Source organism: Lepidochelys kempii, chromosome 1 (assembly GCF_965140265.1).
Source record: "Lepidochelys kempii isolate rLepKem1 chromosome 1, rLepKem1.hap2, whole genome shotgun sequence".
In the NCBI taxonomy this organism is placed as follows: domain Eukaryota; kingdom Metazoa; phylum Chordata; order Testudines; family Cheloniidae; genus Lepidochelys; species Lepidochelys kempii.
The window spans coordinates 10,461,265-10,685,248 of NC_133256.1; the positions used below are offsets into that span (position 1 = coordinate 10,461,265).

At 46.3% G+C, this 223,984-nt stretch overlaps 4 protein-coding genes across 18 annotated transcripts; 2 read left to right on the plus strand and 2 right to left on the minus strand.

The window, feature by feature from the left end:
- Positions 1 to 15,450: 15,450 nt before the first annotated feature.
- Positions 15,451 to 18,800, minus strand: LOC140905625 (uncharacterized). The gene is made up of 3 exons (XM_073329131.1): positions 18,200 to 18,800; positions 17,104 to 17,324; positions 15,451 to 16,074 (listed from the first exon to the last, which is right to left on the minus strand). Exons 1-3 carry the CDS (start codon positions 18,798 to 18,800, stop codon positions 16,027 to 16,029), a joined length of 870 nt encoding a protein of 289 aa, XP_073185232.1. The 3' UTR covers positions 15,451 to 16,026.
- A 3,708-nt stretch (positions 18,801 to 22,508) lies between these two features.
- P4HA3 (prolyl 4-hydroxylase subunit alpha 3) lies at positions 22,509 to 55,283 on the plus strand. Its single transcript, XM_073334316.1, has 13 exons — positions 22,509 to 23,272; positions 29,902 to 30,044; positions 30,698 to 30,921; positions 35,053 to 35,202; positions 37,095 to 37,146; positions 38,864 to 39,027; positions 39,688 to 39,864; positions 41,363 to 41,427; positions 45,187 to 45,346; positions 47,232 to 47,294; positions 48,181 to 48,249; positions 51,835 to 51,931; positions 54,486 to 55,283. Exons 1-13 carry the CDS (start codon positions 23,094 to 23,096, stop codon positions 54,554 to 54,556), a joined length of 1,614 nt encoding a protein of 537 aa, XP_073190417.1. The 5' UTR covers positions 22,509 to 23,093; the 3' UTR covers positions 54,557 to 55,283.
- Positions 55,284 to 69,718: 14,435 nt separating this feature from the next.
- PPME1 (protein phosphatase methylesterase 1) lies at positions 69,719 to 118,419 on the minus strand. 2 transcript variants are annotated; one of them, XM_073334450.1, is made up of 14 exons: positions 118,235 to 118,419; positions 95,688 to 95,782; positions 92,109 to 92,200; positions 88,809 to 88,866; positions 88,096 to 88,147; positions 83,028 to 83,182; positions 82,237 to 82,327; positions 81,710 to 81,775; positions 80,781 to 80,916; positions 79,766 to 79,895; positions 79,040 to 79,084; positions 77,771 to 77,835; positions 76,642 to 76,709; positions 69,719 to 75,040 (listed from the first exon to the last, which is right to left on the minus strand). In XM_073334450.1, exons 1-14 carry the CDS (start codon positions 118,330 to 118,332, stop codon positions 75,022 to 75,024), a joined length of 1,170 nt encoding a protein of 389 aa, XP_073190551.1. In that variant the 5' UTR covers positions 118,333 to 118,419; the 3' UTR covers positions 69,719 to 75,021. The 2 variants fall into 2 exon arrangements, with proteins under 2 accessions (XP_073190551.1, XP_073190561.1); XM_073334460.1 differs by lacking the exon at positions 118,235 to 118,419 and adding an exon at positions 97,765 to 97,826.
- On the plus strand, positions 118,192 to 215,723 carry C2CD3 (C2 domain containing 3 centriole elongation regulator). Of its 14 annotated transcripts, none has more exons than XM_073334329.1 (35): positions 118,202 to 118,788; positions 120,239 to 120,316; positions 125,400 to 125,669; positions 128,328 to 128,485; positions 128,842 to 129,056; positions 129,791 to 130,026; positions 131,652 to 131,784; positions 132,616 to 132,744; positions 134,833 to 134,977; positions 135,364 to 135,542; positions 136,113 to 136,337; positions 142,527 to 142,639; positions 143,267 to 143,385; positions 144,451 to 144,573; positions 146,058 to 146,525; positions 147,585 to 147,736; positions 149,430 to 149,673; positions 152,649 to 152,832; positions 154,030 to 154,213; positions 155,520 to 155,692; positions 160,074 to 160,197; positions 161,493 to 161,761; positions 163,060 to 163,149; positions 164,259 to 164,879; positions 166,220 to 166,546; positions 172,074 to 172,212; positions 173,862 to 173,926; positions 174,256 to 174,321; positions 178,056 to 178,261; positions 179,009 to 179,139; positions 180,197 to 180,361; positions 180,969 to 181,186; positions 183,188 to 184,253; positions 186,464 to 186,572; positions 214,761 to 215,723. In XM_073334329.1, exons 1-35 carry the CDS (start codon positions 118,725 to 118,727, stop codon positions 214,902 to 214,904), a joined length of 7,332 nt encoding a protein of 2,443 aa, XP_073190430.1. In that variant the 5' UTR covers positions 118,202 to 118,724; the 3' UTR covers positions 214,905 to 215,723. The 14 variants fall into 14 exon arrangements, with proteins under 14 accessions (XP_073190501.1, XP_073190521.1, XP_073190528.1 ...); XM_073334337.1 differs by having other exon boundaries at positions 180,200 to 180,361; XM_073334340.1 differs by having other exon boundaries at positions 149,430 to 149,658.
- The last annotated feature ends 8,261 nt before the right edge of the window (positions 215,724 to 223,984 follow it).

Here is a 223,984-nt window from a genome sequence, read left to right on the forward strand (position 1 = left end):
GCTCCTAGGAGAGCAATGAAACAAACAAACACACCCTCCCTTAGCTTGATTTTTTATTTTGAGGTCTGTGCTAGTTCGAACCCAGTTTGGCTGTGCTGGTGTATATTGTTTTTAGACAGTCATCCAAGCTCAGCAGAATAGACGGCAGCCACCCACTGCACAGCCCCTCGCCCCATTAAGCCAGGTCAGACATGCTTTCAGCTGAGAATGGCTTCAGTGCTGTGTCAGCATTCTGGCTGCAAACCAAGCAAACAGACAAAAGAAGAGAGTTGTGAGTGTGCATGTGTGGGAGGCAAAATACACCCGGAGGCAGTGGGAGCGATTCTGCTGCTATGGGAGTCCATGGCAGCAAGCCCCAGCGTGCCAATCTGAAGCAGTTTTACAAGCCACGCAGGGCTAGATTCTGCGCGCCCGGACTCTGGATTTACCCTGCAGTCGCTCCATGGACATCAGTGGTGTTACCCCTGATATACACCAGTGTACCTGAGACCAGGATCTGACACAAAACAAACCATACATATGTGTTGGCCCAATCAGCATCCAAGCCTTTACAACCCCTATTGACTTTGATGGGGATTATGCTAGGGGATAAATAAGAGCAGGATCAACACTCCAGCCAAGCCCAAACCCAACAGCCAGAATTAGACCAAAGCATTACAACCGTCAAGAGCCTAATACGGTGTGCCATAGGCAGAGAACAAGAGGGACGGAAGTACATTGGTGCCCCAGGCCCATGAAATGGCACAAAATTTATTACAATTCTGGACAGTTCATGGCGCTGAATCGGTAATGGGGGGCGTGTTCCGGTGACGTTACAACTTTTAGCCTTGTGATGGCTCAGTTCTAGTTGTGTGGACAGAGCCCATGTTGTGGCAAAAGCTATTTGGAAAACGGAATCTCCTGCCATGGGAAATTCTGATATTTTGCTGTTTGTGTTTATCCCGATTTGGGACAGAAAGTTGAACTCTTGAAAGTGTTGTGCAATGAAAAGTTAAAATTGATTTGGAAAAATCTAAATGAAAAACATGGGGATTTTTGATTGAAATGAAATGTTTTGACATGTCAACGTAAGATGTAAAATGTGTGTTTCAAATCAATGGGAAAATCCCCAAATTTAATCAAAATTCTCCTGTAGGGAGTATTTTGCAGTCCTTCGACAATCATATCTACCCATTACCCAGACTCTTCTCCTCTTTCCATCTGTACTGATGGATGATGGCACCAGACTCCTTCCTGGTTCCCTTCTCTCCCGATACTAACTGGTTTCCTATCAGCCATGTTTTGGTTTGTTTTTTTACAGTATTTTCTGCTCTGCCACATCTACATCTCTCAGATTTGTTTTCTGTGTATGTCTGAAGGGCCAGAAGCATCTGATCTCACCCACCCCTGTGTAAATGCAGTCTTCAGTGGAGTTACTCCAGATTTATACCAAATCAGAATCTCAGCCCAAATCTACATCATGAATCTTTTTCCTAAAAGTTGTGTGAGTGATCGATGATCAGGACAAAGTGTGACTCTTCTGTCTCATGTCTCTTACCCTCTGCAAGGAAAGTGGAAAATATACAGTGAGCCATCTCTGACTAAACTGATTAACCTAGTGCTAATAAAACAGGCCCTTGTGGTACCATCTGTCTTGAAGCAAAAGACTATCAGATCTTTGGGGCAGGGACTGTCACTGTTTGTGTGTACAGTGCCTAGCACAATTGGGCCTTGATCTGGGTCCTAATTGAAATCAGTGAGGAGTCGACTAAAAATTGAAGTCCCTGTATGGCCCAGCCATACTCCCATACTTAGCAGTGAATGAGGCAGCCCCCAGGGAGTAAGGGTGGAAGAATCAAACTCCTGGGCATGATCCGACTCCCATTCAAGTCAATGAATCATAGAATATCAGGGTTGGAAGGGACCTCAGGAGGTCATCTAGTCCAACCCCCTGCTCAAAGCAGGACCAATTCCCAACTAAATCATCCCAGCCAGGGCTTCGTCAAACCTGACCTTAAAAACCTCAAAGGAAGGAGATTCCACCACCGCCCTAGGTAATCGATTCCAGTATTTTACCACCCTCCTAGTGAAAAAGTTTTTCCTACTATCCAACCTAAACCTCCCCCACTGCAACTTGAGACCATTACTCCTCGTTCTGTCATCTGCTACCACTGAGAACAGTCTAGATCCATCCTCTTTGGAACCCTCTTTCAGGGAGTTAAAAGCAGCTATCAAATCCCCCCTCATTCTTCTCTTCTGCAGACGAAACAATCCCAGTTCCTTCAGCCTCTCCTCATAAGTCATGTGTTCCAGACCCCTAATCATTTTTATTGCCCTCTGCTGGATGCTTTCCAATTTTTCCACATCCTTCTTGTAGTGTGGGGCCCAAAACTGGACACAGTACTCCAGATGAGGCCTCACCAATGTCAAATAGAGGGAAATGATCTCATCCCTCGATCTGCTGGCAATGCTCCTAGTTATACATCCCAAAATGCCATTGGCCTTCTTGGCAACAAGGGCACACTGTTGACTCATATCCAACTTCTCGTCCACTGTAACCCCTAGGTCCTTTTCTGCAGAACTGCTGCCGAGCCATTCGGTCCCTAGTCTGTAGCGGTGCATTGGATTCTTCCATCCTAAATGCAGGACTCTGCACTTGTCCTTGTTGAACCTCATCAGATTTCTTTTGGCCCAATCCTCTAATTTGTCTAGGTCCCTCTGTATCCTATCCCTACCCTCCAGCGTATCTACCTCTCCTCCCAGTTTAGTGTCATCTGCAAACTTGCTAAGGGTGCAATGCACACCATCCTCCAGATCATTAATGAAGATAGTGAACAAAACCGGCCCCAGGACTGACCCTTGGGCACTCCACTTGATACCGGCTGCCAACTAGACATGGAGCCCTTGATCACTGCCCATTGAGCCCGACAATCTAGCCAACTTTCTATCCACTTTATAGTCCATTCATCCAGCCCATACTTCTTTAACGTGGCAAGAATACTGTGGGAGACCGTGTCAAAAGCTTTGCTAAAGTCAAGGAAATGGAAAGACGTAGGTTGAATGGGAGTTGAATCAGGCCTGAATCGGCTGATTGAGACTGGCAAGGTAGCCCAGCTGCAGTGTCAAATGTCACTTGCTAAAAGGCTGAAGCACAAGCCAAACCAGAGAATGGGGGGAAACATGACACACACCTAGGGGGGAGTTGATATGGATCTGGCACTTCTGGGCTTGGTCCATTCCACAAGATAGATCTTTGGCACGCAGCACCTGTAAATAAAAGAACAGGCCTTGCCTATGTAGCCCACTGGTGATTGTGTTTTCTGGGTCCCCCCGGTGACAAATATGGCAACCCCCTGCAGTAGTTTTGGGGACCGTTATGTTTTTAACACTGAGAGCATAAAAACCTCAAAAAGCCATTAGATTGAGCTGGGTCAGCTGTAGAATATCCTTGGCCCTTTGTGCCAGTACAGGTGATGTGTATTGTGCGTTCCTGGAATCAGTCTGGGGCAAGTAATGCAAATCCCCATGATGGCTTTGAAGTGTGACAGCCTAGGGGACAAGGAGAGGGCCTGATTTTACCTGTTTGCAGGAGGCTGGGAGACAAAGCAAATCTTTGGGTATAAAGGGCTGATTTAAACAGACTCAGGGGCCTTCCTTTGGATTTAGCAAATCGACAGGATCTTTGGTCCTCCGGGGACTCCCGACCCTGGCTGAAGGGTTGGAAAGTCTGTGGTCTATAGGGCCCCATAAGATTGCTGGGTGACTTCTGGCATGTTCACTAAGCATGTAGGAACTGATTGTTTTTTATGTTTTTTCTGGGATGCTTTTACCTGAAGAATAAATGTACTCTGCTGAGAAAGAGTGGTAACTTGTAACTACTGGCATATAGGGGGTCATAGCTTGGAGAGACAGTACAGCCCAGATGTTGGCCTTTAGGCAGATTGGCTTGCTGGGAGTATCACAGAGTAGGGCAGGGGGATGTGCAGCCTTACACCCCACAGTCAGGAGGGGCCCTGCCCAGAGACAGGTGACAGCTGGAGGCCTGAGACCTCACTTGGCCCTCCTGGAGTGGACCACAGAGGGGGGAGGTACCCTGAAACCGTGACACTTGCTGGCTGCTGATCTGCAGAGGGTATGAACCTCTTACAGCCGGCAGCTGTGGAAGGCTGGCTCTCTAGCTCAAGCAGGAGCACTTCATGCTTTTTCTTGTAGAGGTACCTGGTTCAACTCCCGGTGTGCCAGCCAAGACGGTGGCCATAACATGTGCTCTCCGAGGCCATTGGGCCAATAGTGACCCCGGGCACAGGCAGTGAAAAGCCATTCGTCCCTTCCCTACCGGTGTATTTCTTCCTCCTCACACACAGCAGGGGGCCGCTCCCACGCTAGGAGAAGCTGGGCCACGCAGCCCCGTCTTACCTGTATCGCCGCGGGCAACCATAGTGGCCTATGTGTACCTCGTGGGCAAGGCAGAAGCGGCGGCAGTACCCTCTCCGGTTCGCGCAGGTCCAGGTGCTCACGGGAGCGACCGCCTGGGCACCTGGGCAGGGAGAAAGCAGCAGCTGAAGAAAACACGCCGGAGGGCCCAGAGCCCGTACCCATGCTGCACTGCCTGGGAACCCCATCGGATGGGGGACGAATTCGTAAGACAACACGCTGCCCTTCTGTCCTGCTGCTGGACACGCGCACCAATGGGGGCTGGTCCCTTTGAGTAGACCGGGGCCAGTGCCGCTGCATCAGAACAGCTGGGCCCGTGTGAGCCAATTAAAAGGGGCAGGGCTACACCCGAGGCTATAAAGGTCTGTGTGCACGAGTTATGAGGAGAGGCTGAGGGAACTGGGATTGTTTAGTCTGCAGAAGAGAAGAATGAGGGGGGATTTGATAGCTGCTTTCAACTACCTGAAAGGGGGTTCCAAAGAGGATGGATCTAGGCTGTTCTCAGTGGTAGCAGATGACAGAACGAGGAGTAATGGTCTCAAGTTGCAGTGGGGGAGGTTTAGATTGGATATTAGGAAAAACTTTTTCACTAAGAGGGTGGTGAAACACTGGAATGCGTTACCTAGGGAGGTGGTGGAATCTCCTTCCTTAGATATTTTTAAGGCCCGGCTTGACAAAGCCCTGGCTGGGATGATATAGTTGGGGATTGGTCCTGCTTTGAGCAGGGGGTTGGACTAGATGACCTCCTGAGGTCCCTTCAAACCCTGATATTCTATGATTCTATGAGAGGAGGGATCGGGGCAGGCTGTGCCTGGGGAGAGAGGGACCACAGATGAGTGGAGCTATGTCCGGTGGTGGGTTCCTGGAACAAGGGAGTGAGGTCGGTCTTTGGTTCCCAGCAAAGAGGGGGGGAAATAGAGGCAGGGTGCCACAGAGCGACCCTTGGCCACAAGGGGGAACTGAGGTGGCATCTGCCATATTACGGGACTCTTAACGTCCAGTGGTTGGGATGCACCTCGGGTCTGCTCAGTGGAAAGTCACCCACTGACTTCAGTGGGTTTTGGATCAGCCCCTAACTGAGGACAGCTGGCCTCTTCAACAGATGTAGCCTAAACCTGTAAGACAGAGGGGTGCAGTGCCTGGAAAACTGGGCTGTAATTTGTAGAGCTGGGTGGCAAATGGGTTTCTTGTCCCATGACAATTGAAAAAAATTTCCCGTCCTGAATCAGGGTAAAAAGTTGAAATCGGGAAAAATGTTGTGATCTGAAAAAGATTAAACGGTTTGGTTTGGCCATTTTAATTTTTTTTTTTTATCTATAGCTCACGTTTCAAAATGAAAAGTCACTTTGCAGTGGAAAACCAGAACTTGTTGTTTGGAAGAGGTCAGAACAAAAGACTCTGACAATTTCCAAACGTTCTTCCACATTTTTTTCAAGTCAAAAAATTGTTCGAAACTGACCCTTTTCTGCAGAGTTTCCGTTTCAGCTCATCAGCATTTTCTGATGAATACCCATGACACTGCAAAATTCCCAACCAATTCCCATTCTTTGTGTTCTAGTAAAACCTAGCAGGTCCAACCATGTTCATGGCCCCATGTGCCACGTCTGTAGAGAGTAGACACACAGACAGAGTGCCTTTCTAGGTAGCCCTGCCAAGGCAGACAGATGGTGGAAGGAAGGAAGTTTTATTATTCTTATTTTACAGCTGGGGCACTGAGGATCTGAGAGTTTAAGTGATTTGCCCAAGGTCACACACAGGATCTGTGGCAGAGCTAGGAACTAAACCCAGGTCACCTAAATCCCAGTCTAGTGCTGTAACCACCAAATAATCCTTCCTTTCCTAGGCCTGGCCTCTGTTTCTCATTCCGGCTCACACTCACTTGCTGGTAACCTTGATCAAGTCATGTCAGTGCTCTGTGCCTCAGTTTCCCCATCTGCACAACGGAACTAATGAGCCTGACCTCCTTTGTAAAGTGCTTTGAGATCTACTAACAAAATGCACTATAAACCCTCTCAATTGTCAGTCCCATAACCAAAGGTCTTTGCCTTCCCATCACTTACACTCACAGCTTCATCCGCACTCTTCTCCTTCAGGAGCTATATGGTGGCAAGAGGTCCTGTCTACATGGTTAAACTGGAGAAACGTACCTCCACATAAGAGCATAAGAACGCTCATGCTGGGTCAGACCAATGGTTCATCTAGCCCAGTATCTTGTCTCTGATGGTGGCCGGTGACAGATGCACCAGAGGGAATGAATAGAACAGAGCAATTTTCAGCAAAAGAGGTTGAATCTACCCTTCCATTATAAACAGGGCTGAATTAAAGCAATCCAAGACACATCCCATGTGGGTCTGCCATGGCCCCATGCCTGCCCCTCCATCATGTCCCCCACCCCATGGCCATGCCATGGCCTCACCCCTTCTTGGGAAGGTGGCAGAAGATTTCAGCAATAAGACGAATGGGGCAAGTCACACCTCCTGGAGCTACTATTTCAAGCAGCCTGCATACTCAGGCGGGGGCCAGTTACGCTTGGCTCACAGTTTCAACCTTTTCTGTGCATCCGCAAGGACATTTTAAAAGGCAGAGATTCTGACTCCAGGAGCTGGGGCCCTGGCTTGGGCCAGTAGTGTCTGGCTCAGATTACAAACCTGATTTTGACATGCACACAGATGTCACCAAAACTAGAGCAGTCTGTCTGACATTCCACAGGGTGATCTTACGCCTGGGTTTTCTGGAAAGTCTGAGGCGAGCAGGACAAGCTATTTGGGAACCTGGAATGTTCCAAAACCAAGGGTGTGATCTCACAAGCTGGAGAGTTTCCTGACTCTTTTGGGTTCATAAATAGACTGGATAGACAGAAAGACTCAGATCCCGGGGAGCTGCCGTGAACTCCCTGGGAGCAGCATCTCTGGTGCCTTCCCCTCCTCCGCAAGCTGCAGTTGCAAACGTGAGCATCATGGAAAGGGGGGTGGACTAGCTCAGTGTCTCTCTGCCTCAGCTGATGCTGGGTTACTCCAGTCCAAGCCCAGTGATTAGCACACAATGCCCATGGCCTTCTCTGCTGCTGTTTGCCAGGGGCTGAATGGTGACTTGTCATTTTTCCCCGGGCCCCGGCCTGCTGCTATAATCAGGGCACTTGGGTATCCTCCCCTGGGAGTTTATAAGCACTGTATAGGCCAGGAGAGAGGAGAACTCCAGGGACAACTTCAGCAGTGCCCCCCGACTTCACTGCTCAGTGGAGTGACCCCAGGGATGAATTTGGGCCCATTTGTTTCTAGTGCCGGACCATGTGGAGCGTGTCTCTGTGAGATCCCAATTTAGTGAAGGCACCCTGGTCTGGGGTTGCTGGTGCTCCCAGGAGATGCTGTTCATAAATGGGCCATATTCTGCTCTCAGTTGTACTGGCGTAAGTTCTGAGTAACTCCCCTGAACTTCAGTGGATTTACATAGGTGGGAACAAGAGCAGAATTTGACCCAGTGGAACGATCTCCCTGCCTCAAAAGTCTTGAGCAATTTTCCTGCCGCATGCAAAACAAACCGATCCTAATGGTCTTCCTCCAGATTTCTGAGTCTGATCACCCTAGCTGCTTTCACAAAGGCAGGCGTCCTCCCCTGGACAGTGCTAGCCAAAGACCCAGAGGCTGTGATAGTGTTACAACTCTGTGTAGTCCTTTAGCTTTGGATTCTTCCATGCACACACAGTTAGCTCATGCCCTTAACATGCCAGGAACTTCAGAGACGGTAGCAGTTTGAATAGTTTAAAGTGAGGAGGGACCCATCTCTTTTGAAGGAGTACTTACTGATGGTTCCTGTCAGTGCCAGAAGCAGGAGAAACCCTAGGCCCAGGGCATTCATGATGGTGCTTGGCTTTCGGGATGTTGATTTTCTGTTGATTCTAACCAGCTAGCCTGTATTTATCAGTTCAGTGCCTGACAGCAGAGGGGTGGAGTTTGGCATGGGAGCACTAGCAAAGGGCTAAGAGCAGCTGTGTCATGATCCGGGCCTTGATTTGGGAGGTAGGTTAGACATCACCCTTAAGAGTCACTAAGCTCCTTCGGTTTAAATATTGGCTGGAAATCCTTTGGAAATCCAGAGCCAAGAGACCTACTCTGCTAGGAGGGAAATCAGCAGAGGAGGGGGAGACCTTGAGCTTCCGTTCGTTAGTCTCTAAGATGCCACAAGTACTCCTTTAGTTTTACAGCAGTGACTTCAGCGGAATTATTCCTGCTTGACACTGGGGTAAGCGTGGGGAGAATGGAGTCCCTGCTATGTTAGATCAACCCGCGTTAGACTGCAGACTCGTTTGACTCATCATGTCTGTTCAGGGCACTGCACACCCATGGGTGCCATACACATATGTATATGGCGTCTTCAGTCTGTCCTCAGAACCCAATCCCTCCAGTCTCCTCCCCATTTTCAGTGCTGTTCTCTAAACTCCCTCCACTTTGTCAGCATCCGTCCGGGGCAGTGGGACCAGCACGTGATCTCAATGACACAGTGCGATGGGTGAGGAGGTGCTGTGTAATAATCCAGGAACACTGCTGTAATAGTGTTCTGAACACTGTATGGGACTAGGCAGTGAGGGGAAGTTACTGTATGTTGCGTTATAAGTCTTTCCTGTACGAATGCATTGACAAAGCTTGAGTGGGGGTGGTGGGGAGAGCAAACAGGAAAACCACACAATAGGTTTCAGAGTAGCAGCCGTGTTAGTCTGTATTCGCAAAAAGAAAAGGAGGACTTGTGGCACCTTAGAGACTAAATTGGTTAGTCTCTAAGGTGCCACAAGTCCTCCTTTTCTTTTCACACAATAGCTGTAGATGAGCAAACATCGGGGGGGGGGGGAGGGGGTCAATTACAGGACAATAATCTACTTCCAGGCTAATATGACCCTGCTGTCCTGCTAATGCTGGGAACTAACAGATCAAAGGGCTCTAAACAGCTAGAAAGCTCCACTCAGGAGAGGAAAGGGTGATTTGCCAGGAGCTATCCAGGGGGACAAGCTCTGCAAAGGGAAGCCTGAAGGAGTTGTCCCTTTCCTTGTCCAGGGAATGGCAAGCGGTAGGGAGAGGCAGGCAGGCATGTAGATAGTTTAAGAGCTATTTTCTCTTAAGTGCTTTGGTTCTAAATACTTTGCACTAAGGAGGCTGTTTGGCCACTGATTTTTGCTCTGTCATTGCTCCTAGGGGGGGCAGAACTTCAGGCACTGAAGCTAATTCAGGCCCGGTGAGGTCATCCCAGTAGATCCCAGGGGCAGCGTCGGCCCTCGACCAAATAGCACCCCAGGCAAGGGGCACCTTTGCTGCCCCCTGCATTTCTTAAACTTGTGGATACCTTATTTTTTGTTGCATTTGCAGCCCATTTCATGACTTTGTTGCACGATTTGCAGGCATGATTTATCCCTGTCATATAAGACGATAAAATTGCATGGTAGGATCTGTAAATCTGTATTTATTCGTGCCATATATAAGCAAATAAAATCAAATCATTTCCTCGAAGCTTATGGAAACTTTTAAATTTGAAGAATAACTGAAACGTACTAACATCAAGAAATTGACCTGTGCACCAACATTGGGTGGACCAATATTAGCGTTACAGTAGGTGACAACCTTAGAAAGTTAACCCCAGTCCTTTCGTCGAAAAGGCCCTTTTCTCGCCTTTACCCTCGCGAACTGAGGCACAGCATCAGCGAGATCCAAAGCCCGGCCAATGGCATTTCCAAGTGACAAAATAGCCAGCAATCGTAGTCTCTCGTCGGCCATCGTCGATCAAAGATACGTTTTAATGAGCCTGAGCTGCCAAAAGCTGCACTGCCCACTCGTGCCTGTGGCTGGCAGCGTGAGCAGGATCTTCCAAGCTGTCCCCACATGGCTGACGACATTCTAGGAGCTTCGAGGAAAATGTAGTTCTCAGAAAGTCTGGAAGGTTCCATGAGATTCTACAAAGGCCCAGAACATTCTAGGAGGTTAGTGAAAAATGAGTCCACGTGCGGAATAACCGAAACAGGTTAATTCAAACATTCTCTTTTCCCTTTTGTCGCTAATAACAAAAACAGCACCCCGAGCCTAACACCTCAGATGGCCACCTGGGTCATCTGCCTTTAAATCCGGCTCCTCCCAGGGGACTGCAGCCAAGGGCCTGGTCTAAGAGTGGAGAACCATGAGAGAGGTGGTGGCTTGAGACCCCATGAGGTGCACTCAAAGAGACCAGGAGGGGTGGGGGCAGTTAACCCATTAACAGACACAATGCAACCCTCTACTCTCCTGCCCTGCTGGGCCACCCTGCCTTAGCCTCAGATAAAGCAAAGGAGGTATGGAAGGGACTGACCCTTTCTGGGTCCCAGGGCATCTGCCCTACTAGCCTTAGAACATAAGAACATAAGAACATAAGAACGGCCATACTGGGTCGGACCAAAGGTCCATCCAGCCCAGTATCCTGTACTCCAACAGTGGCCAATGCCAGGTGCCCCAGCAGGAGTGACCCTAACAGGTAATGATCAGTGATCTCTCTCCTGCCATCCATCTCCACCTTCTGACACACAGAGGCTAGGGACACCATTCCTTACCCATCCTGGCTAATAGCCATTAATGGACTTAACCTCCATGAATTTATCCAGTTCTCTTTTAAACCCTATTATAGTCCTAGCCTTCACAACCTCCTCAGGCGAGGAGTTCCACAGGTTGACTGTGCGCTGAGTGAAGAACTTCCTTTTATTTGTTTTAAACCTGCTGCCCATTAATTTCATTTGGTGGCCCCTAGTTCTTATATTATGGGAACAAGTAAATAACTTTTCCTTATTCACTTTCTCCACACCCCTCATGATCTTTTAGACCTCTATCATATCCCCCCTTAGTCTCCTCTTTTCCAAGCTGAAAAGTCCTAGCCTCTTTAATCTCTCCTCATATGGGACCCGTTCCAAACCCCAAATCATTTTAGTTGCCCTTTTCTGAACCTTTTCTAATGCCAGGATATCTTTTTTGAGATGAGGGGACCACATCTGTACGCAGTATTCAGTATAAATCCATGGATTTATATAAGGGCCATAAGATATTCTCTGTCTTATTCTCTATCCCTTTTTAATGATTCCCAACATCCTGTTTGCTTTTTTGACTGCCGCTGCAGGCTGCGTGGACGTCTTCAGAGAACTGTCTCATTGTATCTTTTCCCATCAACATTTGTTAGCGTAGGTTAGTGTGACAACTTGTGAACTTTCCCGTACATTTTACCATTGAGCTCACAACCAGAGTCAATTTGTCAGCCCACTTATCACAACATGGCTAGCTCCTCAAAGGTGCCTCATTCCCATTAGATCAATGGGCGTAGTTAGGTGCCTAAATACCTTTGAGGAGCCGGGTCACTAGAGTCTAGACCCATGTGACGATCCCCTCACCTGCATCCTGCCCCGCTCTCAATGTCAGCAAACCGTGCAGCTGTGAGGGAGCTCTGAAGTCGGATTCCCCTGGCAGTTGTGGTGGTTGTTTGCTCACTGTCCACTAGATGGGCACATCGGTCTTCTTGAGCGTTAACGCAGAGCCCCTGGGGGCACTGAACCCCCAGTGAAGCATAGAGCATGGCCTCTCTAGGGCCAAACCCTGAGGAACATGTTGCACCTGCAACTTCCACGCAAAGTGATGGGCCAGATCCTGACATGTGCAGAGTGCCCTCTCCCCCGGCCCCCCGCAGCTCCCACTGCAATAGGAGGTTGGGGTGCGCTGCACTTCACAGGAGATTTGGCCCTGTAGCCCGCTTCATGTATGATCAGGGCTTAAATTCAGCCAGAGCTGCCCAGAACACAGCTCTGGTAAATATTTTCAAGGCCCCCTGGAGTTTTTCTAGCACGTTGGGGGCGGGGGGGGGGCATGGCTTGGGAGGCTCTGGGAAATACTCTGTGAGAATTTAAGCCCTGTATATGATGCAACTGCAGCTGGGCCAGAGCAAGCAGACTGCTGGAGAGATCATTGCATGGGCACCAGCCATGGGGAAGGGAAGGCTCTGTGCTTGGAGCTGCAAATCTGGCCCCTCTCCCCCTGGGTGTGGATCTGCTCAGTCAGTTGGCATTTTCTCAGCCCCTGACAGGGAACAAGAGGACTGGACTCATAATAATCTATAGCTTTTATACAGCACATCGGCTAGCACTTTATTCAGAGCTGGAAAAGACCAGCTAGATCAGCAAGTCCATCCCTCTGCTGCTGGAGGATTGTTCCCTGCAATTCAGGGGTTCTCAAACTTTTCTTGCTGGGTCCCCCTTTGAAAATATTTCAGGCTGTGATGACACCCCCCTCAAAAAAAAGTGGTAGCAAATTACTGTGCACACTCAGAGGATAATTAAAAGAAGCAGGGAATCATTATCCCTGCAAAGGCGCTGAAGCCTTTCTAAACGTGTAAAGCAACAGGTTTCAGGAATAAATACATGGGCATTTAAGAAATACATTTTCTGGGAGGAAAAGACAACAGGATACAGTGTGAGGAGCAGGAAGCCTTTTCCAGTGATTGTGGCAATAATCTTGACATTGTCCAATTTGTGGTAATAATCATAACATTGTCCACAGATTGTGGCTTTATACAAAACTATATACAAAAAAAAGCTTCTGGCAGGGTGGGGGATTGAGGTAGATTGCCTGGCTGCCCGTTAGGAGCCGCCAGAGACCAGGGCAATAAGAAGAGCACATCGAGATGCACCGTGTCTCCGAGAGGCTTTGAAAACCAGTTTCATGAATGATCCAACACGGATGTGACCGTTCTGTGTGTTGTTCCTTACCAACCTGCCCCTTTGTCACATGTACTGCCCACCAACCACAGTGTGCACAGTGACTAAAGAGCCTCTTGTCCTCAATTCATGCATTTTTATTATGCTAACAAACACTGACCAGAGACAGCAATGAATAGCAATGATAGCCCGGGTCGAAGGGCCTGATAACACAGCGGGGCAGGGGCAGGGACGCGGCACTTGTTACAATTGCACTGTCTAGCAATCAAAGCTGTGGGAATGAGAGCTTTCTGCTCCGTGAACCATCCCCTGGAGTTGAGGTCAAGGGATAACGGAGCTTCCCCCCACCATAGGACGTCAGGGAGAGGAGGATATGGAACTTGGTGAGGAGGGCAGCTGGTTCATCACTGGGTGCTGCGGGACTCTAAGGTCTAGCTGCCTTTCCTGCACCTCAACCACACGCCTCAATAGGTCTGTTTGCTCCTGTATAGGCTGCAACATCTCCTCTTGCTTGTTGCACGCTTGTTCCCTGCATGCTTTCCTGCTCTCTGACAGTGTAAGCCTCCGTGCATTCAGCTGGGCCCTGTCAGCCTCGGAGGAATGCATCAAATCACAGAACATGTCTTCCCATGTCTGCTTTTTTCGCCTTCTAATCTGGGACAGCCTTTGTGCTGGAGTGGAGGAAGCACCCAGAGACAATGTTGCAGCTGCAAGGAAAAACATACATAGTGGAAAACAAAAAGTTGCAATGAATGAAACAATTCACAGCAGGAAATACATTCCCAGAGGTACATGGCCACATTTTTTGGGGTATGTCTACACTAGGAAATTAGGTCGATATTATAGAAGTCGGGCCCCGCTCCTGCCGGCCGGGGGCGCACACGCCGCTGTCCGGGCGCTGGAAGGGCCACCGAGCGGCGGCTGCTGCGGCACCTGGGGGCCTACCTGGAGGCGGAGACCCACCGGCTGAAGGACCTGCAGAGGTAAGTGGGCCAGCCCAGCACGCAGCACCCAGATAGGGGCCCGAACTGACCCTGGACCCTTTGGCTTTCCCGGCGCCCTGCCCTCCCAGGCTGACCTTGATCCAGACACCCCCACATCCGGCGGGGTCCGCAGCCCGATCCACCCCCAGATCTTGCATCTTGCAGCCTGGCTCTGCCTCGGGACCAGCTCCCAGCAGAGTCCGGATCAGCCTGGCCATTCAGACACGGGAGGGGCAGGCAGCTAGGTCAGAGAGCCCCCCGGTCTGCAGCCAGGACCCGGAGCCGTGAACTTTCCCAGTGCTCAGCTGCCCCAGTGGGGTCCCCTCCGGCCCCTGGCGAAAGCACTTGGCTGGGCACAATCCCTCTCCTTGCAGAAGGGACCCACCCTGCCTGCCCGCCCCATCCCTATCGCTCCGGTGCTGCTCCATTCACTTCCATGGCAGGACGGCGGATCCAGCGGAGCCGCAGACCCTGGGTATTTCAGAAGGCGGCGCACTCCGCACCGGGAGGGGTCCAGGCCTGGAGCAGGACCCCATGGTGCTAGGGGCTGTACAAACAGAATGGAAGAGGGTCCCTGCCTCAAACAGCGTAATGGGCTGGGATTATCAAAAGCCCAACTCCCACTGAACGCAGGCACCTAACTCCCTCAGGCTTGTTGGTGATCCTGGCCTTTAGGCCACGCTGGTTAGCAAGGAACCTGAGAGCATTTTGCGTTTGGTTTGCGTCTGTGTTCCTCGGTGTGCAAGCGCCTGGAGCGTCAGGAGAGACAAGTTTTAAATAAATCGATAAAAGACAGAAGAGAGAGTACCAGACGCCACAGGAGATGGGCTTTGTAGAATGATGGCTGTGTCTCACCTAGGGCTGGTCAGTTCGCAAACCAAACACGGGAGGACCCAGCCAGGGATGTGCTAGCAGAGGGCATGTGTGGGGAGTGAAGGCATGGATGCAGATGAGCTTGTTGTTATTATTAATGCTAGTTTGCAGTAGCAGCCGCTGTGTGCCAGGTCCTTTCCAGACACTTGAGAAGGATGGTCCCTGCTCGCAGTCCGAGGGTTCCCATGCAGGGAGGGCATGTGAGTGCGTGTGAATGAAGTGGAGACTTTTATGGGGGTGGGAGGTTGAGGCAAATCGCCTGGCCACTGGTTAAGCGCAGCCAGATACCAGGGCAATTAGAAGAGCACAGGAGGGCATGCTGCGCATCAGAGAAGCTTTGAAAACCAGTTTCATGACTGCCCAGGCTACCGTGTGACCTTCTATTTGTTTCTCCTTAATGAAAACCCACCCCCCTTGGTTCACTCTACTTCTCTGTAAGCCAACCGCCCTCCCCCCTTCAATCACCGCTTGCAGAGGCAATAAAGTCATTGTTGTTTCAGAATCATGCCTTCTTTATTAATTCATCACACAAATAGGGGGAGAACTGCCCAGGTAGCCCGGGAGGGGTGGGGGAGGAAGGAAGCACAAGGTGGGGTGGGGGATGAGGGAAGGACAAGGCCACACTGCACTTCAAAATGTATTTGAATGCTAGCCTTCTGTTGCTTGGGCAATCCTCTGGGGTGGAGTGGCTGGGTGCCCGGAGGGGGGCCCCCCGCCACGTTCTTGGGCGTCAGGGTGAGGAGGCTATGGAACTTGGGGAGGAGGGCGGGTGGTTACACAGGGGCCGCAGCGGCGGTCTGTGCTCCTGCTGCCTTTCCTGCAGCTCCACCAGACGCCGAAGTATGTCAGTTTGCTCCCCCATTAGCCTCAGCATTGCATCCTGCCTCCTCTCAACGCGCTCCCGCCACCTCTTCTGGCATTCGTTTTCTGCTTTCAGGGACTCTGCCATTGTCTGCCTCCACGCATTCTGCTGAGCTCTTGCAGCACGGGAGGCCTGCATGAGCTCAGAGAACATTTCATCGCGGGTGCGGTTTTTTTGCCTTTTTATCCATGCTAGCCTCTGGGACGGAGATGATAGGGGGAGCGTTGAAACATTTGCAGCTGTGGGAGGGGGAAAAAGGGAGAGTGGTAGTTAAAAAGACACATTTTAGAGAACAATGGCTAGACTCTTTCATGGTGATCCAAGCTGTTAAGCACATGTGCTATGTAATGTTTCGGTACACGGTCGCATTTTGCCTCTTATATTGAGGGCCTGCCGGTTTGGTGTGAGAGATCACACACGCAGGGCGGGGCAACAGAATTCGGCTTGCAGGCAGCCATGGTAAGCCACAGTCTTTCGGCTTCTTCAACCTTCATCACATGTGGGAATGGTTTCAAACAGCAGTGCCCTCCTTTCCCATGCCAAGCACCCGTTGGGTTGGCCATTTAAAAGGAGGGGCTGCGGTTTTCGGGTTAACGTGCAGCACAAACCCAACGAACACCCCCCACACGCACGCCCCCCAGTTCTCTGGGAAGATCGCTTCACCCTTCCCTCCACCATGTGACCAGTATCAGGGAAGATCCCTGCGAGCCAAACGCAAACAGCTCAGCATGAACCCCGGCCCCGCCCTCGCCTCCCGCCACCGCGTGGCTAACAGCGGGGATGATTTCTTTTCAGTCACAGGCAAACAGCCCAGCAGGAACGGGCATCTCTGAATGTCCCGTGAATAAAATTCCCCTATTTCAACCAGGTGACCATGAATGATATCACTCTCCTCGTCCCCCAAATCCTCTTTCCTGGTGCAGGGTTAAATCGATCTAACGCTGCTAAATTCAACCTCAACTCGTAGAGTAGTCCAGGGCCTAGTCTTCTAAAAGAAGAGCCTGCCAGTGAGGTACAACACCTGGCAGAGTGCTGGGCAGCTGATCTTGGTTTGCAGGCAGGCGTGGTAAGCACACAGGAAAGGGTAGGCGGTGGCAGAGCAGGCCCGGAGACATTTTTTTGGTGTGGAAACTCTTGGCACATAAACAGGCTTTTCCGGGGAGCCCCCTTTGCACAGCTGGACTGGCCCCCCCAATTGTTCACCTCCAATTAAATATTAACCACAATTGCATTGAACCCCTGTAGTGTTACTGCAAATATGCACTCACCAGAGGTGCCTTCCCCACCATCACAGTCCTGCAACAGTGGGTCCTGGGAGGGGGCTGGCACCCGAGGTCCTGGTTGTTGGGGAGAATGGATCCTCTGCTTGCCTGCTGCACATTCTCCTCCTCCTCCTCCTCTTCCTCATCAACAGTGTCCTCCTCGCTGTTCCCCGTGGCCGCCTGGGAGCTATCCGCGACGAATATTGGCGCACCGGTGAAGTCCCTGTCTAGAATCGCATGCAGCTGCTCATAGAAGCGGCATGTCTGTGGCTCAGCCCCAGGGCGACTATTTGCCATCCTTGTCTTCAGGTACGCTCGCACGAGGGCCTTGATTTTCACACGGCACTGCTGTGAGTCCCTGGTGTAGCCTTTCCCCCCCATGCGCTGTGCGATTTGGGCATAGCGCTCTGCCTGCCCAGGCTCTTCTCCCCACAGGGCAATCAGATCCAGTGTCTCCTGAACGCTAAAGGCTGGAGCACGTCTGCGGCCCTGGGCAGCCATGGTCAGGGGCGGTGGTGAGCTCCCCAGGCTGATCAAACAGGAAATGGAATGCAAAAGGGCCCTGTGTACCTGGCTGAAGTGCAGTGGAGTTGAAAGTGCTGTCCAGAGCGGTCACATTGGAGCACTCTGGGATAGCTCCAGGAGGCCAAACCCCTGGAATTACACTGTGCTGTGTCTACACTACCCCTAATTGGACCCGGGAAGGTCGACTCTGGCGCTACTCCTTTCCTCCAGGTGGGGGACAGGTGTGGGTTTTGAGAGCCCTTTAAGTCGGCAGAAAGGGCTGGGTAGTGTAGACGCACACATTATAAATTCGACCTAATGCGTCTAAGGAGGACCCTAGCCCTGCCCGTAGGTCTGTGCCGCCAGGCAGTCGCTCGCAGGGATCACTGGGATCCCGGCCCGCTGGCTGGCTGAGCTCCTGGCCTGGAGCCACACATCGCCAGGCTGGTCATTCCTCTCTCCGGGGCCAAGTGACCCCGCCCGTGTCTCTCTCACCGGCTGACTCGCTGCGCCGGGGGACGCTGCAGGAAGCCCCCAGGGGGCGGGGTCACTCCCCCTCCCCCGGGAGAGCTGCCTCCTGCCCACGAGCGAGACTCACCGGGCCAAACCCCTGCGCCCGCGAAAGGCGCCGCTGGTGCGATCCTGCCTGGGCGCCCCCTTGGTCGGTGCCGGCTGCCGGCCCCCGCCGCAGCTTTCCTCTCCCCTTCGCGTCCGGAGCTTCCCCGCCCCCGGTGCCTCTCCCTGCCACTGGCCACGGCGGAGCGCCCGCAGCCGGGCCCCGCTCCTGCCGGCCGGGGGCGCACACGCCGCTGTCCGGGCGCTGGGAGGGGAAGATCCCGGAGCCGGGGCCCCGCGCAGGGCAGCTGGGGGGCGGCCGGAGCCTCCCCCGCGGCGCCGCAGCGATGCGCCTGGCGGCGGTGGCTGCGCTGGGTCTGTGGCTGGGCTGGCTGCGCCGGGCGCCGGGCGAGACCTTCAGCTCCATGCTGAGCGTCCGGCAGGCGCTGGCCACCGAGCGGCGGCTGCTGCGGCACCTGGGGGCCTACCTGGAGGCGGAGACCCACCGGCTGAAGGACCTGCAGAGGTAAGTGGGCCAGCCCGGCGCGCAGCACCCGGAGAGGGGCCCGAACTGACCCTGGACCCTTTGGCTTTCCCGGCGCCCTGCCCTCCCAGGCTGACCCCGATCCAGACACCCTCCCCATCCGGCGGGGTCCGCAGCCCGATCCACCCCCGGACCTTGCACCCCGCAGCCTGGCTCTGCCTCGGGACCAGCTCCCAGCAGAGTCCGGATCAGCCTGGCCATTCAGACACGGGAGGGGCAGGCAGCTGGGTCAGAGAGCCCCCCGGTCTGCAGCCAGGACCCGGAGCCGTGAACTTTCCCAGTGCTCAGCTGCCCCAGTGGGGTCCCCTCCGGCCCCTGGCGAAAGCACTTGGCTGGGCACAATCCCTCTCCTTGCAGAAGGGACCCACCCTGCCTGCCCGCCCCATCCCTTTCGCTCCGGTGCTGCTCCATTCACTTCCATGGCAGGACAGCGGATCCAGCGGAGCCGCGGACCCTGGGTATTTCAGAAGGCGGCGCACTCCGCACCGGGAGGGGTCCAGGCCTGGAGCAGGACCCCATGGTGCTAGGGGCTGTACAAACAGAATGGAAGAGGGTCCCTGCCTCAAACAGTGTAATTTGAGGGCTGGGATTATCAAAAGCCCAACTCCCACTGAACGCAGGCACCTAACTCCCTCAGGCTTGTTGGTGATCCTGGCCTTTAGGCCACGCTGGTTAGCAAGGAACCTGAGAGCATTTTGCGTTTGGTTTGCGTCTGTGTTCCTCGGTGTGCAAGCGCCTGGAGCGTCAGGAGAGACAAGTTTTAAATAAATCGATAAAAGACAGAAGAGAGAGTACCAGACGCCACAGGAGATGGGCTTTGTAGAATGATGGCTGTGTCTCACCTAGGGCTGGTCAGTTCGCAAACCAAACACGGGAGGACCCAGCCAGGGATGTGCTAGCAGAGGGCATGTGTGGGGAGTGAAGGCATGGATGCAGATGAGCTTGTTGTTATTATTAATGCTAGTTTGCAGTAGCAGCCGCTGTGTGCCAGGTCCTTTCCAGACACTTGAGAAGGATGGTCCCTGCTCGCAGTCCGAGGGTTCCCATGCAGGGAGGGCATGTGAGTGCGTGTGAATGAAGTGGAGACTTTTATGGGGGTGGGAGGTTGAGGCAAATCGCCTGGCCACTGGTTAAGCGCAGCCAGATACCAGGGCAATTAGAAGAGCACAGGAGGGCATGCTGCGCATCAGAGAAGCTTTGAAAACCAGTTTCATGACTGCCCAGGCTACCGTGTGACCTTCTATTTGTTTCTCCTTAATGAAAACCCACCCCCCTTGGTTCACTCTACTTCTCTGTAAGCCAACCGCCCTCCCCCCTTCAATCACCGCTTGCAGAGGCAATAAAGTCATTGTTGTTTCAGAATCATGCCTTCTTTATTAATTCATCACACAAATAGGGGGAGAACTGCCCAGGTAGCCCGGGAGGGGTGGGGGAGGAAGGAAGCACAAGGTGGGGTGGGGGATGAGGGAAGGACAAGGCCACACTGCACTTCAAAATGTATTTGAATGCTAGCCTTCTGTTGCTTGGGCAATCCTCTGGGGTGGAGTGGCTGGGTGCCCGGAGGGGGGCCCCCCGCCACGTTCTTGGGCGTCAGGGTGAGGAGGCTATGGAACTTGGGGAGGAGGGCGGGTGGTTACACAGGGGCCGCAGCGGCGGTCTGTGCTCCTGCTGCCTTTCCTGCAGCTCCACCAGACGCCGAAGTATGTCAGTTTGCTCCCCCATTAGCCTCAGCATTGCATCCTGCCTCCTCTCAACGCGCTCCCGCCACCTCTTCTGGCATTCGTTTTCTGCTTTCAGGGACTCTGCCATTGTCTGCCTCCACGCATTCTGCTAAGCTCTTGCAGCACGGGAGGCCTGCATGAGCTCAGAGAACATTTCATCGCGGGTGCGGTTTTTTTGCCTTTTTATCCATGCTAGCCTCTGGGACGGAGATGATAGGGGGAGCGTTGAAACATTTGCAGCTGTGGGAGGGGGAAAAAGGGAGAGTGGTAGTTAAAAAGACACATTTTAGAGAACAATGGCTAGACTCTTTCATGGTGATCCAAGCTGTTAAGCACATGTGCTATGTAATGTTTCGGTACACGGTCGCATTTTGCCTCTTATATTGAGGGCCTGCCGGTTTGGTGTGAGAGATCACACACGCAGGGCGGGGCAACAGAATTCGGCTTGCAGGCAGCCATGGTAAGCCACAGTCTTTCGGCTTCTTCAACCTTCATCACATGTGGGAATGGTTTCAAACAGCAGTGCCCTCCTTTCCCATGCCAAGCACCCGTTGGGTTGGCCATTTAAAAGGAGGGGCTGCGGTTTTCGGGTTAACGTGCAGCACAAACCCAACGAACACCCCCCACACGCACGCCCCCCAGTTCTCTGGGAAGATCGCTTCACCCTTCCCTCCACCATGTGACCAGTATCAGGGAAGATCCCTGCGAGCCAAACGCAAACAGCTCAGCATGAACCCCGGCCCCGCCCTCGCCTCCCGCCACCGCGTGGCTAACAGCGGGGATGATTTCTTTTCAGTCACAGGCAAACAGCCCAGCAGGAACGGGCATCTCTGAATGTCCCGTGAATAAAATTCCCCTATTTCAACCAGGTGACCATGAATGATATCACTCTCCTCGTCCCCCAAATCCTCTTTCCTGGTGCAGGGTTAAATCGATCTAACGCTGCTAAATTCAACCTCAACTCGTAGAGTAGTCCAGGGCCTAGTCTTCTAAAAGAAGAGCCTGCCAGTGAGGTACAACACCTGGCAGAGTGCTGGGCAGCTGATCTTGGTTTGCAGGCAGGCGTGGTAAGCACACAGGAAAGGGTAGGCGGTGGCAGAGCAGGCCCGGAGACATTTTTTTGGTGTGGAAACTCTTGGCACATAAACAGGCTTTTCCGGGGAGCCCCCTTTGCACAGCTGGACTGGCCCCCCCAATTGTTCACCTCCAATTAAATATTAACCACAATTGCATTGAACCCCTGTAGTGTTACTGCAAATATGCACTCACCAGAGGTGCCTTCCCCACCATCACAGTCCTGCAACAGTGGGTCCTGGGAGGGGGCTGGCACCCGAGGTCCTGGTTGTTGGGGAGAATGGATCCTCTGCTTGCCTGCTGCACATTCTCCTCCTCCTCCTCCTCTTCCTCATCAACAGTGTCCTCCTCGCTGTTCCCCGTGGCCGCCTGGGAGCTATCCGCGACGAATATTGGCGCACCGGTGAAGTCCCTGTCTAGAATCGCATGCAGCTGCTCATAGAAGCGGCATGTCTGTGGCTCAGCCCCAGGGCGACTATTTGCCATCCTTGTCTTCAGGTACGCTCGCACGAGGGCCTTGATTTTCACACGGCACTGCTGTGAGTCCCTGGTGTAGCCTTTCCCCCCCATGCGCTGTGCGATTTGGGCATAGCGCTCTGCCTGCCCAGGCTCTTCTCCCCACAGGGCAATCAGATCCAGTGTCTCCTGAACGCTAAAGGCTGGAGCACGTCTGCGGCCCTGGGCAGCCATGGTCAGGGGCGGTGGTGAGCTCCCCAGGCTGATCAAACAGGAAATGGAATGCAAAAGGGCCCTGTGTACCTGGCTGAAGTGCAGTGGAGTTGAAAGTGCTGTCCAGAGCGGTCACATTGGAGCACTCTGGGATAGCTCCAGGAGGCCAAACCCCTGGAATTACACTGTGCTGTGTCTACACTACCCCTAATTGGACCCGGGAAGGTCGACTCTGGCGCTACTCCTTTCCTCCAGGTGGGGGACAGGTGTGGGTTTTGAGAGCCCTTTAAGTCGGCAGAAAGGGCTGGGTAGTGTAGACGCACACATTATAAATTCGACCTAATGCGTCTAAGGAGGACCCTAGCCCTGCCCGTAGGTCTGTGCCGCCAGGCAGTCGCTCGCAGGGATCACTGGGATCCCGGCCCGCTGGCTGGCTGAGCTCCTGGCCTGGAGCCACACATCGCCAGGCTGGTCATTCCTCTCTCCGGGGCCAAGTGACCCCGCCCGTGTCTCTCTCACCGGCTGACTCGCTGCGCCGGGGGACGCTGCAGGAAGCCCCCAGGGGGCGGGGTGATCAATCCCCCTCCCCCGGGAGAGCTGCCTCCTGCCCACGAGCGAGACTCACCGGGCCAAACCCCTGCGCCCCCGAAAGGCGCCGCTGGTGCGATCCTGCCTGGGCGCCCCCTTGGTCGGTGCCGGCTGCCGGCCCCCGCCGCAGCTTTCCTCTCCCCTTCGCGTCCGGAGCTTCCCCGCCCCCGGTGCCTCTCCCTGCCACTGGCCACGGCGGAGCGCCCGCAGCCGGGCCCCGCTCCTGCCGGCCGGGGGCGCACACGCCGCTGTCCGGGCGCTGGGAGGGGAAGATCCCGGAGCCGGGGCCCCGCGCAGGGCAGCTGGGGGGCGGCCGGAGCCTCCCCCGCGGCGCCGCAGCGATGCGCCTGGCGGCGGTGGCTGCGCTGGGTCTGTGGCTGGGCTGGCTGCGCCGGGCGCCGGGCGAGACCTTCAGCTCCATGCTGAGCGTCCGGCAGGCGCTGGCCACCGAGCGGCGGCTGCTGCGGCACCTGGGGGCCTACCTGGAGGCGGAGACCCACCGGCTGAAGGACCTGCAGAGGTAAGTGGGCCAGCCCGGCGCGCAGCACCCGGAGAGGGGCCCGAACTGACCCTGGACCCTTTGGCTTTCCCGGCGCCCTGCCCTCCCAGGCTGACCCCGATCCAGACACCCTCCCCATCCGGCGGGGTCCGCAGCCCGATCCACCCCCGGACCTTGCACCCCGCAGCCTGGCTCTGCCTCGGGACCAGCTCCCAGCAGAGTCCGGATCAGCCTGGCCATTCAGACACGGGAGGGGCAGGCAGCTGGGTCAGAGAGCCCCCCGGTCTGCAGCCAGGACCCGGAGCCGTGAACTTTCCCAGTGCTCAGCTGCCCCAGTGGGGTCCCCTCCGGCCCCTGGCGAAAGCACTTGGCTGGGCAAAATCCCTCTCCTTGCAGAAGGGACCCACCCTGCCTGCCCGCCCCATCCCTTTCGCTCCGGTGCTGCTCCATTCACTTCCATGGCAGGACGGCGGATCCAGCGGAGCCGCGGACCCTGGGTATTTCAGAAGGCGGCGCACTCCGCACCGGGAGGGGTCCAGGCCGGGAGCAGGACCCCATGGTGCTAGGGGCTGTACAAACAGAATGGAAGAGGGTCCCTGCCTCAAACAGCGTAATGGGCTGGGATTATCAAAAGCCCAACTCCCACTGAACGCAGGCACCTAACTCCCTCAGGCTTGTTGGTGATCCTGGCCTTTAGGCCACGCTGGTTAGCAAGGAACCTGAGAGCATTTTGTGTTTGGTTTGCGTCTGTTCCTCGGTGTGCAAGTGCCTGGAGCGTCAGGAGAGACAAGTTTTAAATAAATCGATAAAAGACAGAAGAGAGAGTACCAGACGCCACAGGAGATGGGCTTTGTAGAATGATGGCTGTGTCTCACCTAGGGCTGGTCAGTTCGCAAACCAAACACGGGAGGACCCAGCCAGGGATGTGCTAGCAGAGGGCATGTGTGGGGAGTGAAGGCATGGATGCAGATGAGCTTGTTGTTATTATTAATGCTAGTTTGCAGTAGCAGCCGCTGTGTGCCAGGTCCTTTCCAGACACTTGAGAAGGATGGTCCCTGCTCGCAGTCCGAGGGTTCCCATGCAGGGAGGGCATGTGAGTGTGTAAATGAAATGTGCATGCCCAGGACTGTGTGTGTGGGTAACAGTCCATGTGTGCAAGTGAGCAAGCATGTGCAACCAGGATCATGTGTGTATGGCAGCACATGTGTGTGAGTGAGTGTGTGTGGCCAGGACTCTGTGTGTGTAACAGTACATGTGAGCAGGTGAGTGAGTGTGTGTGGCCAGAACCATGGATGTGTAACAATACATGTGAGCAAGTGTGTGCCCAGGACCGTGTGTGTGTAACAATACATGTGTGCGAGTGAGTGTGTTTTCACAGAGTTGAAGGCCGGAAGGGACCATTAGATCCTCTCACCTCCTGTCTGTCACAGGCTGTTCAATTTCACACCGATCCGCTCGTGGTACACCCAGGACTTTAATCAGACTAAAGCATTTCAGCCCCCAGGAGACTAAACTGAGTGCCACAGGGAGTGACCGAGGTGCTACCGATGTCCCAGACCCCTGCGGTAGCAGGGAATGGATTAGGTGAACTATGCCTAAACGATCCCAGCAGGTGAACCACCCGGCATTCTGCAGGGGAAGGTGAAAACCCCCCTTTATTGAAGGGATTCAGGTTGTATTATTAATCGAGGGAGATCTGTCCGTCTACACTGCAGCTGGAGATGTGCCTCCCAGCCAGGGTAGACAAACACACCCTCGTGCTGCTTGAGCCCTGAAATACTCCTGCAGGAATTCTGCGCCAAAAAATTAAAAATGGTGCCTCAATATTTTAAAATTCTGCAAGTTTTATTTGTCAATAAAGAAATGTGGCTCCAGCGTGGCAGAGGGGAGCACAGGCCACTGGCGGCATTGAGGTGGACGATCACCCTGAAGCCCCCACCCCCTGCAGTACCGGGACTCGGCAGTGAAGCTGCACCTGACCCTGACGCAGTGCAAGGCCTGGGTCTGCCCCAGAAACACCCCGGGGCCCTGCCCCTCTGTGCCAGGTGCACCAGGTGTGGCTGGGCAGGCTCAACCCAGCAGGATCCAAGTGTGGAGAGGCTTAATGTGGGGGGATCCGGGTGTGGGGTGAGGGGTTTCTGTGTGGGGCAATCTGGGCGTGGGCGGCTCAGTGGGAGATCTGGGTGCACGGGGGCTCGTTGGGGGCTTCCGGGTGTAGGGGCAATGGGACTCTGCAGGGGATCCAGGTGATGGTGGTTGGGCTCAGAGGGGGGGTCTGAGTGTGGGGAGATGGGGCTTGGCAGGGGGGTCTGGGTATGTGGGGCTCAGTGGGGAGGTGTGGGTGCTGGGGCAGTGGGGCTTGATGGGGGTGGGGGTCCAGGTGCAGCTTGTTCGGGCTCAGAGGGATGGGGGTCTGGTGTGGGGGGCTTGTCAGAGAGGTCCAGGTGTAGGGGGTTGGGCTTGTCAGAATGAGGATTCAATGGGCATGCTTAACGGCGGAGCCCCAGCTGCTGCTGCGGGGATGCCCCATGCTGGGCTCCCCCTGTGATTCCCCAATCCCCTTTTCTTCTCCATCCCCCTCCCCTCACTCCCACATTCCCCTCCCCCTGCCCTATTCCACCACCCCTTCCTTCCCCACTGCCCCTTCCCCCACCCCCTCCCCCGCTTCCCTCACTTCCCCCACATCCCTTACCCAGCCCCACCGTGGGCACGCTCTGTTGCACAGAAAACAGGAAGGCTCCCTGCACACAGAAGGGAGCAACAACCTGCACTTGCAGAAATCGGGAGGGGGGCAGTGACACGTAACCCCGTGTGCCCCCGTATGCCTCACCTCTGTTTGAGGGGCAGTCCCCCCCACCAAAAACCGTGCATATGGTCGCGCCCCCGCGCAGCTCCCCTGGCGTTTTCTGCAGGGAAATGCGGAAATTCTGCAGGGGGCATTTTGTGCGGGTGCGCGGAATCCCCCCAGGAGTAACTGAAACCGAGAGACAGGTGGCAGCCCCAGAATACAGACCCAGGGGGTCAGGTGGACTTGTGCTCGGGCGGCAAGCCCAAGCCCCCGTGCGGCAACAGCCACACTCGTCCAGCCGCGTTCTAATGCAGCGAGCACGTGTCTGTCAGCGTCCACCCCGGCTCCCCCCCAGCTGCCGTGTGGACACGCCTTGTGCATTGGGGGCCTGCCAGGTGCCTCACCGAGCCCGGTGCTGGAATTTTTCTTTGTGTCGGCTGTTAACTGGAATAAAGGGGAAGCCCTTGTTTTACCTTACACAGGGCTTAGGACTCATGATTGCCGGTCTGACAGTGCTTAAGTGTGTTTGTCCATGTTTGTATGTACAGTACATGCGTGCATATGAGTGTCCCATGTGAGTGTGCCAGTGAGTACGTGGATGAATGGGTACCTGCTTCTGTGTTTGTGCAAGTGAATGGGGATGTATATACGTTAGCATCAGGGGGTGTGCAGCATGCATATGTAGGGGTGTGCATGTGACTGACCCTGTGTGTGTGTGTGTACGTGGACTACCAGGCTCACTGGACAAACTCGCTGTCAGAGCTGCCGTGTTTGTTACTCCGTCTTACCATGCATCTGCGCTGACCGACCTGGGCCGGACAGGAGTCAGCAGCAGGGCACTTACATTGCTCATTGCTACTGTGGGTAACAATGGGGGTGAGAGGCTATACATGCAAAGGTCCAAGCCTATTCCTGGTGCAAGCAGGGCCATGCCACTGCAATCAGGGGTGAAGCTGTGCTGAAGGACCTGCTTGGGTGGCCCCTGGTCTTGTTTACACTGGTGTAAATGTAGAATGACTCCAATGAAGTCACTAGAGTTACGCCGAGGTAAAACTGATGTAAGCAAGAGGAGAATCAGGACTAAAAACTTCCCAAGTCATCCGTAGTGCAGAAGAAATCTTTGCCCAGGAAACCCAGAGTCTGAGCATTGTGCAATAATCCTTTCCTTTCTTTGCTAACTAAGAAGGAGTCCCCCATCCCCCATCAGCCAGAGGCTGCGTGGTGGAAAGCCTTCCATCCCAACAATGGAGCATTCAGCTGTTCTGCGGTTTCCTGCATGGAGCAGTTAAATGTCTGGAAACAAAAGCACGTATCGGGAATGATGTATTTCTTTACCAATGAACCTTGTGGCCTTATTTGTAACAGACACGGAGCGGGTCATATGCATGTCCGCGGAACCTGGCCCCCAAATACACCAGCTTTTCCACCAATAACAAACATGACTAAATCCCTCAGAATTGTTGCTCTAACGTGTGAAATAACAAAGTGGGACTTGGTCAGATTGGCAGCAGGGTCAGATCTGCAGCCCCAGGCAGGGGGATAACATGGGTATCTAGCGTTATCCTAATTCACGCTTACAGAAATGTGGTGGGAGGGATATTAAACCTCATGCTTCTGTGCATAAGCCAATGAGGCAAATTGTCCCATAGCTCCTCCTGGTGTGGGGTTTTTACCCCTTCCTCAAGAATCTGATGTTGGACACTGTCGGAGACAGAATATTCCTGTGCTCCTGGAGATTTTCCCAGCTCCCTAATTGCCAACCCCAATCATTCAAAACTCATGAATCAGCCTCTCCTCCTCCCCTGCAAAATAATCATGAGACTCAAAACAATACATTTTGCGTCATTTCATTTGAGCCTTTATTGGCCATGTTTTCAAGCTTTGCTCTGATATCATGAGAGCTAGAAAGTTACATTAAAATAAAAGGCATCTCTCATGATCCCATGACACCGGGAGCTGGGGCTTTGAGACAAACCCCACACAGTGTGAGATGGGGGATCAAATCATGAGAGTTGGCAAGTTGAATGGGTTCTGTGAGTCATAGATTCCAAGGCCAGAATGGACCATTGCGATCATCTAGTCCAGGGGTGGCAAACTTTTTGGCCAGAGGGCCACATCTGGGTGGGGAAATTGCATGCAGAGCCATAAAGGGAGGGCTGGGGCAGGGGGTTGGGGTGCAGAAGGGAGTGCGGGGTGCAGTGTGCAGGAAGGGGCTCAGGACAAGGGATTGGGGCAGGTGAGGGGTGCGGGATGTACGAGGGGGCTCAGGGAAGGGGATTGGGGTGCAGGAGGGGGCTCAGGGCAGGGGGTTGGGGTGAAAGAGAGGTGTGGGGTGCTGCAGGGTTTGGGGTGCAGGAGGGGTGCGAGGTGCAGCAGGGGGCTCAGGGGGTTGGGGTGCAGCAGGGGGTTCAGGGCAGGGGGTTGGGGTGTGGGGTGCAGGAGAGGTTCAGGGTGCGGGCTCCGGTGGCAGCGGCGTGCACTGGGGCCAGGTTAGGCTCCCTGCGGCCCCTGAAGGAGCAGGGGCAGAGGGCTCCACGGGCTGCCCTCACCTGTGGGTCATTCCCCCACAGCTCCCATTGGCTGGGAACGGGAAACCTTGGTATGCTATGGTATTGCTGTGTCAAGGTTGGGTGCAGCCTCACCGCTGAGTCCATGTCCCGGGGGGGAGCTGCACAGTGATTTCCCACCACTGTAGAACCAGTGGCCTGTGCTCCCCAATGCCAGGCTGGAGCCTCCACATTTATCGGACAAATAAAATTTGCAGAATTTTAAAATATTGTGCACAGAATTTCTAATTTTCTGGCGTAGAATTTCCTCAGGAGTATCCTTTGCATTTGACTGGAGATGGGCACAATCTATGGATCTAGATTTCAATCACAAAGGGAGTTTGGCTCTGGGGCTTTGGTTCATCCCAGTATAATGAAAGGGGCCATTTGTAATATACCCAGTTCCAGGTTCAAATTTTGTACCAGCCCAAAGCTGAATGGTGTGCAGACCTGGGGGGTTCCTTCTGGCCCCTCTGACTGGCCAGGTGACACACTCCAGTCATCATTGCTCATGGAGGAGTCAGGCTGCAGGTTCAACATGTGACTCCTGACACAGAGGCATTTACTGCAGGGAGTCAATCTCAGGATCGGGTTTGAGCTCAGGAGTCTAATAATGAGGGCAGTGGAAAATACCTTTTTATGAGGATGGGTCACATGACTAACATCTGGAATGACTCAAGCTCTAGGTGCCATTTTATGGCTTTTCCCCCTGCTCTGCTGAGCACAACAGAAAATCTAAAGTTAGATCCAAGCTGAAGTCAAAGCAGGGATCTGGGGCTTGGGTATCTGTGAGCTGGACAATGGGGCTGGCCATTGCAACTGCTGATATGCCCATGGAAAAGACAAAGTACCAGGCACTGCAAGCTCACTTGAGCAGCAGGAAGTGACCCCTCCCATCCCTTGCATTTCTGAGTGGGTTTGATCTGAACTCAAGCAGAGGGGAGCTGGGGGAATGAAAGTTGTTAGAGATGTTAGCTTATCCCCATCCTGCTCGTTCCTGCTACACACGGTGTCCTCCAGGGCTTAGTAAGAGCAAGCTCTGTTCTTGTTATCAAAAGAGAGATACCCAGATCCACCAGAGCACCGCCCTTCCTGCAGCTGAGGGGGCAGGACCTGCCCATCTGACCCCTGCTTTGTCCTGTCTAGTTTCAACTGATGGCGCTTCCCGCGAGCCACCATCCCTCAGTCTTTCCAGATCTCACTGCTGAGGAGTTTCCCCAGCTCCGTGCTCCCCGGCCCGTCGCCCAGCCTGCTGCAATGGGCCGTGCTGGCTGGTTCCAGTGTCTCTGAGGGATTGCCCTGCTCATGCCTTCCAGGTTTTACAACAAGGTGCAGGATTTGCACCAAGGAGCCGGGGGCTCTGCGGCAAACCCGTTACTCGCCTACACGCTGATCAAGAGGCTGCAGTCTGATTGGCTGAATGTGGTGCACAGCCTGGAGGCCAGCGAGAACACCCAAGGTACCGGAGAGGGGCCTGTGCCGAACCCACAGCTGCCACGTACCCACAGCGCTTGACCTGCTTCGAGTCAGCAGATGAGCGCAATGGGTGGGATTCACAGAGGTATTCAAGTGCCTAATTCCCATGGATCCCAATGGAAGTTAGGCACCTACATGCCTTTGTGAATCTCTCACCATGTGTCCAGAGGAGCTGGGGCTTGGGGCTAGAGGTTCAGCTGGTGTCACCGGGCCTGGATCCATCTCCCCCATGTAGAGATAATGAGGGGGATGCTCAAGGGAGGGATTGAAAGTGGGAGGGAATGAGGGAGGAGGGGAAATTGGCAGCGGGAGGAAGGTGATGGCCAGGAAGGAGAACAAGGCGAGGAGAGGAAATGGGAAGGGAATAACAGGAGACAATGTGGGGGGTCAGTTATGGGGGACAGAGAGGAGTAAGAGCAAGGGGCACAAGCTCGGGCAGGCTGCGTACCCATGGATGGGCAAACAAGGGGAAGTTCCCATTTGTTCGGCACTGAAATGCTTTCGGATGGCGTTTCAGGGGAAGCCCCTTCTCCATGAATCCCTCCTTGGCTCCAGCCAACGGAAGCACTTAGCTGGGCACTGGCGAGCCGTTCGCCGCCGCCCAGCTGACGCTCCCCCCCGTCACTGACATTACAGCGCTCAAGAATGGCTACACGCAGGTGGAGAAGGACCTGCCCGAGTTCGAGGACTTAGAGGGAGCAGCGCGGGCATTGATGAGGCTGCAGGATGTCTATGCTCTGAGTGTGAAGGGGCTGGTGAAAGGTGTGTTCCAGAGAGCCAGCGGCACCCACCTCCCTGACATCTACAGTCCCGGGCAGCTCTTCCCGCTCTCCGCTGATGACTGCTTCCTCGTCGGCAAGGTGAGGGGGAGCCGTGGGGCCAGCACTCCAGGGGCATGGGCAAGAGGGTTACCAGGCTGTCACTCAACCTGTGCGTAAAAGCATCTCCTATGGAACCGTCTGCGGGGACAAACTCTAGCCACTAGAGGGGGACAAAGAGCCAAGCTGCTTTAACGTGGGTTGCACGTATCTCATGAAGGCTGGTGGGGGCACTGACTGCAGTGGCTTGAAGTCCCTGTGGGTTAGTAAGAGCACCCAGGTCCATCAATGCCCTGCCCCTCCTCAGCTGATGGGACAGGACCTGCCCACCTGATCCCTACTCAGGGCAGCCACGGAAGACACCAGTGAAATGACGGGTAGCTAGTCCACATGCAGGGGCTCCAGCCCTTGGCCGGGCTGGAAGTTGGAGCCAGGCCGTTGTAAGAGCTGCCCGGGGGCTGGGGTGCCCAAGAGCAGCTTTTGGCCCGTGTCCCCACCCTCTGGGGCATGCTGCCCAGGGCAGGTGGAGAGTGCGGGGTTCTTGCTACTGCCTGGCTCTGGCTTTTGGCCTGGCCAGGGGCAGGACCTCAGGGAGAAGAGGAGCAGTAGGGGGCGGGGCCTCGTGGTGAAGGGGGCTAAGGCCCACCTCAGGCCTCCTCCCCCACTAGGAAAAGGCTGATGCCTCCAGCAGGCACAGAGCAGCACTGTCGGGAATCCCGACAAACGATGGAAGTCCCCCTGGAGCACACCCCACTGAGCATCAGGGGCTGGTACCAGGAGATGCAGCATTAGCAGGAGTCAGCCTAATATAAGCCACACAGGGCAGGTGCTGGGACCAGAATGTGAATGCTGTGACCAGAAGGGAGTTACGTCCCTCGTCAGTATGCCAGGCCGGATACGGTGCTCTGACGCCGCTGTGTTCATGTCACGCTGTCACAAATTCAGAGCTCGCTTTGCTACGAAAGGCTCCACATGTGATTTAAATAAAGGGCCTGCCATACACAGCGTACGCCGCCTTCCCTGGGGCCTGTTGGCCCGGAGCAAGTATTGCCCTTTGAACCAAATACAGCAGCACCGGCACCCCAGGGAGCCCCAGTCCCAGCGGTGAGAGCTAAGCTAGGTTCCCATCTGAGCTCCCCCAGACAGAGCTGGGGGCCCTGAACTCAGGCGCTCAAGCTGGAAGCGAGTGCTGAATGCCTCTGTCAGAAAGAGCTGGGACTCTCTCTGTTCTAGCCCAGAATTTCTTTACCCCGAGGGAGCACCAGCCGCAGTATCAGGAGACCTGGGTTCTAGTCTCAGCCCTGCCATGTGAACTCGGGTGAGGCACTTCACCCCACTGTGCCTCCGTCTGTCCAGCTCTGAAATGGGAACAATCAGACTTGCCTTGCCAGGGTGACAGTCCCTGGATGTTGTAAAGTGCACAAATATGAGAGGGGTAGCCGTGTTAGTCTGTAGCCACAAAAACAACGAGGAGTCAGGTGGCACCTTCAAGACTAACAGATTTATTTGGGCCTAAGCTTTCGTGGGTAAAAAAAAACCTTCTTCAGATGTATGTGACCGTGATCGTTCAGGGGGAAATTATGAAGTTACAGTGATAAGAAATTACACTGGATATTTCTTTCCTCAAATATTGCAAGCGAGACCCTTTCTGACTCATCTCTTAGACATTCCTGGCAGACAGTGACAGCAAGCTCTGCGATCCTGTTTCATGCAGTCACACCAGGGAAGGAGACGCCTGGTCCCGATCTCTGACTGTGATTAATTACAACATTCTGGGAGTTCAGTTATAGCCCGGAGAACAGGTTTTCTCACTGCCTGGGGCTATAGGAAAGGAAGAGCTGGGACAGCAGAGACCGTAACTCAGATTTCCTGATTTCTTTTTCCCCTCACCTTTTAGGAGAACTCCACATTCCCTTCAGTAGATCTAGGGCACACAGGCGATCGTTCAGCTGTTACAAAGTGCTAATCAATTAATTAAGCCCCACAACCTGAAAACAAGTATACTGTGGATGTGCTGAGACCACTGCCTGTCATGATGGCCAATACTGTCTCACTGTTTCTGTGTATTCCCCAGGCTGTCTGTATTTACCTGTTGTCTCTTCTTGACTTATACTTAGGTTGTGAGCTCTTTGGAGCAGTGATTGACTTTTTGGCCTGTGTTTGTAAAGCATCTGGAACAATGGGCTATGACTGGGGCTCCTACATGCTATGAAAATACAAAATAATCATAATTAATAACAATGCCCTTGGGAATTAGGTTAAGTATCACTTGTCCCCATTTACAAAGGATGCAACTGAGTCATAGAGAAATTAAGTGACTAGCCCAAAGACACACCGCAAGTCATTGGCAGAACTAAAAGAACCTTGAGGACCTGAGCCCAGGCCCTCGCTCTAACCACTAGACTATACATGAACTATCAGCATAGAAAACACAAATAAAGTGCTGGACAAATACATTTACGCTGGTGAAGAGCAATCATTGTAATGTCACTGCAAAACTATCACTTGTTTGGATAATGAATCTCAAACACAGTTGCCAGTTCTTGCATATTTATGAGCCCCGGCTCCAGCAGTCCTGTGGTGTCAAGTGAAAAATTTCAGCTTTCGTTGAACAAAGTAAGTTTCTAGCCCTCACGTTTGCCAAGGAGAGGTTGGAAACATGACCCCCTAACAGGTCAAAACCCAGAAGGCCCATAAAAAGGGATCCCAAGTGTATTGTGGTTCAAATCTTATTATTTTTGAGATTATCTCATGATTTTTTGCAGCCAGACTCACCATTTTGTGGGGCTGGCCAGACCAGATACTGTCCAAACCCCCCAGTCGCCACTTCTGAAAATGTTCTGTGTTGTTTTGAACACGGCAAATGGTTCAAATCTCAACTACACCCCACCCCCCCAAATACTTTAAAAAATGCAGTTGGCGAGACAGCAAAGGAGCAGGGGGAAAATAACGGGAGGAAGACTAAGGGCTGGTCTGCGCTGACATTGGCATAGCTACCTCCCATAAGGGGTGTGGATTTTTCGGGAGACGGAGCCATGCCACTAGCCCCCAGTGTAGACAGCGCTAGGGTGACGGAAGAATTCTTCCGTCAGCCCAGCGACTGCCTCCCAGGGAGGTGGATTACCTGCGCCAGCCGGAGAACCCCTCCTGTCAGCGCAGGTAGTGTCTACTCTGAAGCACTCCAGCTGTTCCACTGTAGCATTTTAAGTAGCTGAATTTACAGCAATCCATGCTTAGCCTCTGATAGTCCTTAACCTGGATGGAAAGGTCACTACGGGCAATTATCGCTAACTGGATTAGCCCCAGCAGCAACGTAACATGAGCTATGCCCTAATGGGAAAGGGGGCCCACACTCCCAGGCAAGGAATTATTTGGGGTCCCACCCTGCATGTCTGACTGAGCCACTAGCCCCCTTGTAAGCAGTGGTGCTAAGATGCTCAGGGACAGGCAAAACTATCACTGGGGAGAGAAAGCTGGTCATGGGGATAAGGCACTAAACAGGTACTCAGGATATGTGGGTTCAGGTCTCAGCTGGGCCACAGGTTTCCTGTGTAATACTGGGCAAGTCACTTAACCTCCCGGTTCCCCTATGTATAAAAGGAATGTATAAAATATGGAAAAATCCTAATTCTTATCCAGCACTCTTCCTCTGTAGATCTCAAAGTGTTTTGCAAAGGAGAGCAGAATCATCAACCCCTTTTTATGCCTGGAGAAACCGAGGCACAGAGCAATGACGTGACTTGCACACCAGGCCCGCGGCAGAGCGGCAAATAAAAGTCAGCTCTCCTGAGTCCCAGCCCAATGCTCTATTCACTAGGCCACGCTGCCTCGCAGGAAGTAACAATATGTCCTGTGTCTGTCTTGCCTATGTAGATTGCAAGCTCTACAGGGCAAGGGCTGCCTCTTACTATGGGTCTGTACAGCACATTGCACAACGGGGCCCTGCTCGCAACTGGAGAACAAATAACAATAAGATAACTAGCATGGAGTCAGATCAGGGGTGCATTTGACCCACTGATTTCTGTGTGAGCTTTGCTGAGCTGCCGCACTGAGACCAAGCTGTGTTATAACCCAGCCCATGGATGCGTTTCCTTCCCCTCCTCCCTGCCCCACCACTCCATGCCCCGCTCCAGCCCTCAGGGTGGACGCGGCATCTCGTCTGATACCTTGCAGGTGGCGTACGACATGGAGGATTACTACCACTCCATTGCGTGGCTGGAGGAAGCCGTCAGCCTCTTCCGCGTCTCCTACGGGGAGTGGAACACAGAGGACGAGGGCAGCCTCGAGGACGCGCTGGACCATCTGGCTTTTTCCTATTTCAAGGCGAGTCCGTGGGGCCAGCCTTCACCTGCCTGGCAGGGCTGCGTTCCAGATCTCACTGAGCTAGAAACACGGGCAGCTGGCAGCAAAAGCCTGTCGTGCTGTTTCTGTTGGGTAACGTGAGGGGCTCTCCATTGGGTGCGTATGGAAACAAGACCTGAACCAACACCCCAGATCCAAACACCTGGGTCCAGCTCCTGGACTCTGACTAGGGAGCACACAGACTGGGAGTGTGTGTGTTTGGGGGGGGGGGGGGGGTTCAGTCATGTCTTTAAACCACCTCTGTGGTCTCCTAATCCTGGGCCACCTGTGCACAAGTCAGTGATCACCAGGACTCGCTGGCCACGCCTCCTTTTTCCTGGCCACACCTTCTATTCCAGCACATGGGAGGAGGTCCTGGCTGTATGCCCAGGAGATCCCCCTATGCTGGGCTGACCCCACCCCACCCCGCAGGGCTGACTACCCCAGGATCAGGACATTTTGTACCAGCAGCCAAGCGTACAGCAGCTGCAGCCCAGGAGAGGGTCTGGCCTTCAGGGATTTGGGTCACTGGGATTCCAAACCCGGATCTGGCTCTGAATTTTGTAGCTGGCTCCTATCTTTATAGCAGGGTGAAATGAAAGCCGGATCTGCCCTCCCCAGACTGTGCGGGGTTTGGGGGCCACAGCGGAGCTGAACGCTGCAGCACAGACCCATCTCTGGTGGCTTTGCTTATTTGTGCATCAGTCCCAAGTTCACCTCCCCACCCACACTGGCCCCCTCATCCCACTCAGTAACAAGCTACCCTGCAGGCAGCCAGAGCTTGTGCCCTTTGTCTGCCGGCCAACTCCCCTCCCCCCATTTCCTCGAATAACAAAACTCTTGTTTCATCTCATTCATTTCCCTGCCTGCTCTGGGACTGCGGCTGGTTTGCTCAGGCGCCTCCTGCTGGCTGAGCAGTGTGTTACCGTGCGTGGAAGGAAGCCCCTTCTGCTGGCATCCTATCTGCCCCTGCAGCCAGCATGGACGCTGTCTCTGAGCCTCTAAGCCACTAACTCCCCAAATCCCTCCCCAGCCCTGCTCCAGTGACTGCAATTGACTGAATGTCCGGCAGCAAGCTGCTGGCACTGGGGGAATCTCACCCTGGCCGGCCAGAATGACTCAGCCTCAAATACTCTGTCCAGGGGCAGCCTCCCTCCCTCGTCCCACTTCCAGCTACCGCGAGCAGCAGCTTGGCTGTCTGGCTGTCGCTAATCTGCTCTGCTTGATTCAGGCCCGGATAAGCTGGTGTGATGCAGGGCTTGGGCCCCCAGTGATGGCAGACGGTGGTGATGATGCAAGGTGTCAGCATGGCCTGCTCTCTGGATGGACCCGCAGCCAAGCCACACTGCTCCAGAAGTGGGTGGTGCTGGCTGGAGAGGGGGTATGGCCAGAATGCCCCTGTGCCAGCCTCCACCGGGCAGCTTCTAATGGCACCCAATCGCTGATCAAAGCTGGTGGGATCCTTAGGGGAAGCGTCTTCCCCACCCTGCCCAGGGCACCGGGTGCATGTGCACGCAGGGCCCGATCCAAAGCCCGATGAAGCCAACAGACCCCCCCCCCCCCGCCCCCACATTGATTTCAGTGGTGCTTTGGTTCAGACTCGTCGCCGTTAAGACTCTGAATCAGCCTGAGCCGTGATGCTCGGATCAGAATCAGAACTCGGAGCGCGCTCGTACGCATCCCCTGGCACTGACGACACCAGTGATTCCTACAGCTGATCTGGCTTTGTTTGTGCCTGAGGTTTGTGCCCGTTTCTCTGGTGCATGGTGGGAGCCGAATAGGAGCAGGGGGCAGGGGATCCTGGCTTGAGCAAATGCAGACGGGACGCCCATTGCACCAGGGACACCCATGTTTCCTCTCTCTCTCTCTCCTAGGCAGGAAATGTTTCTCATGCCTTAAGCCTCTCCAGAGAGTTTCTTCACTACGGTATGTGATTGTCAGCGGGAAATCAGTGACTTTTCCCTCCGCTCTGGGTGAAAAACTGCTTTTCATTGAAACCAGGGGTTCTCCAGCGGTGGCCCATGGAGCCCCTTCCCCATGCTGTGCAGTATATAATGGGCTGGCAAGGAAGCACAGGGGGGAGGGCTGGAAAGGGCGGGTCCAGGAGAGCAGCTCTTTCCTACACGGCAGGCTGTAAAACTCCAAAATTGCTGAGCTAAATGAGCACCAGGTTTATAGACCAGCTGCGCTGAGCTCATGCTCACCGCAACTGAGGTGTGAGGAGGCAATTCACCCCTGCCCCAAGTCTGGGGTAGCCAAGGCCAAACTGGCTTCAGATGCAAGTTAGAGCAGCCCCAGGGTTGCTTTAACCTAGGTAGCCTGCACCGTTCTGTCACACCAGCCTGGCTGCAGTGTATGGTCCAGGTTCTGGCCTAGTCCCCAGGCAATCTACCGCTGCCTGATGAAGGCAGCATTCATTCTCTTTGCGCCACTGGAGTGGCACTTAACTCACTTAACAACCTTAACTCAGGCTGCAGATCAGGCCCAAGGATTTATTGGTCTCTCTTGCGTATCTAGCTGCTAGACGCTTTTCTAAGTGCCTGAAAATTGTTACCAGCGTTGGTAAACTTCATAACCAACCGGCCAGTGTGTGTGTGCACCACTGACCTCTACTAGCTAGAATTACAACTGCTCCATGGTATCCTGTAGAGTCAGGTGATAGAGGCCCCGCTTTAGCTCAAGTGGCCCAGGGTAGGGCTTTTAGAGCAGAAGGATCTGAGTTCTGTCCTCACTCTCCCCATGAAATTCAGTTTGGCCATGGGACACAGCATGGCATTGTTGACAACCAGGAAATCTCTTAGTGACTGTGGATTATAGATTTTAATTAAGGACAGAAGGGACTGTTGTGATCATCGAATCCAGGGGTTCTCAAACTGCGGGTTGCAAGGTTATTATGTTGGGGGTCGCGAGCTGTCAGCCCCACACCTGGTGGGGCTCTGGCTGTCAGCCCCATTCATGATGGAGAGCCGGAGCCCCTCTCACCCAGCTCCACCCCCAGCCCTGCTCCACCTCCAGCATTTAAGCTAGTGTTTAATATAAAAAATGTGTTTTTAATTTATAAGGAGGGTTGCACTTGGAGGCTTGCTGTGTGAAAGGGTCGCCAACATAAAATGTTTGCGAACACTTATCTAATCTGATCTCCTGCATAGCACAGGCCAGAGGACATCACCCAGTCATTCCTGGGTCAAGCCCATAACCTGGGTCTGAACTAGCCTGTGCCTTTAAGAAAGACAGCCAGTCGTGACTTTAAGGCCGCAAGTGATGGAGGATCCACCACGATCCTTGGTAAATTGTTCCAGTGGAATGAGTTACACTCTCCTCTGGTGTTATTTGGTGAGAGAGACAAAGTTTTGAGCTTTCGAGCTTGTCTCTCTCTCATCAGCAGAAGCTGGTCCATTGAAAGATACGACCTCACCCGCCTTGTCTCTCTAATATCCTGGGACTGACACGGCTACAACGACGCTGAGTGATTTTACTTGTATTTCAGCAAATAGGGACAGAGCAGACCAAGGAATAGCTGTTAAAACGCTATGAAAGCCGACAGATGAACTCCGTCAGTGGTGCCCGTGTCCATGGAGCATCGAAGCACTACCAAAGCCAGCTGCCGAGGGCCAGGGTAACGTGCCTATGCTGTTCCCCACAGATCCCAGCAACAAAAGAATCGCTAGGAACGTCCTTAAGTATGAAAGGTTCTTGGTGGAAAGTCCAGAGCGCACCACGGCCGAGGTGGGCCTGCAGAGGCCGAATGTGACTCACCTGCAGACTAGAGACCTCTATGAAGAGCTGTGCCAGACTCTGGGGTCACAGGTATGGAGCCTTGAGCCTTCCTGTGGGGCTAGGGGGTGATGGTGAACGAGACCCACTCACGTCCTCTTGCCCAGGACGGCCCCGGTGTGTGCCTCACACCTGCCCAGACAGTCCTGGCTGAGGGTGTTGTGACACATCTGTGTTGTAACCCGCGGGTCGGTGTTTGTTGTGTGCCCACCTCCGTGCCTCTCTCCCAAGGGTTTGGGGCTGGTCCAGCCCCCAGCGCTGGAGCCTGGCTCTAGACTCAGGCCTTTGAGTGCTGCAGGTCCCCTGCTCCGTCTCTGTAGTTAGCCTGGCTGCGGCTGGTGGCCGTCAGGCGAGAACCGGAGGGAGGCCCAGCAGGCCCCCAGTAGCCATCACATAATAGCCGCTTTGGGTCACTGTCAGCCTAGGCCAGGTTTGAGCCGATATCCCTGAGCTGCCTGGCTCTGTGACCCATTCTCAGCCCCTGGGATTCTAGCTCCTGCCTCGTCCGCACTGCAGGTGAAGGCTTTGCAGACCTTGTCAATTCTAAGCACCATCCTGCTGGGAAAGAGGGAGCATGTGGCTCCAGGGCACCTGAAGCTGCCCCTCTCCCCAGCACTAGATGAGGTTCAGTCCCGTGTAAGCTGGAGTCTCCAGCCGTCTCCTCACACATTCCCTGGGCTGGTTCCCTTTCAGCCAACCCAGTATCAGATCCCAGCCCTCCATTGCTCATACGAGACGAACGACAGCCCCTACCTGATCCTCCAACCGGTGAAAAGAGAGCTGCTCCGGCTGCAGCCGTACGTAGCCCTGTACCACGACTTCGTTAGCGACCTGGAGGCGGAGAAGATCAAGGGGCTTGCAGCTCCCTGGGTGAGTTCATCAAACAAGGCTCCTTGCAGACCTAATGCACACACATGTCCTCATACAGCTCTGTGGGGAAGAGAAACACCTTTCCATGGCAAGCGGGGAGGGGATGTCATCTGAATGCAGTCAAATGGGAGCGTCTGGACGGCTAGAGGTGGGTCTGAACCCCATCCACACATGCAAAGAAACCCACGAGATAGTTCGGCACTCAGTCAGGCCTTCATGACTCCAGCCCCCAGCTACACCTATACCTGCACCCGGTAATGGGATTTTAGCCTTAAGTGGTAGGGGCTTGTTCCTTCCATGCCGAAGGACGTGGGTCCGAGCCGCACTGCAGCCGAGAGCCGGGTGAAGCGTTTTTCAGGACTGGGTGTGTTTCTAGAAGATCTGCTTTAGTTTAGCCAGGTATTGCGACAGGGAAGTTCTCTGGCCTGTGCTGTGCAGAGTTGTTGTAGCCGTGTTGGCCCCAGGATATGAGAGAGACACTGGGGGTCAGGTCATATCTTTTATTGGCCCAAGTTCTGTGGGTGGAAGAGACAAGCTTTTCAGCTCCACAGAGCTCAGTGGTGGCCTTAGAATCTAAGTTCCTCAACACAGAAGCCATCTTAGAAACATGAACAACTGTCTGGCTTAATATTCTGGTGGGCATGTTCACGGCCTGGCTGCCTGCACCGATTGCCAGCTCACCACTTGGAACAGGGACGAAATTCACTAGGGATCGTACAGCAGCGTGAGATTGTCGGGCGGCTCGTTCTTTAGGAGGGCAGGGAGCTAGTGGTGAATTGTCTCCCAGCCAGAGGAACGCGAGGAAGACGCTGCTATCCTGAGGTAACAAAAAGAGAGGGACGGAACCATCCGCTCCTCAGCCCCGCATTTAAACGGTTTGTTCTGAAGTAAACCGCATGCCTTTAGCTGCCTCTCTGGGCTCCCGGAGGAAGACCTGGTGCCTTGGTACTGGAGCAAAGCAGCCCACGGGGAAATTAATAACTGAATCCAGGACTGACAAGTCGTCAGTGCTGTAGGCCTGGGACTGTACGAGAGCCACCCAAGCTCAGCCTCTTGCTGGGCCCAGCTCTCCTCTCTCTCCCACTGTCTGGTATGTGCTGAGTGGCTCATCGCGGCACTCGCGGGGCCTGCCCCGTTACAGGGAGGACTGTGCGGGTTGCAGCTCAGCTGATGGCCAGCCTTCCATCCCCTCCTCCCACGGCCACGGCTACACCTGAGCCTCAGCGGGGAGAGAACTTGTCGGGCCGGCGATGCCAGCCAGCGGTGCAGCAGCAGGCGGCTCGGTGCCTGGCTCTCACTGGCTGGCTAATAGCACCCCAGCTTGGATCCCCACTTTGTGGGCCCCATCCCGGCGCAAAGCCTGAATGCACGGATCCATAGCTCCTGCCTCAATCCACCTGGGAGTGTAGGTGCCTGTCGGCCTCCCCATGCGACTGCAGGTCCCATATTTGTTACGTCCCCTGACTATCTCGTGTGCTCTCGTCTCCCTGGTGCTCAGCTGCAGAGATCAGTGGTTGCCTCAGAAGAGAAGCAGCAGAAAGCCGAGTACCGGATAAGTAAGAGGTAATTAACCGCTCGCCCCCCCTCCCCCACAACATTTGGGCACCAGGGTTCTCACAGCTGGAATTTCATGCCCTGTCTGCCCCGTCTTATTGTTAATCATATTACAGCAGTACCTAGAGGGCCCCCGACTAGAGCAGCGTCCCATTGTGCTAGGTGCTGTACAAACACACCGCGTACGTCTACACTGCAATGGGGGGATTGCAGCACGTGTGGACCTGGCTGAGCTAGCTCCGGTCCCAATAGCAATGAAGCTGCAGCAGCACGAGCTTGCTGCCCGATTATGTACCCAGGCTCCCTGGAGAGCTTGTACTGGGGTGGCTAGTCTGTGCTGCCTTGGCTTCACTGCTATTGGTACCCAAGTGACAACTCCAGTTGTGGGAGAGGGATAGCTCAGTGGTTTGAGCATTGGCCTGCTAAACCCAGGGTTGTGAGTTCAATCCTTGAGGGGGCCAGACTTAGACCATCTGGGGCAGAGTGGGATGGCCAAGGACTCCCTGACAGGAAACAATGAACAGTACTGAGGCCTCTGCAATCACCTCTCACTAGGAGCTGGGAACTTCTGTGTCCCAGGGTGCGTCTCCACCGGAGCTGGGGGGGCAATTCCCAGCTTGAGGGGAGGGCCTGCACTTGCGCCAATCGAGCTAGCGCAATAAAAATAGAGTCTGGCTGTGCAAGCAGCGGGACGGACCGGCTGCCTCGAGTAGGAGCCCATCTGAGACCCTGGGTCCATATCCCGGGCGGCCGCTTCTATTTTTAGCACACTAGCTCAATCAGAGCTAGCGCAGGTAAGGTCGCTCCAGCGGGAAACTGCACCTCTGGCTCCAGTGTCCATGGTCCCGTGATGACGCAAAGCGAGGTGAGCAAACAGCTGTGAGATGGGAGTGATACTGACCAATTTCCGATGGGAGGGACATTAGACCATTCTCACCTTAGGCTGGGTTTCAACCAGTATCGCCGGAGTGAGGGGCTGCAGATCCCATTCCTGGTCTCTGAGTTCCCCTGCAGTGACAGGCTTTTCAGTGCCGCGGGAAGAGAATGTATGGCTGGAACTCAGACGGTCGCTTGCTGGGGAAACTTCGCTGAGACAGAGAGGACAGTTATCCTGGCTCCCTGCAGAGGAGGAAAGAGTTAAATCCAGAATCCAGGCACGGGATAGTGATCCCAGTAAAATATTTCCAGGCTCAGCCTCCCAGCCTCATCCCCAGACGCCCCGTTGAATGGAATTCTATTCCCAGGCCCAGAGCCAGATGGGGAGAGTAACTTTTAACCCCTGCAGCTCCAGGGGGCTGCTAAAGAAGGCAGAAGGGGCATTGGCAGAGGTCACCCCATTGCCAGTGAGAAGGTGTTTGTCATGACAGGACCCAGAAAAAGGAGGGGGGAATTAAACCGTGGGGAGAAGGAAATGATAACTAGATAAATTAATTTAAAAGACGAAGACCTAGATCCCCTAACCAGACGAACTCATCTCCAATGTGCATAGCATCTGATAGAGAAACCCAGTCTACGCACAGCACTTCCCCGCTGAGCAGCTGAAAGCCCTTCATATTCAGTCATTAATTCTAGCTACTGCCTCTGTAATGAGGTACCTGTTAGTATAATGACTGCTGTCGTACAGGTGGGGTAAACTGAGGCACAGAGACTTTGTCCAAGGCGACACAGTAAGTCAGTGGCAGAGGGAAGACCGAATCCAGCCGTACTAATGCCTAAGCCCCTACTCGAACCAGCAGACCCCAGTAGTCACTATCAAGGTACAATATAAAAAGCAAGACCGGCATTGTCTCCAGGTTTAATGTTCTGGGTGTGAACCTGGATTCTCCACAGACCTTGTAATGACACTGAAAATCCCTCTGGCTGAAAAACAACGGAACAAATGAGGCGCTTCAGACGTACGTCTGGGTGGGATTCAGTTATTTGTTAGCCAGCAGATGATTTGTTCCTTATGGGGCTCTGCGGGCTACATTCTGCTCCGATGACTCTCCCGCGCTGCGGAATGTGACTCCACCATGCGGACAGCAGTTCATGGCCATTGGCAAGAGGCGGCCGTTGAGATGAAAGAGCTGATTTTCTTTCCTGCCCTCTCAGGATTGTTGGGCCCGTCCCCCCGCCTTTCTGCACATTCCGGGAAACCCCCAAGTGGATGCAGCAGCAGCTTAAGGCAGGATCCTCCGTGTTTATGTAGCTCAGCCCGAGGCTCGGTCCGCACACAGAATTTGCAATTTAGCTAGACTGGTGCCAGCCCCAGTGTGGCCACTCTTCTGCCAGCGGGTGCCATTCTGGGTTCTCACTGACAACGTTGGCACTGAGTCCTTGGCACCGACAGGGTGGGTGGTGGGGAGCAGGGTGGCTTTTGCACCTTTGCAATATTCTCTCTTTGGACTGGCAGGATCGCTCTAGCTCACGGATGTCTGAGCCCCTCCCCCCTTGAGTCAGCCAACCTGGGCCGGCCGCGGTCGTGCCCTGGGTCTTTATCGCAGTATAGATATACCCGAACCTCTCTGAGCCTCAGTTGTCCTTCCGTAAAATGGGGCTACAATACCTCTTCCCTGTCCCCACCTTCTGTCTGTCTTCTCTATTGTAAGCTCTTTGGGGCAGGGACTATGGCCCAGATCCTCAAAGGTATTTGGGCACCCATTGAAATCAAAGGGAATTAGGTGCCTAAGTGGCTTTGAGGATCTGGACCTGTCTGACTATGTGTGTGTGTACAGCACCTAGCGCAATGAGCCACTGACTGTGCTTGAGGCCTCTAGGTACAAATGTCATAGAAGAAGAAGAAGAATAGTAAAATAGGTGCCGTTCATGGAATTTAGTGTTGGGTTTAGATTTCGTACCCCCAATCCCACCCCGTTCTGTTTGGCTCCAGCGTGCTGGTTCTAGTCTATTTCTAGCTGAAGTGGAGAACAGAATCTGGCAGATGATTAGATTCTGGAACACTCTGAAAGGCTGGCCCACAGCAGCGCCAATGTCAGCAAACAGATCTGGTAGAAGAATACGGTTTCCATGCACTGATCCAAAACACACTGCCTCCAGGACGATTACAAAGGCAAAGGCCTTTGACATAAATAGTCCGGGTACATCAAGAAGCTTCCAGGGCTGCGCACAGTGAAACCAGCTCCAGGAAAGTAAAGATCCCTTCACTGGACACATTTTACCTGCCAACCTTCAGACAGCAGCTGCCATGCCCCCGTCTCTGTTTGGAATGGCCTCTGCTCTGAGTGAGGCATTCAGCCACTGGCAGCATGTTAGAGGCAGGAGAAAAGCTGATTTTGTTTCAGAAACAGGAGACCTGGGGCGGGGTCCTGGCTCTGCCACAGACTCACTGGGTGAGTTTGGGGGGAGGGGTAGCTCAGTGGTTTGAGCATTGGCCTGCTAAACCCAGGGTTGTGAGTTCAATCCTTGAGGGGGCCATTTAGGGATCTGGGGCAAAAATTGGGGATTGGTCCTGCTTTGAGCAGCGGGTTGGACTAGATGACCTCCTGAGGTCCCTTCCAACCCTGATATTCTATAATTCTATGAAGTGGATTTTCCCTTTTAAAAAATCTGGCCCTTTGTCTCTCTGTGCCTCAGTTTCCCCTATCCGTCCAATAAGGACAATAACCCTGAGCCTACTGCACATGGGGCCAGATTCGTCCCTGGGGAGCTCTTCCCTGGTGGAACTCGATTGACTCTGGCTCGTTGGGCATTTAGAACAGATTCCACCTGGGGATCCTTCTGCCAGCTGTTCTGGGCGACCCCTCTGAGCTTGTCTGCTGTGCATTCTAGCGCCTGGCTGAAGGACACGGTCGACCCTGTGATCGTGTCGCTCGATCAGAGGATTGCAGCCCTGACTGGCTTGAACATTCGGCCACCGTATGCGGAGTACCTACAGGTGGTGAATTATGGCATAGGTGGACACTATGAGCCTCATTTTGACCATGCCACAGTGAGTAACAAAGCCCGTGAGACTGGATCACAGTGGGTCATCTTCACACAGGGCCTGAGCCAATGATCACTGAAGTTTACAGGAGGCCTCCCATTGGCGTCTGTTGGCACCATGCCATGCAGCAGTGTCCTGTGTTTCAGTACCGCCCCAGGGCTGTGGTGCTGATCAGTCTATTTCCTGGGGTGTGTCAGGGCTGATTCCCCACTCCGGCACTTCATGGGGGTCCGCAAGGATTCTAAACATTAACACTGCCACTGCAGCCTGGTATTAAACTCCCACGGTTACAGCTTCTCTCTGACCTTGGATGGGTAGATGCTGCCACCACCCAAGTTCAAAAACCCCTTTGAGAGTCCAGGAAGGTGCACTTGGGAATTCCTCCCTGTGGGGCATCCTCAAGCCCTTTCAGCCCCCCTCCGGGGAAGAGCTGAAGAGGAAAACAAAGGAAATCAGCTGTTGCCACCAGGTAATTAAACAACATATGCACAAACCTCTGAGGACACAAAAATTCAATCCTGTTCTTAAAAAAGGTAAATTTTATTAAGAACAAAAAAAAGAAAGAAAATACATCTGGAAACTCAGACTATTGCTAGATTTAAAGAACCCACTTACAAAAATTAAGGATCAAGAATAACCTTCTTGAGGTCCAGCTTAAAGGTTACAAGCAAAACAAAAGCATTTGGAGTTAGCACAGAGGAGTCCACAAGCCATAAAGAAATAAACAGAGATAAACCTATTCTCGTCTTCCTAGACATTTCCTGATCTACTTACATATCTGGGGTTTTAAATGAATACTTTCTAGGTATGATCTGATGATTTTTCATACCTGGTCCAAAGTTTTTACAGCATCACTGCTCCGGAGAACAACACAGACAGAAAAAGGGGAAGTTTTTTCCTCAACTTTAAAAAGTTCTGGCCTTCCCATTGGCTCTTTTGGCCAGGTGCCCACTCCCTTCCTTTTACCTGTGCAAGCAGTCAGACTTTTTAACCCTTTACAGGTAAAGCAAGTAGAGAACAGCTACGAAGAGGGATTTTATAGCTTACTGGCTGACTGGGTCCATAAAAGGGAGCTATTCCCCACCCCCCTCCCCTTCATTTATCACAGGATTCTTTCACATGATCCTTTCCACCTGACTTAAAAAATACTTCCTTTCTGGAACCCCAAGGGCTGCTGTCTCCCTGGGACAGAGAAGATGGCCAAAGATGGGGTTAAAAAAAAATCAGCGTTTTTAAATGGAAACATTTTACAGGAAAATCTCCCGGTTTTGGCTTGGGATAGTTCAATGAAAACACAAAACATTTCCACGGGACATTTTGAAATAATGAAAAAAGTTCACATTTCCAGTGAAAACTTATTGGCATTTTAAAGCCAGTTCTACACATATTATACCATAAGCTGAGTTCTGCTCTCCCTTGCACCTGTTTACACCTGGGTGACACCTGATTTCAGTAGAGTGACTCCTGATTAGCGTGAGTGTAACTTAGATCAGAATCTGCCCAGTGTTCATTGCTTCCATCCTAGTAAAGATTTGCAGGCCTTGATGTAAGGGGTGGTAAATATGGCAGAATTCAGTGCATATGCTTCGAATAGCAGTCATGTTTAGGAATCTGCTACAAGATTATTTGCTTACTGGCCCTGAGGTGGCAGATGCAAATTGGCATAGGTGACCTGTCCATTGGCCTTTCCTGTTGTTAATTTCTAATTTCTGTCTCAACATTGCAGGCAACTGGGCACAGTGGATCTTATTAAGGTAGATCGGGCTTTTGGCCTGAACTGCTTCCTTTGAACGCAGGGCCATGTCCCATAGCACTGGTAACATTAAGCTCTGTTATGAATAGTGCAGCAGTGCTGGGTCCGTGAATGAACAACTGTTCTCTTTTGATGCAGTCAAGAAAGAGCCCCCTTTACAGAATGAAGTCGGGTAACAGACTGGCCACAGTCATGATCTATGTGAGTATTCCCTGCCAGCTGGGGCCTGGGCAGGCTTTTGTTTCTTAGTGAGTGTGAAGGGTGGTTAAAAGATGTCTAGGGATATCATTCGAAGGGAGCCTCGATCACGCTAAGCTGAATTGCAGCCTGCAACCAAGTCAGGCAATGAGATGTGTTGTGGGCTAGTGGTTAGAGCAGGGAGCCTCCTGGTTTCTATTCCCAGCTGCAGGGGTTGGACTAGGAGCGAATGTGCTCTATACAAGCTCTGTCCGCAATCCCAGACCAGCTGGATGTTTCTGATTAAAAGGATCAACAGGGAAAGAGTTAAGAATGTTTCAGGGTGTCAGTAGGGTTCAGGGTCAACACCCAATTGAGATGGATTAAGGCACCCAACACTTCTCTGAGCTCTGGGTTACAGCCCCCCCATCATGTCACAGGCAGGAGGTTTTCTTCCCATTACTAGGGCTAGACATATGGTTTCAAATGAAAGCTCAGATTCTACAGAACCTCGGCACAGCGTTGGTACAATGAGCCAGTCAGTAGCTAACACCAGCCTAGCTCTTCCCTTGTGGGTGTTCATTATGTGCACCGTGGCATGAGTTAGCTCAGGTAGGACATTCCAGGCAGTGTTAAAAAAATACAGAGAAGTCTGTGAGGAAGCCAACAAATTGGCTTCAAGGCAGCATTGGCAGCTCAAGGGAGCAAGGTGATAAAAGACAAGAACAGACAAGCAGGGAGGGGCAGAATTGTGCAGGGCCTTGAAGGCCGTGTGATCTCAAGCCAATCAAAGCGTCGCTCTGTGCCTCAGTTTCCCCACGTGCAAAGCAGCCTCCTCGGTAAAGCGCCCCCTGTGAAAGAGGCTTTGCAAACACACAGTGTTACACTGAGTGCTGCCCTTGTTTTCCAGCTGAGCTCAGTAGAAGCCGGAGGATCCACTGCCTTTATCTATGCAAACCTCAGTGTGCCTGTGGTCAAGGTGAGTGGGAGTTTTTTCCAGCATGATCTCTAGAAATATAGTCTCTCCAGCACAGCTGGGAAGGGACAGCCACCCCCCGAGGTACCTGGACCATTAACTCCAGTCTGCCATTTCCTCATCTGTTCCATGAGTAACACCTCCCAAGTGGAAACCTCTCCCAGGGGCCGCGGTGGAAGCTCCCTCTCTGGGGACATTCACGGTTAGACCACAGAACCCGCTAGTCAGTGCTCAGCTGGCCGTGAAGCTGCTCTGGCTGGACAACAGGAACCGCGGTCACGTCTCAGGGCTGGAATGTGCCAAGCAGGCTGTTCCCAGGGGACAGGTGCCAGCTCCTTGTGTGTCCCCATTACGCACGGAGCTGGGTGCAGCTTTGGCTTGTGCAAATGTTTGGCATCCTGCAAAGTGTGTTTGAGTTTGGCTAAGTCTCCCTCCCCCCCCAAACACACAGGGACGCTCTCTCCAAACACCCGTCCCATTCCAGGCAGGAGCCATGACAGTCCAGATCCAGACTTCTCTGGAGTTCGGGAGTGGCTGGATCTGGGGGTTTGGTTCAGCCCATTGCATAGCTAGGGGTGAGCTGCAAGGTTCCACTCTGGAACTGGTCTTTCCTGGAGATTTGGGGGAGAGGGGGGTTCAGGCTTGCACTCTGGAGGTCTTTACTTGAACCTGGGCTGAGAAGCTGCAAACCAGGTGAGTTTCTCACAGTTTGGGGCTTGATTGGGCCTGATCCTCATTTCCACTGAGCCCCTTTTCCCCACTCCCGACAGTGCAAAGGGGCCTTCGGGGCCCATGTGTCAGTGAGCCACTGGCCCATTGCAAACCTTCTGCCTTGCTCAAAATACAACGCTTCACAGTCTGAGTCCAAAATTAGATTCACCTTGTAATGATTCCATCCCCTGTGGGAACAGGCACCACCCTCTTCCCATCACTGTCTTGTAGGGACAGTTCCCACTAAGTGTAACCTGTTGGGGAGGAAGCAGGATGAGGTCAATTCTGGAGGGACTCTGAACTGGGTAATCAGACATATTTGGGGGGGGGGAGAAGTGTGGTCTGAGCACAGGCCTGGCAGCCAGGATCTGGGGGGTCTAATTCCAGTGCTACCACCAGTGTCCTAGGGCTTCGGGCAAATCACTTAATCACAGAATCAGAGAAATGTCAGGCTGGAAGGGACCTTGAGAGGTCACCAAGTCCAGCCCCCTGCGCTAGACTAGACCATCCCTGACAGGTGTTTGTTCAGCCTTTTCCTTAAAAACATCCAGTGATGGGGATTTCACAGTCTCCCTTAGAATCCTAGTCCAGAGTCTAACTACTCGTAGAGACAGAAAGCTTTTCCTAATATCTAAGCCCCCTGCCTGGGGCTGAAGCCCTTGAATTTCAGCTTTGGCCCCCACACCTGGGGCAGTGCAGCTCGGGCTTTGGCCCCCCGCTCCTGGGGTCCTGTAGTGATTGTTGCTGTCAGAAGGGGGTCGTGGTGCAATGAAGTTTGAGAACCCCGGACATAAATCTCCGTTGTTGCAGACTAAGCCCACTAGTTCTTGTCCTCCCTTCAGTGGACGTGGCGAACGATTGATCCCCGTCCACTCTAGAACAGAGCTGAAGACGGTTATCAGGTCCTCCGATCAGTCTGCTTTACTCAACACTAAACATGCCCAGGTTTTCAACCTTTCCTCCTAGGTCAGGGTTTCTGAACCTTTGATCATTTTTGTTGCTCTTCTCTGACTCTCTCCAACTTAGCCACATCTTTCCTAAAGTGTGGTGCCCAGACAGTACTCCAGCTGGGGGCTCACCAGTGTTGATTTCAGACGAATTTTCTAATTTGTCAAGGTCGTTTTGAATTCGAATCCTGTCCTCCGGCATGCTTGCAGCCTTTCCCAGCTTGGCGTCACCTGCAAATTTTATACACGTACTTCATTATCCAAGTCATGAATGGAAATATTGAAATGTACTACACCCAGGACTGACCCCTGCTGGACACACCCTAGATTTGCCCTTCCAGTTTGACAGTAATTATTGATATCTACTACCCAGGAAAGCTTATTCCCAAATAAATTTGTTTGTTAGTCTCTAAGGTGCCACAAGGACTCCTCGTTATCTTTGAATACAGACTTTCAACCACTTGTGCACCCACCTTCTAGTAATTTCATGTTGACCAAATTTCCCTAGTTTGCTTCTGAGAATGTCATGTGGAATTGTGTCAAAGGCCTTACTGAAATCAAGATATAGCATGTCTTCTGCTTGCCTCCTAGCCACCCGGCCAGTAACCCTGTCAAAGAGAAAATTGGGCTCATTGGTGCGATTTGTTCTTGACAAATCCATGCTGGTTATTCATATAACCCTGTTATCCTCCAGGTGCTAACAAACGGATTGTTTACTAATTTGTTACAGTATCTTTCCAGGGATTGAAGTTAAGATGACTGTCCATAATTCCCCAGGGCCTCCTTGTTCCCCTTTTTAAAGATAAGAGCTAGGTTTGCCCTCCTCCAGTCCTTTGAAACCTCACCCATCCTCCATGTGTTCTTGAAGACAATTGCTAATGGTTCTGAGATTGCTTCAGCTAGTTTGTTAAGTACCCTAGGAAGAATTTCATCTGAATTGCATTTAATCTCTGCCTCACCTGTGAAAGGGAGATGATAATTCTTCCCTTCTAGAGCTGGTGTGTGGCTTAGGTAATGGTTAAATAATACATTGCCCTGCTATTGCCTCTTTCACTACAGGATCTCAAAATCTTTTACAAGTTAAGCCTCGAAACGCCTAGGAAGTAGCATTATTATCACCATTTTACACATGGGGAAACTGAGGCACACCGAGGTTGATTTGCCCAAGAGCACAGGATGAGCACTGGGATTAGAACCCTCATATCCTGGCTCCTGGGCCTGTGCTCAGACCCAAATATGTCTGATTGCCCAATTCAGAGGGTGGTGCCTGTCCCCACAGGGGATGGAATCGTTACAAGGTGAATCTAATTTTGGACTCAGACTGTGAAGCGTTGTAATCTGAGCAAGGCAGAAGATTTGCAGTGGCACCAGCGGCTTACTGATACATGGGCCCCCGAAAGCCCCTTTACACTGTCGGGAGTGGCCGAGCCAGGAACAGAAGCCAGATTTCCTGACCCATGGTTCAGTGCTGTAGCCACAAGACAGCTGTTGCCCGCATTGTGCTGTGGGGTCTCCTTCCCCAGGGAGTGCTAAGCAGCAGCAGCAGTTTGCAGCCTTTGCAAAGCAATTGTCTCGGACCCCTCCAGTTTAATGGGAAGGCTGGGAGCAGGCCGAATAACAAGTGTGTCTATACAGTAAACTGCTCCTCCTTCAGCTTTTCTTCCTGAGCAATGAAACTAGCATGTCCCTTGGGCACCACAGACACAGACAGGTCATTCCAGTGCACAGATGTGTGTGGGACAGCCGCCGCGCTGGGGGATGGAACTGGGGAACGCCAGAGCTAAAAACACTACACCTCCCAAGAAGGGACTGCAACAGACTCCGATCTGCTGTGAATGAGCCGCGACAGAACCCGACTCACTCACCAGTGGGCGCCGCGTGCTGCTGAGGGAGCCCCCTCCAGCCATCACGCATCTTGTCTCATTTCCAGAATGCAGCTCTGTTCTGGTGGAACCTTCACAGGAACGGAGCTGGGAACGGGGACACCCTCCACGCCGGCTGCCCAGTCCTCGCAGGAGACAAGTGGGGTAAGAGACGCCGGAGATCATCACAATGCACAGCCCGCTAGCCTCCCTGATCAGGTGTTCTTTTGTTTGAAACCCTGGTGCAGTGAAACCCGGAGAAAGGATGGCCTGACAGAGGGCAACAAGCTAGTCACTCTGTCTGCCCAGGATGGGCATGCTAGTACAAGCAGGAAGTAGGGATGAGATGGTGCTGCAATGCCAAAATAGCCATGGGACAGAGGGACTGGGCAGCAGATGAGAGACACCTTTGAAACACTAATAATCCTCTGCAACAGGAGTTCCAAGCACTTTGCAAAAAATGATGTCTAGGTGCGGGATACTTAAATACCACTTCACCCCTTCTGAAATGCAGCCACCTCTGGGGTGAAGCCTGGCAGCTGTTTAACTGTTCACAGCAGTGCTGCATGACAGTTTAGGACAGGAAGTGGAGAATACTGTATCTGACTGACACTATGGGGAGAATTTAGGGAACCACGGTGTAAGGTCCAGAAGTAGAATTTGGCCAGCACGCCCTGACGCTTGTGAAAAGTGACTCGAGACCTTTAACAGCCACAAGTGGTCAGGAGCTTAGTTTTCCATCTCCTCCAAATGCCAAAACCTCCAGGAAGACCGTGTGCCTCTAGCACCAGAGCACCCCCTGCTGGATTGCCGCATCTCTGCTCTAGCTCTTTGTGGAGGTCTCCCGTGCATGTGTTAAGCCATCATGACCCTGCTTAGCTTCTGAGAGCTGAGAGGCTCACAACACACAGAGACCACATTAAAATAAACACAGCTGGGGAAACTGAGGTACCGCGGGGAGATGAAGGGACTCAGACACAGTGGGGAATCAGCCTTTCCTAGCTGCCTGTTTGGGTGGTGTCTAACAAGCAAATGTATATCACGTGCAAAAGTGGGATGGTTTAAATTACAAACAATCACAGAAATGACCTTTATGCCAGTTGGCAGCAATGTCTAGTGATTAGAACAGAGGGGCCAGGGAGTCAGGGCTCCTGGGGGTCTAGTCCCCACTGTGTCTGAGTCCTTTCACGTCCCCGCTATACCTCAGTTTCCCCAGCTGCAGAGCTAATGCTGCCTTGGGACAGAGGGGCTGTCCGAGGGTTCATGCATGGTTCATTCAGTGCTTGGCGAAGGCCCAATGGCACGTGCTAGGAAAGCACCGGGGGTTACTACTTCTCATCATGCTAGCCTGCTCTGCCCAGCCCTGGGACAGTTTCTGTTGCCATAGTAATGAGAATCCTTCAAAAGGGGAGGGAGGCTTTAAAAATAAAGCTAGTCTGGGGTGTAAATAAAAGCTGAACTAGCTCCCTCCCCGTGAAGATGGCAGCCAGCCCAGAGTTTGGGGCCCGCGTCTTCCCAGCACCCCGGCACGGAGCTTGCTCCGGCTTCAGTTCAGCCTGCTTTGCACCTTCCCTTAGTCTTGAGCAGTTTCTGACGGGGAGGATGGGCCGGGGCTGCCTGCGCTAGCAGGGGACTGGTGTCAGTGACCCAGAAGGTTCCTTCCCATCCTACGGGCCGTGCTTTCCGGTTAGGGAGCCGTCCTGCATTGTCGCAGGGAGGGAGCTGCAGCTCCGGCTCCACTTTCTACAGCCACCGAGCGCGTTGCCCGCCGGGTTCCCCAGCACCTGTGGCTGCAGCAGCTTGGCACTGCCCAGGGAGTGAGCGCCACGCTGCCAGCTCCCTCCCAGAGCGATCCGACTCGGTGTCTCTACGCAAGGAGCAGCCCGGCTCGACGGACTGGGGCTCGCGCGGCTTGGGCGACCGCCCTAAGAATAGCCCCGCAGGCTGGAGCTTGGGCTCCGAAGCCCACCCGCCTCCCCAGACTGCAGAGCCCGAGCCACAACGGCTACGTGGCCATTTGTAGCCCGAGCCCGTGAGCCCCAGTCAGTTGCCCCAGGCTCCGGCAACGCACACTCTCCCTTTGCCCTTCGAGAACGCCTCCCACCTGAGGCTCTCCACGGGCTTTCCAAGCATTAGTGGCTTTACACTCAATCATCCCATCTCTGACAGTGGCCAGAGCTAACTGCAGGAGAAGAGGTAAGAAAGGCCTAGGAGGTGGGTGATGGCAGAATTACCAGCTCATCGGGGAGTTCTCCCTCTGGCCTCTTCAGTCAGTGGGTGGCTGACTCAGGAGTGTCTGTATCCCTTCCTGGCATCTCTGTTACTCTCTCCATTTTAGAACTTTAGGGAAACTGAGGCAGGGAGCACTTCACACCAGAATGTTCAGCCTCTATGGAGTCACCCAAATAAGTGGCCGGATTTTCAAACACAACTCAGACCGCTGGGGGTGGGGGCAGAGCCCTTGAATATCTGGCCCCGAGCAATTTGGGATGCTTGACTTGAGTCCGTGTCTGAGCCAGGACTAGGAACGAACCCCTGGCTCTTAGTCCTGACTGCTCCCTGCTCCCTGTATGCTGCAGGGCATGATCCCCCAGCAGCAGGCAGATGGGCTGAACGCCTGAGCTTCTCCTCCACCTCAGCCTCTGAGACTCTCGTGTTGAACCCGTGCGGACACCCAGTGCCGCCCTCTCTCAGTGTGCGTCGCCCCCGTCTCTTACAGTGGCAAACAAATGGATCCACGAACACGGGCAGGAGTTCCGAAGGCAGTGCGGCCCTGACCCCAACGACTAAGGGCCGGAGCAGAGCGTGACCACTCCACCCAATCCAAAGGCATGGAAAGAGGTGCAGGATGGAAACTCACCACCATCAGAGCCAGAAGCAGGGACCACCTGGAAAAGCCAGCTGGTTGGCTGCAAGGGAATATGGCCTGCTGCCAAGGCACGTCTCAGCAAGGCTTCCTCTGCTGCATATTGAGTCTAAGGATCCAGGAGGGGCTGGGAGGGGGGAATGGAACAAAAGTCACAGTGGGAGGGGAGCAGGGCACTTGTAAGGAGAGAAAGAGGCAGCTGGATGCGCCGGGGCTGGCTCAGCTAGGGAACAAGAACAGCAGAAAGGGCGTGATGCCGTTCCTAGGAAGTTCCCATGGGCCAAGGGGGAGGAACTAGTCCGAGGGCCAGAGTCTGATTTCAGTTACGCTGACCATGTTAAGTCTGGACTTATTCACTGACTTCAACCCTAGGTTGGCACCAGTGTCATTTAGAGCAGAGTTTGGTCTATCGGGGAAAATAAAGCAAAGGGAGACTGAATAGCCAGGGCAACCCCCTAACGGGGTGACTCTGGCCTGCACAGTATGCTGGAGGAATCAGTGTTGCATTGGGCGAGGGTAAGGCAGCAATACTCAATTAGATCTGGAGAATTTTATGACCCGAGGCGGGCCATTTGTGCAGAAGGCTGACAAAATTAAAAACAAAGAATAATTTCAGCTGCCAACAAATAAAGACCTTGACTGCAACACAAATATTAGTGTTTCTATCTTTTAACCAAGTCTACAAATCACCATTATTCCCTGTGTTTGTGGCAATCTCTACTGGGAGAGGTGAGATCGATGACTCTGGCAGGCTTGGTGAGGAGTGGTTTGTAGGAGATCAGGGCAAGGCGCATGCACTGGTGAAGATGCTCATCTGTCAGGCAACTGCAGGGTTGGTTTTTTTATAAAGGTCATAGTAGAAAACCCAGATTCACAGAGGTACATTGATCCAAACATTATTAAAAGATAGATGGCTGGATTCTGGCTATTCTGAAACTGGGCAGCATATGGAGTCCAGAAATCACCAAGTCCCACTTTTCTGAATGTTGCCTTCAAGACAGCTGAGCTCCGGAGTCTTACAGTTTCAAATGGAAAGGCACCTTCATCAGTTGAATCAAGAATGTTCTTTGCTTCAGAAGGGCAAGGTCCATTGGCAGAGACGACAAACAGAGCCTCACCTCTTCCCGCCCCTGCTCCACCCTGGCCCCACTTCTTCCTGTCAGGACCACCTCCTCCTCCTCTGAGCGCATCGCGTCCTCGCTCCTCCCCCCTTCACCTCCCTCCCAGCCTCCTGCAAACCACAAAACAGCTGTTTGCTGCGGGCGGGAGGCGCTGGGATTATCAGCAGGGGGAAATTAGTTTTTGTAGTGACCCATCCACTCCCAGTCTTTATTCAGGCCTAATTTGATGGTGTCCAGTTTGCAAATTAATTCCGGTGCTGCCGTTTCTTGTTGGAGTCTGTTACTCACACCTTCTTGTTAATTGTTTGAAATGAGCCACCTTGATTACATTGGCCTCATTAGCACTACAAAAGTGATTTCCACCCCTTCTTGTCAACTGTTGAGAATAGCCCACTTCCATCTTAATTGAATTGGCTCATTCACACTGACCTCCCCCCCTTGGTAAGGCAACGCCCATCTTTTCATATGCTGTGTATTTATACCTCCCTACTGTATGTTCCACTCCATGCATCTGATGAAGTGGGTTTTAGCCCACAACAGCTTATGCCCAAATAAATTTATTAGTCTCTACGGTGCCACAAGGACTCCTCATTGTTTCTGAAGACCAGTCTGTAGCTCTGCCTAGTCAAACAGCCTCGCGAAAGGAGGCTGACCCTCCAATAACATAGCCAGCTAAGGAGGAATGTTGATGTCTTACTGTATTGCCCCCCCTGAGGCTGCTGTCTGTTCAGCAGTAGATTTAAATGCATAGAAGAGCAAATCATTGCTAATAACACTGCTGTCGCAGGGCGCTGAATGATGCTGATTTGCTGTGTCCGCTGGCAGTCCCTCAATTTACAGCAACCGGACAGCTACCTGTAAGCCAGCTTTGGGCTGGCTCCCAGTCCCAAGGCTGTGCTCCGTTCCCTTGTTGCAATGATGGGTCTGAAATGTAAATCTGGCAAGAAGCGCAGCCCAGGAGGAGAGGAAGGTGCTAATGTCACCTGTGTTGGTTGTATCCCAGCACCAGGCCAGCATTCAAAGGATCCAGTGGACCAGCAGAACCAGCAGGTCCCAGGGAAGCTGCCTGCCTTAAAGGGGAAGCGTCACCAGCAAGAGAGCTTGTAGGAAACTGTTTTTCTCCAGAAGTTTGACATCTTGGTGGCGTTTGCATCCATTAGCCGTTAGTTTGTTTTTAATACATTGCGTAATCAAAGCTTGTACAGAAAACAGTTCTGACGGTTTTCATTTAAAACCTGCTGGTTTTGAGAAGCGAAACGCATTTTTTTCAGTAAAACTTAAGCTTACGAAAGTCACAAATATTTTCACGAAAACCAAACCATGGCGGCCATTTTTTCGCAACGAAAGATTTTGCAACCCGCCTCCCAGCTCTTCATTTGTAAAAATGTCAAGCGAGTCTAATCCGCAACTCCTGGGGAACTTTGGAAGGGGATCTCAAACCTTGTGATTTGTGCAGCTTTTGTTTACGTCCTGTATTACCCTGCTGCTTTTTTAACAGCTTCATGGTTGCATTCCTTTGCCTCACAATGGTGTTTCTTCCTCGCTTGTCAGACAGAGCTTCATTGCTTGTAAGGCCTGAAAGCACCATTGCGTTCATCTAGTCTGACCCCCTGCATAGCCCAGGCCAGAAAACCTCACCCAGCAATTCCTGCATCCAGCCCCTATCTTATGGTTGAGCTCGGCATAGTTTTAAAAAACGCGCCCAATGACTTTTCCATTCACTAGTCTCCTTTTATTCCCTCCTCTCCCCTTTGCCTAGGGTCCGCTGTCTCCACCTCTACAACGTCACGGGCAGCTAGCATAGTAGCCTTTTAAACCCCGTGCCCAGTGGGATACTGACTAATGTCGAGGCCCTGTTTTCCCTGCCGCTTTTGCCTGTTGAACAGTTCTTTGCTCGCTGCTGAAATTCTGCCCCCTGCTGTAGAGCGGTGCACAGTACGTGTTCAATTCTGTGCTGCAAAGAGCTGCGGGGCGATAAGTGGCAGTGAGGAGCTACCCAGCGAACAGTGAACGCTGTGGAACTGGGAGTAATTAGCTGTCTCTCTAGGACAGAGGTGGGCAAACTGTGGCCCGCGGGCCACATCCGGCCCGCGGGCCCCTCCTGCCCGGCCCCTGAGCTCCTGGCCCGGGAGGCTGGCCCCCGGCCCCTCCCCTCCTGTTCGCCCACCCCCACAGCCTCAGTGCACCATGCCGCCAGCACCATGCTCTGGGCACTGGGGCTGCGAGCTCCTGGGGCAGGGCATCTGCAGAGCCCAGCCTGCCCCGGTGCTCTGAGCTGCACAGGGCATGGCTGGCTCCAGCCGCACGGCGCGGCTGCAGAGCCACCAGCCACCGGTGCTCCAGGCAGCGCGGTAAGGGGTCAGGGAGCGGGGGGGTTGGCTAGAGGGCAGGAGAGTTCGGGGGTGGTGGTCAGGGGATGTGGGGGTGTGGATGGGGTCGTGGCGGTCAGAGGGCGGGGAACAGGTGGGTTGAATGGGGGCAGGGGTCCTGGGGAGGCAGTCAGGAAGGAGCGGGGGCTTGAGGGGGTGGTGGGGGGCAGTCAGGGGCCAGGAAGTGTGTGGGGGGCGGATAGGGCAGAGGTCCGGGGTGGGGCAAGAAGCAGGGGGTGGGGAGTGGAGAGGGGAAGGGGGCCTGGCCACACCTGGCTGTTTGGGGAGGCACAGCCTCCCTGAACCGGCCCTCCATACAATTTCCGAAACCAGATGTGGCCCTCAGGCCAAAAAGTTTGCCCACCCCTGCTCTAGGACAAATACTCTAAGGTCTGTATAAATGTCTTCCTCTCTTAGCCAGTTTTCTGGTTCCATCAGGCATGTCTCTGCTGCAGCTGGGAGGTGTGACTCCCAGCCCAGTTAGAGAGACACACGCTACCTCTGCTTGATGTAGTTTGCTAAAAGTAGCCATGTGGCCGTTTGTCCCGGGCGGTGGCTCCGGCTAGCCACCCAAATCCAAGCCCACCTGAGTCCAGGCAGCTCCCATGCAGCACCATCCACACTGCTATTTTTAATGTGCTAGCTTAGCAGAGCTCCCAGCTGCAGTATGGACAGCCCCAAGAGTCTTCCTTTAAACATACTGGTCTGGGTATAACAATAATAAAGCAATAAAACCCACAGCTGGTTAGGCTGCGACTATGCTGCACACCCCAGCCAGATGGAACTTTAAAGTGGCAGCAGGGCTTGAACTCAGATCCTACTGCTCCCAAACCACAGACCCCAGTGAGTTGAGCTAGAGGAGAATCACCATAAGCACTGCAGGGTCTATGACACATAGGAGAGCAGTTCATATTCAATCCAGCAGAGGACAGCGGACTCACACTGACTAGCCAATCAGCTTAGTATATTGTGTAATGCTCTATAGTCAACTCACCTCAGCCCTGTGAGACAGAGAAGGATTACAATCCCCTTGGATAGCTAGGCACACTGATGCCTAGAGCCGGAGGTGACATTATTTAGCCAAGGCCACCCAGCCAATCACTCTCAATGCTGGGATTTGGACTCAGGAGTTCCTGCTTCCCCACCCCATGCACAGGCTACCAGATCACTCTCTAGCTGAAGAAGTTTCCTGTCCAGCCATCCTCTCCCCGGCCCCATATTTAGATTGACGGCCCCAGTCTGCTCCACTCAGATGCACTATTACTGGTCGCTAGCGAGCTTTGGGCTGGAAAATCAGAGGCCTCCACAATGGAACAGCCCTCCTAGACCAGCGGCTCCCACCCATCTCCTGTGCAGGCTCCACGTGGGCTCCTGGTACTGGGCTCCTGATACCAGGCCCTGGCCCAGCGTTAGCAGGTGGCTTAGTGGTTAGAGCGCAGGATTGGGCTACATTCTATTCCTGGCTCTGCAGGGTGCCCTTGGGCAAGTCACTTCATCTCTCCATGCCTTGGTTTCCCCATCTGTAAAATGGGGATAATGACACTGACTTACTTTGAGCTCTAGGTATGAAAAGTGCTATGTAACAGCTTGGTTTTCTGTTCCATTTTCTCTCTCCTGTCCTTCCTTTTCTGCTTCTTTTCTTCTCTCCTTCTCATCCTCTGTCTCTGCTAATCGCTGCTCTCGGGTCTGTTTGGCTTTCCTGTTCCACGGCTCCCCGGCCCTGGTCCCCGCCAGCAGAAAGCCGCATGCCGTGGGGGGAGGAGGGGTGTTAGTGTCTATGGGAGCCTCCATGAGGCTGATCGCATTTAGCTCAGTGCTGTAATGAGCAGAGAGAAGCTTTGCATTGTGGGGTTTCCACCTGAGCCTACAGCTGCTTCTATGGTGGTTTTCTTGGAACTGAGGACGGGGGGGGGACAGCAGGCAGGTAGATTTCCAGGAGCCGCTTCTATCCTGGAGCCCTGGGAGCACATTGCAGGGAGGAGAATAGAGCTGGGGTCATGCAACTTTCTGTGCTCCCACTGTTTTCCTCTGCCCTGTGTCTCTGCCTCCAGAGTAATCAGGGGCCCATCTAGGCAGACGCTTCCACTGGAGTGGGAAACTCACTACCAGGCCACTCAGTCAGTCCATGCCCCAAGACCCAGGAGGTCTATTCCCTATAGCATGTCCTCCAGTCTTCTGCCCGCTCTCATTAATGACTGATTTGCCTGGGCTCCCATCTCGAGCCATTGGGAGGCTCTCACACAGTCTCTCAGCTTTCACCTCCCCTGCTCTGCAGCCTAGGATGGGCCCTCAGATACCCTGGGGATGGGCTCAGTATAGGAACCTGAACAGAATACCTCTCTTCACTCGGCTTCATCCCATTCCTCCTAACTGCCTCCGCTCGTTAACATCAGCCCCATCCAAAGCCACAATAGGCCACCCCTGGTTCTCCAGTTCCATAGCTGCCCTTCCTAGAGCTCGGGTCTTGCATCTTTCTGGCACTCCGCCCTGGCAGCCAGATGGCCACAGAAGAGGAAAAGAAAGCAGCATTTCCCTTGGAGCTGTGGGTCACACGCCCACCTCCCTGACAGTGTAAAATCAACTGAGTTAATATTTGAGGAATGGCCATTGTGGTTAACCAGCACAGAGCTGGATTTCCCTCCTCCACCCCCTTTCCCAGCATAATAACACGCCAGGGTTTTTTTCTGGCCGCAATCACAGGAGAAGGTATTGGTTGTTCTGGAAGCCTCGAATGCACTGATGGCTGAGCCTGTGCTGCAAAAGCTGCTTCATGAGTAGCCTTGGAAAGAACTGAACAGCTGGCACCATAGCAGCTGCTGAGCTGGTAGACAAGTGGCTCAGTGGGATTGTTTTGCGCTGTAGCCGAAAAGATTTTCAGAGAGCCTCAAGTCCTGCCCGGTGCATAAGTAGGACCTTCAATAACTACACCAGACAGTCCAGCACCAGCTTTTACCATTATTTAGCTCAGCTTTCTGCAGCATACCCACCACCATATTAATTGTAACAACCAACCTGGAACTTGTAGGGAAGGGCACAGCACTGGAAAGTCAGTCTGTGTACACATGGCTAGAATGTTAGCTGCATTTTCAGCTGCTCTGTAAATAGTTCTCTTAGGGGCTTGTCTACACTACAAAATTAGGTTGACTTAAGTTAGGTTGACCTACAGCAACTAAATCAACTTTTGGTGTCCACACTACCCTCCTTCTGCCGGTGGGGTGCACATCCTCACCAGGAGCACTTGTGCTGATTGAAGTGGGACATTGTGGGGCACTGACAGCTGCACGGGCTCACAGCTGGAGCCCCCCCCCCCCCCCCCGCCCTGGAGCTGACAGCCTGAGCTGTGAGCCCAGCAAAGGCTAAATTTCACAGCAGGGATCCTACCAGCAGTGAAATTGACATTCTTGTCAGTTTCACAGCTGCTATTGTTTCACATATTGTCTCCGGCCCTAAGGGTCAGCCCCATGTCTACATGGATGCTGTGTTGCCCTAATTACATTGACCTAAGTGCTATGCCTCTCACGGAGGTGGAGTTATTAGATGTCTGTAGTGGGCGACTTACGTGGGCGGGAGCAACATTGTAGTGTAAACGCTTACAGAGTTAGGGCGTTGTAAGCTGCCTTATGTCAACCTAACTCTCTAGTGTAAACCAGGCTTTAGTAAAGAGCCAGTTAGAAACATGGAGTCCTCGCATGTTGTGGAGTCTCCATAATTGGAGGTTTTTAAGAACAGGTTAGACAAACACTTGTCAGGAATGGTCTAGTTACTACTTAGTCCTGTCTTGAGTGGAGGGGACTGGACTAGATGATCTATAGAGGTCCCTTCCAGTCCTCTACTTCTGTGATTCTGTTATTACCCAACACATGGTACATGAGAGAGTAATGGAATGCGTTCGGTGTCAGGGCTCAGATTGTAAAAAGAAAGAGGCAGGCAGTACTTTACTCAAGCTCCACCCATGATCCCCAAATCTTCCCACTCAGCCCCAGAATAGCTGTGTGTGTCAGCTAAAAGGATCAGCACTGAAATAGTTAAGGATGCATTTCAACACCAATCAGTAGGATCCAGAGTTAACATCTTGAGATGAATGGGGGCAGTTTGCATAGGCTGTTTGCAGACTCAGCAAGAGAGCATGGCCTTGGACTGCATTCAGGTATTCTTCACAGTCAGAAGGGCTAGATGCTTACTGGCCCTTTCTAATGAACGTTCTAATGACTCTGCAGAGGCTGAGGGGACAATCTGTGAAGTGCCGGGGAGCTGGCTTGATATGGCCACAGGCTACTCCAAAACTTACCATTAGTGGCAAAGAGTGGGACACAGAGCTGTAAAATAACTACCTAAATTGGGCTGTTACATAACACGCTCCAGAGACATAGGGCTTTATGAAGCCCAGCTAGCCTCAGGTGTCCACTGAGAGACAGATGAGTGGTAATTATCATCCCTAACTTACAGCTGGGCAGCTCAAGCAGAAAGCGCTTACAGGGGAATCCTATATCCTGTGCTCAGACTATTGGCCCAGGGCCTGTCCTTCATCAAAGCAGCTAGATACCACTGTGTGTGGCTGCCGTAACCCCAGAGCTGGTAGGGGACTGTCTGGTGTAGGTACTAAGATCCCTCCCACTCATGCCCTGTACACCATGTGCAAATTTATTGCAACCCAGCCTCAGGCCCTTGGGTCACAAGCATTCCTCCCTGGGACTCTGTGCCCCACTGTCTCCTCTCTGTGCCAACACACTGCCTGGCTGCTGGCAGCAAGCTGGGGCTCTAAGGCCAAGCGGAGAACAAGGCTGTGCAATCAGACCTATGGAGCCTATCGGAGCTTGGAGTAGGCACGGAGCTTTAGGGCCACAGGGTAAGCACTCGTGCCCTGGACTGGGCCTGCAGGTGTTACCGTAATATACATAATAATGCTCCATAAGAACCTCCTAATGGACTGGAAGAGACCTGCTGGGTCAAGCCCAAGCCTCACTGTCCAGCCAGCCCCGTCATTTGTCCTCACTGAGCAACGGCCAGTTCTTGGTGCGCTGTCTGAAAAAGGGCCTGAGGGAGATTGGGGCCCCACTGTGGTGGGCACTGTACAGACACATAGTAAGAGGCAGGTCCCACCCCAAAGAGTTTACACTCCAAATAGACAAGACAGCCAAAGGGCCGGGGAGGAAACAGGCATGGAGAGGTGAAGTGACTTGCCCAAGGTCACCCAGCAGAGCAGTGGCAGAGCCAGGAAGACCAGCGCCCTGGGCTCTAACCTAATGCCTTGTGCTGGAGCAGGAAATTTGTGTTTGTTCTGGGGGTAGGGTTGGCTTAGCCCCTCACGCCAGCCATGACAAGCAACCTTTATCAGACAGCCTGCACAGAACAGCTTCTCACAAAGCAGCTCACAAGGGGAAGGGGAACATCATGTCCGCTGTGCAGCCAGGCTGGCCCTGGGTCTGGCTGTGTGTGTGTGTGAGAGAGAAAGAGAGAGAGACAGAGATCAGGAAACAGAGCCGCTCCATGGAGCAGACAGGCTCTTGCCTCCTCCTGCATTCCAGCGGCGTGGGCTCTCTTGGCTCTGTGCCTGCCTGGAGAGGAATTCAACGCTGCCTGTGTGAGAGTCGAGCTCCCACGGGGCACCAGATACAAGATCCCTTTCTCTGGTCACCGCTGCAGCACCTGTGGCTGTGTGACTGGAAGGTAAAGGAGCCTTCAGCGGGGAGGCAGGCCACGAGGCTGGTTCCCCAGCAGCATCTGGTGACTAGGCAAGGAAACTGGCTGTAATGCAGAAGATTCCTAAGAGCCCCGTCCTGCATTGCTCGCACTCCCAGAAGGCCTGTCAACCCTCACTGGGGCTGGGCTGTCCTCTCCTAACACCGGGGAGCCAGGCACGCTGCAGCACAGAGCTCCAAGCCGGATCAACAAGCATATTGACCACTCGGGCCAAGCGGTGCTGGCTCCCAGCTGATGAGAGGGGCTGGGAGCACCTCACTACCCCCTGTTTTTCCAGACTCGGTGGACCTGTTTTTGCAAAGGTGACAGGCAACTACCGCTGCATTAGAATGAAAGGGGAGCGGTGGGTGGTCAGCAACCGGTCCCAGTTCAGATAAACGAGCCATCGCCTGAAGTGGTGTGTCCGGGGTCAATCGAAGAGAGCTGACGGGATCAAGCACAATGCACACTTGGAAATGCTAGAGGGCACTGAAGCAAGGGAGCTGGAAAAGCTATAAGTTTCTCATCACGCACAGAGAGGCCAGCGAATCCCGCTCACCGCTTGATCGCTACAGTCAAAGCCCCGTAGCACAGCTTAAAGCTCATGCTGACCCTTGGCCCAGGTTTGCAATGGGTCAGTGGACGCAATGGCATAGGCCCGAGTCTCTGCTCCACGAGAGTCAGAGAATCTGTGTTCCTCAGCATTCCCAGCCAGGCTGCTACAATCGCGCTGTACCACAGACGCTGTGACAGGGCCTGCTGTGGCCCGCTCAATAGATATCAAGGCCAGAAGGTACCACTCTGATCACCGGATCTGGCCTCCTGCCTGGGATCTCTCTGCAGCCCCAGAGGAGCAGCTACGCGGGGTCTGGTTCATCTAGTCCAGCCAAGCGGTCGCCACCAGCAACCAGCGCCAGAAGATCCCCCAGCAGAGGCAGCAATGGGCTAACCTGTCTCTGCCCCCAGCAGCTGGAAATTGGCAGCTGCTAAGAGGCTCCGTTAACGTTTTTATTATGAGAGTGGGGGACTGAGAAGAGCAGGTTTCTGCCCCCAGCTCTGCCACCGACTCGCTGCGGGACCTTGGGCAAGTCACTTCGGCTATGATTTTCAGACGCCAGAGCTCTCGCTGTGGCTCCTCATTGCACATTTAGACACCTAGTCAAGGGGCCTGATTTTCAAAGTTGCGGAGCAGCCAGACTTCCTCTCTCCACCTCCGTCTGTCTGCTGCCTCTCTCCCCCTTCCCCCCACCCCCATGTTTCTCTCCAGTCTTCCCTTTCCTCCTAGTCCCATTCCCCTGCTCTGCTAAATCCTCCCCTCCTGCCAGGTACCCTCCCTTGCCCAGTTCCTCGGAGGGCCTGGCCTTAATTAACCCATTTGCCCATAGGCTCCCTGAGCTTTCGCTACTGCTCCCAGCTTTTCCTCCCCCTCCCTCAAGGTCTCACAGAGTCACTTCTCCACGCAGGACTGGCCTAGAAACCAGGAGGGGGTTGGCCTGTTCTTTAGGGGGTCTCTATTTCCCTTGGTCAGGCAGCTTGACTCCGCTACCAGTGAGCTGGGCCCGGTGTCTGCACCTCAGAGGTGGGCTGGACCCCATGCCTGCTGCAGTCTGACCACAGCGGTGAGCCAGGAGCAGAGCAGCCCGTCGCCCTCCAAGCACGTGGGTATTTGTTCTGCTGCGGCCCTGCACTCAGGGGAAAGGGCGAGAAAGGGAAACTGAGGCACTGGACTCGGGTCTAATAGACAAGAACACTGGTTTTGGAACCCAGATCTCCCAGGCCCGTTCTCTGTCCACCAGGCCATGTTGCTTCCCATGCAGATATTTTTACAAGAATTAATTTATACCCGAGCCTGCTGTAGCTTTACTGATCACAGCAAACAGCGGCTCAGCCTGGACCTTTCATTGCACAGATCATGTGTCTCACTGTGGATGGGCCCCGTTGCATTCAGGCTTGTACGATGCGCTTGCCCTATTACTTACATGTAGGCTTGGAAGGATTCAAGTTTTGCCAGTAAATGTCAGTAAACATCTGTGACGGGTTCCCCGGGATGCAACCTGGAACTGGGGTACCACTGAGCCCTCTGTCTTAGCAACCTGAGCTCCCTCTCACACTGCGATGCACCTCTCCAGGAACTGCACTTACACAGACAGGGTTACCCAGCTGAGTTACTGGAATGCTTTCACCATCCACCCCTGAACCAACAATGGAGAGGCTTCAGCCAATTCCCCGCAGCTTCCCAGCCTAGGACCCCAGGGCTGTACCGTCTTGTCCTGGTCAGAAGCCTGACCAGTGTAAGTTTATTACCCAGTCCACCCCTCCCTCAATGTAGAGAGGACATGCACCAGCTCTTGTTCCTGAGCAGACTTCCCAAGCATGTCAAGCAAAACCCACTGCTTTAGGTAAAATATAAAACAGATTTATTTACTACAGAAAGATAAATTTTAAGAGATTATAAGTAGTAAGCAAACAGATCAAAGTTGGTCACCTAAGAAAGAAAGGACTTGCACTCTGAGTTCTATAAACTCGACAGGATTTGAATCGAGCAGTATCTCACCCTGATGGTATTGTTCCTTCATTCACAGGCTGAGGTTCTCCTTTCCAGCCTGGACCACCAAATGTTCGTCCTCCAGCCAGTGCTTCCAGGGGATGAGTTGTGAAGCAAATGAGGACCAGTGATGATGTCATTTTCCCTCCTTTATAGGTTTTTCCTATAAAAATCACTTGTGCCAAGTGACCCACACTGTAACAGGCAGGAGCGACGGCAGAGCAGTGTTGTTAGACCTGCGAAGAGATGGGGAGCGCAGGCCATCCTCCGCGGCACCAGCTGATCAGTGCAGGGCTTCCACCAGCACCCCTATCCATAGTACTGCACCATTGGCCGGGGGCGGGTTCGGTCTGCTCCCAACCTAGGCTACTGTTGGAAGCAACTACCAGACCTTATGTCCTCCTAAGATAGTATGGGATGTATAACGGCTATAGCCACCTGGGCTGATTTTCGGGGGGACTAGCACCCACCACTCCCCCTAGAAATCAATGCGAGCTAGACGTACTCAGCACTGTTGGAAACCAGGGCAAAAGCTTTTAAGACTGGGTGCCTAGGAGGTGGCTCCTAGAGTCCGTATTTAGGCAACACAACAGCCGTGACTGGGTTTTACAAGCGCTGGTGAGCATCCCCAGCTCCTGTTTGGCTGCAATGCGATCGAGGCGTGCTGAGCACCTCTGGAAAAAAATAATCAGCTCACTTCTCCGAGGTGCCTAAATCCAGACTTCAGAGCCTCCATTTGGGAGAATCGGAGTGCGGGTCCCTATGGATTAGATCAGCGTGTGACAGTGAGGTAAACTAGGAGATGTGGAAAGTCGCTGGAAAAAAAGCACGCCCTGAAAAACATGCCCATTGGACCTAACCTATCTCATCTCTTATTATTCAGTGTTCATATCATGGGAGTGCAAAGAGGCCAACCAAGATCGGTGCCCGATCACGCTAGGCACTACACAAACATAAATGAGCCAGCTACTTGGCTATTAGCCAAGATGGTCAAGGATGCAGTCCTGTGCTCTGGGTGTCCCTTAACCTCTGACTGCCAGAAGTTGCGACTGGATGACAAGGGATGGATCACTTGATAATTGCCCTGTTCTGTTCATTCTCTCTGAAGCACCTGGCATTAGCCACTGTTGGAAGACAGGATACTGGGCTAGATGGACCATTGGTCTGACCCAGTATGGCCGTTCTTTTGTTCTTACTCTTTCACAGTGGCGGTTCAGTAGTTAATGGAGAATCAATAGTCCTTTTATTTAAAATGTTGCCAAAACAAACTAATTATCTCCATGTTTACAGCTAGGAAATCTGGGTTATTCAATGCATCTTGCCTGCCAACCTGAACTGAGCTAACACATCAATTGCAACGAGAAGTCTAACAAGCAGGAGGGTAGTGCCACCTTGTGGCCACATTACATATGTTAGCGAAAGGAAGAAATGTCTAAGTTCATCTACGTGACAAGAGGAAGGTCCCAGCTATGATCTATGGGTGGAGAGCTGGCTGGGCCCATGGTGCTGTGATCTGTGGATGATGGAGAGTTGGATGGTGCCATGATTGTGGTTTTCCTTATTTACAGCTGTTTACCACACATTTCCCCCCCCCTTGATTTGACTTTTCCCTGTAAGGAACAGCTGCTGTTGCAGCAGCAGGCCCATTGTATATTTGTAAAGGGGGTGGGCAGGTGGCCCCTACGATGGTGAATGGCAGGAGGGGAAGTGAGGCCCGTTCACTCATAAATGGGAAGAAAGACGGGGTCTGTACAGTTATGAATAGCAGAGATGCTCCATGATCTCTATCCTCATTAAGCTTGGGGTAGCACTCACCCCCTGACACCCCCTTCAGAGGGACACAGTGGTTCATGCTATGGAGAAAGTTTAAGATCCCATTCTAATCCAACTGCTCTGAATGCAGAAGGCTCTGCCAGATGTTTGTAATGCTTTGTCAAAGCTAGTTTTAAATCATGGTTGCGGGCTGGAAAGTAACACTAACAAGGGCAGAGGTCGGCCCTGTTTGCTGCATTTAGATGTGCAGTGATGTGCTTTCTAACTGGCAGCCCAAGCACACTAAACCTGCGATAGGAAAGGCAGGCTAGGGGCTACTTGGCTGTGCATCACTAAGGATGCAGATCCTGCAACCAGAACTTAGCGAACAATGCGGTGGAGGTGGGAACCAGAAGAAAATCTAGCTCCTTTTCCCCATGCCACGTTGGTTCTGCAGGCCAACACCTTATGTTACTCACTGAAGCACCCAGCAGCTGCTCCAACTGGGTATACCCAACACGCCGGGCTATTGAGGCAGTGGGGCCTGTTTTTACAGACACTTTTTTGAGGATTCCCTACATGCTGTACAACAAGCAAGGTCTAGTGCATAGGACACTGGACTGCGGGTCAAAAGGTAGAAGCCACCTCATTACTCTTGGAATACAGCTGTCATTCTGGATTCAATGGCAACCAAGAATTGGAACTCTCCCCATTATCACAGAAACTGAAACGTCGCCAGTTACAAACAACCTACCCAATATAGCATGTCCCCACAGCGGATTTTGCTTAGACTTCTACAGAGTCCGGCTGTCCAGCACAGGCAGGGAGAATGAGAAGATGTAGCCTGTAGCTGCTTGCTCTCTTAGAAAGAAAAGGAGGACTTGTGGCACCTTAGAGACTAACAACTTTATTAGAGCATAAGCCTTCGTGAGCTACAGCTCCTACCCAAGGTTTGACACTGCCAGTGTAGAAGCAAAAAGAAAAGGAGTACTTGTGGCACCTTAGAGACTAACCAATTTATTTGAGCATAAGCTTTCGTGAGCTACAGCTCACTTCATTCATTGCTCTCTTAGGGGAGGGGTAATTCCAAATTGTCCTAGCAACACACGGGTGAGTGCACCAGAGGACACAATAGCTCGAGTGGGTTTGCAGTGTGGCTTCCCACATCCAGCTGAGGCTGACCTGGGTGCTCATTTAATTCCGCAGTGAAGATACACCCTAAATTGCTGGCGAGTTACCAATGTGACTGGAGTGGCAGTGGGGCAAAGTTTGGATTCTCCTTGTGTTTAGTGCTACATCTTTATTGTTCTACAGTACTTACAGTGAGTAGTGCTGAAGAATTCTGTAGGATAACAGAACAGGCCAAGTGGTTTGAGCACAGGACTGAAATCACGAGATACAGACTCTACTCCCAGTTCTTCCACAGACTCATTCAGGGACCACATGTGAGTCGCTCAACCTCTGTGCCTCCCTTTCCCCTTCCTGTAAAATGGGGTTAACTCTTCCCAACCTGAACTCAGTACTGTCTATAATGTTCTCAAGACCCTCAGAGAGACGGCGCAATGCAAGTGCATAGGGTGTTGAGAGAGACACAAGCCAACACACCACAGTACAGGTAACTTAACAGCCAGAGAGCCACATTTATTACTTTCAGATGTTTCTATACAGATGGGGATAACCAATCAGGGGAGTGGAAGAAAAGCACAAATTATGTGGAGAATTATTTCTCCCTTGATACATCCCTGTCACATTGGATTATGGATAGAGAAGGAAACTCAGAACATTTACAAACACAAGAGACTTCCATGAGTTACTAGAAAATAACTAAGTCTGACAAGTAATGAGAGTGATTTGAAGGCAGGCAAGACACACATCCATCCTCTCTAGGCAGTTAAAGAAAAGAAGCAAACATACCACAAGTGAATGGAAACAAGGGAGGTTTTTAAATGGAGGCTTTTCACAATGCTTTATTGTTTGTACACAAGAGTAATGGGACACTGAACAGGATACAAACAGAATGAAGCTCATACAAACTATAGGACACAGAGGGCATTCAGGAACTTCTCAGGAAGTTAGCAGATAGACACTGCCATTTTTTAAAAGGAAAAAGGTAAACGATAAGAGGTCACAAAGCTCTCCCCCCTCGCCCCCCCAGCTAGAACTGAATGTAACTTTATTAGCTCCCAAGTCTGAGCTCCAATGGCTATACACCCAATAAGGCTTGTTCCAAATAGTCAAAAGGCCAAGCACCTACCACCCTCCTGCAGGCTCATACAGGCTTGCAGGCCTGGGTGCTAGACGTGCAGTGTAAACCATCTGGAGAAACAATGAACAAACCAGACCAGGGCAGACCATACAGCCAGGAGAAAGAGGCAGACGTGTGCACAGTCGAGGGACAACGGGCAGCACAAACTGGCAATTGCTGCTCATCAGCAGGGCACCAGGCTTTGGGACTATACCAGGGCCAAAAAAATCATTTAAAAGGGGCAGTACCGTACCTAACGCACTCATGGTAGGTTTGTGAAGTGAGATTTATTTCGGCCTTATGTGAGGGTCTACGGCCAGATTTTCAGGGGCTCAGTTCCCACTGAGAACAGTGTTTGCAGCTGGATGCTGAACATGTGTGAAAATCTGGCCTCTGGAGCTTTACACTATTTTTAAGTGAACCTAAAAGTGGCAATGGAGCAGAGCGAAGCTCTCTGTGCTGGATGGCCCCACCAGTCAGCACAAACACTTGTTACTTCCTTTTCCACCATGCACCTGCTCTGTGAAATCCACACAGAACTTCCCTGGTTCAGTGACAATAGCCCTGAACGTGAGATCACAAACACCACTGTCCCACTGCAACTCATCCAAGCCACAGCCGTTGTGATGTCACAAGATGATGCATTCCCAGAACGTCTTCATTGAACCAGAAAGTACCAAGTCACAACGTAGGTTTGTACTGAATTTCTGCCGAGCACAGCACAATCATCTGGCTGGCCTGGAGACGGAAGCTGTCTAGTCCCCGAATGGATATGGCATATGGAGTAATGCAAGCGCAAGTCTCCCCCCTGCCCTTGAGCGATCTTTAGGAGGCAAGAGGGTAGGTCATTCTGCAATGCCCCAGTTCAAGTCTTAGCCCAGTACTGACACATGATCAACAAGGGAGCCAACTTGCTATGTGATACAGAGAAGTTTTTTAAGAACAGGTGCAAGACCACAAACGTTTCACAGCCAGCAGACAGGAACTTTGTCACCACTACTATTGGCTCCATTGGGCAATTGAGTAGGGTCTGTGCTCCCACCACTGAGCTATCCACTTATTCCCCTGCTTTTTACCCAGCTGGTGTATTCTGATAAACACGACTAGCTTCAGGGATTCTACTCCTCAATACTAATGACAGGTCACAACCTTAATGTAATGCTGTAGGGTTTGGGATTTTTACTGGAGGGGTCTTATTATTCAGAACAGTTGCTTCCATTTAGGGTGGACAAAATATTTAGTTGGCTTTGGTCTAATCTCCAGCCCACTGCGGTTTTGAAAGTGTGTGAGACAAGGCCAGGTTGAGAGGAAAAGGAAAAAAGACAAGCCTTAAAAGAAAATCCAGCTCCAGACAACAGCCCAAGTCAGCAAGCGTGTTAATGTAAAGAGACAGCCCTTTGATTTTCAGCTGCGCACTCCTCCAGACTACAGTGTTCCCTAACACCAGACTAGTGTAACTTCCATTAAGATAGAAGTATGTGTAAATGAGCAGCATGCAGCTCTATTCCCAGGAACAAAGCAGGGCTGCACATTCCTGGAATACCAGAGAGGTTTGGGTTTTTAACAAACAAACCTTCTGTGGTCCTCAAGGCTCCTATATTTGGTTCAGATAACCCTGGGCTTTTAGCAAGACTACTCCTGCATTAAGTCCGATTTAAAAAACCCCCAACCTTAAATAAACCAGACTCTCAAATAAACAAATTGTGTCTTGTGTTAGTTAAGACACGAGATTTTTTCCATGGTTAAAGGCTCCATTGATCCTTAATCTAATGCAACCTGAACAGAGGCAAGAGAGATCTCTAAATAGTTAAGGATGCAATATAGAAATGGTACCCCTTTTCATTAATGTCCCCTTCCTCCCCTGTAATGTTTGCCTTTTACACAGGGGCATTAAAAATGTCACTAAGAAAATGCTGCAGGTGTGTTAGACTCACAAAGGTTGATGTAGTTCAACCAAAGTAGTCACCCCTGCACACAATTTTCTCCCCTGCCCTTTGAATCTGCTTTTCACAAACCTAAAGCTAGTTGGATCCTTGCAAAGAACATCCATTCTCTGCTACAAGCCAGGACTTGGAGAGCTTGGCGTAAAACATAGCCACACCAGAAGAGGTTGTGAAATATTTATTTTTCATAAAACAAGGTCATAGTTGCCAAGGTGTAACAACCAAAAAACATTTCCAGGGAGCCAATGGCACAGTGCATGGAAATGTAGCCCCTCACCCCCCTTGTGGTGTGATAGCAAAGGCTGAAATAGAAGGTATTTTACTCTTTGTGGGGCCATCTGATAAACCAGTTCCCTTCTCTAGAAAGGGAGAGGACAGCAGAAGAGGTGAACATGGGGCGCTATCTAATGTAGTAACCCACAGGAGATTTAAGCACATGACAGAATTTGACTCTAAGTAGACTATTCACATGCTTGAAATTAAACAACGAGGGCCTTGGTTAACGCTGCATTACCACTGCTTTGGTTCCCGCCCCTACAAACAGTTTGACAACCAGAGTAATCTGAAAAGGGTCAAGAACCTTGCAAGACTGCCAAGATATGCAGTGGGGGAAGTGGAGTTTTTTGTTGGGTTTTCCAATTATAAACTGACTTTTCAATTATCGGAAGCCATGAAACTAATCAGCAGACAAACTGGAATGGACTTAGTCCAGGGTCCGTATTGGTCAGTGAGCAGAATCACATGGTGAAGCAATGCCAGATTGTGACTGATAGGGAGGGCTATACAAGGAGCCAAAAATCGCTTGTTTAGTACCTCAGCATCAGTTGCCTAAGTGTCGCATTGGACACAGAACTCACCTGGAATTGCAAATTCTCATTTCTAATCCAGCGGTTTCAGACTCTGGTGGTGGTGCGGGTGAAATATGCAGCCAGGCCACAGCTGAAAAGTCCACCACTGAGGGCTTGTCTACACAACCGCGCGGGGTCGATCTAAGATACACAACTTCAGCTAAGGGAATAATGTCACTGAAGTCGACGTACTTAAATCTACTTCCTGCGGTGTCTTCACTGCGGTAAGTCGATGGCTGACGCTCTCCCGTCAACTCCGCTTGCACTTTTCGTTCTGGTAGAGTACCAGAGTCAACGGGAGAGTGCTCAGCCGTCGATTTATCACGTCTAGACTAGACGCGATAAATCAACCCTCGCTGGATCGATCGCAGTCCGCCAATCCGGTGGGTAGTGTAGACAAGCCCTTAATGTGTGTGTGAATCAGATAGAAGAGAACAATAGTTCTCCCTCATGGTAAACAATATGCTTGACTGGGCTTTACCTGCTATTTGTGCCATTTCCCCCTCATCCCTACCAGCACAGCACAAACGTAAAGGATTTACTAGGACTGTCATAGGATACACCCGCCACCATTACATCTCCAAGACCAGGCGAGTAACAGAGCTGTGCTTCAACTAGCAGAGTCACATCATCACTTGGCATGAAACGGTCAAAGAATAAAGCCTCATTTTTATTAGTTCAAGAACATCAGGATATTGTTGCAAATAGCTCCAAGTGCAACTGTTCTATTGCTCCCGTGGGGGATTTCATAGGAGGTGAAAAGGATCTAACAAATTATCCCGGGCTGGCCTGTGCCCTGAAGAAACTCTCTCTCATAGTAACCGCATTAATAAAAGACCTGAACATGATCAGTGCTAAACATCGAATACAGAACAGTGACTTTCCCACAATACACTGAGCAGGGCCTCACATGGCAAGCATGGCAAGCAACTGCTTAGGCCAGGGTCAGACTGCTGGTGGGATTTCCCCCCAAGTCCCTATCTCTCCCTACTGCTGGCTAGCTCAGCATTCCATCCACTGCCCGGTCTGTCTACTTGCCTCCTAAAAACTGCCTGAGGTGCCAATCTCCACTCACTTGTGTGCGGTGACAAGAGGTGCAGAACCAGGTAGGCAGAAACTCCACAAGCAGAGAATAGCCACTGGCCTGTTTCTGACAGATCATGATGTTACTGGTGATATTGTGGTTTCCCCTTTAAATGTAGAGCCCCAGGCCACTGAGTGCCTGCCATAGAGTGAAGTGCTGAGGCCGGAGACCCCAGGAGTGAACTTGTCAAGGAAGCAACAGGACCCCGCACAGGAGCTCATGGTCCCATTTTCCCAGTCCTGCCCTTAGTGGAACTGGAAGGGAAGGTAATTCATAGTGCAGTCGGTTCTCTCCCCCACAATTTACAGGCCCTAAAAATCATGCAGCCAGCCCTGGGGAGACGAAAAACTCAAAAGAAGCCGGTTCCTCAGGCTTAAAAAAAAAGCAAAAGCTCTTGTGGGGCCTTTCCCATATAGTTCCACGAAGAAATCCTGACGCCTTCAGATTTGCTGCAATGCCCCTTGGGGAATCCGATCTGCCTGAAGTCCCTTAGTGATTGTGTCCAACAAAGCCTGAGGATTCGCAGAGATAAGAGAGATGTTCTACTACTCGGGGTTTCAGGCTGTCTTTCCTTGCGGCAGCGGAGAGGAGCCCATGTCCAAGAGACCGACGAGCTTCACAAGGACTCCGATACGAGCTGTCTGCCGGCAAGGAAATTCCTAGAAACCAGCTCTACAGGACTGATCTCCTGCCAATTTCTTGTCATTGCTGAACTGGGTAGATGAGAAGGATATGGATACATCACAGTGGCCTCTGGTGCAGTTTATTTACAATGGAACTCAGTGCTGGAGAACATCAGGATATTAACAAGCAGGAAACACACTGGCAGGGGAGAGAAGAATATCACCGTACATTAAATCTCAAGGATCCTCCGTAAAATTCAAATCCACACCACCCAAGGTAACTCGCTAATGCTAATGAAGCTGAAACTTAAAGGATCTAAAATGTAGGTTAAGTCTTCATGGGCAATATCCCAGTTAGGTGCATGCAGATAGAATAGCAATTCTAGATACACAGCTCTCACTATTACTAGTTTTATCCTGCTCTCTATGGCTTAAAGCAGCAGACTGCAGTAGGTACAACAAACTGCCCATCCCTCAGATGCACCTCTCTTGAAGCCGCTGTCAAGTACAACCAGGATAGCAGCATCAGCAAGCTAATGCCTTATAATCCTCAGCAATAACTTGCCAAAGCCTGCTACAGGCTCAGACGCAGCATAATGTTGCCCTGGCGACTTCTCCCGCTTCCATTGCTTTAAAACATACCCAACACCCTGTACCCTTTCCTCAGGCTTCCGATTCATATTGTTAATCGTTCTACACTCCTCCCGCCTTTCACCCTGAAGAGCCTGGGATGGGTTCACCCGCTCATCGATACCACTTCCCCTAAAAACACAGTCACTTCGGGGATGGAACATGATAACTTTTGTGGCCTCGTAACTCTGAACCAAAGTTTTTCTTCATTAAATCTTCAGGAGGAATTTTGGGACAGAGGAATTATTGCCCATGACATGTGGGTTAACCTGCCTTTTCTTACAGATCTGTAATGACAGGTGGCCAGAACAACACTGTTTCACACCTCATCTGAATGTAGTCCCTCCAGCAGCTCAATGCCCCCTCCCAACAGGTCAGTATTGCCTGTTGTAAATACGATTAGGAGATACTGGGAGTCAACATGCAGCAGCCTGCAGAGTTCATTCACCTTCAGCGTTTCTTCTACGTTATCTCGGCTCATCAACCGCACTGCCAGGAGAGGAGCTTTGGCTCCTGAAGTTCATTATGATGGGAGACTACTTTAGATATTGTGGGTGACACAGCCGTGAGATTTGAGAAGCAAAGTATGCAGCTTTAAGCTTTAAATGCATGTTCTTGCTAATGTTTCTTAGCAGGAGGAAACATGCTGGAAATTGCATTTTTCCATGACAGAGATCCAGATTACAAGAACAGCCATAGCGATTCTTAGAAATTGGAAGATCTTCTCCACCACATTATGCAGGTCATTCTTGGGTCCTAAACTATTTACAGTGACTGGGTCTGTTTAACAAAATTCAATGCAATTGCTAGTTTTGCCCCATCAGGGACAAGGATTTCCACCACAAAGAAATAAATCAGCTAGGTCAGGCCCACGTCTTCTCCTCCCTCCAAGTCTGAGTGTTTTATTATCACAATTAGTAAGTTCAAATATGAGACGTTTAGAGACGGTGACAGCTTTACACACTGAACATGAAACACAATACTGCCTGTGATCTAGGCTGCATACTGACATGCTGCTTTTAATGTTACATTAAAGCTCCAAGTTGATCCTTACTTCCCTTTCCACCCAACCACTTGTTATACTCATCTCTCCCCACCCTGGATGCACACAAGGAATGCAAGGGGGGTCAGGAAGAGAATCATGCAGCCCGAGGACTCAGAGATCCTTACCACTGAAATCCACCAATTGGTTCTGTAAACCGGTGACGGATCAAGAAAGTTGCAACAGCTTCAGCAACCTGAAGGGAGGTAGGGGGGAAGGAATCAGAGTTTAAAGGGACACAGTCAACTTGAAGCCTGGTCAGTTTCAAAATTTAAAGTAGTTCAAAGTACTACATCTTCCTCCCATTATTTTAAACTGTTCCCCCACCCTCCCACCTCTGTATGAAACATCTCACAAAAGGGATAAATGTCTATATACTACCAAGGACCCAGTGAAACCGACCATGCATCAAGTGCACAACTGAAAAAAAAAAATGTTTTTTTCACCATCTTCTTCAATTACAGTAATTTAGGCATGTACTATAGTAGGTAAAAAAAGACAATTGTGATTTAAGTTGGTGTCCCTTTAAGGATTAGCTCAGAGCAGCAAATTACTTGTATCACGCTTTACAAATAACTTTTCTTCCAAACATCTCATGAAGATAGGTAAAAATATCCCCATTTTACAAGGGTGAGGCACAGAGTGGTTAAGTGACTCAAAGCCACACAGTCAATAGTAGAGCCGAGATAAGAACTCCCACGTTCATTTCCAGACGTGCTCAGTCCACACCACCATTCTATTTACTGGCACACTAGCGTGAGTGAAATACTAAAGTGTCACTGTTTGTCAGTACATAAACTGCTACAATAATGTTTATACGACGTTTTCTAAATTTTAAACTACTTAGTTTTAATAAGACATTATCCCTCTACGAAAGCAGCCACCTGCACTGAAGGCTGGAGGGGGAAGGGAAAAGCTGAGCTAACCCAAGAGAAGTTAAGGATGGAAAATCCCATGCTGCATTTTAAGTACTGTATCATTGAGTCAGTTATACACCACCACTGGCCCCCGACACAGGTAAAGCTGTAACGCAGGTGGGACCTGTCTCCCCACAAGCAGACTAAAGTCTTGGCCAGTCAGGCTCTCAAGGCAGCTTCACGGATATGATTTAGTCCCATCTGCTCCATCAGTAACCAGGTCTCCTTATAGGTGTGGTGCACGTAAGGCCTATGAGGTTTGCCCTCGGTTTTGTATTAGCGATGGACCCATTTTGCATGTAACTCGTAAACGGACTGCTACCAAAGCTTTGCGGCTCACCTTGTCTGGAGCATCTTCGTGGACTGCATGGCCACACTGAGGGAGGACTTGCATCTGGAACTTTCCTGCAGACCAAACAGTCATTGCAGCTACTTTTAGAGTGAACGTATCCCTCCCTGGCAATGACTCAGGCATGTGTTACATGCAACCGCAGAAGCCAACCCCTATAAAGGCTAAAGGCAGGGACCGAACTTAAGGTGCAAAAATATTCTGCGCTTTTATGGGCATTTCTACTAGAGATCTCAAACTCTTTACAAGTTAGCCCCACTGTCGTATCTAGCAGATGAGGACTCAAGAAGCTATGTTTGACACCAGATGTCAAACAGCAGCATATGGAGAACACAAAGCTTCTGCAGGAGGCAAGAACCTGCCTTCTTACTTGTGCAGGAGCTCTGAATTAACTACAACCATGTTCACTCACTATCTTCTTAATCCTTAATTCCCAAGAGCTTTGTATTAAATGCTATCCCATCTTTGTGACATGAATGTAGCTGTCAAACCTACCACACCAGGACCTTTATCCAATCATCCATTTTCCCTTCCAATATCCAATTTCCAAAGAAAACAGTGATGGGGATTGGACGGGGAAAGATGCTAATGTAACTGTCAAGCATTATTAGAGGTGGTTGTCCTGGGACCAGCACGGCTACATTATACAGACAAGGGGTGAGGGAATATTGTTTATTGGACCAACTTCTGTTGGAGAGAGACAAGCTTTCGTGCTTACACAGAACTCTTCTTCAGGTCATAAGCTCGGAAGCTGGTCCAGTAAAAGATATTACCTCCCCTGCCATGTCTCTCAAGCATTAGTAGAAGTCTGCCAGCACCAGAAAGAGAGATGGTTTCAGGTGGCACCAGGTGGTGCAACTAGGCACAATGGGATGGAATTAAAAGAAAACAGACTGAAAATCAGGAAAAGCTTCCTAATGGCAAAACTGAAAATCACAGAAAGATCCCCACGAGACATGACAAAGCCCCATCACTTGAATATTTAATACCAGACTGAACAAAAGCAATATCACAGCCCTGCATCAGCACCAGGGTGATTGGCAAGATCTAATAACTCCTCTAGCTTCCATTACAGAGAATCATAGACAAGGGATCACACTGTTACTCTGGGGATTAACTACATTCTTTAATGCTGGTTTGTCTCAATACAGATTGCCCTGGCCAGGACCATTTCAGCCTTCTTCTCCAGCTCTCTTTCACTCTCTGCAACATAAACTATCCCCTGAAAGAGCATTATAGCTAGCAGTATTAAATATTTACCTTGCATCTGTCCAATTGTTAGATCTTTATCCAGCCTGTCAACACCTGGAATAAAGCAAACGGATGTGTTGGGGAGAAGCCAGGGAGAGAGCGTCTAGTCAGGTCCTGCTAAGACTTTGCAAAAGATGTTTGGTGTGAAAAAATGGAATAGAAACAGCATCTCGACACTCACTAGACTGTTTCCCTGCTGCACATCAGGAGCATACAGCGACAGGAGAGGATCACTGCCAAAAACTTGAAGGAACATTCATCCATCCATCTTCCCAGACATCATTAAATGGCACTCAACTATGGGAGACTCAGTGTTCCCTATCACAGGGGACTGGAGGCTGATAGGGATTGGTCTTGGAATACTGATCCTTTCACCTTCAGGTCATGAGTTCAAATCCAGCCCAGGACTGCAGTAATTAAGTGATTACTCCCGTGGGTTGGCTTGGGTCTCAGTCCTGTTCCTAGCAGAACATTAGCTCAATTCTACAACTGCAACACCTGCCAGACAGCTGAGGCACAGTATCACAATACGCATATTTAATCCCACAATTCCCATGTGCATGTTGCAGAGAGACTAAAATGACTTGCCCAGTCTCTCAAAGTACATAGAAGGGCCAGGATAGAATCCAGACCAGTATCTTAGCCACAGTTTTTCCCTTCCCTCCTCTAAAACACAGGCTGAATGTAATCAAAGTGAATGACAGCTCGAACTAAGGAGAAAAAGGAAACACCTACCCGCTAAAAGCAGCAGCTTTGGAGTAGAACAACTGAGGAAGAGGTTCGATAAGCCCCTGAACCACCCCTCCCAGTACTTTTCGGTTTTCGACAGTTCGATTCGCCATGTATACAGATGTTCTTTCTTCGTCTACAGGGGGGACAAAGAGCTCAGCATTAGTATTCAACTGAAACGAGCGTAGAATGAACCTCAGCAAAGCGCCACTTGGAAGACAAAGTAAAAGCACAGAGTCAAATGCGGATGCGACTAACGTCAGTTTGCCCCCCATGTGTTGCCCTAACTAGGCAACCTTGCTCACAAAGACCGGATCACCCTCTTAACCCTGAACGTGCTCGCTCCATGTCACAGTAAGTTAACGGGGCTGCACATGCTGTACCTGGGGCGTTGAGCAAGAGAGGCCTTCCATTTCCAGACTGTCAGTCTGCCCCCTTTCACCGGAACTAAAAATTCACGCAGAAAGACACCTGGACCTGTCCTTCCATGAAGCCTGGGCAAGACACAGTTTTGCAGCACCATGCACGAATAGCTTTACATGTGGGAATAAGACTGTTAGGTCATATGGTCTACACCACGCAGCAGAAACCGATGAGCCTTTATAATATGATGAAATAGAGTCAGGACCCAGCACATACTGACTTACTGGACAAGAAAGTAGTTCCTTTCTAGACCATATACAATGGCCACGTTCATGAACATCTAGAAACACTTTCAAGTGGTAACTCACAATGTAGCCAGCAGTCCAAGACCAAGGCCCAAACTCAGACCTGGAGCAAGCAATGAGGTCGCAGGAGTTACTCCTGTTTACACTGAGGCCCTGAATGAGAGCTGAACAATTGCTCACTGCTCCTTCTTTGGAGAACTTTTACATGTCCCATAGGCACCTAGCTCCATGGAAGCATCTCCTTTGCTGGCTGCATGGTTGCCTTCTTGCTCCCTATAGATCGTCAGATACCCTAGAGAGGAAGAGGCTAGTGAAGACATTAGTTCCAGCAGAACACAGTGAAAACTCCCCACCTCTGTATCATCTTCCTTCTTCCTTTTGTTAACAGATCCTCTTCCTTCATAGTCTTCTTCCTCTTCCTCCTCCTCCTCCTCAATAATCCCTTCTACTATAGCTTTAGGGACCTCAGGACTAGCAGCATCTTCACACCTGGTAAAATAGGACTGGAAATTGATTCCTTTTCCATTGTGAAAAGCAACATCTTAACGATTCTAGGAGAGACCACCTGCACCTAAAAGGATAGAATTGGCTTTCTCAGAGAGACTGGCTGATCTGAGGCTCTACCACATCAAGGAGAAAGAAAGGAAGTGTCCAGGTCAAATGAGCAAAATTAGTTTTTTTTATGACAATACTGGAATATAAACAATAGAAACACCTGATGCTGCTGGCAAGCATCATGTGTTGTATAGGATTACGGTGCAATACACAGATTACTTTCATCACCACTCAACTCCACCACCTTTGGAGTGTAATGGACAGCTATTTAACAATGCACAGCAGCAGGAGGACAGCAAGTGAAAAATACCATATTCAGTTGAATTGTCAGGAGGAATTTAGGGGCCAAATTTCTGAAGGCACATCCAGCTAGTCTACTGGTGTGAGCAAATCTTTGCATGGGCCATTGCACACCCATTGTTTTGCGCTCTATCATTTGCATGTACAAATGGCTTTTGCACAGTAAAAAAAAAAGTATCCTTGATGGGTAATTACATTCTACCCTAGTGAAATTTTGACTGACATTCCTAACCATAGGAACGTGGATGGTTGTAAATGGTTTAGTACTACTTTCCTCACCCTCTGTGGTCAGCCTTGGCAGGTAAGTTCAAGGAGGACCGGATATCTGCTAGAAGATGGATTTGATTTTTTTTTAAAGTACACTTATGCTCTGTTACCGATTTGGGATCTTAAAACATTTAAGAAGGTTTTAGAAAACAAAACCTACTGTTTGATTTGGCCAACCATAGAAACTCTGGCTGATTCGAGATTTCTTATCTGTCCACTTTTTAAACTAGAAAAAAAAAAAGGGAAAAGGGGGAATCAAAATGGTCAAACATCAAGGGTCAATTGCATACATTAATCTAGTATCATTCAATATTTAATAGGTCCAGTAATAATAGGAGCACTCCCAAGTTCACCCTGTGAGCACTCATCTCGAATACAGAGATGTGGCATACAAACACTGGAGTTCCCAGGATGCTATGATTATCGAGATGTTTATATGGCTCTCACATCACTGTGATCGAGCATCTCATAAACATTAATGACTATCTTCACAATGCCCTTGCAGGGCAGTGAAGTATAATGCCCACTCTGAAGATGGGAGAATTGCATTGGTAGTCAGAAACAGAACTCAGGCCTCTGGTGCGCCAATCCAATGCCTTAACCACAAGACCATCCTTCTTCCAAGATCAATTGCAGAATTAACAGTACAATGAAGATTTCTGAAGAGTATACAAACTTGCACATTACCTCCACTCAATTGCATTCTCAATTGACTTGAACGTTTTGGGACGACCCCGTAAGAAATTCTGCATGCTGTTCAACGCGTCCATGGCTGTGCCTAAAAACAAACGTTTTGACTTAAATGAACCCAACATCTGACAACATCCTTGCAACAGTTCTCAAAGGTCTTGGCATATGACAGTGTGAACTATGTGAGGGAGAGAACTGAGGCAAATTTCATGATATAAGATAAGTTGATTAACAGAGTTATAGTCATGAACTATACACAGCTGCTCCAAACCAGCTTTCACACAGTTTTTCCAAAAAACTGGTTTCCAGGTCTGCAACTCTAAGTTCTTTGCTTCCCGCATCCACGTTAACAGCTCTTACAGGTATTCTATCATTACAATAAATCTATCAGCAAAACCTCCGGTAGCTGTAACAGTATCAGGGCTTGTATAGTTTTGTACACTGCTGCCATTAGAGGGTGAACAGGTCTGATATTTTAGGCAGAGAGCAGTGGTGACACTATATGGTTCAGTAAGACACTCCCCAGCAATCGTGGTCCTTGTTATAAGAATGGGTGGTGCACAGCAATCATGATAAACAAAATCAAATGGAAAATTCCAAAACAAAAGGCTAAGGTGATGCTAACTATACCATACAATAGCTGGCATAAGAGAAGAGAAAGCTTCATACAGTTAACACAACTGAGAAAGACCTCCCAGGCCCAACAAAGTTAATAGGGAAGGAGAGAGGAAGACAGAACATAACAGATGATACTGTCCAAGGAGATAACAAAAACAACAACAACTTACCTTCCACGACATCAATCATGCAAAGACCCAATAAACTGGGTACCAAATTGGATGCTGCTGTGTGCACTGCAATAGCCCCACCCATACTGTGCCCAATCAGCATGATTGGAGGTGGGAGGTCCCCGTACATAGCTTCAACCACGTTTCCAACATCTCTGGTAAAGGAAGAGAGACAGAAGGTTGGCATTCTTTCCCAATGTGTTTCTGAAGCAGATTTGTAAAAACACACCAGCAGGGGAATTGAAAAATTCAATATGAAAAACTTACGCTGAACCCTCTGCTTTTATTTCCTACTCTTCCCTAATACGGAGTTTCTTTGCACATTTGCCTTTTAAGTTAGATCATCTGCCCCAATGGTAATAGATATGGAAGTCTAGTCTCTTATCAATGGCCAGGGATTCATGAAAGCCCTCAAAGCACATGCTTAACATTAAACAAGTGCTTTCCTGAATCAGGGATATAAGGATGTAATTCCCATTTCTGTTAACAGGAGATGCTGTCTAAAGTGGGAGACTAGACCACCCCGCCCCAGGTCTGTGGAGCACAAAACAAACTACAGGCGAGGTGAGGAAACTAATCAATTCTCCTGCTTTCTCAGCCCTAATCATTGAGAACCTAAACACACACCAGCCACCAGGATTGCAAGAGGTTGGGCATATAGAACAGAAGCAAAACGTGTTCTCTCTCTCTCTGTGGAAGATAAGCTCTTTGGGGCAGGGACCCTATGAACCAGTATGAAGCCAAAGTACCAAGCATATTGTTATATTCAGGTTCTTATAACACTTGTCACTGCAGTATCTGAGCACCTTTTGGAAAGAGTATAGTAAATAGTTTAAGGGACACAAATAAAAAAATGCATACAGGCTTTCTTGGCTGTAACAAAAATTTTGAAGGAGAAGGTAGTTAAGGACACTGAAGTCAATGGTAAATGGGACAAAATACAACATGGTTTTACAAAAAGTAGATCGTGCCAAACCAACCTGATCTCCTTCTTTGAGAAAGTAACAGATTTTTTAGACAAAGGAAACGCAGTGGATCTAATTTACCTAGATTTTAGTAAGGCATTTGATACCGTGCCACATGGGGAATTATTAGTTAAATTGGATAAGATGGGGATCAATAGGAAAATTGAAAGGTGGATAAGGAATTGGTTAAAGGGGAGACTACAACGGGTCCTACTGAAAGGTGAACTGTCAGGTTGGAGGGAGGTTACCAGTGAAGTTCCTCAAGGATCGGTTTTGGGACCAATCTTTTTATTACTGACCTTGGCACAAAAAGTGGGAGTGTGCTAATAAAGTTTGCAGATGATACAAAGCTGGGAGGTATTGCCAATTTAGAGAAGGACAGGGATACCTTACAGAAGGATCTGGATGACCTTGTAAACTGGAGTAATAGTAATAGGATGAAATTTAATAGTGAGAAGTGTAAGGTCATGCATTTAGGGATTAATAACAAGAATTTTAGTTATAAGCTAGGGACGCATCAACTAGAAGTAACGGAGGAGGAAAAGGACCTTGGAGTATTGGCTGATCACAGGATGACTATGAGCCGCCAATGTGATATGGCTGTGAAAAAAGCTAATGCGGTCTTGGCATGCATCAGGAGAGGTATTTCCAGTAGGGATAAGGAGGTTTTAGTACCGTTATACAAGGCACAGGTGAGACCTCACCCGGAATACTGTGCAGTTCTGGTCTTCCATGTTTAAGAAGGATGAATTCATCAAACTGGAACAGGTACAGAGAAGGGCTACTAGGATGATCCGAGGAATGGAAAACTTGTCTTATGAAAGGAGACTCAGGGAGCTTGGCTTGTTTAGCCTAACTAAAAGAAGGTTGAGGGGAGATATGATTGCTCTCTATAAATATATCAGAGGGATAAATACCGGAGAGGGAGAGGAATTATTTAAACTCAGTACCAATGTGGACACAAGAACAAATGGATATAAACTGGCCACTAGGAAATTTAGACTAGAAATTAGACGAAGCATCAGAGGAGTGAAGTTTTGGAATAGCCTTCCAAGGGAAGCAGTGGGGGCAAAAGATCTATCTGACTTTAAGATTAAACTCGATAAGTTTATGGAGGAGATGGTATGATGGGATAACATAGTTTTGGTAATTAAATATTCATAAATAGGCCCAGTGGCCTGTGATAGGCTATTAGATGGGGTGAGATCCGAGTTACTGCAGAAAATTCTTTCCTGGGTATCTGGCTGATGAATCTTGCCCATATGCTCAGGGTTTAACTGACTGCCATATTTGGGGTCGGGAAGGAATTTTCCTCCAGGGCAGATTGGAAGAGGCCCTGGAGGTTTTTCGCCTTCCTCTGTAGCATGGGGCACAGGTCACTTGCTGGAGAATTCTCTGCTCCTTGAAGTCTTTAAACTACGATTTGAGGACTTCAATAGCACAGATATAGGTGTGAGGTTTTTTTTGTAGGAGTGGTGGGTGAAATTCTGTGGCCTGCGTTGTGCAGGAGGTCAGACTAGATGATCATAATGGTCCCTTCTGACCTAAATATCTATGAATCTATGAATTCACCATATGTATTGGGAATGGGTGACAGGGGATGATAATTATCTGTTCTGTTCATTTCCTTTGGGGCACAGGGGGAAGACAGGATACTGGACTAGATGGACCTTTGGTCCGACCCAGTATGGCCATTCTTATGTTCTTATGTGTTAGGAACACAAAGAGCATTGTGCCTAGTGCATGACAGTCACAAAGCAAGTCTGACTAGCTTGTTTTCTCTGTTCAAGCCGAGAGACTAGAAAAGCAAGCACATATAGCATCAGTGATGAAGAATAATTTAAGGTATTAACAGGTAAAAAAATTACTTAAATATCTGATTTTTTTGTTTTGTTAACTATTTCCTTTGAAAATGCAGGAGGATTTAAAAATCTGAAAAGTTAGTGACAGTTTAAAACTCCAGTTTAAAGACAAACTGGAAATAGCTTTCAAATCTATCACTAGGAGGGTAGGAAGGTTTAAAATGAAAGGCTGCCTATTTGTTTGGTCCCATATTAGAGCTGCTCGAGATCTGAAAAACGATCATTGCATATGGCAGCTCCTCAGGACACCAACACGCACATCAGAAGCTGACAGGATGTGAGAAACAGCAATAAGGTACACAGTAAGTCAAAATCTATTTCACAGATGGCCTCCCTGGAGCAAACCAAGCAGGTCTGTTAGTATGAAGGACTATAACCTTCAGGAGAATCTCTCTGCACTAAATGTGGGCATTATATAGTATTTCTAGTGGAAGGTAATTGCTTCTCTCACAGCTTGTCACAAAAGAAGGGTTTGCATTCAGAAGCAGGTCACCGCAATTTGATTAAGTCTCATTCTGTGCAGGACATGTTTTCTCGATGTAGTGGTTCCAAACTGGGCATGAGTCACACTTCACCTTCACCCAAGGGTGAAGGATAGGTATAGAAAAGGAATCTTTTAAGGGAAAGAAAGCTGACCCACATCAGGATGGATAAGAGTGTTATTTGAAATACAGGCTGAAATAAAAATGGAAAGGGGGTTTCCCTGTATTTATGCCCTGCACGGTGCACCCAGATACTACAATGAGTAGAGTAATACAAGAACCAGACCCTGAGCTGGTGTAAATCAGTGTGGCTTCAGTGGAACTACACCCATTTACACCAGCTTTCCATCTGACCCTAATCGTGTGTTTTGTGACCTCTTCCAGGAACAATGAATAAAGGAGAATATGAATAACTGTCTCTTCCTGACAAAATTGGTAAAGCTATTGGGCAGAGAGGAAAGTTGAGAAGACAGGGTTGGAGGCAAAACAGAAGATCAGGAGAAGCAAGGGTGGAATGAAGGAAGTCTATATGCTTGCTGTTCTTTTCTCAGAGGCATTTAAAAGCAACAAAATGAGTCCACGGGAAGGTCAAGGCTGGGGGCTAGGGCTTAGAACAGACAATCATGGGAGTGGGAAGCACAGGCTGAAGTGCAGTGAAGAAGGTGGAGCTGGGGATGGAGACAGTCACAGGGGAGTAAGATTGGTGTGGGAGCTGCTGTGCAAGTGGAGAAATCACGCTCACTTCTGTCTTTACAAACATCAAATACTAAGAAATAGTGTAAATGCCACATTTAGGATGAAAAATTAAATTACCCCCCCCCCCCCCCCCCAAAACCATGACATTCCAGAAGATCAGTGCATTCCTGCAGCGTTAAATCTCTCACAGTGCAGAACATGATAGTACAGTAACAAATAGCTCTCCATCAAAATTTGCATTTAACAGAGAAAAACGTAAAGAATACCACACTACATGTGAACAAAAGTGGCTGAGTGAACACTGCAGTAAAAACTAAAATTCAGCAGTTAGCTTTGATGTTACATTAATTTTTTTATGGAAAGAGTTGGAGAATTTTTTTAAAAGCTTAATTGCAGATGGCTTTTAACTGAGGGAGTTCTTTTAAAAAAAAAAAAAAGACTAAAAAGGGGAGAAAAATTCTGATGTGGGTCCACAGCATTACCAACTTTAAATGTTCATAACTTTTAAATCACAAAGGGGAATTTCCTCACCAGATTTACCTTTCACTGAGATCTACAGAACAAATCAGGTCTGAAATATCTAGCTTCGACTGTTGGAGTTATGATTTCAACTTGCGCCTAACCTGATGTTGCTCAAACTTTCCAAACAGGAAGGAAAGTTATGATGAACTAAGGGCAGGTCTTCAGTACCCGCCAGACAGTGATCGATCAATCGCGTCTAGACGAGACATGATAAATCGATCCCCGAACACGCTCCCCGTCGACTCTGGAACTCCAGCTCGCAAGAGGCGGAAGCGGAGTTGACGAGGGAGCGGCAGCGGTCGACTCGCCGCCATCTTCACAGCCAGGTAAGTTGACCTAAGATACACCAACTTCAACTACACTGAAAAGTAGAACTCAGCTTAAGTTCTAGTGCCCCCTTACATGACTGGCATGTATGATGTCTTCATAGAAGGAAAACTGAAGGTGGGTAAAAAGTTGATAAGAATGAAAGAACAAAGAATTGAGAAGATAAGGATTTGGGAAAGTCTGAAATGGCTAAAGAGATTGTAAACTTCCATACTTTGACATAGTTTCTGCGGACAGATCTTCAGGATTCCTAACTTTTGTTTCACCTGCAAAGCAAAAAACAGGACACATCAATTCAAAAAAGACACTATTAAAGCAGATTAAAAATCTTCAGAATCCTCAGGATTTAAATAGGAGCAACTATAAGCCCAGATAATAGTTTTTCTGTATATATTTACTCGATAATCACAACTGTGTTTGCATCATCTCTTCACCGTCATCTTGGATAATTAAAACTACAAAGATTCATAAAAATGCTTGGCACTTTATTACGTTGTAGTTCAGAGGTGGGAAACTATGCCCAAATAAAGGTCATATATTGGCAATTTAAGACTGTGGATCATCCCTAGGTTCCTACGAAATGGACTACCTACACAGTCATCTTTTACATGGTCGTTGGGCTCACCAGGACTATTGATCCCAGTATGTATGGGGAATCAAGGTGGAGCATCATATGCAGGCATGTGGAATCTCTATTTCTATATAACAGCAAACACTAGCTTTATTGTGGTATTACATGGGCCACATTCTTTTCATCCCTACCTTAGTTATAATGTAGCAATGCTTTGATTATTTCATAGGTAGTCTATAAACTCAGTTTTTGGATGGCGTAATTCAGTTAAATCTAATTTAAACACAAATGTAAAAAATAACTAGTAAATTGAAATATACTGGAACATGAATTTGATTGTAAGTCTAATTACTTACCATGACTTCTGAGATCTAAAGCCACAGTCCTACACTGAATCCTGTTAATGATTGCAGACTGCAAGAGGAGACAAAGATATACAGTTTGAAAACTGCCAAACCTCATTTAAGAAAGGGGATCACAATATTATATGAATCAATGCAACAGAAGCAAAAGCCAAGATGGTGTGTCAAAAAGAAACTCAATTGTCAGTGACCGTGCTGAAGCAAGATTGGACATGGGGCACAGAGTAGCCATGAAATCAAAGTTGAAGCAAGAATCTTTAGTATAAGTGATCTTTAATTACTAAATAAAAAAGCACCACCCTTTTCACCATCAGTCAATTGATTACCAAGGATATTCCCCCAGCCCCCACTACATTCCATATCTCAGACAAATGAGTATTCAAATTTCTTAGGATAAAAGTTTCAATCTCTACAACACCTCTGAAAACTGAAGTGCAGCAATACCATTATACACATGGAAGTGATACGTTCCCTTCCAAGCCCCCACATGTTCCAAAATTAGCACTGCCTCCACAGTAGGCAAGAAGATATAGCAGCTGCTTTACAGCACAGACTCGATTCGCTCTCAAAGAATGGAATTTTACAGTAACACTGAAATATACCAAACGGAGTGTTCTTGTCCTCCTCTGGGTTACTAACAAATTATGATGCTTTTTAAAGTAACACCAGGCTGCAATAAGATCACGTCTCATTATTTGTTCCTGCCATCTAAATTTACATAAGTTATTTCACGCACCATGGTGATTAAGTGGCATTCTGTGCTGAATAAAAGGCTTCAAAAATAGGATTGTGTGTTGTGAAATCAATCGCTGAAATCGTGTCCCAGTGGTAGTGGTGAAATCTGTTAAAAGTCTCTTAACAGAAGGAAGAGCAAGAGAGCACCATCCACTTGATAGGCACAGACTGACAGTTACACTGACCCGATGTTTCAGAACTTACTATATTCAAGTCCAGGGAAAATACACTGCTGGACCAAGGGACTAAAGACGGTATCTCATAACCAGTAGGGCTAGAAATGAATGCTTTATACCATTCAGATATGAGAATCCCTTTCTGTCATTGATGTAGAACATTCATTTCTGACCCAGCATGTCATGAGATATTGGCCATTAAAACGGTGTCTTTCCGATTACTTTTTCCAATGGGTTTCCTTTTCCCAATTCTAAAATAATTGTGGCAGCCACAATCTAGAGAACAACTACAGCCAGAAACGATTTTAGACCATTTAAAAATCAACTTGGAACCCCGGTTTGCCAATGGTAAAAAACGAAGCATTAATTTAACGAGCAGTTTGTGAGGTCATCTGCTAAAAAATCACAATGTAAGAGAGTAATCTGAATGTGATAGTAAGGGAAGTTCTCTCATGACCTTGACTTACCAGAACAGAACTGCTTTGGTGAGACAAGAACAAATACATCCATGACCATTACGTTTACCAATAAGTTGTTAGACCAATGAGCAGAGAGAGAAAGATGGGTAGATTCTGCTTGTAGTAATTTTATTTAGTCTTTACCCATACAATTATTTTTAAATCCCCCCCCCATCATCCTAAACAGTTAACATATGAGCAAACTTTCATTAAAAAAATATACACAGGGAACAAGTGGATACTGACAGCAGAATGGAATGGACTAACTGTCTTTGTAGTTTTCTCCAGTTACAGTTTTTGTGAGTCTAGGGCAAAGTCAAATGACATGCATACTATACACTATTTAACTGCCAAGTCCAGAAACTGCATAGATAATTGTCATACTAGAAGTTACAATGGTATAACTCTGGAGTTTCTTCTACTGAATTTAGTGGGGTAACTCCAGATTTGCTGTGCATCATGGTGTAACAGATAGTAGTATTTAAACCGATCAGAAGTAGAATTTTAGAAAGGATGGAAGGTTTCAGAGTAGCTGCCCTGTTAGTCTGTATTCACAAAAAAAAAAAAGAGTACTTGTGGCACCTTAGAGACTAACAAATTTATTTGGGCATAAGCTTTTGTGGGTAAAAAACCCCCACTTCTTCAGATGCATTGATTTCACTCCATGCACCTGAAGAAGTGGGTTTTTTTAATCCACGAAAGCTTATGCCCAAATAAATCTGTTAGTCTTTAAGGTGCCACTGGACTCCTCGTTGTTTTTATAGAATTCAATGAGAAAGTGCTGATTTGAAAAAACACTTGCCCCACATTGGAGGTCAAACTTCAGTTGACAAGATGTGGGTCAACTCAGCCTATACATGCAAAAGAACTAACCTAGCCTGTCAAATCATCGTGAGGCACCTTGACCCAATACCCCACATATATCAGAATTTTAACACCCCACCTCTTAACTGATGACTATAACATGATTCATGGCGAGGTGTACAACCTCTGTTTTATTCAGTGGCAATCATCTTGGGACTCTGAAATGCTTGCAAGCTGTTCATTCCCATTAGTTGTGTGGGCCTTTATTCATAGTGTCTAGAGTGTCACTTTGTACCGGCCTAACTGCACGAGGACCAATATCACGGTGAAAACTGCATGTGACTGGTGTGTATCTGATCTGTTTAAGGTTTTTATAAAGTTCACAGATACTTCACTAAAAGTTGCCCTAGAAAAACCTTAGACAGACTAGATCAAGAGATGGAGAGAGACCCACCTACCGGACCCAAGGTCTACAATTAGAGTGGCTGGGTTAAAGGTCAGGGTCCCAAGTACAGCCACACACGCTGCTACTGGTTGGGTTTATAACCTGTAGGCTTTATATATATAAAAAATTTGTTGGAAGGGAAAGAGTTAAGCCATGAAACTTGCTCGCACTGACACAACATCAGGTTGGGTTTCAGTGATTCTCAAGCATTGAGGCTTTCTGAATTACCATTCAACCTGGTCATAATGTGGCTTCATCATTGCCACACCAGTACTGTCAAGGTAAAAAGTAAGATAGCTTAAAACTTATTCCTCTCCATTAAAGGTTGTCAATATCATCTTCCGGTTATCTGTGGGAAGTCAATCTGGGGAAAAAAGGTTGGTTTAATTGTGACGAGCAAGATCCTGGCATCTCAGATTAAAACAGGTCAGAGGCACGGAGACTGCTGTTGCTTTGATGAAGCTCCACATCCTAATTGTTGGCAGATGCTCAGCCTTTGATGCGTTTTGTTCATAAAATATATTTACTGCTTGTGTTAAAGAGTCCAAATGCATTAGTTAGACAGGCAGATTAAAAGGACCTTTCTGAATTATCTATCCCATGCTTAGCAGGGCTTCATATTTTCATGTCATTCATAGATGGAAGACGCAACATTTGTGTATATCAATTTACTTACATTGAACACAGCCCAGGAAAGAGCAGAATGGCCTCCGCCATGCAACAGAAGTAAGACAGGGCCCTCCGATCCACTTTTATAAATTCGAAAAGTGTATGAACAGTTAAGGACAATGTTTCTTACCTGAAACAAACTACCGAGTTAGACCGTTAACAGCACATACAAGGTTGCCACCACTTGATTATTACTCACGGACATAAGAAAGCCCCAATTCTGCCCTCGGTTCAACTTCAATAGGTTTGTACAGAATGATGGCCACTGATGAGGAGGAGGAAGGTGATGGTGATGAGGAAGATAATTGCTAACATTTCAGGTTGTTCAACAAGGGATGGTGTGAGTATATGGATGTTCAGATGTACATTCTGTGTTATCGTCATCTACCTGGCTGGGTTAGAATGTTTGCTAAATGTATTAATAAACTACTGTAAATACAGAAGGGTTCCTACAGTGCGAGTGTTGCAACTGTGCACATCAGGGTTCACAACTGAACAGTAATTTTAATACTGGGCCTGATCTTGGGACAAGAAACTGTCACATCTCAGAGTGATAACTGGGAATTCTTAAGTAATCAGATTAATACATAATCTATAGCTCAAGCTACAAGTAGGGGCAAAGTTTAGCCCATGCTATCCACCTACCTTCACTGCCTACCTCCCTATCATCCCATACTCCTATTATATTCCTTACCTCCTCATCACACCCCCTCTTCTCCATGAAAATAGTAACTGTACGTAATGTGTATCAAAGAAAGCAAATCAACAGGAAAAAAATGAAGTTAAAAGCTTGGAATGCTCAGGATACTGTTGGGGACCACAAACTGGCATTTTGTCTACTACACTCTCCCATCACTTGTCAGAGGAAACAGACAAACCTATACATGTCACTCTGGGCAATAAAACTACCCTTGTGAATCCATGAGTTAGTATAGTGTCTTCGTTAAGGTAGCTGATGTCTCCCTACAGCCTATCTGCATATGCTGGAAAGCCAGCTAAAAAGGCATCAATCACAAGAGCAGCGGTTTTCAACCTGTGGTCTGCGGACCCTAGGGGGTCCCACAGACTACTTCTAAGATTTCCAAAGGGATCCACACCTCCATTCAAAATTGTGTAGGGGTCCGCAAATGGGAAAAAAAAAAAAAAAAAAAGGTTAAAACCCACCGATCTCGAGGTAGTGTGCGCCAGGGATAGGACACTGGACTGGGAGTCAGGAGCTCTGGGCTCTAATACCCAGCTCTGTCCCAGATTGATTGGACAAATCACGTCACTAGAGCTGGCTAAAATACAAAATTTCTGTTTCAAGAGAAATCCTGACATTTTGAAAAAGTTTTTTGGGGGCGATTGGAACAAAAAGTAGAAATAAAAAATAAAATGGAGCAGCCAGCAGCACCTGACTCCCAGGGACCTTCCAGAGAGTAGGGAGCTAGAATCTGACAGCCCTGGCTCCTGGCTGCATGGCAGGGAGCCTGACAACCATGAGAGCTCCAGTTTGAGAGGCTCCCAGACTCCCGGCTGCTGAGGAGTTGGGGAGATTACCACTGGAATGTTCCAATTTCAATGAATTGGCATATTCTGTCAAAAAATTTCCAGCCAGCTCTACATTTCACCTCTGCTCTTTTCCCTTCTACCCTTTGAATGTCTCATCTATTTAGAACGCCACCTGCAGGCCAGGGACTGCGTTTACTATGTTTTTGTGCTCTGCCTAGTGTAACAGGGCTCCAATTTTGGTTAGGGGCTGTAGGTGCTACTCTAATACAAATAAGTCAGTAGGAACTCTGAAACCTGGGAGAGCTGCCTAATCTATGCAGAACACGATTCAAGAGAAAACAATGGACAGTAGTGACAAATGAAGTAAGTAAGGAATATTACTCAGGTTGCTTCCATAGTGCCTTTAATCACCCTGGATTTGTGCTGGAAATGGCCCACACATTGTAAGGAGAGTGATCACTTTAGATAAGCTATTACCAGCAGGAGAGTGGGGTGGGGGGAAAGAAAACCTTTTGAAGTGATAAACACCCATTTTTTCACGGTCTGTGTGTATAAACACATCATCACTGCATTTTCCACTTTTATGCATCCGATGAAGTGAGCTGTAGCTCACAAAAGCTTATGCTCAAATAAATTGGTTAGTCTCTAAGGTGCCACAAGTACTCCTTTTCTTTTAATCATCTAATGCACCACACACACTTCCAGACCTATAGAAATAATGGCTCTTGGCTTTGGATTGTAATTTGGCTTCCTATCAGCCTGGAAAGGATTTACTTTTCCTGTCTCACTTCGCAGTTGAGACCTGTTTAAGTTATACTAATTTGTACAAAGTCTAACCTATAGAAATGCTACTTTGCAGGTCTCCAGCACGTTTTATTCAAGGATCTCAAAGCACTTTATGAACAATAAGTAAGGTTCACAAGAGTCCTGACCGGCAGGTGTTGTTCCCATTTTATAAATGGGGAACCTGGGGTAGAGAGAGAAATAGCTTGCCTAAGGTCATTCAGCGCATCTGTGGCAGAGCCAGGTAAAGAACTCAGAGCTCCTTATTCCTGTGCATTAGCCTTCTTTTTGTTCCCCTTGCTCCTGAAAGTGAATGGTCCAAGGGATTTCCTTGGCAGTTGGACAGATTCATCACTTGGCTCCCAATGGACAACCAGAGTGGGCAGAGTAAGAGAAGGCACTCAGGAAATGTACTGTTTCAGAGCAGCTCTCAGGCAGTCTCTACTGGCAAGGTTTTTCAGAATCCTGGGCAGAATTTAAAGGTGTCTTCGTTCTAGGAGAAGGATGAGGTAGCACCAGAGAAGCTCTCAACCTAGCTACAGATCTCCTCTCTGTGGAAAGTAAGTTCCTCCCCCATTCCCAATTAGCATGCAGCCAGTGGTACATTGCTAAAGGGCATCACTCATCCACAGGCTGAATGAACATGGTGAAGCGTAAGAGGAGTTAAGCATCTTTTACGGAAGAGAGAGGTTTTCCCCTGGTGAATTTGGTGCTAGTGAAACAGTGTCTCCAGATGCCTGGCTCGCTCTCATCCCAGTACAGATACATAGTGTAAACCTCTCCCACACAGCTGTGCCAATGCACCTCAATCCTGACCTGCACCTCATCGTGTCATCCTTGTCCTTGGACTCAACAGAATGATGATTGTACTAAAAACTGCAAGGTTCTTGTGCGATGTTGACAAACCCGCACTAGAAGAGTGGCCATCCCAGGAACTTGAACTAACCCAACAGTCAACTCATTGTGTGTGCGTGTATTAGAATTTGATCTCACATCTTCAGAGGAGAAAGGCTAGAGCATTAACACTATTACTTAGGTCCCATGGACACTGTTTTGAATGACCAAACATTAACTGAGGCGAGAAAGCAATACCAAGAAGCTAACTTTTCTAGATATTTTCCTTCTGCAACCTAATTGTTGGCACACAGATGTTGCCTGGGGCAGTAGCATTGATTAGCACAAAGGAAAAGATGGGTAATAGAGGGAACAATTAAAAAAATGTAAAAGAATCCCTGATAACCTCCAAGATACACAATCCCACCAGTCACTCGAGATCAGGAAGAATTCAGTCTGGGAATAAAATAAAAGGATATATCCTTGCCATTTTCGTTTTCAACCACAACATCTTCCATAGATTCAAAGTACTGGCTCCAAGGGACTGGGGAAAAGTCTCGTTTCCTTCCAGGACTGCAAAACAAAATGTTTGCAAGAGTATAAGTATTTTATAATGCTTCACTTCGAAATTGCCATAAGCTGATGAAACTGCATGTTTTAACAATATACATGTCACAGCAACACTAGACAGAGGGTTAGGATAGAAAGTGAAGGATACTTTGCCTGTAGTTCCCTCATACAGTATTAACAGTTTTATAGTTATTAGCCAATCACATTTACCTCCCATTAGGTTTCTTTGAAGCAAATCAGAGAGAAACAAAGGACAGAAATAGGGGAAGCTGTGAAGGTGAGAATGCTTTCCCACTAAGTGATACTGAACAAGACTTCTTAGGATAATGAAAAGGTTACTACAGAGAGGTCAGAGTCTATCCTTGATCTTTGTGCAAAGTTCCACTAACATCAGGAGTTCCACTTTGATCGAGAGTAGCATACAGTCCTAATTTTATGCTTCAGCCCAAGGACCATAATTAAAAATGGAATTTGGCCATCTACAAAAACCATCTTGATGCTTTTGGCTTGAACAGTAAAGAGTCAGCCACTTAGCAAGGGTGGTCTTTAATCTAGCATGGCATCTAAATCAGCGGTTCTCAAACTTTTGTATTGATGACCCCCTTCAAATAACAAGCCTCTGAGTGCAACCCCCACCCCCTTATAAATTAAAAACACTTTTTAATACATTTAACACCATTATAAATGCTGGATGCAAAGCAGGGTTTGGGGTGGTGGCTGACAGCTCGTGACCCCCCCATGTAATAACCTCTCACCCCCCTGAGGGGTCCCAACCCCCAGCTTGAGAACCCCGATCTAAATAAAAATATTCTACATCTGATAAATCAGCGTTTGTGATGATATCAGAATTGTGCCAACAACAGTCTCCTCTTGTTATACAGTGTAGTTAGTACCAATGAAGATAATCTAGAAAGAGGATGCAAATTTCACTGTGGCTGACAAGATAGTGCAGAAACTATGGAATGAAAAGTTAAATCTAGTGAGGTATATGGGGATTTACCTATTTAATGCCTATTAACATTAATGGGAATAGAACAGCTAAATCCCAGGCTGGAAGTTTACACAAGACATAGGCGCTGGAGCACCCACAGGGAAAAATTTGTGGGTGCTCTGCATCCACTGGCAGCCAAGCTCCTCTTACCCCCCGCTTGGCAGCATTAGCATGTTCCGGGGGGAGGCGGGGTGGAGTTGGGGCTGGGGGGAGGGGGGCCGAGCACTTACTGGAAAAAGAGGGAAAGTCAGGGCCTATGACACAAGAGAGAGTTTTAATAAAAAAAAATTCTCTGGAATCTATTATAAATCACATAAAACAAACATGTACGTACACAGGTCGAATATCTAAATGCTGTATGTACTGCAGCATTACCAAAAGTTATACTGAAGTAAAATATGATTAACTCCACAAGAGCCAGCAAATTCAGAGTCTATGTTTCCACTTATATATTGTCCTGCTGAGCCTTTGGACTGTGAGAATTTGATCAGTGTGTTAGTAAGTGCTCTCCCAACTGCTTCTTTGCCTGTTATTGGAGTGTTATCACAGGAGCAGCATGGATGAAACGAATAGTGAGATAAAAATCAAGCTGTCAACATCTTGCCTAGATTGTTTAGGCAAAGAGATATTACAGGGGCACTCTGTACTAATGGAAAATACCAAAACTTTATTTTTCAAATAATTGGGTTTCCCCTGGTTGACAAATAGAACATTCCATAATACAACATACCATTAGGAAGGATATTACTCTAAAAGTGTTCCTCAACCTTTTCAGATTATTCGAAGTAAAAAAAAAAAAAAAAAAAAAATCTTCATGACTCACATAAAAGAATAAAAAAATATACGGAAGAGTATCAATGCTAAGCCAATATAATTAGTGTGTGTTTCGAGAGGCTGAAAGAATATTTGACGTTGAAGGGCAAGGGAATGTCGAAGCAAGTTTTTGTTTTAGATTTTAATAGAGTTTTAAATGTCTTGCAAGCCCCTGGATTACCTTTTGTGAATCCCCTGGAGGTCAAGACCCACTGCTTGAGAAACTCAGTTCTAGCTTCACCAAAAAATTGAATGGCCGAGTGATCCAGTTGGCTGAATATTCCTAGATATTTAATAGCACACATGGGAGAAATATAGCCCAGAAAACAGATGGTTTCACAATTAGATATCTGCAATCATTGCGAAAGTACTCCATGAAAGAGCATTGTACTGTGTAACTGGCACTACGTATACCTGAGAGATTCATAAGGGAGCGGTCATCGGTACAGGGAACAAGAAAGGGTCTCTTCATGCTAACACTATTGGCTTAGAAAGCTATTCTCTAACAGTGGACTAAGAACAGAAGCCCAGACATCAATGGCTGGATTGAACAGATTCAGATGATGTATACAGGAAATCGTCTGTTCCATCAGGTCCATAGAGACCTTACGTATTATTAAAGTGCCAGTCAACTTTGTAAGTAACTGACTCCTTTGGTGGTTTTTTCTATGGTGAGGGAGATAAGGCATGTTAGCAAGGCACTGTGTACTGCTGATGCCTCTGTGGAATCCTCTCTGTCGCTAGAAAAGACTTGATCACTTGGGCTATTCAGCATTATATTCACACCAAAACATTAAATATGAAATGCCGCCATCTCTCTGGAGCATTCAGTACATAGCACTCAAGAGGCAAAGGTGTTGGGAGGTACTACAGCTCCCTTCTAATGTATGCATTTTCGTTCCTGTCCACCATGCACAGTCCCTTTTGCTGCCCACTCAATCATGGCTCTCAGTTGGTGCAACTTTATGTGGCCAGTTGGTGACTTCCTACTCAGCACTGAACAGCCCTGGAGACTGAAGCCTGAACACAGGCAATAAAGCAAAGCTTGCTCTTTTGCAATACTGCACTTTTTCAAAATGTGAATATTGTCCTTTATTCCCTAGAGGGAATAACACAATATTAGAGCAAGCAGACTTACTTCCCCCCCTTATAACAAGGATCTAGCCTCCAGCCCTGCTTATTGACAGGTATATCACTAGGAATAGCAAGCAGCAAGAACTAGCAATTGCACTGAGTAAGAACTACACTTTGTGATCTGAAATTGGTAACAATACACTGTGAGGTGCCGAGCTGCTACTCAAAATGCAGCCTATTCTGAGTATGAAGCTGTAAAAGAGACACTGCGGGAACGTTACACAGCACAGTAATGCCCAGTTTACAAATCTGAAGAGGATCCCCCCCCCCCCCAACTGCCATAACAGAAAACTCAACCACGAAACTAGAAATCCAGCTGAGCTCAAGGCCTTTCTCGGTCTCTCTCACCCTTACATCACCATTACGAATAAGAGAACCTAGAAAGGAAATTTTGCTGACAATTCTGTTGATTATGCACAAGACAAAAATCTCTCTCAGCGTTAAACTCATTCAACAGGACCAACAAGGCTTTGCTTTCGCAAAAACAAAAGCAGCAGAGAGGAGGAGTACAAGACGACCATTTTTAACTGTCTTTTTTCCCCCGCTTCTATTCTGGGAAGGGTAATCAGCAGAGAACATTAACAACAGGGCTTGAAACATCCACTTCCCACATTTAGAAGGAAATCTTCCCTGGTGAATGTGGGACATTTCTACACAATTTTAACTTTTTTTTTGTTTTGTTTTTTAAATGAAAAAGACCTGGAGAGGCAACTTGAGGTTTTGTAAAAATAAAATCTATTTTTCATTCTATTTCTAGATGTATTTCTCTGGATTTCCAGGCTTCAGTATTATTTGCTGTCAAGCGTCAATCAAGAGAGGATACAATCACACACCTATTTTTACGATAATGAGAAATCCTGTTATCTCAGCTTCCTCTCATTTTCTGAATGTGGAAAACGAGATTTGAATGCTGATGTTGAGGATCCAGCTGGCTGAATGAAGCAGAGAGGCGCACACCACACATCTGTGGATAACTGCTCAGCCCAACCTGTAAAAAAGTCAGGTGAGCCCATAAAGATCTCCATTCATCCAAGGAAGAAAGACTATCCTTTTTGGGGACTCTACACCAAGGGCATGTCTAAACGATGAGTTAGTGCACGGCAAGGTAGGGTGCAAATCTACAGTTCATAGCATGTAGGAGTGCTAACTCAGTCTAGGTGTACCCTGCTGCTATGTGCTAAAAGTTCCCTGGTGCTTTGAAAGAAAATTCTGCAAAAGCAATAAGCAGACAAGGACCCGCTGGTCTCAGTGCATATCAGCACTAATGACATTGCTTTATGGGATACTTGACAGATTATAGATGACTTTAGGGAACTCTGAAGGAGAAGAATGGCTAAGTGATCATCACAGAAACCCTTCTTGTCTCACAAGCGAAAGATAACAGAAGGCAGAAGATTTTGGAAGTGAATTGCTGCCTAGGTAAGTGGCATAAGGTGGTTTGGATTTTGTGGAACATTGGTCTACTTTCTGTACAGTTTGTCTGGCTTCCATCTCAGTGGAAGGGGAACCAATCTTCCAGAGGGTTTAAAGCTCTGACTGGTCTAGCCAAGAACAAAAGAGGGTGAAAAGAGGGAACAAATGAGCATTCATTTAGCACAAAATCATTATGATGTGAACAAAAACAATAAGATACAAAAGGATGTGACGAAAATTAATTATTTACTTGCTTATACACCAATAATAGGAGCCTGGCTAACAAACAGAAGGAATTGGAAGTTCATAGTAATGAGTATAAATCAAAAGCTAGGAACTGTAGAAAACTGATAAGGAAAGCAAAAAAGGACACAAGGAGAAATCTATGGTCACCAAGATTAAGGAGAATAAGAGTTTTTTAAAGTACATTAGGAACAAAAGGAATCCTAACAATGATATTAGTCTGTTACTAGATGGAAATTACACCATTGTCAATAATGCAAAAAAGACAGAAGCGTTCAATAAAAGTGTCTGTTCTACATTTGGAAAAAAGTCCAATGATGTATTCATATCGTATGATTAGGAGGATGGAAAAACATTCAATTTCAACAGTAACTAAGAAAGATGTCAAACAGCAGCTACTAAAGCTAGACATTTTTAAACCAGGAAGTCTGGATAACTTGCATTCAAGAGTTTTAAAAGAAATAGCCACGGAGCTCTCTGGACCATTAATGTTGATTTTCTATAAGTCTTGGAACACTTGGGAAGTTCCAGAAGACTGGAAGAAAGGTAATGTTATGCCAATACTTCAAAAGGATAAACAAGGTGAGGTGGGTAATATAAATCTGCCAGCCAGCCATCAATCCAGGGCAAAATAATGGAACAGCCGTCATGGAGCTCTTAATAAAGAATTACAGGAGGATAGTATAATGAATGCCAATCAACATGGGTTTATGGAAAATAAAGTTAGCTTGACAAGATCTGATATCAAAGAGATGGTTAAGGGGTGATAGTCTATAAGTATCTACACAACATCAATTTGATAATAGAGGGTTCGGCTCGTCAATCTAGCAGACAATGGCATAAGAAGATTCAGCGACTGGAAGTGGAAGCTAGATGAATTCAGTCTAGAAACCTGGGGGTTTGTGAAATGTTACAGGGGGTTCTCAGGGAAAAATTCCCTAATGGTGGACAGAGCTGTCCCTAGGGTCCCCAGGCAGCACGGGGCCAGCAGCCCAGAGCCCCTGGACTTCCAAGAGCTACGCAGATCAAAGCAAGCATATCTACCACACTGGGGAGATTTAAACTTCAAGACTTCTCATAAGAGATGGAAAGGGAGGTGGATATTTTTTGCTGCTTTTAAAATTAAATAGGCAGCTAGTTTTGTTTTTAAAATTATTACGAAGAACAAGTTTAAGCTTTGTTGTAACATGCGTTGTTTGCCTGGACTGTTCAAGACCCGAATGCTGGTGTAGGAGGAACTCTTGGAGTTGGCTTCTTAAATACCTATATGCTGTTTCACATCTGATACTCCTTGATGAAACATAAGAGCCTTGTCTTATAACAGGCTTATTCAAAGTGATACAAGCTACGAATGCGAGATCTTGGAAGAGCATTGCTGTTTTCATAATGTAATAAAAATACTGTAATGATCAAATTAGTAATAAGTAGTATGTAATAAGCATGTCATAAAAACAAATGTTATATTTCCAAGATCACTGCTTTTATAATTTATATTCAGGTAAAGGAGAAACATCCCCGGAAATATTTATTTTTAGGAGGGGGTTTGCAAGACTTGACATTTTAGTGAAAGGGGTTCACAGGTTGTTAAAGTTTGGGAACCATTGGTCTAGCATTAAGGCACAAATGTTTAACAGTTCAGATAATTAACCACTGGAATAATTTTACCAAAGGTTGTGGTGGATTCTCCATGACTGGAAATTTTAAACATCGGGACTGAATGTTTTTTCTAAAAGATCTGCTCTCGTTCAAATTAATTCAGAGAAGTCCTCTGGTGTGCATTATACTGCAGATCAGACTAGATGATCAGAATAGTCCCTTTTGGCCTTATATCTACAAATACATATTCCGGATAAATCATTGATTCTTGACTAGTAAGACGATTTTATGAAGTTGACTTTATATTTGTGGGGGTTTTTTACATGCCAAGAACTCCTAAATGGTTTTTGATAAATCTTAGCTAAAAAATGGTTGGTTGTTTTTTTTTGCCGTCTCTATGGCATTTTCTACTGTGCACTTTCTTTGGCTGGATTGGATATTTTTGGTCAATAGAGAATCCTGTGTGTGACTGATGCTATCAGTCCTTTTAATTAATATTTATAACTGTAGGATTTAATAAAAATTTTAAAAAGAGACATCTCTAACAATTATGGTAGCAAAGAAAACCCTTCTGGAGTGACCTGATGCAGTCCCATCTCCTGGAATCTGCAGACAAAAAGCACCACCTTCTGTCCAGCTACTATGAGCTTTCTCAAGCAGGGCCAGGTTGCAATTTACAAAAAACTCGAGTCAGTTTCATGCCTGCTATTTACAACCTATAAATAACACTGAAACAGCCCAATTTTCACAGTGTCTGCTTGGGAAAACTGGTGGTGGTGTCTCTAGCCTCTTCGCCAGAAGCTGAGAATGGGCGACAAGGGATGGATCACTTGATGATTACCCTGTTCTGTTCATTTCCTCTGAATCACCTGGCATTGGCCACTGTTGGAAGACAGGATACTGCGCTAGATGGATCTTTGGTCTGACCCGATATGGCTGCTCTTATATTCTCAACTATGAGCAAGGAGAACTGGAGCTTTTCATGAGGAAAAGAGGATCAAAGAAATCAAGGTCAGGAGGAAGGGATAGCGATACTTCCTTCCCAACCCCAAACCTGCTGCAGGCAGCAATCAGAAGACAGTGCAATTTAAGCTAGCAAAAGAGAAAGTTCCTTCTTCCTTCCTTCCAACAATCAAGGGAGGTGGGCCTTCAGATTTTTCCAGATGCCTATTAACCAGAGGCTAATATGAAAGACTGAACATCTGAGTAGGACCCAGGGAGAACAGTATGGTAGGAAACCTATTACTTTGACTTTAGGACTGGGCTCTTCGCCAGGAAGTTGCCCTGCATCTCACTGGAGGGGGTCACCTCATCTTTTGCAACTGCCTCTGACTAGGTGAGCTTTTTAAAATGTTAACTTTAGATAGAGAGTTTTCCTAGGGAAGTAGTGGAAGCCCCACCGTTTGAGACATTTAAAATGTGATGGGACAACATATTCTAGCAATCCTATATTAGCAGGGGGAATGGGACAGAAAAGAGTAGATGTCCTAGGAGTTAATAGGTCCTTCCATCTCTAACGAAGATATATATCTGCAGCTTACTTACTTTTATTAAAAAAAGATTTGTTAAAACAATATTATAGCAGGATTAAGATCTGACACTGGGCTCTCTTACTAGGAGTGAGAAGAAGTATGAAATTTTTCACAAGATGGCTGGGGCCTGCAGAAGGCTGAAAAATATCTTATTTCAAGCGAACACTTGTGTATTACACAGGAGGAAGATGTATCGGCGAGATGGAGCAAACAAGCAAATATTTTACAAAATGGACTGCACAAAAGCAATGGAGAACATGCAGCAGAGAATTAATCTCCACTGGTCTCTGAAGGAATATACTCGATAGAATCCAATACGTCTTTTCCTTCTCTATTTTCCTTAGTGACATATCAAGCAGGCATCCAAAAATCAGATGCAAGCCCAACAACAGCTGTGATTTTGCACCTTTTCATGTTGAAACAGAATTTTTCTGGCCAAATAGTTAAACTGTGATGGAGAATAACTAATTACTGCTTTTTAACATGTCCAACAAACTAAAACAGTAAATAAAAATGGATCCAGTGTAATAACATCTGTAGATTGATCTGAGAACTCAAACAATAAACGAAGCCAACTAACACATGCTATGAATTAAATCAGAATCAAAGAACTAGTTCTGGGCACTTTCGACAGCTAATTTTAACCTACTGTGTGGCTTATCCTCGCCATTGTATAATGAACATGTGCACGTACCACGAGTGAAGCAGCAGACATAACAGGAGTTACTTCTATTCCTACGCAATACTCCATTCCCCAGCAAGAAGCATCCACCTCCTTTTTGACAAATCCTAGGATACATGTTAAAAGGAACACAGTGTGCTAGTCAAATATGCACCACCTACAGTCAAATCCTGTTGTGACAAAAGATGATAAATGGTCCTGGAAATAGTTTGATTCAGTTAATAAAAAGCATGTGACAAATCCTTGTTTTCAGTATTAAACTTGCTATGAAATAACGGATCTGAGTGTTCAGTGAATACTTAAAATACAAATAGTGGTGGGGAGGAGGTTAACTAGAACAAGGGGTCTGTCTCTGGAAGGAGCTAGTTAGAGTGCACTGCATCTTTCTGCTAAGATGTGAGAAAAATCAAATGTACATCTTCTAGCTCTGTTAAAGCCAGCCAGCACTATGTTGCAGCAGCCATTTTAACCTTTCAGTGCTCAGGTTATTATTTAAAATACTAACACGAGCATTATTCATAAATTAAAGTACAGATCAAAGATTCATTTCATTCCTGCTACATGGCTGTGCTCATTTGTAGTCTCACAGGGCCAAATACTGTTCTTATGACACTGCTGTAAATTTGGAGTAACTCCACCGACACCTGCTGAGTTGTTAGATTTACACTTCCGTCGCACAGCAGAATTCAGCCTCATGTGGCATCACATGTGGATACAGCACCATGGTTTTCCTTTCCCTACCACTCTGAATATCATGTGCTAGGCAACACGAGGGCGCCATCATGCTGGAACACAGCATAGCAATACAAGCAAACCTATTTCCTGACTGTTCTCTTAGCCCTGGTCTACACTAGGACTTTAGGTCAAATTTAGCAACGTTAAATCGATTTAAACCTGCACCCGTCCACACGGTGAAGCCCTTTATTTCGACTTAAAGGGCTCTTAAAATCGATTTCCTTACTCCACCCCTGACAAGTGGATTAGCGCTTAAATCGACGTTCCCAGCTCGAATTTGGGGTACTGTGGACACAATTTGATGGTATTGGCCTCCGGGAGCTATCCCAGAGTGCTCCATTCTGACCACTCTGGACAGCACTCTCAACTCAGATGCACTGTCCAGGTAAACAGGAAAAGAACCGCAAACTTTTGAATCTCATTTCCTGTTTGGCCAGCGTGGCAAGCTGCAGGTGACCATGCAGAGCTCATCAGCACAGGTGACCATGATGGAGTCCCAGAATCGCAAAAGAGCTCCAGCATGGACCGAACGGGAGGTACGGGATCTGATCGCTGTTTGGGGAGAGGAATCCGTGCTATCAGAACTCCGTTCCAGTTTTCGAAATGCCAAAACCTTTGTGAAAATCTCCCAGGGCATGAAGGACAGAGGCCATAACAGGGACCCGAAGCAGTGCCGCGTGAAACTGAAGGAGCTGAGGCAAGCCTACCAGAAAACCAGAGAGGCGAACAGCCGCTCTGGGTCAGAGCCCCAAACATGCCGCTTCTATGATGAGCTGCATGCCATTTTAGGGGGTTCAGCCACCACTACCCCAGCCGTGTTGTTTGACTCCTTCAATGGAGATGGAGGCAATATGGAAGCAGGTTTTGGGGACGAAGAAGATGAGGAGGAGGAGGTGGTTGTAGATAGCTCACAGCAAGCAAGCGGAGAAACCGGTTTTCCCGACAGCCAGGAACTGTTTCTCACCCTAGACCTGGAGCCAGTACCCCCCGAACCCACCCAAGGCTGCCTCCTGGACCCAGCAGGCGGAGAAGGGACCTCTGGTGAGTGTACCTTTTAAAATGCTATACATGGTTTAAAAGCAAGCATGTGAAAGGATTACTTTGCCCTGGCATTTGCGGTTCTCCTAGATGTAGTCCTAAAGCCTTTGCAAAAGGTTTCTGGGGAGGGCAGCCTTATTTCGTCCTTCATGGTAGGACACTTTATCACTCCAGGCCAGTAACACATACTCGGGAATCACTGTAGAACAAAGCATTGCAGTGTATGTTTGCTGGCATTCAACCAAAATCCGTTCTCTCTCTCTCTGTGTTATCCTCAGGAGAGTGAGATATAATTCATGGTCACCTGGTTGAAATAGGGTGCTTTTCTTCAGGGACACTCAGTATAGCCCATTCCTGCTGGGCTGTTTGCCTGTGGCTGAACAGAAATGTTCCCCGCTGTTAGCCACGGGGAGGGGGGAAGGTTGAGGGGGTAGTCACGCGGTGGGAGGAGGCAAAATGCGACCTTGTAACGAAAGCACATGTGCTATGTATGTAATGTTAACAGCAAGGTTTACCCTGAAAGACTGTAGCGACTGTTTTATAAAATGTGTCTTTTTAAATACCGCTGTCCCTTTTTTTTTCTCCACCAGCTGCATGTGTTTCAATGATCACAGGATCTTCTCCTTCCCAGAGGCTAGTGAAGCTTAGAAAGAAAAAAAAACGCACTCGCGATGAAATGTTCTCCGAGCTCATGCTGTCCTCCCACACTGACAGAGCACAGACGAATGCGTGGAGGCAAATAATGTCAGAGTGCAGGAAAGCACAAAATGACCGGGAGGAGAGGTGTCGGGCTGAAGAGAGTAAGTGGCGGGCTGAAGAGAGGGCTGAAGCTCAAATGTGGCGGCAGCGTGATGAGAGGAGGCAGGATTCAATGCTGAGGCTGCTGCAGGACCAAACCAGAATGCTCCAGTGTATGGTTGAGCTGCAGCAAAGGCAGCTGGAGCACAGACTGCCACTGCTGCCCCTCTGTAACCAACCGCCCTCCTCCCCAAGTTCCATAGCCTCCACACCCAGACGCCCAAGAACGCGGTGTGGGGGCCTCCGGCCAACCAGCCACTCCACAACAGAGGATTGCCCAAAAAAAAGAAGGCTGGCATTCAATAAATTTTAAAGTTGTAAACTTTTAAAGTGCTGTGCAGCATTTTCCTTCCCTCCTCCACCACCCCTCCTGGGATACCTTGGTAGTCATCTCCCTATTTGTGTGATGAATGAATAACGAATGCATGACTGTGAAGCAGCAATGACTTTATTGCCTCTGCAAGCGGTGATTAAAGGGAGGAGGGGAGGGTGGTTAGCTTACAGGGAAGTAGAGTGAACCAAGGGGCGGGGGGTTTCATCAAGGAGAAACAAACAGAACTTTCACACTGTAGCCTGGCCAGTCATGAAACTGGTTTTCAAAGCTTCTCTGATGCGTACCGCGCCCTCCTGAGCTCTTCTAACCGCCCTGGTGTCTGGCTGCGCGTAACCAGCAGCTAGGCGATTTGCCTCAGCCTCCCACCCCACCATAAACGTCTCCCCCTTACTCTCACAGATATTGTGGAGCACACAGCAAGCAGTAATAAGTGGGAATATTGGTTTCACTGAGGTCTAAGCGAGTCAGTAAACTGCGCCAGCGCGCCTTTAAACGTCCAAATGCACATTCTACCACCATTCTGCACTTGCTCAGCCTGTAGTTGAACAGCTCCTGACCACTGTCCAGGCTGCCTGTGTACGGCTTCATGAGCCATGGCATTAAGGGGTAGGCTGGGTCCCCAAGGATACATATAGGCATTTCAACATCCCCAACAGTTATTTTCTGGTCTGGGAAGAAAGTCCCTTCCTGCAGCTTTTGAAACAGACCAGAGTTCCTGAAGATGCGAGCGTCATGCACCTTTCCCGGCCATCCCACGTTGATGTTGGTGAAACGTCCCTTGTGATCCACCAGAGCTTGCAGCACTATCGAAAAGTACCCCTTGCGGTTTATGTACTCGCCGGCTTGGTGCTCTGGTGCCAAGATAGGGATATGGGTTCCGTCTATAGCCCCACCACAGTTAGGGAATCCCATTGCAGCAAAGCCATCCACTATGACCTGCACATTTCCCAGGGTCACTACCCTTGATATCAGCAGATCTTTGATTGCGTGAGCTACTTGCATCACAGCAGCCCCCACAGTAGATTTGCCCACTCCAAATTGATTCCCAACTGACCGGTAGCTGTCTGGCGTTGCAAGCTTCCACAGGGCTATCGCCACTCGCTTCTCAACTATGAGGGCTGCTCTCATCCTGGTATTCATGCGCTTCAGGGCAGGGGAAAGCAAGTCACAAAGTTCCATGAAAGTGCCCTTACGCATGCGAAAGTTTCGCAGCCACTGGGAATCGTCCCAGACCTGCAACACTATGCGGTCCCACCAGTCTGTGCTTGTTTCCCGAGCCCAGAATCGGCATTCCACAGCATGAACCTGCCCCATTAGCACCATGATGCATGCATTGGCAGGGCCCATGCTTTCAGAGAAATCTGTGTCCATGTCCTGATCACTCACGGGACCGCGCTGACGTCGCCTCCTCGCCCGGTATCGCGTTGCCATGTTCTGGTGCTGCATATACTGCTGGATAATGCGTGTGGTGGTTGATGTGCTCCTAATTGCCAAAATGAGCTCAGCGGCCTCCATGCTTGCCTTGGTATGGCGTCCGCACAGAAAAAAGGCGCGGAACGATTGTCTGCCGTTGCTCTGACGGAGGGAGGGGCGACTGACGACACGGCTTACAGGGTTGGCTTCAGGGAGCTAAAATCAACAAAGGGTGTGCCTGTACATCAAGGAGTATTTCAGGCAGGACTGCACGGAGGGTTCCGATAAGAAATGGTGCACCAAAGTTATCGTTGTTATTGGAACAAGGAGGTTAGCCTGGCCTCTGATTGATACATGGCTAGATTAACCTCGCTGCGCCTTCTCTGTGACTGACTGCAGTGTGATCTAGACAGGGGAGGAGGAAAATGAGTACAAAACAAATCTGGTCTATTTCTTGTTCTGACCCACTCCATCTATCCTTTACATCTTTGGCTGGCAGCAGACAAAAAAGGCGCGAAATGATTGTCTGCCCTTGCTTTCACGGGGAGAGGGAGGGTGGGAACGGGTTCCTGACGATATGTACCCAGAACCACCCGCGACAATGTTTTAGCCCCATCAGGCATTGGGATATCAACCCAGAATTCCAATGGGCAGCGGAGACTGCGGGAACTGTGGGATAGCTACCCACAGTGCAACGCTCCGGAAGTCGACGCTTGCCTCGGTACTGTGGAAGCGCTCCGCTGAGTTAATGCACTTAATGCACTTAGAGCATTTTCTGTGGGGACACACACACTCGAATATATAAAACCGATTTCAAAAAAACCGACTTCTATAAATTCGACCTAATTTCATAGTGTAGACATACCCTCAGTCTCCCTGAATTCAGATACACTGTAACATCACATTACACACAACCCACTGAGACGCCTCATAAAAAGGCTTTACTGTCCTCCTTGCCTGAGAAATCATCCGTACAAATGGCAGCAACAACTCCTTCCCAGGATGCATAACGTCAGAGTCAGAGGAAGATGTTACGAAGAAAGCATCCGAACACTATTTAAAGGGCGGCTGATTTAGAAATCTCAGTTCCCTTGTAAATCAACTTTCTATTTGCTTGGAGTGATCCAAGTCACTCCACTTCTACCTCCCATGATCTGCTCAGACTGGGTGACTAATGATTGACGAGGGAGTGCTGACTTGTCTAAGGTCTAGTGGGAGCAATCCAGAGGGGTTACTGAGAGGAAATTGGTCTGCTAACACAGGGACAGGCAAACTTTTTGGCCTGAGGGCCACATTGGGTTTCGGAAATTGTATGGAGGGCCGGTTAGGGGAGGCTGTGCCCCTGCCCCCTATCCGCCGCCCCTCCTCCCCACCCGGGACTCCTGCCCCATCCAACCCCCCCGTTCCCTGACAGTCCCCCCAGGACCCCTGCCCCATACAACCCCCCCTGTTCCCTGTCCACCCCCGACTGCCCCCCCTCACCCCATCCAAGCCCCCCTCCTTCCTGACTGCCCCCCCCGGAACCCCTGCCCCTATCCAACCCCCCCCGCCCTCTGACAGCCCTGACCACCACCCCGAACGCCCCTGCCCTCTATCCAACCCCCCCCTCCCGCCCCCTTACTGCACAGCAGAGCACCTGTGGCTGACGGCACTACAGCCTCGCTGCCCAGAGCATTGCGCCGGTGTAGTGTAATAAATTGTAGCACATTCCTACATGGAGCAGTTTAATACACTACACCGGCAGCATGGCGCAGAGGCTACGGGGGAGAGGGACAGCGGGGGAGGGGACGGGGGCTAGCCTCCCGGGTCGGGCACTCAGGGGCCCGGCAGGAGGGTTCTGCGGACCGGATGTGGCCCATGGGCCGTAGCTTGCCCACCTCTGTGCTAACATTTTAAGCTACTAAGTCTAATCAGATTCCATTGGGCCTATTCCCAAGTCTGAAAAAATTAAACCCAACTCTTCTCCAGGTGAACAGATGCATGAACATGATGGAAGAAGATATCATATCAACTTAGAATTTAAAAAAAAAAAACAAAAAAAAAAACCACATTCCTGTCTATTTTTTGTTCCAAGTAATATCTAAGATGATTATAAACAAAACATTAGAGAAAAATGTTTCTTTAGATTTACTTTGCACATCTGACAGCACTTTCTTTATGCAGTTTAGTTGTTGCCACAGGATATTATGTTGGCCACAGGATATTAGAGAGACGAGATGGGTGAGGTAGTATAATAGAATCATAGAAATATAGGGCTGGAAGGGACCTCAAGAGGTCATCAAATCCAGCCCCTTGCACTGACGCATATTTTTATTTATAGTCAGTTTTACTATTTCCCTGTGTGGTCAGTCGTTTTCTCCTTGTTTGCGTGGGCCTTTCACACAGCAACAGGAGACAGAAAAACGCAACAGCAAATTGTGACTGTGAAATCTTAAAAACTGGCAGGGGGTGTTGGTAACTCTACACATTTTACAGCTTCAAAATGTTTACTGTTCCACTAGCCAGAGCATATACAGAGGAGATTTGAAAGCTCTTTGAAGATGGGAAGAAGTGCTAAGCAGTATTATTACTAAGAAGCACTCCATCGATATTATCTAGCTGCAAAACTTAACCAGGAACAAACAGCAAGTATTTTCAATCCATCTGAAATTACTAGATATATTCATTGCAATTTTGATCTCTGCTAATCTGTGATGAATGAAGTGAAGCAAGAAACACTAACAAAGCCAACATGACATCAACTAGAGGATAAGAAGCGACCAGAACTTACTAGGCTTTCATTTTGTGTATTGTTCCAAGTCAAAATTTTTTAAAAAGGGTCAGTAAGTTGGGTATTTAGGAATCTGTTGTACTGATGTAAAGGATACATCACACAATGTACCAGTATTTTGCAAAAGAACTCAAGGAAATTGTTATCAAAAGAAATTGTAGCCACTTTGGTCTGTGGGCTGAAAGGTCCCATGACATCAAGCATATATCACCCCATGTATGAAGGAAAATGTTTCTGAATATTATGTTCATTAAAAAGAAACATTTTGGAGCCACCTGCCTTCAGGAACCACATGACAGAAGTGGACACTGACAGCACAACAGACCAACATAGGATTGCAAATTGATTTCCATCCTGCTTTTAAGACAGACTTAACTCCAGAAAAATATTGGTGTATAAATATTTTACTTAAATACTAAAGTAGGATAACAGCACTAACGACACACTTTTCTATGAGTATCTCAGAGCGACTACTTAACATTTGTTTATAGTGCCATAGGTGTGCACAGTGCTTTAACTGAAATAATTAAGACAGGTTCCCTGCCAAAGTGCTTACAGTATGTGGACCCAATACAAGGTCCTGTATAGGACAAGACTCCAAGTTATATTTAATGTAAATACAAGAAGAGATGATGGACAAGAAATGGGAAGGTTTACATAAAATAAGGCTGAAAGATCATTTTTGCGAAGTGTGTATGTTAGGGTGGGTTTTTTTAAAAAGCAAATTACCATAATTAATCTAAATAAAAGGTTGATGTGGGAATGGGTTTAAGTGTTATAAACATTAATCCTCAGAACATCCCTATGAAGTAGGTAAGCAGCTCTGTTTTATAGATGGGAAACTGGTGGTTAAGGGACTTGCTCAAAAGTCTTACAACTCCGTGGAATGTCCGAGCATAGAACGCAGCAATCCTGACCACGAGCTAGGAGAGAGAGAGCTCTCAAAACCAGGTGCACTCTCCAGACAGATATCCTCCTCTGATAAGTCACTCAGTTCTACTCATTTTATTAAAACCTCTTGTCAAAATGATTTCACAGCAGATACATACAAACTCTTCTCTGATAGGTGGACTGCATTTTCAGACTTTTGTTTAGTTAAGTTGTGGCAGTTTTTAATTTACTCCACAGTGCTTCTGTGCTGCAGTAGAACATTTGATACAAAGACATATTGCTCAATGGCCTAAGACCGCCGCAGTAACTAAACAAAATGTACCATAGATTTTTTTCATTATCTCATTTCTACTTCTGTGAAAAGTAGAAGGTAATTCTTAACTCTGATATTCCTTGCTTTAGGTCCAAAGCCATGTCATTAAACACTTCAACGCAATTCAGTTTTTAAAAGAATTATGAAAAAATATTAACAAGGAATATAGCTTATTGTTTATTTGAAACTTTTAAAACAAAGTAACTAAGATCTAGAGTAAGTTTTATTGCACATCATTCATTTATATCAAATGGAATAAGTTGAAAGTTACAGAGCCATTTAGAACTATGTGAAAAGTTTCTGCAGAGGTAAAAATAATAAAAAAAAAATACTAATTTTCAAGAAGTAACAAACTATCCACTTAAACATTCCCTCCACCTGCAGATGCCAAAAGAATTTGGTTAATATCACAGAGGAGCAGCTTACAAAATTAAATTTTGTAAGTTATCTGATCTCATGCTTCAGGGTAAAGCTGATTTCCTGTACTCGTCTGATAAGATATTTCATCCAATAAATGGCATTGAACCTCACAGAATCAGGCCTTGGGCATTGTACCTATGCCCTCAACTCACACTGAAGTCTACGCAATTTGATGATGCTAGCACAGAGGTGGGCAAACTATGGCGCGCCGGCCACATCCGGCCAGCGGCACTCTCCTGCCCGACCCCTGAACTCCTGGCCCAGGAGGCTAGACCCCGGCACCTCCCCTGCTGATCCCCCTCCCCTGCAGCCTCAGCTCACTGTGCTGCCGTGTGCCAGCAATGCCCCTTTGCCTTGTATATTGGTCAAACTGGACAGTCTCTACGTAAAAGAATAAATAGACACATATCAGATGTCAAGAATTACAACATTCAAAAGCCAGTTGGAGAACACTTCAATCTCTCTGGTCACTCGATTACAGACATGAAAGTTGCGATATTACAACAGAAAAACTTCAGAAACAGACTCCAAAGAGAGATTGCTGAATTGGAATTAATTTACAAATTGGATACAATTAACCTGGGCTTGAAAAGAGACTGGGAATGGTTGATTCATTATAAAAAGTAACCTATTTCCCCATGTTTATCCACCCCCTCTCCCCCCACTGTTCCTCAGACTTTCTTGTTAAACCCTGGATTTGTGCTGGAAATGGCCCACCTTGATTATCATACACATTGTAAGGAGAGTGATCACTTTAGATAAGCTATTACCAGCAGGAGAGTGGGGTGGGGGGAAAGAAAACCTTTTGTAGTGATAAACACCCATTTTTTCATGGTCTGCGTGTATAAAAACATCTTCTGTATTTTCCACAGTATGCATCCAATGAAGTGAGCTGTAGCTTGCGAAAGCTTATGCTCAAATAAATTGGTTAGTCTCTAAGATGCCACAAGTACTCCTGATCTCTTTCAGTGTGGCAAGTCTTACATTCCTAAAAACCAGTGGTTTTTCTCCAAATTTAACACTCTTGAGTTAGCAACAATTTTTCCCCCCCCGAGATGATACATGCCAGCTCCTGCAGAGAGGACATTTTTATAGCATAGTTTAAGCTTCTAAAAATATACAAGACTTTGGCAGAACTTTATAGGAGTGGCAATAGACCTCCTTCTAACAAGTTCCATTCAACAGTTATGCTGTTAAACTTTTTCAGACTAGTAAAAGTTGTTTCAATAGAAACAGCTAGTGCACATCAGGGTGAAGGATCTTTCTGTTCATCTGACTAGCATATGAAAAGGGTAGAGTCTCTCACTACCTGTACTTTTGAACAGTCCATCACCACAATACCTAGGCTGCAGGATTAAGAATCACTACAAGTTACATCCAAAGTAGGATTAGATCCTTTGCACTCCCCTTGCTAACCACTATTTAACATCCTTTTAAAGAATGTAATGTTACCTTAAACATGGGACTAATAGCTAAATTCAAAAATATGGGTGCAGAAGCTGAAGTTATTGTGAGTGATCACTAAGAAATGGTTAGATCCAGGGTTGTCAGGACCTCCGTGTTATATTTATGACGGTCATTAACTCACTAGAAGACTATGGGCCTACCATTTAACTACTCTCTGCTATGGTTTCCCCATATGCAAAACTTGCGATAATGGTACTTTCCATCTGCATAAAGCATTGCCAGTTTTTTAGAGAAAAGATGGTAGAGAAGTACAAAACACTACTTCTCATACTCTGGGTTTCATTCTGTACCATCATTTTCTACCCGATTTTGTGCCATCATTTCAAATTCCAACTAAATTCATCCTTGGCCTAAGTGAAAGCAACATGCACCCTCTTTGGTTTGGAGGTGAATCTGAGCCAGTAATGTGCACACCCAAACATATTACCCTTCCATAAGCCCTCTACTTTTCCATTAGTCTGTCACTGTTACCAGCACTGTCCTCCCCCGCGCCCAAACCTTGTCTCCAGCCCTTCATATCTGGGTCTTCACCAAATTCTGCTGCTTTACTTTACAACATCTCCACATACAGCCTGCGCAGTGGTGTGATTACTGCTAACCTCCCCTTCTCCAAATCTGCACAGCTATAATCTCTCCCCTCCAGGTCATCCAGAACCCCGCTGCCAAGACCACGTTCCTCTGTGACCGCTATAATCATCTCCTTACCTTGGACGCCTCCTTTTCTACCATATAAAAATTCAAGCTGCTTCTCCTCACCTTCAAAACTGTCCTTAACTCCAGCCCATCGCCTCCCCCTCTGTCACTATGCTCCTGCCACGCTGCTTTCCTGGCCATTTCCTTTCTTTCATCCCTCCTCCTACACCTGGAACAGTCTCACAATTAACATTGGCCAATCTTTCTCTCTCTCTCAGGGCACATCTACACTACAGCAGTACAGCTGCATCTCCATAGTGTAGACACTTCTTGTGTTGACGGAAGGTTTTTCCATTGATGTAGGTAAACCACCTCCTTAAGGAGCAGCAGCTAAGTTGACAGAAGAATTCTTCTGTCAACCTAACTGTATCTACCCTGGGAATTAGGTCAGCTTAGCCATAGGGCTCAGGGGGTGAATTTTTCACTCAGGACTGAGGTAGCCAGGATGCTCTAAATGTTAAGTGTTGACCAGGCCTTTGCTCTCAAATGATACACTTAGACTGGTTTATAAAGCTCACTACCTGTTTGCTCTGTGTTCTGCCATCCCAGACGGTACATTATCACTTCCCAGGAGCAAGGACTTACTCGCCTGGCTGAGTTCACCTACTGCTCAGTGTAGTAAGAGGAGGGCCTGAAACAAAAATTCTTGTATCAGAGGACCCGTCCAAGGCCTGAAGCCTGAACCAAAGTACTTCCAGGTAGCGATAAGCAAAGCTGGGCTGTGAGCCAGAGGCAGGTCCCACTCACAGAAGTTGGCAAGAAAAGGTTGTTATAGGCAAGTGCACACACACAAGTGCTAATGAGAGGAAATTGTGCCGAGACAGCGGCAAGACACTCCATCGACATAACAGGAACAGGCAGGTGCATCTTAAAGACAGGGTCAAAAGGACAACATGATGGATAGATTCGTTTGAACTATGATGAATTATCTGTCCTGCAACGGTACAAAAGTAGGTCCCGGAGCGCATATCTTTAACCAGCCTAGGGGGCAGCGGAGTGTCCCGCCACTGACTGAGCTGTGTCCATTGCCAGGGAGCACAAATTCGTAGTATGCCCTGTCGAGTCTATAGGGAACTATTACTGTGCTTCGTTTGACAATAAACGTGGCTTGGGTTCCTTCGTACCTTACTAGAGTCTGTGGTTTTTGGGGGTTCTCTCTGGGTCTGCTGAGTTAGCTACCTGCGCAGAGCTGGAGCAGCGAGCAGAGGGAACACGCACGCAGCCGACTTATCATCGAACAAGAGCGGAGCACCACACTGGTAGCTACCGACAACACCCAGCTTCACGTAGACTCCTGCTGTGTAATAATATTTAAGCTAAACTTGCACAGAGTTTGCACCGGTTAAAAGAGCATTTCTTCATGCACAAATAAACACAGCTTCAGAGAAGAATCATAGTTGAAAACGAAGAGATGCCCTGAAATATTTATCTTCACCAGGCTCTGTTCATGAGAGAAGGATGTTGAGAGATCTTAATAATAAAGTGTATTCAATTAGACCAGTGAGTTAAAGGAAAAGGCAGCAGGTAGGCACCAGTTTCAAACTATGACTATTTCAAGTCATCATTGTCAGTTGGTTAGAAGGAACACTAGCTCCCACTTAGACAATGTGCATTAATTAATAGAATCTCTTTGAGTAGGAGTCAAATCAGCTGTCTATGCCAGGCTAAGGAGATGCTCTTTACCATACATAGGTGTTCATCTGTCTAGTTCTCTTCATATAGACAGACAGATGGTCTGACAAGTTAGGTCCAGACACATCTCATAAGCATTTGTGAACGCCCTGATTCGAAACTGAATTTGCAACAAAAACACACAAGAAACACCAAAATTATTTGCGTAAAGTAACCCTCCAGAGAAACTATTCAATCTGCTGAAATACATCTCAAATTAACATGTTAGAATTCCCATCCCATGCCTGAGGCCAATGTCCCAGATGTCCTCTCGCCCACAACCGGCACCCTTGCCTCTCCTGCCAATCCCCACCCACCCTGCAATGGGCACCTTCACCTCCGCTGCCAATCCCTACCACCACCACACAACCAGCACCCACGCCTCCTCTGCCAATCCCCCCACAGGATAAGTATAAAATTAAAGAATTAAAGTTAGCTTCAGTTTAGTTAAGTGTTTGTGTGTTGTAAAGAAGGCCCCAGCCAGCAAATTAAAGAAGGCTGTGAGAATAATAAGTAGGATTACTTGTAGTGCAGGAAGGATGTATGGTTTCAAACTTAACTAATAAAATAAAGAGCTACAGTAAGAAGACAAAGAAAAACTGTCTTAAAAGAAACAAGCTCAAAACTTCCCTCTGTTCTGCTGGGGAGGGGAGGGGAGGGGAGGGATGGTGGGGAAAGGAGAAGATAACAAAGGCCTTAGGGGGGAGGCTGTAAATCTTAACTGGATTAAGATTGGAAATAAGGATGAATTGTCTTAAATTGGTTTTTAGCTGAAGTCAGTAATTGGTGATGACATCACTTGTTTGTTAAAGGGTATAAAAGTCAAGCCTTAAAAGGGTTCATTGGTCAGACAGGTTTTAGCACTTTGGAGCTGACCAATAGGTGTCTCAGCACCCCAGGGTTTAGCCCACTTGTAAATATCTCGATCAAATGCTTACAAATGTTTTGTTACTGTTTGGATGTAGTAACTTACTTATTAGTTAGGCTTTTTAGGCATGTTTAGAGCAATGGTATAAATATCATTTGGCCCTTGGATTTAATAAAGGAATTTATGGTTAATTAGTGTTTCCTGGTTTCCCATATCAATATTAATAATTTCAATTACTATTGCCACCACCAACACCCCCGCCCCGCCCCGGGCGCCCTCGCCTCCCCCGCCGAGCCCCCCCTCGCGGCCCCCCGCCCCGCCCCCCCTCGCCTCCCCCGTCGATCCCGCCCCGCCCCCCGCCCCGCAACGGGCGCCCTGGCCCCCTCGGCCGATCCCGCCCCGCCCCCTGCCCCGCAACGGGCGCCCTGGCCCCCTCGGCCGATCCCGCCCCGCCCCCTGCCCCGCAACGGGCGCCCTGGCCCCCTCGGCCGATCCCGCCCCGCCCCCTGCCCCGCAACGGGCGCCCTGGCCCCCTCGGCCGATCCCGCCCCGCCCCCTGCCCCGCAACGGGCGCCCTGGCCCCCTCGGCCGATCCCCAACGTCCCCGCGGTAAAATGCCCGGCTCCCCTCCCCCACCTACCCCATGCGCATCTTGGAGCCGGACTGGCCGCCCCCGCCGGGCACGGCGGGCCTGGGGGGCAGGCGGCCCAGGTGCAGGTGCTTCTCCAGGGTCGACATGACGGGGAGAGGCCCAGGCAGAACAGCAGGTACCGCCCCCGCCCAGCCAGCAGCACTGCACCCACCCCCCGCCGGAAGTACCCCCTGCCGCGCCACGCCGCGCTGCACCACGGGAAATAGAGTCCACCCCCACTCCTACTCACGGGCGGGGGAGCGCCTCCTCTGCCGGAAGCGTCTGCCCTCGCGCCGCCTGCCCTCGCCGGAAGCGGGGCCGCAGCGCCCCCTGGGAATTGTAGTTCATCTCGGCGGGCTGGGCGGGGCTCTCCCGGGGCTGGCTGACTCTCCCGCCGTGTCCCAGGGGGCCCCGCGGCGAGCTGAGGCGGCGGCGGCGGCGGTTGCCGGGCAGCGGCGGTGGCGGAGAGCCGGGCCTGGCGCGGGGGAGCGGCGGAGGGATGAAGCAGAAGAGGCCGAAGGGCCCCGCTCCCAGGATGGGCGGCGGCGCCCGCAAGAGGCGAGGTGAGAGCCCCGGGGAGCGCCCAGCGGTACCCCGGGGGACAGGGCAGATACCCTGGCTGCGGGGGGGGGCGGGAGTACCCGGGGGACAGGGCAGATACCCTGCCTGGGCGGGGGAGGGGGCGCGGGAGTACCCGGGGGACAGGGCAGATACCCTGGCGGCGGCGGCGGGGGGGAGGGGGAGTACCCGGGGGACAGGGCAGATACCCTGGCGGCGGGAGTACCCGGGGGACAGGGCAGATACCCTGGCGGCGGGGGGGCGGGAGTACCCGGGGGACAGGGCAGATACCCTGCCTGGGCGGGGGAGGGGGCGCGGGAGTACCCGGGGGACAGGGCAGATACCCTGGCTGCGGGGGGGGGGCGGGAGTACCCGGGGGACAGGGCAGATACCCTGGCTGCGGGGGGGGGGCGGGAGTACCCGGGGGACAGGGCAGATACCCTGGCTGCGGGGGCGGGGCGGGAGTACCCGGGGGACAGGGCAGATACCCTGGCGGCGGGGGGGCGGGAGTACCCGGGGGACAGGGCAGATACCCTGCCTGGGCGGGGGAGGGGGAGTACCCGGGGGACAGGGCAGATACCCTGGCTGCGGGGGGGGGCGGGAGTACCCGGGGGACAGGGCAGATACCCTGGCGGCGGGCGGGGGGGGGGCGGGAGTACCCGGGGGACAGGGCAGATACCCTGGCTGCGGGGGGGGGGCGGGAGTACCCGGGGGACAGGGCAGATACCCTGGCTGCGGGGGGGGGGGCGGGAGTACCCGGGGGACAGGGCAGATACCCTGGCGGCGGGCGGGGGGGGGGCGGGAGTACCCGGGGGACAGGGCAGATACCCTGGCGGCGGGCGGGGGGGGGCGGGAGTACCCGGGGGACAGGGCAGATACCCTGGCGGCGGGCGGGGGGGGGGGCGGGAGTACCCGGGGGACAGGGCAGATACCCTGGCGGCGGGGGAGTACCCGGGGGACAGGGCAGATACCCTGCCTGGGCGGGGGAGTACCCGGGGGACAGGGCAGATACCCTGGCGGCGGGGGGGGCGGGGCTTGGTACCCTGTAGATACCTGGGGCAGGGATCTGGTAGCAGTTGGTGGCAGTAGGGGCCCATAAGAGGCAGCAGGTCCTGTGATGGGCATCTGAAGGGGTGGGGTGGTAGCACCCTCCATAGCATGATTCGCGCCCTAAGCACTGTGTGGGATTGGGGTCATGGGGTGGCAGTACCTTGGGCACCCTGTCGGGAGGTGGTAGTTGCCTGTGTTGGTGCTGTAAGTGTATGGTGCCTTTGGGGATTATAACGTGGTGTGTCGTGCCCTTGAGGTGCAACAGAGGGCTGGGAGCCCCGTATGGGTCTTGGTGATTACTTAAAGACACTTAGGGTAGGTCTACACTACGATATTAGGTCGAATTTATAGAAGTTGGTTTTTTAGAAATCGTTTTTATATATTCGAGTGTGTGTCCCCCCACAGAAAATGCTCTAAGTGCATTAACTCGGCGGAGTGCTTCCACAGTACCGAGGCTAGCGTCGACTTCCGGAGTGCTGCACTGTGAGTAGCTATCCCACAGTTCCCGCAGTCTCTGCCGCCCATTGGAATTCTGGGTTGAGGTCCCAATGCCTGATGGGGCTAAAACATTGTCACGGGTGGTTCTGGGTATGTATCATCAGGCCCCTGTTCCCTCCCTCCCTCCGTGAAAGCAGCAGCAGACAATCGTTTCGTGCCTTTTTTCTTGAGTTACCTGTGCAGATGCTATACCACGGCAAGCATGGAGCCCGCTCAGGTAACCGTCACCGTATGTCTCCTGGGTGCTGGGAGACGTGGTACTGCATTGCTACACAGCAGTAGCAACCCCTTGCCTTGTGGCAGCAGACGGTACAATAGGACTGGCAGCTGTCATCGTCATGTCCGAGGTGCTCCTGGCCGCGTTGGCCAGGAGTGCCTGGCAGACATGGGTGCAGGGACTACATTAGAAGTGACTTGACCAGATCATTCTCTTTAGTCCTGCAGTCAGTCCTATTGAACCATCTTATGGCGAGCAGGCAGGCAATACGGATTGCTAGCAGTCCTATTGTACCATCTTCTGCCTAGCAGCCATGAGATATGGATGGCTTGCAGTCCTTCTGCACCGTCTGCTGCCAGCCAAAGATGTAAAAGATAGAAGAAGTGGATCAAAACAAGAAATAGACCAGATTTGTTTTGTACTCATTTGCTTCCCTCCCCTCCCCCCAGTCTAGGGGGTCTCATTCCTCTAGGTCACACTGCAGTCACTCACAGAGAAGGTGCAGCGAGGTAAATCTAGCCATGTATCAATCAGAGGCCAGACCAACCTGCTTGTTCTGATAAGAACAATTACTTAGGTGCACCATTTCTTATTGGAACCTTCCGTGAAGTCCTGCCTGAAATACTCCTTGATGTAAAGCCACCCCCTTTGTTGATTTTAATTCCCTGTAAGCCATGTTGTCAGTCGCCCCTCCCTCCGTCAGAGCAACGGCAGACAATCGTTCCGCGCCTTTTTTCTGTGCAGACGCCATACCAAGGCAAGCATGGAGGCCGCTCAGCTCACTTTGGCAATTAGGAGCACATTAAACACCACACGCATTATCCAGCAGTATATCCAGCACCAGAAACTGGCAGAGCGATACCAGGCGAGGAGGCAACGTCAGCATGGTCACGTGAGTGATCAGGACATGGACACAGATTTCTCTGAAAACATGGGCCCTGCCAATGCATGCATCATGGTGCTAATGGGGCAGGTTCATGCGGTGGAACGCCGATTCTGGGCTCGGGAAACAAGCACAGACTGGTGGGACCGCATAGTGTTGCAGGTCTGGGATGATTCCCAATGGCTGCGAAACTTTCGCATGTGTAAGGGCACTTTCATGGAACTTTGTGACTTGCTTTCCCCTGCCCTGAAGCGCATGAATACCAAGATGAGAGCAGCCTTCACAGTTGAGAAGCAAGTGGCGATAGCCCTGTGAAAGCTTGCAACGCGAGACAGCTACCGGTCATTTGGGAATCAATTTGGAGTGGGCAAATCTACTGTGGGGGCTGCTGTGATGCAAGTAGCCCACGCAATCAAAGATCTGCTGCTACCAAGGGTAGTGACCCTGGGAAATGTGCAGGTCATAGTGGATGGCTTTGCTGCAATGGGATTCCCTAACTGTGGTGGGGTCATAGACGGAACCCATATCCCTGTCTTGGCACCGGAGCACCGAGCCGGCGAGTACATAAACCGCAAGGGGTACTTTTCAATAGTGTTGCAAGCTCTGGTGGATCACAAGGGACGTTTCACCAACATCAACGTGGGATGGCCGGGAAAGGTACATGACGCTCGCATCTTCAGGAATTCTGGTCTGTTTCAAAAGCTGCAGGAAGGGACTTTCTTCCCAGACCAGAAAATAACTGTTGGGGATGTTGAAATGCCTATAGTTATCCTTGGGGACCCAGCCTACCCCTTAATGCCCTGGCTCATGAACCTGTACACAGACAGCCTGGACAGTAGTCAGGAGCTCTTCAACTACAGGCTGAGCAAGTGCAGAATGGTGGTAGAATGTGCATTTGGATGTTTAAAGGCGCGCTGGCGCAGTTTACTGACTCACTTAGACCTCAGCGAAACCAATATTCCCACTGTTATTACTGCTTGCTGCGCGCTCCACAATATCTGTGAGAGTAAGGGGGAGATGTTTATGGCTCGGTGGGAGGTTGAGGCAAATCGCCTGGCTGCTGGTTACACGCACCCAGACACCAGGGCAATTAGAAGAGCACAGGAGGGCACAATACACATCAGAGAAGCTTTGAAAACCAGTTTCGTGACTGGACAGGCTACGATGTGAAAGTTCTGTTTGTTTCTCCTTGATGAAACCCCCCACCCCTTGGTTCACTCTACTTCCCTGTAAGCTAACCACCCTCCCCTCTTCCCTTCGATCACCGCGTGCAGAGGCAATAAAGTCATTGTTGCTTCACATTCATGCATTCTTTATTTATTCATCACACAAATAGGGGGATGACTACCAAGGTAGCCCAGGAGGGGTGGTGGAGGAGGGAAGGAAAATGCCACACAGCACTTTAAAAGTTTACAACTTTAAAATTTATTGAATGCCAGCCTTCTTTTTTTGGGGCAATCCTCCGTGGTGGAGTGGCTGGTTGGCCGAAGGCCCCCCTACTGCGTTCTTGGGCGTCTGGGTGAGGAGGCTATGGAATTTGGGGAGGAGGGTGGTTGGTTACACAGGGGCTGAAGCGGCAGTCTGTGCTCCAGCTGTCTTTACTGCAGCTCAACCATACACTGGAGCATATTGGTTTGATCCTCCAGCAGCCTGAGCATTGAATCCTGCCTCCTCTCATTACGCTGCTGCCACATTTGAGCTTCAGCCCTGTCTTCAGCCCGCCACTTACTCTCTTCAGCCCGACACCTCTCCTCCAGGTCATTTTGTGCTTTCCTGCACTCTGACATTATTTGCTTCCACGCATTCATCTGTGCTCTGTCAGTGTGGGAGGACAGCATGAACTCAGAGAACATTTCATCACGAGTGCGTTTTTTTTTTCTTTCTAATCGTCACTGGCCTCTGGGAAGGAGAAGATCCTATGATCATTGAAACACATGCAGCTGGTGGAGGAAAAAAAAGAGACAGCGGTATTTAAAAAGACACATTTTATAAAACAATGGTTACACTCTTTCAGGGTAAACCTTGCTCTTAACATTACATACACAGCACATGTGCTTTCGTTCCAAGGTCGCATTTTGCCTCCCCCCACCGCGTGGCTATCCCCTCAGCTCTCCCCGTGGCTAACAGCGGGGAACATTTCTGTTCAGCCACAGGCAAACAGCCCAGCAGGAACGGGCACCTCTGAGTGTCCCCTGAAGAAAAGCACCCTATTTCAACCAGGTGACCATGAATGATATCTCACTCTCTTGAGGATAACACAGAAAGATAAAGAACGGATGTTGTTTGAACGCCAGCAAACATACACTGCAATGCTTTGTTGTACAATGATTCCCGAGTACGTGCTACTGGCCTGGAGTGGTAAAATGTCCTACCATGGAGGATGCAATAAGGCTGCCCTCCCCAGAAACCTTTTGCAAAGGCTTTGGGAGTACATCCAGGAGAGCCGCAAATGCCAGGGCAAATGAATCCTTTCACATGCTTGCTTTTAAACCATGTATAGTATTTTAAAAGGTACACTCACCGGAGGTCCCTTCTCCGCCTGTCGGGTCCAGGAGGCAGCCTTGGTTGGGTTCGGGGGGTACTGGCTCCAGGTCCAGGGTGAGAAACAGTTCCTGGCTGTCAGGAAAACCGGTTTCTCCGCTTGCGTGCTGTGAGCTATCTACAACCTCATCATCATCTTCTTCTTCGTCCCTAAAACCTGTTTCCGTGTTGCCTCCATCTCCATTGAAGGAGTCAAACAACACGGCTGGGGTAGTGGTGGCTGAACCCCCTAAAATGGCATGCAGCTCATCATAGAAGCAGCACGTTTGGGGCTCTGACCTGGAGCGGCCGTTTGCCTCTCTGGTTTTCTGATAGGCTTGCCTCAGCTCCTTCAGTTTCATGCGGCACTGCTTCGGGTCCCTGTTATGGCCTCTGTCCTGCATGCCCTGGGAGATTTTGACAAAGGTTTTGGCATTTCGAAAACTGGAACAGAGTTCTGATAGCACGGATTCCTCTCCCCATACAGCGATCAGATCCCGTACCTCCTGTTCGGTCCATGCTGGAGCTCTTTTGCGATTCTGGGACTCCATCATGGTCACCTCTGCTGATGAGCTCTGCACGGTCACCTGCAGCTTGCCACACTGGCCAAACAGGAAATGAGATTCAAAAGTTCGCGGTTCTTTTCCTGTCTACCTGGCCAGTGCATCTTAGTTGAGAGTGCTGTCCAGAGCGGTCACAATGGAGCACTCTGGGATAGCTCCCGGAGGCCAATGCCGTTGAATTGTGTCCACAGTACCCCAAATTCGACCCGGCAAGGCCGATTTAAGAGCTAATCCACTTGTCGGGGTGGAGTAAGGAAATCGATTTTAAGAGCTCTTTAAGTCGAAAAAAAGGGTGCAGGTTTACATCGATTTAACGCTGCTAAATTCGACCTAAAGTCCTAGTGTAGACCAGGGCTTAGGTAATAGGGAGTACCTTTATTGGAGCAACAGGTACCCTAAGGGCACGCTTGGGTCAAGACAGTCTCCATGCATACGGTGGGCACCCTGGTGATGCAGAAGGGATCTGGAGGATGTCATTCTATCATCCAGGGAGGTCATTCACTGAAGGATGGTGGGGCGCATTGCAGGGCAGTATTGAACAGACCAGTTGCAACAGCAGCACTTTCCGGCTTCATTGGCACTAATGGGTGGCTTTGCACGGAACAATCGTAGTCTCAGTGGTGGTGTGAATGTTAATTGTTGCAACAAATTTTGTATGTGAACACCAGGTGTGTTACAGTCATGCCAAGAATCTGCAATGCACAAATGTTGTAGGCCATAATGTTCTAAATATCTATAGGGTAACCCTAAGTATAGTATAGAATGATAGACATATCTGCAGAATAAACACCAAGTATTTTTTTAACTCTGTAAAGTGATCTGCATCTCAAATATACTACTTACATTTATATTTTCGAGAAATAATACTGTGTTATATCTCCACAGGTGTCAGTGATATCTCCCCTTCTACAAGTTTACCACCTCTTGTTGAAGGCCAGTTGCGTTGTTTTCTCAAGTTAACAGTCAGTAAAATTTTATGGATGGTCTCTAAACCGCCTACTTCTGTTCTCATCCGGGTGAGGTGGTGGGGGGAGACATCAGATGGTACGCTGTTTAATCCCAGGAATACTTCACAGACTGAGCAAAAAGCAGTGAAAACCACCACCCGCTATGCAATTCGCTGTGGGCCAAAACAGTTTGCCTCATACCTGACAGGTACAACAGCTGTATCCTCTGTATTAATTTTGCAGTTGAAATTGTTTGTATATGGCAACTATTCAGTAGACTTTAGCAGGAATTGGGAAGTGCATTAATAAGTAATAAAACATAACTTAATTTTATTTTTACTGAATCTAAAAGGTGGTTTTATGTAGTGTCTTATGTTTGATATTTCAAAGGGCATTGCATGTTTATAACCCTCAGGAGAATCATCAAAATAAAAAGCTATTCCATACTACTAGATGTTCTTAAATATACTTGTAGATTGATCATGGCAAAAGTATTCAAGAGACAGAGTGACAGCTCTGTGTCTTCTGGCCAAAGAATTGTCACAATAAGCATCCTGTGTTTCTGCAGCTGAAATGTCATGAAGACAAAACAATCCCATCAAGTGCCTTTTAAAAAAACCAAAAACTTTAAGGCCCCAATCCTCCAGCAAGCTCTGTATCACCTTACACTTGTATGAACCTTTATTGGAGGATTGGGGTCTTAAGTAGTTTAAGTGCTTCTGTGCGATATTATTACTTGTAAGTATGTAAACCATATTTATAGTAATTTCTTAGCAGTATAACATTTCTCTACCTGTTACATGTCCTAGTAATAATACTCTTTATCTAGTGATTTTCATCCCTAGAGCTCAGTGCTTTACAAAGGAGGCAAAGTATCATCTCTATTTTACAGATGGGGAAACTGATGCATACAGGGGAAAGTGACTTGCCTGTTGTCACCCATCAAACCAGAGCCAAGGATTAAACCCAGGTCCCCGGAATCACTATCAAGTGCTTCATCCACTAGACCTCATTGTCTCGCATATAGTCCCCCTCTCCCTATTTTAATTATGCTTTTTTGTTTTGTTTTTTCGCATTTCATTCTGGTTTTTAATTTTGAAGTTTTAATTATATTTTAACTAGGGCTATCAAGTAATTAAAACATTCACAATTGTGTGATTAAATAAATGAATTGCCATTAATCATGTGATTAATCGTGCAGTTAATAATAGAATACCATTTATTTAAATATATTTGGATGCTTTCTACATTTTCACATATATTTAAATTATAACATAGAATACAGAGTGTACAGTGATCACTTTGTATTTATTTTTTATTACAAATATTTTCACGGTAAAAAACAAAAGAAATAGTATTTTTCAGTTCACCTCAGACGCATACTGTAGTGCAATCTCTTTATCATGAAAGTTGAACTTACAAATGCAGAATTATGTACAAAAAAAACCTGCATTCAAAAATAAAACAATATAAAACTTTAGAACCTGCAAGTCCACTCAGTCCTACATGTTCAGCCAATCACTCAGACAAACAAGTTTGTTTACATTTGCAGAAGATAATGCTGATTACAAGGTCATCTGAAAGTGAGAGCAGGCATTCACAATACACTGTTGTAGCTGGTGTCGCAAGATATTTACGTGCTAGATGCATTAAAGATTCATATGTGCTTTCATGATTCCACAGGACATGCATGCACGCTGATGATGGTTCTGCTCGATAATGATCCAAAGCAGTGCAGACTAATGTGTGTTCATTTTCATCATCTGAGACAAATGCCACCAGCAGACAGTTGATTTTCTTTTTTGATGGTTCAGGTTCTATAGTTTCTGCATCGGAGTGTTGCTCTTTTAAGACTTCTGAAAGCATGCTCTGCCCCTTGTCCCTCTCTGATTTTGGAAGGCACTTCAGATTCTTAAACCTTGGGTCGAGTGCTGTAACTATCTTTAGAAATCTCACATTGGTACCTTCTTTGCGTTTTGTCAGATCTGCAGTGAAAGTGTTCTTAAAACGAACAACATGTGCTTGGTCATCATCCGAGACTGCTACAATGTGAAATATATGGCAGAATGCGTGTAAAACAGAGTAGGAGACATATAATTGTCCCCTAAGGAATTCAGTCACAAATTTAATTAACGCATTATTTTTTTAACAAGCGTCATCAGCATGGAAGCATGTCCTCTGGAATAGTGGCCAAAGCATGAAGGGGCACACAAATATTTAGCATATCTGGCACATAAATACCTTGCAATGCCAGGTACAAAAGTGCCATGGGAATGCCTGTTCTCGCTTTCAGGTGACGTAAATAAGAAGCAGGCAGCATTATCTCCCGTAAATGTAAACAAACTTGTTTGTCTGAGCGATTGGCTGAACAAGAAGTAGGACTGAGTGAACTTGTAGACTCTAAAGTTTTATATTGTTTTGTTTTTGAGTGCAGTTATGTAACAAAAAATCTATATTTGTAAATTGCACTTTCATGATAAAGAGATTGCACTACTACGCTACTTGTAAAATACTATTTTTGTTTATCATTTTTACAGTGCAAATATTTGTAATCAAAGTAATAATATAAAGTGAGCACTGTACACTTTGTATTCTGTGTTGTAATTTAAATCAATATATTTGAAAATGTAGAAAAGCATCCAAAAATATTTAATAAATTTCAATTGGTATTCTGTTGTTTAGCCTTGCGATTAAAACTGCAATTAATTTTTTTAATCACGATTAATTTTTTTGAGTTAATCTCATGAGGTAAATGCGATTAATTGACAGCCCTAATTTTTAACTGCAATATTGTTGTTGTTCACAAAGGGTTTTTTAATATGTTGTCTTATGCCAGATCTAAGTTAGCTGTTCCTGTCTCCTGTAGATATGGGTGTTCTTTTGTTGGAGGTAATGACCAAACCTGACCATCTTCCAATTGGTAGAGCTCAAATCAATGGACTATCACAACTATCTCCAAGCCACCCAATCAGTGGATTTTTCACTGTTATTTCACCAACATCTGAGAAATTAGGAGAACTGCAGGTAGTACTGAAATCTCTTTCTCCACAACTCACCTGAGCCAGCCAAGATTTTAAAAAATTGGTGCCTAGAATTAGACTTGTAAACCTATATTTAACCTTAAGTATTTGTTTTTGAAAGTCCTGCTTCGGGGCTATATTCCCTTGAAGAAACTAATTCCTTTGATTGAAAATGTGTAATGTGAACTAACTGCTTGTAAATATTCCAGAGATTAAGCTAGTATCTAACACAACTGTATCGAATACATAGCCTCTTGTACGGGAAATGCAGCATGCTATGTAATACGGAAAGAAAAACAACTGTAGAATGTTTGGCACATTTAATTAAAAAGCACATTCTTCTTACATTGTGTCTTTCAGGTATCTCTAGTCTTAGAGCCCTTGTCTGAAACCTATGACAGTAGCAGCTCCATCCCAACCACAGATGTGAGTTTAGACATTGCTGCTTCTGCTCAGGGAACCAGAGGAATGACTGAATCCAGCAAGACTCCGTTTCTTGCTCCTGCACAACTGCATGGACCACCTGGTATGGCTGGAAGAGAGTCTGTTAACAGTAGCAGGGCCGCTACTCCAAGGTAACTTTTTTTTCCAGATAAAATAAAGGAATGTCTTTTCATTTCAAATGTTTTATTAAGCATCAGCAATGTGTTTATGACTAAGGCTGTAAGAAAATCATGGGCCGCAATTTTGTTGTGGAAATAGCAACTTTATAAAGCTTCCACAAATTCGAGTGGTGGTGTGCCCCATGCTCCAGGTCACACCGCCGCTCACTCAGATTTGGGACCAACTGACCCTCCATCACACTTACCTTCAAAAGCAGAGCGGGAACACACGGCATGTCTTTTGTGCTGACCACCCCACAACCACAACTCTAACAAACCAGCTGCTATTTTTGAACCAAACAATCAAAACTTTTTTACAGCCTTATATATGACTCATGGATTAAGAAGTACATCCATGTGTAGTCTAAATCATGTTGTAATTAGGCATGTAAGAAAAGAATAAAGGGCCAGATCCTCAGCTGATATAAATCTGCAAAGCCCCATTGACTTCATTGGAGCTATGTGGTTTACATAAGCTGAAGATGTGGCCCATAATGTTTTAATTATAATTTGAGTCAGCATATTTCATAGTTCGAATGTAAGAACGGAAGTCAGGATTTTCTCTATGCAGCCAAATACAAATATGTCATGTTTTTCTTTGAGGTGGGGGATACAGTACTCTGATTAAGGAATGTGCATAAGAGTTTGAGGAGCACTATATTTACAAATCAACTTTGGGTTTTACTAAACTTTATCTTTTTAAATAGAGGAATAGACCACTTGCTCTTTCAAGAGAATTCTGAGAACATAAAGAACAGTTTCTCTGGGTCTCAGCATCGTCTGATTTTACCAGATGAAAATTTAAAAGTGAATCCTCCAAAGAAACAGGCATCATTTCCCAACAGTTCTGATCTTGAATTGCAAGCAGGAACACCTGTGGGGAGCCACAGTAATGCACATGTGCTGTCTTTGCACAACCCAACTACAAAAGACCTCCTTTCAGGTTTGTAAATATTTGCCATCAGGGTTTAGGTTTCATTTGAAACTGTACAAGCTCATTAATATTTCAGCTAGCTGACATGTGATACAAGTTGGTGCTCTTGTAAAACTGAAGGCTTCAGGATAAGTGTTTCTTGTAATGTTCTAGAGACAGTATTTGGAACTTAAACTGACAGTCAAAACACTTTTTGTATTTAATATATAAAGATTTAATTTAGTGCTGGTCCTATTGGGATCCAGGAAGTGGGCGGGCGAAAGCCCACCCACTGCTAAAGGACCCCCCTCAGCCTAAGGGGAGGATCCACAGGACCTGGAAGCCAAGTGATTCTGGGGGACAACTAATGAAATAACAGGGACAGGAGTGTGGTCAAAGGGTAAAACGAAGGGAACCTGACGGGGACATCGAGCAGAGAACCCCAGACAGCGCCCACTGCTCCTTGAAGGCGTCAAGGGAGCCAGTGGACACCGCCCAGAGGAACTCTGCCCAGATATGTGAACGGACAGAGGGTCGGAAATAGGCCCCACAGTCACAGGAGGCCCCGTTGGCCAACTTCCTCTCCCTGGTTTTATAGATGGCCACTTTAGCCAAGGCCAGGAGGAGGTTGACCAGATGGTCCCTTGACTGTGGGGCCATGGATAGGGAGTGCGTAGATAAGGAGGTGAGGGGAAAAGTGCAGCCAGAAACGTAACAGGATATCTGTGAGGAGCTGGAATAGAGGCTGCAGCCTGGCGCACTCCAGGTAAACATGCGCCAGGGTCTCCCTCGCGCTGCAGAAAGGGGCAGGTGTCTGGGACGGGGTAAACCGTGCCAAGTACACACCCGTGCTCCTGGCCCTGTGAAGGAGCAGCCAACTGATATCCCCGGCGGGCTTCGGGACTGGTGGCAGGTGGCCTGATTATCCATAGAACAGGTATAGTATGGGCAGCAGCTGTACAAATTACCTCATCCTGCCCTACCTCATACTGCCTCATCTCTGACCTGGAGGAACAAGAAGGGAATATCAGTCTCCTAGCCTATTTAATCCTTGATTTTATCTGCTGAGATGGCTATCAAGAGTGCAAACTGTGTTAGTGGGATTTTTTCTATGCAATCAGCACTTGTTTGATAAGAATTGGACTTAGATCACTAACTTAGTTGCTATAGGCCACCAAATTAGCTGTCAGGCTTTAGTATTATTAGCTCACTGTCATCCTGAGCTGGATTTAGATGAGTAAATTAGCAATGGAAACTTCCCATATCCTATTGCCAATTTTCTGAGCTGTCCATTGTATTTACTGAGAAATCTTGAAATTGGACTGCTAGTGAGGAACCTTTGGATGTCAAGCCAACCTTCCATGGGTTAATCTGGCTACCATACCCTCTCTCCACCATCTGGTTCAGTCTATCTAGCACAAATGAGTTGTGCCTCATACTGCCCTGTGCTCAAGACTGAAGTAGGCTCCCTCTAACTCCCCGTTGTGTTATATGTTTTATGGTATATAACAAGTTTAATCTCCAATATGTCAAGGGCTCTTTATAATGACAGACATAGATATAAAATTTACATCTGGCATATTTACTTTGTATGCACATGGCTTTTCTGTTTTAAATTACATTTTAATTTTGAATTTTTATTCTTTATTTTCCAGCTCTTCTGGATCAAGGCAATAAACTCCGCAATGCCATGGCTGTTTCTGCATTGAAATCCAGCCCAGATACTGACGTTGAGTTGAATGAAGTGCATCCTTCTGTAAAGAGAGACACTTTCAAAGCAACAGCAAAGTGAGCTTGAAGGAGGGAGTGTGTTTTACTTCCAAGCCATAAATTTCAAGGCATTATCATATTTTCCTATAATGATGTGATTTGTCTCACATCTTTCAGAATTCTTATTCAAACAGTTGTAAATAAGTGCCTGTATTTCACCTCACCAGTTGCAGTCCATATTGGTAATGACTTAACGTCAGTGCCATCTGAAGGTCATTCAGTGATCTGTCTGATATGAGTGAGTAGGTCTCTTCGTGATGTACAGGTATCCACAATTGGCAACCTTGCTGGTAGTTTAAGCAGAGTCAAAAGGTTACCTGAGTTTAGAGGCTGAGATACCCAGTCAGACCTAAAAGAGATACCACAGTTTGAAGCATGTTTGGTAGGGAGACAGTTTCCGCGCTGCTGCCTATGCTATATTTGATTTGTAAATAAGTAGAGGATTTCAGTCTCCCCAGGAATGTTGATCAGGCACCTTTCATGAGCACTTTAAAAAAATAAAAAAAGAAAGAATGAGAAAAAGCATAGAGAGCCTGCAGCTGCTATGTTTATATTGCAGGATTGGGCTGCACTTTTGGCACATTATAAACTTATACTTACAATTTTTGATCCAAAGTTGTAACTTTAAGTCAAATCTACCTAGTGCTGTACAACAGAATTTGTCCTTTTTGTACTTAGGGAGTTAAAATGCAAATAGAAACACACTGTATATAGGTTTTTATTTGTGCTAAATGAGAGAAAATCTGTTTATTTGATAGCTAAAATTAATAAAATCTGGAACAAACCAGAAACACTTATTATCCTTATTCCTCCTCCTGATCCCTCTTCACTGGAATAACTGTCATCCAGGAGCCTTAAAACCTTGGACCCTGATGTTACATCCACTGCTGAAGATCCACTTCTCCTAGCATCTGAATACACAGTTCAAGAATTTGACTCCCATGCTGAAAAAAGAGCAATACAACTGCTACTGGGCAGGTGAGTGCCATGGCAGGCATTGAGATGTTGTCGTAAACATTCCCAAAATGACCCAGTTATCTATTCCTTGTATTATATGGGATACTGGTTGAGTCAGTGCATCCTCTCCATCATTGCTGGAAATATTTTGGAGTACGGGGTTATCGGGTGGTGGTAAGAGAAAATATTTTACACTTGGAGTTTGTGCCCACTTTTGTGAGGGTTTTTTGTTCAAGCAATATAGCTGATGTTGTTGGAAGACTAAGCACTGTTTCTAGTGCAAATTGATTTGTAGTTACTTATTACTTATGTTTTGCCTGCAGAGATACTAGGCAAATGTTAGGCAAAAAATATACAATCTAGACTTTAAGCAAAATAGAGAATGGCACTAGTTATATTTACCCTTTGCCCAATTATTAATTTGCCTCTTCTCCACTCTTAATCCAAAGAGTTGCTTACGTTTGTATGTGGCTTTTCAAGATAGGGTATATACACATGTACACAATATATATATATTTTTAAAACACCATCCTTAACTGTTGTTGAAACCTAAATTAACTTTTTTTTTTAATTACTTTTCCCCATTTATAATTGCTTCCTTTTTGCATTTCAGTTAAATAGTGAAGCCAAGTTAGGCCCTCATCCTGCAAAGATTTATATATTTTAGTACATTTACTAACTTAGAAGTTAAATTAAGTAAAAACTTAATAGACATGAGTGGTGCCATTGACTTCACTGGAGCTACTTGCTCACACAAAGTTAAGAATGTGCTTAAATCTTTGCAGATTCAGAATCCTAATCAGTTTCCCTTTCTGGTTTTCTTGCCATTGTGTTCTTGTATTTTCCCGCTTTGAGGGAAAGTTAAATTTTTTTTTTCATTTTTTTTTTGGTGCCAGCAAAATCAGTGAAAATCTGTCTTTTCACTTTTTTTGTAAACTCCCCTTCTTTTTATTTAACAGTCTAACGTATTGGAGGAATATCCAGATTTTAGATTGACGCTTGTGAATGGTACCATATTGACAGCCTTGGAAAATGCAGTTGTTGCTCTGTTCCAAAGCTAGGAGCACAAGAAGTGTTCCACTAATGTACCTTTACCCTGTTCCCAATGAACAATGTGAGAGTTGGCTCTCCATGCCCATGCAAATCTGGGTGTCTGAGTGCTATCCTGACGTTCAGATGTGGTGGTGAAGTTGTGTGCTGAAATTGAGAACTTCCTAATGGGAATTGGACTGACATTCACCAGCTCATCTCAGAAAAGGGGCAGGTTTAAAATACCACTTTGTGAAAACTTTTTAAAAAGTAGGTTATTAATAATGTTTTTTGGGGAAAAGGGATGCTTTTTAATTCAGGGCATTGGTAATGGGGTATGAAGCCTTTCACTTCTACAGTAGGTCACTAGCAGATATCCAGCCAGGTTGGTAGTAACTGAAAGTTGTTGTTATCTGGTAGCTATTCAGTGACTTATTCAACTTGCCACTCCTAAGTCCTTCCCCCTTTTGACAGTTTTAGAAGCAAGGCCAAAGACTCAAGGGCCAATGGAAAGCAGGCTACCCATTAATCCCTTTAGGACAGTGATACTCAGACCTCAATGGATCAAATTAGCGATCAACATTACCCAAAAGAGCCACAGTAGTGTCGATTCATTCTTTCATTTACAATTATTATATCTCACAGCAAAATTACTGACCAACTATTCTGTAATTGGTTAATAACATAGCAAATGCATCCTGATTAGTTAATAAGTTAGATTAGTTAATAATTAAATCATGCAGTGTTTTAATATCATGAGCTGCAAAAAGCTGCAGGAGACACATTAAAGAGACATTTGTGGCTCCCAAGCCTCAGCCTGCTTTAGGAGGCTTTAGGAGTTCTATTCAGATCAGGTTTGAGACACATTGTGAGGGAAGCTTGTTTTGTTTCTGCCTGTGCCATATCTCTTACCTGGACTCTTCATTACTGTCAAGCACTATCTTCACTGTTGCTAGTTTGAACATCACAACTAAGTTCAAATCTGGATATAAAGGTGGCTGTTCTATAAACAATGCCATTAGAATTTATATGAAACTGCTATATTAAGAGGGATATTTTTTCCTCCTCTTGTGTCCACAGTGCTGATTTATCCCCTGTGCATATCTGGGATGGGACAGGTTCCCCTCCAGAATCTCTCTCTGCAGGAAGTGAGGTGTATGACAGTGAGCTGAATGATCCTCACTATGATCAGAGTCTCCTGGAGAATTTGTTTTACACAGCTCATGTAAGTGGGGGACGAGGGGAAGATGCTTAGGCCACAGTTCTATAGTAAAAGAAAATCAAGACATCAGATGAGAAGGAAGATAGATGTCTTAGTATCTATAAGGCATTTTTGTAATGTAGCCTATAGAAGTTTGCCAATATATTAAAAATTACATTAAAAACTGATAAAAGAACATTATTAAGATGACAGTCAAGCACTCAAATCGGGAAATGCCAGAACAAAGAATGCCCATGCAACGTTAATTCTGTTCCCTTGTGAGTATGCTTTTTGATAGTCTGATTACATGATCACATGCTATTTTTCCCACCCTCATTTATTGTGGCTGTTGTGTACCTTTTGTTGGCGTTGATAATAATAAATTTTTATTTTTTCTGATATCTTTTTAGAAGTCTGATACCAGTTTAAGTGACTTCCTCAGTGATGATGAGGATGTTATATCATCTAAAAAAGTAATCAGGACAAAAAAGCTTGTGAAAGGTGACCACGAAAACCATCAGAGGTCACAAAAAACTTTGGATTCTAGCATCTGTGATCAGAAAGAAAAGGCAACAGAAATGAAACCCAGGTGAACAGTTCAGTTACAGACTCCTTTGTGCAGTAGCCGCCAATCATAAGTTGCCATTAACAATAGTCATGCAGTGGTTCTCAACCCACGGCTTGTTGCAGAGCTCAGTTGGGAGGGTATCCTGTCTTATGCAGTTAGAATTGCATGGAAAGAAAACGTCTGCACTTTTCCTTCTTTACTGTAAGTAAATAACACATTTTAATTTAGAAGCCACCTTCATTATCTGCAATTTACATACTTTGACTGTAAAGGGTGAGTAAAAAACTTTTGTGATGAAAAGTGCAGTACAGTGAAAAAACAAATGTGCGTATTCACGTATTGTGAACCATGCATCCGATGAAGTGAGCTGTAGCTCACGAAAGCTTATGCTCAAATAAATTAGTTAGTCTCTAAGGTGCCACAAGTACTCCTTTTCTTTTTGCAAATACAGACTAACACGGCTGTTACTCTGAAACCTGTCATTTAAAAAAAATAAAACAACCACCCTCCTGCCAGCCTACAGTTTTCCCTTAGAGTTTTGCTGCAATGAATGTTTGTCTAAACTGGATTCTCTGCTTTAACCCTTTTCAGCTGTTCTCCTGCTAGACCGCTACCACTTTCTGAAGCTCCCACAGAATACACAGAGGAAGGTCAAGCCATAACCTTAAATGTGGATAGGCTGGCTTTGCTGGGTCGAATACACTTAGCCAGAGTCATAATTGAAAGCTTGAGAATTCCTCCTGAAAGCACCCAGACTACACCAGGCAAGAAAAGCTTTACAGGGAAACCACCAAGACCAGCATTAGCTAAAAAGCGGTAAGAATTATTTTTAGGATTTTTTTTTTTCCAGAGTAGCAGCCGTGTTAGTCTGTATCAGCAAAAAGAACAGGAGTACTTGTGGCACCTTAGAGACTAACAAATTTATTATTTATTTATTTCATGAGCTACAGCTCACTTCATTGGATCCATAGAATGGAACATATAGTAAGAGATAGATAGATAGATACAGATAAGTTAGAAGTTACCATACAAACTGTGAGAGGCTAATTAGTTAAGATGAGCTATTATCAGCAGGAAAAAAAGACTTTTGTAGTGATGATCAAGATGGCCCATTTAGACAGTTGACAAGAAGGTGTGAGGACACTTAACTTAAGGAAATAGATTCAATATGTCACATCTAGATGTCAAGATGGCCCATCTAAACAGACTCCAATGAGAAACTGCTGAGCTTGAATTAATATGCAAACTAGATATCATTAACTTGGGTTTGAATAGAGACTGGGAGTGGCTGGGTCATTACACATATTAAATCTATTTCCTTAAGTTAAGTATCCTCACACCTTCTTGTCAACTGTCTAAATGGCAGGTTTCAGAGTAGCAGCCGTGTTAGTCTGTATTCGCAAAAAGAAAAGGAGTACTTGTGGCACCTTAGAGATTAACAAATTTATTTGAGCATAAGCTTTTGTGAGCTACAGCTCACTTCATCGGATGCCATTTTGATTATCACTACAAAAGTTTTTTTTTTCTTCTGCTAATAATAGCTCATCTTAACTAATTAGCCTCTCACAGTTTGTATGGTAACTTCTAACTTACCTGTGTGTGTGTGTGTGTACATAGTCTGATTATGTGTGTGTGTATATATATATATATATGTATATAATCACACTATATGTTCCATTCTATGCATCCGATGAAGTGAGCTGTAGCTCATGAAAGCTTATGCTCTAAGAAATTTGTTAATCTCTAAGGTGCCACAAGTACTCCTGTAATTTTTTTTTTTTGTATGCCTTTGTTTGATTTTGGAACCAGGGTTCTCTGAATGCTGGTGCTTTGTTCAATTGACCTTATTTCAACAGGGTCCTAAGGTTCTTTCCTCCTCCTCTCCTTGTCTTAAAAAGTAACACATCATAGACTTCTAAACAAAATACAGTGATAAAATACGCAGCGTGGTAGCCGTGTTGGTCCCAGGATATTAGAGAGACAAGGTGGTTGAGGAGTGCTGGGTACAATCAAAATAGCGTGTCTCTCACCAACAGAAGTTGGTCAAATAAAAGGTATTACTGTGACGGGATCCCCCCAGGGTGCAGCCTGAGACTGTGGGACCGCTATGCCCCCTTAACTCTCTCCAGCCTGGGCTGTCTCTCACAGTGCCTTGCTAGTGACCAGCAGCAAGCCCCTCCAGGCGCTGTGATCACTCAGCACAACAGGATGTGGAGCCCCACACCCGGCTATATTGCATGAATGCTCCCAGAGCCACTCAGGAATCACACAGAAAGGCACCAGCCTTCAGAAATGTACCGTCTAATTTATTAATTGGTTTACCACTTCAACAACAGAAAGGGGATATACACCAGCCTTTGTCAAACCTGAGCAGATTTGCCCTCACACTTCATACCAACTCACTGGTAAAGATAAACAGTTAAATGAATTTATGGACTATAAAAGATAGATTTTAAGTGATAGGCAAAAAGTCAGAGTTAGTTACCAAAAGAAATAAAATCTAAGCACGCAGTCTAAACTCTCCACCCTATTAGACTGGGCAGCAACTAGAAGCAGTTTTTCCTCACCCACTGGATATTGCAGCCCATAGTATACAGATTTCACCTTTGAAATCTGGTCCAGTCCCCCCAGTTGGAGTTTCAAGTCTTCAGCATCCTTGTTGCTTGCAGTGTAGGTGGGTGAAGGAGAAAGGCCGAGAATGTGTCCACTCTGTCTGTTTTATACCCTCAGTTCATGTGCTTGGAAAACACAAGTCCAGGCATGTCTGGGGGTATTGCTGAGTCTCTCCAAGCAAAGTTGAGCAATTCCCCTGGTGTGGCCTCATGCAGGTGAGTCATTGAATTGTAGCCCCCTTACTGGACAATACACTGTTGATGGGTTGTTTCACACCCCGCCCGGGCGTTGGTTACTTTCCTAGCTGTTGCCTCTGGGAAGCTAATAGCTGGCTGATACCCAAAAACATGCTGTAAGTTGGGGAATGTCTACACTGGCAGAGTTACAGTACTGGCAGTTACAGTGCCACTCAGAGAGCGCTGAAGGGAAACTGCTGTTGTGTGTTCACACTGTCAGCTGTCCTTGCAATAGCGTGTTCACACTTGCGACACTTGCAGCGGTATTTGGAGCAGTGCACTCTGGACAGCTGTCCCACAGAGCATCTATTCCTCTTCTGCCGCTAAGAGTTGTGGGAAGGTGGAGGGGGTCATAGGGCATCCTGAGTCCTGTCTCAATGCCCCATGATGCATTTGTTCGCATCCCAGCAATCCCTGTGCTTCCGTCTGCATTTGGCGCCATCTTTCAACGGTTTGTGTGCTGCATGCTCTGCCCCTTCCATCTGCAGGGATAGATCTTGCACGGTTGACCATTATGCTGCTTGCTCTCCCTAACACGGGGTAGTGGAGTTATTCCTTAAACTACAAAGGCAAGAGGAGTGCGGCATAGATCTCGCCATGTGTACTAGCTACTACACAAGATTGCTTGTGGCATTCACGGAGGTGCTGACCGCAGTGGAATACCACTTTTGGGCTCGGGAAACAAGCACTGAGTGGTGGGATCACATCCTCGTGCATGTCTGGGATGTCAAGGAATGGCTGCAGAACTTTCGGATGAGGAAAGCCATTTTCATGGAACTGTGTGAGGAGCTCACCCCAGCCATGCGGCGCAAGGACACAAGAATGAGAGCTGCCCTGTTGTTGCAGAAGCTTGTGGCTATTGCACTGTGGAAGCTGGCTACTCCAGACTGCTACCAATCGGTTGCTAACCAGTTCGGAGTGGGAAAGTCGACCGTTGGACTCATGTTGACAGAAGTGTGCAGGGCCATTAATTGCATCCTGCTCTGAAAGACCGTGACTCTGGGCAACGTGCATGACAGTTTAGATGGCTTTGCACAAATGGTCTTCCCTAACTGCCGAGGGGCGATAGATGGCATGCATATTCCAATTCTGGCACCAGACCATCTAGCCACCGAGTACATTAATCGGAAGGGGTATTTCTCAATGGTTCTCCAGGAGCTTATGGATCACCGTGAGTGTTTCATGGACATTAACGCAAGCTGGTTCGGAAAGGTGCATGACGCATGCATCTGTCAGAACACTGACCTGTTCAGGAAGCTGCAAGCAGGGACTTTCTTCCCGGATCAAAAGATCACCGTAGGGGAAGTCAAAATGCTCATTGTGTATTGAGTGCAGTGGGTACTGGGAGTCTGCAGGGCTGGATTGTGACAGGGCAGGAGTGGAATGCCGCGGGTACAGACTGGAGTCAGGAGGTTGATAAGAGTGTGTTGGTGGTGTCTGGGGAGTGCATGGGAAAGAGTTTTGTGATAGCGGCTGCAGGGGAGGGCAGGCATGGAGCTGCTCGGTTTGCAGCGTTAGTAGCGCCTGGACCATCTCCACTTGGCGCTCCATAAGATTTAAGAGCCGCTCTGTGGCTTCGTTCTAGTGTGCCGCGTTCTCCTTTCAGTCCTTCTTCTCACTGTCCCCTCACTCCCTCAATTCTTGTTTTTCAGCTGCGGAGTGCATCATGGCATCACGCAGAAAGTCCTCTAATTCTTTATGGCCGCTTTCTAAGTCTGTGCTGCCGTTCAGCCGGCGATAACAGAGAGGGAGGCTGGGCTCCCAAGTTCATATATGTGAAGGCAAAATGCAACATTTTACAGAAGCAGCATTGTTTGCAATACACAGACCACTGATTCAGTGATTAAAAACACAGCCACTTTTCACATACCTGTCACTAACTGGCTGATCCTAGGCAAGCACACATGAGCTAGAAAACCCCCAAAATGGTGAGTAATTGCAGTGGAGGGGAAATCAGTGTTCCAGGACCATACTGTACACTGGGCACGTGGCTCTTGGGAAGAGCCAGTGCTGTAGAGGGGGCCTTATAATCATTCCTGTCCCCACATTTTCCACAGACTGTGTTCATTATGGAAGATATTTTGCTGCTGAGGGTGAGCAGGGAATCAAGGGGAGGGTCTTCTCCAAGACTGCGGCTTCTGCCCTGCGGCTTCTGCGGCTCGTCTGTGTGCAGCAATGGTTTCCTCCCCCTCCCCCAGTGATGGCAGAGTGGCGTGGAGAAGTTACCCTTAATGGGGCAAGAAACAAAGCAGGTCTGCCAAAGAACCTGCGGCAGCAGATTGCCCAGTGTCTCCATGAGAGTTTCCTGGAGATCTCTAAAGCAGATTCCTGTGAAGTGAGGGAGTCAATCAACACCCTGTTCCGTTGCTCAGACTAGGCATGTGGTGTATGCACATCATACAGATACAAGCCTGGTTTCTGCAACCCTCCTGTCCCCAACAACTCGCTTCAGTGATTCCCAAAATCAAAGCCACTTACCATGGGCCTCCTCTCCTGTTTGTGCTTCGCCAAGATCCGACAGCTGTGACTGGCTAGCCTCCTCCGGGGTAGAGAAGAGCTCCTGGCTGCATGCATCGCTGACCTCCGAGTCATCCTCTGCCTCTGCTCCCCCTCACATCCTCGTCCAAGATTTCCTCCTCCTGGCTCGGTCCACTCTCGATTGGCATCGCGAGCCACCAAAGTATCTACAGTGGCTTTTGCAGTGAAGGTGGAGTCACCACCGAATATCGTGTCCGGCTCTTTTTAGAACCAGCAGCTTGTGGTCGCAGCACCGGAGCAGTGGTTTCCCTCCCGCCCCTTGTGTTAGGCGTTCCACAGCTCATTCCCTTTGACCCCGCACTGCAGCGTATCCTGGTCATGGCCCCTTTCTGTCATGCATCGTGAAATCTGTCCGTAGGTATCCTCATTCTTATGGCTGGAGCGCAGCTGGGAATGGACAGCCTCCTCTCCCCAAATGCTGATGAGGTCCAGCAGCTTGGCATTGCATAGAGCAGGCGTGGGCACCTAGAAAGATGCACCAAGACCACTGCATGCGTCACTGAGCAAACAGGAAGGGGACTTTCAAAATTCCCAAGGAATTTAAGGGGTGGGGCTCACGGTTGCTCATCTGAGGGCAGGGAAGTAGAGTTAAAACCGATTACCAGAGAGGCGAGAACAGGCATTGTGGGACACCTCCCAGAGGCCAGTCGCAGTGCTGTAATCGACCAGGGTGTTTACACGGCCAGTGCAGAAAGCTCTACGGCTCTTGTCAGGGTGGTTGATTGTTTGTTTTTTTTACAGCATTGCCACTGCGCAGTTTCTGTGCATTAAGTGGCTTGGCAGTGTGTACACCTCGGGAGTTACAACGCAAAAACTTGCCAGCGTAGACAAGGCCTTAATAACAACCATACAACACAATTCTTATAACTTCACATACATTAATGATCTATATATATATATATACAGGTAAATGACTTTCAGCAGATCATAACATTTTCCCTGATACTTTACAAGGCATGCTTTATATGTAATATCACAGATATGTACAAATGAGGAATATGGGGGGTTACAGGGTGCTCCCCCAAGGTACAAAACGTCTGTTACCTCACCCACCTTGTCTCATTGATAGACTTCAACAAGATCAAGATATTTTAAGGTCAGGTTGTGTATTTCTCTATGGTTTTGAGGAACTCTATGTGTGTATTATGGGTGTTTGCGTCCTGGAAATGAAAGCAAGTTTGTGGAGAAGAAGAATCTCTGAGGGCATTTGGATAATCTGATGTTTGCAGGGTAAAGCATATGAATTGAGATTAGTCTGGGTAATAAAGTTGTCTTAATTGGTTATTTCCTTGATAGAAAATGCATTTAAGCAATCTTAACTCTAATTTAACAAATGTTGTTCTTGGATATTGTGTAAGTAACAATATTGCATTACATTGAAGAATAAATTCTTTTTCATCTCTTTAGTTCTTTAACCGAGTCACAGTAGCAACAGCGCTCGGATAAAACATGCAATAAAAAAAAAAAGGTGGTCCCCTAATATTGAAGGACCTGTGAGCCCAATAACGTGGGCTTGTGGACACTGTGGCTGCAAAGTTTACTCCTGTTGTGTATGGCCTTATTAGGGGCACTACACCATTGTTAGCCTAGGATCTTTAATTCACTTTTTCATTTGTAGCACTTTCTTTGTTGAGTACCACTTTCCAGTGGGAGTCTCCAAAAATGGAACAGGACAGATTTCCCTAACAACAGAAGTGATTCGCATAGCTTCAAGTAAAATCACAGGTGAAGGTAAGACTTTTATTTTTTCTTAATCTTAATTGTATTGAATTCTATACTTTTTAGAAATTTATTAGCTCTTTCTGATATTTTATTATGCTTTGTGGAAGGAAGACCCAAAACATTCACTCGTGAACTTGCATAGATTGCATCTGACCCAGGATAGGTGGTCGGTGCTAGGACCACAGGGGCTTTGGAGATGAAATGCTCTCCTGCAGGGAGAAGGGATCTAAACATAATTGAGTTTAATATTAAAAATGAATGAATGAATAAATGAGATGGCAATAGCAGACTTGCCCCCAACGGAAAACTTTCTTAACGCACAGGTATGGCTGAGCATTTGTTACTCCTCCAAAAAGGTAAGTTTCTGTTATAACAGAATTGAATAGCTAAAAACTCAAGATAGTCTATTTTAAGGTTCCAGCAAGATCCTCATACTCCATCCATCATAGCTGTCAAAAACAACAAGGAGTCTGGTGGCACCTTAAAGACTAACAGATTTATTTGGGCATAAGCTTTTGTGAGTAAAAAAAACACTTCTTCTTTAAGATGCCACCGGATTCCTTGTTGTTGTTGTGGATACAGACTAACACGGCTACCCCCTCATACTTGACTCATAGCTGTCAATCTTCCTTACAGTGGTGAAATTTCAACAGCGTTCTGTGTTCCCTATTCACTTTGGTGGAATGATGATAGAGCACTGGTGGAACTCTGATCTTGCTTTCAAAATCTACATGAGAAAAAGCACACAGAAAAAGGTACTTGCCACAAGTTAATCAGTGTAAGCAAAACTTTATGCGTTTGGGCACCCAAATACTTTTGTACAATCTGATGTCCTTTGTACATTATCTACAGTGCTGCATTGGAATTGCTCTAATCTCAATCACAAGAGAAAGACAGACAAAATTGATGGCATCCAAATGGGCTGCTGCTTTAAAATATCTCAGTACTTATTACTTAAAAGGGGTTGAGGTATGTGCAGCTGCTTTTAGGGGAATAATATGGTGTTCATCTTGCTATCTCAGTTCAAGACTGAAAAGCCCAAATATGTTTCTCCTTCACCCTTCTCTAAAATCACAGTATTGCCGTTTAAGGAGTAGAGGGTGGATTTAAGCATTAACCATCAAACAGACATGAGTAATCCAGCATAACCCAGTGCTACTGCATGGAAGATGTATACATTAAGTTGAGTAGGCCTTTAAGAACACAGCAAGGTTGAAAGGGGGCATGATTGGTTTCATTTTCCTGAAGGAGGGGCTCAGCTGCCAAAAGCTTGGAAAACACTAGAGTAACCTGTGCATCTGAAAAAAAATAAAATGTATATTCCTTTTGGATAAATGAGTACATGTAAGTAATCACATTCACGTAATCTGCTGCCTACAGAAAGTCAGGGAGTGGGTTTAACTCAGTTCAGATATTGTTATAATCGGCGATAACATTAAACATATCATTCTCCATTTGCCCTAATAATCATTTTCTAATGGAAAATGATGAATAATTTATCTCCTTGGTAAGTGTAAAATCATATTCTATCCCTGGAATCTGGGATGCTTATCTTGCAGTGATCCAAAAGTCTCACAGAAATTGAGATCTCTCCGTTACCATCATCCCGTGCTGATGCCTGGATGAGGAACTAATAGAAACCTTAGTTCTATACAAGCTGGGTTTGTATTAATATAACATTGAGACTTTGTGCTGAAAAGGAGAACAGTGGTGTGAAGGCTCCTTCAGAAGTTGTCACTTCACAATAACTCCCGGGTTTCTTCCTGATGAGAAAATCTTTCAGAAATCTTAGAAGTAATTTATTTTTTTTCTGTCCTCAGCCGGTAGTGATTGGCTCAGCAACTCTTACACTGCGGAAGGTTATTCAGTCTGAATTGCTCACTGTCAGCTGTGAACTACCTGTGGAGGAAGAGGGAGGTCAGATGCAGCTTGGACCTATTAAGGTAAATAAATTCCCGTACAATGTTTGAGTTAAATCATCTTTTACGGTTATATTTTGGTGGCTGAATATTCTTTTCTTTTTCCTTTTCTTTTTCCTTTTCTTTTTCCTTTTCTTTTTCCTTTTCTTTTTCCTTTTCTTTTTCCTTTTCTTTTTCCTTTTCTTTTCTTAACTTTGATGCCACATCTTAAAGCTGGAGGTTTGTGGCTACAGCAGAGTAGAACCCTGATATCTATATTTTACAAAGGCTTTGGGGAGACACCTGTAACTGTCTTAAAATCAGGAGTTCTGATTGTAGTTCCTCTGAGTACAGTGTAGAACCATCCAGTTCAGGTGAAGGGGAGGGGGAGGAGGAGGAGGAGGAGTCTACCTGGGAATTTCAGCCCTATAGAGTTGGGGAATCCCTGGGGAATGTAAGCAAAGGTTGGTTCAGTTACTTTTGTAGTCCACCAGAGTGGCAAGTCTTTTCTATTATAACACTTGAAAAACCCACTGACCAGGGTGAGTGGGCAGATTCCTTTCTCCCAAGAGCAGGGGAAGCTATGGAGCAGAGTGGCCAGGGAACTGATCTACTTGCCACTCAGTAGCAGTGTAGAGATTGAGACCATTGTGTATGGGCTGAGTTAGTGAATGGAAGGATAAGCATGACTGTGTTGGTTACAGGGGAGAATGGAATGGGATAGTGTGAGAAAGGAGAAGAATGGAGGGTGGATGAGAAAGGAGGAATAGAATGGCGGGGGGAGGAATGCAGTGGATTGTGCAAATGACGGGAAAGAGAGGGAATGGAGCCTGAGGAGGGAGAGATTTGGAGACAAGTAAAATGAATGGGGAAATCAGTGGTGAAAGAGGAAGAGACCGAGAACAGGAGGAAAGGAAGGAGTGTAGAGGTGGCTTAAATGAAGGGGGAAAGAAATAAAGGGAAGGAAATATTACAAAACAGAAAAATTAAACTGGAATAGTCATTGAAAGATGAAGGAAAAGACAAAGAATACCGTAGCAGGAGAGGAAAAAATGAAGAGAAGAGATAGGAAGAGAGAAGGAAGTACAAATGAAAGGGAGGAATTCAATGCCAAAGTATTGTGATCAAATAATGCTATATAATGTGGACAAAAATAATATATAGACATGTCCAGAAAAAGTGCCCAATGAGAGGTAATATTTTTTCCCTTGGCTAGTTGGTATCAAGTACATTTTTCAAGCTGTATTATTGCATAAGTTTGAAATTGTACAGGTTTTCTTCATGGCTGGGCGGGGGGCGTATTAGAGAGGCATCGTTTTATTTAGCAAATCTTTCTATAGGATTTCTTGCAGTAAGGGTTGAGATTCATGATCAACACATATCCATAAATGAGCTTTTAGGGTTCTGGAAGGAAAATTAATGCAGTTGTTAAACCAAGTATGCTATATATTTCTGACTTGATATTTCTGGGCCTGTTCTTCATAGAGGGCAGATATTCTGATTAAATATTTTCTCGTTATATAATGCAGGTATCATTGGAGCTAGCAGCTGATAACAAAGACTTTAGTATTGCCAATGCCAGGTCAGCTAGTACTGTCCAGCAAGCCCCAGTTTATGCCATCAGAAGTCCAGGGATTAAGTTACAAGAAGCTGACAGAAATGTTATACATGCAAAAAGCCCTCGACTTTTGAAAGAAAGCAACCAGGAAACCTCAAAGAGAACAGAAGTACCCAGCACAGGGGCGCTGCAGTCACCACCATCCATTCCATTGTCTGCATCCCGTAACTTGATGACAGAAATCAGTGCATCGGAAGAGGATGGATTATTATTGCATGTATTGTTAATGGTGCCCGATGGAAAGGATTTTATTGCTGGAAACTCTGGAATCCATGGTTCCTGTAATGTGTATTTAAACTGCAAACTGTTCAGCACAGAGGAGGCAACAAGATCTGCTGTCATGTGGGGCACAACACAACCTGCCTTTAGCTTTTCTCAGGCAAGTCACTCCTGTTATACTGTCTAAATTGCATATTCCTGTGAGGGCAAACTTTTTCCCAAGCCCAAGTTTTTATCTTAATACAAGCCATAAGGACTTCTCTGTCTATCTTTTTTTGATGTATTAAAGTGCTCTTATTACTACTTTGATCATACCACAAACCATGAAAAATGCAGGTCAGTGGGTCCTGGAATTGCCCAAACAAGACCTTTAAAATTCCAGAGGAAAGTAGGCAGGGAAGCCCGTATATAATAAAGCAAGGCAAAGAAGGCAACTACTCTTTGCGGGAAGGGAAAGAGATGCTTAGAATGTTGTGTCCAATGCTGTATGGTTGGAGGGATGACTTTATTTCTTTATAACCTGTATTTTTTTATCTTCACATTAGTCATTAGTCAGCACAAAAGCTAGTTAATGCAATGTTAAGGGGAAGAATACTCAGCCAGGAAATTCCAAAAGTTTTGACTTCTGTTGTTACACAAACTCATCCATGTTTCACATACTGTTGTATTTACATCATTTTGACTAAATTGTTATAGCAGAAATCCCTTTTTTGTTGTTGTTGTCTGTTGTTTTTTGTTTTGTTTTTCTTGGGGTTTTTTCTTTAAAAAATGTCAAATCTGTTTTCCCCAGTTTTATTGCAGGATTCATTGGGAGTCTTAGAGATGTGAATTGTGGGGGTCCTCAGGCCTTAATTGAAGGTGTTGTTCCACTGAAAGATGTATCAAAAACATATTTTTATCCCAAGTCACTTCACTGGTATTTATGATAAATAGGTGTTACTCCCCCCTGCCCCCCCAATAAAAAAGTTTAAAACAATCTAAATAAAAATCTCTTGCCATCTCAATCACACTTTTTTTTGTATGGTATGTTTTCCAAATCTACCAAAACTGGGTAGACAAGCCTGAACTGAATTTTTTATTTGGGTCTCCAACTAATAGTACTCGGCAAATCTTCCTCTGTTAAAACAGAATACTCTGTATTTGACAAACAGCTTCCCCTTCTGTTTTAATACAGTTTGCTTCATTTACTAGTTGTGCAGTAAACTCTCTCCCATACTAGGTGATACCTATTTCATTGACTCCCAAACATCTGGAGAGACTCAAGAACAATGTAATGGTTATTGAAGCTTGGAACAAGATGCGAACCCCTGGATGCGACAGACTACTAGGACTGGTGAAGCTTCCTCTGCATCAGTTTTACATGTCATTCAAGTAAACAGGCTCTTGAACTTTTTGTTCTGTTTTTGACCAGAGTGTGGAGTATGTACTGACCAGTGGCAGGGGAAAGAATGAGAATGTATGTCCTTATAGCAGCTTACAGTGTGAGTCTGCTCTGCATTGTAGGATGCAAGAATTGAGGGCCAGACTCTAAAACACGTGTCCTTGGTCAGACTGGAAAGGCTTTGTCAACAGTGCAAAATGTCTGATCCAAATTATTGTTAACCTATATTCTCCATGGGAACTTTGCTAAAGTAGCATTGGCATTAAGTCCCTGATCCTGCAATCAGATCCTTGGAGGTGGATTCAGAAGTCTGTGCAGAGCCCACTTTAAAGGGGCCATACATGAGTTCAGGAGTCTGCCATAGCTGATAATTGCAAGGTCAGGCCCTAGATTTGTAACAAGAAAATCTACAAGACAAGCAACTGTGTTCCCACTGATGTTCACTAATGTGAAGTGTGTGACTTTCACTACTTTAAATCCACCATTTGCACAGCATTGTTGTGCAGAAACGAGCCCATAGAAATGAAGACCGCTGCAGTGCTGTCCAACTAAACCAACTTAACTTATCTTGTTTGTAAGAAAATATATCTGTAGCAGATCAACCTGACCATTCTCAAATAGCAAGCCATGGCTTTCATGGTTATCATTAGTTACATTGGATTAGCATAGTAATTGGTATGTGCATTATAAACAGTATTCGGTGCCTTCCACTTGTTTCAATCTGTCCTTTCCCAAACTGTGACTGAAATAAGCAGGTGATCTTATCTGTAAGACTACCATGGAACTGTCAGTTTACATAGCACAGGTTAGTGCTTCTTACATAAAAATATTGTCTGAATAGCTCAACTTTTAGTTGTAATTGTCTCATTATCAGGTGGTCTTTCCTGAACGTTTCTTTTTTCCTCTTTTGTTCAGGATTTTGATTCCTTCCTTCCTTCCTTAATTTAATGGTAGCTTTTTTCAATCAATGCCTGCCTAAAGTGATTTAAAATTGATCAAAATAAAGGCCACAAAATATATTATTTTTAATTCAAGTTACTGGTTCATGACATTTCGGTCAAATTAAACAGAGGAGCAAATCCAGTTAGTGCCTCAGTTATGTGGAAGGTGCTTTATTATTCAATTCAGTGCACATTAGACACTGGGATTTATCAAGAAGTAAATACATGTTGCTATGTCTTCCGACTACTACCACTAAAGGCCTTGGTGTTTCTGTCCATTGTCACCCATCTTTTTGTTCTTTTTCAATGGTTTTTAACTAGTAAAATCATAACCTCAACGGCTGTTTTTGTAGTCTAGTGGCAGTATGTTGTGCTCCCAAATGGGGATCTTTGGACAGATCCCTAGCTCTCATCGTTCATTTGCTGGGCTGGCAGTAGCTGAGAGCATTTACCTAATTTCCCAGAGACCACTGCTCACTAGCTGGTGAAGGTAGTTTCTCCTATCCACCAGAAGGGGCATCAGTATGATGTGAAGTCCAAAGGTTGTGGGGGGGGGAAGCAGTGTCTCCTTATCTGTGATGGGCAATTGTAAGACCAAAGTTTTTTTATTTTTGTTGTTTTGGTTTTTTTGAAGGGTAATAGATTGGCTTGTCTCGTTGCATTGAGGGCTTCAGGTGAAATGAGTTGTATAAACATGTGATACCCTAGTGGCTTGTTCTGATACCTGTTTTTTCATCTCCAGAGACCCCAAGATTTCTCGCCTGCTACTTCAAGCTCAGTATCCAGTGGTTGCAGTGGACAGCTATATGTCTGTGATGGATGTTTTTACAGGCAATAAAAACGGGAGCCTGAGGGTCATTCTAGCAATGGGTTCAGCTGATCAAATAGTGGCCCTGCAGAGAGTAAAAAATGAAGAAGGAACTGTACCTCCCATCATGCTGCGGCCTCCCCACTCTCTGGATCCTCCCTCTGTGAGTCACTCAATGGTATGCTCCCATAACTGCTGTTTTAGCTTTTAGAGACTCATTACATAAGAACGGCCATACTGGGTCAGACCAAAGGTCCATCTAGCCCTGTCTTCCGGCAGGGGCCAATCTCACCTTGTTCAGTTTATCTTTGATAAACTAGGGGTCCCTCATCTTTCTTTTTTGTCGGAGCCCATCTTACAGTAGATTGTCACGTTGTCACCCCTCATTCCAAACAATGGCACAATTGCTGTTATCTATACTCTACTTTTTTTTCCCTATCCTTTCCCTCCTCCCCTTTTTGTCTCCATTCCCTTTTATCCCATTCTCTTGTTTTTTTCCCTCTTTTTTTCTTTGTTTTAGTTTATTGTTACATAGATACATACATAGATATTAAGGTCAGAAGGAATCATTATGATCATCTAGTATGACCTCCTGCACAATGCAGGCCACAGAATCTCACCCACCCACTCCTGCAATAAACCTCTCACCTATGTCTGTGCTTATTGAAGTCCTCAAACCATGGTTTAAAAACTTCAAGGAGCAGAGAATCCTCCAGCTAGTGACCCATGCCCCACGCTACAGAGGAAGGTGAAAAACCTCCAGGGCCTCTTCCAATCTGCCCTGGAGGAAAATTCCTTCCCGACCCCAAATATGGCGATCAGCTGAACCCTGAGCATATGGGCAAGATTCACCAGCCAGATACCCAGGAAAGAATTCTCTGCAGTAAGTCAGATCCCACCCCATCTAACATCCCATCACAGACCATTGGGCCTATTTCCCATGAATATTTAAAGGTCAATTAATTGCCAAAATCATGTTATCCCATCATACCTTCTCCTCCATAAACTTATTGAGTTTAATCTTGAAGCCAGATAGGTCATTTGCCCCCGCTGCTTCCCTTGGAAGGCTATTCAAAAACTTCACTCCTCTGATGGTTAGAAACCTTCGTCTAATTTCAAGTCTAAACTTCCCGATTATATATTTTTATCCATTTGTTCTTGTGTCCACTTTGGTACTAAGTTTAAATAATTCCTCTCCCTCTCCGGTATTTACCCCTCTGATATATTTATAGAGAGCAATCATATGACGAGATAACTGGCTCTGTGGATGAAGGGAAAGCAGTGGACGTGTTGTTCCTTGACTTTAGCAAAGCTTTTGACACGGTCTCCCACAGTATTCTTGCCAGCAAGTTAAAGAAGTATGGGCTGGATGAATGGACTATAACGTGAATAGAAAGCTGGCTAGATTGTCTGGCTCAACGGGTAGTGATCAATGGCTCCATGTCTAGCTGGCAGCCGGTATCAAGAGGAGTGCCACAGGGGTCGGTCCTGGGGCCGGTTTTGTTCAATATCTTCATAAATGATCTGGAGGATGGTGTGGATTGCACTCTAAGCAAGTTTGCAGATGTCACTAAACTGGGAGGAGTGGTAGGTACACTGGAAGGTAGGGATAGGATACAGAGGGACCTAGACAAATTGGAGGATTGGGCCAAAAGAAATCTGATGAGGTTCAACAAGGACAAGTGCAGAGTCCTGCACTTAGGACAGAAGAATCCAATGCACCGCTACAGACTAGGGACCGAATGGCTAGGCAGCAGTTCTGCAGAAAAGGACCTAGGGGTGACAGTGGACAAGAAGATGGATATGAGTCAGCAGTGTGCCCTTGTTGCCAAGAAGGCCAATGGCATTTTGGGATGTATAAGTAGGGGCATAGCGAGCAGATCGAGGGACGTGATCGTCCCCCCTCTATTTGACATTGGTGAGGCCTCATCTGGAGTACTGTGTCCAGTTTTGGGCCCCACACTAAAAGAAGGATGTGGAAAAATTGGAAAGAGTTCAGCGGAGGGCAACAAAAATGATTAGGGGTCTGGAACACATGACTTATGAGGAGAGGCTGAGGGAACTAGGGATGTTTAGTCTTCAGAAGAGAAGAATGAGGGGGGATTTGATAGCTGCTTTCCACTACCTGAAAGGGGGTTCCAAAGAGGATGGCTCTAGACTGTTCTCAGTGGTAGCAGATGACAGAACAAGGAGTAATGGTCTCAAGTTGCAGTGGGGGAGATTTAGGTTGGATATTAGGAAAAACTTTTTCACTAGGAGGGTGGTGAAACACTGGAATGCATTACCTAGGGAGGTGGTGGAATCTCCTTCCCTAGAAGTTTTTAAGGTCAGGCTTGACAAAGCCCTGCCTGGGATAATTTAGTCGGGGATCGGTCCTGCTTTGATCAGGGGGTTGGCCTAGATGACTTCCTGAGGTCCCTTCCATGATATTCTATGATTCTATGATCCATATCTCCCCTCAACCTTCTTTTAGTTAGGCTAAACAAGCCAAGCCCGCTCACTACCAGAAAACCATATTTTTGTGTCCATTGGTGGTTCTCTAAGGCCTCGTCATGGACTCTTGCAGCTGAACTGTGTTCTGAGAGGAGACACATGCAACCTGGGCTGGTGACCTGCTATTTTGAGCCTGTAGCCCTCTATGTATGATGCTTTGTCCAGCTGTCTTATGGACCATGTGCCTCAGGAGCAGGGAGGGAAGGAGAACTTAAAGAAGCTGCCCACAACAGCATGAAATCAGAGCAGATCCAGGGTCATATAGCTTCCCCCCATACCAGTGCTGACCCTCTCCTACATCACCACTGCTTCCATCTAGATTAGAATTGTCTATATTGTCCATCATTATAATGTCTAAGCCCTGACCCTCTGCACCATGTGCACCTAACACAAGTCTGGTATTCTCCCAGGGGACTCGCCCCAAGTTTGGGAAAGACTTGTATGAACAGTTAGAATTGGGAGGAAGGGGTGTTTCTCATTTTCTAAACAAAAGTTGCTACCATGTTTTAAATGTTTATATAAATTATAGAGGAAATGACTTAATGCAATTTCAGTGTCAGGGTGATGAACCTCATCTTCATTCCTTTAGGAATGTAGCTCTTGTACTCTATCGCCAGAGGTGCTGCTCTTGTTCACAAAAATTCCCTTTATCTTATTTAGCAGTTGGAGAGAGAAGTGGAAGGACTGATGGAGCATGTATTTGAGATTCATGTGGAGAATGTTAAAGGGCTCACTCCCCTACAGTCCACAGTCTGGGGAGAGGCTGACTGTTATGTGCAGTACTATTTTCCAGTTCAGGAGCCTGACTCCAGTGTGTTACAAGGGACTGAATTATATGAAAACGGTAAGTTTGCTTTGGGATAGGACATTGTTTAAAGCATTGCTTTAGCTAAGTGTTGTTTATTTCTGTTCTAGCTTCCTAGGTACAGTGTTTGTATCTCTGTGCTTCCCTGATATGACTAGTGCTTTCTTTACACAGCAGAAAGCCAATGTACAGCTAGCTTTGGGTCAGTTCAACAAACTAAAAGCTGCACCCTTTGAGGTAGATGGTAAGACTCCCATTGATTTTCAATAAAAGGTATCGGGTCCTACGTCCGTTGATTTTAGCACCTTTCACCTAAAGATCCGAAAGCACTTTACAAATTTTGACCTCAATCCTGCAAAGATATAAGCATATGCTTAACTTTACACACTGTGAGTAATCCAGACTTCACGTGCATAAGACTTTGTAGGAAACAGTTCATAAGCTGACTTACTTACAGACTATATAGGTTTCAGAGTAACAGCCGTGTTAGTTTGTATTCGCAAAAAGAAAAGGAGTACTTGTGGCACCTTAGAGACTAACCAATTTATTTGAGCATAAGCTTTCGTGAGCTACAGCTCACTTCATCGGATGCATACTCATATGCATCGGATGCATATGCATCCGATGAAGTGAGCTGTAGCTCACGAAAGCTTATGCTCAAATAAATTGGTTAGTCTCGAAGGTGCCACAAGTACTCCTTTTCTTTAGACTATATAGGGCTTATTTCAGCTGCTGCAGAAGTGAAATCTGGCACTTGCTTTAACTGGAACACTATACAAAGTCTTAGGACTGAATGATATATGCAGTTGAAACTGCAGGGGAATTTTAAGTATAGATAATTCCTTAAGGGGAAATTGGGACAGGATACCTGGGTTAATCTCTCTTTTTCTTGCTAAAAGAGCCATGGGCTAATGCTTCTGGCAGTCAGAGGTTTAGGGTTATTAGTGCTTTGTACCTCTGATTTCTATCTCATCCAAAACACAGCACTTCCTGCAGCACACTGAAGAACAATTGCTGTGGAATTAGTTCAGTGCTACTTTTGAATCACCAGCACTACATTCTGTAGCATTCAGGTGTTTCTTTTGAGAGTTCCATGGGGAGAGAGTTTGGACAATGAGCTTTTAAGCAAAGTCACATGAGGTTGTTTTCAGATTACAATCTGAGTGCTTGCCATCTCGTTCCTTGGATATATAAAGTTGGGATCAAATATTTAACTGGCTTTGTTTGACTTTGTAGGAATTAGGTTAAAGCCTTTCCGCTCAGCGACTACTTTGTGCATCCCTGATCCCATTTTTAATGATGAGCATCATCATTCCCTGTTGTTACCTGCTGATGTCCCAGTACAGAGGCTCCTGCTCAGTGCATTCTCTCCACAAGGATTAGCAGGAGGAGGAGGAATCCAGTTTGAAATCTGGTGCAGGTACAGAATAAAGATCCATTTCCTCACAGCTCAGAAAACAAACTAGAGGAGTGACAAACAGTGAAATTCTCTTGTCAAGCAGTAAGTTAGTGATGTCTCTATGGCGTATGCATTTTGTTCCTCTGAAACCTGTTTACAGAGAGATTTTTTTATCTGATTTTTTTCCAGAGACACAGATCACCTGACTCTCTTTGACATCACTGGGAAATTTTACTTTCGCTTTATAACTAGTTTAATGATCTGTTCGTTGGGTTTAAATAATCCATGTGTCCATAGGTTCCATTTCTTAATAAAGTGGCAGTATGTGGTGTTTTATGCTGCTATTTTATTGTTTCTTTCCACTGTGAGCCACTGGTTTTTAGGAGAATATGGTGTGAATGTTTGCATATGGTGAGTTTTGTCTTCTGTATATCTCACAAGCTGTATGACCCTCTACTGCTCATCACAGTCTGAAGAAAATGCTTGGCTAATACATAAGCTTTGCTGCAGCAAACTCAGGTCTCTTGTGAGCCAACTGAGTGTGTGTTAGAGCCAAGTACCGCAACCCCCCCCAAAATAACCTTGCACCCCTCCTCCCCCATCCCCCCCACACCTCCTTTTTTGGTAAGGACCCCTACAATTACACCACCATGAAATTTCAGATTTAAATAGCTGAAATCCATGAAATTTATAATTTTTAAAATCCTATGACTGTGAAATTGACCGAAGTGGACCATGAATTTGGTAGGCCCTACTCACACTGAAAGCACAGTTAAGTGTGTGTATGTGGTTACCTTTCTCCTGATTTAATCATTATTCACTAAATGGAATGCATTGGCTTTAAAACTGTAATTCATAGCTGTAGAGCACAGTTAAGAACTGTCTAGTCATTATTTTCAAATCTTCTTTATTGTTAGTAAACCGGTGCTCCGAGAATAAACTTCATGGTATTGTTACTGATTTTTAAATCCTTTTTCATTGTCCTGCATCAGGCTCTCTTAGTAATTTACATACATTTACATTTTATTGTTTGGTCTATTTTGTGCTAGTCCCTTCCCTTGTTTTCTTTTAGATGCCAGTTTCTAGTTGCAATATTGATAGGTGACCTTCTGTACCTGTCACATCAATACAGCTGTAGAACGATCATCTCTGAAGTATTCAGACTATTCACCTTTTTGGAAAATTGCCATTGTGTGGGTTTCTATAAATGTAGGAAAGTATCTCAAGATGTGTGAATTAAAGCTGACCAGTATTCAATCTTGAGAGCCAGTAATCACTACAGCTTGTCCAAAACGTCATGGTTGATGCATCTGTGTGTCTTCTGCAGGTACTATTATCCTAATGTTAGAGATCAGATGGTTGCAAAAGGGATCTTGCCGTTGTCTCGCCTGTGTGCCATGGTAACAATGCAACACCGTGAAGAAGTAGGGATACAGACCTTTACTCTTCCTTTAGTCCCAAGAACCGAATGCTCAGAAGAACTTCGTCCACGATCCTCAGGTAAGTGAAGACAGTCTTTTTTCTTTTAAAAAGTGAAGTGTGTGTATCCACTGCCAAGGAGAACAAGAGAAACTCACCTTGATTGAAGCCTAATAATAATCCAGCATGTTGGTCCTACCAGTCCAAGATGTCAAAACTCACTGTTGGAAATCAATGATAAAACTTCCACTGACTTCAGTGGGTGTAGGGTTGGGCTTATATTGTATTTACTTACTAGAAAACTGTTTGAATGAGCCAGCCTCGGGCCTACCACGTCTCACTGCCACATGAGAGTCTCCAGTTTGGTCTCCCACTTCTCAGACCAGAAGGGAGGAGAGAATTGAAGCAACATGCTTAGCCTGCGGAGCAGGAAGGAGCCTGTCTACCCTGCAGAGGTTCTTCTAGATGATGCAAAAGTAGCACTGAAGAGACTTTTAGGGAAATCCTTTTAGGAATCTTCAGTCAGAACAAAAGTGGTTGTTGTGATGGGTTGCCCCCACTCAGGATTCCACTTGATGTTCTGAGATACCACTGAGCCTGTCTATTATGCCAGCCTGGGTACCCTTTTTACCTGTCTTGCTGAGCCAAGCAATTCTATTAAGCCTCCTCCAGCACACAGACAGGGCCACACCAAACTGCAGAATGAAACACTGAGATAAGTTCTGTGAAGGCTCAGCTTAAGGGTCTTGCCCCCACACTCAGCTGTCCATCTCCCTTGGGGTGCAGACCCAAAGATTTATTGTGAAATCCGCTTCCTCCCTCAGTGTGGAGGAAGGTATGCACAGCCTCTTATCCCCCCCCCCCTTCAATTATGAATTATACACACAGGGTTATATTACAAACAAGAAATAAGCTTATTAACTACTAAAGGTGAATTTTAAGTGAATATAAGAGATAACAGACAGAACAAAAACAACGTGGAGTCCGGTGGCACCTTAAAGGCTAACAGATTTATTTGGGCAAAAGATTTCGTGGGTAAAAATGGGCTTTTTACCCATGAAAGCTTATGCCCAAATAAATCTGTTAGTCTTTAAGGTGCCACCAAACTCCTCATTGTTTTTGTGGATACAGACTAACACAGCTACCTGTCTGATACTAGACAGAACAAAGCAGATTACTGAGCAAATAAAACAGAATACTCAAGCTAAGCTCAATATACTTAAGAAACAGGTTACAAAATGTAATCTCTTATCCTAAATGTTATTTTAGACAAGTTGCAAAGTTTCTGTGGTTCAGAGTTCCAGTTATATTTCTCTTCAGACTGGATCCCTGTCTCAGTATGGACCCCTCGCCTTTAGCAGTCTTTCTTCTTGGGCAGACAGGCCCTGGAGAGGAGGAGTCCTGTTTGCCTTCTTCCCCACCCTTAAATAGGATTTACATAAGGCGGGAATCCATTGTTTCCCAAACTTTTTTTTTTTCCTCTCTCTGTCTCTCCCTCTCGCCCAGTGGGAAGTTACAAGAAGTCCCAGATAATGTTTAGTATCTGGTGACAAGACCACCTGACCTACCAGTGTCACAGTTACATCCCCGGACGCTTCCCAGGAGGGAGAGAGATCTTCATGGTTTTGTTGTCCCTTCCTGATGGCTCATCAAATTTGATGGCCTGTCATCTGGTGGGTGTCTTCCCAATACACACCCAGTTGTGATTGTTACACAGTCCGTATTCCTAGCATAGGCGTGCGCAGCACATTTCATTTAGGGTGTGCACCCAGGGAATTTTTTTTTTTAAAGGCGAACATTTATTGAATACTCAATCATAAAGGACATTATTTTTTTTCATCAAACAAACTAAAGAAACTAAAACTTAACTAAACTTAATTTTTTTTTAAATTAACAACTAAACTTTACTTAAAAAATGAGACACAAAATACCAAATTTTTGCTGTAGTGATAACCAGGCATATACAAAGATACAGTCAATTTTCATGATCTTTATCTTTAACCAGATAATAAGCTAACCCAAATTGACCAAAACAGATTAAGTTTTCTTCATCTTCCTGTCCTAGAGAATGAGATGTCGCTCACCAGGTGTTATGGACTTAAATTCCTCAATCACATCTTGTAATTAACTGACGAAGCCAGTTCTCGTTCAATGTACAAAATCATGAGTGAGTCGAGGCGCTGTTGGGACATTGTTTTTTACATATGCTAGTTTCGAAAAGGCTCTTTCACATGAACAGCTTGTCTGCTCCTTTTCTTATCTTAACAACGAACTGATCCATATTTTAAAAGGGGGTATCATACGATTGAATTAAAACGTAAAGCCACGGGCTTGTCATGCTATTTCAGTAGAGTACACGCGACAAAGATTACAAACCCTGTAGACGCTACGCTGGGCACACCTGATGCGGTCGCTTATATAGGTCAAAGAATTTTCCAGAATAGTAGTCGGAGGGGAGGGGAGGGGAGGACCAATGGTAATGCAGTGCCGCAGTAGTGGGGATGCATGCGGCGAGCGAGCGCAGGCTTTCTATGTAGAGTGTATCATGTGATTAAATTAAAACGAAAGCCACCTTTTTTTTTTTTTTTTTTGAGACATTAGGGCAGGCATGGGCAAACTTTTTGGCCTGAGGGCCACATCGAGGTTCCAAAATTGTATGAAGGGCCAGGTAGGGAAGGCTGTGCTTCCCCAAACAGTTTGGCCCTGCCCCCATCTGACCCCCACCCACTTCCTGCCCCCCGACTGCCCCCCTCAGAATCCCCGACCCATCCAGCTCCTTGTCCCCTGACCGCACACCCCCCCCAGATCCCCCCAACCACCACCCCAGGATGCCACCCCCTACCAACCCCCCCCCCGCTCCCTGTCCCATGACTGCCCCAAGCCCTGTCCATCCCCGTGCCTCCTGACAGACCCCTGGAACTCCCACGATCCAACCCCCCATTCCCCATCCCCTGACCGCCCCCCCCCCGAACCTCTGCCCCATCCACCCCTGCTCCCTGTCCCCTGACTATCTCCGGGGCTCCCTGCCCCTTATCCAAGCCCCCGTTACCATGCTGCTTACCCCCGCCTCCCCCTCTTCTGGAGTCTCGGCACGCTGTGTCTAGGAGCAGCCCTGGACAGCGCTGCAGCTGCACGGCTCCGTCAGGACCTGAGCTCCTGCCGTTTGGCCCACCAGAGCTCACAGCCCCACCCCCTTACCACATGGCTCCAGGCAGCAGGAGCTCAGGTCCCGCCGGAGCCGTGCCGCTGCAGCGCTGTCCAGGGCCACTCCTGGACGTGGCACACTGAGGCGGCGGGGGATGGGGGAAGGCGGGGCCGGGGGTGGGAGCCTACCTGGCCAGGAGCTCAGACAGGCCAGGCAGGAAGAGCTTGCCAACCCCTGCATTAGGGTGTGCCGGGGCACACCTCGTACACACGCCTATGATTCCTAGCTTTAGATACAGAAATGATACATGCATACAAATTGGATAATCACATTCAGTAAATTGTAACCTTTCCAATGATGTCTTACAAGACCCATCTTGCATAAAGTACATCTCAGTTATGTCATGTCCACATCATAAGAATATTTCCATAAAGAATATGGAGTGCAATGTCACAGTTGTGACATGGAGTCTGAGAGGAGTAAACCACAAGAATAAAGGAGAGGGATTCTTGGAGGGAGTGACCAAGGAGAAAAAAAACAGACGTTTGCTGGTATGGCGGAGTGAGCTTCTTGCAGAACATATACTTGCATTGGCAAAAGGGAATCTGATAACTTTGAGAGTATTGTAGATGTTAAAATCTTCAGAGGATTTTATATTTCATTTTACTCCCATCCCCCTGTTTGTAAGCAACTGTCTGATATAATCACAACATCTTGGTATTATATAAGTAGTGGGGGAGGGATAGCTCAGTGGTTTGAGCATTGCCTTGCTAAACCCAGGGTTACGAGTTCAACCCTTGAGGGGACCATTTAGGGATCTGGGGCAAAAATTGGGGATTGGTACTGCTTTGAGCAGGGCTTGGACTAGATGATCTCCTGAGGTCCCTTCCAACCCTGATATTCTGTGATTCTAAGTGAGGACTGAATCATAACGAATTCACACAAAAGGGCAGAGTTAAGGTTGTGCAGCTGCAACCTTAACTTTCATTTTATAGATTCATACATTGGAAGGTCAGAAGGAGCCATTAGGATTATCTAGATGGACCTCCTGCATAACACAGGCCGTAGAATTTCATGCGGTAACTTCTGTATCAAGGCAATAACTGGTGGTTGAACTAAAGTGCATCTAGACATTCAATCCTGACTTATTTTCATTCTTAACTATGCAACAATAATGCTGCCTTTTCATAGATTTTTTTGGTATGAAATTATTTACGTTAATAGAATAAATCTTGGTTAACCTTGGCTGTAATTTAAAAAAAAAAATAGATGGATGTTTTTCTTTCTTTTCTTTTCTTTTTTTTTTTTTAAATCCAGGCTTGCTTGATGTGAGTGTGAGGTACAGACATTCACTAAAAACAGCAGGGGGAGTAATAGCTGCTCGAGCCATTTCTATTTCTGTACAAATACACAGAGCAGCTGGTTTGCAAGCAGCAGCCAGGTAATACCTAATTCTAAGACAAGATTTTCTCTTAACATAACTTTTGGGGGTGAGGGGGATAGCGTGCCATGGTGGTGGAACAAATTGTCATTTGTGAACCTTTCATCTGTGGAGATCTAGATTCAAATCTTGTTCAGTTCAGAAGTGAAGATAACTATGAAAAGAACATCAGTGGCTATTTTTGTCCACCAAACCACTGGAGAGTTTAGTACAGTTTGCTTAAGAGAGGCCTGGAACTGAAATAACAGGCAGTGGTGTAGTTCAAGACTTTGGTGCATTAGCAAAGCTGGGCTAGGGAGGAAGCTTGTACAATACCTACCTATAACAGATGTGGCTCTAGCCATTCCTTTTGGCCCCTCATTTTACTGAGCAGAGCTAAATTCAGCCACGGTTTTTCCAGTATAAAAGACTTTGTATTAAAGGGAAAAGAGGTTGTGCCAACCTTTGTGCTTTGGATCCTCTTCTCGTTGATTGGGATTTTGCACGACGGCACATAAACTAAATTAATTAGTAAACTGAACATTCTTTTTTAAAGGAATGCTACTTTAAGAGAACTAAATTGCTTGAAGGTTAGTCTCAGCAGTCTTAGTGAATTATATAAGGAAGGGTTAAAACAGAGTAGTCAGCTCTTTAAGGACAAGAGTGGTTCCCAGCATTCCTGAGCAATGTCCTTTGGCCTGTTCTCTGAGCAGCACTGATGGGCTCCTCAATCAGGCCCTGATTCAAAGCCATTGGACAGACTCCCTTTGACTTCAGTGAGCTTTGGATCAGCTAATCAAAGTCTAAAAAGAGTTTTGGTCTTGCTCTTTGCTTCCTTCTGGAGCAGCTGCTCTGAGGAGTGTTCCTGCTGCCCCCTTTACAAAAGGGGATGTTCTGGTAGCGCTCGTGGACCTGATTTTAGGCACTGAGTACCCACATTCCTGCTGTAGTCACTGGTGTGAGCAATGGTAGGGGCACTAGTATAGACAGGCCACAGCAGTTTTGGCCGCCATTTCATTACTGATCATAGTAGGTCGAGATAAAAAAGAGCTGAAAATTATCAGCAGCCAGTCTACCCTAGAATTCCTGCCTTTACTAGCACTGATGGAGTTGCTACAGTGCTAGATCAAGGCTGGGAGATTCCCAAAAAGTCTCTGTGTAAACAAGACCTGAGAGCACATATTGAATCCACTGTTTTGTTCTTATCGTTGTTCAGCTAGGGGTTAAAAACCCATTCATTTTGGTGGCATACATATGTACTTCTAACTAGATTACCTGGTGCGTCTCCCTCTCTTTTTTTTCCTTATTACTTGAAGAGCTGTGGCCGAAAAGAACCCTTCACTTGAATCCAGTGCAGAAGTGGGAGTTAATGCCTATGTGTCTCTGCACCTCTCCTTCCTACCTGAGGGGGAGAAGCGTACCACCCGAGCTGTGGCTCGGACTTTCTGCCCGGAGTTTGATCACCACACTGAGTTCCCTTGTAACCTCGTCGTCCAGAGAAGCAGCGGAGAAGCATGTTGTCTGGGGGAGCTCTTGCAATCTGCACAGATAGTCTTCTGCATCTACCACCAGAGCATCAAGTCAGGTAAGCAAAACACAAATGAGTAGGAATCCTAGGTGGCTATTGGTAATGGTGTTATTGACATTAACTTCTCAGATATAGGACACACAGTGAATATTCACTGTGTAACTGAAGTTTAGGTAAATGTATTTATTCCACTTATACTTTGGCCAAGCCCTTGGGGCTACAGCTGGTTTTCAAGGGGATTTTCAGTGACCACAAGTGGTCGGGATGTCAATTTTACATCTCATCCAAAAGAAGGTAATAGAGTAGAGATGCTGCCTGCACTTACATAGCACCTTTCATATGAGGATTTCAGGACCCATTACAAAGGCACGTTAGCCTTGTTACCCGCATTTTACAGATGAGGAAACAAGAGAAGGAAATTAAGTGACTTGCTTAAAGTCCCGCAATGATATTACCCCCCCACACCTTGTCTCTCTAATATCCTGGGATCAACACAGCTACAACAACACCGCATTCCTCCTGAAACATCAGTTTTATTTCCTGCAGCCCCCTGGGTTTCCCCTGGAGGTCTTCCACTGAACTAATGACATTGCCTGACCTTGCTTAGATTGAAATGTGATGAGATCACAGCCTGAAATGGTAACTTTTTGTAAAGAAGGTTACAGATTATTTCTAAAAGTGGAAGATATGTTTTGAAAGTGGTATTAAGTGTCATTGTTTACATCTTATTTAAACGGATTAATTGATTGTTTTCCTCCAGCTGCATTAAGGCACTAGTATCTCAAAAATAGCATGCAATTTTATGATGGCAACTTTTCCTGTTGTCTCCATAGACAGCGGAGACCTCTTCAAGCTTTTTATAGCATTATGTTGTAGAATATTCTAATAATACAATTTAATTAAAGATATCAGTCTTCAGTGATAGGCAAAAAAACTCAACTGTTGGCACGAGTAAGCTACTCAGTTACTCTGTGGACAGTACAATAGCTCTTTGATGCTTATTTTAGAGCACGTTGGTAGTGGAAGTACTCCTTAGAATGCTCCCAAAACGCGAGAGTGCTGGAGCACACATCCTATAAGTAGAGTGCACTACTTGTGGATTTCCAACAACTGTGGTTATTTACTCCACCGTTTTTCGCTCTGAGTTTGACCAAATATGTGTTGTGCCTCCTCGGTGGACTTTCACATTTCTTTTTTTTATGGAGGGAAGTATATGCCAATGTTATGACCTTAGATCTCTTCTAACAAAATGATATAGCTCTCACTAGGAGATTAATGTTTTATGAATTACTTGTGCATGTTTTAAATCAACCCCAGCTTGATGTGTCTGGATATCTTTGATTTTGATTCTATAGCCACTGGTTCAATGAAAACTCAAACATCAGGAGACTACCTGCTTGGAACAGTCAGGGTGCCAACCAAAGACCTGTTGATCAAAAGATCAGGTAAAGTGGAAATGCCATATTACTGACATTATCAATATAAACAGTACTTCCGTAGTAACATACTGTATTGCTTATGTGGGTTACATGTTTTGCTTCCTATTTTCTGAAGCCAAAGTTCTCTCATAAGCATTAGGGTTTTTTTATTAGATTCCTTATTAAAATCACATTTAACTGAAGTTCATTGAAAATCATCTGCTGGGATATGCTATGATCTGCTAGGAGGTAGCCCATGTGAAAATGAGATTCATTCTTGAAGTTGGGAATAGCTATTATATTAGACTATGAATATGTGTTGCACAGCTCTTTGGCTTCTTTCTCATCAGATGTGCACTATTAGCCCTTATTATCTAGAAGTATGCGCAGGACATAAGAAGAAAATGGAAAAATACACACCTACAGTGAACTGACCCAGTGAATATTAATTGTCTGAATTTTTTGGTGCAAGTGCTATGTATTAACAATTCTAGGGACTGAAAACTACACTGGCCTAAAATCTAGAACTTGCAATATTCAGTCAGGGATATGTGATATGCAACAGCTATAAACAAACGCTCATACAATGAGAAAACAACAGGTTGGATTCCCAGATTTCCATAGTGTAAAATGACCACTTCTGGCACTGACAGGTTGGAAACTATCAGGCCTTGAAATCAAGAGATTATGATTATAATCTTGTTTATTTACACTGCAGTCTGAATATGATTTTAGCAACCACTTTCTCAAACCTTAAGAGTTTAAAAAACAATTGGTTTGTATATTCCATCTGGAAGTTAAGAATCCCAGCTTTATTGACTAGATCTTCATGAGATATTCACTTGTAAAACCATATCATTAATTAAGTGGAAAATAAAGTAAAATGGTAATCCGGATCATGTGATTTTTTTTTTATTTTATTGTTATTATTATTTATTATTATTTTTAAGGCCGGATCATTTTTAACCTTGACAGGTGGCAAATACTTATATGAACCAAATGCTTTCAAGAGGAATAAACTTTTCCAAGTATTGGTTCTGGAACAGTGATCCGGAAGGGAAAAAATCTCTTTTTCTATTTGCATTTCTCAAAAATGAAATGATTGAGTCTGATTACTCTCTGTTGTTCTGTTGAAGGTATTACAGGATGGTACTCAGTAACCCTACCTGAGGATTTGGTGCTTTCTCATTGCACAAACATCATGGAAAACATAGTAGGAGGGCTGGAGCTTTCTATTACTTTTGCTCATCATGGTGACAGAGAACGAGTTGTGGAGGCTGCTAAGCTTTTAGGCTGGAATCATGAGGAAAGCCATGAAGATAGTATGGATGATGATGACGAATGGCATCTGAGCAAAAATCCCGCCACTGTAACCATTTCTACCCCCAGAGTGTGGTTACCGGTGCATTGCATGCTACTTGCAGGCCAGACGCACATAAATAAAAGCACTTACTGCTATCTCCGATATAAATTGTACGATCAGGAAGCTATTTTGACTTTACTTCAGAGGCCAAAATTAACTGAAGATGAAAAACAAGTTACAGTGATGTTTAAGAAAACAAAAGAGATGGAACTTACAAGGAGCCAAGCACTGTTGTGGTACTTCAGAGAGGAGAAGCTAGAAATCCAAGTGTGGCGGGCTTATGGGAAAGAAAACAACGTTGAAAGACCACTTGATACAGATCGCCTTATTGGCTCTGCTTTTGTGGACCTTGCAGCACTTGGACAGAGGTCAAGGAGAACACTCACAGTCAGTGGTCAGTCTATAAAGAAAATTCTTACACTTCATTCCTCCTTTTATTCCATTTCCTTATGTACTTTTTAGCTGGTTTAACCTCATCCATATGTAGTTGTCTGAAGCAAACCAGTTGCAGCCTTGTTTTGTCCTTTCTGTGTTGTTGGCTCATGTTGTTTTCTTGAAAAGATGAGCAAGGTTAAAACACTTACGTCAAAGTTCAAAGCTTAGTGAGTTATACTGGTGAAGAATTTGGTAATGATGGTCAATAAATGGGTGAAGAATTAGTGTTAGTGACTTGAGGAAGGATTCCTCATTAGAATCTGAATCACTGAACTAGTATTAATGATGATCAGGCACAATAGCACAGCAAAGGAGCCACTGGTTAGAGTTCACTCAAGAAACCTGTATTGTCTGCTAGTAGTTAAAGTAAAGGACTAGAAAATTGGAAAAACCCTTAGAGTTTTCTATTCTATTCTGTTCTGGTTCTATATTTCATACATCACTATGATATCAATTCCAGGTCACCCACCAACTTGCAGTCTGATCTTCTAGACCAATGGTTCTCAACCAGGGGTCCAAGGCCCCCCGTGAGCAGGTTTCAGGGGGTCCTCCAAGCAGGGCCAGCGTTAGACTTGCTAGGGCCCAGGGCAGAAAGCCAAAGCCCCACTGCATGAGGCTGAAACCTGGGGCCCTGAGCCCCACCACCTGGGGCTGAAGCCAAAGCCTGAGCAACTTAGATTCGCAGGGACCCCTGTGGCATGGGCCCCAGGCAATTTCCCTGCTTGCTACCTCCTAATGTCAGCCCTGGCTTTCATATGCAGAAAACCAGTTGTTGTGGCACAGGTGGGCCGGGGAGTTTTTTTATCATGTTGCGGGGGGGGGGGCCTCAGAAAGAAAGAGGTTGAGAACCCCTGTTCCAGACAAGTCATTTGATCCTCATTTGGCCAGGCTTGAACCTGGTGTGGTTAAAACTAGAAACTGCAGGTAAAAAACCCTCAGAATAAAAACTCTGCACAGGCTGTATCTGAATTTTGTTTCCTGGATACGGTCACAAAATCATGCCAAAGGCAGTGTTTCCAATTCACATATGAAGTTGAGAGAAAAGTTCAGTATATCTTAATTTCAGCTGTCCATGGGAAAATGAAAAATTAACTTTTCTAGAGTTGCCCATTGCTTTTTTCCTTTACAGACTGATGTTACTAACAACTCCTGGGGGATCTGTTTGTGTAGAGATGACATTACCAGATTTGAGATCCACCCCACAGATCTGAAAACAGACTTTTGTCTTCATGAAATATAACCGCTCTTTCCAAGATACTAAATTTTGTCTTTTCTTTGTTTGTAAATACCCTGTTACAGGTATCTATCCAGTGTTCAGGCGCAATGCTTCAAACCTGTCAGGAGCTGCTGTACGAGTTCACCTTACACTTGCTTCTACTCATGCTCATATTAATTCTGCTCATGGATTTGACTGTGCTGAAGATGTCAGTAACAGTGAAGATGAAGGTACAGAGAAGGTTCCTGACACAGGCCAGCAAGTCTTGAAAAGCAACAATCACAAACTGAATTCCTCAAGCTCAGAAATCCCTGTTGTGAAACCATCTGAGGAGATTAACGCAAAGGATCTGGAAAACACATTTGCTGTCACTATCCTTGTGGAAAGAGCAATGCACTTAAGTTTAAAAGGTAAGAAATTTTCTTGCAAAATATATGTTCTTTTAAAAGATACTGTCAGCTATTTTACAGCAATTTTAAAAAAAGCAATTCCCAAGAGATTTTACAAAACTTAATATTAACAGGAATGTTTTCATTATGTTTTGAATTTCAATCAGAACAATTTTCATTTGGATTTAAATATTCCCCTGCAGAGCTGCAGCCCCATACCACTACATCATCATGTTAGTTCATGAGCATCAGAAAGTGAACCTGCCCATTCTATTTCTATTCTCCATGCACAATGGACATGGGCAAAATGTAAACGAGCAGCGTAATGTTAAAAAAATACACTTGTTGAAATGACTACTGAATTCTGGAGTCAGAGGCTCATCCGAATAGCAGCCTATTTGCCCATCCTTAATTCTAGGTAATGTTAATAGAAGACATTCTTTCAGACTAGCAATTATCAGCTTATTCATTTCTGGAACTAAGCTAGTGACACAAAACTAGAAATCTGGGAACTGCCAGAATCTGTGGTGATAAGGGGTGATGTAAGAATCTATAAAGATTAGAATGAACTCACGGTAACCTTGAGCAAGTCATTTTGTGTCAGTTTTCCACTTTGTTAAATGAGAATGATATTTAGATGCCCAGTTACCATGATGATGAGCACCAATAATTACTTTTTAATATATCTTCCAATCTGTTAATTCTGAACATATTTTAAAATATTCCATTTTAGTGAGATTATACTTAGCACTTGGTGTGCTCCTAAGGTGACACGTTTGCTGGCTTTTTAATTTTTTTTTAAGCTGTCTGCTATTCCTGCCACCTGCAGTCAGTACTAAATGAAGGTCTTTTTGTTGAAAAAGAAGTGAATCAATCCCTTGAGATTTCCACATACATCCCAGTGCACCTTCACTCCTCCACATCTTGGCCCCTTGCATGTGTGTGTTTAGCACTTAGCACAGTGGGCCCTTAATCCTGATTGGAGCCTTTAGGGTCTAGGCAATACCTGAATGCAAACAATAAATATTAATAATAAAAGCAATACTGCCAGGAAGGACTGTGCAGGAAGGCCCAGATTAGCTAAAGCTTTGAAGTTTTTCCTAGAAATGGTCCAGTTACAATCTACTGTGTAACAATGTAGATGAATAAATTTAAATGATTGCCCACCAGAGTTTACTGGCATGAGGTATTGCAAAAGCAAGAATAAAATGATGATTGACCAACTGTGCTTTAAGCACAAGTGCTGCTGGTACGCTCGGAGTCCAACTTGTTTTTTTGAATGAACAATGATTCTATAATCTTCTGAAGGTCGTAGTCTGTGTGTGTGTTCAGGAACTTGATGCAATACTATTTGCTACTAAAAGGATTTTGGAACACAATAAACAATGTTTCTTTTGTGTGAGTTTTAAGATGGAATTGTTTGTGAATACCGAGAGAGATGCTCGCAAATGGAAAAGAGTTGGAGAAACTATTTTATGCCTGTTTCAGCAACAATATTTATCTTAATAAGGAAAAGTTCATTGTGATACTATAGATAACAAGGGTAGAATGAATGTTACTGTCTAGTACATTAAGGATGACATTTTTTTCTGGAACTTTAATGAAACATTGTCAACTTAATAGCTAGTCAGTTTCAAAAAATTAGCTAAACCTAGCTGCAGGTAGTAACCCTGTCTCTGAGCCTCCTGCCAATTTTTGTGGTTTTACAATCACATTTTCCCATTTTAATTAAAAATGGGGGAACCAGTTAAACTGACTATACATAAAGTGCTACCAAACACAAAGTAAACTGGAAAAAATAGGTTTTTTTTCTCGAACATCATTTTAGTTACAATAATATTGGCTGTCACTTGTAACAATAATAGCTCCTTGCAAGTTCAGCAGGAAAAATACATTCAACTTTTCTTCCAGTGGACTGAACTGAAACCCTTACCGCAGGATTTCCAATGAAGGATCAGAAAGAGGGCTGTGTAAGAAGCATCTCATTAGGATCCACTGACTATCATGGTAACAACAAGGTAAGCAGCCACTGCACTATGCCCCTGATTTTAAATCACTTTCTTCACTTTAATAAAATCAGGGGCATAGTGCAGTAGCTGCTTACCTTGTTGTTACCATGATAGTCAGTGGATCCTAATGAGATGCTTCTCACAGAGCCTTCTTTCTGATCCTTCACTGGAAATCCTGCGGTAAGGGTTTCAGTTCAGTCCACTGGAAGAAAAGTTGAATGTATTTTTCCTGCTGAACTTGCCAGGAGCCCAAGTGCTGCATCTAATTTTTGTAAAATGCAGCAGGCTGCTTAAACCACCCTTATTTTTTTTATATGGAGTGCAGCCCACAGAGGCACTCCAATAGCATACTGGAGGAAGTGATCAATAGCAACCTCTCTGGCTGATAGAGGAGTGGTATCTGGTTCCAGAGAGAGTCCTGTCCACCCCACCTCCTTGATTAAAGCCTCACCTACCAGACAATCACGTAGCTGTAATTCATCACCGGAACAGCTCCGCTGGCAATTAGACAGCACAGTGGTAAAAATACCAAAATTCTCTTTCTACTACAGCTGCTACCACTGTTAGAACTACAGCATAGTGAATTATGGCTGCAAAGCTGCTAGTGTTGACACGACCTAAGAAGAAGAATTGCAAAACAGAGAGAAAATTGGGGGGTGGGAATCCTCTGTTGAAGGACCCTCCCAAAGGGCACAAATCAGGCCAGACTCATAGCTCCTCATTTTTCCAATATAATTCAGTGCAGATGGCCACAGAATATATAGCACCCAATGCTTTCTGAGGTACTTTATATTCCATGTCTTCCAGTTTTTGAAAGTGTCCAGATTCCTAGATATGACCTTGTGTTACTGTGAATGCACATTGTCTGCCAGGGGAGCCAAACTAGGTCAAGCCAATTAACTGATTACTTTATCTTTTTTCTCACAAGACTTCTCCCAGGTTTTTAGAAAACAAAAAATTGGGGGGAAGTGTTTGTGTTTCCAGTCCCGAACTATTTTTATACAAGTCATAATAATCGGCTTGTAACAAAAGCCTTGCAAAGCTTTCTCCTCTGCGTTGCAAAATGTATGGCGTCTGTGGTAGCTCAGCTTGTTATTAAGCCTCTGTCTGCACTTGTACTAAAAACAGTGTTTCCTAAAGCTTTTAGAATCCGATTTTACAACCACTGTAGGGAAGGCTAGTCAGAGTCCATTATCTATAGCCTTGTGGTTAAGAAAAGGGACTGGGCCACAGGAGATCAGTTGTTCTTTGCTGTGGGGTGGACTGTTTCCTCGAGCAAATCACTTAGCTCAGGGGTTCTCAAGCTGTGGGACGTGACTCCGAGGGGTCATGAGGTTATTACATATAGGGTCGTGAGCTGTCAGCCTCCACCCCCGAGCCTCGCTTCGCCTCCAGCATTTATAATAGTCTTAAATATAAAAAAATGTGTTTTCAATTTATGAGGGGGTCACGCTCAGAGGCTTGCTGTGTGAAAGGAGTCACCAATACAAAGGTTTGAGAGCCAGTGACTTAAGCCTTTTATGCATTACTTTTTTTCCCCCTAAAATTTCCCACTGGTGCTGCCAGTGATAGGACCTGGGGGAGAACAAGTGCAGGTGAGGTGCCAGTGGCCACCAGTGCTCTAACCACCATATTCATCCCTGCTCAGAGAATGTCTAGATGACACTATGGCAAAAACCCCAGAGGCTGCCAGCACCTTAGTAGGTCAAGAAGTCCCACGTATTGCTGCCATGGGAGCTGACTGGTGGTAGAAGTGGGGGGAAGGTTTATTTTGGGGGGCGAGTGTAGTATAGACAGAGCTTATTTCTCTCTCTGCCTCAATTCTTTATCTATACGTGGGGTTAATACCTTACGGGGATGTTCTGAGCCTAAATCCCTGTTATGTAATGTTTGTGAGACATTACATAAAAAAACTTACTAACCCTTGGACATCTTTGGCACCTTGCATTTGTCTGTAAGTTGGTGCACATTTCCTTATTTCAAGCCTGACAGGAGATGGGTTCCTGTGTTGTCATTCTAAATAGCTGTGCTTGGTACAGGAACGTATTCAGTCACCGATCAGTATGAGGGCCCTGCAGAGCCAACACAAATCTCATAGACTTCAAGGCCAGAAGAAACCATCATGATCATCTAGTCTGACCTCCCGATACACTGCAGGCCACAGAACCTCGCCCACCTACTCCTGCAATAGGCCCCCACAACTTCTGGCTGAGTTACTGAAGTCCTCAGATCTTGATTTAAAGACTTCAAGTTACAGAGAATCCACCATTTACTCTAGTTCAAACCAGCAAGTGACCCATGCCACATGCTGCAGAGGAAGGCGAAAAAACCGCCAGGGTCTCTGCCAGTCTGACCTGGGGGAAAATTTCTTCCTGAACCCAAATATGGTGATCAACTACACCCTGAGCATGTGCAAGACCCACCAGCCAGACACCCGGGAAAGAGTTCTCTGTAGTCACAGCCCTCCCCCTCAGTCAATTGGAGATATTTGCAAACAGCAGTCATGAATGGGCCATATGCAGTTGTAGTCAATCTCATTGTGCCATCTTCTCCATAAACTTACCCAGCTCAGTCTTAAAACAAGTTAGGTTTTTTGCCCCCACTACTCCCTTGGAAGGCTGTTCCAATCTTCACTCCTCTAATGGGTAGAAAACTTTGTCTAATTTCAAGCCTAAACTTATCGATGGACAGTTTATACATTTGTTCTTCTGCCAACATTGGCCCTTAACTTAATTTAAATAACTCCTCTCCCTCTCTGGTATTTATCCCTCTGATGTATTTATAGAAAGCAATCATATCTCCTCTCAGCCTTCATTTAGTCAGGCGAAACAGACAAGCTCCTTAAGTCTCCTCTCGTACAGTAGGTTCTCCATTCTCTGATCATCCTGGCAGCCTTTCTCTGGACCTATTCCAGATCTGGGAGAGTGAGTTAGGTTCTATTTTGGGTTGTGCATTATCCACAAAATTGCTGTCTAATTTCTAACTATGTGACCAGTTCTGCCCCTATTATACCTACAAAACCCTATTGATGAGAATGGTGTTGCTCAGGTGTAACTGAAAGCAAAATTTGTCAGGAGGAATTTTTAACACTGGTTACTGGTGAGATGAGCCAGAAATAACCCAGTTTGACTTTTGGATCCTGAAATACGTTTGCAAGGCAGATAATATTTATTTAAAAAAAACAAACACCCTTAACTGGGCAAATTTTTATATGTAATCAACAATCACAGAACCCCAATGTCATTTTTAGAGTCACTTTCATAGTAAAGGTACAAGCTAGTATTTTGCACTCCACTCATATCCTGACTGGAGCTAGTGAATGTCAGCAGCTTCCTGGGCTCGCTCTGCTACCCTAAGGAAACCACCAGCTGTCAGGCTGAGCTGGCCTTTGCCATGATGCACAGGTTTTATCTTTGTCACAAGGTGAAACCATTATTATCTGTAGCTAATAGGTTTGTTCTGTTGTAACACAATACTTAATTTTTTTATGAAATAATTAATCATCTGCCTTATTCTAACCACAATTCATTATATTTTAGGGAGTCCTCTCACTGAACGTGGAGTGACAGCACCCAGTAGCTATGTGACGTTTGCGGTTGCTGATGCGGATGCTCCAATAGCCACTGCAATAATAGAAAACGCTGAGTCACCAGTTTGGGACTTTCAGCGGCAAACAAGGTACGTAATGCCTTTCAGAGGCAGACACTTTCATAACCATGGTGTCTGGCAGCCAGTGGCCAGACATTGAATGAATAGATGCACTTAGCAAAGTGGTCCTCCAGTAACTGGACCTGTTCTGTTATGATTCCTACGTGTTATTTTATCACCACTCACAGTTTTATGCAAGTCCCCTTGTGGTCTAGAAGCAGCAGCTTTAACCAAGTAAACAGAGAGAGGCTTTCTCCGGCCAAAGCAGTAGGAGCCTTGCTAAGCTTGTCACAGCTGAAAATCCGTGTTTGCATATCTTGCAGTAGCTCTAGTGCCTATAATGTCTGGATTGAGTTGTACGAGGGAAGGTATGGTCTGGGCTAAAACACAGGACCAGGAGTCAGACCTGTGCTGTATTTCTGGCTGTACCATAGACTTCTCAGGTGATATTAGGCAAGACATTTAACATCTCTGTGCTTCAGTTTCCTCACTTGTAAAATGGAGCTGATAACATTTTCTACCTCACAGGGCTGTCGTGAGGATTAATTCATTAATGTTAGCGAAGTTCTTTGCACTTTGATGTCTTTTTATTAAGTTTGTATGGTGTCCAGAACAATGGGGTCCTGGTCCATGGCTGGGGTTCTTGGTCCACAAAACAATTAATAAATAACTTACACTAGTATGTCTGTGGTGGGGATCTCATGGTTTCTGCAAAGTTTTGCAGTCAGGTGTTTGAATTAAATCTAAAGCAGTTGCCATTAGGATTTTCTAAACTGAAAGGGACCAACCACTGTGAATCAGTAAATAAAATATCTTCCATTGTTGTATACAGTGGTGTTGTAACTGAGTTGGTCCCAAAATATTAGAGAGAGAAGGTGGGTGAGGTAATTTCTTGTATTGGACCAACTTCTGTTAGTGTGAGAGACAAGCTTTGGTGCTTACACAGAGCTCTCTGGATAAACTCATCTCTCTCTCCAACAGAAGTTGGTCCAATAAAAGACGTTATCTCTCCCACATTGTCTCTCAATAAATAAACTGTATTTAGCATGTTCGGCACTAACTTGTCAGTCATAGACTGCTTGGAAATTATACCAGTAACTGCACAGAGACAGGTTTGCTGGCTAGACAGTTGTTCTTATAATGCAGAGACCAATCATTCAGACACTGATAGCTGCAGTTACAAGTTTTTTTCTCTAAGGTTGTTTGTGCTCAGAGCCAATCTTGAATACTAGAAATATGCCAAGTGACTTGAAAATGCTTTGGGGGAAGTAAAGGATTTTGTCTCATCACTATTTTGGAGAGGTGTTTTTTCAGAAATTAGGTTACAGTGTTTCAGGTGGCCATCTTAATCTTTATTAAAAGTTTGTTACTATAGTGCTTGATAGTATTTTCACTGTTATCTCTCTCTCCCTTTTTCCCTGCTGTTTTCACTACCCTAATTTAAAAATATTTTAGAATAAGAAAGGAAAAAAAAAAAAGCAGAAAACAAACCTATGTAGTGGTAATTATGTACATTGCACTTTTAAGGACCTATACTGTTGTTTTTCCCCATTACTCAGATAATACTTTTCATAAGGTAGACAAAATGTTATTGAAATTCCAGAGACACTTTGCCTTGCTAGCTTCTGACAAATATTATTGTTCTGCATAACAGATTATGATGATTTTATTCTTAATAGGCTATCCAAAGAACTTCTGTTGGATCCACAACAAACCTTGGTGTTCAAAGTATGGCATAAAGCAGGTAAACCACCATGATGCAATGCAGAGAAGCCCCTGGTTCAGTGTATACAGTGGGTAATTTGGCTCCTTCCAACAGATGGAGATAGGAATTTCAACGACATTAGTGGCCTGTCCCTAGGAGAGGGCTATACTAGCTAAGCAGTCCCCTTCATTTCCTGTCTTTCCAAAGTCCCTCCAACTGTGAGACGCTTTTAGCTAGTTTTAGTTAAGTTTAGGTTTAAAACCTTGCTTCTCACCAAGTTTAAATTGACAGGATTTTAGAAGTCAGATTTTCCTGGGGCGGGGAGATGGATTATTATTTCTCTTTTTCCTTCTATTTGTTCCTTCCAGAGTTAGCTGAAGAGTGTTCTGCAATGGCTTACAAACTCCAGTGTCTCCTGCTATCAGCAGAGGCAGGTATCATCCTTCTAATTTATGGCCTCAGTCCCGTTTCTCTCCAGAGCCTCATTTTTGGCTTTTTCGTGGGCCTTCCCCTAATCCTTTGGAAAGCATGTAGGGCCAGGTTCTTACAGCTCCCATATGTGCCAGGCTCATCTCATCAGCCTGAGAGCCTTTAACCCAGCAGCCCACAAATCCTTACAAGTCTAAGCAATTCTAACAGGAGATGTTTCTGTGATTCCCCTGGTTTACTTCTTACAGACATTATTTAAAATAGAATCTGATTTACAGATAAAGATTTCAGCTCTGTCAGAAGGTAAACTACTTTGATCCTCTGCCACAGCTACTCAGGGCTGGAGTCCTTTGCCCATTATTACCAAAATGTAACCAAATACTTTTATAGCAGCATGAACATACTTTAAAAAATGACGTTATAGCCAATATTCACATTTATTGGGACAGTTGGAAGCATTTGGCCGTAGGCCTTATGCCTAGCAACGTACCTATTCACACTTCCTGTTTGTTGTTACAATGGTAAAGGTACTCATTCGCCATATTACTGTTTGCTCATGTCATTGTTAAACTAGATCCTCCAATGTTTAATTGCTACAAAACAAATTTAAGTTAACAAAATATGCTGTGATGTTGGGGAGATAGCTGTATTTTATTATTTTTCTCTCCAGTGCTGATTTAAAGTACTAATTTTTAAAAATGTATTAAATTTTAGCTGGCTGATTTTTGCCAGAGAAACTTTTATTTTGAGTCTACAATAAGTGTATAAGTCTGATAGACTTTTGTCTTATTGTTAAAAAAAAATCTCCATTAGCCATTGACACAATTTCTGCTAAAAGTTTTTTTCAAAAAAAAAATAAATAAATAACTTGAACTGCTGGAGTAACCCAAACAATGTTCTCTTTTGTGTTTGCTGGTAGGATTGTTTGTCTCTCTACCTGCTGACGTGCAGGAGAGAACAGACAAGTTATTGCAATCAACATAACAGTGTAACAATAATCACACACAGGCATTTTAAAAGCTTTTTGAAAAGGGAATATGAGTTGGTAAATAGAAACAAAAGAAATTCTAGAGGGAGGTCATGGAGCTACACAAATTGGTCTTAAGTTTTTTTTCCCCAACTCTCTCATTTTCCTTTACTCCCCTGTTTTTTTCAAAATGTGTTTACTTTTCCCTCCATCTGTTCAAGCTATCCATGTCTCTTGTATCACTAGCCTTTCTGGTGTCTCAGTTCATAAGTGTATAACCCTTCATGTAATAACAGAGGTGAAGTGAAGGCATTGTACCTGCCAAAGCGTGAGTTCGGGCCTTCAAGTTACTTTAAATTCTTACACTGATCTAAGTGCTGGTAATATCAACAACTGCAAGAGCAACAGTGAGTTTTGGCAGCTAAGGAAAAGAGGGAAGAACTGGTTTTAAAATGCATTTGGGATTTTTCAAGTCTAAACATGTCTCTAACTAATGATTAGACATCTTGAATGGCTTCTGGTACGTCTGTTTTAAAAATAATTTCAATGGGGCTCAAGTTAATGTGTATAGTTATTTGGTATTTCAAACCTATGCCTGCACCACTGCTCATTTCCTTATGTTTTTGGCTTCTGATTCCTTGGTGGCCTGCTGAAGTGTCCCACAGCATCATTCCAACTGTTCCTACCTGAAGTGAAGTAGAAATGCACAGGCCTATGTCATAAATATAAAGGGAAGGGTAAACCCCTTTGAAATCCCTCCTGGCCAGAGGAAAGCTCCTCTCACCTGTAAAGGGTTAAGAAGCTAAAGGTAACCTCGCTGGCACCTGACCAAAATGACCAATGAGGAGACAAGATACTTTCAAAAGCTGGGAGGAGGGAGAGAAACAAAGGGTCTGTGTCTGTCTGTATGCTGCTTTTGCCAGGGACAGAACAGGAATGGAGTCTTAGAACTTTTAGTAAGTAATCTAGCTAGGTATGTGTTAGATTATGATTTCTTTAAATGGCTGAGAAAAGAACTGTGCTGAATAGAATGACTATCCCTGTCTGTGTGTCTTTTTTGTAACTTAAGGTTTTGCCTAGAGGGATTCTCTATGTTTTGAATCTAATTCCCCTGTAAGGTATCTACCATCCTGATTTTACAGAGGTGATTCCTTTACTTCTATTAAAAGTCTTCTTGTAAGAAAACTGAATGCTTTTTCATTGTTCTAAGATCCAAGGGTTTGGGTCTGTGGTCACCTATGCAAATTGGTGAGGATTTTTACCAAACCTTTCCCAGGAAGTGGGGTGCAAGGGTTGGGAGGATTTTGGGGGGAAAGACCTGTCCAAACTACGTTTCCCAGTAAACCAAGTTAAAGTTTGGTGGTGGCAGTGGAAATTCCAAGGGCAAAGGGTAAAATTAATTTGTACCTTGGGGAAGTTTTAACCTAAGCTGGTAAAAGTCAGCTTAGGAGGTTTTCATGCAGGTCCCCACATCTGTACCCTAAAGTTCAGAGTGGGGGAGGAACCTTGACAGCCTACAACTCTCATATCACTAACCATCTATGTTACTTGCAGCCTTAATACACTTCTATGTAAACAAATCATTTATAGGTGTTTTGGAACTGTGGCATGCTGTGTGACACTGTTAGCCCACCACAGAATGAAACCTGGGATGGAGTAGGAAAGCTGGACTTTCTTTTGGACTAAATCTGCAAGACCCTTGAGCCTCACCTAGACTTTCTGCCAGGCAGGGAAAGGGTTTGTGAGTGCGATAGCATTTATTACTTAATCCTTAGTGCATTGAGTCCTTCACCATATCTGTTTTAATTTCTTTAACACTGCTGCTATTTTGAACAAGGGAAATATTTAATAGAATAATTAACGTGATGTTAAACTAGACAGAAGGAGAGAATTATTATAGTCTTCAGATGCTTCTCTGACTATTCCTCTTGGATGTGCCCCCTTCAACCCAAACTCAATCTCTCCAGAACTGAATCCCTGATTTTTGCCTGCCTTCTCTATCACTGTCACCAGCTCCACAGCTTTGATTTAATCTTGGCATCTCTCTTCTCCTCCCCCTTTATAACTGATTTCTTACTAGGTCCCATTACTCCTCATCACCATAGTCTGCCCTTTCCTCACTGTCCCCACCACTAAAACCACTTGTCTGGGCCTGGGTCACTTTCTTTTTGATTACTGTAACCTGCTTTATGACCACCCTGCTTATTTGCTCATTCTTGTGTTCTATCCAAAAGTCTACTTCTTTCCCTGACCACTCCAGTCACATCATTGCTTCCTCACACACCTTCCTTGTCCTTCTGTTTTTAAGAACATCATATTCAGGCTCCTTGTCCTCAACTTTAAGGCTTTATGTAATCTTACTACCACATATGTCTCTGACATTTCTCCCTCCATTCATCCCTATATTGTTGCTTTACAGCTTCCTTCTTTTCCTCCTTCACCATCTTGGTTTTATGTCAACACTCCTATTCTCTCCTACATTTGAAACCTTTTTCCTCTTCTTGTCCTGTCTCTTCCTTCAATCCCTCCTAAAAACCCATTTCTTCCAGGTGCCATTTCTACTTTGTTCTCAGACTCCATAGTCCCCACTTCCTTTTTACCTGAACTTGTCCTTTGCCTTTTAGGTGTTCTCTACTTACTATATGCTTTTTGAAGTTTGCTCTGTAAAGCTGTGTAAAGTTTCAGGGTTGTGTAACTGTTTTAAAATGTGCAAATGTTACGCTTGCACACCTTAGTTTTAACTGCATGATTTACAATCTTCTTTCCCCACAGATGTTGAACGAGTGATAGGATTTGCATCTGTGGATCTCTCGCCCCTTCTTTCTGGCTTCCAGTTAGTCTGTGGGTGGTACAATATTACAGACTTCAGTGGACAATGCAGAGGGCAGATTAAAGTAGCTATTTCCCCTCTGGAAAGTATAATTCATCTCAAAGAAGTAAGACAGGCAAGGATTCGGACCAGAGCACCAGGTTCTTCAGTATGTACTCCAGTTTCTTTCTATCCACAAGTCTGATTTAGTTCCTAATAACCAACAGTGAATTTTCTGGATTCACACAGTGAAAAGTTAACTGTACATACAGCAGATTGGCAGCATTGTGTAGTGGATTGAGCATGGCTTTACAAATGCTGGAAAGTCCTGAATTCTCAATTTTAAAAATTTATTTATATTACAATAAATTTACCTGGAGGCCAGAGCCCCATTATTGTAGGGGTTGTACAAACATATATCAGAGAAAATCCCTGCCCCACAGAGCTTGAAATTTAAGTGAAAAGACACACCTGTATGAAATTATTACATGTAACATATAAGATGACTATAAATTAAAAACATAATTTTTCTCTATTTTCAGTTTCTTTACCGGTATATTTGATAGCACTCTGCATGTAGTCAATTTACGGTTTCCCCTGCATAGTCGGTTAGTCAGTTTCTCCTATTGTTTGTGTGGAACTTTTCACACAGCAGCAGGGGAGAGAGTCATTTTTTTAACTCTGAAGGTATGATTGTAAAACCATAAAAAATGGCCGCAGGACTTGTTGGTGCTAGTACCTGTCTCACTTTTAACTAAAGTCTATAAAACAATCCAGATTTTAAGTTGGTTTGTCCCGTTGGTCAGTCTTTGTAAAGTGCTTTGAAAATGTAAAGCAGTATATAAAGTTAAGTTTATGCTATTGGTTAGCTCAATGAAGTCTCACATTTTATTTCTCCTTAATCTTGCTGTTGCAGATTCCTGCACACAGTCCTTTTTCATTCCAGGCAAGGGCCTTGTGTACTGCATTCCCCAGCTATGTTACGAGACACTCTGGACAATTGTTTAATACTTCATCAAAGGATGTTGATTTTACTACTCAGGAGCGGTAAGAAAACTGATAAAAGAATATCTTTGGAATAAAATAATAGTAAAAGTAAATATTTATTGTTTCCAGAGTTTGAAAATTTTACCTGACACCTATCAGCCCAAATACTAAGTCTACTGACCAGGGTGAAATAGACCTGTGCCACGCCTCTCGCTCCAGATCCACGCCCCTGCAATTTAAAGGACCAAAACAGTTTTGTGCGGTACTTGCATTTAATTGTAAGACTGTCAAATATACTTTTGAGTGAATGTCCCAAGAGATGCCAATCTCCTAATGTCCTGGTACCGATTCCTTACCACAACATCATGGTCTCTCCCCAAAGAGGCACCCAGCTGCTTCTTTCACTCCCTGTACCACTGCCAATACTGGCTGTTGTTTTCCTCTGCCCTGCTTAGTGGGAAGTGGGGTAGGGATGTGTGTCTGTGACATCTCTGTGTATTTTGTCATACTTCTTTTCATTGTCACCAAATAAGGGATGAAGAGGCATGCCCATATTGCACATCCCTGAGACCAGCTTTTATAGAAACCCTGCAGTAATTTCTGCTTACTCTTGCTAAAAACAGATGCTATGGGAACATCCCTTTTGTTCATAGCTGTTACTGGCAGTAACTGCAGCTCACAGTGAGTGACATGTAAGAAAGAGGATTAATTCATGGCTTGCTTGTTTAGAGTATGTGGAGGGCAATCCTTCTACATAGACCCTAGAAGCAGCCTGCCAGGCAAGGTTTTATTAGCTCTGTCTGTTGAAGTTTGCAAAGAGTACCAGCACCAGCATATAGTGGTCCATCTTCATCTGAACAACCGCTGGCACCTATGTCTGTGGGCACTTCTGTGTTAAAAAGGAGGATGCCTGCAATCTATTCTATCATGATGCAAATTAGGTGCAGTTCTCAGGCTTTTTGTGAATTACTAATGTCATTCTTGCCAAATTTTGCATGCTTTGGGCTTAATCCATTAATGTTTCTTTAATGATGCAGGGGGAGTATTTTTAACAGATGTTGGCAGATCTTTTCATAGATATGCTGGTGCATGTATATAAATATATACCCATTTTTAGCAGAATTAGTCCCACAGAAACATGGACACCTCGTCATGAAGAGCACATGCAAAATGTCCGCAGATTTCATGAGTCCTTGCAGCAGGTGGAAGGGAATGCACAAAGGGCTGGAAGATTAGATTCCCTGTCACATTCATCACGTACTTCACTTCTAACTGCTCTCAGGTAAAGCAAACCCATGGCTACCAGTGTGGTATATGGCTTTAGGTTCACAAAGTAAATCTTGAAATTTTGCAATTCTTACATCCTCTTTTCAAATAAACTAAAATTAATATAGTAATCTTATGAAACTGGGGGTTAGTGGTATAGTAGTGTAACTTAACAGCAATATTAAAACAAGACTGGAATAGTGAGGGTGGCTACAGGTTAGATTTGTCCCGCTTTGGCAGAGCTGTGAGAAGCCCCAGGACTGGATAGCAGCAGTGATTGCAAATTAAGACTGAATACTTAGCACTACCCATCTCTGTCATCCTGTAACTTAACTTACTCTATGTTACCAAAAGACCTCTCTGAGCTAAGACAGGAAAATGAACAAACCCTGTAAGCATTTTGATCTCTCACAAAATTCAAAGCATTAACTGATTTACATGAGGTTCCCTTTATTTTTTCCTGTTTGGCTCAGAAAGAATCATTTCTAAGCTGGGATTTCATGGATTAAATTTTTGGCTGGATAATAGTTTTTTAGCCTAGTTCTAAACCTTAGGAAAACCAAGGTTAATTAGTCAGGTATTTATATATTATGAATCTTTATGTTCTCTTACATGGCTTACAGAAGCAACTTGACTGAGCTGGATGAGATTCAGAGATACTTCAGTCAGAAATTAACCAGCTCGTTCCCCGACAATGTCTATGGCAGCACATTAAAGAGAAATCTGGAACAGCAGGATGGGGATTGCCAAGAGTTTGGGACCAGAATGGTAGATCCTGATGGACACCATCTTCTGGAAAAATCTAGTCACTTGATCTCTCAAGTCAGCACTCTGATCAATGGTAAGAAGTTACCTTGTTTGGAATACTTTACAAAGAGCCACGGGCACTAGGTAATCCCTTGTTTTAAATCCCCTCTTTAAAGTAGCCCCAAAACTCCTGACACAGTTTTTCCCAATCTTTAATTTTAAGAAGACCAACCTCTAACAGACAACTAATTTGTGCTGGTCCCAGAGGCGATTGCTCCAGTTCTGTAGTGGTAGTGTTGGAATCTTACCTGACACGCCCATTAAGTAACATATATTTAAATATAACATTAGGAAGATGAGATTAAATAGTAGTTAGTGATTGGTTTCTGTCCTGTTAATTATATGCTAGCCTACCTAAATTTCCCTACATAATTTCACGTGCATCTGTTCTTCACTAGTAGTACTGACAAATTTTGTGCCACATTTATCTACAGAAGCGGATATGTAGCAGTAGTGAATCAAGTGAAATATCTTTGCTTCCCATGGTGATTTTAAAGTCTCCATCTCCTCATTCCACCCTGCCCCTTAAACCACCTATCGACTTACTGCCCTTCCTTGGCACTAGCCTGTTTGCAGTTAATTTCATATTAGCCTAGTCGTCTGTGACCATTCTGATCCAGCTCCAGTACATTGTGATTAGCAAGTTGGCTGGGAATCCCAAGTGTCTGTTGTGCCTTTTTATAATAAAGTAGTGGATAGAAGAGAGACTGTCATCAGTATGAAGCAGGCTGTCTGCAGTATCTACCTCTGTCTGCCCTCTAGGATTCGTACTGTGCCACCATCTCCCATGGTACAGGGCCATTCCTTCTGGTATACAGTATTAGCATCTTGATTCTGATGCCACTTATTCCTGTTCTCTAGACTTTGCCATCTTTGTCCTGCTCACCTCAGTGTACTATTTTCTTTGCTTCTCTTGCCCCCTCTCCTCCACATATCTATCTGAAACTCTCTTCTTACCCTTTTTCCCAGTGCCGCCACCCCCGCCACTTATTGCATCCTCTTTACATCTTATTTTAAACCTGTTGTTTGTCTCCAAGAGCACTAATTTGACATTTACCTTGATGGTGAGTTCAGCTAAATGCCAATGGCCTAATTCCTGAAGGATTTTGATGAAATAAGGTACATCTGACTGGAAACTAGAAACTAAAAATAGATTTCCTTATTATTAAAATAAATCGTAAATGGCCAAGACATGGCTGTATCACAGGAGGCTATTTATATTTAGACTCCTAGGCCAATCAACCTTTCCTTTCCCCTGCTTCCTACCTTATATAGAGGACACATGCAACTCTTCATTTTTAATATTGAAATATATATATTTTGCAACTATTGCACTGTAACCAATCAGTGTTCTCTAGTGCCTTTCAGTTAGTATAAATATTTGACAATCATGTAAGTGGGTTCTCATATGATTTTTAATATAGAAATAGATAGAAGCATGCAGATTACCATCAGATATGCAAAACTAAAGAGTGTCAGTGAGAGCTATGTCCTCTAGCCCTGTTCCATAGGATTGTCGAAGCTACTGATAGAAAAAGTATCTAGTTCCCATCTCCTGTTTCTGTCCAATGTAGGATTGTTCCCTTGTTGCTGGTGGTTTTTGTCCAGACTGGTTTTAAATGTCCCAGCAATGGAGGCTGTTCAGTTTCTCTTGGGGGACTGTTCCACTAAAAGGCCTCAAAGTCAGTGAGTAAAAAAGTGTAGAAACTTTTCCTCATAGTCAACTTTTCTCTTCCTCAATTTCATCACAATGCTTTTCATTATTCTGCCTTACACTACCCTAAACAAATTCCTTCCCCTTCTCAGTGTTTGCGCCCTTCTGACATTTGTGAACTGTTATCAAGCACCATCCCCTTCCAGTTGTCCCCATTTTTATTTGACCCAAGCTTTACATATTTAGCTCTTTTAGTTGTTCACTGCATATGTGGTTATTCACAAGTAGTGCAGCTATAGCACTACTGTAGTTATAAAGAGTAACAATCAGAGTTGAAGCCTTCATCTCTTGTATGTACTGATGCTGTTTACCATCAATCAGATTTGCAGACTATAACGAAAAATACCAAAGAATCTTCAAATGTGCTTCAAGACAATATCAGAAATTCAGGCACTAAACATGCCCTTCATGTTGCATCAGATCAAAAGGATGGAGCAGTGAGAACTGAAATGCACCAAGACCAATCAAGAATGGAATCGCCAAATGTCCACACAGATGCACCACCTGTATTCTCTCTTGGAAGGTCTGCATTTAGGAGAGGTATGCTCTATGAATTTCTAGACCAAGCAGTCACTGAAAATGAGCATCCTGTGTCATTGGACCACATCCAGACAGAGGGGGATACACATGTCATCCGGTCCAACAGCGATGAAGAGTATGAAGAGGATGTCATAGAACCAAGGACTCTGAATGAAATAACTACTGTAACTGACAAAACCAGTCCCTGGTCCAGCATTGTATCTGAAGGGGAGCAGGGTCCTGACAGACAGCCAATAGACTTGAGAAATGAGAACCAATACTCAGTGGCTACTGAATATTTACAAAAAGGAGAGAGTATAAGAAGTAGCTCTTTGTCCAGTATACCAGAGAACAGCCACCCAAGTATGCCCAGCACTGCTAGATCCTATGCTAGTCCCTATATTGAAGAGAATGCTGCATGTGTAATGAAAAAAAGCGTTGAAGGTCCAAATAGCGATACTGAAGCAACTGATTCAGAGAGGTTTCAGCCTGCACATTTACCCAAAATGCATCAAGCAAATGTTGGATCATTAGAAAAAGAGAATGTCAATCACAATGGAGCAATTGAAGCCCAAGAAGCAGAACAAGACCAAGAGTTTCATGCAATATCTGGAGAACCATTGGATTTACCAGGCAGTGGAGATTTTGGTGTGGTCAAGACCATTGCTAGAGAAAGAAAGGAGGAAAGTAGTGAGTATTTAGATGCAGACTATCAAGGTGAGGAAGGAAATGAGTCTGATGAAGGGATGCATATTCAGAATTTATCTGCGCAGTCAGAGTCTACAAGAAATAGCGGGAACTGCTCTGATGAGAGCCATGAGGACCTGCCTGAAGAGTCAGAAAAGTCTGTGAAATCTAGTATTGTGTTGTATCCTTTTTTGTCTTTTTCATCAAGTGCAGTTTGCACGCTAAGAAATAGTGAGTGGCTCTATTAGAACGTAATTGGTGATCACCACTATGACTGGGTTACATTTTCCTTTTAAACCTCTCACTTTTACAATCCCCCCCGCAAAAAAAAAATCTGCTGGTGTAAAACTTAACAGGCAAGGATTCAACCTAACCACAATTGTGTGTTTTACCAATTTTTATGTGTGAACTTTCAAGCTCTTGTTTCAGCCATTGTCTGGCAAAATGCTTCTTGTTTAAACTGTTCCATTTTTTCTGATTAATTTAAATTAATGTTAAAGCTGGATGGAAACTGATGGATCCCCGAACACTGGGATCCCATGTTGGTCTGTCACTTGTAAGCAAATTAGTGTTAGTTAACCAGAGGGTTAGTCCATTTTAATCAAAAACTTAATTTTCAATTACAGTTGGCAATTAATACATGATCAATTCCACCCCTTCCACCGGTATCTTCCCAAACACTACATGGAGCAAACTGGATGCAGCTTTCTTTAACTGGAAAATTGTGTCTTGAACAACTCTGTTGTGCATAGGTTTAGCAATAGTCCCCCAATTAAGGGTCATCTTACAAACTGCATGTGTTGTAATACTTGGGCACAATTGAATGGATTAGGGTCACAGTTTTAGTCCTAACTTGTATTACTTTTGGAATTGTCAAAATTATCAAATTTAGTTTTATTGAAGCCAGTACCACCTTGTGTTGTGATCCCAGGAGACTTCACAATTTGGACCTGGCCATTATTTGAATGGGAATACTTAGGGGCTGTAGGAAGTGGGGATTCAGTATGTAGCATTCTTCCCTCTTAAACCAGAATTGATGGCCCAGCAGCGTTATTAGGAAGCATTGTTCTGCTATCAGTCAAGTGATCTGTAATTGGTTCCTGACCATTTGTGGCCATTAATTCCCATGACACTTTGTGCAGGGATTAGGCGTATTAATCACAGTGTCTCAATCGCATTTCAGTCTGGCTAATTACATCCTGCCTACGTGCATTTTTCTGAACAGCTTGAACTGAAAGCTATTTTTCACTTCTTGCCAACAATTGTGTGATGTTGGTGTGCACTATTGCAGCTTGCCATGTTTCCTTTCTGCAGTTCTTCAGAAAAGGCAGCAGTTCTGCAGAAAAGGACCTAGGGCTTACAGTGGATGAGAAGCTGGATATGAGTCAACAGTGTGCCCTTGTTGCCAAGAAGGCTAACAACATTTTGGGCTGTATATGTAGGAGCATTGCCAGCAGATCTAGGGACGTGATCATTCCCCTCTATTTGGCATTGGTGAGGCCTCATCTGGCGTACTCTGTCCAGTTTTGGGCCCCACATTACAAAAAGGTTGTGGAAAAATTGGAAAGAGTCCAGTGGAGGGCAACAAAAATGATTAGAGGGCTGGAGCACATGACTTATGAGGAGAGGCTGAGGGAACTGGGATTATTTAGTCTGCAGAAGAGAAGAATGAGGGGGGGATTTGATAGCTGTTTTCAACTACCTGAAAGGGGGTTCCAAAGAGGATGGATCTAGACTGTTCTCAGTGGTACCAGATGACAGAACGAGGAGTAATGGTCTCAAGTTGAAGTGTGGGAGGTGTTTAGGTTGGATATTAGGAAAAACTTTTTCATTAGGAGGATGGTGAAGCACTGGAATGGGTTACCTCGGGAGGTGGTGGAATCTCCTTCCTTAGAGGTTTTTAAGACCCGGCTTGACAAAGCCCTGGCTGGGATGATTTAATTGGGGATTGGTCCTGCTTTGAGCAGGGGGTTGGACTAGATGACCTCCTGAGGTCCCCACCAACCCAGATTGTATGATTCCATTTTAAAAGAGACTTAGATAACTTTATTGTTTTAATTAATTAAAGAGAATTGCCACATTTCAGTAATGGTCAAAGTAATACCTATATTTCACATATCACCTTTTGTAAAGCATGTTGGATTTTTCAGAATAAGGATCTACAGGAGTGTCATATTATGTTAATGTTCTGTACTCTGTGGAAATATGCAGCAGAGCTGAGTGATCTGAATTATCTAACGTTCAGAGATTAAAAATAAATAGGATTATTTAGAAAATCATGGATCCATTAAGAGCAGCTTCTGTGATGATGCTGAATCTAAATGCATAACTACAGAGTTTTCTATCATTGTAAAACACTGCAAAATGTTATTGCTTAACAGCTCTGTTCAGGCCAGATCCTATTGTCCTTCCTAACTTCTTTCTTCCACCCCAACATTTGGAAGTCTCCATGAGAATGCTCAATATTTCTTCTTCTTGCCCATCTGCCACAGCTAATAAAGTAAGTATGGTGAACTCTTAATCTTTTACAGTCCTATCTAAATGACTGCCCTCCTCCCAGAGAAGATGTTAAATGGAAGTTCCTTCCTCCTTCTTTGGCTTTCAGGTTTTACATAAGAGATCCCATAGCAGTTTTCAAAAAGGGTAGGTGCGAACCTTGTTGTTCATGATGAACATTTCCCCTCTCAGTGAAACCAGTTTCCAGTGTTCAAGGCTGTGTTAGTTATGGTATTCTAGCATATATCATAGCTGCTGTATTTGCCTATGTAGTCACTGGATCTGATTCTCCTGTCCCCTAGGGGCAAACCAGAAATAACTCCATTGAAGTTTGAGATCTGCAGGTGCTCAGCACTTCTTAAAATCAGACCATTCCTACTTATGTGTCTTAGTATGAATTTAGGTGCCTAACTTTAAATACCTAGCTCTGAAAATTGGGTGCTTTTGCTGTGTTTTCAAAATTCTATGCACAAAAACGTATTTGCTTGCGATGTTCTGCTTTGTTAGGGAATAGGGGCATTATAATTTTCAGAAATTTTTAGGGTGTCTCTTTTTTTTTTATGGGGACTAAATATTGTTTGCATCTCGCAGTGAACACAAGAAATCAGTGTTAGTTTCACTGGTGCAGATCTTGGTATTGCAACAGATGGGCTATTTGCTACCACTTCCAGCAGAAGTAATGTGGTCATTCCTCTCCCTTTGAAACCAACGCGGAACAGAACGTTTACGTAACAAGGAACATCTTGCTTAGCTAAACAGAACAAAAACAGGCAGAACCTAATGGCCCTGAAGTAATAAACTACCTGAAATTGGCAAACATGTTTACAGTATTGTCACTACACCTGCGATTGCTGATTTGAGTATTTATTTTTTCTGAAGTTTGCTCTCCATGTATTAGCCTATTTTTAGGAGTAAAATTTTCTTTACCAGTGTTACAAACATTGTTTCCCTGAAGTAATTAAAAATTCTCCTTCTCTGGAGCTTTCAGAAGTTTTTAGGGTCAGGTATCCTTTGATTTGACTTTCTATTTCTGTAATTAATGAATGACTTGAATGCAAGCTGTTTGCATTCAGCTAAGCACTCTTTTTACTCTCCAGAGTAACTCATTCCTGATCGTAATATAAATAAATATCAAAGAAGCCTCTCGGTTATAGGATGCTTCAAGGACTCAAACTTAGAGTTTGATTGTAATGAGTGGGCATGAATTTCCCCTTATTGTTTAACAAGATTACTTTTTGTGTTGTTTATGTATATTCTGGATGAAATCTGGAAGAATCTTAATGATATTCTGCTCAGAATCCATCCCCGAAACTCTCTTTCACTTAGCTTCTGTTGCTAATCTCTGATTCAGTTTTCAGAGTAGCAGCCGTGTTAGTCTGTATCCGCAAAAAGAAAAGGAGTACTTCTGGCACCCTAGAGACTAACAAATTTATTTGAGCATAAGCTTTCATGAGCTACAGCTCACTTTATCGGATGCATTCAGTGGAAAATACAGTGGGGAGATTTATATACATAGAGAACATGAAACAATGGGTGTTACGATACACACTGTAATGAGAGTGATCCGGTAAGGTGAGCTATTACCAGCAGGAGAGTGGGGGTGGGGAACCTTTTGTAGTGATAATCAAGGTGGGCCATTTCCAGCAGTTGACAAGAACATCTGAGGAACAGTCGGGGTTGCGGGGGGGGGCGGGGGAGAATAAACATGGGGAAATAGTTTTACTTTGTGTAATGACCCATCCACTCCCAGTCTCTATTCAAGCCTAAGTTAATTGTATCCAATTTGCAAATTAATTCCAATTCAGCAGTCTCTCGTTGGAGTCTGTTTTTGAACTTTTTTTGTTGAAGAATTGCAACTTTTAGGTCTGTAATCAAGTGACCAAAGAGATTGAAATGTTCTCCGACTGGTTTTTGAATGTTATAATTCTTAACATCTAATTTGTGTCCATTTATTCTTTTACGTAGAGACTGTCCAGTATGACCAATGTACGTGGCAGAGGGGCATTGCTGGCACATATCACATTGGTAGATGTGCAGGTGAACGAGCCTCTGATAGTGTGGCTGATGTGATTAGGCCCTATGATGGTGTCCCCTGAATAGATTCATAGATTCATAGATATTTAGGTCAGAAGGGACCATTATGATCATCTAGTCTGACCTCCTGCACAATGCAGGCCACAGAACTTCACCCACCACTCCTAAAAAAGACCTCACACCTATATCTGTGCTATTGAAGTCCTCAAATTGTAGTTTGAAGACCTCAAGGAGCAGAGAATCCTCCAGCAAGTGACCCATGCCCCATGCTACAGAGGAAGGCGAAAAACCTCCAGGGCCTTCCAATCTGCCCTGGAGGAAAATTCCTTCCCGACCCCAAATATGGCGATCAGCTAAACCCTGAGCATATGGGCAAGATTCATCAGCCAGATACTACAGAAAATTCTTTCCCGGGTAACTTGGATCTTACCCCATCTAAAAACCCATCACAGGCCATTGGGCCTATTTACCATGAATATTTAATTACCAAAACCATGTTATCCCATCATACCATCTCCTCCATAAACTTATCGAGTTTAATCTTAAAGCAAGATAGATCTTTTGCCCCCACCACTTCCCTCGGAAGGCTATTCCAAAACTTCACTCCTCTGATGGTTAGAAACCTTCGTCTAATTTCTAATCTAAATTTCCTAGTGGCCAGTTTATATCCATTTGTTCTTGTGTCCACATTGGTACTGAGTTTAAATAATTCCTCTCCCTCTCTGGTATTTATCCCTCTGATATATTTATAGAGAGCAATCATATCTCCCCTCAACCTTCTTTTAGTTAGGCTAAACAAGCCAAGCTCCCTGAGTCTCCTTTCATAAGACAAGTTTTCCATTCCTCGGATCATCCTAGTAGCCCTTCTCTGTACCTGTTCCAGTTTGAATTCATCCTTCTTAAACATGGGAGACCAGAACTGCACACAGTATTCCAGGTGAGGTCTCACCAGTGCCTTATATAACGGTACTAAAACCTCCTTATCCCTACTGGAAATACCTCTCCTGATGCATCCCAAGACGACATTAGCTTTTTTCACAGCCATATCACATTGGCAGCTCATAGTCAACCTATGATCAACCAATACTCCAAGGTCCTTTTCCTCCTCCGTTACTTCTAGTTGATGCGTCCCTAGCTTATAACTAAAATTCTTGTTATTAATCCCTAAATGCATGACCTTACACTTCTCACTATTAAATTTCATCCTATTCCTATTACTCCAGTTTACAAGGTCATCCAGATCCTCCTGTAGGGTATCCCTGTCCTTCTCTAAATTAGCAATACCTCCCAGCTTTGTATCATCTGCAAACTTTATTAGCACACTCCCACTTTTTGTGCCCAGGTCAGTAATAAAAAGATTAAATAAGATTGGTCCCAAAACTGATCCTTGAGGAACTCCACTGGTAACCTCCCTCCAACTTGACAGTTCACCTTTCAGTAGGACCCGTTGTAGTCTCCCCTTTAACCAATTCCCTATCCACCTTTCAATTTTCCTATTGATGCCCATCTTATCCAATTTAACTAATAATTCCCCATGTGGCACAGTATCAAACGCCTTACTAAAATCTAAATAAATTAGATCCACTGCGTTTCCTTTATCTAAAAAATCTGTTACTCTCTCAAAGAAGGAAATCAAGTTGGTTTGGCACGATCTACCTTTTGTAAAACCATGTTGTATTTTGTCCCATTTACCATTGACTTCAATGTCCTTAACTACCTTCTCCTTCAAAATTTTTTCCAAGACCTTGCATACTACAGATGTCAAACTAACAGGCCTATAATTACTTGGATCACTTTTTTTCCCTTTCTTAAAAATAGGAACTATGTTAGCAATTCTCCAATCATATGGTACAACCCCTGAATTTACAGATTCATTAAAAATTCTTGCTAATGGGCTTGCAATTTCTTGTGCCAATTCTTTTAATATTCTTGGATGAAGATTATCTGGGCCCCCCGATTTAGCCCCATTAAGCTGTTTGAGTTTCGCTTCTACCTCCGATATGGTGATGTCTACCTCCATATCCTCATTCCCATTTATCATGCTACCATTATCCCTAAGATCCTCTTTAGTCTTATTAAAGACTGAGGCAAAGTATTTGTTTAGATATTGGGCCATGCCTAGATTATCCTTGACCTCCACTCCATCCTCAGTTTTTAGCGGTCCCACTTCTTCTTTCTTTGTTTTCTTCCTATTTATATGACTATAGAACCTTTTACTATTGGTTTTAATTCCCTTTGCAAGGTCCAACTCTACTTGACTTTTAGCCTGTCTCACTTTATCCCTACATATTCTGACCTCAATAAGGTAGCTTTCCTTACTGATCCCTCCCTTCTTCCACTCCCTATATGCTTTCTGCTTTTTCTTAATTACCTCTCTAAGATGCTTGCTCATCCAGCTTGGTCTACAACTCCTGCCTATGAATTTTTTCCCCTTTCTTGGGATGCAGGCTTCCGATAGCTTCTGCAGCTTTAATTTAAAATAATCCCAGGCCTCCTCTACCTTTAAACCCATAAATTCTTCAGTCCAATCCACTTCCCTAACTAATTTCCTTAATTTTTGAAAGTCAGCCCTTTTGAAATCAAAAACCCTAGTTGCAGATTTATTTTTGTTAATCCTTCCATTCAGTTTGAACTGAATTAGCTCATGATCACTTGAGCCAAGATTATCCCCTACAACCATTTCCTCTATGAGATCCTCATTACTCGCCAAGACCAAATCTAAAATGGCATCCCCTCTAGTCGGTTCAGCAACTACTTGTTGAAGGAATCCATCAGCTATCGCATCTAGGAAAATCTGAGCCCTATTATTATTACTAGCACTCATCCTCCAGTCTATATCTGGGAAGTTAAAGTCTCCCATGATCACACAGTTTCCATTAGTATTTACTTTATTAAAAACATTAAAAAGGGCTCTATCCATATCCAAATTAGATCCCGGCGGTCTATAGCACACCCCAAGCACTATCCCAGGGGAGGCTCTAATAGCTTTCTTCCCCAATTTAATTGTTGCCCAGACAGACTCAGTCATATCCATTTCATCGCTTCTTATTTCTTTACATTCTATCTCATCATTGATATACAGTGCTACTCCACCACCTTTACCTTTATTTCGGTCTTTCCTAAACAGCACATACCCTTCAATACCTGTAGCCCAGTCATGACTACTATTCCACCAGGTCTCTGTTATACCTATAATATCTGGTTTCACTTCCTGCACCAGTAACTCTAGTTCCTCCATTTTGTTACCTAGGCTCCTTGCATTAGTGTACAAACATCTTAATTTTTGCTGTTTGGCCTCACTCACATTCTGTACCCTATTAGGCACGGTTATTTTACTACCAGTATAACCTATTAGACTTGTATCTACACTGCCCTTCCTCCTACCTACAGCTGTATCCACTCTTACTTCATTTTCTTTCCACTCTATGCTAAATTCTGGCGTGGAGATTACCTGGACATCTCCCAACCATCTCCCCCAAATTCCTAGTTTAAAGCTCTCTTAATCAGTTGTGCCAGCCTCCATCCTAGAAGTCTATTTCCTTCCCTACTCAGATGAAGTCCATCCCGAGAGAACTGTCCTCTATCCATGAATGCCTCCCAATGGCCATACATCCCAAAGCCCTCCTTATAGCACCACTGCCTAAGCCATCTATTGATAGTCATAATCTTGTCACACCTTTGTTGCCCTTCTCTAGGAACAGGCAGAATCCCACTAAAGATCACCTGAGCCTCAATTTCCTTAAGCGTCCTCCCCAGCCTAACATAGTCTCCCTTAATACTTTCCAGTGAGAATCTAGCCGTATCATTTGTTCCCACATGAAGGATAATTAGGGGATTCTTTCCCGCTCCCTTTAGAATCCTTTTTAACCTCAGGTCTACATCCCGTATCTTAGCACCTGGAAGACAGCACACCCTCCTATTTTCTGGATCAGCTCTGGTTACAGGCCTATCTATTCTTCTCAATAAAGAGTCCCCAATCACATAGACCTGCCTTTTCCTAGTGACCATGCTATTCTCCAGTCTATCCCCTGTTCCCTCTGGCTGCAAGTTTTTTCCATTCCCATTCTCCCTTGTAATCCTTTTTAACCCATCCTGTATCCTCCTGGGGCTCATATTTGGTGTAATCTCCATTAACTCTTCCCCTTTTCCTATAGGACTAACCGCTCTTCTCTTCTTCCTTGCCCTGTCACCTTCAGTGACTACCTGCTGAGCCCCTTCTTCATTTTCCAACTCTGCAAACCTATTCTGAAGCTCTATTTCTCCTTCACTAGCCCGTCTTTTCCTCTGCCTAGTTCTTTTAGTCACATGCTTCCACTGACCACTTTCCTCACCCAGTCTCCCCTCAGAATTCCCTAGTCCTGCTTCCATCTGCAAGTCTGAGCTTTTCCCTTCAGATACCTCATGTCTTTGCTCCATAATCTGCTCAAACCCCTTCCTAAACTCTACCAGACTTTCCACCTGCATCTCCAAACCTTGGATCTTTTCCTCCATCAGCTCTATCAGACGGCATTTCATGCAGACAAAACTCTTACCAGGTGCCCCCTCCAGGATCATGTACATACCACAGCTTCCACATCCAGTCATCTTCATTGTGTCATCTGCTACATGGGTCACTCCCACTGCCACCTCTGAATCTGTCATAGCCTTCCCACCTAAATCCTGTTAATCTGGGAAACACAAACCACACCAAAACACCACCACCCACAGCAAAACCAAACCCCACACAAGCACCACAAGACAAACTCCCCTTTCAAACTCCCACTCAAACTCCCCTGTTTACAGCTCTGTTTGCTAGCTCCTGTGCTGCTGTGCTAGATATGTAGACACAGCTGGCAACCGGCTTTGTTGCAGGGATAGGTTCCTTGGTTAGTGGTTCTGTTGTGTGGTTGCTGGTGAGTATTTGGTTCAGGTTGGGGGGCTGTCTGTAAGCAAGGACTGGCCTGTCTCCCAAGATCTGTGAGAGTGATGGGTCATCCTTCAGGATAGGTTGTAGATCTTTGATGATGCGTTGGAGAGGTTTTAGTTAGGGGCTGAAGGTAATGGCTAGTGGCGTTCTGTTATTTTCTTTGTTGGGCCTGTCCTGTAGTAGGTAACTTCTGGGTACTCTTCTGGCTCTGTCAATCTGTTTCTTCACTTCAGCAGGTGGGTATTGTAGTTGTAAGAATGCTTGATAGAGATCTTGTAAGTGTTTGTCTCTGTCTGAGGGGTTAGAGCAAATGCGGTTGTACCGAAGAGCTTGGCTGTGGACAATGGATTGTGTGGTGTGGTCTGGATGAAAGCTGGAGGCATGTAGGTAGGCATAGCGGTTGGTAGGTTTCTGGTATAGGGTGGTGTTTATGTGATCGCTTATTAGCACCGTAGTGTCCAGGAAGTGGATCTTTTCTGTGGACTGGTCCAGGCTGAGGTTGATGGTGGGATGGAAATTGAAGAACTGCTCTCTACTCAGCTGTTGCCCCTAACCCACTTCCTGTCCACATACACGATCTCACATCCCAGTTTGATGTTGCTTTAAACTCAGGCTGGCTGGTTCGGCTGGGGGTGCAGCTTTCACTCCTGTTGGTAACCCATCATTTTGCAGTAAGGACGTCGGCTAAATCATTTGAGTGCTGGTGGTTCTCTAGTGCCTTCCCACAAATCCCACGATGTGCCCAGATGGACAAACAAGTTCTCCCACAATTCACTGGGAAAGAATCAATGGTTAATGCTGAGCACCCCTGGGAAGTGCTGAATATCTGCAACACCAGTGCAAATCAGTGAGGGCTGAGGGGATTCCTGTCTTCACAGGATCAGACCTTAGGCAGTAAATTCCTCAGGGGAACGCTCTTGGTGATTTACAAATACATAGAGAGAGATCCACAACTTTGGCTTCATAAATAATAAAATACTGTTTGAATCTCCTCTTTATCCAGCTACTAAATGAGTAGTTAAAGTTAGAACATAAAAACTCAAGCCTGAATGAGTCCTTTCAGCCACTACAGTTCTAGAAATGACTAATAATAATAAGGAAGGGTGTTAACCAAATAGTGTTGAATTAGTCATTTTTCTCACTTTAAACAAGGTTAATTCCAGGGGTATTTTATTATTAGCATTAACAGTAGTATTTCTATATTACAGTAAGCATGCAGGCCTCACCCGATTGTGCTATATACTATCTAAGCACTTAGTAACAGAAAGTCCCTGCCCCAGAGAGCTTACAATCTAAATGGACAAGACAGACAAAAGGGTTGCAGAAAAGAAGCATTGTACCCATTTTATAGATTGGGGATGGAGCCCAAGAGAAAGTGACTTGCAAAGGGGTCACACAGAAAGTCTGTGGCGGAGCTGGGAATTGAACCCAGTTATCCTGAGTCCAGTGCCTTAACCACAAGATCATCCCTCTCCTTCCTCCACTGGAATTTAGCAAGGATGAAAACATAACTATAGGGTATGTAAACCAATGACAAAATTAGCTTCTGTAACAAGGAAGGATGTCAGTTTTATACCATAGGATATTGGTTGAAGTTTGTAAATAAAGAGGGAAAAAAAGGTTAGTATTTTTTTCAGATTTTCAAAGTTCTGACCCAGTCCTTCTCCCTAATGTTTACAAAAGCTTTGCCATTTACTACAGTGGGAGCAAATTTGGGCCCTTAAACATAAAGGTCCTTTCAGTTAACAGTATAGGAATTACAGTGCAAGTTCAGCACCTGTGACCAGTATGGGTAAAACCAAACTTTTCTAAATGTAGATTGAATTCATATAAAGGTGAACTGCAGAGCTTGAAACAATGGGGTTTCTGCATTTTTGTGTGGTCTTGATTAGGATATTCAGAATGTCAGTTTTGAACTCTAGCTTTGTTTTAGGCTTTTTTCAGAATTCATCAAACTTCAGAGACACAAATATAAGCTGCAGGTGTGGCTTTCTACTGAAGATCAACACCACCCCCCTCCTTCTCTTCCCCCCCCGCCCCGCTTCTCACATGGCAGCTGGCAAATACCCCCTACCCAGCCTCTTAAGTGCCTCTGCCACCATCCATTCTCCTGATTGAGCTGCTTTTTGCCTTCCTGCCCAAAATGGTGGTGATATAAGAGAGTAGATGAGCAGGTAGAGGGACTTGACTGTCAACATGGAAGGAGGCAAAGGCACTATAGGAGGAGTCTGTCCAAGGACAGGTTGGTGATCTTTACTGAATGGAGGCTGCAGCTCAGATTTCAGCCTGAAGCCTGGCATCACGGGCCAGGTGTCTGAATTTTGCTGAGCCATATAAAAAAATTTTAAAAACACTGAATTCAGATTTTCACCACATCAGGCTCCAGCTTCCAGTCTTCAAGGCCCTTCCCAAGTCTTCTCCTCCATGCTTCTCTGGTCTTCTCTTACCAGTTCATCCTCTGCCCCTCTGATCTACCAACAATGCCAGCTTTGACCCCCCATTTGTCAACTTCTGCATCTCCATGCCTTCTTCCACTCTGCCTCAACATAGTATGAACTGATCTATGTCATATGCTCTCCTTCAAATCCTTTCTCAAGACCATTTCTGATGACCTGCAAGTTGAGCAACAGCCAGTGTTGCCTGATATTTGTTTACTTTAAACATTTAACTACTTTTTAAATGACTCAGAACCATTAAGTTTTGCACATATCCAGTCTGCATAACCACACAAACATTTATTCTTGACTTCCCTTCCCTCCTTTTCTTTCTTGCATTCGCTTGCTCCATCTTCTCTTAAGTTGGATCAGAAACTCTTCCAGACAGGAATCATGCATTCCTATATGCTTTGGCAGCATCTACCACCCTGTGGCTTTTTTGACACTGATGTGATAGAATAATAAAAAGTAAGGAGATTCCAGAATAGGATCTGAGCTATGAAATGCAAATTGAAGTTCTCTTCCTTTCATAGTTAACTGATCACCCCATCAGTATGAGGCCTTATTGAAAACATATTTTAAAAGCCGAACAGTTAAATAAGCTTTGTTATTTTTGCCTCCAAGAATATCCCAACGGGATAGGTAATTTATACTGAAAGCAGGATTCTACCCAGAATATATCTTTTCCATTCATATTCTAAACCCATTTACCATCAAAGCAACACAGCCTCTTGTGTCTCTTACCAGACCCTCAAGATATTATATTCCTATTCATGACAAGGATGGAACTCCTTAGCAATAATATAATCAGCCTTTCTTGCCTCTTATGATTATTCCTAGTTTAATGCTTCCATACCAATTACCACTTCCTGCCCCCAATTCTATACAACTAGGGACTTATTTTCCTATGCTCAAGATATTTAGAGAGCCTGGGCTAGGGGACTTATACTGTCAAAATTGTCATCATAGTGTATTGGAGAGAAATGTTGACCTTCTTTCCCTTGTTGCCAAGGAAAGGATGCCCAGAAAGAAAGAGTAGAAAGGGTTGCTCTACAGTCCATGCAGATTATTGTAATCAATCTGAATTCAGAAGGCATAACACACACCAAGACTCATGGCTTCACGCAAACCTTCTACTGCACAGGCACCAAAAGTATGTGCAATGTCACTTTTCTGAACATGTAATTGTGCAGTCTAGAACTGTTTTCACACTTTTACTAATGCAAGAATAAAATCGGCTGCCAAACAAACTCACAGCACCAAGGTACATAATGTTTTCAAAGTTCTCTCTATTATCCAGACTTCTTTGACATTTAAACAGCCTGAGCCTCAAGATTTGAATAAAATATTCATAAGAGTGGTCACTTTACTGGTATCCCTGGCACACCGTCATTACATAATCCTGAGTTCGCCTGCAGTGTCCTGGAAAATCATGGTCATTTCTATAAAAGGAAAATCAAAGCATGATCTTTTTATACATGAGCCTCTTTCCTCTTACTGTTTTGCAGATTAAAGATGTACACTAATAAGGCTGTGCATCAGGTATTCACAGATCATGTGTGATTTTATTGGCTCAGAGACCTAGAAAGAGGAAACCAGAGCAGGTGTCAACCAACATTCAGGCCATGAACTGAACTGGCACAGGCAGTTTCTCTGGACAGGAATGGAGTAAACATAGCGTGGTTTCAAGTGTGTGCTCTGGAAACTATGCAGGAGGTTAAAATTGTTTTTATAGTGGAGTCACAATTTTTGATGTCAAAGGTGCATCATAAAAATGCCACATTGGTTCAGTATGCTTCACTAAGTTGCGTACTCGTTGCAAGGCACTAACGTATTTTAAACAGTAAATGTTTTTGTGCAGAGCTAGCTATAAAAGTAGATACATTGTCTATATGCTTATCCCCAAAAGTACAATGAAGATAAACCACCCTGCTTAACCTAATACTCAAACTTCTAGTATATTATGTGAGTTGAGAACATCTTTACTGTGCCCTTCATTTCTCAGGGTTTGAGTCAGATCTGCACATGTATAGCAACAAATATGGAACTTCCTCATCTCAGAAGATGCCATCTCTGCACCACAACTGTACCTATGGCAGGATGTGTGCCCTCCAAAAGGTGCATTAGTACAGATACATGTATCTGACACATCTCAAAAGGGGCATAGTATGACTTACCCAGCAGTAATTTACGTACATCTCTCTGATATTCACAGATCAGTGGCATGTTTTACAAGCATAATATAGTCCATATACTCTCAGAAACACACAAGTTAATCGCCACATAGCCCAATAGGGAATGGTCAGCCTACATATGATTTCTATCATTCTTCAGCTCTGAGTTGTGTTCTCTTTTGGGCAATTTTCGTCTATTAATGACTTGTCCTAAATGTGACCTACGTAGCTCTGGGAAGAAGGATAAAGGAGTTTGAGGCGCAAGTGGTGTTCTCGTCCATCCTCCCCGTGGAAGGAAAAGGCCTGGGTAGGGACCGTCGAATCGTGGAAGTCAACGAATGGCTACGCAGGTGGTGTCGGAGAGAAGGCTTTGGATTCTTTGACCATGGGATGGTGTTCCATGAAGGAGTGCTGGGCAGAGACGGGCTCCATCTTACGAAGAGAGGGAAGAGCATCTTTGCGAGCAGGCTGGCTAACCTAGTGAGGAGGGCTTTAAACTAGGTTCACCAGGGGAAGGAGACCAAAGCCCTGAAGTAAGTGGGAAAGCGGGATACCGGGAGGAAGCACAGGCAGGAATGTCTGTGAGGGGAGGGCTCCTGCCTCATACTGAGAATGAGGGGTGATCAGCAGGTTATCTCAAGTGCTTATATACGAATGCACAAAGCCTTGGAAACAAGCAGGGAGAACTGGAGGTCCTGGTGATGTCAAGGAATTATGACCTGATTGGAATAACAGAGACTTGGTGGGATAACTCACATGACTGGAGTACTGTCATGGATGGTTATAAACTCTTCAGGAAGGACAGGCAGGGCAGAAAAGGTGGGGGAGTAGCACTGTATGTAAGGGAGCAGTATGACTGCTCAGAGCTCCAGTACGAAACTGCAGAAAAACCTGAGTGTCTCTGGATTAAGTTTAGAAGTGTGAGCAACAAGAGTGATGTAGTGGTGGTAGTCTGCTATAGACCACCGGACCAGGGGGATGAGGTGGATGAGGCTTTCTTCCAGCAGCTCGCAGAAGCTACTAGATCGCACGCCCTGGTTCTCATGGGTGACTTTAATTTTCCTGATATCTGCTGGGAGAGCAATACAGCGGTGCACAGACAATCCAGGAAGTTTTTGGAAAGCGTAGGGGACAATTTCCTGGTGCAAGTGCTAGAGGAGCCAACTACGGGGGGAGCTTTTCTTGACCTGCTGCTCACAAACCGGGAAGAATTAGTAGGGGAAGCAAAAGTGTATGGGAATCTGGGAGGCAGTGACCATGAGTTGGTTGAGTTCAGGATCCTGACGCAGGGAAGAGAGGTAAGCAGCAGGATACGGACCCTGGACTTCAGAAAAGCAGACTTCGACTCCCTCAGGGAATGGATGGGTAGGATCCCCTGAGGGACTAACATGAAGGAGAAAGGAGTCCAGGAGAGCTGGCTGTATTTCAAGGAATCCCTGTTGAGGTTACAGGGACAAACCATCCCGATGTGTCGAAAGAATAGTAAATATGGCAGGCGACCAGCTTGGCTTAACGGTGAAATCCTAGCGGATCTTAAACATAAAAAAGAAGCTTACAAGAAGTGGAAGGTTGGACATATGACCAGGGAAGAGTATAAAAATATTGCTCGGGCATGTAGGAATGAAATCAGGACGGCCAAATCGCACCTGGAGCTGCAGCTAGCGAGAGATGTCAAGAGTAACAAGAAGGGTTTCTTCAGGTATGTTGGCAACAAGAAGAAAGCCAAGGCAAGTGTGGGCCCCTTACTGAATGAGGGAGGCAACCTAGTGACAGAGGATGTGGAAAAAGCTAATGTACTCAATGCTTTTTTTGCCTCTGTCTTCACTAACAAGGTCAGCTCCCAGACCTCTGCGCTGGGCATCACAACATGGGGAATAGATGGCCAGCCCTCTGTGGAGAAAGAGATGGTTAGGGACTATTTAGAAAAGCTTGACTTGCACAAGTCCATGGGGCCGGACGAGTTGCATCCGAGAGTGCTAAAGGAATTGGCGGCTGTGATTGCAGAGCCATTGGCCATTATCTTTGAAAACTCGTGGCGAACAGGGGAAGTCCCAGATGACTGGAAAAAGGTTAATGTAGTGCCCATCTTTAAAAAAGGGAAGAAGGAGGATCCTGGGAACTACAGGCCAGTCAGCCTCACCTCAGTCCCTGGAAAAATCATGGAGCAGGTCCTCAAAGAATCAATCCTGAAGCACTTACATGAGAGGAAAGTGATCAGGAACAGTCAGCATGGATTCACCAAGGGAAGGTCATGTCTGACTAATCTAATCGCCTTCTATGATGAGATTACTGGTTCTGTGGATGAAGGGAAAGCAGTGGATGTATTGTTTCTTGACTTTAGCAAAGCTTTTGACACGGTCTCCCACAGTATTCTTGTCAGCAAGTTAAAGAAGTATGGGCTGGATGAATGCACTATAAGGTGGGTAGAAAGTTGGCTAGATTGTCGGGCTCAACGGGTAGTGATCAATGGCTCCATGTCTAGTTGGCAGCCTATGTCAAGTGGGGGTCGGTCCTGGGACCGGTTTTGTTCAATATCTTCATAAATGATCTGGAGGACGGTGTGGATTGCACTCTCAGCAAATTTGCGGATGATACTAAACTGGGAGGAGTGGTAGATATGCTGGAGGGCAGGGATAGGATACAGAGGGACCTAGACAAATTGGAGGATTGGGCCAAAAGAAATCTGATGAGGTTCAATAAGGATAAGTGCAGGGTCCTGCACTTAGGACGGAAGAATCCAATGCACAGTTACAGACTAGGGACCGAATGGCTAGGCAGCAGTTCTGCGGAAAAGGACCTAGGGGTGACAGAAGCTGGATATGAGTCAGCAGTGTGCCCTTGTTGCCAAGAAGGCCAATGGCATTTTGGGATGTATAAGTAGGGGCATAGCGAGCAGATCGAGGGACGTGATCGTCCCCCTCTATTCGACATTGGTGAGGCCTCATCTGGAGTACTGTGTCCAGTTTTGGGCCCCACACTACAAGAAGGATGTGGATAAATTGGAGAGAGTCCAGCGAAGGGCAACAAAAATGATTAGGGGTCTGGAACACATGACTTATGAGGAGAGGCTGAGGGAACTGGGATTGTTTAGTCTGCAGAAGAGAAGAATGAGGGGGGATTTGATAGCTGCTTTCAACTACCTGAGAGGTGGTTCCAGAGAGGATGGTTCTAGACTGTTCTCAGTGGTAGAAGAGGACAGGACAAGGAGTAATGGTCTCAAGTTGCAGTGGGGGAGGTTTAGGTTGGATATTAGGAAAAACTTTTTCACTAGGAGGTTGGTGAAACACTGGAATGCGTTGCCTAGGGAGGTGGTAGAATCTCCTTCCTTAGAAGTTTTTAAGGTCAGGCTTGACAAAGCCCTGGCTGGGATGATTTAATTGGGGATTGGTCCTGCTTTGAGCAGGGGGTTGGACTAGATGACCTCCTGAGGTCCCTTCCAACCCTGATATTCTATGATTCTATGACCAAGAATAGCAGTCTTTTGTGATGCGTAACAGCAGACCTGCCGCATCTTGTACTGTATTTTTCTGCTGAGGCAGCTTCCTCTCCTAGGTGATGACATGTCAGTTGAAACGGCTGTTTGTGACATGTCTTTCACTTCAGGACACACAGATGTTGCAAACCTAACAGTTACGTGTTGGGCTACATGTTGGATGCATGTGTCGGGCTGTCTGGAGTGATTTGTGCCCTGATACGTAACAGTCTGCCCTGAGGTTGGCACTCACATTCATGAGTGGTCTGCCAGCATAACAGGGTAACTTTTAAGGTCTATTTGCATGCAGAATAAGGTTTTTCCAGTGGTCTTTGGGTTACTTTTAAGCAAAAAAAAAAGTCGTTAAATAATTTTCTCTACGCTCTTTAATAATTTAACAAAGAATTTAAAAAACTTGCTTCACTTTCTAAAAAGAAATTACTTCGGGGCTAAGCTCTAACATGGAAAACTTCAGCCCCAAAGGAGAGTTTTTCAGAATGATTACAACCCTGTTTTCACATACTCAACAAAGTCCCCCTATAATTGTAACAATTGTCACTATCATAAAAGCTATAATAATGGAATGACTTTAGAATTTTGGGCACAGCTAGTGATTTCTGAGTCAGCCATTTCTGTCATGTCCAAGAAATGAACAGGTCTAAAAAGTATAAAGTCCATTGCATAATAGCAATGAAGCATTCCAGATAACGATTTCAAGATAATCATATCCTTTTATGCCTTTATAATATCACCCAAGGTTTACTATCCTGTCTTAGTGTGAGATCCTGCTCTCAGCAGAGTCAGTGGCAAAATTCCTTTTGGCTTTAGTGAGATCAGGCTGTAGTTGTTGCTTAAGTACAAGATATGAGTTCGTATGTTTGAGATCACTAAACTGACCTGCGTCAGTTGTAATGTACTCACAAAAATGGCAAACGCAGCAGAAAGCTAAAAATCCTTTAACACCAAGTGGATGGAATTCTGTAGCCAGTCTCGATATATATTTTTTTAAGACCGAGCCTATATACCTGATGTTCTCTTTCAGCTACAGAACAGGTTCTAAAGCTGAGTAAGGGAATGCATTTGTGAAGGCCTTGCCATTTAGATCAACAGAGAATATGGACAAGAGTTAACATTTGTAGGGAGAACGATCATGAAAATCGTTGTTTTAACACAGTAATACTGTTTCATTGGAACTTGACATGGGGATGGGTTGATGGCTCACTGGGAATGCCACAGATGCTAAGAAGCAGGTTCAGCTCTGGGAGCAAATTGGAGTTAGCCTCACAGTGTCCTGCATTGGCCTCTGTTGATAAAGAGCTATTTGCCTGGAGACAAAGGTGTTAGTCTTTTGTTTTTGTTTTTTTTAAGGATTCTGATTTTTTTAACAAGAAGCACAGATTTTAAAAAGGAAATTTTTTTTCCTTTGGGCTGCTGGAAAGCAGGTTTTCGGCTGAAAACAGTTAGTTTTTTTTTTGTCTCTGCTTTGGGGCCAGAGCAGAGACAAAAGGGAATTGCATTTTGTGAGCTGGAGTTTTCTCTACCTAAAGGCAGGGTAGTTAACCTCCTTCAGGGAAATTCACAAGTCTTCACAGACCTGAAGAAGTTTTTCTTTTCCTAAGAGCAACTAGAGGGGTTTTCTGTCTATTTGCCTGGAGACAAAGGTGTTAGGTTTTGTGTTGTTTTTTTTAAGGATTTTTCTGTAGGCTTACAATCACTATCAGAGATCATAGGTATCCGGTTACAGCACAGCAAAATTTTACAAGCCAATTTTTTTGTTTGTTTTATTTCTAACTCTCGGTTGTAAAGTTAGTTAAAAACAGAGAGGCAAACATGACAGAAACCAAGACACAACACAAATTGGAGTTAACCAGACTGGAGGCAGCGAAAGAGGCAGAAAAAGCCCTAGAAGCTGCTCACAGGAGAGCTATGGAGGCAAAGGACAAAGAAATAGAGGCAGCGAAAGAGGCAGAAAAAAATCAAGAGGCTGCCCACCTGAGAGCTATGGAGGTAGAAAAGAACCAAGAGGCTGCTCACAGGAGAGCTATGGAGGCAAGGGAAAAAGAACTGGAGGAAAAGGAAAAAGAGAGGAAGCATGCACTGGAGATGGAGAAGGCAAAGGCTCAGCAGAATAGCAATCCTTCTCCAGGTACCGCTTCACATCCCAGGCAATGATACCGAGGCCTTCTTAGAAAACTTCGAAAGGGCCTGCCTTGGGTACAGCATCTCTACAGTCCAAGAATGGTAGAGCTGAGGCCGCAGCTCAGTGGACCCTTAGCTGAGGTGGCGGCTGAAATGCCTAAGGAACACATGAACAAGTATGAACCGTTTAAAACCAAGGAGAGAGTCAAAATGGGGCTAGCACCCGAGCATTCCCTTCGGCGGTTCAGAGCCCTAAGGTGGAAATCAGACGTGTCATTTACCCGACATGCCTACCACACTGTGAGACATTGGGATGCCTGGATATCAGGAGTGAGTGTTAAATCTCCAGAAGATTTGCCCTTTCTAATGCAAATGGAGCAGTTCTTGGAGGGTGTTCCTGAGGAAATAGAAAGATACATCCTAGATGGGAAGCCCAAAACTGTAATCGAGGCGGGGGAGATTGGAGCCAAATGGGTGGAGGTGGCAGAAAAGAAAAAAACTGGTCGCAGTTAGAGCGGATACCAGAAGGGACAACCTCAGACCACACCCTACTACCAGGGGCAGCCCAAGGCCCCAAGGAACCCTCCAGACGCCTTATTGTTCCACCACATCGTTCTCCAGCAACCCACCTCGCCCCAGTGACCCGTCAGCTGGACGATGTTTTAAATGTAACGAGACGGGGCATGTGAAGGCCAACTGCCCCAAGAACCCCAACAGATTACAGTTCATTGTACCAGAATCACACCAGAGGTCCTCGGGCCCAGATACCTCCCAGATACCCTCGGAGCGAAGGGAAACTGTGAGTGTGGGCAGGAAGATGATCACTGCTTGGAGGGACACCGGAGCACAAGTGTTGGCTATCCATGCTTCCTTAGTGGACCCCAATTTAATCAACCCAGAGATCCAAGTGACTATTCAACCCTTCAAGTCAAACTCTTTCAATTTGCCTACAGCCAAGTTGCCTGTCCAGTACAAGGGCTGGTCAGGAACGTGGACTTTTGCAGTCCATGATGATTATCCCATCCCCATGCTGTTGGGGGAAGACTTGGCCAATCAGGTGAAGCTAGCAAAGAGGGTGGGAATGATCACCCGCAGCCAGGCTAAACAAGCCGTGAGGCCTAGCTCTGTTCCGGAAACTTCTACCAGGACCCGGTCAGAGGTGATGGACCCGGACCCCAGGCCAATGTCTGCAACAGCAGTAGTGGATTCAGTCCCAGAGACCTAGACAGAGCCAGTCCCAGAACCGGAGGAACAACTAGCACCAGACCATTGCCAGCACTGAATCCAGTACTTGCAACCCCAACACCAGAGAGCCCCACCGAACCTGAACCGGCAGCAGCCGATAACCCTACACAAGAGGCTCAGCTGGAGCCTGAACCCCAACATAGTGCCCCAGCGGAGAGCGGTTCACAGTCAACGGAAACAGTCCCATCCCCTACATCGCTTCCAGAAGGACCAAGCATAGGTCCACAATCCAGTGAGGAACTGATGTCTCCAGCATCAAGGAAACCATTTGAAACCGAACAGGAAGCAGATGAAAGCCTCCAGAGAGCTTGGACGGCGGCACAGAGCAACCCACCATCTCTCAGCTCTTCTAATTGATCCAGGTTTGTTGTCAAAAGAGGACTTTTATACAAGGAAACTCTTTCTGGTGGACACCAGAAAGACTGGCATCCTCAGAGACAGTTGGTAGTTCCAACTAAGTACCAGGTCCAGCTCTTGAGCTTAGCCCATGATCATCCTAGTCGCCATGCTGGGGTGAACAGGACCAAAGACCATTTGGGGAGGTCATTCCACTGGAGGGAATGGGCAAGGATGTTTCTACCTATGTCCGGTCTTGTGAGGTATGCCAAAAAGTGGGAAAACCCCAAGACCAGGTCAAAGTCCCTCTTCAGCCGCTCCCCATCATTGAAGTTCCACCAGTATTAACTGAGTTTTGCAGGGAGCTCAGCTGATTCCTCGTACTTGGGCACAGTGAGGTGAGGTCTTTGTGCAGGGAGGAGAAATGTTCCATTAAGTGGGGATGCAAGGACTTCTTGAACAGGCAGATTTTCACAGCCCCCTGCTGCCAGATCCCAGGTTACATGAAGGGAACATAGGATTTTTTGCCTTCTTCTACAACCTGGGGCACGAGTCACTTGCTGGGAACATCTGCATAGATCTCATTTAATCCATTCCCTGCCACTGCAGGGTCTTCGGATATTGGTGTCCCTTGGTTCCTCCTGTTCTCTGCCTATGGCACACAATAGTTTGGTCTCTTGAGGGCTGCAATACTTGGGTATAATTCTGGTTGTCAGTTTTGGTGCAGAGATGCTGGGTGGTGTTTAGTGGCCTGTGATATGCAGGAGGTCAGACTAGATGATCTGGTAGTCCCTTCTGACATTAAACTTTATGACTCTGAGTTTCTGTACTGGATCAGAAATTCACAATTCAGCTAGTCCAGTATCTTGTCTCCAATGATGGCCAACACCAGATACTTCAGAAGAAGACCCAGGGTCGGTCCTGGGGCCGGTTTTGTTCAGTATCTTCATAAATGATCTGGAGGATGGTGTGGATTGCACTCTCAGCAAATTTGCGGATGATACTAAACTGGGAGGAGTGGTAGATACGCTGGAGGGGAGGGATAGGATACAGAAGGACCTAGACAAATTGGAGGATTGGGCCAAAAGAAATCTGATGAGGTTCAATAAGGATAAGTGCAGGGTCCTGCACTTAGGATGGAAGAACCCAATGCACCGCTACAGACTAGGGACCGAATGGCTAGGCAGCAGTTCTGCGGAAAAGGACCTAGGGGTGACAGTGGACGAGAAGCTGGATATGAGTCAGCAGTGTGCCCTTGTTGCCAAGAAGACCAATGGCATTTTGGGATGTATAAGTAGGGGCATAGCGAGCAGATCGAGGGACGTGATCGTTCCCCTCTATTCGACATTGGTGAGGCCTCATCTGGAGTACTGTGTCCAGTTTTGGGCCCCCCACTTCAAGAAGGATGTGGATAAATTGGAGAGAGTCCAGCGAAGGGCAACAAAAATGATTAGGGGTCTGGAACACATGACTTATGAGGAGAGGCTGAGGGAACTGGGATTGTTTAGCCTGCAGAAGAGAAGAATGAGGGGGGATTTGATTGCTGCTTTCAACTACCTGAAAGGGGGTTCCAAAGAGGATGGCTCTAGACTATTCTCAATGGTAGCAGATGACAGAACGAGGAGTAATGGTCTCAAGTTGCAGTGGGGGAGGTTTAGATTGGATATTAGGAAAAACTTTTTCACTAGAGGGTGGTGAAACACTGGAATGCATTACCTAGGGAGGTGGTAGAATCTCCTTCCTTAGAGGTTTTTAAGGTCAGGCTTGACAAAGCCCTGGCTAGGATGATCTAACTGGGAATTGGTCCTGCTTCGAGCAGGGGGTTGGACTAGATGACCTTCTGGGGTCCCTTCCAACCCTGATATTCTATTATTCTAAGAGTCCAGAAACCCTACAGCAGGCAAACGTAGGATAACATGTTCCCCATGAAGGTCTCTTCCTGTTCCCTAATATTTAGATTGGCTTAAGTACTGAAGCATGAGGTTTGACATCCCTTCCAAAATTTTTGTTAGCACTATTATAGCTCTGGATATTCTTGTTATTGATATAAATGTCCAGGCCTCCTTTGAATCTTGCTACATTCTTGGCCTCAACATCTAGTGGCAACGAGTTCCACAGTCTAATCACACATCATTTGAAACATCAGTTTTGAATTTGCCATCTTTCAGTTTCATTGAGTGCAGTTTTTTTTCTTTTTGCTGAGAGAACAAAAGCTCCCAATCTACCTTCTCTATACTATTCATTATTCTGTAAACTCTGATCATATCCCCTCTTAATCTGGTTGCATTATTACCACCCTTTTTGCAGCTTTGGAGTTAATAAAAGGAATACATTGGGAGGAGCAGGCATGCTGGCTGAGGAGTTGCAGCATTTTAAGGGAGGGGAGATACCAAAGTAGAAAGGTAAATGCAATAGAAATAGAAGTTCTGTACATACCAGATCCACAGACAGCTCATGTTGAATTCATTATAAGAAGTGGAATGACAGAATATTAAATGGGACTGTTACCATTCTGACACTTCTTAAAAAAAATATAAATTAGAGACGATATAGGAACAAATGGGGTAAGATTTGAGAAGTTTTAAAGAGAAATATTCTCATGAAGCCTCTACTCAAATCTTACTTATTTGTTACCTATATCTCCAACCACACAACATATTCAGAAATGTGGAATCATAGCCTTGGCTTGAAAATTCACTTGAAAAACCCATTGCCATTATTATAGTGTAAATCCACTTCTTCAATATTCTTACATTTAGTTCCTTTCATTCTTAAGGTTCCATAAGCACTTCAAAATGTAAAGTGATGTACAAACAATATATAAAAGATGATGGAACCCACCCCTGAAATGCAGGCACCTCTAGGTTAGAAACAGGCCAATTGTCAAACAGCCCACAGTAACATTACAATTTAGAACAGGAAGTGAACAATACTGCATCCACTTGAAGCTACAGAAGAAATTTAGGGAAGCACAGCATAGTTATCCAAGGTGGAATTTGGCCAGAACAGTAGGGTTAATACCCCAGATTGCCATGGGTTCTTTAATAATAGCTGAAGGACCTGTATGAACTGATCAAACTAATTTATATAGGAGTCGGGTAGGGTGACATCCTGACAAGCTATTTTTGAGAAAGATACTTAACACTTTTCAAATATGTAACTTTTGTGGTAAGACATTAATCTGGAGTCAGAGCAACAGCACCACTTATGCTTTCCGTTTTACGTTTTCAGGATAACTTGCTTACTAATCGTGTGCATAGGTCAAAAGAGTTAGCTCAGAGCCAGTTTGAACTGGTTACTGTTTCTCCAGCCAGTGTTAATGTTTCAGCTGTTTCTCAGACACTTGGCAGGGGGAGGAGAGCGAGGCAAATAAGCTGCTGATTTGGTCTTTGAGCAACCTTGAGAGGGACATAGAGCAGACAGGAAGCTGTATATGGATGGTATTAGCAGAAATAATCTATCACCCCTTTGAATATTTGTTCTTCAGTATGTTTAAAGAGGACATCATTTGAAGGTTTTGCAGAGCTGTAGCATTATTACCTGACACTGGTCCCCTTCAGAGTAAATGTTCTGATCTGGTGCAACACAGTTGGGAAGCTGCAGTGTTATAACAAAGGCCCTGTATAAAGCACAATTTTCTTTCAGAAAATTAATGACAGTGTAAATGGCAAAGTATTGAATTTCATTGAGTTTGCATAGAATTAATTTTACAAGTAACAGTCAAAACAGAATGAAAATTCATTCTGTCCTTGAAATTGAGTAGGTATTTTCTATTAAAGACTTTGTAGACATTTTCCTTTTTTTTTTTTTTTAAAGTGTTTAAAAGATCACAGTTTGGGGGCATTTTGACAATTTCCATGTCCTCCATGACATAGTGATTGGCACAAGGGTCTAGTATAACTTGGTAAATGTCTAATCTTTAAGTGCAATCATGTTATAATTGAGTCTTGACACTTATCTTCGATAACACAAGAACTAAGGGGTCACCCAATGAAATTAATTGGCAGCAGGTTTAAAAGAAACATAAGGAAGTACTTCTTCAGAGAATGCACCATCAGCCTTTGGAACTTGTTGCTAGGGGATATTGTGAAAGCCAAAAGTCTAACTGTGTCAAAAAAGAAGTAGATAAATTCCTGGAGGATAGGTCCATCAATGACTATTAGCCAAGATGGTCAGGGACACAACCCCATGTTCCGGGTGTTTCTAAAGCTTCTGCTTTCAGAAGCTGGAACTGGATGACAGAGGATGCATCACTCGATATTGCCCTGTTCTGTTAATTCCCACCGAATCATCTGGCATGAGCCACTCTTGGAAGACAGGATACTGGGCTAGATGGAGCATTGGTCTGACCCAGCATAGCCATTCTTATGTTCACTGGTTGCAGTAAAATAATTCAGTTTGCGTTCACATAACAGCTTTTTTTTTTTTTTTTTTAACCATACAACTAAAGAATGCATGAATGTGAAGCAACAATTACTTTATTGCCTCTGCAATCGGTGATTGAAGCAGGGAGGGGAGCATGCTTAGCTTACAGGAAAATAGAATGAACTGGGCTGGGGGGAGGGGGGGGTCCATCAAGGAGAAACAAACAGAACTTTCACATCATAGCCTGGCCATTCCTGAAACTGGTTTTCAAAGCTTCTCTGATGTGCACCGCGCCCTCCTGTACTCTTCTAACAGCCCTGGTGTCTGGCGGCGCGTAATCAGCAGCCAGGCTATTTGCCTCAACCTGCCACCCCGCCATAAACGTCTCCCCCTTACTCTCACAGATATTATGGAGCGCACAGCAAGCAGGAATAATAATTTAGCTGAGTTTACCAAGTCAGTAAACTGCGCCAGCGCGCCTTTAAACGTCCAAATGCACATTCTACCACCATTCTGCACTTGCTCAGCCTAGTTGAACAGCTCCTGACTACTGTCCAGGGTGCCTGAGTATGGCTTCATGAGCCATGGCATTAAGGGGTAGGCTGGGTCCCCAAGGATAACTATAGGCATTTCAACATCCCCCAACGGTTATTTTCTGGTCTGGAAAGTAAGTCCCTTGCTGCAGCTGTTGAAACAGACCAGAGTTCCTGAAGATGCGAGCATCATGTACCTTTCCCAGCCACCCCATGTGGATGTTGGTGAAACGTCCCTTGTGATCCACCAGTGCTTGCAGCACCATTGAAAGGTACCCCTTTCGGTTTATGTACTCGGCGGCTTGGTGCTCCGGTGCCAAGATAGGGATATGGGTTCCGTCTATGGCCCCACCACAGTTAGGGAATCCCATTGCAGCAAAACCATCCACCATGATCTGCACATTTTCCAGAGTCACTACCCTTGATATCAGCAGCTCCGTGATAGCATTGCCTACTTGCATCACAGCAGCCCCCACAGTAGATTTGCCCACTCCAAATTGATTCCCGACTGACCGGTAGCTGTCTGACGTTGCAAGCTTCCACAGGGCTATTGCCACTCGCCTCTCAACTGTGAGGGCTGCTCTTATCTTGGTATTCTTGCGCTTCAGGGCAGGGGAAAGCAAGTCACAAAGTTCCATGAAAGTGCCCTTACGCATGCGAAAGTTTCACAGCCAGTAGGAATTGTCCCAGACCCGCAACACTATGCGGTCCCACCACTCTGTGCTTGTTTCCCGGGCCCAGAATCGGCGTTCCACGCCATGAACCTGCCCAACTGACACCATGATGAGCACATTGAAGGGGCCTGTACTTCGTGAGAAGTCTGTGTCCATGTCCTCATCACTCTCGTCACCACGCTGCAGTCGCTGCCTCCTCGCCTGGTTTCGCTTTTCTTGCAGGTTATGGTTCTGCATATCCTGCTGGATAACGCACATGGTCTTTATAATGCTCATAATTGCCACGGTGATCTGAGCGGGCTCCATGTTCCCAGTGCTATGGCGTCTGCGCTGGAAAAAGACGCAAAATGATTGTCTGCCGTTGCTCTGACAGAGGGTGTGGCAACTGACAGCATGGCTTACAGGGTTGGCTTACAGGGAATTAAAATCGACGAAGGGGGTGGCTTTGCATCAAGGAGAAACAGAATGGCCCCCTCAAGGATAGAACTCAAAATTCGGGTTTAGCAGGCTGTTGAATTCACAGAGGGAAGGAGGAGAAAATGAACACAAAACAAATCTGGTCTATTTCTTGTTTTGGTCCACTTCATGTATCTTTATACATCTTGCTGGCAGCAGATGGTGCAGTACGACTGCTGGCCATCGTCATCTCCTGGGTGCTCATTAGAAGACAGTGCAGTAGGACTGCTGGCAGGACTGAATCGCCATGAGACGAAACTTAAAAGGGAAATGACCTGGCTGAGTCACTCCCATGTTTGCCCAGCCGCCCCTGACCGACCTCACCGAGGTCGGCTAAAAGAGCACCCTGGAGTACGGCGACGATGGCTACCAGTCATACTGCACTGTCCGCTGCCAAAAGGCAATGAGCTGCTGCTGTGTAGCAATGCAGTACCGCGTCTGCCAGCACCCAGGAGACATACGGTGAGTTGAGTGGGCTCCATGCTTGCTGTGGTATGGTGTCTGCACGGGTAACCCAGGAAAAAAGGTGCGAAACGATTGTCTGCCCTTGCTTTCATGGAGGGAGGGAGGGAAGGAAGGAAGGGAGTGCCTGACGATATGTACCCAGAACCACCTGCGACAATGTTTTTGTCCCATCAGGCATTGGGATTTCTACCCAGAATTTAAATGGGCGGTGGGAACTGTGGGATAGCTACGCACAGTGCAACGCTCTGGAAGTCGGCAGTTGCCTCGGTACTGTGGACCACTCCGCCAACTAAATGCACTTAGAGCATTTGCGTGGAGACACACACAATCTACTGTATAAAAACGCTTTCTACAAAACCGACTTCTGTAAATTCGACTTAATTTCGTAGCGTAGACATAGCCTAAGTCTGCAAAACCTTCCTCAAGAGAAAGAGCCCAGCTATGTGGGTGAAAGGTCACAGGCTGGTCTGTGCTTAGAGTATGATAAGTCTATCTTCAACCAGAGTTAAGAGAAGTGCAGTTTATGCCAAGCTATGTGCTCCTAAAGCACTCAGTTTTACTTCCAATTCTTAATGTTCAATAGTGGACAAACTCTGATCTCTTAATATCTCTGTGGTTGCCAGAATTGGTCTAGTTCTGAACTTATTGGAGAGAGAAAGTTTCCCTAAGTCCCTCTGCTAGTGTTCAGCTTTTCGGTGTGTATAATGGGGCTGAGTGAAGGAGGAAGGCCCCAGAGGGGTCAATGTTAATCGTGTGTTTTAATGTACGCTGCTTTTTAAAATAATTTAAATGAATATGCATTTTATGTCTAAAGGGTTTCTTCAAACTTTGAGGGTCTCTGTTACTAGACTAATTTTTGTGTGGAGAGGTCTGACTACAGGAAAGGAAGTATAGCAGGTGTGTCTAGGGATTATAATGCTAGTTTTTACAGTCTGGACCATCTGTCCTCACTCCACTGACTTCAGTAGCAGAGGGTTTGCATAGAGAGAGACCTGAACCCACAGATGTGCCATCCACAAACTTCTGAGAGTTAAAATCCATATCTGAATTTTGTAGCTCAGACTCTTATCTAGTTCTAGGCCCAAGCTTTGAGCTCCCGAAATATTTTGTTGGGGGAAATACTGCAGACCCTAAATCATTTTGGGCAGGAAGAAATAGGCTCTTCCATTGTGAAGTAATTTTCAAAAACTGGGTTAAGAAACAAATATGCCTTTGGCGGAGGGTCCTCCCTAACCCCACAGCAGTTAATTGCCAGATAGAGTTACCCTATGCTGACCTAAATGAACAGTTGCTGGTGCACAGAGATAAGCGGACATTTGGCAAGTGGAGATGCTGTATAAGCTGAAGATGTTTACAAAAAAACTATCCATTTGAGTTTTAACTATTTAAAATATGGGGGACCATTGCTTCCCAAGTGAGAAAAGAATAAGATGGGTAAGGAGTTTTATTAGAGTGTTTCAGAGAAACAGCCGTGTTAGTCTATATTCGCAAAAAGAAAAGGAGGACTTGTGGCACCTTAGAGACTAACCAATTTATTTGAGCATGAGCTTTCGTGAGCTACAGCTCACTTCATCGGATGCATACTATGGAAACTGCAGAAGACATTATATTTCATGGTCTCTGTGTATATAATGTCTTCTGCAGTTTCCACAGTGCTCACGAAAGCTTATGCTCAAATAAATTGGATAGTCTCTAAGGTGCCACAAGTCCTCCTTTTCTTTTATTAGAATAATGGAGAGGACCAAGTGTAGCGCTTGGAGACCAACTATTGTAAGTGTGACATTCAGAGAGCAAATACTTTGAGAAGGGTTCAAGATCTGGAGAGGACACTTGTTCTTAGGATCCATGAGTGGACAGCTTGAATGCAGCTCACAGGTGGCATTAGTTCCAAAGGAGACATAGATGCTGGAACTAGGGGTGCTTCCGCAACCCTTGGCTTGAAGTGGTTTCCATTATATACAGAATTTATAGTTTGGTTCAGTGGCTCTCAGCACCCCCACTATACGAATTGTTCCAGCAACCCTGAAAGGAGAACAAGTGGATTTTTGAGAATCCTAGAAATTAGAGATGGGAAAGACCTAATAAACCCCCATATAGTGGATCCTCCACCCACTTACAGGGTTGCTGTCCACCATAAAATCCTTGGTGTTTTGTTTTCTGACCAGTCGTCCACCACTACCTGGATGTGATACTAACACACTAGAGCTAAGCCATCGTCCTAAAGAATCTAATAACTCAAGCCACTGAAGGGGGCCACTGACAGCTCACATTTGGCCCCCTATTGAGAAATCATAGAAATGTTTCCATTTCTTTTTAATCCCAAAGTCTATAGCATTTTTAAAACAAATACATTCGCTTATCCACTCCTCAGATATGGTTTCCAACCCAGATAGTGCAGCACTGTGTTAATATGTGAGAACCGTAAAGTGACATTGACTAAACTGTGCAACATCGAGAAATGCAGAAAGTAAGCAAGCAACAGCAATAGATAAAATATGACTATAATTTTAAAAAATTTTCAGATTTTGTAATCTAAGATGTTAGTAACAAAAGTTAGGAAATGTCTTTAAAATATATTTTTAACCTGGCAGTGTCCCTTTAAAGTTAATCGTTTTTGTGGGGGAGGGGAAAAGGGAGGTGTTAAAAGCTTTTTTAGAAGCTACAGGAAGATGGATAACTTGGGGCTCCTGTCCGCCATACTGAGCCATTATGCTTGTTGGTGTATGGAATGTGAGGAAAATCATTTAAAGGAGAATGAGAGATCAATGGAAAATACAGCACTTCCAGTAGGTTATATCCTCCATGGAAGCAAGAAGAGCAGGAAAGGTAATCTCTTTGGATTCCCAAGTATCAGCCATGCACTTCCCAGACGCATTGCTGTGCTTCCTCATGATCAGTAAAGCATTTCAGTGTAAGTTCTAAGTGGTGTCTAATATTATGTCACTGTCTTTTCCTTAGACAGGAGATGGTGCCGCAGCCGGGGGAATTCCCTATCGAAGACAGAACCGTCACAAACCAAACCTGACATCAACCGATCTGCCAGAAGAAGAAACAAAAAGAATCGCCAGGATATTTTCTGCACAATTGTCCAAAAAAGAATAGCAGAAGTAACCAGAGTAGCTGTGTAGAGAGGAACTGCTTTAGTGCTCATGCTCTACATTTTGGGGAAACTATGACACTTTCAATAGGAGGGGGAGAGGAAATTACTTTAACTCTCCTGACTTCAAAAGAAAAATGTCATTCTACCCGCCCCCACCATGTCAGCACAGAACCACTCTCCTAAAAGAGAAGTAGATTCTACTCTCATTGATTTAATGTGTGTAATTGCCCCTCATTTAAATGGGAGTTAACTACCCATGTCAAACAGGGAATCTTAGATGCAGAATATCCTCTATTCGCCTGGGTCTGTTGGAAGCTGAGGGTGCTGTGCATCTTGCAAGATCAGATCACTGGAGTAAGGCACTGATAGACTTTAGTAACCTGAACAGTGTCATCTCATCTGTGGGGAAATTCGTCTAATTACCCTTTTTTGCCTGCTAGGTAATGGAACATCCAGTTGTTTGGGGACACTACTTTTTTCTTGACACACGGAGGGAAAGTTAGAAGCTGTTTCAGTTTTAAGAAAAATGAAATATCCATTTTTTTTTTTTCCCTGAGAGAAACTGCATTAGAATCCTTTGCAACAAGACACACAATTGCAGTCTCCATGCAAATGTGCACAGACAACCCAGACTTGGGAAGCTACAGTCACTGTTTTGTATGCTAATGACCTTTTTAAAAAACATGTTGATTTGTAAGACAAATCTGTTGCCTTGAATACTGAAGTAAGGCTTATTTTTACACGGGTTGGGTAGATTGTAAGTAAAATGTACAGATACTGTAAAATAAATTATCTATGCAAGACTGTTTTGCTAGTAAGTATGGAATTTTGTGGACAAATTATTTTTCTTATTTTTATTAATTTATGTAGTCATTTCTAATTTTAAAAAAATCACAAGTTTCAAGTGTCTCTGGATAACTGACCTAAACACAAACCATGCTAACTTATTTTGAATGATAAAGTTTGTTTCAATAAAATAAAACTTGTATTTTTATGCCTTCCTGCTGTTTAAGATGTTGTTTTAGAAATGTTATTGTTCACATGTTAAAAAGTTAGAGCCTGATCCTCCCAGTGGAGTCAGTGATAAAATGCCCATTGACTTCAGTGGTGCAGGATTGTGCCTTTAAGCCCAGAACCTTAAAGACTCCTAAGTCCCATGGGCATTGAAATCAATGGAAGTTAGGTGCCTGAATACCTTTGAGGGTATGGGCCTTAGTAACTTTGCTGGGAGAGGATTTTGTAAAAGTCATCTGTCGGTGGGAGCCTTTCCCTGAAAATGTTTAGCCCCAGGGAACTGGTTAGCTTGGAAACAAGCAATGACGACTCCTTTGAAATCTAATTTAGGTCCATAGTATTCAAAAACTACTATATGATGAAGTTTGGGTGTCTACAAGGAATGAGTCTGTGACCCTCAGAGTTCCCAGTGGACACATGTCCAGGTCTCCAAACTAATCTGAACTGCCACGAAGGACCCCCTTGTTGGCAGTCTCAGTAAGGAGGCCAAGGACTGAACGGGCCAAAAAGGCAGGAATCCCCTCTCCTCACCTCTAGCACTTTGTCTACACCAGGAAAAATCAGCTGTGTAATTCATCACTGTTTCAGGTCTCCAGGTTAGATAATAGACCATGGCTCTATTGGGACTTAGTCCCTATTTCTGCAATTGCCAGCTAGCAACCAGTGGAACTGCACTACTGCAAACCTGCCGTGTTTTGCACTGGTGACACTTACCCATGTTACACACAGGGACAAGCTTTCCCCAGTCAAACGGTGTTTTTTCTTGTCTACAGCTGAGGTTTGCTCTGGTTTAGCCTAAGCGGTCATAGGTGCTGGAACTAGGGGCGCTGCCAAACCCCTTGGCTTGAAGTGGTTTCCGTTACATACAGGGTTTACAGTTTGGTTCAATGGCTCCCAGCACCCGCATTATAAAAATTGTTCCAGCACCCCCGTAAGCGGTCACTAGTGACCTGTGGCCTGTTTGCGTTACTTCTTCCACTGGGGGATGGTTACAGGTGTAATATGATTTTGGCCCATGGGGAGGCACCCTAGCAGGATGTGGTTTAGGCACAATGTGGAAGGGAGCTTGTAGGGAGCTGGCATTGCTGCTCCCCACATAGTACCTGTTCCGATGGAGAAATGTCAGGACATTTAATCTTCAAGGCTAGCGCTTCTTATCAGCACTGAGTTCAATGAATAGAACAAGCACAGAGAGGAATTTACATGCCTATTTCACAGTGCATCAGGTTGGCCTTTCTACTCTGAGCCAACCTTGCCCTGGTCCTTTGTAAAATGAATTCCAAGTCCCAACCATTCCAATCCCCTGTCCTACACACACTTCCATTTTCCAGATTACCAGCCACAATGAATGGGTAGGAGGTCAAGAGGGAGCATAGCTGTGTAAATATCTGATACGCACAACCCTCTCCTCCTCCATGAGAGCAACAGCTATGCAACAGCTTCTTGCTCAGCTCCTGTAACACTGGGCAGCACCAGGAAAACCTGGCTACGTTGTGCACAGAGATCTGAGCCTCTGCCTCCCATTCACGCAACATGCTTGGTGCAATTGTGTTTACATTTTTGGATGTCTTTGGTGCTGTTGTGGACACAGGTGAATAATCCAGATGGAGCATTGTGGAGTTCTGTAAACCAGTGACGTTCCTTACCCTGAACTAAATGTCCTGAACCTAGCAACTCAATAGCTGCTGGCTGGACAAATGTTGGCTGTGTGTGTCCTGAGAGGCTGCTAAATACCAGTTGGAACAGGAGCACCGTCACTGAGCAAAGGACCAGAGGAAGGTTGACAGTGTGTGCAAGGATGGCTGTGTTGCCGTAGCCACTGTTACAAACGTTCTTCCTCTTTATATCATCAGCTGTAACCTGTAGAGCAAGCAGTTCCTGTTGCTTGCCTGAGCTAAATTCACGGAAATACCTGCAGCAGGACCGAGCGCAGGAGGCAGCCGGTAATTGCTTGACGGCAGGTGCATGCGTTACTCTTGGAGAGGCTGAGGGCTGCAGTTCGTGCAGCGTTTGTGAGGAAAAGCTCTGCGTGTGCTCATCAGGCTGAGACGGGGGCGTCAGGCACAAATGCGATCCAGTGTCTCTGCACTACAGAAGTAGACTAACTCCTATTAAATGTGAGCTGCAAAGGGGAATAAATGGGTTAATGCCCCTTGAGGGGTATAAAAAGAGCCAGAAAGTCCATTTCCCACCATACACACACAAGTGGGGGGGGTTTCCCCTGCTAGTTTTTTTGGGGTGTTGAATCTTTAACAATGACGTCTTTTCTCCCTAATGCTTCTCCTGCATGTGAGAGGTAGGTGTTAACAGCATCGCTGCGTAAACGTTAAGCTGTCTGAATAAAAAGCGCTCCTCTCAATCAGGTTCCACTTGTGAGACATCTCTCTGGTTTCCTTGATGATTCTCCAGGGCTTGTCATTGTACTAAATCAGTGTGCATTGCTGAGGTGATACACGGCAGTGAGCTGTCTGCAGCAAAGCCATAGGAAGAGGCTGCTGCTCTTATTCACCTGAATGGAAGCCTGGGGCCAGCCTCCAGTGGCATGACCTTCTGTCCCAACTGGATTCTTGTTCTAACCCGCTCTGTTTGAATGGGCAGAGGGAGAGGAGTGTTGTTTTTCCTGGCCTAGATCCTCCCAGCACCAAGCCCTTGGCAGGTCAGAGACTAGCGAGGGTTCTCTTGTCCCTCCATCTTCTGCACTTGAACAGAGATTGGGCAGCGGGGACTTCTCACTGCCTGCCGCCCTTCCCCCAGCAGCGAAGAGGGATCCCTCTCAAACCAGCTTCCTCCCCTGAGTAGTGACCAACAGAGCCCCAACCAGCTGAGCCCTTTCATTTTTCCCAAACAGAAGCTCGAGGGAGAATACACCACCAGGGCTGGAAATCAGCAGAGGAGCATGCTCTTATAGCCTGACAAACCCTCCCACCCCCTGCCCCTTCTGATTGGCACAGCTGGCCACACCTGGGGTCAGAGAGAACATTACATCATCGTGGTTCTTCCCTGTGAACCCAGGAGCTGAAATCTGCACATGCCCATGTGGGAAATAGCTCCCAAAGCAGCCTCCCATAAATAAACAGCAGGGTTAACCTAGGACTGGGACAGGTGGCCAGACTTTGACATGTGGGTTTCATGCTGCATGTCTGCATCATCACAGGCACAAGACTGCTAGTGCCCTTTCGCTGCCCTGGCCCACTGACAGTTTGGTCTTGCCATCTATTTCCTTTGCTGTCCCTGCCCCTGCTCCGCACTGGGGGGCAAAGTGGTCTGTCATGTCTGCTTTCTCTGGGGTTTGGCTCTTAGCTCCATCCTGTGATGGGTTGGGTCAGAGAAACCCCCTTGGGACTGCTACCTGATGTGCTGGGACTATTTCTGAGTCCATTTTCCTTGGCAGCTTGGGACTTCAGTACCTTACCTTGTTAAGCCAGACACACTAGCCTGCTACAAACACAGGCCCAGGTCCGAACCACATTCCCCCAAAAGCTGCAGGCTTAACTGAAAACAGCTTAAGAAGTGTTCCTGTCTCCACCACCCAGATGCCCAGCTCCTAATGGGATCCAAACCCAAATAAATCCATTTTATTCTGTATAAAGTTTATACAGGGTAAACTCATAAATTGTTCGCCTTCTATAACACTGATAGAGAGATATACACAGCTGTTTGCTCCCCCAGGAATTAATTAATTGCTCTGGGTTAATTAATAAGTAAAAAGTGATTTTATTAAATATTAAAAAGTAGGGTTTAAGTGGTTCCAAGTAATAACAGACAGAATGAAGTTACCATGCAAAATAAAATAAAATATGCAAGTCTAAGCCTAATACAGTAGGAAACTAAATGCAGGTAAATCTCACCCTCAGAGATGTTCCAATAAGCTTTACAGACTAGACTTCCTCCTAGTCTGGGTCCAGCAATCACTCACGCCCCTGTAGTTACTGTCCTTTGTTGCAGGTTCTTTCAGGCATCTCTTTGGGGTGGAGAGGTTACCTTTTGAGCCAGCTAGAGACAAAATGGAGGAATTTCCCAGGGCCTTATATAGTCTTTCTCTGGTGCAACATCACAGCCACAAGCAGGAGTCTCTAGCCACCTGGGCAAGTCACATGTCTATGAATGGTTTCAGAGTAACAGCCGTGTTAGTCTGTATTCGCAAAAAGAAAAGGAGGACTTGTGGCACCTTAGAGACTAACCAATTTATCTGAGCATGAGCTTTCATGAGCTACAGCTCACGCATACGCATCCGATGAAGTGAGCTGTAGCTCACGAAAGCTCATGCTCAGATAAATTGGTTAGTCTCTAAGGTGCCACAAGTACTCCTTTTCTTTTTATGTCTATGAATGATTCAGCTTTTTGCAGGCCAACGCCATTGTTTACATGTTAGTTTGAAGGTTCCCAGGAAAGCTCAGATGTGGATTGGAGTCTCTCAGTGTCCATTGTTAGTTAAGTACTCCCAATTACTTGAATAACCCCTTCATGCTATGTTGACCAAATTAGCCTTATGTGCTTCCTACAGCAAACACTTTTAATACAAGTATAGAGCCAATGCTCATAACTTCAAATATTAAAATGATACATGCATACAAATAGGATGAATATATTCAGTAGATCATAACCTTTGCAAAGATATGTTACATGGCATATCTAGCATAAAACATATTCCAGTTATGTCATATTTACACTCATACGCATATTTTTATAAAGTATTATGGGGTGCAACATCACACATCCCTCAACCTCTTGCACCAATGAAAGGAGCAAACAGGTGCGTGACTGCCTGGTTAGCTGCTAACAACATTCTAAGAAATTAATTGTCACCTATGAGCTTCATCATTGTCCTTAAGCTACACCCCCAATTGGTGTGTTGCAGTGACAGCAGGGATGGGACCCAGTTCCTCCTCCTAAAGCTTAGGCCCCTACCACTTGACATAAAGGAGAATCTCCATTAGCAGTATATGGGCATTGACTCAAAATTATGCAATTCTGATTCTCTCCAGTAATCACAGGTGGTGAATTTATTACCATTTCAGGAAAGAGGGAGAAATCAAATTCCACGTTATCTTCACCCTTGGATTTCCCAGTAAAATATCTGTTACTTTAGTATTTGTTATTGATAGTGCCCAGAGAGTGCTAGGTGCTGTACAGACATAAAAGAACTGTCCCTGCCCCAGAACATAGAGGCCATTTTTCTATTTAGAATACTATGTGTCTGTCTTCTGGACTGTAAGTTCTTGGGGCAGAGAGTGACTTTCCTTCTCATATTGTAGTGATGAGCAACATATAATAAATCCATCTGAGGGCAGTGGTACAGATGTACCCTAGCCCATGCGCCTAGAGCAACTTCCATCAAAGTGCTTTACAAACATCAGTGAATTTAGTCTCACACTGTGAGATGGGCAAGTATTATTCTCCCGAATTTAAAAATGGGGAAACTGAGGCACAGATGGACAACCACAACTCACCCAACATCACATAGCAAGTCAGCAGCAGAGTCAGGATTAGAACTCAGCTCTCCTCATCCTCTCCTCTGTGCTTTAGGCACAAGACCACCTTTCCCCGTACTGTGTGCTCGCATGCCACATCAGCATCCACATGTGCTTCGGTTAATTTCACAACACGCATAGGGTAATAATAACAACACCTAGCTCTCATATAGCACTTTTCAGCAGCAGACCTCAAAGCATGTTCCCATTTTACAGATGTGGAAACTGAGGCAGGGGCAGCTGAGCTGCATTAGCATTACATGGAACGCTGGCTGGCCCCTGGGATGCAGTATTTATGTTCCTTTAAGTTACCTGCAGTGTTTTAGTTGGAAGCTCAAGTGTCCCCAGCTGTCCCCTCCCCAGGCCAGGAGAGCAGGTGACTGGTGTGAATGTTCACACATATCCCTGTTGACACTTGTAGCCCTTTGCAGTTTCTCCCCCCTCCCTTGTGAGTTGGGGTCACTTGATCCATTTTGGATAGCACATCATCCGTAGGCTTCTTAGCTCACTTTACAGAAACAGCTTCTGCAAATAGCTGAAACAGTTGCTGGGGTGAGTCCTTGCTTAACTCCAGGCTCACTTGCTATAAAAGTATCTATTTTCATACAACTAGAGGCTACCCCAGCCCAGTCAGGCCGCTCTGGTTTCAAGCTGCAGACGGAGAGATGCAACGTAGACGTTCCAACTCAGGCTCCGAGCCAGCTGTCGTCACCAGAGAGTTAAATTCACAAGGGTTCACGTAAACCCAAACCCTCCAAGGTTTGCAAAGCCGAAACAGCTGCATTGTACGCTAGTTCCACCAGAGACTATGTACTACCCTGCTTTACGTAGGGACCTACGACAGGAAGGGGCCGCTTGGGTCACTGAGTCCAATCTCAGCTATTGCGGGCAATCCCATCATATCATCCAATTCATATACTGATCAAGTTCCATCTTAAAACTAGTTTGGTTGTTTGCCCCCTCCCTCCTGCTACTTTCGGGGGGGAGGAATTCCCCTGTTCCAGACCCTGATTCTTCTGATGGTTAGGAACCTTCTAATTGACAACCTCAATTTATTTGTGGCCAGTTTATCCCCATTTGTTCTTGTGCTAACATTATCCTTTAGCCTCAATAGCTCTTCTCCCTCCCTGGTGTTGCCCCCCCCCATGTATTTATAGAGAGCAATCAGTTCCCTGCTGGATCTTCAGGTTTGTCAGCATCAGAAGCTGTGCTGTTTGTCTACCTTGTGTGTGTCATTGACCTCAGGCAGAGAAATGAGGCAGGTCAGTTTCCCTTTGGTTGTTAGTTTCCCTTCCTGGGTTTCATGCACTACTACAAGGCTGCAATGTTTCTGCTGCAAAGATAGCAGCAGAAAGTTTAAACCAAAACAAAAATGTTTTATTGTTGTTTTTTTAATGGCATCAGATGTCTAATAATTTTAGGTTTGGCTAAAAACCTCACTTTTGGGGGCAAGAAGGGGTGGTTGGGCATTATACACAAAACCAGAATTTGTAGCCTAAAGAGTGTTGCTAACTCATGATTTTATCATGAATCTCACACTATTTAGTGTTTTCTTTAAAGCCCCAACTCCTGGAATCATGTGATTGTATGAAAACCTCAGCCATCATTTAAAAGAAAAGGCAATGTTCTAGCCCTGATGCCTGCAGAGAGAACTTGGAAATGTGACACAAATGCATCCTAAAGGGTTGAAAACCAGAGGGAAAATAAAAACCACACCACGTTATTTTAGGTTTAAAAATCCTGAGATTTAAAACAATCTCATGATTTCTGGGGCCTCACTCGTGATTTTTGAATGCTTGAGGTTAACTGTGCTGCCGGACAGCAGGCACTTGTGACTCATTTTGGGCCCCATATCTAGAGGTACAAAAACTAAAGTTGTGGAAACGTTTTCCTGATATTTTTAAATGGCAGTGACATTGTATTCTGCTTAGCACAACGAGCTCGTGAGGTGCTCTCTGGCCAGGCAAAGACAAGGGGCCAAAGTCAGTAGTGATGCATAAGGGGGTATAAATTCGATCCATACACCCTGCCTATTCCGCTAACTCAGCTTCCCAATGGAGCTAATTACACTGAGTTGCTTGGATGTGTTCTTATATAGCCCACACCTTAGTGCCTGAGCACCTCACAGACAGTGACAAGCTTGTCTTCACAACACCATTGCAAGGTGCGGTTACAGTAGACTGACACAGGCCGGGGAGCTGTGACTGCACCAGCCCAGCAGCAGGGCGAGTGCTGCTTACCCACCCCTGAGAGTGAGGCGGAGCCATGCTTTGCTGCAAGGAAAGGGAAGTTATATCCCCATTATACAGATAGGGGAAGTGAGGCACAGAGAGGCTAACGCCAAGATCCACAAAGGTATTTAGGCTCCCAGTTCCCCTAATTTCAATGGAAAGAAGCCTAAATACCTTTGTGGGTCTGGACTGCAGTGACTTGCCCAAGGTCTCACACACACACAGGCTGTGATGAAGCAGAATTGAATGCCAATTTTCTGAGGCCCAGCCCAGGATTTTCACCACAAAATCATCCTTGGGAAAGACCGTGTACGCTAGGCAGCCCACCTTAACACAACACGAGATGGCTGGGCAGCAAGTGAGTAC

Coding starts and splice junctions, on each gene's coding strand:
- LOC140905625 (XM_073329131.1), bottom strand. CDS start 18,800: ATGGGGAGGGTGTCTGGATCGGGGTCAGCCTGGGAGGGCAGGGCGCCG. Junction 17,325..18,199: donor GGGCGCAGGGGTTTGGCCCG/GTGAGTCTCGCT, acceptor ATGCGATTCTAG/ACAGGGACTTCACCGGTGCG. Junction 16,075..17,103: donor TGGTGGGGAAGGCACCTCTG/GTGAGTGCATAT, acceptor CCCCTCCCACAG/CTGCAAATGTTTCAACGCTC.
- P4HA3 (XM_073334316.1), top strand. CDS start 23,094: ATGCGCCTGGCGGCGGTGGCTGCGCTGGGTCTGTGGCTGGGCTGGCTG. Junction 35,203..37,094: donor TGGCTTTTTCCTATTTCAAG/GCGAGTCCGTGG, acceptor TCTCTCTCCTAG/GCAGGAAATGTTTCTCATGC. Junction 41,428..45,186: donor GAGTACCGGATAAGTAAGAG/GTAATTAACCGC, acceptor TGTGCATTCTAG/CGCCTGGCTGAAGGACACGG.
- PPME1 (XM_073334450.1), bottom strand. CDS start 118,332: ATGTCGACCCTGGAGAAGCACCTGCACCTGGGCCGCCTGCCCCCCAGG. Junction 88,867..92,108: donor TTTCCTGGGCTGTGTTCAAT/GTAAGTAAATTG, acceptor CTCCTCTTGCAG/TCTGCAATCATTAACAGGAT. Junction 82,328..83,027: donor CATGATTGATGTCGTGGAAG/GTAAGTTGTTGT, acceptor GTTTGTTTTTAG/GCACAGCCATGGACGCGTTG.
- C2CD3 (XM_073334329.1), top strand. CDS start 118,725: ATGAAGCAGAAGAGGCCGAAGGGCCCCGCTCCCAGGATGGGCGGCGGC. Junction 129,057..129,790: donor AGCAGGGCCGCTACTCCAAG/GTAACTTTTTTT, acceptor CTTTTTAAATAG/AGGAATAGACCACTTGCTCT. Junction 146,526..147,584: donor CTGCCTTTAGCTTTTCTCAG/GCAAGTCACTCC, acceptor CTCCCATACTAG/GTGATACCTATTTCATTGAC.